We start from the raw sequence: 287,084 nt of genomic DNA on the forward strand, positions 1-287,084 counted from the left end.
CTGGCTGTCTTTTGTTCCTCTTCTTTCTAAAGATACTATTTGAACAAGAATGTCTTCAATATTAAGCTATGAATCTTACCTACTACAATTCTACCTAGCAGCTGTAACTCCTACAATTCTGCTTCACCATTCTAGCAACTTTGACTCCTACAGTTCTGCTTCACCAAGCACAGCTACTGCTTAAGAAAGCAGGCACAATGTTAACCCTTTATTTCCTGGTATCAGATGCTTGGGAGGCTCTGTCTCTAAACTAACTGATAAGTAGAAGGATGGTGTGAAATAACTCATTCATGTTTAGTAGGGCCACTAAATCCTGTTATCTCACCACAGCCTTACAACACAAACATTGTTCTTCTTTAGCAGACTAATATGAAACAATTAACTCATGTTTAGGGGGGGGGTCACTACATGCCACAGACTTACAACATAAACCTTGTTCTCTTTCTACAACCTAAGTTAAGCTAAAGAGTACTTTATGTTTTCCAGGCACTAGCTTTCCTTATATCAAGCTTCACCCTTCCCCCTTTCTTTTACCTTTACAAATTCTTTTGCTATGTGACTCCATTTTGATCAAGAGATCTGAACCTTTTTAACTTGTCTAGTCTTGTGTCTTTAGTGTATTTTGTTTCTGTTATTGTAAACTCGTACAGTTATATCCACATAACCACACCTATGATTTGCTAAAGCCAATACATTTATGTGTTTATCACAAAAGACATGTCAGTTTTCATCCCCTACTACTTATATATCCACGCACCTTGTCTGACTCACAGACTTTGTGTCAATGGGGGTCTCTCATTTTATTTGAGTACAATAAACCATCCTGCATTAACTTCTCCTCTGTGATATTTCCTCACATGGCAGGAGTGAAGGGGAATGAAATCAGCATTCTGGCTGCTCCAGCTCTGGGATGGCTGCTCCGCACCTGGGGCAGGAAGACCTCTTGAGGAGCCCAGGGGCTGTTGTACTGGAGTGGGGAGATGGGATGGCATGGAGGGGGCTGCAGACCTCTCAGGGTGTCCTGGGCAGGAGAGCAGGGGACACAGGGGTCCCTGCAGGGGACTCCCCTGCAATGGCACAGGCTGGGGCTGCCTGACTGGGAGCAGCCCACACAAAAGTCTGGGTGGGCAGGAGCTGGACAGGAGGCAGCGTGTGCCCTGGCAGCAAGGGAGGACAGAAGCATCGTGGGCTGTATGAGCAGGAGCACAGCAGGAGAACAAGGGAAGGGATGCTCTGGGATACTCCATCCAGGTTTCAGATCCCAAATTCAGGAACGCTATTGGCAAGCAGAAGTGGGTATAGCAATGGGCCCTTAGGACAGGCAGGGACTGGAGGAGCTGGGGGAGCTGGGCTTGTCCAGCCCAGAGAAGGAAAGGGTGATGGGGATCTGAGATCGTGGAAAGGGAAAGCTGTCGGGGACTGGCTGCCTGTACCGGCAAGGAGGACACGGAGAATACAGAGCCAGGCTCCTCACCATGGTGCCTGGTGGGAAGACAAAAGGCAATGGGGATAGTGACAGAGGAGAGGTTTAGCCAGGACATAAGGAAACGTTTCTACAGGCTCAGGCAAGTGCTGCATCAGGTCACCCAGAGAAGCTGTGCAGTCTGGCCTTAAGGATTTCCAACTCAGACTGAATCAAGCCTTGAACCACTTGCTATGACCCTGCTCCTGAGGGGTTAGACTTGAGACCTCCTGGGGTCCCTTCCAACCTCTGTTCTCTCATGATCCTACAATGATGGGCTTAAAAAGGATCACAAAGACTCTCTAAGGGGTAGAACACGTCTCCGATGAAGACAGGCTGAGAGAGCTGAGGTTGGTCAGCCTGGAGAAGAGAAGGCTCCAGGCAGACCTTACTAAGCCCATACCTAAACAGGGCCTACAAGGGGAAAGGCTTTTTGCAAGGGCGTGCAGTGAGAGGACAAGGGAAAATGGCTTTAAGCTGGAAGAGGGGGGGATTTAGATCAGACATTAGGAAGGAATTCTTCCCTGTGAGGGTGGTGTGACACTGGCACAAGTTGCCCAGAGAAGCTGTGGCTGCCCCATCCCTGGCAGTGTTCAAGACCAAGCTGGACACAGGAGCTTGGAGCAACCTGCTCTAATTGACTACACTAAAAACCCCCATAACACCCAGAAACACCCATGAAACATCTCAAAAAAAAACCAACCAAACAAACAAACAAACTGTGGGGTTTGGAATGTATCAAAACTGTCAGAGACCACGGGAAGGCAATTAAGAGGACCCGTCCCTGACTGGTACTTGGAAGATGTTGGAAGTGACAAGGAACAAGGACGTCAGAACTGGGAAGAGGACGTCGATAAGAAAATCAGATAGACCTTTCACCTGATGCAACTGCAAGGCAAACAGAGATGTGCTTGGCTAATTGCCTGGAAGCATACAAATATCGCGTAACCTTTGCAATAAACAATCCAGCTTGTACTGTACCTCTGGGTCTGTGCCTTCCATCCTTGCACCAAACCAACCCCACAACACCCGATGGACACCCTAAAACATCAGCAGAGCCCCCCAGAACATCACTGGGATCCCCCAAATTCCTCATGTCCTTGTCCCCTTCCTGCCATGATCCTGTGACCTAAATCACACGGAGCGTGTGTCCATCTCTGTGAGGACACCGGTGCAGGCCCTGCACCCCCGGGGCTGCTCGGGCGAGGATCCGGGAGCAGGCAGCATCTGCCTGATGAGCTGCGTCTGTACCCTTTTGCAGGAACACCTGCGTACTAGCCGCCGGAGTGGTTTCTCTACCGCTGAGCGCGGGGTCCCCGCCGGACCCCACTGGCCGCTCCAGGCCAAACGGAACCGGACCGTTACCGCCGTTACCCGGCCGCGGCTTGGGGGTCGCGGCGCCGTGCGGCCAGGGCTGGGCGGGGCAGCCAGGGGCCGGGACGGCCGCAGCTGCCGGGCGCCTGCGGTGGGGAGAGGGAGCGGCCGCCGCCCGGAAGCTCCTCGCGATACCGCCCCCTGTCTGTGGCGGGCGGAGCGGGGCCTAGGGCGCACCGGAGAGCGCCAGGGGGCGGTGCTGCCACGCCACACCTCGCGGCGGGGGCTCGCCCAGCGCCGCCAGAGCCGAGAGCGGGACAGCCGGGTGGCGCTGCGAGCCCCGGCGGGGCGGCTGCGAGGAGGCTCCGGGGTCTTAGGGGAGGCGGGGGAAGCATCGCGGGGAGCAGCGGAGGGAGGGCTCCGAACCGCCCCGAGCTGCCGCCACCGCCGCGCCCGGTGGTGCGGCTGTCGCCGCTGCCTCGCTCTCAACACCTGTGACTCGCGGGAACCGGGAGCCCACTGCCACCGGACGGAGCGGTGGAGACAAACCGCCGGGCCCCACAGCAGCAACTCTGTGCTCCCCCACACCCTGCACTCTCACAGCATCCTTCATCCCGCAATCCCGCAATAAGGGGATGGCTCCACCCCATCAAGTGCTTCTTTTATTTCAATATGCATGGACAACAAACGATTCCTCCATTTCCCTACACTATGAACACAAATCCCGACGATTCAAGACTCAGTCCCCTGGCCAGAAGCGACAGCGCAGACAGCCGGGGCCAGTCCCTCCCCCGCCCCAGCCCAAGCGAAGACACCCCTGGAGAAAAGCAACCCTCAGCTGCAGGCTGAGAATCTGCCCGCGGAAGGGAAATGGTAGCGACCAGAACTTTGGGCACAGGGAGCTGGGGAGCAGGAGCCACTCCGCCACACTTCTGGCAGGAGCACTACGGACCCGGGGACGGGCAGGGGAGACACACGGAGGGAAGGACCCACATGGAGAACCTGGGGATCGGCAGCTGTAGGAGCAAGATGCGGGCTGGAAACCCGTGAAAATTATAATTAAAGACAGAGCTCTTTAAAAACACAAGAACAAAGTCATAAAAAGAAGTTAAAAGCCAAACCTGGAGCTACAAGAGAAAAGGTAAAATCTTCTATCACTAAAATCACTATTGAGAGCTGTACAAAAAACTTTGCTCCTCTAGAACTGTTGAGGGTTAAAGAGGAAAGAGCATAAAACTAGACTGTGGAAAAGAAAACACTAACCAGCGATGAGTGAGAGAAATGCTGGTGGCACCATCGAGGAACTTACTGAGCGTAGAAGACGGCCAGCACCAGCTACCTGTCCTGGCTCTTCAGCTATGGGAGCAGGACCCCAACATTCGCACTCTGTGAGCCATGCTCCAGGATGCCCAAGCCAAGAGTGGGCACCAGAGAGGAGAGGCAGTAAGGTGATGGAATTTGAGGTGGGAAAGTGAGGAGCAAGAGCAATGCTGGTAGCACCGTTGTGGAGCTCACCACGTGTAGAAGATGCCCAGCATCAGCATTCTGTCCTGGTTCTTTGGCTGTGGAAGTAGGGTCCGGATGTTATCATCAGTATGCAGATGGAGTTTGAGGTGGGAAAGTGAGGAGCAAGAGCAATGCTGGTGGCACCGTTGCAGAGCTCACTGACTGTAGAAGGTGCCCAGCACTAGCTTTCTGTCCTGGCTCCTCATCTGCTGGAACAGGGGCCGGACATTCGTGCTCTGTGAGCCATGCTCCAGGACGCTCAAGTGCAGGCGCCAGAGATGAGAGGCAGTAGGCAGATGAAGTTTGAGGTGGGAAAGTGAGGAGCGAGAGCATTCCAGTGGCACCAATGCAGAGCTCACCATGTGTAGAAGATGCCTAGCATCAGCTACCTGTCCTGGCTCTTTATCTATTGGGAGCAGGGGCTGGATGTTTACGCTCTGTGAGCCGTGCTCCAGGACTCCCAAGAGTGGGCACCAGAGAAGAGAGGCAGTACACAGATGGAGTTTCAGGTGGGAAAGTGAGGAGCGAGAGCAATGCTGGTAGCACCATTGCGGAGCTCAACATGTGTAGAAGATGCCCAGCACCAGCACTCTGTCCTGGCTCTTTGGCTGTGGGAGAAGAGGCCATACGTTCATGCTCTGTGAGCCATGCTCCAGGACACCCGAGAGTGTGTACCAGAGAGGAGAGGCAATACGCAGATGGAGTTTGAGGTGGGAAAGTGAGGAGCAAGAGCAATGCTGGTGGCACCGTTGCAGAGCACACCAGGTGGAGAAGATGCCCAGCAACAGCTCTTTGTCCTGGCTCTTTTACTGTGGGAGTAGGGCCTGGACATTTGCGCTCTCTGAGCTGTGCTCAAGGACACCTGAGAGCAGGCACCAGAGAGGAGAAGGAGTACACAGGTGGAGTTTGAGGTAGGAAAGCGAGGAGCGACAGCAATGCTGGTGGCACCGCGCATAGAAGATGCCCAGCACCAGCTTTCTGTCCCGGCTCTTCAGCAGTGGGAGAAGGGGCCCGACGTTTTGCTCTACGTTGTGTGCCGCTGATCGGCCGCGAGAGGGCGCCGTAGAGGCTGCACGCAACTGGTCTTTTAGGTGGGAAAGCGGGGAGCAAGAGCAATGCCGGCAGCATCGCTGTGGACCTGTGTGTGCAGAAGAGGCCCAGCAGCATCTTCCTGTCCTGGCTCTTCAGCTGTCGGAGCAGGGGCTGGATGTTCACCCTTGAGCCTCTCTTTTTTTTAACAAGGTATTGGAGAAAGTGTGTAATACAAATGACATTAAAATAATAACATTAAAATAATAACATTAAAATAATGACATTAAAATAATAACAAAGCACATTGTCAAGTGCTTTTTCTGTGGAGAATGATGACATGTAAATCTAGTGCTCTTCCAGAAGCTGTAGTGAGAATTACTGAAAGTAGAGATTTGATGTGATCTTTTTTCTAAGGTCACATCTCTCTCTCAGCCAGCTTGTGGGCACAGTAATTCTGTGATACAGTTTTGGTTTCTTTCATGGAAGCCAAGTCTTTCCTGAGAGCACCGAGTTCTCTTGTCAGCTCTTCTCTTTTTTCAGTTCTGACTCAAAATGCGCTTTAGTTTTGAAGCTGCTGTGCACCAGAAAAAGAAATTTTGTACAGATGCTTTTTGTGTTACATTAGTTATTTCATCACTCTAAGGTAATAGGATTAGTTGAGACAACAGAAACAGAGTTATAAGATTGTTATCCACATCAACTTTATATAAATAACATCTATAAAAGAAATCTCATTGAAAATTCAGCTTTTTTATTATTAACATCACTAGTCTGACACATTTTTAGCTGCTTAAATTTTTGTTTCAGTCGAAGTCCTGAATGACTTAAACTGATCAAAAAGGGGGTAAAATGACAGATATATCATCATATCTTGGTTGCATATGAACACCAAACCCAAATCTCTGGTAGCAAAAATGCATGGTTATACTTCCAGAAAATCTGACTGCTTAACAATACTAAAAGTGACTTTGCTGCTTCTGGAAGGCTAGAGTGTAGCATTGCCATATATTTTAATATTTAAACTGAGGACATGTTCTGTTTGAAGTAATTCGAATGAAAACTGGGGCACATGAATGCAGTCAGTGGGCTTTGTGTGTGGAGATTTATAGATCTTGGCTGAAGCAAGACCTCTTGCAGTAAGACTGATATCAGCTGAGAAGCTTCTTTTCTCCTAGTACTTCCAGATTCTCTGCTATCTGGAGTACTCTTCCAAAGCTACGTTGTGTCTCAGATTCAGAAAAAAACAATTAGCCTTAACAACATTTCTGAGCTTCCCATAGTCAGGAGTTGGTTGTTTCACGTAAGTACCTTATATTCTGTTACTAAAAAAGGAAAAAAGTCACCTTGTTATTTCTTGGGAACAGACCAGGATGCATCTCCTTCCTTTGACTATTCATTAATGGCCAAGAAAATTCCTGTGCTCAGCAAGAGCACAGCTGATTGAGACAAAAGTCATGATTGAAAACAACTAAGGACTAGTCTGATCTTTTCTTTAAGATTACTGATTTGTGTATGCATCAAACTGTATGTGAAGCAGGGAAGCTGATTTGTTTTTCTGTTATTTTTACTAAATAACAGAATCACCCTGTGAGAATGTCCATCTGCTGAAACTACAATTCGTGAAATTATTTGGGATTACCCCTGTGTACTGGGATTTGGTTATGACCCTAGCTCATTATAACCAGTTCTTTCTCCTGCTAGTAACTCTTGTCTTAAGCCATTGCTAAGTTTCAACAAGCATGCAACTAGAGCTTCATATAGTCTCCCTTATTGATGACAGTGGATAAATATACCAAGGTAAATTGCTAAATCAATATAGCTCTGCAAATCATGTTATCAACAGTATCTGCAATATATTTAGCATATTGCAGAGTGGTTTGACTGATGGGAAATAATTAAATGGATTGACAAATATCTAACACTAAGAATAATAGAAGTGTGCCAGAAAATGTGTCAGTACCAGAGTGACATAGAGGGACCCAATTTTGCCTATCTGTGGCATACTTGGCGTAAATGAGATGCTGTTCCTTCGTACATATTCAGTTAAAATACTATGTCACCTACAGTGTCTTGGCTTCACTTACAGTGCCTAAAATCACTGGGATGCTGAATGCTCTCCCTAAGTGTTGTTACAAGAGCGTTGTTTTCCAAGATCCCCAGGAAGAGAGTTCTCTGACAGCTGAAATGCTATTGAGAGAGGTGTCAAGAAAGTAGTTTGTGGTGACTACTTGCTTTCCTTCCTTTAACATTTGAGATTCTTGGCTTTGTATTACAATAAATTCCTTATGCTTTCTTTAGTTTTTTCAGTTTGTTAAGAATCACCTTTCATTTGTACCCCTTATAGCATGTAACACGTAACCCAGCGAGTGCTGCCTTTGGTACTACTGAGAACTCCTAGTGAACTATTAGTGTCTGGTGGTGTTTCATCTAGCTAAGTAGCAAGCACTCAGTGATTTTTCATCATCATACTGCAATGCTCTGAATAGCAACACTGTCAGACACTGAAATACCGATTTTAGACAAGGTTAGTTTAAGATGTATACTTTTAAATTTCTGTCATGTTTTAAGCTCAATGGGTGGAAGAAGATGGGGAGTGAGCGAGCTGCTGCATGTTTCTGAGTTACTGGCTGAGCTTAAACCATGACAATTTCATGGTCTCCTTTATGTGTTTGACAGATGTTTAGAGATGACACATCTCTGTTTCTTCACTGATACAGCTGGATATATATTAACTGAACATACTTCCTTAAAAACAGAAAGAACCATGCTTAAAAGTATAATTTGAGACTAAAATCAGCCACTTCAAAACCAGAAAATGTAGTGAGTACTTTTGCTTGAGCATGTGTGTCATAATGCTATTTCTACAATATTCCATTACTACTTTCTTTACTAGGCTGTCACTGTTTGCAGCTCAATAGACAATGGGCATGTGCTAAAGAAACTTTCCTTCATGGCTTAGCTGGGTCTTTGCATTCATTTGCTCCTAGTATCAAGCAACATTTTACTAACTGCTGATTTACAGGACCTTCTCTAATCCCCTCCGTCTCAGCTTCACACTACACACACATGACCAGCACAGATCAGATACCTGGTGTAAAACTTACCTAAGCACTAACTAAGCTTGGCATTAACAAAATTAGCTAAAATAGAAAATGCCACGCAACCTTGTGTTTGGGTATTGCCACCTTTAGCACCTCAAACAAAAGAGATTTGAATGTTAGAGATGGATGCATGTAATCAAATAAATATCATAAATAACAATAACATGCCTTAGAGCGGCTGCGTGGTTTAACCCCAGCCAGACAGCTTGTTCATTCACTCCCCCCCTTCTTGCCCTCCCCCTACTCTCAGAGCGACGGAGAGGAGAATCGAAAAGAATGCAACTCCCATGGGCTGAGATAAGAACAGTTTAGTAACTAAGGTATAACACAAATCACTACTGCTACCACCAATGATAATAATGATAAGAGAAATAACAAGGGAAGAGAATACAACTGCTCACCACCCACCAACCGATAACTTGTCCCCCCAGCCCGACCAAGCACCAACTGGTACCTAGTCCAACCCCGCAGTGCCCTAGTCCTTCTGGGTAACTCTCAGTTACATCCTGGGCATGACGTGCTGTGGTATGGAATACCTCTTTGGTCAGTTTGGGTCAGGTGTCCTGTCTCTGCTTCCTCCCAGTTTCCCCCCCCCCTCCCTGGCAGAGCATGAGGCTCAGAAAGTCCTTGGCCAGACCAAATATTTGAGCAGTAACTAAAAACATCGGTGCTATCAGCACCATTCCCAGGCCGAAAGTCAAAAACACAGCGCTGCACCAGCTGCCAAGAAGGAGAAAAAATGACTGATACTGCTGAACCCAGGACAAGGGGTTTTCCTGTTTTTGTTCTGATAGACATTGTCCTCTGATGGAGGAGCAGAGAAATTGGTGGGGGTTGTTTGCTTCTATTTGTTCTGCTTCTTTTTGCTTTAAAGTTATCTGAACAAAGAGGATTATCTTCTAGAAAATACAGGCAACGTTTAGAGAACAATAGTGTGCGTTTGTTATAAAATGGAGGTGCTTCTTCTAGTTACTAAAGTTACTGATAGGGCTTCTTTTGGAAAGCCCCTTTCATTGTATTTGAAATCAAAACACACAAAGTCTGAAATTAATGCATTCATTTAAAAATGCATACAGGTTGCAATGTTCCTATGAAACCCAACCTCTTCACCCTTATCATTGCTGTTGCTTTTATTAGTCACTTGTAATAGTATTGTGTGATGTAATAGCCTTTCCAAAAAGCCAGCAACAATAAGCACTTTCCACTTCCATTTTAAATATCTAGGTCAAGTGAGAATGAATTTAAGACTAAAAATTTCTAAGAAGGATGGCAGTGGGAAGCCTGGTTTCACTTTGGGCATGTGAGGCCGATTATTTCTTCTGAGGAGCACTGGTCTCCCACTCCTGCCTTTCCCTCTGTGAGGCTATTAGTAGAACCTTTTCTCTGTATCTAAGTCATCTCATTCCATGAAGCTTTGTAAAACTTAATGACAGTGCATCCTCAGCCAGATTTAACCAATGGGTTAAGAAATCATTGGTTTCATTGATTTAAAAGGAACTGACATACATATATATACAAAATGCTCAGTATACTCATTTTAGTCTTAGCTTTTTTTTCTGGAAAACAGGTCTGAAAACTTTCCCTGTTGACAGTCCTGGGAAAGTCTGTCACACATGAATTTTTGTAGCTGGATACTTAGATTTTATATCAGATGTGTTGACCTCAGCAGTATAGTTTATGGAGACTTGTATAGCTTTCCAGGCTGTGTCTTAGGTGGTTCCTGTCCTTTTGCTAGAAAAGCTTAAATGGGAGCTGATCAGACAACATAAGAAAAAAGGAAAAAGGAGAAAAAACAAACAAGGGGAGAAAAAATACAAACAGAGCTCACTATTTACCCTGATAACTACATAATTTGAAACTGCACTCACAGATTGGGAGAATTCCCTATTATTACACAAGATGTTTTCTAGCCCATTCTTTAATTAGGGAATCCAAGTATGTTATATTTGGACATTCAAATACTTATTTGTCTCTAGATCTTAATGGCATCCCTACCACAGTAGCTTTTATAGCTAAGAATGGTTAGAAACTCAGAAGTAACTTGACAGAGTGAAGGCAGGGGGTTAAATTTATGTGTCACATACACAATATGCAATGATCTGAAGTGTCTGGGTTATATAAAATGGTATTCTGGGGAAAGAAATAGAGGCAGATAGTTAAAAAGAAAAGATTTATAGCTGTGAGTTTAAGAAAACATTTGCATCATTCCCTGTGGAATGCTCTCATTGGTACTCTGCTGTGATGGCAGTGAGGTAGCTGTGGGTCTTCAATAAAATAATCAGTTATCCATCTTTCAATCTTTTCCTCTTTCTTTTGTTTTTCTTTTTGCTGATAAGAGTGAGAAGAAAAGAATAAAAAGAAAACCAAACCATGGGTGTGAGAATTCAAATTCTCATTTTCCTGAGCACCTCAGCAAGTTTTCAAGACAGTCTGTCTCTTTTTGAAGTGGCTAACTTTTACTTTCAGTAAAACTTTTAGGGCAGATAAGAAACCTTCATGTCACCTTAACTCAGCTAAACTCTTCCTGAGCACCAGAGCCAAAAAACGTTATCCAGAGGAACAAACAGACGTGAGTGAAAAGACAAGTAGCAGTCCAAGGGAAATGATGGTCAGCAACAGGAACTGATTTCAAGTGGGACTGGAGGGAAGAGAAGGATTCTCAAGGTGATGGTCGATGGTTTGTTGGTGTTTAAATTACAGTATGTAAAGCCTAAACCTTCATGAAGTCACCATGGTTGGTTGTAAGTTTTCACATACTCCTTCAAGCAGGAGGCGAAGGACTGTACTGAGAAAAACTGAGCGTTTCTTACTGGGAACTCTCTTGAGGCGTTTGCAGCTCTTGAGAGAGTGGCAGATGGGCAGGGCAGGGCTTGGACTCATGCCTGGCCAAGGCTTTGGGTGCTGAAGTGCTCTCTGAGGGCAGCTTAGATGACTCAGGCGCCTGTGTTTCTGCACAGCCAGCAGTGTGCCTTGGTGACAGCCTTAATGCATGCAACCGACCCACAGAAACACGATGGCTCCGGGACTAGTGATTGATGTGATTTAGTTTGTTATTGTTTTACTTTTCTTTTGTGGGGAGTCCATCATCCCTCCCCCCCTCCCCCCTTCCCACTCCCCTCCCCCTCCCCTTCCTTCTAAATTGTTTTCTCAGCTTGCTTGAGTCTCAAAGCCTGTCTCCTGCTTGTCTTGATCATCTGAAATAGCTCTCTCTGCACTGAATGAACAGACACGAAGCAAGACTGGGCTGGACCCTGGGAGTATCTTGACTCTGGGAGGAGCAGCCTGGCTGTCTAACCTGTGATGCTGGGGGGTAAGGAGATTTAACACCACTGCAGATGGCTTACTGCAGCCTGGCACTAGGACTGTGGCTCCTGCTACTTCTCCAGGATATCCACACAGCCCCACAGGTAAGGCAGAGTGGCACCAGGATCCTGCATCCCCTCAGGATGCAGGAGCCTGGAGAGGTCTGGGGTCACCATGGGCTACAGGGGTATCCTGCCCATAGGCTGAGTGCTGGGTAGTGGGCATCCACAGAAATGGACTTTATGCAATGCAGGGTGACAAAGCTATAAAGTGAGCAATGAGGAGAGTTTGCCCTCTCTGGGAACTTTGCAGGCAGGAGCAAGGGATATGAGCTATGATCTTTTTCTTTTGGTGGCATTGGTAGTGTTACTGCACCTCCAGGCACATGGGAATGAGGAAAGATTTTATAGGGATGGGGGCCTGTTTTTGTTTATTTGGGTGAGTGGCTTTTATTTTCACCTGGGTGGCCAGGTGCTCTGTGAGAGCTGGGTTCAGAGGGCTTCTGCTCATGCTGCTGATGTGAGTCAGGACTGGTAAAATGAAAGGTTTAAAGGCAAACAACAGTAAAATACCTTCCTTTTTACAACTGCACATCCCTCTGACAGTGACTTCCTCATGAGTGGGCTATTACTTCCTCATCAAATTGACTTAAAATAAGCATAGCCATTAGTTGCACTCAGCTGATGCTGTAGATGCAAGCTAGCTCCCTGCTGAGATCGTATCACCTCCTGTGGGTTTCCTTCCCCCCTGCCACCATGTACCCTCTCCTGCCTAGTCAATCCTGTGATGATTAACCCTCAGCTCCTGGCACAAATCCGGTAATTTCCCTGGCTGACACTTATGCACACACATTAAAACCAAAACAGGTCAGTTGCAGAGGCCCTTTGCACAGGTAAAATCAAGTAGGTGAGTGATAGCGCACCGTGTGGGACCATGGACTTGGCCATTTCCCCTTGTAGTGAAAGTATGAGCATATATTAGTCCAAGGCACCTGTCTGTATGTCGTAACTGAATGATATAGTCCATCACTTGGACTGTCAGGAGATTCTTTTCCAAGAAACTGACTCTGATTAGATCTCTGAAAATAACCAAGTCCTGCATCCTCCTCACAGACATTTGAAAAATATCCTCCTGGCTGTTTTGGTAAGAGTAGGAGTTTGCCCTTGTGTGTTTAGTTGTAAATTCCCCTCCCACATTGCAAGTTTCCTCTACTTTGCCCTGGTTATCTGTCCTGCCACTGTCTTCTTCCTGAAAAAAGAGAAGGATCTCTGATTGTAAGATTGGAATCTCTGATTCCTACACACCTGAGGATTTCTTAGGAGGGCATTCAAATAAGCTTGTCCAGTCTGCTGAATGCAAACTGCTTTAGGAGAAAGGCATAGAATCACAGAATAATTAGGGTTGGAAAGGACCTTAAGATCATCCAGTTCCAACTCCCCTGCCATGGGCAGGGACACCTCACACTAAACCATGTCACCCAAAACTCCATCCAACCTGGCCTTGAACACTTCCAGGGATGGAGCATTCACAACTTCCTTGGGCAACCCATTCCAGTGCCTCACCACTGTCACCATAAATAACTTCTTCCTTATATCTAACCTGAACTTCCACTATTTGAGTTTGAACCCAACACCCCTTGTCCTACCACTATGGTCCCTAATGAAGAGTTCCTCCCCAGCATCCTTATAGGCCCCCTTCAGGCACTGGAAGACTGCTACGAGGTCTCCACACAGCCTTCTCCAGGCTGAACAGCCCCAACTTTCTCAGCCTGTCTTCATATGGCAATAGAAAAAAAATGGTATTTTTGCTATTTTATAACACTTTTGGTGTTATGTTAACAAAATGGAAGGGGCAGAGAAAAAACTCGGTTTTCTGATATTCTCTGTCAACATTCAGACTCACTGCAAAATCACCAGTTACCTGGAATAAATATGTAGATCTTGATGGGATATGCAACTGGCTTTTCACTGTTTTCTGCCTTTATCACAGCAACACTTGCTTTTACTGTTACTGAGGACAAGTGATAGTATTTAATGTGAGCAAATCACAGCTTGTTGATCATATTTTAAATCATATTCCACCTCATTTGAGCCCAAAGTTTGGGTTTGTCAACTTTCATTTGCTAATAATGTCTTTACCATCAAGCAGATGAAGCTTGACTGCTTAAGTTTTAGGTTATCAGCTTTTTTGTACTGTCAGAATTTGGACAGAAGCTTGAAAGGTAGTGCTACAGTATTAGTCAGTTCTAGAATAGCTAATGCTGGTAGAAGTTTTGGGGTATTTTACTGTAATATTCTTTCTTCCTGACTGACAGCTCATTTATAGCAAACTGTTTTCTTACTCTGCCTCACCATCACTTTTTCTCTATGAGCTCAAAAGACCATAAATAAATGAGTCAAACCTTGTCCTGTCTGAATTGCAGGGTAGCATACTAAATTCAGTCCCATCTTTACAATTGCCTGTATTTAAACTGAAATAGCAAATGTGTAGATACAAGGAAAGTGAGAAGAGTTACAAAATCCTATTTCGCAAAACAAATTCTAAAAAGTGAGCACTGCAAAACCCATTGCAAATCTGTTTGCTTTAGTTACTTGGGCCTTGAGCTGCAATGCTTTAAAGAAAGACAAAACAGTTGTCCTGACAGGTCAGGAAAAGCACTAAGCCAAGGGATCCCTGGTCAGCCTGCTACACAGCAGTCCAAGCAGGATAAAAATTGTGGCCTTTTCTTTCACAAGATGTATTCCAGCTTCCACTGAATCAAACCCCCTTATTTGAAATGCATGCAGGAAAAGATTGGTGAAATTCAGTCTCTGTCTTCCTCCAGTTGAACAGTTCACTGAATCCAATTTAAGAACTTCTTGCATTAGTCTGATATAGACTCATGGCTTGCTCAAATTGGTTCAAAAACTGCAGACATGCTATCTTTGCAGTGATAGCCTTTTTGCTACACTGGTGATGGCTTGCCACACCAGCTTACCTTCTTGGTAGTTTAAATATTTATCTGCTCCTGTACAGCTGGCATAAAGCAGCATTAACTCTGGATTGTGTCCTTATGCCCAATCCAGATCAAATCAATTCTGATACAGAAGACAAATGCAGAAATAACATCTGTGAAGTTTCCCATTACAGCTGTGCCTGTCAGCAGAGACCCGTCACTCAAAGAGGAGGCTCTGCTCCTGGCTACACAGTGCTACCAACTTCCTTGCATTGAATTTAGTGCAAGTGACTGTGTAGCCGCAGGTTGAGTTGTTTCAGTAGAGTAACCCCCTGAAAAACAACTTCACAAATTCAGAAAGTACAGTGTTCAGTCAAATGAACTCTTAGAACTCTGAATCATCCCCTGGAAACACAATTGCTCTGTCTTAAACAATAAAGGAGTTAGAGTGGAAGGGAAATGTGTGTACAGGTAAGAGAGCGAAAGTGGGATTGCACCCTTGGATGGCAAAGAGCCACAGGATTAGCGTAGCTGTAACAGACATATATTTCTACTTTGCTAATCGGTTCTTAGTACAGACCCATCCAGAGTTCCCTCAGAATTAGTGGGAAGGACAAAGACCTACTGTCCACCACAGCTGGATTCCATACACCATTCAGCAATACTTCTGTGATCTTTGAATTTAAAAGCTTTTTAATAATACGTATTAAAAACCAGAACTATCAGTACTAATGGACAGTTGGGATAAAATGGGTATTTCTTTATTGAGAATGAATTACCTTTTAGAGAAGGAAATGGTGCCTTAGAAAGTGAAATGGTGCTAGAATTCTACATTTCCTTGGTAGAATATAACTTCTGTTTCTGTGTGTCTTGAGATTCAGACAAAAATGGATAAGGAGGAGGGACAGTCAAAAGATGAAAGAGAAGATGACTTTGAATGTTAGTTAAGACAGGATTTTGAGGTTAGTGCCTTTTATTCTGTTCCTTGCAGAGGTGAGGAGAGTTTGTTCTGTAAAGTTTATTGGAGATATCCTGAATGAAGCCAAGCTATGTGATAGTTGTTGCTGAGTACAGATGATACCACGCTCTTTAGTGTTTCCAGGAAGAAGAAGAGGGAGTAGGAAGGGGTAAAGATGATGGTGTGAATCTTCTCTCACTGGCTAACTCACTATTTCTGTAAGCCAGGAGAAACGACCAACACTAAGTGGGGAATTTCTTAGAACTTTCTTTTTTGTGGGCCTCTACACACACACACCATGGAATCAAGAAGGTGAACCCCAACATTCACAGACGCTGTTTTTTTGTAAGAAGGTGATAGTGTTGGGGTTTTGTAATGCAAGGCTGAAACCTTTTTTGATTTATCCCTTCATTTCATTTCAAAAGCTATTTATGAGCAACTAGGACCAGCTAAGTCAAACCTTAACCTTCAGCTTCTGCCTAGCAAAGAGTCTTAAGCTAAATAAATTGGTTCTGCACTGGAAAAAATTAGTTTTATCAGTGATAGTCACACAATCCTGAGGCAAAGTAATCATGGTTTGGTTTTTTCCTTGTCTTTTTTTATGTGACAGGGTTAAATTTCCATTGTTATCCTTGAATGTATTAAGAATGGAATCTTTCATTCAAGTTCATACTAACAAACGGGTTAATGGTCCAAGGCAGAAGACTTGCACTATATTATAGTTAAACCTTCTGTGTCTCATTCAGTATTTCATAATGCTTTTTATTTTCAAAGCACTCACAACCAGAAATATATTAGAAAGGCTGAGATTTTTGTTGGCAATGAGGGCAGTAAGAGCACATATGCTTGTCCTTCCTGCTGTGTTCTTCTTGAGCACTCATATGATAAAGTACCACTTTTTACGTTAAATTTCCCCTTTTCTCCTTACTGCCCTTGTGATTCCCTCCCTTCTTTTAGGTGCTGCTTGTTCTGATTAAGGCTTAACAAGGGGGACATGATCTTTAAATGCGCCCACTGTTGGCAACCATCATGTCAGTCACAATACCCGAAACCCAGTACGTAGCCAGCTCCGCCACTGGCAACACATCCCAAAACAGGTCTGTGCAGCTCAAAACAGTGTCTCTGTGCTGGGGAGATCAGTGCTGATACTGCTGGTGGGAATTTTGCTCAGAATTTCCCCTCATTTGAACAGGATCATTCTGTGCCATCACCAGATTCCTTTTGTAGCCACATGCTTTTCCCTTACCTGTTTTAATTAAGAACACCATGGGATGTCCTCCTGAGCAAACTGCTACCCTGAGTGGTAAGATGCTTTTATGTTTCACTGGAAAAGCCAGAGAGAATGTCTCTTACCGTGTAAGTTCTGCTGTAAGAGACTGACCTATCCTGGTAGCAGTTGTCCTCCCCTTAGCAATTCAGCTGCAAATGTTGGCAGGATAAGCGTTTACAGCACCATAGGCAACAGTTTGGACAAGATTTGGTAAAACAAGCAAATCTGAAACTGAGGACCCAGTGGGACTGAAGAGGCAGCATGCCCTGTATGCCCCTATAGAGCCTATCTGGTTTCTGTGGTGGTACCGCCACAAAAGAACCCAGTAGATTGCCATTAGACCCCATTCAGAGCTAGCAATGGAACCACTAACCTTGAATATTAAGCTTGAACATTAAGCTACAGGGACCTTTTCCTGCTCTCACCCTTCTGGTGGCCTCACTGTCATGTTGCTGTCAGTTTAGATTTGAGCCTGGAAGTCCAAGCTCAGTACTGGACTACTCAAACTACAGGAGTTCACCCAACTCATTTTGATATTACCAGGTGAGGAACTGTTGATGTGGGAGTCACGGACAACACAGAGACGATCAATGTGATCAAGCGATTGCCAAATTTATTACAAAGCCTTAACCCCTTATATACTATTTCTTACATATACTTACAGTGATTTGGCATATTATGATTGGATACATGTCTTGAAGACCCTTAGTGACTAACATATAATTGGTTAAGCACAGGTGTGAGAACTTGACCTCGAAAGCTTGCCAACAGTCCACAGTTCTCATTAACTCAGTGAATTCCAGCTTCTTCTTATCTTGCTTGCTTAAGCTTCTTCGGGCCTCTCATGGCCTTGCTGTATCTTTCAGGATTACTCAGAGTTTATGTACTAATTTTGCATTCTCCCGTGAGAACACTGTCTCCACAAGTAACAGAGATCCAGACTGTGTTCCAGCTGCAGTTTGTAGTAGCCTTACCACTACATAGGAATGAGAAGCTGCTATTGAAAGTAGATATGTTGGTTCAATAACCCCAGTTTCTGAGAAGTTATGTACATATGTTGCTTCCATAAATATGTGCAAATATAATGATTTTTCTTTTTTTTTTGGCCAAGCCACTGAAATATTTTTCACTTTTTAACAGTATTGGTTAATCAGCATTAAAGTGTTTTGTAACTCCAGCAATAAGTTGTCATTCTGTCCAGGAAGAGCAAGACAAATATGCATGAAGATTTTGCAGTCCCTCCAAATTTGGATGGATTTGCTGGTTGATGTCTAGATTTCTACTGTTAGAAAGGCAACAGCTGTGAAACAAAAAAGTCTTGAAAACATGAAATCCAGAATTCCCTGTGTTTCTTGCTGAATTGTTTCCAGTGATCTCTTCCTGAGCACCCTAGTTGTAGGTGAAATATCAGAGGAGGTATTTGACATGTGGGAAGAGTAGTTACAGGTGGTAAACTGAGAGAATCATAGAATCATTGAATGGGTTGGAAGGGACCTTAAAAATCATTCACCTCCAACCCCAATCCTTATCTCTCCAGCCTGTCTTTCCCGAAGAGCCTGTATCCTTCCATTCACATATTCAGTCATTGAGTGGTTGAATTACCTCAGTTCAGACCTTTTGCTACCCACTAATAATGCACATTTTTGTTCCTTTTTCACTTCAAGTCTTTGGCTGGTTATCTTTTTTTTTTCATTATTACCCTGATATTCATTACACAGAGACAGAAAAATTAAAACTACATTACCCTTGTGTGTATTTTCATTCATCCTTTTCCTAAAAGAAAATGAGTTGGCACCACCATCTCATGGAAGACTTAAAACATTGTGAGACTATGGCCTTTCACCTCTGCTGTTTCTCCAGGTCATGTTCTTTGTCTTAAGGCACCGATTTGTTTCATGACCCAAAAAACTCATGGAAGTTTTGCTGGGTTCCTAGTGCAAGCTCTTTTTATTCCAGATGCATAAAAACTTGAAATTTAGTTTACAAAATGCCTTGCATACGTTAAGAAGCAAAGCCCATTTAATTTTTTAGTGACACTGGCCTTCCCACGCATAAGCAAAGCTTCCCCAGTATTGCTTATGTAGTTTATATTGACCCTTTAAGCCTGAAGTGCTAGAGGTGTGGGAGCTTGGTTTATACTCAGGGCCTCACCTTCAAGTGTGCTTTCTACAAAGAGCCTACTCTCTGCTTAGTTTAAGAGCAGAACTTTGCAACACTGCATTGCTATTGCAGGTCACATTAGGAATCCAACAACATAGGATTTAAAGGGGGCGGAATGACAAGAACAGGGAGATGATAACTGACACTGAGCATTGATATGTACATTATTTGTAGCTGAAAGGCTCTATAGGAGGTTTCATACTCATGAAACACCTCTACTGAACAGATGGCAGCTGGTAAAGACATTTTGCAGGTAGCTACGCGTTAGAAGTAGCAGGGTCTTCAGAAAGTGGCTCCTCAGTCATAGAAATTATGTCATGATTTGTTAAAATTACTTCTTTTTACAGCAGAGCACCTTGGGCTCGACTCATCAAAACAGTAAAAGTGGCTACAAGCTTGTGCTTGAACTGGATACTTGAAGGGAACATTTGTTGTGAAGCTGTGGATGTCATGTATTATGTAGCTGGCTGTAGTACATAGCAGCCCTCTTGTGGAAAGGGGAAAAAAAAAAAGGTTGAGTACCCTTTTGGATGTGTATTTTCATAATTTGTGTAGTATGTGTGCACGGTTCACACATTAATTTACCACAGCACTAGCATTAGGTCAAATTCATAATCAGAATCTGCATTGCTGTAACTAAGAGAAGAATCTAATCCTAAATTCCTGATTTCAGTGGTTTAGACAAGGTTGACTTTCTAAAAAGCAGCCCTTCCCTCCCACTTTTTACACTATTCTTTTCAATCTCAAAAGGTACAAGTATAAGCTGTAAGTTTATGTGCTGCATAAATCATTTAAGAATATTGTTCCCCCCCTCCCCAATTTAAAATTCAACAGAATTCACAGCCAGCTGGTTGCCCAGGAGAACCAAGAAGGGAAGATCAAGGTTTTGTGGTGATTTCCCATAGCTCTTACAGAGAAGATAATCCAGATTGACTTAGCTACAGCCAGGATGCTGTTGATTCTTGAGTTTTTTTTATAAAACTGCTTGCTTCACTTCACATCACTGAATTCACTCCTGAATGACTGTTTGTCTAGTGACTGATCTCACTGTGTTGTTTCCTGTTACTCAGTTTAGTCTCAGAGTGGCTGGCTAAACAGAGTGCTCCTCCACACAGATGAAAGGAGATTCCACTTCCTTTTCCTACAGCCCAGGGCTTTCTCCTCAGAAAAAAAAAAAAAAAAAAACCAAAAAAGAAAATCAAACAAAAAGAAACAACACCACAGGGTGCACATTTATAAACCTGAGTCAGGCTGAGCAAGCAAAGATCTGCTATTTCCTCTATAGAGTAAGCTAGAAAAAGCGCTTTGTGGAGAGGCTCTGTGACCCGGTGGTTACTGCGGAGATGTCAGGCAGGATTTCTCAGTTTTATTGTAGGATCACAGTCTGGTTTGGGTTATAAGGAACCTTAAAGCTCATCCAGTTCCAATCCCCTGCCACAATGCTGGTCCCAATACAAACCTGGAGCTTGATAAAATTTAATGGGGTTTGTACATTTCTATTTCTTGTCCTTATGTTAATTTTGTCCTTGACAAAAAGTTCCTGATTTCTGATGTAACCTGGAGCAAACTGAATAACTTTTGTGTTTTATGGCCCTGTCATGAAAAGAACAGTGTATTAAACAGGAAAACACAGCTGTGAACTTAGTGAGGCAGTTGCACTGCATGCAAAAGCAGCACGAGACAATAGGTATTATTTCAAAGGCCAATGGGAAATTCATCTACAGAAACTGAGATGCAAGTTTTTCTGAAATATTAACTGCTTTACCAGTATCGTGGGAAAATCTCTGAAGAATGTGCTTATTGAGTCTTTATTAAAAAGTGCCGTATAAACCTTCTAGCAAATACAGAAAATTCTGATAACATTTCTAGGGGATTATTAAGGGACATGTCAAATTAAAAAATCAAATTTTCTTATCAGTAAATTTGTAGTGCTGTAATTTCCCAGAGCATGCAGTGGCCCTGTGTTGTGGTTTAAACCCTAGCCAGACAGCTTGTTCACTCACTCCCAGTGAGTGGTGCTGGGCTGAAAGCAATCGAGCCCCCCCCCCCGCCGGGGCTCTCCCCTTCCCCGCTCCCGGAGGGATGGGGAGGAGGATCAAAAGAGTGCAACTCCCACGTGTTAAGACAAGAACAGTCCAGCAACCTATGTACAACACAAATCACCACCGCTACTATCAACTACAACAATGATAAGAGAAAATAACAAGGGAAGAGAATACGATACCACCCGCCAAGAAACGAGTCCAACCAAGAAGCCCATGTTGTTCTGAGTAACTCCCAGTTACCCCTCCCACCCCAGGCATGACGTGCTGTGGTATGGAATACCTCTTTGGCTAGCCTGGGTCAGGCGCCCCGTCTCTGCTTCCTCCCGGCTTCCCCTCCTCCCTGGCAGAGCATGAGCCTCACAAAGTCCTTGGTCAGGGTAAACATCACTTAGCAACAACGGAAAACATTGGTGTTATCAGCACTGTTCCCAGGCTGGAAGTCAAAACACAGCGCTGCACCAGCTACCAAGAAAGAAAAATTGACTGCTACTGCTAAACCCAGGACACCCTGCCAGAAGAAAATGAGGGTGCTGAGGTGTTTGCACAGGGTGCCCAGAGAAACTGTGACTGCCCCATCCCTGGCAGTGCTCAAGGCCAGGCTGGATGGGCTTGTAGCAACCTGCTCTAGTGGAGGGTGTCCCTGCCAGTGGCAGGGGTTGGAACTGAATGAGCTTTAGGTCCCTTCCAACACAAACCAGTCTGGGATTCTACGATTCTACAATTCCTTTCCTACATTTAAATGACTTTCAGACAAAAGAGTCTGCTGAGTGAAGCTACATATTGAATTATTGTTAAATACACAGAATATTGCAATCTTTGCTTAAGCATATGGGCAACAGTAATTTAGTTTCTTTCAGGATACTTGAACTTTCAGAGAGCTGTAGGCATTTCCTTACTGCCTGCAACTACCATAACTTGACACAGATACTGCGATCTGCTCTAATACAGAACTAATGGTTTTCTAATTGTGTCTTTTGTCTCTCTCAATTTCTAGACATCATTAACTCCATCTCATTCCTGTGATGCACTTATGAATTGGTTCTATGATGAAACTTCAAGAAGCTGCTGTTACCAGTGTCCCTCAGGTCAGTATGTTTATAATTCAGTCAAATTAACATGGAGCCTTTCTCATAGAGATAGTAGGAACCATGTGTATCTGCTCAGTTACATTTTGTCCTTCAAGATAAGTGCAGTTCTAGGAACCAATACCTAGTGTGGGTTCAGATGTGAACTTGCTTTTATCTGCCTTGCTCCTTTTCAGACTGCAAATTGCAAGCAAAATAATTTACTAAATTTTTTTGTGTGTTTATCCATTGACTTGACACTCTGAAGTAGGGAGAAGTAGGCAGATCTAAGAATTCATTTTAGCTTGCCTCAGGGTATGAAATAGCACAGTGAATTTAGGCTAAATATGTTTCTGATCAGAGAAAAAAAAAAAAGAACAACAACAAACCAACATCAAGGTGTGGAAAATCTGTCATTATCTTCATAGTCAAAACAGTTTAGAAAGTGTCTCACATGAGAAAGGGAACAGCCCCTTGCGAGGAGACACAGTGAGCTTTGCCGGAAGCTGGTTGTGACTCATGCACACAGGGTAAAAAGCAGGAAACACCTCAGTGAGACAAGACTTATGGAAATGCCTGAAACAACCCGCATCAGCCTAAAACCCCCTCAGTGGGTGGGGCATTTCAAGGTACTTTACCATCATCAATCTCTTATAGAAATCTTTTTCTTTTTCCAGAGGAAAGTTTTGACATTCATTTGCACACTAATGATAAAGAGGGCTTTAGCTCTCAGTTGCTATTATTTGCATGCAATTACACTGAGGTTCCCACTGGAATATCTTGTGCTGCTGGCCACACCACTAGATTCATTCAGAATCTGTAAAAGTAGGTAAGACAAGGGATGGAGAAACTGGTGCTGTAAAAGAAGAAAAGAGGTGGGAATCTGTCTCTGAGTCACTCCCATGAAAAGCTCTTTTCTCCTTTAAAACCATACTTTGCACAAGCTCCCATAATGACAGACGTCATAGTGAGGTCTTGTGAAAAGCAGGTATCTGGTTTATATCTGGCTGTAGCAAGCCACCAGTCTCAATCACTTCAACTCTGCTTATTCTTGCAACTCATTTTGTTACCACATCCTCATATCAGTCTTGGACATCTCTTCCCATCCTCCAGGACTTCATTCACAACAGAAACCCGTAAGAATCCTATTTCATTTTAATCTTGTATGACTCCTTCAAGCAATAACCTGTTCATATCTGCTACTACTGCTCACTGCAAAGAAATAGAAGCTTTTCTAAAATTCTATTTAATCAAAGTGCAACATCTTGAACTCTAGATGCGCCCTGCCTTTACTTTCCTTGGTCTTCCAGCTCACAGATGTACAGCCTTCAGTCTGAACACACTGGCCCACATGCAAGCCATCCTCTGTTGCAAAGTTAATTTCAAGATAAACTTCAAACCAAACCTCAAAAGATCATTCTAATCAATTTCCACAGCTGCCACATCTTTTCTCATGTACTTAATTCTTGTGCAGGTAAAATGACACTTCATACCCGGGATACCAGAAGAATAGTTTCTTTCTGTCACTGCAGAACAAAGTATTTCCCTCCTGTCAAGGGGAGCAACAGAGACTTTCATGGGAAATAACGGTATATGCTGGAACAGCTCATGTTATGCAGAAGTTGTTATTCCACTTCACTTCTGTTTGTGACTTTTTAACCTTTTTTGTTCAGTTGGTTTTTCTGGTGGCTTTGTTTTGTTTTTTGTTGGTTTTTGTTTGTTTTTTTTTTTGTTTAGGCTCTAAATCAGATATTCATCCCAATGAGACAGTGCTGCAATCAACACTCAAGATAGTTTCCTACCCACAGTAAACAGCAAATCCTCAGGAGTGAATGAATGCATGTACTCATAAAAGAAAAACTTCAAATACTTATTTCATCTACTTACTTTCAGGACATTTTTCTGTACAGGTGATTGCAGCTGGTGACTTTTATCTGGTTGTTGAGCTGTGAACACAGCCAGTGGAGATCAGAACCATGAGACACTGTTATGCAACCTTCAAAGCTACTGCACCTGGGGCATACATCCCCCAAAAGAGGGACCCATGTGTACAGGAAATCTCAAATAACTGAAGTTAAAGGGTTTGGGTCACTGGGGAAGGAAGGGGGAAATGACACACGTGCAGGTACATATGTGCAGCTTGAGTGCTGAGATTTGGCAATCAGCTGTCACCTTGAAAAGAACAGTCTCAGACAAGTAGTTTGGAGGAGGCAGGAGTGATGTGGTTCAGGCTTGTCTGGTGGTATTTAGTGGGCCAAATATAGCATGGCTGTTTTTACCTGCACTACTACATCATGCTTGCCAAACTGCATACCAAGTGAGTTATTGCCTTGCTAGGTTCTCCCTCCCTGTGGTTAACTCTATGACTGGGTGATGCAGGCTGCATGCTGAAACTGTAGTTCATTTCTCACCTGTTTCCCACCTGTGAAACATTCATCTCTTCCTATCTTTATGTTGTTACTTTAGCTTTTCTTTTGCTTTGCAACTGCTGCTCTTTCTTACCCTCTGTTGTTTCTACTTCCTGGCAAGGCCACAAGGTCACAGCTTACCACTACACCTTCTAATTTCTTTGGTACTATGTCCAGTGGTAGAATACCTCATCTGTTGCTTCAGGAGCTGAAATGTTGGGAATGCTTCTGTCCCAGCCTTTCCCATACTCCTAGCTGCTATTGTACGTAGCTTCCCAGATGGATGCTTTTAAAAGCTCTTCATTAGAAAATGATTACCCGATACAAGCACAGAGTCATAGAGACATAGAATAGCTTAAGTTTGGCAAAGACCTCCAGAGGTCATCTAATTCAGCCAGCTGCCCAATCTCCTGTGTGCTGCATGTTCACAGAAGGTCTGTGAGATCCTGAGCACTGTGCTTTCAGTGAGCAATGGGTCCAGAGGAGTTGGATATGTTCAGCAGAGATACACTAGCATCAGAAAGACATACATGTAATTTGATTTGTTTAAGGAAAACAGTTGGAAAATTAAACCATCTCACAACTGTCAAGGCAATTGTAAAACTAGAAGGGCTGCTTAGAAAGCAACTACTGCAAACCTGCTAGGGAGATACAGAACATGGCTCAGGGAGCACCATCGTGTAACCTTCCATTCTGAACGTGGGAGGTGGGGTTATCCCTGCTTGAATCCACATGCACCTAGGTGATTCTGGCAACTTTTGAAGGGAAAGTGATGGTTTAGGTAGCAATTATCAGGACTGGGTTGCTCTAGTCAAGAGGAAAACATGGAAACAATTACATGTGAAAGTAATGGCAGGTCAATATTGCCGTCACCACAGCCTTGCCATGTGTCCTTCCTACAGCAATCCATACTGATTGTGATAACACCATGCACAGTGTTGCTGAAACAGGACAGCTGTGATCCCTTCACACTTGAATGGGAAAGGCAAAACCCTCCTAGAGAAACCAAGACACATACAAAGAGAAGACTGTGTCTAACAAGTGAATGAGTATACAAGAAAACTGCAGGATGATTGTCTCCTGGTATTCTGAATTGGTGTCCCGTATATTTTGATTTTCTTTTCTTTCTCCAGGCTATGTTAAGAAGAAAGCATGTCCTAGGGACCCAGGTGAAGACTGCATGAGGTGTGGACCTGAACAGTATGTGAATGAAGCATTTCAAAAGCCAAGATGTGATGCTTGTGTATCATGCACAAAAGGTTTGCTTTCCCTCACACATACCTCACAGTTATATTTTCTATATATATTTTATTCACACTTTATTTATACTTTATTCATTCTGAATTTCCAGCAGCAAAATTATCCATCCTTGGTTACTGGTTTAGACAGCAGAATTCTACCTGGCACATAATCAGGGTTGCTTCCTGTGTGACCTGGGTCTACCTAAAAATTCTCTCATCCAATGCTATCCAAGCCTGATTTCTGCTTTCTGCCTTATATTACAAGCCATTATCTACAGCCTTTTCCAGTTCATGACTTAAGCTGTCATTGTGAAGAGTGCCAGCAGCCTGTTCTGCTTCCTGAGCCTTTGAACTGATGTTGGGTTTGGCTTTGGCTTTGGCCCCTGCTTTACATTTTCTTTGCAGCTTGATCCTTTGTTATCACATCTGATTCTTCCCCACAGAGCCTGACCTTGTGGAGAAAGAGCCCTGCTCCTTCAATTCTAGCCGTGTGTGTGAGTGCCGACCAGGCCTGTTCTGCCAGACCCCTGTTCTGAACACCTGCATAAGATGCCAGCAGCACACTTTCTGCAAGCCTGGTTTTGGAGTCAAAGTCAGAGGTAGGAATTCCTGTGGTCCAGCTTACCTTTCCTGAGCTTGGCCATAGGCCTGGACCTGATGCATTTTGGTGGGTCAGTCTTCAGTCATTACTTTTATTCAGGCACCTCAACAAATGATGTTACTTGTGAAGAGTGCCCTTCTGGGACCTTCTCTGATGAAAATTCCAGCACTGACATCTGCAAGCCCCACACAAAGTAAGTCCATAGCTCTTTAGCATGACTAGCTAAGTTCATAAACGACAAAAAGGGACACTCATTGCTTCTGCTGCAAGCCGACCCATTTATCTCAGAGGCAATGGTATAACTTTTGGCCTATGTGCAGCACTTGGAAGGCCTCTTCATACCTGTTGCGCATGTTTGTCGCATGGGAGATACTCTTACCTTGTACTACGTCAGTTTCCTCTAGTGCTGATACACTGTTCTCTTTCATTCCCTAGCTGTGCCAAGTTAAACAAAGTCGTGTTAAGCAAAGGAAATGCAACACACGACCAGGTTTGCCTGGACCAATCGCCCACCTATCTTACCCCAAACACATTGTCCATGAGGTTCAACAATGAAACAAATAACTCTGACCTAAAAAGGTTTGAAGAGAGTCTGGTGACCATCACTGGTATCCTTTTAAGTGCCACAGCAACTGAAAACCCCAATACAACTGCTGAAGAGAAAGCTTCAGCTGCCACCTTTCCCACCTCAGTCAAGGGGGAGACAACAATGGAAGGTAACAAAGATAAAGCATTTACTCTGTCTAGCATATTTTATTTGGATATATCTTTGGTAAAGGCAATTTTTATGTGGGAGCTTCCTTCAAATTCCCTACAACTTGTGAAATGATATCCATGGGTCTATGTCCAAACACATAGATCTGCTGATAGTTCCCAGTCTGCCTTCTCTTAGCCTTTCCTGTAATCCCTTTCCCTTTCTGTGCTACAGGTCTAGTTCTCTGGGGAGTGGTTCTCTCTGTGATGGTGCTACTTTTGGGTATGCTGTCATTTTGGAAATGGAAAATTTGCAAGCAGCAGATCTTCATCCTCAAAGGAAAGCGTGAGTTTTTAAAGCTGTTTCCTGTTTGATCTCCAAGTATACGCCAACTGGGAATTCAAATATCCCAAAATGTTGGGTAAGGGAATGTTCACTACCACCTAGTGTGCGTGGGCAAGATAAGGTTCCTAGGCAAACTGTTGATGTTGGAGAACATGAGAGAAAGATGGAAGCAGCTGTGAATTTATGGAGGAAGATACTACAAGCCAGGTGGGGAAAGGGTAACCAATGTTTTTTTTTTTCCTAGCACAGACTCTAATAGTAAATGATACCTGAAGTGTTTTGTATTTGTTGGTTCTGCAGATGAGGTTGAACTTTGGGCATGAGAGGAAGAGTGATTTTTACTGATGCTGTTTTCCGGTAGCTTTGCCTAAACTTATGTATGGGTTGTGCTTGCAGAACCACATTCCCTCTTTTATAGAGAGGAGGATGTGCATGATGTAGGTTGGTTGTAGACCTATAAAGCTGTTAGAGCCTGTACAGTCCATGATGAGTTTTACTAATGAATAGTTTCTTTTGACCAGCACATCTGCATTCCATCCCTTCCTGCAAATCCAGGCTCAAACCTCAAGGTGACTGATGGACCAGGAATTTTAATCTTTATGTCTAAAGAATAAGTGGATAGTTTTAATATGGATCTTTATTTTATGGATTTTTTTATTTATTTATTTAATAAGGGAAACTTTTCAATGTCAAGTGTACGTCTCTGCTGACATGCAAAAGGCCAGTCCTGTTGTGTGCCCAGCGCAGGCAGGTGATGCCTTGACAGGTCACTAGGTGGCACTTTTTTCCCACTGAACGGTTGAGCCACGCGTCAGTGCACGGAGGCTTACTGGAAAAACGCCTCGTTAATGCCTGAGCACTCACTCATATGCGTTCCAAAAAGAGTGGGTGTTGGCAGCAGCAACCTCTATTGCTCCCCTGTAGCGCACACATTTTGCCCAATTAACTAATTCCTATCTCAGCATTTCCATTTTCACTGACTGATCTATTCTCTTCTGTTGTGGTAGATTCTCCTAATTACCATACAGCAGAGCTTTATACACTCATTTATGCAGGAATAAAATTTAAAACCTTTTGTGTGCAGCTTAATTTTCTCAAAATGGAATTTTTGTTTCTTCACTTTGCTTTTATAATAGGAACTGTTGCTGTGCGGCATTATAGATGCCTTGAAAATAAAGGTGTCTGCAGGTCAGGGTGAAATTAAATAGTAAGCCTGAGCCCATCTAATTGCATGGTGCTACAGAAGGATGCTGCACACTCCTTTCTTCTCATTTCCAGTGTTACCTTCCTCAGTCCTTGCATAAAATCCCATTATCCCCTTAATCCTTAGCATTCATCTTGACCACATGATGAACTGATCTAACTTGCTCATTCAGTAAAAGTTATTAACATTTTTAATTAAAAAAAAAGAAAAAGTCTGTCTTCTGCTTACCTAGAAAGTTTAATCAGTTCATCACTTCATTAGATGAACACCAGTTGTGATGTGGGGAGAATGACAGGGGTGGCCACAGAGGGTTTTGGGGAGAGCAGGACCTCAGAGTCCTGGCAGCAACATGTTGCTGGTTCACCTCAGCAGTGCCATGTAAGTGTGCCCTGAGTGGTAATGAGAGCCTAATGCAGGAGGGTTGGGCAGCAGAGTGGTTTAGGACATGGCTTGGTGACCTTTCAGGGCAACTATTCACATTCCTGTGAGAGCTGTGAATTTTCTCCTGATAATTTTTCCTCTTTCCATTGCAGGTCACGATCTAGTGAACAAACATACAGTAAGTGTGAACAATATTCCAAACTAGATCCCTTTCCTTTCCAATGTAAATGATATTTTTAAATGTCCAGTTAAAAAGGGATGGCCTTTCCTCAACAACGCATGATAGATGCAGCGATGGGATGTGCTGGGGTTTGCTACTTTCATGTCTTGGCCTATGTTTGATGTGTTGTTAAATAATGTGATGCCTCAAGCCTTGCTTGTGAGGGGAGTATTTGGTTTGGTCTTAACACTATTCATGTTGGGTTCTATGGGGCAAATCCAAAATCATAGGATCATTCTACCTCCTTGGATAACTTTGTCTCTCAGCCCCGTTTTATCTTACTCCAGTCATACAAGTGGGATTTGATCTTTTGTCTCCCCTCATGTCACCTTCCCTCTTTGTAGGATTTGGCATGACTATAATGAGGGCACACAGTGGGTATTGTTTGTCTGGAAGACTTTCCATCAGGACCAGCTTCTGGCTTAACAGTATGGTTTGCAGATGAACAAGACAAACCTCAGTTAATATGGTAACAATGGAATGCAGTTCCCCAGTTGCTGAAATCATCACAGCTCTGATTCCTCCACTTTCAGTGAAATTACAGCAACTTTCATCTTCTGAGTCTTCTCAGTTTTTAGGCTTGCTGTCTCTGAATGTCCCTATCTGCTAAAACACTTTTCAGACTGTTCATTTTTTTTTGTTTTTACATCAGTTTGCTTTTAAATGTTGTGCACCTGCAAACAAAAAACCTTACTTATTCTAATAGATCTGGTTGCAATCAGATATCATTAATTTCACTGTGTCATTGCTAATTCCTGAATTGTGGGGAGCTTCCACTCTTGCTTTCATAGTGAGTCAGACATGAGCAAGAGTTTTAAATTGCACATTTAAAAATCTTCCTTGTGGAAACAGAAACAGAGCTAGGAGCCACCAGAAGTCTGTCATGTGGGACCTTCAGCCTCTCTCAGACTCTGGCTCCTCTTTTAAAGGACTGTTTGTAATTAATTCTTCACCTAATAGCTAGTCTGTGCTTGTTTCTCCCACCTGAGATCCTGCTAAGGCAATTCCATTTTGAAGTTCAACCAGTTCAGCCTCTGGCTTGTTTTGTCCTCCTGTAGGAATGTGGTAGGTCTTTGCAAAATTTAAGCGGAAGTTATGTATTTTCATGTATATTCCATATATTTTTAGTTTTGGCTCTCTCACTATATGATTACACATCTGTACAGGTTTGTCCTCTGATGCTTATCTCACAACTAAATATCAAAATCCCTTAAAATTCTTACCTCCAGCATCTAACATACCGAATCTATACTCTTTGCTAAAAAGTGCTGCTGAGCTTCAGCCCCTCAGAATGAAGCTGCTACTACATTAGAGGATAGCAGACTGCAGCAAAGCATACAGTGGGAGACATGTGGCAAAAAGTCAAATTATCAAATAGGTGTATTTGCAAAGGTTCATGGGCGTCTAAATTGCAGACAAGGTAGTGGAATTTACCAAAGCATCCAAACAGGGCCAGGAAACTGGATTTCAGTGGAAGTGAGGTACGTTCTTGCAAATGTCATCGATTTAGTTTAGAAACGCTTTTTTAAAATATGGCTTTAAGTGATGCAGGAACTGAAACTCCTTAATCAATTTTTACTCCCTGTGACAGTGGTGCTACGAAGTGCATCAGGTTATTCTAACTGCCACAGAAGGATTCCATAGACCTACTGCAATCTTCCCAGTGTTGTTTTTACATTCACCTCACTTCTACTCTCTTCTTTGTATCAGCAGATCATACTGACTACTGACGGTGGTCCAGAAGAGAATAAATTAATTGACAGAACTCTCCCTTTGGAAACCAACAGTAACTTGTTCTCCAGGACAGAAAATGCACATAGTCTTCCTCTGAGTCTGACTGATATGGCACCAAGTAATGGAAATGCCCCAGATTGCCCCACTGATTCTCGAGTGAGAGACCACACAAATAATCGAATTGGTAGGTTTTGCTTTTATTTTTTTCCTCTTGCCTTTTCAATTTTTCAGCCATGGGTTTATCATGTCATTCTGAGATTATCAGTAAACTGCAAAGTTTCCCAAGCTTCTAATAGAGATTGGGGCTGAATCTCCAGAACCTTTGACATACAAATTCTGCTACATATATTCATTTTTAATATTTTCTTATTTTTGCATTTTACTGTGCCTCAGTCACTTATGAGCCCACCAGAAAAATGCTCTTCTTCCTCTTTCTCATTCCAGAAGATGTAAATTTGCAGAAGAAATTTGAAATCCAAAATATGTCAGCTGGAAAATCATGCTGTAATACTTAGTGAGAGTTGTACTCCACATGTCTCAAGATACCATTTTCTTCTCTTGGTTTCACAGTAACAACTTGAGATGTGTCTCACATATGTTCCTGTAAAGTCTTTGACCATGACACACAGTAGTAGATAAAGTCAGGCAAGGAGGCGTAGTCACAGGGGAAGAATTATTACCTGAGACACAGTCTCCATAAGACATTCCGGCAATGTTTCCAAAACCAATTTAGAGGTTATTTAAAGGGTTTTTTTGGATATTGCTAGAGCTGACTTCTCCTTACTAAATGCACTTTCTGATTTTTCTGAGAGCAGTCAACCTGGGATGAATGTGATGATTTCACTTACTATACCCAGAAATATTAACCACATATATATACACATATATATTAACACAATATATAACCACAGTGTCTGATCTGCAGCATCCTTCTGAGTAAAATGTAGTGGTCCAAGCCACAGCAAAGGCCTTATTTACTTTTTGTAAAGGGTCAACAAGTTGTACACAAGGTTCAAGTCTATCCCAGAAAATTTTGTAATTGATTCTCCACTGGAAAGGAACTCATTCTTTGCTGGTCCTGGGACCCCCAATAATTACCCAGAACTTCTGAACAGTCCTGATCCTTGCCCAAAAGCTGCTTTTAATGCAAGTATTTTTGCTTCTCAAAACAGCAGGAGTATAAATCTTGGGTTCTCCAAATCTATCTTCCCCAGATCCCAATTAATTGCTTCTTCTCTTGTGAATATCTTACTGCTTTTTCTAATCTGCTTTTCTCCTGTAGTCCTTGCCATAGCACAGTGGCTTCATCACATAGGACCTAGGTCTGCTGGATCTAAAATGCCCAGAGTCCCATTGCCAGTGCTCCAAAACCAGACAGTGTAGTTTAAAATGTGCAGGCCTTCACTTAGTATGTCCAGTGCTTCGTTTTCAAACTTAAAAGCACCTTCTAAATTAACAACAAAGTAGACAACTTATAATGTGCAAATCCCAAAAACATCAGTGGGTTAGTGAATTACGTGTTTTCACAGTGATGGGCTTGCTCTGCAGGCTTCTGATTAAAAAAAGAAGGGGGGGGGGGGGGGGGGAAGAAAATCTATGAACCAAATATAAGTTTGCATGAAATGGAACCATCTCTAGGGTCAGCAGTGATTGTTAACTACGCTCAGCACTATTTTTTTCCTTCCTCAGAAAAAATATACATCATGAAAGCTGACACTGTTATTGTGGGGTCCATTTCAGAAGTGCCTAGTGGCAAGAACTGTACGGCTAGAGAATGTGAAAGTAATGTTTATGGCCAGGAAAACATGGAAGAGGAACTAGCAATGCACTATCCAGAGCAGGAAACAGAGTCTTTTCCATGGAATGATGTCATGGTTCCTGTGGAAGAGGAGGGAAAGGAATTTCATCACCCCACCACTGCCACTGAGAAGTGATAGATAACCCACTGAGAAGATGTGTGAAGTTACAGTGCGACACTAAGCCTGAATCTAGAAGGGAGGTAAACACATAGCGCCTTAGATTACCTGAAAACCCATATAATGCACTGCAATACATTCACATGAGGAGTGCTAGAACCTACTTCATCAAACAAACTAAGGGATCATCCAAGCTGTTGGTCTTCATATCTGACATCAAGTATTTCTCTTTCCCTCTCTCCCAGTATCACACTGGAAACAAATATGGATCAAAGCTACAAAATTCGGAAGACATCTGGATGCCAACTCAAGTTTCACAGCTTGTTTTCTCTGCATGAAGGAATGGATTGAAATCTATATCTGATTAGTTCTATTAGCTATGGAAATTCTAGCCAGAATTCTGAGTTAAGCTTGAGATTCGGACATGTTTCATGTGTTGTTTCTATTCCAGTATGGTCAGTACTTTTAATTTTGGCTTGTATTTTGCAACATCTGTTATTTTTCTTAAAGTCTCAAATCTTGACTGAAAGTAATGACAATTTCAGTTTTCCCTAACAGTTTTCCCACAAACAGAACTCTTAAGTTTGTGGACTTTATGTTTCTTGAGGAAATAGGATCAAAAGATGCCACGCAGACCTAGAAAACAGAAGGCAAATAAGCCTTTAGGCCACTCTTTCTTGGCCTTGTGTTCTGAGTCATGTCTTTTAATTACTTCACATCATCAATTAAGTGTACAAAATGGCCTCCTTGGATGGAAGCCAAACTGGCTGAACATTTGGATGTTGGATGAACTGTGGATTTGGGCCAGTGTGGAGGCTATAAAAAGGGAAATGAAGAAAATAAAACTATTTTTCTACAAAAAAAGGACTGAAAAAACAGGCACAGCAGTAGTTTCCTATGACATTGTTAATATCTCGTTTTAGAATTGCTCATAATCATCAGGGTAAAACTGATTTGCATATCTAATCTTTAAAAATAGATCTGTTTCATGGTCAACTGGCTTGTGTTATGCTATTTCTCAATCTTTCACACTGCTTGTTTGTTAACTGCAAATATAATAGTGCTGTGTTTTTGCATAGGACAATGGAAAAATGAATGAGATGACAAAGTGTGCCTTAATAGTCAAAAAAAAAAAAGAATCACAAAAACAATTATTTGCTTTGTAGTTTCACCCTGGCCAGCGTACTGTGGTTAACAGCTGTGCAACTGCACAACTTCTGTCCTAGAACACACGAAAAGGAACCTTAAGAGCATAAAAACCACCTTGGGGCAGTCTGATAGTAGAAGCCAAGCGTTTTATCCCTAACAGTCATGGTAAGGAGATGCTAATTAGGAAGAGCACACAAGCCTGGTTAATATCTGTTGTTCACATTTCTGAGTTCCAACAACATCCATTGTAATTGGATTAAGAATGCTGAAGAGTTTGTCCCAGTCTTTAGCATTCATTCATATTGCGTATTAGTTTTTCTTCTCTCTTTTGAATTTCCTGGTTCAATCTGCCTCCAGGAGCACTTGTGGCAACAGACTAAAGACTGCTTCTTTACCATGCACTGCATAAAGAAGTACTTCTACCACTTTAAAACCGATGTCTTGCTTAGTTCAGTGAGTGCCACTATTTTTTGTATTGCAGAATTTTGTGCAATACTTAGGTGCTTTTATAAATGTTGACTGAATCCTCCTGAGCCTCCAAGCTGAGTTCCCACCTTTTTATATTTCTCACGTAAGCTGGATGTTCCACTGCCTTGGTCATTTTAGTTGACCTGTTCCACATCTTCCCTAATGTCACTATATTCTTCTGGACACCTGGAGGCCAGAAGCGCACACTGTACTGAAGAGGGGTAGGCCAAGGTTTTACATGGTGCCAAACTGTTTTGTTATTGGTGCCTCTCTGGATGACGCCCACCATTTTGTTTGTGTTCTTTTGTCTACCCCTGCACACTAAGCAGATGATCTCAGAGAACTGTCAAGCATGCCTCCAGGATGGCTCCTCTGGTAGCTGCTAGATGTGAATGTACCATGTATGCCTGGGTTAAATGACTTTTCCCTAGATGTATTGCCCTGTGTTTATCTATGAGAAGCTGATTTGCCACCTTTTTATGAGCTCTGTCTTTGTTTCCCTTGTCATGTAACTCCCTGGAGAAGTTTAGTATTGCTTTTTCTATGTAGGTGCTCTTTTCTCCAGATCATTGATGAAGATACTGAATGGAACTGGCCCCACCAATCCCCCCCGCAAACTGTTTTCTACCCTGAAAAATGAACATTATGCTGTGCTCTTTCTTTCCTACCTTTTCAACAGCCGTAACTTCTGTATCCTGTTACCTTTTAGTAAATCCACAAACTGACCTTTCCTCCAATCCTGTGACAGCTTTGGTCTTCTATAACCTTAGGTGTGGAACCTCATCAAAGGCTTTTTGAAAACCCATGTAGTAGGTCCACTGGATCTTGTGTAGCCAGTAAGCCTCACACTATAAGGCAAGGTATGTTATTAAGATTTTGTGACTGAAGAAGTAAATCCAGAGAAATTCCTACTTTTCTGGAACCACAGCCCCAGAGATGCGGTAGGAGAATCTCAGCATTATGGGACCAAGCCACTGACTTCCATCAGTGGACAATCTACCTATAGTACATTTGAGCATGGTGTAATTTCAAGTGTTGCTAATTTCAGTCTTCTTGAATTCCACTCTTCTGTGCAAGTCTAGAATATAAAATAATTTCTAAAAATAACTACTGCCACTGTATATTTTAGTTTATGTCCCAAATCTTGTGCAAGAGGCAATAACTGAATTCTTTCTGTGTACTTCTGTGTTTATATCTGCTTGTTTTCTTTCAGAAAATAAGCTGCTCCTAATGCTCAGATTGAAATGTCTTTTGGCTATCAGTATTGCCTGTCAGCGACAGTTACATGGGGTGAAGAAAGAAATAGAATTCACATTTTTTGGTTTAAGTGCTTGTTGTGCAACAGAAAGCCAAGTCACCGAGCTGTGTCATAAAACAGCAATGCAAGGAAGAGGAAAGAACTGAGTGGGACAAATACTGAACCTCTTCCTTCACTTTCAGTCAAGGTTGTTCATTGTTTTCCAGTCACACACTTTATTCTAGAAAAACACAGGCATTTCTGTTTCATTTTAGACAACACCAATTTGTGTACTGTGAATGACTCTGTTCACCTGGCCATGATGGTTAGAGGGTGTTCTGTAACAACAACTGCTGGACCAGGTTGCCCTGAGAAACTGTGGCTGCCCCATCCCTGGCAGTGTTCAAGGCCAGGTTGGACAGGGCTTGGAGCAACCTGCTCTAGTGAAAGGTTTCCCTCCTGTTGGAACTGGATGAGCTTTACGGTCCCAAACCAACTTATGATCTGATATTTTAACTGTATATAAAGAAATCTTTTTTACTGGAACAGCTTTCTAGGTGAATCATACGCGCTGCAACCTGCTAGATGTATTATAGTTGGTTGGGTTAGTAACGCTGGCAATCTGTGAATTAAAAATTAGGTGGATTTTAAGACACAGCCACACTTTTTGTCTGATATATAAATGTTTTGATGTTGATAATTTCAGCGTATGTATCAGTTGCAGAAAAGAACACTTGTTCTGCAAGAGAGCCATTCAGGCTATTAGTCAACTGGAATGCTTCTCAAGAGCAGAGAGGGCTGAATTGACACTGAAGTCTCTCTGTACCATCCCTGCAGCAGGCATGAGAAGACGTGCTGCAGTGGGTACCAGTGAACGCTGGGACACTGTAACGAGTGAGCTCGGATTCGGGCGCTAATGGAGCACCCCCGCGGCTGAAGAGACCCCCCACGGTCGGGAATCTCTAGACAGCCGCCGGGAGTTCCTTTTCTGTTCGGCCAGCTCGCAGCTCCGCTGCGTAACCTGAGCGTGGCGCTGCTCCCTCCTGCCGCGGGGCGGTGCCGGGACCGAGACAGCCTGGACCAAGGTCCCTGTAGCCGACCGCTGCTCTGCACTCGGCGGAGGAATGGGGCCGGGCTGGGCGCTCCTCACCGTGCTCTTCCACGGCGCGAGCGGCCGGACAGAAGTGAGTGCGGGGGAAGCCGGGGGCAGCCGCCGCTTCCTGGACCGGCTTTGCAACCGGTACGAGTCCGGCATCGTGGGCACCGCGGGCGTTTCTGCAACCGTGTTTTGGCAGTCCCTGGAGGTAGCTGTACCCCTCTGCTTGTACCTAGCTGTGATCCTACAGGAGCCTCAGCCCCCGTTCTTAGGCTTCGTTAAAGTTCATTCTGCTCCCTTTGGCTATGTCGTTATTTCCTGGCTTCCCATAGCAATGACTAATCTTTTTTTCCTAGATTTTCATTGGAAATGGGTTGAATTTTGAGACACTCTTGAATGTTTGCAAAAACTATGAGTGTCCTGGCAAGTGCAGAGTATAAATCTGTATGTGCTTTACAGAGTTGTTGAAACAGGAAGAGTTCGTTGTGCTGTGTTGGATCCCTAAAACTAGTCCCTGTTTACATGGAAAAGCCCTTTAATTTACATCTAAGACGTGACGTGATGCAGCTGGGATGTTCTCTTCTATATCCACTGTTTGCAAATGAATGCTTTTAAGTATTTAAAATAAAGTGCTTGATGGGATCTGTTGGACTTTGATTGTGTGTATGCTGCGCTGGTGCATTGATAGCATTTTTCTATCTGATTTTAAATTGTTCTGCCTTGTGAAGATAAACATGGAAGTGGTGCTGAGATATCCAGGCTGTTGCTGTTTCATGGATGTGTACGTTAGATACGTGTTTATTTGTATTAATTCAGCCTTGATAAAACAAAGGTTCAGGGAAACCAGGTGAGGATGTCAGAATGTGTACTGAATGCAGAATTACTCAATGATCTTTCATGGACTTGTTTCAGAGGCAGGAGGGCTGTGGGTGAACAGCAGCTTTGCTGTTGTACATATTCACACTTGTGATTGTTGTATCAAAGTTCATGATTGAAAGTCTTAATAGAGCATTGCAAAAGCCATCTGTGATAGAAGCACCACTATCTCAAGAATATAGTGTTTCAAAGCGATAGAAAACTGCCAATTCTGGCAGTTGGCCTTGATAGAAGACAGTTATCCCTTCTGGCAGTGTTTCCGGCTGGTACACCTTTAAGACTCATCAGCTTTGACAGTGCCTGTTACTGTGTCAGGTTTAGTGGATAACATAATTTATTAGGGCAACCTTTGGGAAGACTGACCAACTTTTGGATACATAAACCTGAAGTTTTGATACAGAAGAGCTGGTATTCTTGAAAATGTGTAAGTTTTCCTGAGGGCATATATAATAAAACATACTATGTCTTCCTACAAACTTAAGCTTGCTTCTATTATGTTATATGTTGTGAACAGCTTCCATATTCTGTGCAGCCTCTTCCCATCTCTTTCTGGGAATGTGTTTTTGTCTTACGGTGGTGAGTAGCATGAAGTAGAATCCCTAACAGTAAGCAAAGCAACAGTGTTCTCAGGAAGGGGGAATCTGGACTTGCAAATCTGTTTGTATGTGGCTATTCAAGAATTCCTGCTCTACAGAAGTACAATATAGGATGGGAGAACAGTTCACATGATGGACCCATAATCTTAGATATTTGCAGGAAAGCAGCTTCAGAAGAAGCTTTATGGTTTGAATATAGTTGGTACAGCCAGATAGAACTCCAGCTGGCTTTGGTGAGACTTGGTGGTATCCGGTGACTAATCTTTAACAGAATTATTTCTGTAAATGACCAGTTTAAGTATTTTGAACAGAATTCTGTTTTTTCCTGTCTTCAGCAGTCTTGGTAGCTCAGCAAAAGGTATCTCTCTACCTCAAGTCCTCTCCATAGCAACAGACTTTAACACCACAGTCCTTGGTGACTTCATTGTGGTTTCATATGCATAAACATTACACACCAGATGCAGTTCCTGTTCAGACTCCTTTGTTTGACAGCTTAAGATTGAAGAAAATAACTGTATGAAAAAGAAATCAATAAAAATATGAGTTAGGATTAAAATACTTAAATATCTTTCTTTGAATGGCCTTCTTAGGTGAAAATTAATGTTATGTGAATTCACTAATATCTATATATTTATTATATTGATATATTAATAAATTTGTTAATAAATTAAATACATTAATAACATATGGTATGTTTTATTTCTATTATAGAAGATACTTACATTTAGTTACACATAAAGTCCAAGAATAGAGGGACAAGCTGTTAAGGCAGGAAATAAAAGAAATTGTACATTATAATTAATATTCAGCACATAGTGAATGCAATACTTCATGACATGCTGTGAGTGGTTGAGACCTGGACTTCCTCACCAATAGCCAGAGCCAGGGTGGTGCATTGGATCAAACCCTTCTAATTTGGAAGAACTCTGAATCCAAGTCTAGTTTAGTAGTTCATGGCTTGGGCTCAGCTCTGGTGCAGACATGAGGGTCTCAGTTGTGCTTGCCCTTGGTATATCTGTGTGCAGGGGACAGCTTTCAGACCCTTTCCCTTCACCAGTGCTGCTCCACACAGCACAGATACAGCTGCAGGCCTGAAAATCATGAGATACAGGAATGTTCTCTGCTAGTTTTAGCTTCCAATGGGTAGGAGGTAGTATATAAGGAATCCTGGAAACAACTGTTTGTGCATACGTATTTAGAAGAGTCTGTACTAAACCTTCTGTATGGAAACTGCTGCTAGTCCACTCCAGTGAAAAATTAGGTCACAGATCTACTGGATGTCTATAGTGTAGATGGGAAAATTATTCAGACGATGAAGAGACTCTGGACAGAGTCCTTGAGTCATTGACTTTTTTGCATGTCACTTCTTAATTATTGGTTAATACACACGCACTGCACAAATCTTCCTTGTGAGTTGTGTAAGCAAAGCCAAGCAGTTTACCTATTTCTGTGCCAAAATACATTGCTTAATTTGGTTGATGTATATAGAACTAGACTAAATTTCATATTTAATAATGTGTGCCTCTGCAGCTTGACAGATGAGGCATTTTACTCCTACTTGTCAAATTAAATGAAGTCTTCCAAAGTCTTCATTTTGTCTGTATAAATATCTTAAAGGTCTGATGCCATTAGACATCACTACCTAATCTGAGAAGTTCTAAGGCTATAATGCAAAAGATGCAGCATCAGGTTAGTTTTCCTTCACACAATTTGTTCATAAAACACTGAATCACAGTAAAAGCAGAAGACAAAATAAGAACTTATGAGAGATACAAACAGTAACAAAATGCAAAGATTGTGGAATAGATTCATCATTTTTTCAGCCCAAAGTAGCCAATGGATCTGGATGCCAGATACAAATATCACACTTCCCAACTCAGACCTTAAAATCAGATGGCTAGAAAAAGTGGGGGGGGTCTCATCACCAAGAAATCAAGGAGAGTTTTATACCTAGTAAGAGACCTACATTTCCTCCAACAGAGTAGATTTGACTGCTGACCTTGACAGCTTTTAGTAAACTAGTTCACATTGGACATAACTACCAAAACTAATGGCATCCATCTAGCGTAAACAAAGCTGAGCTTGTCTGTGTGTGTGTGTGTGTTTACAGATTGTACCTAAGTGAGTTACAAGTACCTTTCTGTTTCCCATAATGTTCTCTGAGGACAGCTGGCAAGAAATTGTCAACTGCATGTCATTGGGAGCACAGCTCATCAGATAAAATATCAGGGAGATTGCATCAGACAGTAGAGAGATACTTTCATGCACAACTTAAGAGAGGTGGATGTGAACCCATCAACTTGTTTTCCTGTGTCTTTAAATCACAGGGCAGTATTTACGACAGCTAATGCAGAGGATGAGATAAGAAATTTTTTTGCCAGGAAGCTTCACTAGCAGGATAATCTGTGATATGGTTTAGTGTATTTCTCCTTCCCCCCCCCCCCCCCCCCCCCCCCCCGTGTCTGCTTTTGCAGTGAAGTTTTACGTCTCAAAGCGACTCTCAAGTGCTTGTTTTAATAAAGTTGATCATAGTGACTACAAAAAATGTGATATTTATTTTTTTAATAAACAAGAAAGTAACTTAAATGACAGATACTTCAGATGAGGGCAGAGCTTTCCTCCTTAAACAGATTTTAGTGTTAGCTCACATTTGCAAATACCAAGTCCAGCATTTACAGTTATTACTGAACCTAGAAGGTATTGAAAAGCCTTGGTTTTCTTTTTGAATTGCTACGGGCGTTATTCTCATGAATAATTATAAGACCCATAATGTTGAAGCCAGCCTCTTGGTTTTGCTTCGAAGTCCTCAGTCTTTGTGCCAGCCCTTTTAAATAAGGCTACTTAACTGGAAAGCAAAAGTGGGAGGCCAAAGTGGAGTCTGGAGATACCTCGGGCTGCAGCATGGTTCCTGCAAAACTGGCTTTCTTCTCAGCAAAAGACACAGAGAGGAACTTGTAAAATGCAGCTTGTGCTCAGCAGCTGTTTCTTACTTCACCCACTCCAGTGTTTTAAGAACTAGAAAGATTATTGTTCTTTCTGGTAATCCTTCCCCACCTCATCACAGCTTCTAGCCTGTTAAAAGCATCTTTACAAATTTGTTCTTCAGTTTGCAACTTGGCTGTTTCTCGTTCATGGTGAGCAAATGGGGCTGGTAATGGTGAAACCCATCCCAGCCTCCTTGGGTTTGAGTCTTGAACTGGTGAGAACAGACCAGAATTGTCCTGATGTCTGGTCAGTGCCACCGGCTTTCACAGTGTTGTAAATAGGAGCTGTGAAACTTCTAATGAAATACTTTTCCTTTTTTCTTTTCTGGAATGAATATTGAAAATGAAGAAGGCCTTTCTTTGCCTTCATGTTCTCAGGAAAGGTTCTTTTTGACACTGATCATTGAGTAGATAAGTGAAACCCTCCTTCCTCTATATATATAGATAAGAGGTGAAATATTTCAACAAGCTGCATAAGAAAATATTGGGTCCCCTTTAAAAAACTGCTGAGTGGGAAGTTTTAGTCTACTAATGTGAAGACACAATAGATAATCAACATGTATTTTTCAGTTAGAAGGAAGGATATTTTCATTACTGGCTTCCCAAGAGCTTGTTCCTGTTTCCATTTCTCATTTAAATAATGCTTTTAAAGTACTTCTCTAAATGTGTGTCATTTATACATGGAGCAATCTCTTCAGACTGCAGAAAACTCAGCTGTGACACATACTTTTTAAGCAGCATCTTTCTGATCTAGCAAGAAGCCCCTACACTTGTATGGCATAACATTAGCCTTTTTCTTCTGAGTGTGTCTATTTTTCCCTTTGAAAAAAGATGGTAGGTCCTGAAATATTTATCACTTGTTCATTCAAGTCATTGAGGTGTGCTGATTGGTGTGTGCTGAAAAATTAGATATACTGTGTTTCATGACTGTTTTTTATGTATTTGACCTACCATATGAGGTAGGATTTTTAATTTAATTTAAGTCTTGTAGCCAGTTGCTCCTTTTCAGAAGCCTCAGTGCAAGTTTTGGAGACATCTTTTTCAAAGCATCAAAGCCTTTCTCATTCATAAAGGAATCACAAGTGTCTGGACCAATAAAAGCCTTTTTTATCTTTTCTTTGGTGAAACAGTTCTAATAGAACAAGTTCTTTGACTGAAGGGATGGGTTACCTTGCCTGGATATTGCATGGGTATAAGTGATAATAAACATAAGCACAATAAAGAATTGAATTTAGTGTCCAGGGTCCTTTGAACCCGCTGACGAAACCAAAAAGGTTCCTTCAAGTACTGCAGTAGTGCCAGGTCCACAGCTCACTCTTCCACCACCACAAGAAGCCTGAGGGAATTAGCAATTAGCAAAGCCAACCTCCTAGTTTTCAGATAGGGTACTAAATGTGTATAGGGAGTCAACCTACTAAGTAAGAAGGTATCATTTTTAACATAGCCACTTTGCAGAAAATGCTTCTCCCTACAAACCCACAGGTAAGAACTCAGGTTTCACTGGCGTTTTGGTGAAGGCTGTTTGAATCATGGCAACGGTGAAAAGGTGCTGAGCCCTTTGGTTCAGGGGATGCGGTAGTGGTCAAGTGAGATGATAATCCCATAGTTCCGTTGCATTTGAACATAAAACTTGGAGAGATCACTTTGTGACAAGAGGAACCTCTAAACTGTCTCAAGTAGCTAATAAACTGTGTTCTGCAGCTTTTTGGTATCTGATACTTTCTGTTCCATCAAGCCCACATCAGTGCCTTGGAAAGGAAGGGTCTTATAACTGCAGTGATCTTTTAGTGTTTGGGGTTTTTTGGATCTCTATCTGAGGGTCAGAATGCACTTGCGACTCATGATTTTCCATTAATTTCTCCTAGGACTATTCACTGCCTTATACACCACAGTCTGCACAATGCAAAGATCCCCACACTGAATTCTATGAAGAGCTGCTTAATAAATGTTGTAGCCAGTGCCCTCCAGGTAGGTTACAATTCAAGTTATTACTCTGCACAGCCAAATTCAGTCAGTTTTCAGATGAGCTTAGGACATTTTGATTATTAATATATCTGAAGAGCACTGGATTTTTGCTGTTGCAATGCACTCTATCTGGAAGACAGTAGAATGGTGTGACTCTTAAGGTATCTGTAGAAGAGCCACATTGATCATCAGAACTGGAATTCTCTCATCAGGTTAACCTGGCTGGGGCTTATCGAGAGGTAGGCTGCTGAGCTCCTGTGAGCACCACTTTGCATGATGTTTTGAGTAGAGTATTTTTAAGTCAACACTGCAGGGGCGCAACAGCTCATTATGGGAATTACAGAAATTAGATAACAAGTGTCAGATCCAAGCCCACTACTAACAAATATGTTGTAAAACAGGGCATAAGGTAGAACTTAGTTACTGTATTTTGATCATCTCATTTACATAAGGGACTTTCTATGGGACAGGTTGATGCATAATTACTCATTAAAGGAGTTTTGTTGTCTTACTATAAATCAGACATTGCAGACCACTATCAGAGACTGGGTACAAGACTACAGAAACTGTCTGTCTTCAGATGTCATGTCTTAAACTCCAGAGATAATTATTAGCGATCTTTTATTAGCAGAAGGTGACTGCAGAAAGGCAGCTGTGTGGGTACGGGGGTAGAAATGCTGTTTGGTTCTCTTAATAATAGAGGTTTTGCAACAGGTTGTCATTATACTATTAATATTATTACATTAAACACAGCAAAAAATTGCTTTTCCCTTCCCCCCATTACTTGCTGAGCAAACAAAATCTGTCTCAGTAAGTGCTGAGTTCCTGTTAGCAAGATTCGGGAATTTAAGCAGGAAATCATGTACTGAAGCAGCCACAGTTACTTGAATTAATCAAAAATATCTAGATAGATCTGCCCAACTTCCTTTGTTAAAAACACAACAGATGAAAGATCTATGAAAGAGTCAATGGTTAAATCCTTTTCTGTTGTGGTATGCACTGGTCAGTCTAATTGTCCATAATTTTAGTATTTTAAAATAACAAAGTTTGGACAAGAAGTAGTAGGAAGTCTAAAAATCTTTATTTTTGTTATTATGAATTACATTTTTTTATTTTTTTTTTTTACTATATCAAAAATTGAAGCCTAAGTCAGTAGCAGGATGTGGGAGGCGGAATTTTAAGCTTCATGCAAAAAACAAAGTCTTTGGAAATAATTCCTATGGTTCACCTCCACAGCCTGCTCTTCTTCTTGAAGAACAGAGATTCTTCAAGCAGCTCTAAAGATTTTCAGTGTCCTGCTTGCTGTGTATATTTTCCAGGATATTTCTATACAGGACATGAGACATTGACTTTTTATCTTCTCCCTCCCTTCAAGCAAGGGGGAAATGGCAAATGAAGTGTTTTCCTTTGTCCAAAATGAATATGTTGGAACTCCTATTTGCTTATTCCCACCACTACACTGAACTCTGTTGCTAGTGAGAAGCATTGGAGAAACTGACAGCTTTAGATTTTGTCTGGAATGCCAGTAGCTTCAGAAACTTGTTGCTTCTATCTATTAGGGCTGACCAAAGAGGTGAAGAAAAAAAAGAGTGAGCTCACACTGCTTTGGTAATGACAAGTGCTGAAGTTCTAATTCAGGTCTGTTTGTGATAATACTTTATTATGCCTTCTTCACTTGCTGCCTGCAATCTGTTAGTAAGGGCCTCATCCAGACACATTATTCTAACACATGCCTGACTTTCATCGTGAAACACCATCCTTTGTTTCACCACCAAACACAGCTTATCTGCAGGTAACAAGTTTGGTTTATGTACTCTGGTAGCTGCAGCTGAGTATATGCTGAGGGGTTTTCTTCAGGATTGAGGCTGCCTTGTTTTGATCATGGCTGGAATTCACTGAACTGAATGTAGGAAAAGGGGAAAACATGAATAACACAAAAACCATCAGAGTTTCCCTGTACATACATGCAGTCCTCCTTGAAATCAATACTCGCTTGGTATCTTATCAGTCTGATAGCAGCAGTGATGGGAAGGGGTTTCCACAGCTAAGAATGAAACTTGCCTTAAAGAATTCCTAGTGATCTTTTCCAGTGAGATGTTTTCTCTGTTTTGTTTTTAATAGGTCAATATAAGACAGAGAGCTGCAGTCACACTGTGGACATGAAGTGCAGTCCCTGTAGACCTAACACATATACAGCAATCTGGAATCTGTCTCCTCAGTGCTTTGCCTGCTCACCACCCTGCAGGAAAGGTAGGACTGAATTAGCAAAGAACCTGCTCAAAAACTGGGCTTGGTTTAACCTAGTCTTTTCTCCTAAGAAAACTAGCAGGTTTTGTCTATCACTTCTCATGCTTTTGGTACTTTGAAGATCTGGCTAAAAGAATCAGGGAAAAGTCTTGCAGAGAGCCCTGCATATTTTTCTTTCTGAGTGCTAAAAATGTGACACCAATCTTGTATTCTTGGAAACTAAACCACTGTATCACTAAAATAGATCCAGACGTCATCAGTAGAATAACTTCCTGTTTATGCTCATCGGCCAAGGGAGCTTAAGACCAAACTTGCACTGGGATAAATGGCTAATTCCATTTCCAGCATCCAGTCATGACCTGCATAGACTACAAATCTTAGTGTGGTCTCCAGATACTGCAGTGATGAACACAGGTAACACATATGTGCATATTTATGGTTATAATACAATATAATGCAGCTGCAGGTACAGAGGTGCAAGTGTGCATTCTACAAATGCACATTTCTCCTTTTTCAAGAGAGGAAACTTCTGAAAATGTAGCTGTTGGAGCATATAATGCATATGTTTTATGATGGTATACTATCCAGAAGCTATTCTCTTTAAAGCTATAATTTTAAATGTTGCTAATGACATCTTGCTTTATTTGTGTTTCAAACCCAGGACTTGTGCAGAATCAAGCATGCACTACATCACAGGACAGAATCTACAGCTGCCCACCCAAGGAGTATAGCATTTTGAAAATATAAGAGTACTGCAGAATATGTAAAGCACATAAAAAATGTGGAAAAGGTTACTGAGTTTCCAGGAGAGGTAATCTAATTCTTGAATTGTTTTACTATATGAAGAGGGTTATTTTTTTTGTGTTAATCATCTATCAGTATTTCTGGATCTGCCTCCAACTCAGTAAATCACAAGAATATAGTCTTTTAATTCCCTACAGTTAGTCATTCTTTTTAGTGCAAGCATTATCTTAGCAAGTAGGCAATAACTTAGAGCAACAGTATTCTCAAGAGGCATATCTAAAGGGACATTTTGCAATCTATTACTACCATGTATCATACAGTTCTCTAACCCAACTTAATCTTTGTTATGCTCTACTGTGTTACTTACTATGTAAGTAACTCAGATTCAAGATCACTTCATTCCTCCTTAAATCCTTGAAACAGGTTTTGGTTACAAATGTGCATATTCATAGTTATAATACAATATAATGTAACTGCAGGTAAAGTATTGGTGACACTTTGCTACCCTGCAGAATTAACCTGTTTTTATTAGACGATGAAATTCACCACTGATAATATCAGCTGTCTCAAGATGATAAATGATATTCAGAGGTGGAACACTGGGTATTTTTAAGAGCTTAAGAATCACTTGAAAAGATACAGAAACTCCAACATAGGTGGTCAGTCTGTCAGGGACTAATGAAAAAGTTCAACTTTGTCTGCAGTACCACTTTTTAATCTTTTGGTGGGTTTATTACAGTTCTTTTCAAAGACTGGCTATCCAGGGGACCGCACTAACAGCTGATTAATCTCTGAGCTGTGCTTGGGTTGAGTATTTCAAATTGATCTCTTTTGTGATGGTTATAGAATGTATTTTGTGTACTGTCTCTATATCACTTCCAGGATCTGTACCACAGACCTTGATTATTCATTTCTGATTCTCACTAGGTGACTAACTGGAGTTTTCCTGTTTTTTTAAAGGGACAAACAGCACAGATACAGAATGTAAACCTTGTCCTCCTGGCACTTTTTCACATGAGGAATCTTATGATACCAGCTGTGCACCACACACAGTGTAAGCCAGTGCTTCCTTCTAACAGCAACCCTAACTGTGCACAGGGTTGCTTTCTTTCCTAACTCTCTTTTTTGCTGCTTGCAGTTGCAGATCAGTGGCTTTTCCTGGTAACAGCATAAATGACACTACATGCAGGGACTCGGGAACAGCAGTTGTCACAGTTCTACTCAACACTGTTTTGAACCTGCTTCTGACCCAGAGCTCAGCTTCTAACAGACCTGAAATAACAACTCGACCTGTCACTTTAAACTCTGCATCTGACAACTCTCACATCATTGGTGAGCTATTTACATGTCTAAAGTCACTCTGGTCTGCCTAGGAAGCAAGTTTATATTTAGTTCTCTATTTCTTTTCAAGATCAATTACCTGTACCCAACAGATTCTCAGAATACCTGAATTAATTCAGTATGACACCGCCTGTAATGAGTTGCATAATATTTACCTGTGCATCTGTGCAAGGCCAGTGCATTCTACAGGCCTTGTAATTCTGGGGATATTCCTAAAAAGCCCCAAACTAGATTAGACAAGGCTTTTCCTGAGAACTGCTACTATGAAGGAGTTGCTAGAAAAGGTCATATCTCTAGACTCTGGACTGAGGCAAACTTGACTTCATAAAGGTGCTGGTGAGAGGTCTTTGGAGACTTCTGGCAGCCTTTCCTGAGACAGGAATTCCTTATAGCATCCACAACTGTGGATGTGTTCTCTCCTGTTTACAACCTCTCCAGAAGGCATTCAGGAGCATTCTGGGCTGCCTGGTCTTGTATTTAACAAACTGTTGCTACCCTAGAGAGACTGATTTAGTGATTGAGGTTGTCCTTACTTTTCAGGACAGGAAAATTCCATGTTATAAAGTGACAGAGACTGAAATGAGACCTTGGTATCTGACAACAGAAGCATCAAATCTGAATGTCAGACACGCTGATGCTTGCAAATTTATCTTTTGTAGCCCTAGACAGAAAATTACAAAACTGCTTCTTTCTCATTGGATCCTTTGTCAGATCAACCTGCTAATTTATCTTTTTCATTTATTTTCAGGATCAGTAGCAGGGCCATTGTTATTGGTCCTAATAATCAATATTCAGGGGTATTGCTTAGTCTCCAAAAAAAAAGGTAAGATTCATGAAGTGAAAACAGCAGTTCTGTAAATATTGGAAGGAGTGTCACTTCATTTCCTACTAATTTAAGGCCTCTGGTTGACTGACATTAGTGTCTTTTAGAAGATGGTGTCATTGTTTGAAGCTTTTCTTGTGGCTGGATATGGATGAAGTATCGTTAATGTGGAGATTATTTGATATTGAACAATGTATGAGTTAATTTTTTTCCTAAGGGGATAATGTGATGAGGTACAGGTTTCTGCTTCATTAGCTGGCAGCCCATAGCTTCATGAAACGCTGAGGAGCTTTGACACAATTCTTCTGTTCCATTGATGTAAAATTGGGAAAAAACTTCAACAGAAGAGAGACCGAAAGAAAATGCATGCATATCATCTTAAGCACATGAGCTTTGTGGCTACAGAAAAACAAAATAGAAAAAAAAAAAAACAAAAACACTCCAGGAATTCACATTTTAATTTTTCATAATTTAAAGTATCTTTATTAAGTTACATGGGGTGAAATTCATCTCAATACAGGGATACAGTGAGGCAAATGTCCCATCCAGATTTCTCTCATTCCTCAGATTTTAGATAATTGTCTAAACATAAAACATCTGAGTGGAGCTGGGCGACTGCACAACAATTGTACTCGTACTGCAGCTTGGTTAAATATGTTGCACTTCCTCACTTAAATATTAGACATTATCATTACCATTAATCAGTCATGACTGTAGTTTATTGTCATCAATACCCTTTCCCTCTGACTTCACACTAGAAAAAATATTAATTCATGCAGGGGTCCTCTTTGCTTGCTGGTTAACTTTAAACCACGTTACAAAATTAATAAAATACAGCTTTCAACATTTTCAAGCAGTGTGTAATAAATGTACATTTGGAGTTTATTTTGGAGCAGAGGGCATCCCTCAGACTAGTTAAGAAAGTAGCTCTTGCTACTGAAACAAATGTGGGTGCTAATAAACTGTCCTACCTTACTTGCAGTCCCTGTATACTCTCCCCCAGCCACAGAAGCAGATTTGGTGTCACTCCTTCTTTACATCTTTTCCAGTCCTTTAAAAGTTACACAGAAATTATGTAGTCTTATCTAATTACAAGTAGAAGAAAACTGCACAGCAGAAAGACAACTGGAATGAGAAGAGGGTCCTTTGGTCCCCAAGTTGGAGTGCAAGATGTACTTCAAATAAATGGCATAATGTACTATTCTCACTTATGTAGGGCTCTATCAGCAACAAACCGTAAGTGTGCTTCAGAAGGCCATGACAGGGCCTTTTCTGCCAGAGTAATCCTGTAGGTGCCTTCAGGAAACAGGTTAATTTTCTTGAACGATTAATGAGCTGGTGTGAATTTTGCTCAGTCATCACAAAGCAAATAACAACTATCAGGGGTTCCTTCAGTTGCCCAAGTACTGACTAGTTTTTGTTTTCTTAAAAGATTAATGTTTTGCATTTCTCTTCAAATGTTCCAGCCTTTTTGCCCCACAGAAAAGCAGTGTGACAAAAAAGTGAGAAATACTGGATCACAAAACTCCAGCAGTTCCAAATGTGAGGAACAGCATCTCCTGCAAACTTCTGGGTCCAGCAGCAGCTCCCTGAATAATCCAACTGAATCTGCAAGAGTCCATGTAATAAGTAACAAGAACAATGAAAAGAAAACAACCGAAGGATTTCAGCAGCAACATTCAGCTGCAGAAGGATGTTAAATGTCATAGCATAGACAGACACAACTCTGTGAGGTCAGGTAAGAATGATCTAGAACCACTTGAAATTTGATTATGAGTTATGAGTCTTTCAGCAGAAGTTTAAATAGGATAAAACATCAAACTCATGTTCAGCAGAGAGAGTATTTAGTAACTGAGAAGAAAAAGTGAGTGTTTTGTCAGCCTAAGGTAGTGAAGAGTATCTCAATGGAGCAAAAGCTAGTTGGAGACTAGGGGATCAGTGTGATCACAGGCATGTACCTGTGTATGGAAGTTAAGAGCCAAAGGGAACAGTAAAAAAGCATATTGCCCAAGGCAGCTGCAGTAGCCCCAGATGGGTAGGGAGCTGGCTCTGATCCAGGGCTCTGTATTAATTTTTATAGCTTTTTGGTTTTTTTTATTTCTGGGATGATTTTATGGTATCAAAAAATCCCTAAAATGTTACAGAATCAACTTCACCAGCCTGCCTAAATGAAGTGAAGCAAGAAGATATTTAGTGTCTGTTTAACGTTAAGTCAAAGAACTGGATAAAAGAATATGACTGTCCTGTTCTGGGTTTCATTCTTCCCTGTTGAATGTGTTTTCTGTTCATTTGACAGGGCATTCTGGTAATGGAAGAATGCAGGTGAATGTGACTTGTATTGTTAAAGTATGCAGTCCAGACTGCAGTTCCCAGTTCCCAGAACAGACTACTTCAACTAGCATGGATTATGAAAACGCTCCCTATTATTCCCCAACAGGGGAAGAAATTCCCCTTTCAAGAGAAGAACACCTCTTGAAAAAATGAACTGAAATTCAGACCTCAGTGGAAAATAAGGACAATTTACTTCAAGGCTCACTGTCAGAAGAGGTTTCCTGTGGGTGTTGAAGATGTGGGGATGAAAACCAGTTAAAGGAAATTACAGATCATATACTGACTGACTGATAACATTCACCAAATAGCCCCTTATCTTCCAAAATAATCATTATGTTAAATGTAGCATTCCTACAGAGACCTGACATTTCAGATGAATATAGACATTGAAGTTTGGAGGGGTTTTGTCTCTTTTGTCAGCTTTGCGAGTCAAAGGATGTTCTTTGCAGTTTAAAGAACTTGAGTGCCTTTTTTTAAAATTGAATGGCCAACTCCTCCCATTCTTTTGTGACACCCTAGGCAGACCTTTACCAGATTTGAAAATGGATAATTTTTCCTAGCTTTATGCTGTTTATTTTTCTCCTGAGACTCCTTGTGATGATAACCTGGGTTCAGGTATGCCACCTGGCAAGAACATGGCTGTGACCAGCACTTCCAAAAAACTGGAGTTAAACTTTCATGCAATGCTAATGAATTATCCATTGATTTTAATTTTAAAAGCACTGCACTCAGTTTCCTGTACCATATCTTTGTGGACATCCTTGCCTTCATCATCCTGGATATTTCTTTCATTATTACAGTTTGCTTTTGCTCATTATTGGACCAAACTTCAAAACAACCTTAAGTATAAAACAACCTTTTTTTACTAGATTACAACTATTATGTCTGAACAATGGCATTTCATTAGCTGTACAGTTTATTTTATTTTAGAAAAGAAAATCTAGATTAAATAGTTGTATCTTGGAGTAGAAAGTAAGTTCCTTTTCCTGACAGCTCATTATAATCTTTGTGTCCTGGCTGGTTTAATGTGGTTCCTTGATTGATTCTGACCTCATTTTTGAGGTTAACCATTGTCCTGGGTTTAGCCCATGACACCATAAACCCAAAATATTTTTTCCCTGTGTTCCAGTGAATATTAGAGAAGATCCATGTGAATACGTATGCCAGACAGCTCATGCCCATTGACCTCAGGAAAAGAACTCTTGATGATGGCATAGCATCATCTGTAAGAAGTGAGATTGACTCAAACCTCGGAACCAGAAAATCTTGTTCTTCTCTTCTTGCATGATGCTGAAGATCTAACTGCCTCTTACACAAAATTATTAAGGTTCTCCTTGAATCAAGTGGGAGTCTTTTGGTTTTGGAAGTCAATTTTCAGGATCCCAATTCCCATAATTATATATTACAGCTGTAACCTACCCAACAATTGTGGCGTCTGTATTCAACCAGAATTTGCAACTTGGCTTGCAATGTCTGAATTACTTTGGAGTGAAGTCATAGAGTGGGCATAACTTTTTTCAATTATGCCATAAACCCTACTGTTGGACTAGATGATCACTGTACTTCCCTTCCAACTGAACTAGTCTACCTCGAGAGGAACTAAATGCAGTAGTTATTGCTGAGGCCTTAGACTGAAAAGGGGCATTTCAGAATAGCATTTATTCTACAGCTACAGAAGAGATGCAGGTTTCCAAAATACAAATTTTAAACTTCCACAACAGCTACAAGGTTTATTAGTATTACTGCTGGAACTGAGAACTGGCAAACAGGTCTTTAATTCTACTGTGAAGAAACCTTTTACAACTGTATACTGAACTTGAAGGGAATATTTAGAAAAGACTTTGCAAATGTACACACTGAAACTATTACAAAACTGAAGGATTTAGGCAAGAACCAAGTTTTATACAGCACTTTTGAGCCTCTTGCACTGTGCTGAGTATTCTCATGTCATCTTCCAATATTAGGACCACAATGAAGGAGCAGTGGAAAGTATTTTAAAAACGTTTAAAAGGAGGATCCTGTTACAGCACTTAATTTACTGGGTTTTCCAAATTTTAGAGCTGTGTTACAGAAGGAAAATCCAAGTTTTATGTCAAAATAGGAAAAATGTGCATCTGCTTATAAAAAGGCTGCATTTTTGTAATTACATTTGCCTTTAACTTTTCTGATGTCTTCATTAAAGAGGTTGAAGTGAGGTGGGAGTTGGTTTCTTCTCCCAGGTAACAAGGACAAGAAGAAACGGCCTCAAGCCGTGCCAGAGGAGGTTTAGATGGCGCTGAGGAACAGTTCCTTCCCGAGGATGCTCAGGCATTGGAACAGGCTGCCCAGGGCAGGGCTGCAGTCACCGTCCCTGCAAGTGTTCACACACGGCGTAGACAAGGCCTCAGTGCCATGGGTTACCGGTGACATTGGCAGTGCTGGGCAAAGGTTGCAATCGATGGTCTTAAAGGTCCAACCCTTTTGATTCTATGATTGTATTCTAGAACGGGCTCTTCTGCACAGGTTAAGCTGCTCCTTGCCCAACGACTGTGTCTGATCATGCGACGCCCTCATCGCAAGAAGGCTGACCCGCTGAAGCCTGCGCACGGACACCACCGGCTGCCGCAATCACCACCAACCAGCACGGCTCCTCCACCTCGGCGCCAGTGGGCACCGCCGTGACCCCGCCCGGCCGTGGCAGGCAGGCTCCGCCTCTCTCTTTACTCGGCGATTGACAGCGGCCCCACTGGCCCTAGTGAGGTAAGGATCCTCGCTCGCTCCACGGCGCCTCGAGCGGCAGCGCGCAACAGAGCTGGAGCAAGACCGGCCCCACAATTCTGCCGGGCCGGCTCCGCCTCAAGGAGGCGGGGAAGGTGCACATCGATAGCTCGGCGTTCCCCTGTCCAGGCGTGCCCCTGTCGGTCGGCTTGGATCGATTGGCGTGCGGCCCGCCGGCCCCGCGCACTGTCAAGGAGGCGGCCGCCACCGGGAGCCCAGGTAGGTACCGGTGGCAGGGGGGCACGGGCAGCGCCGCATTGGCAGCGCAAGGCCCCGGCTGTCGTTTTCTCCTGCGTCAGTCTCGGCTCGGAGTTCTGCCGGGGCGGCAGGGAGCGGGCCCGGCCCTGCAGGGCCCCTCCCTGTCTCACGCCCCTCTCGGTGCTCCGCCCCGCCACCGCGGGGGCGAGGGGCAGCGCTGCAGTGCTTCACCCCATCTGCTCGGGGCTGGGGCTGCGGTCGCGGTCGGCGTCGGTCCCGTTCTCCGCTGCGTGCTGCCCCCGTGCCGGGCCGGAGCCTCTCAGTCGCCCCTGAGGCTCCCCCACTCCTGTCGCAGCCAGCTTGCCGCCGGCCACTCCGCGGTTCTCTCAGGGCTCATTCCCGCCTCCCCGGGCAAGGTGACCTTTCGCTTCGCCTGCGACCCGGGGTGCGTGCCAACAGGTCTTTTCCGACACGCGGGGGGTTTGCTTGTGCTGAGACAGAAAGGGCCGGGTCCTGAAGGCTCCTTCCCACCCTGTTTTGTGAGGGGCCCTGAGGAAAATCCCCCCTCGCTTTGCCCTGACAGGCAGCCCCTGCCCATCGTGATCGTTCTTTGCCGAGCAGCTCCGGCCCCGCTCCTTCAGGGCCTCCTCTTCCTCACTGTTGGAAAAATTGCATCTTCTTTTTCAGAGAAGATGAGCCAGCTGTGAGCGAGGTCCTGGGTTGGACTTTGAGTCTCATCCTGATAAGTGGTCACTGTGCCTTTTGTGCTATGTATGCCAAGGAAATAAAAAGCTCTGCTGTAGAAAGTGTTCTGTTTTCCACTTGTATAGCAGTGGACTAGAAAGTTACACGTGTAAAAGCCTTAAGACAGTTGAAAGATTCCCGAGTAGTTACGTATGTTCCACAAGTTTAGGTTAAGGGGATGATCTAGATCTACTTTATTTACGGTTCTTATGATGACTTGAGGCATGGACTTGTTCATGCAGCAGAGGTTTTCAGTCACAGGGATGTTAACCTGCCCTTCTGTTTCTTCAAGATGTTGCCTCTGATTTGCCTCCTAACACTTGTAGAGGACTTGCTTTTTTCACTTATTTTGTTAAGGGTGACAATGACAAGGATAGCTGTAGTTGCTTTTGTTTGAACTTCAGCTTTCTTGTCAGTTTCATTAGAGTAAAATCCCATGGTGTAGAGTGGTGGCTCACATGTACAAATGCTCCGTCTTTATCATGTGGAATAATACTATTCTTTTTGAAAACTCGCAAAAAAAATTTTGAAATTTTGCAAGAACAAAAATGTTACACTTGCTTAACATGAAGATACATCTTTTTCAAATGTAACTTCTCTGTGGTTTTGATGTTTGTCTTTCTCTCTGCATGACTTCACTTGGAGTATTGTGTACAGTTCTGGTGTCCTCAACATACAAAGGACATGGAACTGTTGGAACATGTCCAGAGGAGGCCATGAGGGTGATCAGGGGGCTGGAGCACCTCCTGTATGAAGATAGGCTGAGAAAGTTGGGGCAGTTCATCTTGCAGAAGAGAAGGCTGCATGGAGACCTCATAGCAGCTTCCAGTATCTGAAGGGGGCTGCAAGGATGCTGCAGAGGGATTCTTCATTAGGGACTGTAGTGACAGGACAAGGGGTAACGGGTTAAAACTTAAACAGGGGAAGTTCAGATTGGATATAAGGAGGAAGTTCTTTACTGTGAGGGTTGGTGAGGCACTGGAATGGGTTGCCCAAGGGAATTGTAAATGCTCCATCCCTGGCAGTGTTCAGAGCCAGGTTGGACAGAGCCTTGGGAGGCATGGTTTAGTGTGAGGTGTCCTTGCCCATGGCAGGGGGGTTGGAACTAGATGATCTTAAGGTCCTTTCCAACCCTAACTATTCTATGATTCTGTGACAGAATAGTTTCACTTTTGAGTCTTTAGATAAAGCCTTTAATTATTTGCTTAATTCTGGTAATTTTATTTAACTATATTAATTAATTATTTCCACTCACTTTTTTTTTTAAAGAAACAAAGGCTTAAAAGGGGCTGCCAAAAATCAAGCAACTATTGTTACGTAAAACCCTTGAATCTTAATATAAAATGTAAAATGTAACTCTAGAAGTTGTTGTTTTCTTCTGCCATCAGATGTAAGTGCCATGCATAACTTACTTTTTTGTTCTGTAGAACTCAATGTTACGTACGCTGGTTTAGGGACTTAAGTGTAATTGGACTTTTCTAAACATGGGACTGATACACTTACTGCATCCTGACTACAAGATATGGCCCGTGTGCTTTTTTCTTTACTGTAATAACATGCTTGATCCTGCCCTTGTGGAAGCTAATAGTAGAAGAGCATGAAGGGAAATGTTTACATGTATGACCAGTATTGCTTCTCTCATGTGCTTTCTTGTCCTTCCTTGATGCAGTAATCTGTGCTGTCACTTTGAAAACCTGTTAAGAGTAATTGTTGATGAGCTATTTATGGGATTTCGATCTGATTACTTCCTACACTGACAGCCTTCCTGAAAAAAAAAAAAAAGAAAAAGTTTAGGGAGGGTGAGTTGTTTCACAGATATCATGTGAGAATTCTACAAAAATCCAGTCAAAGGCTGGGCTGTTCCTTTAGACCAGGCTTCCAAAACCAGAATGCTGGCAACTTGAAGAAAATGCTGGCAACAGAAGTCAAGGAGGCCAGTGCAAAATTACTTCAGATGAATGTGGAATTTTAATCTTACCTTTTCTTGAAGAGGACTGTAGATTGGCCTTGTTGGTTATTGCAACAAAATGTGTTCTGATTAGAAAAAGGATGAAAAGATTTGAAGGATGAAAACTTAATTTGCAAATGAAGTGGTCTGTAGTTGTCAAAGATCTATATGAAACTCTGATTTGAGACTTAAAGGGCATAGCATAAAGTATTTTTTTTTTTATGGTGGAAATCAAGCTTAGTGTTTTTATTGCTTTTTAGATCAATTACAGTAAAAATTACAGTGATAGTAGTATGTGAACTCTGCTGAGAGTGTGTGTTTCAGGCAGTCATTTTCTTCATGTTTTTTCTTTCAGAGTGAGACTATGGAACAGAAATACAGAAAATGACAGAAAAACATTAGTTGCCCTCCTCTAGGACAGTCATGTTGGAAGGATTGGTAGCCTGGGTCCTCAACACCTATTTGGGCAAATATGTCAACAACCTGAACACAGACCAGCTTTCAGTTGCTCTTCTGAAGGGTGAGGCTTTGGAGTATTTTCTGTAGTATTTGCATATTGTGTTTGGTCTAATTTTTTTTTTTTTTTAATTGTGTTTTTGTAATAACTGGAAGGTGGAATAGAAACAATCATCTAATACTGTGTTTAACATTTATATAAATCCTTTTCGCATAGAGTTTTGTGCTAGCACTTTACATGATCAGTCAGATCTCTTGTGTGCCTCTGTTGCTTTTTATCAACACTATTAAGCAAATTTATAAAAACATTCAGAAGTAGGCTTAGCATATTTTATCAGCATGTGTAATTTATATAATATTTGAATGTCATTTTTCTTAATACTGTTCAGTAATTTTCCTTTTGAGGGAATGTGGCACTATTCCATAGTCTTTACCTCTTCCATTTTGGCGCTAGTAGTTAAGTTAGTAATGAAGACTTCTGGTTTGGCACGTTATGTTCACAAGTCTTGTACTTTTACGAAGTCCTCAAATCAGCGCTTTTTAATTTACATTTTGCTGCTGTTATCTGCTATTTCTGGAGAGAATGTAACACTTCAAAATGTTCTTTTCTGGGCATGCTTTTTGGAGTATTGAGAAAATTCTTTAAGTATCTCTCCTGAACAGACAGTGAGGAGGTTTTTCCTTGGTTACAATAAAGTGCAGATCTAAAACCTTGCAGAAGATGGCTTCTAGATGGCCTCATCAAATAGTTTCAGCACATGACATTGGAAAATTAACAAGTAGTATTATTGAATAATCATTGGAATTGTAGCATAACTTGAAGTGGCAGGTTGGTTGTTCCCATCCTATTGGGTGATTATTTTTTTTCTTTAAAACAATCATTTTAGGCTTAGAATGTTCAAGTTGACCATCTCTAATATAAATATATTTTTCTGCTTTGTGTAGGTGCTGTTGAATTGGAAAACTTGCCACTAAAGAAAGATGCCTTGAAGGAACTGGAATTACCATTTGAAGTAAAGGCAGGTTGGTATTTTCCTTATGTGTGCAGGACAAACATTTATAAACAGGCAGTATTGCATAATTTAGAAGAACATTTACCTGTGAATCAGAAGCTTGAACAAATGAGGTAGCCTGATTTTTAGGTTATCCAATTCTATTTTAGTTTCTTTGTTTCTTGCACCACTTTTTTTTTTCAGGTTTTGCAAGGGTGATGAAGTACATTTACACAGGAATCTGATAGCATCTCTGTTCTGTATATCTAGGTTTCATTGGGAAAGTAACACTGCAGATACCTTTTTATCGTCCACATGTGGATCCATGGGTAATATCTATCTCAAAACTACACTTAATTGGTGCACCAGAAAAAAAAGAAGATTTTGATGAGGAAAAGGAGAAGTTGCAAGAGAGAGAACGCAAAAAAGCCCTTCTCCTAGCACTTGAGGAAAAATGGAAAGTGAGTCACACGTCTTTCATGATGAAGAACTGCTGTGGTAGATGGATTGCATTTAAGTCTCCTAACAAGTTCCTAGGAGTTCCTAAGAAATTCATAACAAGTTTCTAGGAGAACAAATGCATAGGAAGCTAAGTTAGAATTTGATTCATACATGCTAACATGATGCAGTTTCTGCCCCACCTCTGTCATGCCACGTGTCCCACCTATGTTGGAAATACTCACACTGCGGGGTTTTTATTTTCTCCCTGTTCCCAGTAATTTTGGTGTAACAAGGTGTATTGTTTCCTGACAGTTGTTACAGTGTTGGTTAATGCTTTATCCCTATTTTCTGTTTCAGAAAGAACAACAGAAAGGGGAATCATACTGGTACTCAGTTACTGCATCTGTAGTCACAAGAATTGTAGAAAACATTGAAGTAAGCTTTTGCATTGTAGACCTTTTCCCACTTGTTAAGAATTATCTGTGCCCACTGTGCTTTACATTGTGTAGTCCTTAGAGGAGAAAGGCGGGTATTTGGCAGAGGACAGTCCCTTTTCAGATTGAACCTTCATAACTTCAGTCTTAAGCTAGTCCTGATTGGGATTTCTGGAAAGGAAATGCCCTCCATTCCTGCTTTTACCAAGGGGACAAACATAAACTTTTTCTTTTTTTTTTTTTGTTTTGTAACAGTAGGTAGATATCGATTTTGCATGAAATTTGATGGCTTTTGCTCACATTTTAATTCTTTGGTTTATAAATGCACTGAAATAGTTGAATTGTTTATGAAGCAGAGGAGCATGAAGTGTTTTGATAAAAAGATAATTTGTAAGGAAACAAATCTCTTAGCTGGTCCATGATTTGGATTATTTCGCTGCGAGTTGTCTCTCCAGTTCTTTAATTATTATTTTTCTACTATTAATAAAAATCTGCCATGTATCTTCTAAGTTTCAAAATGACTTGAAAGTATGGCTGTTATGCTCTATTGCTTTTTCTAGTGGAAGTCCTAATGTAGGTAATGACATTTTTAGCAGCATTTACATCATTAATCATTTGTGTTTAAGAACTGGAAGCTGTCTAAATATTAGTTGTTAAAGGTTGTCTGCCACCATGAAAGGATTGTCCTTTCTGTCTTCTTACATGCAGATAGACTCACTATATTATTTGGTTGCATTTCAACTCACTAGAGGCATTGGTTTTACTAATGTAAAGTCAGTTTGGGTCACCTGGTATTGTTAATAGTTTGTAATTGTGGCCAGTGTTGATGATTCTAGTACATGATTTTAGTCTTCAGTTGTTAATTACACATTGAATTACAGATGTAATTCAAATTTGCCTCTAAGATGGGAGAATAATAGCATAGCAAAATAAAGTACAGTGCCTTGTGAAAGTGGCTAGGTGTTTTTTTGAGAGAAGGGTAGGGACTACTGGTAGCTGAGGAGAAGGTAGAACCAGAAAGTACCAAACAGAAGTGAGAAATAGGATTTCTGTGTGGTCTAAACACCAGAAATTTGTTGTAGAATTGCAGAAATTGAATTGCTGTGGTATTAATGAATGGTACTGCTGTCTGCTCTAATGATGTAAGTAGTTGTCTCTAATGGGGTCTTTTTCTGTTTAGTTAAAAATTCAGGATGTCCACTTGAGGTTTGAAGATGGTGTCACAAACCCTTTGCAGCCATTTGCATTTGGCATATGCATCAAAAAAGTATCCATGCAAAATGCAGTATTTGAACCAGTGAGTATAAGTTTATGTATGAACTCATGGCAGCTAAGATGTGGTGCTGTATTTTATGGGTGCTGGTAAATATTTAGTAAAACATAGGGAATTTTAATAATCTTCTGGTAATTGTAAGAAATTGATTCTGGGCAATTCATATTGTTCATTGAATATGTAAAAATAAATCTACATGGCACATGGTGTGTGATCTTGACTTTATTCTGCTTTTCTTCTTCAGGTAGAGAAGCTGATGCGTAAAAAACAGTTGGATGTTGCTGACTTCAGTATTTATGGGGATACCAACTGCACTTTACTTGGAGACCTGCCTCCTGGCCAGCTACAGGTACAAGAGGGAGATTTTGCGTGTGAAAAAGGGATTGTAATTTTTGTTAGTCTCCTTCCTATTTTTCAGACCTAATTGACTTAGAATTTGTTGGATCTGGTGCTTTTAAGAGCAAAAGGAGTTTATAGTTCCATGCTATGATGATAGAATGCATGTGCAACTCACAAAGGCTGTGCTTGAAATACCTTGTTTTACCTTTGAAGAGAAAACATATTTAGGAAGTTTTTTAATGCACTGGCATCCTAATAAAGTGTATTCTAGTTCATGAAACCAGTACATTCTAGTAGGTATTCTACACTCATTTCTTAGAGAATAAATTTGCTTGTAACCCACAGGAAGCAATGGATAAAAGCATGGAAAGTCATGATCATAATTACATCATGGAACCTGTATGCACTTCTGCTCTTCTTAAGAGAAATTGTTCTAAGGAGCCTTTAAGATCACGCCAGACTCCACGGCTTGAGTGTGACATTCAGCTTGAGACTATACCCTTGAAGCTTTCACAGGTAAATACCAACTGTTCGTTTAATTTTCAGTATTTGAAAGAGACTGTTGAGAAGCAGGGTAAATGAGGCCGTTGTGAACTCTGTCCTATTAACTGCGTTAGGCTGCTTTGAGTGTCCAGATTAGTTGGTCTCAAGATTTCTTGGGTGTCTGTATGCTGTGTGGCACACTGCTCTATGTCAGTTTCTAGCAAAATGACCAATTAAAGAAGGTAGTCCTTCATGTTTTGGTTACCGCAATGTCTACAAATTCAAATTGGTTTGACACAAAGTGTATTTTTTACCTTCCCACATGCTCCAGCTGTTGTCTGTATGTCCGTGCTTCTGAAGATTCTGCTGGAAAAATGCCATCATGTATTAGTTATCTCTTAGAAAACAAGTACTGATTCTGACAGTGAAATACCTGTAGGGATCATAAAACTGAGGTAGTGTTTGGAACAGCTTAAATACCAATTACTGTAATTTAAGATTAGTATTTTCTTAAAGATTTAGTTTTAGAGGCAACTGAAAGGGACATGAACAAATAACAAAGAAGTTGTTTGTATTAAGCCCAAGCATTCAAAATTATCTCACGGCAACCGATTATTGCAAAAAGCCTTACATTCTTGTTTGTTCATTATAGTAATAGGAGGGAAGTATTTGGGGGTTTTTAGTCTATAGAATATACAATAGTGGCTGATGTTAGGTTGATAATCTGACATGGAAGGAGATTTCATTCTCTGTGTATGTAAATAAAGAAACTTGTAAATTGAATGTCACACATTAGCTACTAGCTACTGGGAGAAGATATGTGATACTAGAGAACCAAATTATGAATTGTAATTAACATCAACCTTAATTCTGAAGCCACCTACAGGTCATTGATGCAGATAAACCAAACCTATGCTTGAGGTTTTGTCTTTTCTTTTCCTTTGCTTTGGAAAACACTCCAGTATTGCCTAATTGATCTGTGTACTGTTTTACTAAAAGATGCAGTACCAGCAGATCATGGGATTTCTAAAGGAACTGGCTAGAAAGGAGCGACAGCTTAAATTCAGGAAGTGGAGACCAAAGGTTCCAGTAACACAGAAGTAAGTATATCTAAATGTGGTAGTGTTAATATGATATTATAAACTATGCTAGGGAGCCTCAATGAAGACAAGTATAAAAAGGCAGATAATAATCATATACTAGAGTTCCAATTTTCATGTTTTGTTTCCACACCTCATGAATCAGTTTTAAATATTCAGATGTAATTCAAACTTAAAATATAATTATTCTTACCCGAGCTTTAAATCCTGTCACAGCTTCTAAGAACTGAAATGAAGTTGGAGTACCCCAATGAAGTACCCCAAAGCACACATTATGGTGTTCTGAAGTTTTCTTTGTGCAGAGCTTCTCTTAAGATTCTTTTATCGATAAATAAGCATGATAGTATCAGTTCAGGCTAGAGGTCTATGTAATTCAACCTTTTGTTGTCTATGTCTGATCCATGACAGCTATACTAAATCCCACTGGATTGGTGGCGACTATGTAGAGGACTTTCTCCACAACTGGCAGAATTGGCCCACATATGCTGTCTCTAATGCTGCTGCTTTTCCTGGCCACTTGCTCTCTGTTTTTTTCACTGAACCTCTCCTGGACCTATCACCAGTTTGATATGCATGTGGTTTTTTGGAAATATTGGTAATAGTCATTCACAAATATTTCAGCTGCCAAGAATGGTGGATCTTTGCTTTGAATGCTAATCTGTCGGAGATCAGGGAGCAGAGGCAGCGCTCCACCTGGGAGTTTGTATTACATCGGGCCCAAGATGCAGTGTCTTACACGGACCTGTATTACACCAAGTTGAAGGGGGAACCACTGTCTGCTGCAGAGCAGGTATTTGGATTTGAGTGAGTTTTCTACAGTGTTGATTAATCATCTTTGATTTGATTTGTTTCATCTTCTCAAATTTTAGGTCTGTTCTAGTTTAGACACATCTTTAGTTTTACTGCAGGCCATTTTCACTGAAGAGACTGTGCTTTAACTACAACTGAGTTTTTATCGCGTGAAACCTGGGCTTGTGGGAGGTGTTGATTCTTGTGGTTTTGTTTTGCTATGCGAAAAGCTGTCTTTTTTTTTTTTTTGAGCTGTCACTGGTTTTCACCAAAAATAACATTAACTGTCACAGAATGCTCATGCCAGTCTGTGACATGCTTTCTTAACTCGTGTTCTCTATAGACTCAAAAAGTATTTACACATCTGAAGTGTGTCAGGTCACCCATATGTCTGGGTAGATAATATGGAAGAAATTGTGGCTAGTTGACAGTGTATTTAGGGGTGCTTTGTTGAGTTTTTTTTGATTTCCACAGTTGATTTTAGGATGGAGGATGTAGAGGTAAAGTGCCCCTAGTACTGAACCTGTGCCCTACTTCAGAACAAGAAAAGCCCATGACCTATAATTAGCTGCTTTTTATCCTTAGGTGTATTAGTACTTTTTAGTTAAAACAGCTCAGGGCAACATGTACCTGTACTGTCTCAAGTACGGGTGCGATTCTGTTGGTACTTTTATGTAATCTTTACTTGTGCTGTTTAGACACGAACTGTAGGAGTTGGTCAGTGTACTGGAAATTTTCTACTACTTGCCAAAGCAGGAGACTTCCTATAGCTTGTGTTGTCTGCAACGGAGCTGTGAAATGTAACAGGGGCAATACCACTGGACTGGAAAAATGTCTTTTGCTTTCTTGTTCCATAATACGTTCTTTTTAGACATGGGTGAATCATAAGCTTCTACAAAGAACTTCTTAATCAGTACAAAGAGGGCAACACATCTGAGTACCTGAGTATGAATACTGCATTGTCCTGATTTATGCATTTTCTCTGCCTTCTTTACTCAAGACAGAAGCTTTTTTTGCACCTAGCTATGCTAGGCATTCTGTTAAGTCAGGTTATTTTCCATGGCTTAAATTTTGTGCTGCCAACTTTGCTTCTGATGTATGAGAGAAGGATATAGTTGGGCAAGGAATTTATACAAATACTTTATTTTAACACTTTTATTTTACAAGGCAAATAAACTATTTGTAACACAGGGAATATCAGTGTTATGGTTGCCCTTGTGACTTCTGTTTGTTTCTTCATGTGCTGAGGCCCTTAGATAATACCATACATGACATGTTAAGGTTTTTCAGTGAATCTAACACAGTGCAGAGATGTTTCACATGTTTGTGTGTAAGGTGCTATATTCTTTTAGTTCACTTACTTTACCATTTTTGTCTTTTTCAGGCAGAAATGAATCGTATTGAAGATGAGCAAACTTACGAAGAGTTGAAGATACTATATGAGATAGTTCATGATAAAATTCATGACTTAGCTGAGGTGAGGAACATTCTGCATACAGGGTAATATTTGGAATCTTTATGAGAATTATTCTGAGATTTTGTGTTCTTTTCTGCTAGAGAGTATTAGTATGTGTTTGCTTTCATTTAGAAGTATGTCATTACTCATAGAATCATAGAATAGTTTGGGTTGGAAGGGACATTGAGAGCTCATCTAGTCCAGCCCCCCAGCAGTGAGCAGGGACATCTTCAACTAGATCAGGTTGTCAAATGACTTACTTGATTTAGTGTTTCTAGACTAAGATTTAAATCATGCCATATGGCTTCGAATATGAACATGCAGCAGTTAACTGATAATAGGTTTGCCATTTCTTTGCTGCTGCTCTCCTAATAGGCTAAGTATTGATTGAAAATATCACTGCTGATACACTGCAGAATGCTGAGTAAATAGTAGATGGAACTGCATTTTTATTGTGATGTTTTTGTATGCTTGTGGTATTCTTTTACTTACCAGCAGTAACGTGTTTGTCTTCAATGTTCAAACATAGAGCATTAAAGAGCCCTTGCCTTATTCCCCTGGAGGGTCCCCTACAGCAGAATCTGCACATGGCAGTAGCACTGGAATGCTGCAGTATCTTCAGTCATGGTTTCCTGGATGGGGAGGTTGGTATGGATATGCTCAGCAAACGTACGAAGGGGAACCATTTGAAGGGCTGCTGACAGACCCAAAGGAACAGTGGAATCCGGAGGACATACTGGGTATGGAAATAAAGGGCTTTCTGTTTCCTTTTAAGGCTATGAACTGTACCATAGTTAGATACCTATTAAGGTGAGCAGAATCACCTCTTTGTTTCTGTCAACTACCTGTTTAAAGCTTAATAACTTGTTAGAAAATCTTAGTACCTGGTGTTCCTGCTTATTCATAGCAATATATTGTATACATTTGCTTCCAATATTATAGGTATTTATGGCAAAGAGCTTTGGGACTTTCTCTGTTCCGGTGACTGTGTATAACATTAACAGTACAGAATTATTGGGGCCTTCATAAATTTAGGTTCACATTACCTTAATTGAAATAGAAGAATTCTCCAGAATATTCAGTTTTGTTAAAGAAGAAAGTATACCAGCTTTATCTTTTGTTTCTGTTTTTCTTCCCTAGAGCTGGGAAAACCTTTATTTTCAAATTCAGAGAAACTTTTTTATTCTTCTGTAGCCTTCCAGAAACTTGGCTTACTTAATGCGTTGTTTTGTATTTTATTTAACTAGGTACAGATGAGTTTTTTGACCCTGCTGCAGATGCTTCTAGCATGAATACCTTTACGAAGAGAGATCATATTTTTGCTAAATTTAATCTACAGTTGCAGGGTGGCTCTTTCACTCTGTTGCATAAAAAGAAGAAGGTGGTGCATGCTGAGGAGACTGCTTTTATGCAGCTGGAGTTTTCAGGTATTAAGTGAATTCCTGTTCTTTCTCCAAAAAGGCCAGAGCTTTGTCTGCCTTCAGTCCTTCCTTTGACTTTTTGTTTCAGTTCTTTAAATGACTATACTGAAACAAAGTTCAGGCTGAAAACATGAAAACAGATTATGGAAATCAATGTGTCAAGTGAAAATAAGTTTTTCCAGATGTATGATTTCAACACAGAAATCTGACTTTAGACACTGTTATGTATGAAAAAATGGCAACTATAGCAATATATGCTTGACAATCATGTATTCCAAATGTCCATGTTTAGTTATTTTAGTAGAAATAAATATATTTTTTATATATTTATTTAATAAATATATATAAAACACTTCCAAAAGACTTATTTGTTGGATGATTTATCTGTCAAATTTAAATAAAAGCTATGATGTGTACTAAAAGAAATAAAATTATTTTATGTATTTATATTCCAGGTGTAAAGATCTTAGCAGAATCCCTTCCTCGCAGAAATTCTTCCCTTCTCAGAATTCAGCTTGGTAGTCTTTTTCTGAGGGATTTGGCAACAGAAGGGACCATATTTCCTGTTCTCGTTTTCCCAAATCCTGTAGGTGAACAAAACTGCTTTAAGTTACTATGTGAGACACATATGTATGAAAATAGTTCTGTTCCAAAGCTCAACACTTCTTTGTGTCTTGTCCCAGAAAGAGAACCTAAAAGCCTTGGAAGAATTCCACCTAACTTTTCCCCTCCCTTTCCAGACATCATTCATAGAACTCCTCATGTTTGCCCTGTATGCTTGTAACGTTAATGTTACAGTTAATACATGTTGGGAAGAAGATAGTTTGTTGATTGAGATTTGATATTTGGAACTATCAGCATTGCTACTTAATCAGTGGTTGTTCTTTTTCATAAAACTTTCTGGTCCAAGTAAGGTTTTACTTCACCTGTATACTGTTAAACTAAAAGCAGAAATACAGAACTCTTCTTTTTCCTTCTGAATGACTTGCTGAACAGGTTTCAAATATCTCTCCTGAGCAACCAAAATTTGAATCTAATTCCATGAGAATTTCCCATGTATTCTGTACTTTGTAATTTGTAGAGTGATATCTCAAATCTGCCCTTCAGACTTAAGGCCCTCTCTGCTACACAAGTAGATAGTGTTAGCTGCTTAGCCATGCTTCCTTCTCTTGTTTGACTGCATCAGGGGAAAAAATGCATATAATAATAAACTAATAATAATAAAATAATAATATGATAAATGAATAATTCACTTATAAAGTGACCCTAAGACTAATATAGAAAAGACTTCTGTGCTTATATCAGTAGCTTGGTTGATTTTATCTAAACAATCTTTTTCTTTTAAATTCTTCTCAGCAGAAAGAGGTTGGCTGCATGTCTTCCTTTGGACTCCAGAGTTTGTCCTCAGAAATGACTAATCAGAACACTGGTAAGTATTTCATTATGTGTTTGATGGTAACAAGCATATCAGATCATTCCTATAAATCACAATTTCAAAACTGAATGCTTAGAGTTTGATTTCATGCAAATGCTCTTGCAAATAGTAAAGATAAAATCATAGAAGCAGATAAGGGTAAGAAGAATTTTCAGACATGTACTTCTTTCCTGGTAGTTCCAGTTAAAAATTAGTTACTAAATTCTGTAGGGTTTGGGTTTTGCTTTTGTCCATTTGTTTGTTACAGGTTTGGTTTTTTTACAACTACTTTTTGTAACTCATTTTTTATTTGGTTGCAGATCCTGATGCCCCAGTCTTTGAGATGCTTTATGAAAGAAATCCAATCCACAGCACTTTTGAGAGGCGCCTGGAAGTCAGTACCAGACCTCTGAATATTATTTACAATCCACAAGCCATTAAGAAAGTAGCTGACTTCTTCTACAAGGGAAGAGTTCATACCTCAGGTTAACCTTTAGTGTGTTTGTTTTTTGGTGGGGTTGGGTTTTCTTATTTTTGGTGGTATAACATCTTTTACTGTCTTTGATTTTTATTTGTTTTTAATCTCAGAAAAGCATTAATCTAAGAATCTTCATTTCAAATTAATGCGCTGAGTCTTTGCTGGATGTTTTCTCCTCCTGTTATGGCTGTTTCTTTGTTTAATTGAATCAGAGATTTCACTTGAGCAGACTCCTGAAACTTCACCTTTAAAATTACAAGTTGCTGCTCTATGCATGGTGGATGTTCATGCTGCCTAAATTAAAATGAGTAAATAAGGAGGCTGTTTCTGTAGTCTCTCTTAGAAGTTGTTGGAGAACAACAGAGTTTTGAGAGGACAGTTAAAAGCAGAATATTTTTTATAGTAATGATGCAGAGGAAATTGTGTTCTAACTCCTGTTGTATCCCTTCTGATAGTTAAATTTTCATCTTTGAGGAACATTATTTTTAGATGTTAAACATACTTGTTCCCTAAGCTTCTAAGGACAGCAAGTTTTAGGAGTCTAGTACCTGAGTGTGCAACATAAAGTGTCTGCTTTTGCAGTTTCAGTTGTTAAAGTTCAGTTTGTGAGGAGATGAGAGGCAAGAATAAGGAACATCAAAATGTTCTGGAAGTACCAAGTCTTTTTCTGTTGATTTTGGCAAATACCAAAAGATTTAAGTTACCTGGCGTAAAGGCTGGGATGATAGTTACCCTTTCTCACAAGATGAGAAAATTCCATAAATGTTAGAGGTTAAAACAAACCAACCAACCAAACAAGAAGACTTCTACAAGCTTCTTACTGTCTAGTCTGAATTTCCTCTGTTGCCATACTTAATGACCTTTCTGTCTCCCTTAAATTAGAATTCAGGTTGAAGGTCTGTAAAATAAAGACCAGAAAAAGGTTTGGGAGTGTTTTTTGGTGGGATTGTTTGATTTGTGCTTAGATTATGCTTTTTTCCTCTGAGACAGCCTGGTGTATAGGTACAGCCAGTGGCTTTCAGCTGCTGTGTTTTCCTGTTCTCTGTTTCACTACTAAAATTTTAAATAGTTATTTTATCTCTTTCTTTTTTTCTTACCATGTTCAGTAGCAGGTGAACAAAATTATACCTAGTCAGTTTTGTATCTCTTGTGCAGGTTTTGGATACCAGTCTGAATTAGAAGCAAGGGTGGCTGAAGCTGCCAGAAGACAGTACAACAAGCTGAAAATGCAGACAAAAGCTGAAATCAGGCAAACTATTGATCGTTTACTTGTAGGAGACTTCATAGTAAGTTTTTGCCTCCAAATGTTTATGTAGGCTTTTTTGATTTTGCCTTGTGTTTTAAGACTTGAAGCTCTAAAGAGTGGGCTTTTTTGTTGCTGTCTATTTGGTGTTCTTTTTGAGTAAGTACGGAGTTTTACATGTGGTGTTGCAGTATTCCTTTTGCTGTCAGTCCATTCTTGTGGTGCAGACCTGTTGCAGTTAATGGCAGAAAAGTATTTTTCTGTTCTGGATCCCCACATGATCTGATTTCATGACAGTATATTGGCTCCAGTGTGCACTGGAGCTGTGTTACATCAAACTTATTAAATTTGTGTGTAAGCTATTTAGAGATTATTTTCTAAATGAAAACATTATTCTACTTTATTTGTTTTTTGCTCATCTGCAGTTCTCAAGTGGTATTAGTATGTGTATCAGTATCATTAATGCCTAGCTTTGGAGTTAGCTGTATTGATGCAAGATTCCTGATCCAGTTTCATGTAGAAGGTAGATGCCTTCTTTTAGCTATGCAAGTAGATTCACTCTCCTTGGCTCACAGATGGGGAGTCCCTCTGGGAGGGCTTCTTTGCATCTCTCTTAGCGTGGGATGTTTCACCTACTGAAAATATCTCTTCATGGACTATAATTGGAGTCTCTGGTCTGACAAGCTACCAAACCATAGTATGGCTCAATTTGTGAAGGTTAGCTCTTCAGGTGAAAAAGTGGCTAACTACATTGATTTGTCTGATATGGCTTTACTTGCATGTGAGGGGAAACTATTTCTTACAGGCTATTATATCTTCTTAACTTCCAGGAAAACAGCAAAAGCTGGACTGTGTGCCTTGATGTTTCTGCCCCTCAGGTGATATTTCCTGATGATTTCAAATTTGTGGATCCAGTGTTAGTTGTTGTAGATCTGGGAAGAATATTACTTACCAATTCTCAAGGTACAATCTAGAATTATTGCAGCTTTTCTCTTCTTTCAGTCTTTTTGCAGAAGCTCTTGTCTGTGTAGAAAGTAGAGCTGTCTTAAGGTTATTTCCCCTATGTATGCCTAGAGTTTCACATCATAATTCTGCTACTGTCAATAAATATTTAATTAAGATTGATTTTAAAAGCAAAATGGGGGTGTGCAGGGTTTTTTTTGTTTTGTTGGGGATTTCGGGTTTTTTGGCGATTAATTTTTAAATTATAGGCTCCCATGTGGTGTCCTGTAGTTCATGAAGGCTGTGAGCAGATGACAAGTTAGTGCATCAGGCACTTTACCATGAGATAATTTTAAGCTTAGAATGGTGTAAGTTTTAGCTGTCAAATGCTTTTGTGGGACAGTGCTCCCAATGAAAGTATCTTTGAATAAGCCCTGCGATTTTGAGTCGCATGGATCTCTGTTCTTAGTGTGTGTCTATAGCTAGCTGAATGAAAGTGAAAGAAAATTGCTGTCCTGTGTTTGTGTGCAAAGTTAGGTCATTGCTTTTTAAATTACTGCTTTTTTCCTGTTCCAATAGGAAAACATTGCAGGAAGATGAAAAAGAAAGTACACTGGAACCTGTAAATAAAATTAGACCTACTTAAAATATAGCTGGACTATATGGTGTGTGAGGATATGCTAAAAAAAAAAAAAAAAAAGGAAGTGATATCTATGTGATATGCAGTTCCTTTTTTAAAAAGTACAGCTGTAGGATGAGCTGCTCTGTGGTGCAGTGGAAAACTGAGGTGTGAAGCCCAAAATTGAAACAGTGGAATGTTGTTACTCTGGATGTCTCCGAATGATTTGATCTTTTCTTGCATGAATTAATCTTTGCAGGGACTCAGTAGCTTCCTTTTTAGTAAATTCTGTCTTACAGCACACTAAAAACCCCCCCACAAATTGTTTATGCAAGACTGGTTTGTATTTCCCTGTGTAATTGAGGCATTGGGCTGTTCAGAGTAGATTGAGGTTAAAAAATAAAAGAAAAAAGGTAAAAAGGGTAGTTTTGGAAGGTGTTCCTGCTTTGTAGAGCACGATAATAACATGAAAAGTTAATATTAGGGAATAAAGTTAATTGAACAAAACCTTGTGATCATAATATTTATTGTAGTTAAATAGCTCTTACCTTTCAGTTGGGTTTGAAGATCAAAAGAATTGCATAGGCAGAGTAAGGGATTTTATTTTTTGTAACAGCTTGGATTAAAAGTAAATCTTAGAGTAAGTGGGTTAAAAATGAGGCAATAGTGTCTAATAGATTTCATAACACATTGTGACTGACATCTGAAGTGCAGTAGATTTTCTGCTGAGAAAATAAAAGGGACAATGGAAAGAGAGGACAGTAGTGGATATGCTTTGTGTTTAAAAAAAACACAGCTTCAGCCAGGATGATCAGGTAATGATGGGAGTTAGCAAGGAGGGAGGAGAATACTTTTGTTTATTTGTTTACTGTTACTTTTCTAATCCACAGAAGAATCCAAAAGGAGTACAGATACTTTTTCTTCAGAAGTCAATGAACTGAGTGATGAGGAATATAAAACACCTCTTGCAACTCCTCCCAATACTCCACCACCAGAATCTAACACTAATAGTGGCATGAAAATGTCTGAGTTTACTGAACTAGAAATAAGTGAGGAGCATCTACAAGCAAACTTAATGAGTAAAAGAATGTATGAGAGATACACACTTTCATTTATGGACCTTCAGATCATGGTGGGCCGAGTGAAAGACAACTGGAAACATGTTCAAGATAGTGATGTGGGTCCAACTCATGTGGTAGAAAAATTCAATGTTCACCTGCAGTTGGAGCGCAGGTTGATTTACACGTCTGACCCAAAATACCCAGGAGCTGTCTTGTCTGGAAGTCTACCTGACTTAAAAATCCACATCAATGAAGACAAAATACTGGCTCTGAAGAACTGTTGTACGCAGCTGAGTACATCTGAAACTAAGTCTTCTGATGCCCTGCATTTAGGGAAAGATAAGATTTTTGCAGAGGTAGACCAGCTTGGCAGTTTACACGATTCTGTGATGAACCTAACCCAGAGTGTTGTGATGCTAGAGCAACACACCAGGGAAGTTCTTGTTGAGTCCCAGCTGCTTTTGGCTGAATTCAAAGTAAATTGTATGCAGTTGGGTGTTGAAAGTAATGGACGATACATCTCTGTACTCAAGGTTTTCGGCACCAATGCCCACTTTGTGAAAAGGCCATATGATGCAGAGGTGTCTCTGACTGTTCATGGCCTGCTACTAGTTGATACTATGCAAACATATGGAACGGATTTTGATCTTTTGATGGCTTCTCATAAGAATCTGAGTTTTGATGTGCCAACAGGAAGTCTTCGAGACAGCAGGGCTCAGTCTCCAGTTTATGGACCACATGAATCATATCCCATTGATGCAGCTAGTTTGGCAAAGAGATGCACTACAGCTTCAAGTACTTCATCTGGTAACAATGGAAAAGATCAAGAGTCCCTGATAAAATTAGAGTATCAGTTTGTGAGTGCTGAATGTCCATCAATGAATTTGGATTCCAGTCTGCAGGTGATCTCTGTACAGGTGAACAACCTGGATATCATCCTTAACCCGGAGACTATTGTTGAACTGATTTGCTTTCTCCAGAAATCTTTCCCGAAGGAGAAAGAAGATTCCAGTCCTCAGCCTTTAATAACTGACTTGGAAAAAGATTGGAGGGAACAGGAAACCTTCCAGTCAACTTACGTACAGAATACAGAGGTAGCAGTTGATATTCACTGGTTAAATATACTCCTCCTCAGGACAGTTGGCATGACAAATGGAGAAAAATATGGCAGAAAAATTGCAACAGCCAGTATTGGTGGCACCAAAGTCAATGTCTCCATGTGTAGTAAATTTGATGTAAATGGCTCTCTGGGATGCCTTCAGCTGATGGATCTAACACAAGATAGTGTTAAGAACCAGTATGTTGTCAGCATAGGGAATACAGTGAGGTATGAAAATCTCATTGGTGATGTAGATTATTTGGAATCTTTATTCTTCAGGCTTGATGATGGGAATAGCCTTCCAGATGCATTAAGTTTTACTTTCACAGAAAAGTCAAAAGAGGAATGTTCTCTGAACCTCAAAATGGCCTCTTTACACTACAACCACTCAGCTAAATTTCTGAAAGAACTAACTTTGTCAATGGATGAATTGGAAGAGAATTTCCGCAGCATGCTGAAAAGTGCAGCTTCAAAAGTTACCACAGTCTTGGCAACTAAAACTGCTGAATACAGTGAAATGGTTTCTTTGTTTGACACAACACCACGATCAAGAGATGTTGCCAACTTAGAAGATAATGAAGGCTATGCCTTTGGATTACAGCCACTCAAAATTGACACTATTAAGCTTATATTAAATGTAAACATTGAGTCACCGATAGTTTCCATACCTCGAAAGCCTGGTAGCTCTGAACTGCTTGTAGGTCATCTAGGACAAATATCCATTCAGAATTTTGTACCAGGAGAAGACGAATCTACAAGTGATAGACTGCAGGTTGAAATTAAAGACATTAAAATGTATTCTTTAAATAGCAACCAGTTTACAAGCAAGAAGGAACCTGCAATTGAAATATCTCATAGGCTGCATTCTTCTTCAGGTCCTGCTAATATTAGTAGCCAGGAGGAACCCCATTTTACTCGTCATGACTTCTTTGAATCATTACATAAAGGCCATGGTATGTTAATCAGAGAACTCTTAATTGTTTTAATATGAGTAGTGGATGGCACTAAAAATATTGACCATAGGTCTGTTGTATATTCTGTCTCACCCATCCTCCTGGAATACACTGCTCAATTTTAATTACAAAGGACAAGTTATTTTATTTATATCCATTATTAGTCTTCTAAACAAAAAATAGTGTCTTTCATGCAGAAGTTTAACGTAACATAGTTACATATACTTATTGTAGCATTTCTAAGAGATTCTGAGCAATTTAAGTAGGTACTATGTTACCTCTGTTGTATAGTCTTTACAGGATAGTCAATTCACCTACTATGATACTGTTTTAATTTGACTTTCTCTTAACAGCTTTCCACATTCTGAATAACACCACCATCCAGTTTAAATTGGAAAAGATACCACTAGAAAAAGATTTAACTTTTCCTCTGAGTAATGAAGACTTCGGAATATCAAGCATTATGAAGATTGAAGGGAAATTTGTTAACCCTCTTCAGGTTTAGTAATGCAGTATTTCCATTATCAATATAAAAGTGTTTCCCTGCATAGAAGATAAGTAGTTTTAGGCAAATATCTTCAGGTTTAATATGTTGGTAGTTGAGAAATCAGGTCCTTATACATGTGGATAAAAGAAACAGTCTTAAATCATAACATCAATGACCAAAATTTAATCTTGTTTTGGAGCATTTTAGACATCTTTATAAGTTAGTCTAACTTTTACTTACCATGAACACCTATCACAGAAGGAAAATGAATGTGTCACTGTCCAAATATGTTTATTTGCAGTTCTAGTAGAAACTAAGAATTAAAAAAGCCATTATCTCTAAAAAAATCTCTTCAGGAATTGAGATTTTAAATAGACAAAACTGAAACTTCTAAAGCTAAGGAGACAATGGCTAAGTAGAATCCATGTATTCCTCCATAATCTCAGCATGGTAAGTTAAGGCTAGTTTGTATGATGAGTTATTTTTAATTAACACTTTCCCTGGGAATACGAGGTATCATATTCTAGGATCCTGTATTGTATGTTTCCAGATTGTCATCTTGCAGAGTTAATACAGAACTGGTTTGATTCAGTTTTGCATTGTACCTTGTTCTGGATTATTTTTTACTTGTGGACAAATTTAAGATTTGTCTGGTTTGAAATTCCACAGCCTTTTCATTTGTGAGTTTTAAAATAATAGGTACAGATTTTATTAATATAGAGAGCTCTAATGTGAGGATTTTTTTTTTTTTTCCTACATTGTAGGTCGTGTTAGCAAAACATGTCTATGAGCAGGTCCTTCAGACTCTGGATAATTTAATTTACAGTGAAGACTTGAACAGATTTCCAACCACTTCTGTATCTTCAACTTGTCAAAGCTCTCCTTCAACATCACTTCCCAGTACAGGCACAGAATTCTCAAATGAATGGAAAGAAAATGGTTTATTCAGCCATTCTAGTTTTAATTCTGTTCCAAACAAGTTGGTAGCTATCAGGGAAACAAAATCTTTTACTCAGATTCAAGCAAACTTTCATATCTCAGAGCTCCAGGTGCAGTTAAGTGGTGACCTCACACTTGGTGCACAAGGCCTTGTCAGCCTTAAGTTTCAGGATTTTGATGTTGAGTTTGCTAAAGATCATCCTCAGACTTTGTCTATTCAGATTGCCCTGCGTTCTTTGCTGATGGAAGATCTTCTGGAGAAGAACCCAGACTCTTTGTACAAGAATCTCATGGTGTCCCGTGGAGCACCCAAGCCATCCAGTTTAGCACATAAGGAATATCTTTCCCAGTCTTGTCCCTCTGTATCCAATGTAGAGTATCCAGATATGCCCCGTTCCCTACCTTCCCATATGGAAGAAGCGCCTAATGTCTTTCAGCTGTACCAAAGACCAGTTTGGTCCTCCCGTAAGAAGCAAAAAGAAGATGCTGATTCCGAGTATCCTCTGACTCCACCTCCTTCTCCAACAGCAGACAGATCCAAGTTACCTTGTGGAAAAAGTAACTTTGATGATTCATTGGTTCATATCAATATATTTCTAGTGGATAGGAAACATCCTGAATTTTCTTCTCACTATAACAGACTTAACCGTAGTGTAGACGTTGATTTTAATTGTCTAGATGTCTTAATAACTTTGCAAACTTGGGTAGTGATACTGGATTTCTTTGGGATTGGATCCACTGCTGATAACCATGCTATGAAGCTGCAACCTGAAGATACTCAGCAGGCAGTCAAATCAGAAATAAATACCTTGTCAGCTTCTCAAGCCCAAGAGCCTGTAAACACTAAGCTGGATCTGAAGGTATACTTGAGATGCAAAATAGTAATTGGATTGTCTGTCATAAAACATGGTTTATAGGAACTTAAGGTGACATTTAACTCAGATGTTTTATAGTCTCATGGAGAAATGTGCATAAATTCAGAAACAGTAGATTTAAAGTTCAGAAACAGTAGATTAAAAGTGTGTGTAGATGTAGTTTAAAAACAAATGTGCAAAAATTACAGAAAAGCAAAACCTTTGCAGACTGCCTCCCTTGATCTGTGACCCTCAGATCTGTGGGTCAGCACTTGAAGGGGTGCTGAAGTAAGAGTTCTCCATGTTCATCAGTGGAGCTGTTATGGGTAGAGTTTGACACCCCCCAGTCCTCATCCTGTCTGCTCTGTGCCTAAGAGTCTGGGGTGTCTAAGTCTGTGACTCTTCTTTCTCAGGATCATGCAGGGCATAGACTAACTGTGATCTCTTAAATGAGATGGCTACTTCAGTGTTACAGACGTGACATACTGAAATTGGCACTGTGCTGTTCTAGGTACTATACGGAGTTTATTTAAAAGCTATATGTTTTAGTAAGTATATAAACATATATGTCTATATACATATGTATAAATGTGTATATATACATTTAGTTATGTGTCTTTGCCAAGAGGTCCTGCAGTCTAACGTAAAAGTGACAAGTCTTGAAAGAGAAAAGGATGAAGTTAACAGTGCTAGGATTTGTTGATGACAATTCCGAGTTGCTTGGGAGACCTTTTAATGTGCAAGCAAGGAAGTATAAAGGTTCGCTTCCTCCAGTGTCTCCCAGTCAGCTAATTCTTGCTTGCCATTTATGTCTTGAAATGCAATTGTCTTGGAAAATAAAAAAGATAAAATGATTTTGCAGCTCTGAAGTCACATTGTTTAATACCAACCTGTTCCTTTCTGTTTGTGCAGGTCCATTCTTTATCATTAGTACTGAATAAAACAACTAGTGAGCTTGCTAAGGCCAGTGTGTCAAAACTTGCAGCTCACTTGGAAGTGATTGGTGAGTAGGTTGGATGGCTAAGGTTTTATGCCGCTTGAAGTAGAAGGAGGTGTGCACTGGTTTTGTGGTTTGAAATGGGGACTTTTCTAGAGCTGATTGGGGTTTTTGTGTGTTTGTTTCTGGGAAAGAGGCACATTCTCTTCCTGCTGCAGCTGCTTCTGCTATTTCAGGCTTGATTTTAAGTCCTTGCCTCCCTTCCAGTTGTCAAGTCCTTGATCATTTTAGTTGAGGTTGGCCAGGATTTTAGTACTTCACTTTCACAGAGCAGAACCAACAGTATTACTGTTTTAGAGGGGGAAAAAAGAGTTCTGTTTAAGTTTTCATGAATCAAATATATATGTAAAGCGTAGAGTTATGTTTGGGTTAATATAATCTTTGTAGCAAAAAGACATGATTTTCTTTGAACATGAGATTTAGTATTTCATTAATATGATTTAATTACTTGTAACATATTTATGCCACTAGCAGAGACTTTAGAGTTTTAGTACCTTATCTGTGCTTGAAGATACTAATTGCCTGCCTTTTGTTTTGCAGAGGGAGATTTAGCTGTGCAAGGAAGTATTGGCAGTCTGTCCTTAAGTGACCTTACAGCTCATGGAGAATTTTACAGAGAACGTTTCACTACAAGTGGAGAAGAAGCACTCATTTTCCAAGTCTTTAAGTATGAATTTAAACTTCTTGTTACTCAGTATTAGCACCATTAATTCCTGCTCCCCAGGAAAATCAAACCAAAACCCAGAAAACCCCACTAAAAACCAAATCCACAGCTGTCAGGTCTGCATGATTCTGCTTTGGATGCTTGTGACTTAAATGAGACTTTGAACATTTTAAGTCATAAACTTAAGACTTTTTAGCTAAAAAACTAAAAACTGTTTTTTTTATTTTGTCTAAAGCTCCTCTTGAAAGTATTTAGTTGATAGGTTGTTCCTAGATAAAATACTAAGTTGTTTTTTAAGTTGGAAAAGGTTTTCAACTGATGAAACAGATTTTCCATTGCTCCTTAATTTTGGAATTAAGGGTTTGCTGTTGTCATAGCATGCGCTTGAAGTTCTTCTACTTTATGTAAAGGAATTGTTCTTACTCTGTGACATTTCATGCTTTTCCACCCCCTCTTTCACCCGCTGGAATTAATCAGGTTAGAAATTATCCAAGTAATGTTAAGGAATTTACTTCAAATGTAACAGCACGCAGATTCTGAGTGGAATCTACGTAGTATCGTGCGCTACTTACCTTACACCATTCTTTAGATGTATGAAATCACCAAAGATATATTTGCTAGCTGTAGAGGTTAGAGGTACATTCCAAATGTAGCATTTTCATGTTTGCTTAATTAAAACTCAGTAGCACTTAAATATATGTAATTTAGAAATAATTAATATAAACCCAGGTTTTCACACTTTCAGTTGGAATAGTTTTCATTCTACACTGTGCCCATCAGTTATGTTCTCTGTATTACTATCTTTAATACAAAACAATAGCACTATTTGTAAAACCTGGCTAGGATAACTAGAGTTTGCTTTCAACCTTTATCAGATATGGGAGGCCAGATCCATTGCTGCAACGGGATTGTGATATTCGTGTCACGCTGCGGATGGCATCTGTTCAGTACGTGCACACTCAGCGTTTCCAGGCAGAGGTGGTGTCATTCATCCAACATTTTACTCAGCTTCAGGATGTCTTGGGACGGCAAAGAGCAGCAATTGAAGGACAAACAGTATGTCTGTTTTTTTCTGTTCTTTCCTCGTCTGTTTTTCACAGTTGAGTTGCAGTATAAGATTGATCTTAATGCATCAACTCGGGTGAGTTGAAATGATGAGGTTTTAGAGTTCTGATGTTGGTCGAGATTTCTAATACCCATCTTGTAGTTAAAAGATCTTATTTAGGAGTGTCCTACTGCTATTTGAAAGCATAGAATACCAATTTACACGTTACTGAAAACTGTGGCACTTGGGTCCTGCAGCATGCACCCATACAGGTATATTCCTTTTTGTGATGCTGGACAAAAAGGGCTTAAGGTTTTGCCTTTTTCTCCACTGTTCACCAGGTAGTTACAATACCCAAGGAGAGCCGAATGAGAAGTCTTTCTGTTCTACTCAGGTGTATGTCTTTGGTTAAGGGTGATGGCTGGTAGACTGAGAAAATCAGACGCCAAACTTCTGCATGATAGAGTAGATAAATAATCATGACAGTCATAGCCTGTTTTGTACAAAACCTAATGTGGCAGTGATGAATATAGTTGTCTTGTTCAGAAAGTCACTTCTCATAGTTGGAAGAAAGAGTTAATACTTGCCTATATTAGAATGCTTCATTGTGCATCAGGAAGTTTGATGCTGAAACACCTCTCTAAATTATGCTTTTTCCCCCTTTTATGAATATTTTGTCTTAAGTAGTCTTTAAGTAGTGAGCTAAGTAGCGTCTGTTCTGCCTCTTTGTGGTGATATTACACTTCACTCCATATTGCTGCACATACTACACATGAACTCAGTGCTAATCACTGTGAAATAATCACCCACTTCCTATACTTTAATGTTTATTTTTTGTACTGAATTTTTGCTCTTCCCAGGTAAGAGATAAAGCACAGCGAGCTTCACGAGTTCTTCTTGATATTGAGGCTGGTGCTCCTGTTCTGCTTATACCTGAGAGCTCAAAGTCTAATAGTCTTATTGTAGCTAATCTTGGAAAACTGAAAGTCAAGAACAGATTTCTGTTTGCGGGCATGCCGGGCACTTTTTCATTAAAGAACAAGGTAAGAACATTACTTCTTAATTTAGCAGCCTGGGTTTCTTTTTCTAGTTTTTGTGCATTTTGTTCCTATATCAAAATGGGAAATGATTCTTACGCTTTACTTTGTGCTACTAGTAGTGACCAGTCCATGCCAGTGTTCAGGGTAAGCTGCTGGACCCAGCCTGCTGCTGCTTGTACCCAGCTGCTCCCTTCTGCACCTTGGCTGGCTCACTGAAACCATCCAGGCAGGGGAAGGGGAGATGGTTCTGTGGAACTCAGTAGAACTGGCCGTATAAGGAGACAGGACGCAGCTGGGTACACGCCTAAAGGTGGGAGCATAACGGGCTTTCAGCTAACCCTATTTGGAAGCTGCTTCAACTCTCACCAGTGATATCTCAGCACTGGGAATGGCAGGAAATAGAGATCTGTATGGGGTGAGACTTCCTGGAACACACTGGAGAACAGAGTAAGTTTGGATTGTAATTTTTTTTTCTACTTTTAATGAAACTGAGCTTCTGTAGTTACTTTGACTATGTGAAATCTAATGAAAGGTTTCCAGTGAATGCCTGAAGGTAAGGCTAGACGCAGGACAGGGAATAGTTGGTGTTGCTGGTGGGGGATGCAGCCATGAAGTTTGGGGTAAGGAAGGTCCGTGTTGCTGGCTTTCTATATCTAACCTATGCAATATGGGTAGTTGCTCTGGGAACCCCCTAATCCCATTTTAAAGGGGGCAGAAATTAGGTAGACTAAACTGCTTCAGCAGGTTTGTGGTGTGTCTGTTACCTCCATCTGGTTTAAATATACCGGTCTTTGCTGTAAGAAAATCCTGGACTGTAATAGTAAGTGGTCTTCTGTACTCTAGTGTGCCAGTATGATTAAAGGTTTGTGGTAGATTCTTGAGTTAGAAGAAAGGATGTATGCATCGTAATTTTATTTCAACTTAAAAATATTGTGTTACTTAGCATTGTGGAAATTTCAGGGTTTGAAGTGGGTGGCATTTGATGTGGTTTTGGTGGGTTTTTTTTTCATTTTTTTTTCTCTGTCCTATGTTTATTTTTGAGGATTGGCTTTTACAAGGCAATGAATACAAGGATGCAGTTTTATTTGAGGTATTTTATGTCTTTAGAGTAGCTTTCAGGTGATCCTTGTTCATTAAAAAAGGAAATATTCTTGTGGAATTTAGCACTTCAGAAGTTCCTTTATACATTAAAAATGACATTTCTGTTCTAAAGACTGCTGAATTCTGTAAGAATAAGATTTAAATTTGCTGTGGTGTGCTCTTTATGCATGTCTGAGGAGCTATTAATTTGTATTTATTGCATAAATTGATGTATTTATAGATGATCTGGTGATTTTTCTTTGCATCTACTTTTCAATCTTGTCTTTACAATGTAAACTTAAATGTTAATGTCTTCAAATTCTTAATCTTAAAATCCTTGATCCTGGCTGCAATGAATTTTTCCAATGAATAATACTTGAAAACTACATAAGGCAAGTAAGATTAATAATTAAAAACCCAAGAGAAAGTTTATGGGTAAGGATTGTACAGTGCCATCAGAAGTTGGATACGGAAAGAAGGTGGGAAGTGGCAGTAACAATACTAGTGTCACAGGTAAAGGGGTCAATCCCAGAGTAAAGGGGCAAGTGGAACACTGAAGCCAAGTGACTGTTACCTGCTGGGGCATGTGAAGCTGAGTAAAATTGAAATATAAAGTTAATAAATTTAAATCAGGGCAGGCTAAATGAACCCTGAAACTGGCTCCAGAGTATAAACACAGTGTATAAGCTTGTTCCACAGATATTTTTTTGGTAAAATAAATTCCTAATGTTGATGGGACTATTTTACTAGTGAACTATATACTCTTTTTCTTTTCTTTTTTTTTTTGTGGGCATTTTAACAATAAGGGTAGAGATTTGTTCAATCTTAAACTTGGCTATTGCAGAGAAAATTTGGGACACATTTTGGTATGGTGACTGAAATATTTAAAGCATGTAAAATAACTTCATGTATTGAAGTATTTGTTCCCTTATTCTAATAAAATACTAAGTTGCTGACATGATCTTGCAGAAATGTCCTGTTTTCATCTTCTGAAGATGTTCTGAAAACCAGCTGTAAATATTTAACAGTCTTTATGCTACAGGAATGCTTGACATCTTGACAGCCATACCCTTCTATTTTGAATTCATTTCATTTATATGTTTGGAGTTTCTTTAATTTGTTCAAACCCCACTAGTTTTGAATTAATTTCTTATTGAAAGATTTCACAGGGTTCTTTTTAAAATGTTGCTGCAGTAAACTTTTTCTTCTGTTAGGGTTATAAGAAAAAACTTTGGCCATCTTTCTACAGTAAAAGATACTGGCATTCAAATAAAATACTTGTTATTTGATAGGAATTTGTTTCAACTTGAACCTGGGCGTATTGGTTTCTTAGAATTTAAATTAAAAATCTATTATTAATTACAAAACTACTTTTATTAGCAGGATTCAGTTCAATTTTCATCTCCTTTGGGAACTCCCAAACATAGCATGAAGAAAACAACAAGTGCTGATGAATCAAAAGTAGCAATGGAAGGATTGTTCATGAAAAAATCATCAGGAGCAAACATGTCTAAGCTGAAGAATGAACCTGTGCTGAATACACTGAGTAAGCAACAAGGGCAGCAACCAAAGCTCCCTGTTGTACCGAACCCTGACAGCCCAGGTGCGTGACAAACACTAGAAACCCTACATAGCTGCTCTTTTTTCCTTGTAAAATAATGCAGTGCAGTTTTGCTTGTATCTTATGTGGCACTGACAAAGTAAGGTTCTGGGTCTGAAAGTTGTAGGTTTAGAAAGAAATGACTTGTTAGTTTCAAGGTTGATTTTTGCAGCTTAATGGATTAGGGAATTGTAGTTCAGTTTCTGGAAGACCAGTTCTGCAATTTGGCCATGTTTTGACATGCATATTGCAGACATTTAAGGAGTACTGTTGGACTTTTAATTAAGAGTTTACATTTACCTGTGAGTGAGCTTGGTATCTGGTAGTTACAGATACTGATGAGTGTGAATAAAAAAGATTAAAGAAATGGAATAACTTCCAGGAGAAACTGTATTTGTTTTGTACAGATATTTTTAATTTTTTTTCTCTTTCTTTATGTGTTATCTCCTGTGCACTTGCAGAGGGTCACATCTGCCTCTTAGACTGCATTGTGGTTGATCTGCAGGACATGGACATATTTGCTGCAGAAAGATATCACAGAGGGTGTTCAAAGGCTGTGGAAGGTACTAAGGCAGACTTGAGCTTTCCATCCTACTTCGTGAGGCAAACAGGAGGAAGCTTATTGACAGAACCTTTCAGATTGAAGTTACAAGTAGAAAGAAACTTAGACAAGTGAGTGTAAAAACGATCACTTTATGTTGTCAGCCTAAACCCAGTGTTTTATTTGCCTGTTACTGTATTTAAATGTGTCACCTGCTAGTTTACAGCATCTTAAAATACTGATTTTTTTTTTCCTTTATTGCAGAGAGTTAAGTCATGCAGTTGCAGACATATCGATACATGGCAACCTGTCATCAGTCCATTGCACTCTGGATTTGAACAAGTATAAGCTGATAAGGGGACTGCTGGAGAACAACCTTGGGGAGCCTATAGAAGAGTTCATGCGGCCTTATGACTTGCAGGATCCAAAAATTCATGTAAGAGGAACTCTATGCAGTAGAAATTCTGTCTTGAAATGTCAGGGGTATTTGTTTGGTCTTTGTGGCAGGCTTCTCACCTAAAACTTAAAAAAAGCACCCTAAATTTTAGAAACCACTTACCTGTTTTAATAATAGAAGGTACCAGAAATAGTTTGAAAGAATTGTTGGCTTTTTGGGGTTTTTTTAGGGAATAATGATGATGTTTTAAGAACAAAGAAACTCTAGAACAGTAGTGTGAAACCGGATTAACTTCAAGTTGAAGGCCACACCGTTGTGAAATGTAACTTTGACCCAGCAATGGTTAATGAAGCTCTTTGAAGGAGAAAGATACAGCAGCTCTTTGTCTGAAATAACAACATTTAGTTGAGAAATGAAAGTTAAACAGGTGGTTTTAAAAGGAATGTGGGTGTTTTCCACTTTCAGACAGTTCTGAGTGGAGAAGTGTATACTTCTATGTCATTCCTTATCGACATGGTTAATGTGAGCTTGGAACTCATGGATCCAAAAGGGAAGGATGGATGCAGCTCTTTAGCCAGGTATGAATTCTGTTGTTACTGAATACCTAATCCTGAATAATACGCTACTCTGAGAGACTGTAGGACAGGAGTTAACGTAATACATGAAATTATGGTTTAATAATGCAATGAAACTGAATTTTTTAATCAGAGTCCAGATTGAGAGTTTCAGATGACCTGAAGGATGGAAGTGAATGGCACTGGTCAAAAGATACTGTGCCTTTTAAGTTCCTTCAAATCAGAGTTTAGTTTAGTTATCAGTTGACTTACCCAAGGCAAATGGAATTATATTTAAGAAAATGTTGAGAGATAATCTTAAAAACCCCAGACTTCTGCTGTGTTGTTTTGTTGGGTTTTTTTAATCCAGAAGGTTCTGTATCAGTGGGAAATATTACCTACAGTATAGATCTACTCTCTGTCTCTGACATGAGGTGCGATTGTAGTTGGTTTAGAAAATATGTAAATGGAAGATATTGGCAGTATACTATGCACGTTTAAAACAAGGTACTTCTAGAAATTAATGAGCTACAGGACTCTTAAATACATTGTCTTGCTTTTTACTCTCCTAGGTTTGATTTCAAGAAATCCAAGTTGCTTTTTGAAAGCTCTTCAAATGGAACAAAGTCTGTAAATTTGGTTTCTCATTCCATGATGGCATTTGACACACGTTACGCTGGACAGAAGGTTGCTACGGGCACACCAAATGTATTCAACTGCATCTTTCAGTCATCAAAGAACACCAGTAGTCCAGGAGCAATCCAGATCGAATTGCATTTCAGGTTGGTAATCTTGGGATTTATGTGTTTGTTTTTAAATAATGACATAGTTGATCAGGTTTGTCCTGTTCTTAATATAGCAGTTATTAATGTAGACAAACCTGCTGGCAATGTATTCAAATCTGAAGACTCTTTTGGGGTGGTCAGTGGTGCTCAATAGACTGAAATCTGCAGTTATTCATTATCTAAAGGTTGTTGGATTTTTTTAAATTTCCCCCCTCCCCTCATTACAGTAAACTTTAGGTTTGAATGTGTAGTAAATCAGATGAAGTTCTGGCCTACTAGAATCAGCAGTGCTTAAAGTCTGCCCTATCACTTACATGCTTGCATATTAAAAATAATATAATATGATTTTATATGTTTGTTGTGGTTTAAACCCAGTCAGGTAACTTGTTCACTCACTCCCAGTGAGTGGTGCCGAGCTGACAACAATCGAGGTCCGTGTCCCCCCCCCACAGGGGTTCTCCCCCTCCCCACTCCCGGAGGAACGGGGAGGAGGATCGAAAAAAGTGCAACTCCCACGGGTTGAGACAAGAACAGTCCAGCAACCAATGTACAGCACAAATCACCACCGCTACTATCAACTACAACAATGATAAGGGAAAATAACAAGGGAAGAGAATACGATACCACCGGCCAAGAAAACGAGTTCCACCCGGAAGCCCGTGTCCTTCCGGGTAACTCCCAGTCACCCCCCACCCCGGCCATGATGTGCTGTGGTATGGAATACCTCCCTGGCTAGCCCGGGTCAGGCGCCCCGTCTCTGCTTCCTCCCGGCTTCCCCTCCTCCCTGGCAGAGCATGAGCCTCACAAAGTCCTTGGTCAGGGTAAACATCACTTAGCAACAACTGAAAACATCGACTTCACCAACACTGTTCTCAGGCTGGAAGTCAAAACACAGCACTGCACCAGCTACCACAAAGGAAAAAACATGACTGCTACTGCTGAACCCAGGACAATGTTTCACAAAAGCTTTTTCCCAGTAGATGTCACAGTTGCCTTTCTGAGAGAATGAATTAAGTACAGAAATGGCACCTCTTTCACAAGACGGTTTCTACATTCACTTCTGTATTCTGTCCTACCCTGTTTGTTTTTCCTTATCCAGATCCCGTAGAATGCTTAAAGGCACAACAGTGGATATCTATTCTGTTCTAATTTGTTATTGAAACCAGGAATACATTGTCAGTATTTAACTGTAACAACATGGTGTTCTGTTGAATGATGTTAACAAGCAAAGAAGAGGGGGAAGTGATATGGCTAGAGACATGGCTTTTTGCCTTTTATCACTCTCACTGACCAAACGCAGTATTCTAACTCTTTTATAATACCTTCTGAAGCAGTTGCAGGAGTAGCATAAGAAAAAATCTGTGAACTATTTTAGTCCAGTAGAAAATCTTGGAAGATATTTGTTCATAAAAAAACAACCAAACAAACTTCAGGCAACTGAGAGAAATTTGTTGTAAAGTTTTAGAGAATGCCTGATGGTTTTGAGTACTTCATAAGTGTGTGTACAGAAAGACACCCAAGATTTTTATTTGAATGGAACTAAAATGCAATAGGATTTTAAAAAAAAAACAACAAAACAAAAACCAAACAAAAAACTGGAATGGTTTTGGTGTAACTGATGATCCAGTAACTGCCTAGATTGGAGGTTAGCTTACCTAGTACATCGTAATCTGGTTATGGGTGATAGTTTCAGAGATTTTCTTCCTAACTGTTATGTTTTTAAATTTTAGCCACATAAGCATGTGTTAGGTTTTTACTGGTGAGAGCATCCCTGGCACTAGATGTAAGCTTTTGCAGAGCTCAGTGATAGTGTTATACTGGCTTGTGCCCTTTGGAAATCTCCTGTAGAGCCAGGGAGGGTTAAAGGCTTTTACTGTAGGAAGCAGTGCAGGCAGGCTGGTTCTCACAAAGGAACCACAGTCTTTAGAGATTTTATAGTTCAGAGTGTGGTGGGTATAAAATTGTTTCATGGTATTTAAGCACGTAGGTTTTTTCCCAGTTAGCATGACCAAATATAATTGGTATTCTATCTAGAGAATGAAACCAATCTCTTTTATTCCCCCTAGCCAGATACTCAAAATGGGATGCTAAAAGTTCAGTAAGGCTGGCTAGCATTTTTTCTGGATGACAAAGCAGCTTCCTGTGCTGCAGAATGTTGTCAGGGTGTGAGAGGAAACACATTGTACATCTAATGCTTTAGAGGGATATGGAGCCAGGTCTGAATTTCACAGGCAGTACGTTAGGTTTGATACTGAACAGATGTAAAACAATACTAAAAAGATCAGTTTTAAAATTGCAGGCTTTGCAAAGTAACACTGATAATGTCAATGTATTAAAGGAACTTTTGTAAGTTAATTTCTTGTTGCATAGCTTTTCAGCTTATCTTTTGTATCATTAGAGCTTTGAATTCATGCAGTTAATATCTCTTGTGTTTCTGTGGGTGCAGCGACTTGATGTATTTCAATCTGTTTAAATATATATATGGTTTCCAAAGGCCAGACACTCTGTAAATTAAATATATCGCTACAAAGTTCCATGTAGTTCTTACTTGCTAAATACTGATAGTTTTCTCCACCATTTTAAATATATGGAAGTTCATATGTATCCTTCTCTCTTCCTAAAAGGTCTACAAAGGATTCCTCCAGTTTCACAGTTGTTCTGAACAATCTTCGTGTATTTCTGATCTTTGACTGGTTGTTACTTGTTCATGACTTCTTATATACCCCTGGAGATACCAAAAAGCGGGAAACTCACCATTCTTCCTGGCAGCGAACTTACAGCAGTGAGACAACTGTAGTTCCCAAAGCAGTGAAAAGTGGAGTAGTTACAAAGCGTTCATCACTGCATGTGTCTACAGAAAAACAACTGGAAGTAAAGGTTAATGTGACAGGTAAATGTATTCTTTCCTAGTGCCTTTCTTAGGAGCTTTTCTGATAAGAAGCCATGTGCTAGTGGAAAAACAGGTCAGTTAAAGGACCTGCTACAAATGCTTAAAATACCTTAGTGGTATTTCCAATTGCCTTGTTGATTATTTGACATTTTGTTTTGTTAAGGGACCGAATTTGTGGTTGTTGAAGACATGTCTTGTTTTGATACCAGTGCCATTATTTTGAAGGGGACAACCGTTCTCACTTATAAGCCCAAGTTGTTGGATCGTCCTTTCTCTGGTAGTTTGTTTGGCATTGAGGTAAGAAGAAATCAATTAGGTTTTGTAAAACACCTAAAATTAGAGGAGATTGTGAAGATACTTCACTATAAATATATATGATGACTTTTGAAATAGGAATTCTGAGTACGCAAAGTGACCTTGCATCCTCTTCAACAGAGCAGGACCAGAGTTGGAGTGCTACAGCCAGCCTTGGGGAAACAGCGCTGAAGAAGCTGTGAATAAGTGAAGAGAAAGCAATAAGAGCATTCAGAATTGAGGGTTACGTAGTGTGTATAGGGAGAGTTTAAAAGACCTTGCTTGGAAGAAGAGGCTGGGCAGAGATAGAGTGGGGTTAAGTTTAGCATTAAAGGGAATATCTGGTTACATACCAGAATCTCTTTTCCAGAACTTACAGCACAGCTGGGCACTGGAAGAAATTGTCTGGAGAAGTTTTGGAATTTGCTGTCTTAAAGTTTGCTCTGTAGAAAGCAGTTTGTTCATGGCTATAGTCATGTTTCGTGATAGTATTTGATTCTGAGGTTCTTGCTAGACCTTTTCTCTCACTTCCTAATTTTTTTAAACCCATTTCTAATTTGTAGGTGTTTTCATGCCGGTTAGGAAATGAGCAAAAGACTGCACTGTCAATCATTGATCCAGTACAAATTCAGCTGGAGCTTGTTGGGAATGCTTCCTACCCAAGTGGTTCAGGTCTGTTGGATGCTTTCAATAGTGAGGATTTTCCTCCTGTTCTAGAGGTGAGATTAAAATACCTGAATAAAACTGCATGCAATAGAGGATACTAGACCATGATCTTGCACAGACTACTTTCAAATGCATAAGAAAAGAGTAAGACAGATTTTTGCTCAAGTGGAAAAGGCAAAGAAGTAACCATGCAGAAAGTGCACTTAGTGGTAAGGAGCAAGGGATTTCTGGGATATATTATGGAGATTAGTAGTGGGGAAAAAAGTAGGCTGACATGTTAGATAGTTACTAATACCTGAAAGAAAAGGTTTTGTGGTCTGTATCTCAGTGCTTATTAGAGGGGAATCTTTTTTTACCATTATACCAAAGAATTTTTATTTTTTTTTTTCGCTCACAAAGTATCACAGTATCACAGTGTGCTAGAGATTGGAAGGGACCTCGAAAGATCATCTATTCCAATCCCCCTGCCGGAGCAGGAACACCTAGATAATGTTACACAGGAATGTGTCCAGGCGGGTTTTGAATGTCCCCAGGGAAGGAGACTCCACAACCTCCCTGGGCAGCCTGTTCCACTGACACAAGCTTTTAGTTGTTAGTAAATAATAATAAGCTTGGTAATTTTATTACTGGAGGTTTAAAACAGTGTGGTCATCAGATTCTAATACTAAATTTTGTCTTCCTTTGTGAAAAACTTCGTTAATATTTGAAGCATACAAGAAAAATATGTAGAAAAGGGTAACTGAATCTTATTTTCTAATTTTCCATTTAGATTCACTTGCAAGCACTGGATATCAGACTGTCCTACAATGATGTTCAACTGTTCCTGGCAATTGCAAAGTCAATTCCTCGACAGACTAGTGCAGCTATGCCTGAGACAACTGCTGAAAATACTGCTAACCCTTCCAGTTCAGCACTGGTGAATGAAACTTCCTCCTTGACACATGAAAACAGAGATACATCCAAACGTGTGCTGGATCCTGTTCTTGGTATGTTTGTAACTGCTGGAGTGAAGTTTTTTTTATATCTGAAGGAGGTTTCCGCTGTGTGAAGCTAGACTATATGCTTAACACAAAAGATGTTGATATCTTCATGTGTAAAGGCCTTCATTAATTTGAATTATCAACGATAACATTGTGATGATACTGTTTTAAAAAGTAGGGGGGGTTGTTGTTTTTTTCTTTTTGCAGCATGACAGTGGGTTGTTTTACAGTTTATTTAGCATCGCTTGTCAGTGTAAATCATCATGGAGTACTTCATATGTAGCAATGATTTGAAGCGGGAGAGGGGCTACCTCTTCAAACACAGTAAACTGATCGTGAAGTGGAAAGCATCACAATTACTTGTTAACCTCTTTAGCAGTCTTTGACATGATTTTTTACAAACAAATTTACAAATACTGTGTGTGGTCAGAACCACTGTCTGACAATAGTGAGAACACACACTAGTGAAAAGGCTTCTTTGTGACTGCACTGGAGAGTTGTGTAGGGAGTTCCAGGTAATTATGTTCTGAATGAAGAGTTGGTTTACAAAATTGTAGTCCCAAGTTAAATTCATGGAGTGCATTGGCTTCCTGTAGGAGAATAAAAATAGCTCATGTACTCCAGAATATCAGCATACCAGGTTGGGGGGTTCTGTTTTAGCTTTATTTTTTCAAAGCAGTACTGACTCATATGCTTTTTCTACAATTGTAATCTTATACAAACTACCCCTATTTTTCATACAGATGTAGCTTGATTTTAGAAATGAGCACCAGTAGATAACTGTCATGGATTTATGGTTATTTAATTGTTCAATTACAGAGGTGCAGCTGGCTCGGCTCCAGGAGTTGGGATTCAGTATGGAAGACTGTCGTAAAGCTCTTTTGATCTGCCAAGGTAACTTCAAATAATCTCAACTGGCCTTGCAGACTGCCTGACTTCCAACTAAGTAAAAACTTTCAGACTGTAAAGTAGCTGACACACAGGCAGTATTTCCTTCTCCTGTTTACTTTGGCTGTGTGTTGGCATGTAATCTTAAGCATTTTCATTTTTCCATTCTATTGCTGTGTAGAACCTACACCTGAAGGATTCTTCTTACTTTTGGGATGTCATATTGTCGTGGTTTAAACCCAGTCAGGGAGCTCGTTCACTCACTTCCCCCCACTTCTTGCTTCCCCCTACTCCCAGAGGGACAGAGAGTCAAAAAGAATGCAACTCCCACGGGTTGAGATAACAACAGTTTAGTAACTAAGGTATAACACAAATCACTACTGCTACCACCAATGATAATAATGATAAAGGAAATAACAAGGGAAGAGAATACAACACCTCACCACCAGCCAACCAATAACTCACCCCCCCCAGCCCGACCAAACACCCACTGATACCTCCTCCAACCCCGCAGTCCCAGCCCTTCTGGCTCACTCCCAATTACATACTGGGCATGACAATGCTGTGGTATGGAATACCTCTTTGGCTAGCTTGGATCAGGTGTCCTGTCTCTGCTTCCTCCTGGCTTCCCCTCCTCCCTGGCAGAGCATGAGGCTCACAAAGTCCTTGGCCAAACGAAAACATCCTTGTTATCAGCTCTGTTCCTGAGTTGAAAGTCAAAACGCTGCACTGCACCAGCTACCAAGAAGGAGAAAAATGACTGCTACTGCTGAACCCAGGACACATATGTGGAGTGTTAGAGTGTATTTTTGTCTGGGGGTTGGATTGTTGTTTTGGGGCTTTGGGTTTGTTTTTTTTCTTTTATGGTATACCTATTTCTTGCTATCATCCACCTCTTTCTCCTTAGAGCATGTGTTTTCATCTCTCCTTTCTGAATTATATATTTTATCTATTTCTACATGTAATACATGAAAAGAGATGGAGCTTTAGCACAAGTGACTTTAGCACTGTCATGTTTCCCACCTTCTTTATAGGCATTCATAGTATTAATATAGCTTTATATTATGTTGCCACTCAGTGTGCAAACTTGAAAACACATTTCTTCTTGTTAGCAAATACTAATGTATTTGTAATCTTCTCATATTTATGTTAGTATGTAGAAGACATTCAGGGTACTATTGGTGTCTTGCTGTACTTCTGAAGAGAGAAGGAATTAGTTTGCTTACATATATTTTTTAAATACATTTTGTTGATAATGTCGATGATGATGGATGGCTTGTTTGGTTTTGTCTAAGGTGACTTGAAAAAAGCCGCCACTTGGTTATTTAAGAATGCTGAACCTTTGAAATCAGTTTCCCAGACCTCTTCTGGTCGAGATAGCCTGGGGATTTTGCCTTTTCAGTTCATCTCTGGAGTGGAAATAAAAGCAGAAATTATATGCATTTGCTTTATTGATGACTGCATGGACTGTGATGTTCCCCTTGCTGAGTTAACCTTTTCACGTAAGTGTCTTGTTTTGCTGAGTGAGCTGCATAAAATTACTGCCAGTTACTGTGTATGTTCAGCATCATGCTTTAGTTTCTTAAGGCTCATGAAATTTTAACGGATGGTATTTTGGTGGTGGTGATTGAGGAGGGAGGGGGGGTTGTTTGTTTTTATTTTTTGTTTGTTTGAAGTTTTGTGTTTAAGAAGATTACAGTCTTTGTAGTGGTAAGTTTCTGGTTTCAGAACATAACAAATGGAATCTGTCCTGAGCATGTTGTAAAACATTGCTCTCTGTAAATGTTATTTGAAGCATATTGTGATACACTTTTTGTACCATTTAAATTTAAAAGACAATATAAAACCTTCCATAGCTTGCTTAACAGTTCATGAAATTGGGAAATTTGATTGTTTTGCATTAGTGTAATATTCACTGGTTTTTTGCAGGTCTGAATTTCCTCCAGCATTTGAGAGCCAACCCCGAAGGTTATGCTCGTTTTACCCTCTCTGGAGATTATTACAATCGTGAGCTTTCAGGTGAAATACTGGGGGGTTTGTTGTTTTCTTTAGTCAAGTTCAGGAAAACAGCCTTGCCTACTGCAGTAGCCTGAACTTCACCCAACATGCAGTGCATGTAAGGGAATGTGAAGGGTTGAATTTTCTGATAGTATGTGTGTGTGTGTGAGAACATGGGATCCTAGACAAAATATCCTGATACTTGGTATCAGATGAAGGGATGTGAAAAGTAGGGAGATTGCTGATATGAAAGTTCATAGAATCGCAGACTGGTTTGGGCTGGAAGGGACCTTAAAGATCATCTCATTCCAACCCTCTGCCATGGGCAGGAACACCTTCCACTAGACCAGGTTGCTTCAAGCCCCATCCAACCTGGCTTTGAAAGTTGCACTGGAGTTTTCAAATGTAATGGCATAAAAAGGTTATCCAGGAACATGACAGTTGGGTAACTAGCTGTCTCTGCATTCACTTCTCTTTTCTAGTACTTAATTGTTTTGATGCATTCAGTTTGTTACTTATTTCAGGAAGGAAAAGCTGTGAGGGTAGGTGAAGAGGCTGAAGAGGTGAATAGGCTGAAGACAATGGATTAATATAAGACCATCATAATTTATATTTTACATATAAACCAGCAAGTTATCACACACACACACAGAGTATGCTGGAGATTGGAAGGGACCTCAAAAGATCATCTAGTCCAATCCCCCTGCCAGAGCAGGAACACCTAGATAACGTTACACAGGAATGTGTCCAGGCGGGCTTTGAATGTCTCCAGGGAAGGAGACTCCACAACCTCCCTGGGCAGCCTGTTCCAGTGTTCCGTCACCCTCACTGAGAAGAAGTTCCTTCTCAAGTTTAAGTGGAACCTCTTGTGTTCCAGTTTGCACCCATTACCCCTTGTCCTATCATTGTTTGCCACTGAGTAGAGCCTGGCTCCATCCTCATGACACTCCCCCTTTATATATTTATAGACACTTATAAGGTCACCCCTCAGTCTCCTCTTCTCTAAACTATAAAGACCCAGCTCCCTCAGTCTTTCCTCATAAGGGAGATGCTCCACTCCCTTAATCATCTTGGTTGCCCTGCACTGGACTCTCTTCAGCAGCTCCCTGTCCTTCTTGAACTGAGGGGCCCAGAACTGGACACAATATTCCAGATGGGGTCTCACCAGGGCAGAGTAGAGGGGAAGGAGGACCTCTCTCGACCTACTAACCACCCCCCTTCTAATACACCCCAGGATGCCATTGGCCTTCTTAGCCACAAGGGCACAGTGTTGGCTCATGGTCATCCTGTCGTCCACTAGGACCCCCAGGTCCCTCTCCCCTACACTGCTCTCTAGCAGGTCGTTCCCCAACCTATACTGGAACCTGGGGTTGTTCCTGCCCAGATGCAGGACTCTACACTTTCCCTTGTTATATTTCATCCCGTTATTCCCTGCCCAACTCTCCAGCCTGTCCAGGTCTCGCTGGATGGCAGCACAGCCTTCTGGCGTGTCAGCCACTCCTCCCAGCTTAGTGTCATCAGCAAACTTGCTGATAGTACACTCAATTCCCTCATCTAAATCATTGATGAATATATTAAATAATACCGGTCCCAGTACTGACCCTTGAGGCACTCCACTAGTTACAGGCCTCCAACTAGACTCAGCCCCATAGACTACAACTCTCTGGCTTCTCTCCTTCAGCCAGTTCGCAGTCCACCTCACTACCTGGTCATCCAGTCCACACTTCCTCAATTTAGCCGTGAGGATGCTGTGGGAGACTGTGTCAAAGGCTTTGCTGAAGTCAAGGTAGACCACATCCACCGCTCTGCCATCATCCATCCACCGTGTTATTTCCTCATAAAAGGCTAAGAGATTGGTCAAACATGATTTCCCCCTGGTGAAGCCATGTTGACTGCCCCTCATAACCCTCTTATCCTTGATATGCTTTAAGATGGCACCAAGGACAAGGTGTTCCATCACTTTCCCAGGGATGGAGGTGAGGCTGACCGGTCTATAGTTACCCGGGTCCTCCTTCTTGCCCTTTTTGAAGACCGGAGTGACATTTGCCTTCCTCCAGTCCTCAGGCACCTCTCCCGTTTCCCAGGACTTGGTAAAGATGATGGCGAGTGGTCTAGCAATGACTTCCGCCAGTTCCCTCAGCACCCGCGGGTGCATCCCATCTGGACCCATGGATTTATGGACGTCCAGATTGCTCAACTGACCTCTAACCCATTCCTCATCGACTAAGGCAAGTCGCTCCGTTGACCTGACTTCATCTAAGGTTTCAGGGGTACAGGGCTCTTCAGGACTGCCTGCAGCAGAGTAGACAGAGACAAAGAAGGCATTCAGTAACTCTGCCATCTCTGCATCTTCTGTCACCAGGGCACCCATCCCGTTCATCAGTGGGCCTACATTGCCTCTGGTGTTAGTTTTGTCTGCCATGTACTTGAAAAAGCTCTTTTTGCTGTCCTTGACCCTTCTTGCCAGGTTTAATTCTAAGGAAGCCTTAGTCCTCCTAGCTGTCTTCCTACATCCTCTAGCAGCAGCCTTATATTCCTCCCAAGTGGCCAGCCCCTCCTTCCATGACCTGTAAACTCTCCTCTTCCACTTGAGCATACCCAGCAATTCCCTATTTAGCCACACAGGTCTCTTGGCCCTCTTCCTTGACTTCCTACGTGTCGGGATGCTCCGATCTTGAGCACGGAAAAAGCAGTCCTTGAATGTCAACCAACTATCTTGGGCCCCTTTTCCTTCAAGCAGCCTTGCCCATGGGATTTCCCCTAGCAATTGCTTGAAAAGGCCAAAGTTTGCCCTGCTAAAGTCCAGGGTTGCAATTCTACTTGGTATTCTACTGGTCCTACCACACAAGATCCTGAACTCCACCATCTCGTGGTCGCTGCAACCAAGGCAGCCCTCAACCCTTACTGCTTCGACCAGACCCTCCTTGTTAGTGAGGATGAGATCCAGCAGCGCTCCTCTCCTGGTTGGCTCATCCACCATTTGCAGGAGGAAGTTATCATCCACACACTGGAGGAACCTCCTGGACTGCGGCTGGGTTGCCGAGTGGTCCTTCCAGCAAACATCAGGGAAGTTAAAATCCCCCATGACGACCACGGCCTGTGACTGTGAGGCCTCTCTCAGCTGCCTGTAGAAGGCCTCGTCAACTTCCTCACCCTGATCTGGTGGTCTGTAACAGACACCTACAACAGTATCCCCCCTGCCAGCCTGCCCCTTAATTCTCACCCACAGACTCTCAACTCGTTCATCATCTGTCCCCAGACAGAACTCGGTGCATTGTAGTTCCTCCCGCACATAAAGAGCAACCCCACCACCCCTCCTGGCTGGCCTGTCTTTCCTAAAAAGGACATAGCCCTCCATGACTATATTCCAGTCATGTGAGCTGTCCCACCACGTCTCTGTAATTGCCACCAGATCATAGTCTCCTGACTTAACACAGGTTTCCAACTCCTCCTGTTTATTTCCCATGCTGTGCGCATTGGTGTACAGACATTTCAGGGAGCGAGCTGAGCACACCGATTTCACCCTAGGATTATAGGAGGCCTCCCAGTCTTCATTAATTCTGGAGCGCTGCCCCACTGGGGCAAGCCCAGCAACAACCCCATCCCCCTTCGAATCTAGTTTAAAGCTCTCCAAATGAGCCCTGCTAATTCGTGCCCCAGTATCCTTTTGCCTCTGTGAGACAAACCTTTCTCACTTGACATTGTCCAGGCTGGTGCCCTATAAAACCAGCCATTATCAAAGAATCCAAAGCCCTGCCTGTAGCACCAGTCTCGTAGCCAATTGTTCATGAACTGAATCTTCCCATTCCTTCCCACATCATCAGTGGAAGATGGAAGGAGTGCGGAGAAGATCACTTGAGCCCCAGACTCTTTCACCATCCTCCCCAAGGCCCTGTAGTCTTTCTTCATCCCCCTCAGACTGCGGGAAGCAGCTTCCTCCCCACCTGTCTGGAAGACCAGCAGCGGGTAGTAGTCTGTCGGGTGCACCAGGCTGGGGAGCGCCCTGGTGATATCCCTGATCCGGGCTCCAGGCAGACTACACACTTCCCTATGATGAGGGTCAACTCTGCATATCGGGCCCTCTGTTCCTCTCAGAAGGGAATCCCCTACTACAATGACCCTTCTTTCTTTCTTAACAGAGGCAGTCCTGAGGTGCAAAGTCGACCCCCTTTTCCTATGTGGCCTTGTGGGCTGGCCTTGCCCCACATTCTCACTTACCTCTCCTTCAAGTTCCAGGGCCTCGAACCTATTACGGACGGACACCTGGGGAAGCAGGGCAGGAAGGGGGGAGGGTTTCCCCCGACGTCAAACCGGAACTCGCTTCCAACCCTCGTTGTCTTTTTGGTCACCTACCTCTGCGCTACAGCTACAGGGCAGGGGCTGTCTCGGGCCATCCCCCTCTGCCTGAGAAGGCAGGGGGTCCTTCCCCTTTTGGGGGGTATCTCCCTGGAACCGTTCCGACCGGCACGCCAGGGAGTTACTCCACCAGTCGATCTCCCTTTCACACTCCCTGATGGTCCTCAGCATCTCGACCTCCTCCTTAAGTCTTGCCACCAGGCTAAGCAGATCTTCTACCTGCTCACACCTCACGCAGGTGGAATGCTGTCCTCCCTCCCCCGGCAGCATCAGGCTCTGGCACTCCCTGCACCCAGAGACCTGAACATCCACGGTTTGGGACGGGGTCTCCGTCTGAGTTGCTGTAGTCGTCTTACTGCAAGCTCTCTTCCTGGAGACAACCATATTGGTCTGCAGTCTGGGACACCAGCAACACGACCTGCTTGTTCCTCCCTGCACCCGGTGGGCAGCGACCAGCAAGTTATGCCTCAATACTGGTCAGGCAGAAAAGAAATAATCTAGTTACATGTTTTCTCTGGAGAAACTAAATTTTCTGTTATAAAATTGGTGGCAACCACCTCAGGAATAATCTGTCAGTAACTAAGTTACTGAGGTTTTTTTTGTGTTTAAAAATACATAGGATGGGTGTTTTTAAATAGCTTTTAGACCTTTGTGATACTGAATGTATAGCCAAATGGCCAACTTAGGTATAATTGTGTTAAAATCATTTTGAAAACTTTGTCAGAGAACCTAGTTTCAGTTAACTTCAGTACGAAGCTGTAATTGCCTTCTAATGCTTTCCTTGGAATTAAGATATTTCCAGAAGACCTGACATCCATTAAACACTGGTTCAAGTGGAGGAGCTGGAGCAACTTTGTATTAACTATAGGCTTACGAGTTCATCTTGAATGCAGATTGAAAGGGATCTCATTATTTGCATTATTAAAAAGTTAGGTATGTAAACATTATTAGAAAGTTATTATTAAAAAAGTTGCATTATTAAAAAGTTAGGTATGTAAACAGCATTCCAATTTGGCATTCAAATGTGTAATACATGTGACTGTTTCTGTTCATACTCAGGCTGGGAGCCATTTATTGAGCCTTGGCAGTGTTCAGTTTCTTGGCAACAGCAAGCTTCGAGCCGCCTCCACCCTTCCCGACTGAAGCTGGAAGTAAAGGCTGAACACCGTCTGGATATAAACATTACCTCTGTCTTCATGGGTATGCATGAATATTCCCTGAGAGCATCACTGTAGAGTCTAGTTCTCAGTGTTTCAGTGTACTGAAAATGACAGGCACTTCTGATTGCTGGTGTCCCAGAGATGGAGGGAGGGAGATTTGATGCCAGTCCCTACATACTTCCCGTGATATTGTACACAGGTGTGCATTTAGGCAGCCTGTATTTTATCAGATATTGAGGAAGTGAAAAGAAATGAGCTGCATATTTTAGAGGATGGTAGGAATTCTTTCTTTGGTCATAGGAATTCTATCAAATTCATATGCCACTTGAAATTTAGTTTTAATCAGAAGCAGACTTTCATCTAAAGCTTTCCCTGCTTTACAATACTTAAAAATACTTTTTTGAGCGCAACTCATTTTTCAACACCTTGACAGGTGTAGTGGGTAGCTACTCATTTCAATTTTGTGGTCTCTGAAAACCTGAACTGTCAATTCCCACCTCAGGAAATCAAAATATTTTGTTCATCATTAACCCAAACTTCATGTAAGCTTCTGTATTGTGAGCCTATGATGGTGTGCATTTCCCAGAAAGATCATTGCTTATTCTGTATGGAAATCTGAATGTAATCTGACATAATAAGAAAAATGTCAATGTCTGAGCTTGCAAATGTAACAGAAGAGCATTCCTTGATCTTTGACTGTTCCTTCCTTTCTCCTGCAATCCTGTGGCAGAAAGAGGGAGACAAGGTGGGAGGGAAAGAAGCAAGTCAAAGATTCCTAAGAGTTCCCATCATGCTTTTTAATACTAGTGACAACAAGTAGTAAGACTAGTTTATGATTAAAACTGTGCAGAGGACTCTCTTGGTTTCTATATGTTTATTTAGGCAGGAATGTGCAGGTAATAAATCAGAATATAAATCAGAAAATAAATCAAAAATAAATCAGAAACTACTTCTACCGTGAAAGTATTTAAGGTTAATTGCCTTCTCAGGGAGAGCTCTCAGACTGCCACAGGAGTGTCTTGAGAACATGGAATTCCACTGAAAGTTTTAAAAAAGAAAAACAAATCTTAAGAATATAAAAATATTTGGCTTTGAAGACTCTGCTGTGATTGCTTGTTTGGTTTTGACTTATGTAAATGGCTCATAGAAAAAGCAGTGAAATACAACTTCTGCCATTAAAGTGAAGTTTCTTCAGTGTTACGAATGTAACATGCTTTTCAATTGCTTTGTTTACTGCCACCTTGGAGACATACACTGTCTATGCTTATATTCCTCTAGAGCAGTACACGTGTACCAAACAGTCCTGGATGGAAGATTACTGTAAACAGGACAAAGAGGTGAATGTAATCAGTACAGAAGACTGGATGGATTCTTCGGTGGATCCACCATGTTTTGGGCAGAGTATGATCCTTATTAATCACACTTTATTAGAAACAGTCCTGACATACACAGTAATCTGTCTAATGTATTACAGAGATAAATATTTGGTGTTCACAGCATACAATGAATAGTTAATGATATTTGGCAAAAGACAAAAAAGCTATTTTCTGTTCAATTGTGTTCCATCTTTAAAACAAAAAACCTTTCTGGCTACTTAGCCTTGGGTGAGAACTTTGCATGGCTACTTCTGCTTCCTTTTTTCCTCACACTTTCTCAGCTAATGAGTGACTACCCTGTCAAGGCTTAAATTGAGTGTTGACTTTAGGGCGTGTACAGTTCAGAGGTTATCTTTTCCTTTCTGTACCCCCAAAGACCTGCACGACTGAATATCTGGAAAAAATGCTGTTATATTCATGAAATAATTCTCTAAGTAATAGCTCTTGATATGTGGCAGGTCTTTTCAGCTTCTTTCTCCCAGTGTTACTTCTGGAAGAAATTTCTGCAATTTAAATGCCAACTTAGTGTAAGCACAAGGGTAGAGACTCGCACACTGACTGCATGATGCCAACTGTCTTATCTCTTTCCTGATGCATGATAGGGAAAAATCTACCTGTTATAGGCGGTTTTTCTTACATGCTAACTTTGTCTTTCCTCTCTGCCAGGCCTTCCTCTTGTCTACCTTAGAACTAGGAGTACAGCCAGTTTGACTAACCTAGAGCATCAGATCTATGCTAGAGGTACTGTATAGCACAGAGAGACAAAAAGGTTATTTTTTCTTCTTTGGAAGTCTCTTGTACAATAAATCCTGTGTTGTATTTGTGACTAGCTGATCGATTGGCTTCTATATTTAAAAAAAACCCAGATGTACGAAACCCCAAAACCAAACAACGTAACTGCTAGTTGGCTTTTAAGCAGCTTAACTTAGAATTTAATGCTGTCTTTCTATTCCTTCAGGAAAGAAGGGAGAGGTATAACTAATCCTGGATAGACTGTCTTTCTGAGGAACATTATAAGAATTACTGACTGGTCAGCATCACTTTTCTAGAGACAATATAGTATGATTAAAAACAGTGTCATAAAATCACAAGGTTTTATTTTATATTCAAAAATTACCCAGCAGTATGTTCAATATTGATACTTATGCTTGATTCACCATGTTTATTTAGCAACTTAAAACTTTTAATATGCCTTCAGAAGGGACAGTCTGTTTTCAATAAGCCTTCAGAGTAAGGCATTCCTAATAAATACCTGGTTAATTTTGTTCTATATTTGACAGTATGGTCTTCAGCCAAAACCATGCAGTTTAAAGTAAGATTTCTAAGAAATTTTTGACGTTATGGAAGACCAGAAAGCATACTTGATGAATATGTTGCCCCTGAAGAAAAGTTGCTGCATGGGAGGACAGAAAGAATTCTATAAATCTACATCTGTGGCTTGTTAGACTGTCCCTTAGGAACGTTTTCTCTGAGTGGTTGCAGGCAGTTCATAGACATTTAAAAAAAAAAACAAAATGGGAAATGATAGAAGGGTTTATTTTTCTGAGGTATTTTTCAGGAAGGATTTTCTTTGTGAAATCAAATGGACAATACAAACTTCAATATTTATTTATTGGCTTTTAGTGGCTGTTACAACTGAATTACTAAATGAATTATGAAAAAAACCCTCCTTTTAATGATAATATTTATTTTCAGGAAATAGTCTCAAAATGCAAGTTTTACATTGTTTTCTTTGGAAATTCAGGCCATGGTCCCAACAATTCTTTTTTAAAAGTCTCAATAAATTGGCAGTTGATTAAATGCCAAACTAAAAGTCCATTTGGTTTCTGATCTGTAATTTTGTAGAACCTGGGCTAGCCAAAAAGATGGTACAAAGCCAAGCTCAACACTGAAAAGATTTGTTTTATTTGCAATTGGCAACAATCAGTTTTCATTTTCAAGAATTCCATCTTCGTGACATTTAACTGGAAAGAACTTTCCTGTAAGCTTCAGAGAGATCAGATTTAAGTCTCCACTTGCAGTTTAAATTATACAGGAATTTGCTGTCATCTATTTAGAAGAAAGTTGTATATGATCATCAGTAACTCCTTCAAAACCGTACCTACCCACTACCCCTTCTTGCCTCTGTAGACCTGTGCTTAAGTTACTAATTAGACATATGGTGGGATGGATGTGTTTCAAAACATGAAGTATTTGAACTTGTTATCAGTCAGCCTCTGGGATGACTGCAGATAAATTCTGTGGAATAGATTTAATTTCTGTCTTGCCTTTAGTTTAAGCAGCTGATTTATTGTTTGAGACTTCTTTCTACTTCTGTCATTCAAAAGGATGTATGTACTTAAGTAGCAACCATTTATCTTCCTTTTTAAGTAAGTAACTAGAATTTGATAGGCTTTTTTTTTTTTTATCCTGTCCAAACACAGTAAGTATTTTCACAGATACAATGTACTGCAGTACAGAAGATGAGAGCAGCACTTATGTGCTTGTTAGTATAGTAATGCATACTTGGAAGAAGTCAAGCATGATAGGTGAAGTTTCTTCTTCTGGGGTTTTGCTGTCCCAGCATTTTAACAAAGCCAGATAACCTTTTGGTTGCATCAAATTATTTTTCATACTTCTTTTTAGTAGGAATTTTTGTGGATAGGGAAATACTGCTATTTGTTCAGTCTTTGAGGATAAAAGTCACATTTAAAGGGGATAGCAGATAGTCCTGTATTTGTCATATTGAATAGAGCATTATACATTTTATTAATCATAAATGAATATGCGTTTAGTACTTTATGAGCCTTTGGATGTACCTGAAAAGTTACTGCTTATGATTGGGTTTTTAGTTAGGTTTTCCACATGTTAGAACTGGAATCACTGTGTTTTAAAAGACTTCATCTGAAGAAACAAAAGAATATTTAGATTAAGCTTAGCTCCCGACAGGGGTGGTGTAGGGGAAGATTTTGCTTTGTACCATTTTTGTAATACTTACTACATTTTAACAATCTGTTATCCTGATTCTTTGATCTGTTTTTCTTTAGTTAGTGCAGGTTGTGGTTCTGCAGCAGTTGTGACTCATCCTACACTGACATCTGATGAATGCTTCTCTCCTACGCATTTAGACAAATCTTTATTCTGTTTTATAGCTGAAATGAAGACTCCAAAATGCAGGCAGCCGTTTGTCCCATTTGCTCTAAGAAATCATACTGGATGCACGCTCTGGTTTGCCACCCTAACTACAACTCCTACCAGGTAAGAAGCTGTTATGGTATCACTGTGACTGTCTGGTTTCTCTCCCATGTCAGCCAAACCATAATGTTTTCAGTACTTTAGTTTTCTTCACGAGAAACGTAGGCAACTCCTAGTCTTTCTTAATTAAGAGCCTTTTCTTTGGCAATAAAATAGCTTTACAACTAAAAAGATTATCTTTTTTCAAGAGTCTCAACAGAGTTAGAAAACCCATCAGAGACATTTGTAGAATCATGGAATAGTTAAGGTTGGATAAGATCTAGTTCCAACCTCCCTGCTATGGGCAGGAAAGCTTCACACTAGACCATGTCACCCAAAGCTCTGTCCAGCCTGGCCTTAAACACTGCCAGGGATGGAGCATTTGCCACTTCCCTGGTCACCCTGTGCCAGTGCCTCACCACCCTCACAGGGAAGATCTTCGTCCTTATATCCAACCTGAACTTCCCCCATTTCAGTTTGAACCCATCACCCCTTATCCTATCGCTACAGTCCTTCTCCAGCATCCTTGTAGGCCACCTTCAGATAATATAGGCCCCCTTCATGGTATATATGTGTTTACTGCAGGAATGTATAGACTGAGGCAGACTAAAAAACACTTGTTACTTGAAGTCGTTTCTTTGTCAGTTTTTGAAATAATGCGATTGTCTTCTCAGGGCTGCCCTGTCTCACAGTGGGAGTCCAGGTGTGGCTCCTGAGGAAAACGGGACGTTGCTGGATGATGCCCACAATGTCAGTGAATGGCAAGAGGTTATTACTGGGCAAGAGATTCCATTTGAATTTGAAGCTAGAGGAAAACTCAGACACAGGTGAAGTGACCAGGCTGTGAGATGTGTTTTGGCACACTCACGTATGAAATATATAGGATCATAGTTGTTGAGGACACTAGCAGATGTTAAATAAAAAGCAGATACTTTTTAAATCTCCTGTTAATATTTTGGTTTTAATAAAACTCACTTACAGAGTGAAATTATTAGTTGTCTAGAAACCAGCATATATTGCTATTGGTGGCAGCTGTTCTAGATATGAGTTGGATCATCATAAGCTTTTGGAGAGACTTACGGGCCTCAATTACAAATCCTGTGTACTTTATTCTAAATGGGGGGTAGTGGGCACATTGGTTGGTTGAGCATTGGTGTTGTCAGTGTTAAGAACTAGAAGAACATGTTAGCAAATATGTAGCATGCTTTTATTTTTGCTTACATGGTAGTTGTACTTCTGTATGATGGCTAGGGAAGGTTGAACAGATGTAAAATCATGTCTTGATCCATGAGATAGAAAATCTCTTGAGACTTTTTTTTTTTAACACTTCAGGGAGATTCCTTTTTTTGGAATCTAGGGGATATTCTTGAACTGTTTGATGCGTAATAATGCTTAATAGTAATTTAACTTGATCTGGCTTGATAGGCACACTCACAATCTAAGAATTCACCAGTTGCAAGTGAGAGTGAATGGCTGGGAAGAAGTCAGTCCAGTGTCTGTAGATAAAGTTGGAACATTTTTCCGATATGCTGCACCAGATAAGAACTCATCCTCTTCTACTGTAAGTTCTGATTTTGACTGCTAGTTTTAAAAGAATATGTGATCTGGGAGTAAAGATGTCTCCAAGATTTTGATCTTAAAGCAGCTGCTGTACGAGATGGTCCTCTTCCCAGTTAGCTTGGGTTGGAACAGTTTGGAGGTGCTGTGTTCCTAACTGGCAGTTTTATGCATAACAAAAACACAGAGTAGTTGGTGGTTAGTCTATGCTTTGCAGTCAGAGCTCCCAGTGATGCACTAATATATTAGTATCATGAACTCGTGGAGACTGAGCTTTAATTCAGCAGCTATTTTTATTTCTTCTACTGTAGGAATGCTTTTCATGTGTTTAATTTACTTGAAATAAGTAACACTGGCAATTGCCTGTAAGCCTAGAGATTGTTGAAATATGTGGCTGCTTAGACAAAATATACTTATTGTGAAGGAAAAATGCAGGTGTAATAATCAGAAGGCTGGCAGTTGGTGGTTCAGGCTCAGTGATCAAAATGATCTCATGGATTGCAAAACTATTTAAGTTTTGAGCTCAGCTACTGAAAATTGTTGAGCACTGGAGAAGTTGGAAGTGGAGATCTTTTGGGTATAAAACAGGATTAGAGTTTAGTTTCATGAAACTACTGACAAGAGCCAGTAGTCTCTCCTTTGAATCAGAAATTTCTGATGCTTTCATATGGAATCATGAAAAGCATCATCTGTCTTTTGATTAATTTGATTATTGAAGGGAAAGGATGCAAATTAACAAGAATTGCTGTTCAGAAACATCTTCTGTAGCTTCTTTCTTGTTTTTCAACAAACCTTCTTTCTTCAATTCTTTTCAAAGCAGTATTACAAACAGGTTTTGCTAATAGATTTCTGAAATGTTTTCCAAACTGTATTGAAGATCAGCTCAACAAAAAGTGATAAAAATACTCAGTTTATTCTTCTGTATTAATGTTCTATATTACAACTGAGAGTAATAGCTGAAAAGTTGAACAACTTTAACTTTCTTGTTTACTGTTTTCCCAGCTTGGAAGCCCAATAAGTAGAACAAATATAATACATCCGCAAGTCTACGTGAGTATATACTTTTATTATTTGAGGGCTACTTAAATAAGACTAGCATAATTCTACAGTGAGTTGGCTTTTCCAACCTTCTAGAACCTAATCAAAAGTGGAAGTCAGGCAAACAGAATGAACTTTCAAATCAGTATGTGAATTCCAGCATGGGAGCCCATATAAAATGTGGGTTTCAGGATATAAGTGGACTTGTTTAATGTAGGAGATAGAGCACCTCAGTAGGAAGGCAGCTAAGAGTGAAGGAAGTATGAATATTCTAAGGAAGCTTCACCTTATTTGTTTTAGTTTTGACAGATAGGAATGATGAGTGGCTCATATTAGGCTTGGAGTTCAAAATCCATGAATTTATGTAATAATGTAATAGAGAATGTAAAAAGTGTTCTTTTAGGGTCTGTATTGCTCTTATTTAAACTTGCATCATTCTGAAAATTATGATGGAGTTACTAGTACGTAGAATTACATTTTTTAGTTAATTTTATTGTGTTTTGAGGAGGAGGTACAGGATTATAAATCATTATTATCAAACCATATATACCTTAGGTGTTACACGTGGTTGCACTCAGTTGGCAAGTTTTTACTCCAGCAGTTACTGCTTCAAAACTGAGGCGTCCCTCTTAGAATCACAGAATCACAGAATAGTAAGAGTTGGAAAGGACCTTAAGATCATCTAGTTCCAGCCCTCCTGCCATGGGCAGGGACACCTCACACTAAACCATGTTACCCAAGGCTCTGTCCAACCTGGCCTTGAACACCACCAGGGATGGAGCATTCACAACCTCCTTGGGCAACCCATTATCTCTTCTAGATATAATCATTACCTGAGCTTTTTAATGCTTTTAAATATCTTCCAGTTTTCTTCATTGCCTCCAGTTCGTGTTGTATTTGAAGTTACCATGGAAGGTAGTGCTCGGAAAGTGATAACAGTCCGCTCAGCCTTGATGGTGAAGAACAAGCTGGAAACACCAATGGAACTAAGGCTGGACAGTCCGTCTGCTCCTGACAGTAAGTGTTGTATATTTCTTACATACTGTGGGGAATCTTTAGCTTCTCCAAAAAAAAGATTCACCCGTCTATACAAAGTAGCCCTCCCTGGAGGGGAAATTGGTAATATTAAGAAGAAAATAATCAGCAAAGTAACCCAGAGAACCCGCTAGGAATTTTGCTTATTGTTCAGGTAAATGGAGAAAGCTGGGACTCTGCAAAGACTGAATCTTACTTCTGTATGTGGTATGTTGTATCTTTTAGCAGTAGTCTAGAAGACTTGGGGAATTAGCATGCAAAGGAGCAGTCTAAAAATGTAGCGATAAGTTCATGATGTACACAAAATGTAATGAATAAGGTCCTTTTGAAATAAGCATTTTCACTAAAGCATCCAATCAAGAATTTGAATTCTAGCAGTTTTGTCTGGCTCCTGTCTGAGATTTACACACCTAAGTTTGTCTGCTGCCAGATTATTAATAGAACTTGAAACAACAGATTGGGGTTTGAAACATACATAAAGTACCTGGTGTTTTATGCTAAATCAAACCAGGTTGCTTCAAAAATTTTGGACTTACTATATGAAAAACTGTATGGTTTCCAGTTAAAGGGCCTGTTTAAATATGTATGTTTTCTTCTCTGGTTGCAGAACCTGTAGTTCTTCCAGCAGTTATGCCAGGAGATTCCTTTGCAATTCCATTACATCTTACATCTTGGCGTTTGCAAGCCAGGCCAAAAGGAATGGGAGTCTTTTTCTGTAAGGCTCCAATTCACTGGACTAATGTTCAGAAGACAGCAGAGGTCTGTAGCAGCAAGCAAGAGTGTCATTCAATGGAGTCTGAAAACAGCCGTTTTTTCAGGTAATTAAGACCTGATTGTTTTTCTGTATTATCTGCTTCTAATAAATGAAATCATGTGAAAGTAACCAACAGGGAAGATCCTTTAGAGATGAAAGCTGCTGCAGTTTAATGGGATGTTTTGTTTGGTTTTTTGACAAATGAGAAAGCACTGAAGTATAACTGCTGAGTTTCTGCCTTGCTCCTTGAAGCCCCTTTGACAGTGCCATTAGTCTGAGAATACAAAGTAAGCACAATATTTATATTTATTGTAAAAAGGAAAAGGTTAGGAAACAGAATGTGTACTGCTGTTAAATTATCTAGTCTGTCTCACTGAGGATAATGGTGGTTTGCCATGGTGCGGTCCCAAATACCCGTCCTTTGTCATGAATATCCTGTGCTCTGTTCTAAGCTCCAGAATGTCATTGCATGGTGAGGACTTTAGTGGAATTTTGTAGTTATGTGGTATGATGGATTTAGGGATGCTCATAATTTAGGAAATATAAGAATAGAGATTGTGGAAGTTGTTTCAGGAAAAGACCTTTACATAATGTTTATAGGTACCGCTGTGTGTTAGTTCTGTAGTTCATTTCTTAATCTGCTGGTTTTGAATGTATCACAGGGACGAAAATTAGCAAATTTTTTAAAATGGAGGCTTACTTACTCATTATTTTACCTTAAGTAATGAAAAACTAAGCATCAGGTAGCCAAATCAAGGACACATCTACTGGGAAGAAGGACGTGTTAGAATCATAGAATCATAGAATGGTTAGGGTTGAAAAGGACCTTTGGATCATCTAGTTCCAACCCCCCTGCAATGGGCAGGGACACCTCACACTAAACCATCTCACCCAAGGCTTCGTCCAACCTGGTCTTGAACACTGCCAGGGACGGAGCATTCACAACCTCCCTTGGCAACCTATTCCAGTGCCTCACCACCCTAACAGGAAAGAATTTCCTCCTTATATCCAATCTAAACTTCCCCTGTTTAAGTTTGAACCTGTTACTCCTTGTCCTGTCACAACAGTCCCTAATGAAGAGTCCACCCCCAGCATCTCTATAGGCCCCCTTCAGATACTGGAAGGCTGCTATGAGGTCTCCACACAGCCTCCTCCTCTCCAGGCTGAACAGCCCTGACTTTCTCAGCCTGGCTCCATACATGAGGTGCTCCAGTCCCCTGATTATCCTTGTGGCCCTTCTCTGGACTTGTTCCAACAGTTCCATGTCCATTTTATGTTGAGAACACCAGAACTGCACACGGTGCTCCAGGTGAGGTCTCACAAGAGCAGAGTAGAAGGGCAGGATCACCTCCTTCGACCTGCTGGTCATGCTCCTTTGGATGCAGCCCAGGATACGGTTGGCTTTCTGGGCTGCGAGCGCACACTGAAGCCGGCTCATGTTCATTTTCTCATCGACCAACACCCCCAAGTCCTTCTCTGCAGGGCTGCTTTGAATCTCTTCTCTGCCCAACCTGTAGCTGTGCCTGGGATTGCTCTGACCCAGGTGTAGGACCTTGCACTTGTCATGGTTAAACTCCATAAGGTTGGCATCAGCCCACCTCACAAGTGTGTCAAGGTCCCTCTGGATGACATTCCTTCCCTCCAGGGTATCAACTGAACCACACAGCTTGGTGTCATCGGCAAACTTGCTGAGGGCGCACTCAATCCCACTGTCCATGTCAGCGACGAAGATGTTAAACAAGACCGGTCATGTATGCTTAAGAACATGATTATACTCTAATAGCTAAAATCTATTTAGTGATGCTTGATAACATGTTTTTTTCAAATTTATGAAAGTTGGTAATCTGTAAATGCAATTTTCTGTGAAGTTTTTCAGTGACTAAATTAATTATTTTGATTAAAACCAGAAAACTCCCATTGTCTTAATGTTAGGAATAAATACAAAATACTTTATAATGAAACTCCAAAGTGCTTAGGTGGAGAACAATTCTAAATGATGGTTTTGCCGTCACTCCTGAAAGCACAACATAATGTGGGATCCAGTGCAGTACACAAAGACAGGGTTCAATTATTCTGTCAAGTTCATTGACTTCTCACATGTGTTTGCCTTCACAGGTTTTGTGTGGCTATAAAGAAAGAAAATTATCCAGATTACATGCCTTCCAACATATTTTCTGACAGTGCTAAACAGATCTTCAGGCAGCCTGGGCATACTATTTATCTATTGCCAACGGTGGTAATCTGCAACTTGCTGCCTTGTGAACTTGAGTTCTACGTTAAAGGAACACCGATTAAAGGGACATTAAAACCTGGCAAAGAGGCAGCATTGCACACAGCTGATACATCTCAGAACATTGAGCTTGGTAAGGTTCTTTTCAGATCCCACTTTCAGATCCTCCTGGAGGAGTACCTCTGTATAATTGTTTCTTGTCTAAAGAACCATAGTATTGAGAAAATTGAAAGCATTTGTGTGATTGTCTCATTGGGTTGCAGGGTTTCTTAGCGTTAATAACCAAGTGCCCGCATCCCAAGAGAATTAGGAGTATTGCCATCATTCCCTAAATCTGTCAGCTATCTTGATCTGTTCCTCATTCAAGGTCTTTTCTCATTTTCCTGAGAGTGGAAACTGTAGAGAACAGCAATAAAGAAGGGGATAAATGAAATAAATTCCCCAAATTTTGTGTAATTTTTTGCTGTTCTTTCTGACAGAAAAAGTTGGTGTTGACAGTGTGTATGAAATCACTCAACGCTGGCTGGACTTCTGATGCTTAAGGTGGTAATTAGCCCTAAGCAGGGTTCTTCATAGAACTTTTTTTGCTGCTTGTGACTTAAATTGAGGCATTTCTTTATGAGGTCAGAGGTTGCTATGCTGGAGAGATTTTGAAGTTAATATGGATAAACTGTATGAAATACTCAGAAAGGTTCAGCTGTAAGAAACACCAGCCTCTCTGCTCATCAGAAACCAATGTTCCTGTGTAGGTGATGTTTGGTTTTATTTTTGTAGGGATACTGCTAGAAAACTTCCCAATCTGCAAAGAGCTGTTAATTCCTCCTGGGACACAAAACTACATGGTGCGGATGCGGTTGTATGATGTCAACAAACGGCTGTTAAACTTGACCATCCGGATTGTGTGTCGTGCTGAAGGTTCTCTAAAAATACTGATTTCAGCACCATACTGGTTAATCAACAAAACAGGTAAGTTTACAGTATTTTCTGTAATCATAAAATGGGAAATAAAGATTCCATGCAGTGTTAGGGTATTCCCTAATTTGAAGTAGTTTTTACCATTCTCATTTTAATTTATGCAAAGGCGAAGCACAGTTTAATACTCCATCTTTTTGTGTTTACTTAAAGGATTACCACTTATCTTCAGACAAGATAATGCAAAAACAGATGCTGCAGGTCAATTTGAAGAGCATGAGCTTGCTAGAAGCCTCAGCCCACTTCTTTTCTGTTACGCTGATAAAGAACAGCCAAACTTGTAAGTAGTACTGTAAGAGCAGCAGACAGGAGGAGCCTTACAAAGTATGAAAGTAATTCTTAGAGGATTGAGTGCTGATATACTACTATGAATATTGTGTAAGAAAAGTCCCTGTTAAGAGAGCCTGTGAAGTTTTTAAGATTCTAAATACTGAAATAAGCGTATTGGATAGTTAGACATTGCATACTGAAAAGTCCTTGGTTGGCTAATTCTGTTGTGTCTGCAGGCTGCTTTGAGTTTATTTTGTATGTTTTAAACTCATACTTCTTTGTAAGAAAATCAAAAACCTTTTGATGAGAATTATCAAGTTGTATAAATTACTTTGTTACCACTAAAAAAACCCACCCAACCCTCTAATCCTAAGATCTGACTATTAATAGAGAAGTAGTAGCATTCACTTAGTAAACCATGTAAGTCCACATGCAGCAGAGTTACTGTGATTGTGATGTAAAAGGAAATGGCAGGATTTTGGAGAGGAAACTTTACAGTTACTTTAACTGGCAACAAGGAGAGAACTTTCTTTTTCCATTAATATAAGAACATGATTTAAAACAAACTTACCTGAAGTGTTCTGGAATTCTTGCTGAAATGATGAACGGTTTAATTTATCACAAAAAATTATTTAATTTTTTCTTTTCAAATTAAAAGACACACAAATGTTGTCATGGTTAATTAGTCTGAAAATTTCCAAGCCTTTTACATGACATGGTCACTGAATATTTGCTTTTAATTCAATAATTGCTGAATTATTGCACTGAATTTAAACATACGTTAAAAGAGCTTCTGGCAGAAATGCAGAATGGATTACTCAAGGAGAGATTTATTGTGGCTTCTAATATTTTTATATTTAAACACAGGTGTTCTTTTGTACCTGGGTATGTGTTTGATCATCAGTATTGTGTTGATACCTGATCCTTCATTTAAATGAGTAAAGCTGTGTTTTCTTCTCACCTTTAGTTGTACAATGCGGGTTGGAAGAGGAATCCATCCTGAAGGTATGCCTGGCTGGTGCCAAGGTTTCTCCCTGGATGGTGGTAGTGGTGTGAGATCCCTGAAGGTGATTCAGCATGGAAACAGGCCAGGCCTCATTTACAGCATTGGTATGTGCTGACGGGAACCTTTGGGAAACACTGTAGAACTTGTGAAGATATGATGTCAGTGGCACCAGAAACAGAACAATTGCAGCAGGGAAGCATATGTTGTTATAGGTTTTTGCAGGTCCAGAGAAAATTATTAAACAACAAAAAAGTATTTTAAGTGGGTTTATGTCTTTATCTTTTTTTTCACTAGCTTAAAAATCGGTTTTAACTTATTTTTATTTTCACATTGCATCACTGAGTGTTAATAACTGCATTTACACATTGTTCTGTTTCTGTGTCTTTATTCCAACATTCTAATATACTTAGAAGTATGTTAGATACGCAGCTTCTGCCATAGTACTGCCACAGAAGTAGCACATGAGTGACCAGTTACAGTGTACAGACACTCTAAATAATCTAAGGCAGTAATGCAGTGGGATTTCAAACCTACTTAGAAGTAGTACAGCCATGTGAACTTCAGGTGTCCAAGAAAAAGAACTTTTGTTATGCGAAAGGTATTGTGGCAGATGTCTTGTTTTCTTTTATAAGAAATAGCTTTGTTTTTCGCTTGTTTCTATCACTAGGTATTGATATTAAAAAAGGCAGAGGCCGTTATATTGACACATGTATGGTAACATTCGCACCCCGTTACCTGCTAGATAATAAATCAACCTACAAGCTTGCCTTTGTCCAGCGGGAGTTTGCCAGAGGTCGGGTAAGATGCTTCCTGTTGTTACTTGTTAGTAAAATACTTGCAGTCAGTCACAGCATCTTCTAACCAAAAGGAACACAGGGGTTATACTTGAAAGTATTGTTGGCTGGTCATGGAGATTTTTCTCATTACTCTAGTACCAGCATCCACCTAACAGAATAATTTCTGTGTTGGTATCTGAGAGGTATTGTATTTTTTAATACCTGTAGGATATGTATTTACCAATTTCTGTTACTAGGGAACGTCCAATCCCGATGGCTACATCTCCACACTTCCTGGTTCCAGCGTTGTGTTCCACTGGCCACGTAATGATTATGATCAGTTGTTATGTGTGAGACTAATGGATGTCCCAAACTGCATTTGGTCTGGGGGCTTTGAGGTCAACAAAAATAACTCATTCCATATTAATATGAGGTAGCTATTATATATAAGTCTTCTATAGCATGCTTCCCTTTTTTTGATAGAAGCAGCTGTTGAGCAGCTGGGTAAAGCAGATCAGAAGCCTACTCTTACCTCTCTTGCACTTGTTTGTTCTTGTTCAGGGACACCTTGGGAAAATGTTACTTCTTAAGAGTAGAAATTACTCTTCAAGGAGCCACATATCGTGTTGCATTCAGTGACACTGATCAGTTACCACCACCTTTCCGCATAGACAATTTTTCCAAGGTAAAAGAGAAAAAAAAAATCACTTTTCTGTCTATTTCTTAGTAAAAGAAGGACTTTCATGTTTGTTAGAAGAGGGAGCCGACTAGCTTATGTAAAGAAATAAAATTAAAGTGTATGTAGCAAGAGGTATCTGTAGATAATAATTGTAATTTTCTGAAGTTTTAGTAGGAATTGGTAGTACCTCAACTGGTTCTTCGTGTTCAAATAATAGCGCTAATGTTTGGCTTTCATGAGTGCATTAAAAGACATACAAGAATACTATTATTAGTGATGAGAAAACTCTGCTAGTGTGGTAGTTTCTAATCTAACCTGTGTTATTCTCAGCACTTGGATAACCTTTAAAAAGAATTCAGGCTAATGCTACCACTCCCTTTCTCTCTGTTTTTGGGCTTCCCTGTCAGTGATTATAAAAATAAGAGGATTTACTTTGTGACTTACTGTCTTGTGGTCAGAGCAAGAGACAGAGCTCATTACAGTTACTGGTTCTCATTCTGGATTTTGGTAGTGAACTGTTAAATAGAAGTGGGCAAGTCTCCTAATTTTGATTAGGTGGGTTTGAGATGCTGCTATGGCACTAAAGACATTCTGTACCATGGATGACAGATAAAAGCAAAGATGACATTTCTCATCCCTTTGAGACTCTCTTTAATTGACGCCCGAATGGAAGAAAATGCGTGTGAAACCACTGGGGAGGGGAGGGAGCAAGCTGAACATGTTTGTGATCAACTCCTGAGAAGTGAACAAACAGCAAAATGCAAAACACGAAACATCTGTCTGGTTAACAATTTCTGTGTGAAACCAAATCCCCTCTCATAACTGTTGCAGGTCCCAGTTGTTTTTAATCAGCATGGTGTTGTCGAGCCGAGACTGTACACTGAGGTAAAGCCCATGACCTCTCTGGATTATGCCTGGGACGAACCGATTCTACAGCCGTTTATAATGCTGACAGTCAAAGGGGCTGGCTCCTCGGAAATCGTCTGTAGCATGAATGACTTCCAAGAGAGCAAGCAGCTTTACTACGAGAACTTCATCTATATTGCTGCTACATATACTTTCTCAGGGTAATTCTGTCTATTAGATGAAAATATGTTGAATGTTCACCATGTTCTTTAGGCTTTACATTAATATTCTCTTAATGGTTGCCGTTGGAAAATTATTCAAATGCAGCTAAACTTGGGTCAACCTTGTAGGTAGCAGAAGAAATGCCAAAATTCAGAAGTTAAGTCTGGCAGTTGGTGAGCCCTGTGTCTTACCTTGTTTGTGATAACTTGGTTTTATAGGTGCAGCTTACCACTGTTTATCGCATAGGAGAATTTAGCATAGGGCATCTGCTGTGCTCCCACTGTCTGATCTTGGAAGAACAGAGATATTTATAGTCACATCCAGGGGCTTAATTTGATTTGGTGCATAAAGAACATTGACTGCTGGACATACCTACTTATAACATGCCTGTGAATTGTAAATTTGCGCTAGTTGATATGCTGTTGAAAACAGCTATGGGAGATTGATACATGCTTTTTTGCTTTCCTCAATATAAGGTAGAAATTTTTCCTTGGAATCCATCTCCTTTGCCTGAGAAGTTCCTAGTAGCAATGAGAAGTCAAAGCCCCTTTTTAGACTGTACCCAAATTGACAGCTTGCACTGGTAATTCCAAAAATACCAAGAGGGGAAAAAAAACCCAAACAATATAAATTTTATTCTGATTGGCTGTATTGGAAGCTTAAGTTGGATCCTCAGTTGGATTTTGGTACAGAGGTAATCCAGTCTGCAGAAGCAGCAGCTACTCTGAATAAACATGGTGGTGTTTTCTTGGTGTTCTAGGTTACAGGAGCCAGGTGTAAGACCAGTTGCTTCGAATAAGCATGCTGCATATGCAGAGCTTGTCCTTGATGTTTCTCCAAAGACTCAAAGAGTTGTACTGAAAAAGAAGGTACCAAGATAAATTTGATTCTGATAAAATGCTGTTGCTGGGTGCTGAAGTAAAATCATATGCTGTGAGAGAGGAAAAAAGAGCATTTTCATGAGAACTTTTAAAGGATGGAGACAGACTCCACTGAAAGTGACAGGTTATTGCAATTGAGGTTGCTTGAGTTAGGGTGGTGCTTCGGTATAGGACTTTCAGGGTGTGAGACTGACAGAAAAGGGAATTTGAATAAAAGTAGTAAGGAATGTTGTAAATGCCTCTAAGGCAATCAAGTGTGAAAATTATATGTTGGATGTTCTAATGAAGTTAACAAAGTAGGGTATGCTTTCTTTTTGGTGCATTGTAAGATAAATCTTCTATTTCTGGAGCTTTTAAGAAATAGGAACTGTATTTAGTTATTGCTGAGATTAAAAATGGCTTGTAAATACAGCTTTGCATCTAACAGTGCTAATACAGGATGCATATTCGTTGGCTATCAGAGTTTAATTAAGAGGTTTTATGCAAACTAGTTCCTAATTCTAATTCAGGGCTCAGAATATAAATATATACAAGTCATTCCAAGAACTGTAATTCAAAGCATCTGATAGCAAAACAGAACAGAAATATTTACTCTGTACTGCTGTGTTCACTTAAATGTTGATTTTTTTTTATGCAACAGGAGCCAGGAAAACGATCCCAGCTTTGGAAAATGACAAGCACAGGAATGCTTTGCCATGAAGGTTCATCTGTTCCTCAAAACCCCCATAAAGCATCTCCTCGGAATGTGGACTCTTGTATGATTTTAGATATTGCAGGCCTGGCAGCTGTTACCGATAACAGGTCTGGACCATGCCTTTGAAAGCACTCTTAACATGATGTTCCACAGGAACAAGTTGCCCAAAGAAGCTGTAAATGCTCCACCCTGGCAGCATTCAGAGCCAGGTTGGATGGAGCCTTGGGTGACATGGTCTAGGGGAGCTGAAACTAGATAATCTTAATAAGGTCCTTTCCAACCCAAACTATTCTATGATTCTATGATGCTCTCTGAATAAAGGAAGAAATTATTCTGAAGGCATGTTGAAGAGTTAGATTTTTATCTTTGTGAACAGACCTTGTGATCACTTTTGTGACTTGGAAATATTTTTAAAAACATGACTAATGTATTTTCAGCAGCACAAAAAGAGCACTTCAGAAGTGAGATTAGGGAAATGAGCTTGAAAAAAATTAAAGTGTTTGCCATTAACACATCGCAAGACTAGAAGTGACAAGTTGGTGTGCTTTCATTGCAGGTATGAGCCCCTGATGTTGAGGAAGCCTGATCGACGGCGCAGCACTACCCAGACATGGAACTTTCGTGACGGAAAGTTAACCTGTGGTATTCATGGACTTGTTGTCCAGGTCAGTACTGATTCTGTGTTGAACTTTTGACTGCTGCTGATGCAGATGACAGTCATTTGGGTTTAAGATTGAACTGAGCTAAAAGCTTTGAGGCCAAAGTTCAGATTACAGAGGAAATCATGCTTGGGCAAACAGCTCATGTGGTTCACATTCATGGTTGAATTTTCTTACCTATTTCAAATGATTAAACATCTTGCACTATTAATTCAAAAGTAAAAATTATTAGTGCATCATTGTTGAAATATAACAGTGCAGGGATAAATAAGGCCTTGATATTCTCATGCATACCAAATGCTGCAGATTGTGTCCATCAGTGTTCCTGATGAAGTCAAGATTTGTGTATAAACAGACGCTTCTCACAGTCATGGTTCTGACACTTTAGTAATAAGAATTTTAGAAGCAGTTTGAACTGTTTGGTCTCTTTGTGTTCCAGGAAACTCTAGACTTGCAGACAGCTAACTGTTGCAAACTATTTGATAAATCTGCTTGCTGATGGTAGAATTTATGAGTACAGAAACCTGGATTCCTTTTACAGAGTTGAGAATTAACTTTGATGCTTTTCTATTTTTCCCCACACAGTTTTAATATATGTAAATTATTATCTGAAGCCTTTCCTTATTGTTTACTTGTTTTTTTCACCTTGCTCTTCTTTCTGCAGGCAAAGGGGGGAATAGTAGGCCTTCATGATGGAGCAGAAGTTGTTCTTGGTCCTGATACTTCACTTGATCTTCTGGGGCCAGTTCCACCTGAACAGCAGTTCATAAACCAAAAGATGAGGCCTGGGTCAGGACTGCTGGCTGTTAGAGTCATTCCAGATGGGCCAACTAGAGTTCTACAGGTGAAAACCCTTCATTAACTAACTAGAATCTAGTTTCATTATTTGCTTATTCTTGACATACCTTTTTCTGTATTGCATCTCTAAATTCCTACCAGAAGTTCCTCTATAGTGATACAAAGTGGGAGGGGAATATCATAAACCAGACATAATTGCAGCAAAAATTTTCACTGTATTTATTTGTTAAAACCTAATTTTATAAGGTAGGACAATGTAGTTGTTATTTGTAAATCGGAAAGTGCTCATTTTAGTAATGTATTTTTTTATCAGATAACGGATTTTAACCAACGTAGAAATGATCGTTTATCCAGCGAAGGAGATGAACTTCCCATTACAGAACAGGATCTACGCAAGTTGAAAAACCCAGATAAAGAGCAGGAATTAGAAGTAAGATTGTACGACTAGTATCTGTCTCTCTTATTTATCATTTTCATTATAGATTTGAGAGGAGGCTGGGGGGAGCTGTTAACTTTCCCCATAATCACTTGTTGTTATGAACTTGTAGATTTTCCTGCTAAAACTCTTCATGCTTAGAAGTTGGTTTTATACATGTCAACACCTCTTCATTTGAAGATGAACTGTCAATGAGCTGTTAAAACTCTAGAGATGAGTCTAAAAAAATTACATCTTTGCAGAAGTGTGTATTCCGTATCACAGTTTTTTTCAGTGTTGGTTGGTAAGTGGGATTTTTTTTTTCTGTTCAAATACTCTTTTCTCAGGTGCTTGTGAAACTGGAAGGTGGAATAGGATTGTCTTTGGTCAACAAGGTTCCTGAAGAGCTGCTGTTTGCAAGCCTCACAAGAATTAATATCCACTACACAGAGCTGTCAGCAAGTCAGGTGTTGGAGCTCAGTGTGCAAGACATACAGGTATTTGCTGTTTTGAAACCAGTGTATTTGCTCATGGGTCTTCTGCGGGTTTTGTTGTCATAACAGGTTTGAAAAATGTTTAGACCTGTTTCTGAGATGTCAAATCTTATATATCGTAGAAGTTTCAGTTTGCATTGGTGTTTCCTTTTTTCATGTCCTCTACTTAATAGTAGTTGAGACGAGGATTGTATTTAATGCAGTGGATTTCGAATAGGCAAGTTAGAATATTTTTTTTTTTATTATTTTATTTTTATTTTTCAGACAGGTCAGTTTGAGGTTTTTCTCCCTTCCTGGTATTTCTCATTTTATAATGAAAAAGCAGCTGTTGAAAGCAGGAATCCTAACGCTGCTAGTACCACAGTATGAATGACAGATCATAGATAAGACAAATATAAACCTCTTATATTTTATTTACAAATAGTTGTTGGTTTTGACTTTGCAGAATTTTACCTTAACCTCTGTTTTCTGTTCATTCTTTGAAATTCAGAAGGCAAGCTGAAGGGAATTTGGGTCCTGATGTACATTACACGAGATACTTAATGTGCATCAGATAAACTACAGTGCAGGAGTAGTTTAACTCTGGGGGTGTATAACATTTTTGGCTGTGTTTTTTGAAACAGAGAAAAAAATCAGAGAATACAGAAGCTTTATTACAGGTTTTGTTGGTAGTTACAACCATTTTTTAAATGGAGGGTATTTCTCAATAGTTCTTTGGTATGGTCTCAGTGTTGATCAGTAACCAAACGAAGTATATTCAGTACCTCCCTGTCTCAGGGATTAGGTATTTCTGAAAGCTTTTAAGTCCTTGGTTAAGGAAGATCACTTTTGTTGTTTATCATCATTTATTCAGATTCTCTTGTCTCTGTAGGTGGACAACCAGCTTATTGGCACCACACGGCCTTTCATGCTCTTTCTGACCCCTAAGACAAATGAAAATGAATCCATGGAAACTGGTCCTGCTGTACAAGTAAATGCGATGAAATTTCCCAGTAAAAATGCACTGACTGATATATACAAGGTAAACAAACCATCATCCTTTGATTGTGCCATAAGGGTGTTAATTGTTTAAATGAACTTTACTGTTCCTGATTTTTACTAATACTCCAATAATGTGAGAAATATGCTTTATTGAATTAATACTGAGGTTTAAAGGAGGCTATATCCACCTTCTTATGGTCAGAGAGTTTAAAACTACAGTACAGTGATGAACAAGATAATAAATATATTTAAAAATAAAACAGATTAGGCCAGATTTAGTTCATCTCTGTGACTTTACCTTTCAACCCAGTTATTCCCCCTCAGAACTGACAGGTACCATAGAGAACCATAATATCTGTGTATGGTTTTCATAAGTTGTGTACAAGGTTATTGCTTCTCTCTGATAAGCTGTTATCATGCAGTATAAACCCTATTCTGTGTACTATAGCTGTTTGGAAATGTATCCACCAGCTGTGGTATGCATTGTGAGAGCAAACCAGAATTGCTTATCAAGACCTATTTTCTCACTTGGATTCTTCCCCTGTTTATTTTGGCACTGTTTTGAAAACAGCTGATTTCAGTGTTGGAGAACAGCAAAGCATCAGATTCTGAAGTGTTAGTATTAGGTCAATGAAGCACAATACCTTCCAAAGAATGGAAATAAGTGTCAGTAGTCATAGGTAACTTTAAGTGAAGAAAACTGCCATTTTATAGATGGGAATTTTACTACAGATCCATTCCAGTGAAAATACTCTGTTAAGGTAGAACATACTGTCCTATTTAATGGTTTACATGGAGTGTTAATATTGTAAACTGAGACCTGTTTTTCCTCATAGCACCTGCTGATCACTGCTAGAAAGTTCACCGTTCAAATTGAGGAGAAACTACTTCTGAAGCTGTTAAGTTTCTTTGGCTATGATCAGTCTGAATCAGGTATCCTGTGAAATTACAAAAAACAGTTTTACAGCGTACAGGAGTATTATGATCTTTGCATCTAAAATAAGGTCAAAATACCTGGCAAACTCTTTGCTGCTTGGAAACTTCTGTTGAACAGAAAGCTGGAAAGCTGATGTCTCAGTGGCCCCTTGTAAAGCTCCTAAAGTACATAGTATTCAGCTAGTGACCCATGTAATGTGCTGTTGTCCAGTACTCAGTGATTGAGCTGAGCCTCTGTGGGAAGAAGTTTAGTATTTGTTTTAACTTCCTGTATCTGGATTCGTCTAAATTGGGATAAAAGAAATTGTGTTACTAATTTACCAAAACACTTCGTTTAGTAATGTTTGTTCATTTCAACCCAAGGCTAGAAATGGGATCTCTGTTCATTTGTTTTTGGCCAGTCCTCTGCCTTAACAGAAGGAAAATTTTGGCTGCTTGACCTTTGAGTTGTGGCATCCATACCCCTGGCTTTGATTGTAATAGGACTTTTTTTCCACTCAGTGAGGCAAGACAGACCTCTTAAATCTTCTCATAGATATTGTTCTAATCCTTATGTTGCAGAGTTTATCTGTTTGATAGAAACTTTCTGGAATGTCTGTTTTGGAGTGGCAATTGAAAAAGTCACTTTTATGCAGTGGGGTGTGTAGGGTTATGTACTAAAATAACTACTCCAGGAAAAAACTATTTTTATGATTCCAAATGGGGGCAAGCCTACAAATGATGCTCAAGAGTTCTGTGTCTTGCTAATACAGTATCTTCAGATTTGTCTCTGGAAAAAAAAAAAAGAGTATTACATTCCTCAGTTTCACAGAGCATATAATAACTTAGAGCATAGTGATGAGGAAGAAATCAAGATTTTGAGTTTTGCTCTTTTGCTGTTTACTAACCTGTCCTTTGTTTTGGTTTACCCTGATGCTTTTGCTGCTTTTTATTTCCTTACTACTGTCCAGTCTTTGTAGTTTGTCCACTGATGGTGATGATGTCAACCAAGATTCAGACAAAAACTATATTGTCATTTACACTCGGCACATTTAATTGTTCAACCTGAGTTCGTAAGGCTTTGTTGTTTCTCATCTTCACCCTGCTTTCTCACACCACCAAGATGCTCATACAGATAACACATGGACTTGTTAGTGTCAACCAAGTTTGGCTCACTCTTGACGTAAATGGATTGATTTAATGGTTCCATGTAGGCATTTTGTCCATTCTGTGTGATAAATGAAAAGATAGTCACCTTTACTTGTTTTGTACATTATGTTGGTAGTTGAGCATGTAAGGAAGTATAGAGAAAGTAGAAAAAGGTATTGTAAGACCATGACTACACAGTAGGAAATGGTGCATTGTTTGTATCTCCTGGTTTTTCTATGCTGACACAGATAAATTAGAAGCAAGATCAAAAGCTCAAGTAACTTCAACTATGCATTTGGATGACTTCTCTTTACCTAGCTACAAATACAGTCAGGTTTTAAAGATGCAGGCAGATCTGAAAAAAAACATTCTTAAGCCTCAAAGGTCAACCTTGTGTCACAAGGCATGAGTATTTCTGCTGGCTATAAAAGCAGTTGAACATACTTTTTATTTGTACAGAGAATCTGTTAACTCTTTATAAGTATGTATTCATAACCCCATATTTATTTATGTTTAATCTGTTCAATCTATTCTGATTCCTGTGTTTTGTCTGGATGCAGAGGTTGAGAAGTATGATGAAAACCTCCATGAAAAGGTCATTGAACAAGGTGGAGGACAAAAGCGATACTACTTTGAAAACCTGAAAATCAGTGTCCCTCAAATCAAGTTGAGTGTCTTCACTTCCAACAAGCTGCCTCTGGACCTCAAGGTACACCAGAGCATTCACAGAGTATGCTTCCAAGGAAAGAGATTCTATTGTAGGAGGAAAAAGGAACAGCAGCCTTAACTAACTGCTGTTAATTTTCATTTACTCTTCCATTACGTAAGTTACAAATAATAGAAGTTCCAATAGCTTCTGTTATTTAATGTGCATAACTTACAGTCTTTTCTGTGATATTCTTTCATTTTTGTAATTTTAGTTGAAGCACAGCCAACTTCATCTAACTCACTACTTTTCAAAGGATCTTATTTGCATTCATGGTAGTGTCAAGAGCTTAAAGGGAGCGTCTGTCAAACAGAAGGGCTGATGTGAAGAATTAAAATAAGAAGTTACTCAACATAGGGAGCAGAAATACAGGACAACTCTGAGTGTTTTCATCCAAAAAATGTTGTTGCAATAGGAGGGTTTGCGTGAGCACTATGCAGTTTGGTTCAATATTGAATTGAATTCAGATTGAGTGTGGACTTAGAGAAGTGGAAGATCCTGTGTCCCTTTCACATGGTAATACATGTTGTGGCACAGTTATTCAAGTGAACAAGGGATTCCAAATTACAGCGAAAAGATAATCTCACTCAACTTGTATTACCAAGCTGTGTTGGGACCTTCCTGGACCTAACAAGGTGGCAGCGATTGGCAGTGTTTCAGTTCCCTCTGAACTAATGCAGCTGATTTCCTCCAAGGTGGGGGAGCTGAAGCAAAACCAACCAACCAAATCATAAAAACCCTCTCCACTGTAGAGGAATTGAGCTGCTGCCTATTCAGCTTTTGCACTCAAAACCCAAAATTGAGACACCGGGTAGGCTTTTTTGTGTCCTTGATATTAAGGACATTGGGGTGTGCAAGCTTTTAAAGAAGTTGAGTTTTATGGAATGAATGTAAATCATGGAGTCCTGCCAGGATGACCCAGGGTATCAGTAGTCCTGCATTCTTGTATTGCTTTTACCAACTCCTTATGCAGAGGAGGAGCATTCAGTAGCAGCAGTAATACTCCTTACCACTGAACATCAGGAGTGTCTTGAATGTGTTTGCACTTGAGCTTTAACTTCAAAATGCTTATCATCTGATTATCTCAAATTTAGAGAGAGAAAACAGTGTTAGTGATGAGTGCCTTTAAGAACCCAGTAATGTACGCTGTTCTGTTTAGATTTTCTGCAACCTTGGATATATGATTGCCTCTAGATGTGTCTTGGCAGCCCCCAGCAGTGTTCCCAAGAGAAGGCTTGGTGTGTACATTTTTTTGCCTTCCCCCAAAGGATAGCAGTCATTGACTGCATTCTAGATACTGACTTCCCCATAAAGAATTCCATTCAGTTTTGTAGCACAGCAGAATTTAGGGTGGGAGGGAGAGAATAATCACAGCAGAGCCTTTGTAGAAGTTTTTCTAACTACCTCTAATGTTCCTGTCTTGGGCATTGCTGTCTGGTAATTTGGTGTAGAGAGACTATTTTTATTGGGTACCAATATTAACAAAGTTGCCATATAGAATATCTGATAGTTAAACAGGAAATTACTTGCTACCCAAGTGAATAATGAGGACTAGTCTAGTTAGTCATCCATTTACTGAAAAAATAAATAGGCTCTTTCTTACTTGCAAACTGAATTCAGACCTATAATGTACATTAAGTGCCTGCAGATGGCAGAAACACATTACTTACAACCAGGCATGCTTTTGTGGTGAAGGTAGATAGTACTTGAGTATCAGGCTTCTTCCTTCTCCAGATTTTTTGATGTTGATGACTGTACAGATGCGATCATCAAGACCTGAAATAGAAGAGACGCCTTTCTTTCTTAAAAGATTAGTTTTCTTGTTTATTTTTCCAACATTTTCTGTATGTTTTCATATACAGCTGTGTAGTTTGTCCACTTTAAGTATGGGGTGTTTTATGTATAGATTGTACATGCTGCAGATGGCCCATGGGCTAATTAGTGGCTTAGTTTACTTCCTTGAAAATTACTGAAGAAGCTGGTTTAAAGAATTTCGGTACACCACATAATGTTAAGAAATGAGCCTCAGGTTTGCAAGAAATTCTGGCTCATTCTGACACTCAATCTGATCATAGAACTTCAACAGGTGTAAAATACTGTTTTTTCTTCACTGCGTATCAAGGAAATTCATTTAAAGTTCTGTTTAATTGAACATTAGAGTAGTTATGGCAAAGTGCTAAGTGTAGAATCTTAAAAACTTTTTGAACCAGATTGCCTTTTGAAGAGTGTTTTATGACTGTGTAGTTACCGAAGAAATGCAGTTCTAATAATGGATTGTAGCTTACAAGTGAAAGTTTTTTGGAGTGTTTGCCCTCTATATCAAAGCATGCATGGCAGTGGTAAACTGCTCTAGCAGCTTCAGTTAATTTTGGGTTGTTATCCATTTAAAGATTAATTCACTTGGCTGCTGTGGATGAGAGAGAGAAAAATTAAAGTAGCAATATCTTTTATTTAATTAGGCATTGAAAAGCACACTGGGATTTCCTCTAATCCGATTTGAAGATGCTGTGATTAATCTGGATCCTTTCACTAGGGTCCATCCATACGAAACTCAGGAGTTTATCATTAATGACATTTTGAAACACTTTCAAGAGGTAAGTGTCTTACAGATTTTTCTGTGCCAGAGGCTGAGCTTCTCTTGCTCAATGAGTTCTATCCTGAGGGTGTGAGAACCCTTTCTTGACTCTACTTCAGTGTTAGTGCTGTGTTGCTTTGGTACATGGAGAAATAGCATCACATGCTTCTAAGAATACACTGCGTTTTAGGATTAAACTGTTGTTGATCTTATTGCTGTTTGTGTGTTCATTTCTTCAGTAAAAAAAAAAACTGGGTTTGTATATCCTTTTATTGTGGGTGGGACTTTTAATCAACCGTGCTGCTGGTAGTGTGATCCATAAGTGAAATTTCATTCTTCCTGTTGATTTTCCAGGAGCTGCTTAGTCAGGCGGCAAGGATTCTGGGCTCTGTGGATTTCCTTGGCAACCCTATGGGTCTGTTGAATGATGTTTCAGAAGGTGTTACTGGGCTTATAAAATATGGCAACGTTGGTGGTCTCATAAGAAATGTCACACATGGAGTATCAAACTCAGCTGCAAAGGTAATAATTATGATATTAATACGTTTGATAAAACAGTAAGCAAAAAGCAGCGGGGAAACAAGTTAAACAGAATTATTAACCATCTTTAAATTGCTTTATGTCCTGTTCATTTTGTAAAAATTGATTTTGAGCTGTAGATTCCTTTGGAATCACTTTATATGTACACTGCAGGGATGCCAGGAACCTTGCAGCAGTCAGGGAAACCACTCAAGGCCTTATTCTTGATACACTTGTATTTGCAGGTTAAATGCACAGTGAGAACTAAAATGTTGTGCAGGTGTAGTGTAATCTCCAACGTGCAAATGAAGAAAGTTACGTACATTATATATATATATATATACATATAAAGAGATCACTATAGCCATTTGGAGTATTTGAGGGGTTTAGTTGAACAGAAGTTGTTAACTTTTGTTTTTTTATGTGAATATCAGTTATTATGCTAACACTTCAGTTAATGTTTTTCTGTGCCAAATAGCAACAAAAAGGGAGTCTCCAGATTGCTGAACATTTATCTTTAGTTTAATTCCTAAGTCTGCATGGTGAACATTCTTTTGTCCTTCCTAATAATGACTGAGAGAATTCAGTTTCATATGTGTTATCTGTGAAAATAACTATCTTTAGTGCCTGAGAGTTATGATCTGTGACAGCAGCAATTAAGAGGAAGTGGGTTTGATCATGGTTGATGCTGTATTTTATAGTGAACAAATATATGTTCTTGAAATAGTTTTCATTGCATACATGGTGTGTCAACATGCACCTTAAATGAACTTTGTGATCCCAGGTAGAACTGGCGTAATGCTTTCTTTACGTAAGGATGTGGTGTTAAAATTGCTTTTTTTTAATTCTTTACTTCCTTTCAGGTTCCAAACTGGTAAGCCTGTACATCTGTATTGTCATGATTCATCCTGTAAAATATTTGTATACAAAGAAATCTACTTTCTTGCCCATGTTAGTGGGAAAAGGCAATTCAGGAGATGAAAAATGTGATGTGTAGAGTTTGCATAGTTACAGGTAGCTCAAGACTAACATCAAACTGAGTTAAACTGCCAGAGAGATCCCCAGCTTATCACCAAGGGCAGAGCTGTGAGTATGTCTAACTCAGGCACACCACAAGCTGAGCCATGAGGAAAGATAACACACACCTCCTCTATTGTAATTATCTTGCTCCCAGCATTAGCCCATTTGGGGCAATTCCAAGAAATTCAAACAAAATACCACTGTGTTAATATTCCTGTCCACACTAGGTGGTTGCCCGTACTTTCTACTCATGGTTCCACTCTCTTGTGACCCATCCACCCCACCCAATAGTGTGTTTCTTTAGGGTTTCCTTTCTATAAAGTGTTGTTTCCTCATCACAGTCACATCTGCAGCAACAGTCTCATAAATCTTTCTTTAAAAGGCACGAGCCTTCCTCTGTTTCCCACAAGGGCAAGGTCATTCTTTGAACTTTGGAGTCGTTTGTAACCAAGGGGTTTCTGAAGGAGATTTTCAAAGGCAGAAGGGCAGTTGGATGCTGAACTCCCTTCAAAATTCAGTGGGAGCTGAGGACCTGCTTTCCATTTATACCTTTGAAAATCACCCCATGGACTACTTATCTGTCATCTTCCCAGGTATTTTTTTTCTTTCTCCTTGTTATATCTGAAATGTCTGTGATGCAAATGTCACATAATTCCTTTTTAAAAGCTTTTTGGATGCATTATCCTTTTGCAGAACAAGGAGAGAATTAAATCATTTAGGAAAGTGTACTAGTACATTATGGAATTCCTTGATTAATCCTTCTTCCAAAACATGGATCTTAATTCTGCTACATAGAAAATAATAGTATAAAAAGGCTTAAATGATCAGAATAATTCTTCCCTTTATGTTGCGCTGCTTTAGGCACCTAATTCTGCTAGAAAACTAAGCCAAAAATGTCCCCATGATAAGAAATAGATATTTCAAGTACAGTTTGTGATGTGTTGTACATGTGGTACAGTGTAGAACTTTGTTTTTTACTCCCTTCTGCTGTATCATGCATGTGCCTTACGATTGTGTCTAGGACATGTGAAGCTTTGGAAAATCAAAAAAAGTAATTCCAGTTACTCAAGAAAATCATGACTGAAGCAGTAGGTCATTTTTGTCTTGCTGCTGGTGCTCTGTAGGGAAAGTATTTTAAAGTATGTTTTGACTGCATGAATTTCCACCTGATGCAGCAGTGCTGCAGAGGCTTCCCTCACCTTCAGCTTGTGTGGCACTGGTAGCTGCTGTAGCTGCATAGGCCGGTGTTCTGCACAGAAATTGGTGCCTGGAACACCACCCATTTGGGTTAGTTAGAGTACCTGACTTGTAAAATGCCTGAAATAAGAATCTAGAATAGATTTTAAGATTCGTCAGCTTTTAAGGTGTGACTAGAGAGATGAACCTTAATATGATAATCATCACTTTAAAAGAACACTGTTTGCCTGAACTGAAAAGGAAGCTATTGGAATTGTATCTGGTTGTCATCTTACTGCTTTTCTGTTTTATAGTTCTGCTGATTATCCCTATAATGGCTTTTCCATGCATTTCAGAACACGCAGTGGGTAATGCTGTCTTTCAAGTGGAGAGCTGCAGCATATTTAAGTTGGCACAGAAACTTAGGTTAAATAGAGTTCAGTACAGACAGTTTTGTAATTTTGATCCCTTGGAGACTCCAGATTCTGTATATTGAAAAGTTCTTTGATCCTAAATATAGACACCTGAGGGAATTTCATTCCCTCTGAATGGAGACTTCTGTAGTTGCTATATGCATTGAAATGTCTTTCTTGCATTCTTGGCATCCGCACTTTTATATTTCCCGTTATGCAGTATAGCACTAAATCCTAAATTATTCCTGATTCAGAGGTGATAATTAGAAATGAATACTGAACGCTGAATTATCATTGGAATGAAAGTGTTCCATAGATGTGTTTTCCACATGGAAAATTAAGCGTGGTTGTATGTGTTACTGGCAGTTAGGTGTTGTGCTGGCCTAATGAAATAACTGGTAGTAAGAATTGAAAAGATTAATCAGCTTGTCAATGCTGTATTTAATTTGTCTGATCCTTCCAATGCTTACAAGGAACTCTGTTATCTTTTATGAATTATGAGCGCATAGTGATATAGTTGTCATGATTCTGCAGCTGGGCTTTGTTTCTGCATGGAAATTATTGTTGTGTCCCTCCCTCCCAATAAAAAGAATTTAATGAACTTTTTTGAAAGAGCTTAATTTTCATATTGAACTTTGAAGTTTCCAGTGAGAAATTACAGTAGTCTTCTTAAGGGAAGGTAAAGCAGCAGCCATGGTTACAGTTGCATTTCCTCGTTAGGTTTTTGTGGAAGCTTGCAGAGTTCTGAGTGGTGCAGGCTTCCTTAGGCTTGGAGCAGGCATCCAGCATGCCAAAAACATACATACATAGAGAGAGGATTTGCAACATATTGTATGGTGGGTGTTTGTTTTCTTTATTGCTAAGGAGGAAGCACAAGTTCTGCTTGGACATGGGTGCCCTGGACTTAGATTCTGTATCTATTTTAATTCAGTTTAGAGTGCTGGCAGAGGTGTTTAGGTGCTTAACAGAGGTAGGAAAAGACAAGTATGGTGTTGCAACCAGGTAAGAAAATTGTAAGCCTAGTAAGGGTACAGATACTGCTCCTGGCAAGTGTTTTGACATGGAAGCATCTGTAGAAAAGGAACATGAAAACAACATGCAGGGAAAAGGGAGTTTTAACCCTCATTGTAAGGTAAATCAAATCAGAATCTCAAGTGGTTGGCAGTGACAGAAGAATAAAGATAACTGAATGGAAAATGAAGAGGAAGTAATAAAGGGATTATTTAAAAACAAATCATGAACAAGTGTTTGACTTGTACAAATGTTAACTGTAACAAAACTGGCAATAAATAAAATGAGGTGTGGATGTAATAGAGCTCAGAAGGTAGGTACGATTTATGGAGGTTCTGCAAAAGGAATAGAAATGTTTCCAGAGCAGTCAAAGCTGATGGTTCCCTTTTGTTCAGAGCTTCTTACTTCATGTAACTAACCACTTAGTTGATACCATTCAGAAGCAGGAACAACTGCCACTCACATATCTGGACACACTGTGATTTAGTAGTTCAAGGAATATTAGCTCAAAATGCAATTCGAGTAGCTGAAAAAATAAATCATATCTTGGTGAGAGGGAACTTGTGACAAAAGCCTTTGTATATGAGGCTGAGGAAGATGCGCTTGGTGGTATTTTCCTCAGGAGAGTATTAAAACAGTCAACTGATAGCGTAGAAGGATCACAGTGGCATTCAGGTTCTGAGTTTTCTACTGTTCTATATGTCATTATTTTCTTAGACTCACTACTCTTCTGTTTAACTGCTAACAGCAGAAGGTGAGTCATCACTGGCAGCCTTATACTGGATAAAAATGAGGAAGGCTGGAATACATGTTATCCTTGGGAGCAACTCTAGAGATTTACACTTGGGTTTTACTTGGGGAAAGCTGACTGTTGTCCTTTGCAAGGGGAGTCCGGGTATTGAAGTTGTGGGGTTTAGTAGCAATGGCCATAAATATTTATTTTTTTCTATTCCTAGACGAGGTTTGTACAATTCAGGTCAAATGTAGTGTCCCTTGTGGTTCTTTCAGTGTAATCTTCAGGTTTTTCTCTCTGTGTCTTCCTCAGGGATGTGTAGCGGCTGCTGTGGTTCTGGTGACACATCCAGGTGGCACTGCAGATTGTCTACTGTTTACCCAGTGCTTCAGTCAAAGAGGAGCAGTTCAAATGCAGGTTCAAGTGCTGAGCAGTGAGAATCTGCATGAAAATGTGCAGATGATGAAATGGAAAGTAATTGACATTCCCAGGCAGAAATTTTGAGTGCTATGAGGCCATTTCCCCATTTCCTGGCAGTTTTAAAAGACAGCAAGTTTTATGGCCAATTAGTGACAATCAAAAGCCATGGAAAGTGTCACTTTTTATGTGCAGAACATCTGGTGTCTGTAATCAGTATCTTTGAAAAAGGTTTTAGGATAAAGGATTGGCTTTGAGAAGTTTGAAGTGTTATTTTGTTCTTCCTGTTTTTCATTTGTATCATGGGATAAAATGTGTGTGGCCAGCATCCAGGCTGGGAGTTTCCTTCACAGTTCAGGTTATATTCAACCTCTCTTTTGCAAAGCTGCTTATACAAAGTGTTTGTGACCAGGCTTTGCCTGCAGAGTATTTTTATGTGGAGAAATGGGCATGAGTAAGATCAAATGAACAGTGATGAGTTCTGTGGGAAGAATTCTTTTGATCTGGACTTGATGTCTTAGATGTGTCCATTTGGGATCAAACTGATGCACTGGTGGTGGCTTTGATGGAGTCTTTTCCAGGAGAAATTAGTCAAAAGTGAGGATCCTGCAATAGTGCAACAACCACAAACAGTGAGATGCTTGTCTGCGTACAGAAAACTGCAAGTGACAGGACAAGAAGGAGGTTAGAAGCTTTAAGTTCTACACATGCTTTATTTTGAAGGGTTTTGCCAGCTGATCTTCTTGCAAAATAGAATAGAATGTTTCTGCTTTGCTGACTCATTGGGGAATTAAGTGAAAAAAAGGAGAATTTAAAATGTGGTATGCAAAATGTTGCCAAATCATAAGCTGTGAAATTAGAAAAAGACATTTATCATGGGGATGAAATGAAATTTGATCTTAATCTACAGTTTTGGAATGGTGAGCATGTCGTGAAAAGGGCACTTATATCCCATGTATCACCGTTGGCATCTGAAGGGGAAAAATGGGGTGTGGGTTTGAAATGAATGACTTCAGTCTTGACAAAAGGCTAATTACACCTCCCTACTGTATAGAATACATATTAAATAGTGCAGATTTAAACTTGAAATTGCTTGGCTGTGTCCCTGGGGAAGGAAAATAGTATTTTTATATCCACGGGAGATGGCCAAGTTACCTTCTGAAGCTGTAACAGTAGATGACTGACAGATCCAAACACATCACCCCTCAGAGCTGTTCACTGTTTACGCTGCACATGGGATGGCAGAGTGGATTATCAGGTTTGCATTTAGTTTTGTTTGGAAATCTAGTGGAATGCAGGAAGCGGAGGAGGTTTAATGCGAGGGTCTTTGAGACCCCAAGCATGGTCACAGGGGAACAAGGCAGAAAAGTGGCTGGAAGGAGACTGACCACTGGGGTTTACTGCGGGTGCAAATGCCCCATGAGGATAAAAATAAGCAGAGTTGGTAAAGATGATGTTAAAAACCAACCCTGCTATGCTAAGTATGTTGTTGTTAGGTGTTAACTCTGGAAACTGAACTAGATCCCTCCAAGCTTTTTCCTGGGTTTTCAGTGTACAGAAAGGCTTTTAAGGAGGGGGTTGGAGAAAAGCAAATAACTCCATTCCCTAAAATAAACAAACAGGAAGACCTTAAAGCTCTGCAAGAGTTAAATCTGGGGGGAGGGGAGTTATCTGTTAAGAGTATTAGTTGTTTAATAAAGCGCAATTGTCCTCCAGATGAACCCGCCGGTGACTCTGCAACTGGGGTCATTCCAAGTTCACGCTGTGGACTTTTGCTGCCTTCTGTGTCTGTGAGAGCAGCCGGAGTTCCCGCAGGGATCACTCGCTCAGCCCCGTAACACGAGCCCATGGCCAGAGGCACCTGCTGGTGCAGCTCGGGGGGGGGGCCCAGGGAACCTGCCAGTCTCCAGTATGGCGAGAACCACAGGATTTGGGACCCTGGCCCATCCCGCATCCACACAGCAGTGTGCTGGGGGCGTCAGAGATCACCCAGCCAACATGCTGCTGTCAGGCTGCATTAGGAAGATTAGTTAACGATGGGATGTGAGATAATTAAATCTTAACTTGGGTTATATGACATAAATAGTGGGGGAGGATGCGGCCCAGAATCTCAAGGAGCATATATTTGGTCAGTGGGAAAAACTGTTGCCTCCTCTTGGTTGTCAGTAATTTAGAGAGGGTCAAAGTTTATATCTCCCTTAAAATGAGAAGCTTATGATAGCATTTTGTATGTTCTAAATTAAGAGTGTCAGTCCTAGACCCAGCTCCACTATACATTTCTCTCAGCACAATTTGTCTTGATTAAAAATGTATTTTGGGCTCAGTTTGAACTGTCTTTTCTGTTCACGACTGGGTTTAATAGTTGACCTAGGTATGTGTGCAAGTGTAAAGGGAAGTGTAAAAATCTATGGCATCCAAATTCACCTGAATTCACAAACTCTTCTGATTAAATATCTGAGTAACTCTTAAGAGACTGACTGGAGCTGTGGTTAAAAGTAGTTTGTGGTACAACTTACATAGCTAGGCCCTGCAGATCTGACAAACACCTGCTGTTGCTTCACATACTTAAAGCATTTCATTTTTCACTCCTGGTGTAATGCAGAAATGGCCACCGTGATGTGAGGGAGGAAGCTGTTGTCTGCTTACTGACATCCAGTTTGTAAAATTAAGCATGTAAGTGCTTTCATTCCATCTGAGGTTGGCTTACTGCTCTAAAGCCCTTCTCTAGGCACAAACCCTAACAGCATGGATGGATGTCACGTGTACACTGTGATGATTTTTTCTTCAATATAGTGAAATAAATGCTCAATTTTGAATTTTGTTTTACTGTTGGAAGTCAGCATAAAAACTGGCTTCCTCTAAAATAACTGGAACAGGTTGGAGAGATGTACAAAATCATCAAGGTGATTATTAACGATACTGCTACAAGGCAAGTAGCCACAAGGGATTAAATTTACATTTAGATTTTGAACATTCAGACATAGTCCATTATATTTAATCACTTGCCTGAACAGAAACTGGCACAACTTCTGTTCAGCAGGGAAGGGAGTGGGATACTCAAAGTAGCCTCTGGTTCCTAATACTATCAATCTACTTGAGTTCATTATATAATTTATAGCTATGCTTTATGCTGTTTTAAATACATATAAAATAAATGTTGACATCTTATTTTAAATGTATTTAGAAGCTATACCTAAAGGAACAGATCATTGTTGCATGGTAGAAAGGCAGCTTATTAGTGTTTGGTTTAAAACTTGAAAAAATAATGATCTGTAAATCATTTTGTAATATGTAAGAATATATGTTTTGGGGCAAAATGTGACAGTATTTTCCAGCTAATATTTACCGTGTGTATATATTTATTTGGGGTTTAATGTTAGGTTCACAGTATGCACTGATTTGAGATGTTATTTCCTTTCAAGTCATCTGAGATCCTTGTTGCTTCTGTTCGTAATACATCAGAAGGAAGATAAATGTCAAGGGAGCAGAGGGGAGGAAGATGATGTTCCAGAAACAGTGTTCCTGCTTAAGGCTGCAAGGAAGAATGTGTTTAACAGAACTCACATTCAGATATCTGATAATCACTGTTGTTTCTTTACCTATCCAGTCTTTCTTTCCTGCTATGAGCAGCTCTTCTCTTTCATGTGGACAGTTAATTATATTTACAGGAGTTAATGTTGAAACTGTGGAATGATTTTTAATCATCATGACTAGGGATTTTCATGTTTTGGAAAATGTATGAGTGTGTGTGAGAAGCAAAGATGACATAATTCAGAGTTTACATTAGACTTCCTAACTTAAGTAAATTTTATGTACTCTTATCTTACCTTGCTGAAGTAACTGTGCTTTAGTCTCTGAGAGTCAGCTTTCATTATTGAAGATAACTGTGAACATCATCAATATGTGTTGTTCAAGGTCTCTTTGAAAGGTGCTTGGTTTGAGTGACAGTTGAATGCAGTTCAACAAAGAATGAGTTCTGCAAAGCCAAGGTGAGAACTGAGTAAACCCTGTGATTTCTACTTCAAATGCAACTCCTTGTGAGCTTTACACAGAAATTATAACTGACCTGTTTCATCACTTTCTCCCTTAAGAGTCCATCGTGGAATGTTCTGGTTTGCTCAGTCAATAATATTTGTACCATTCTCTGAAGTTAGAATTACAATGGAATGTTTGGACTAAAGTCACAATTGTGTATTTATCGGTTTGGGATGTCCTTAGATGACCACGCAGTGCCAAGAGCTTAACAAGACTTTAGAAGATGACTTAAACCTTATTTCCATGCTGTCTGCTTCACACATCTGGCATAGAGGGAACATACAGTACAAAGTCTAGAGTTAGTTTTCATTTGCTTTGAATTCTTCCTGTGCCCAAAGAGCCTTATTGTTTGGCACCAGCTTTGATTCACAAGCACTGCATGTGGCTGTTTGTGTTTTATTTCTGTTGCTTGAAACAGGGATACAAGTCATTGTGGCAACTTCCTTATTATTGGGCCTTTAAAAATAAACACCAAAAAAACCCACAAAACATGAGATTATTTTCTTGTACAGATACTATCTGAACTGCTTTTGCAGATCATGGTGGATGGGTCGCATTCATTGGTGACACTGTGTAAATGTAAAACAAGGGATGATGATTCTCCTGTTTCCTGGAGTCTGCAGAGGCGGCGGCTCAGGCCAGCCTGCCCCAGGCTTAGAGCAGTGTAATAGCATTCCCAGTAATCATGAAATGCTGAGAGTGGTTTATATGTTGTTCCAAAGATAGAGCTCACAGTAGCATAATGTCCTGGAATTTGGAGGGAAATACTTCACCTGCCTCAAGAGGATCAGTTTATGTTAGACCCCATGGGCTTAGGTTAATGAAGTGCAGTGGGGTGTATTTTCTGCTTGCAGTACATTACCAGTTGGTAGCATCACATCGTAAGTGAACCCGTGTGGGATGAAAACCAGTGTTCAAGTGTCTTTAGAATGTAGACCTGGAAGAAAAGATCAGTGTCTCTCTGCAGAGGGGGAATCCAGGAGAGACCTTCTGCTCTGGGGACAAAAAAGGTCAGAGGAGAATGAGAGGATCTGTGGAGGAAGGTGGCCAAATGCTCAGAGGGCTGGAGCTTTTTGGAGAGCTTTTTCTGTCCAGGTAGAATGGATGAGGCAAAGCATTCAGCAGTGCATCTTAATGATAAGGTGAAATATTTTTAGTACTTGAAATGACAGAACTTTCAGTGAGTAGATCCACACTTCGCTTTGTTTGGGGATGCCAGGTTGACAAAATACCCACCTTCATGTACCTGGTGTGTGGGCTGGCTGCATCAGTAATGCTGTCATGTGCCTTTTGGTTCAGAAGCAGGTAACTTACCTGGTACTGAGGTATCCTGATGGAATTCCATTTCAAGGAAAAGGATATCTGAAACAGGGAAAAATGCAGAGGTAAAAGACCAAGTTGCTAATTTCTTTTTTCACTGGCACACAGGCAAAGAACTCATTGTGAAAATTAGGATAGAGGAGGGAGATTGGTTTTTAGAAGTCACTTGATTAGTTTCATGTTTGTTTGGCAGACTGTTGTATTTAGCTATGTTGGCATTTATGTGGTCTTAAGTAAGCTTTGAAGTTACCAGGTCACACCTTATTAACAAAAGGGTGGATCAAACTGTTGGTGTCACCTTTGTTTATCTGGAGACTTATTTTCTGCATGCCTGGGTTAACAGCTCAATAAGCCACAATCACTGCTCTTCCACAAGGCCTAGTATCTCAGTATTTAATATTGCACTTGTCAAAGGAGGCACCTAAAAGCCAGACATATCTGAGGGAGGAAAGGGAAGTCTGCCTTTGTGCTTTAACATGTTCAAATCTCTCTTCAAAGTTTAAGTTGGATTTAAAGTGCTTAAATTTACAATGGTTGGTTGGGTTTTTAATCATAGAAATCTTTATTTTTCTTTTTATATATTTCCTTTTTATATAGAGAAATAATCCCATTGGCTGAAATAGGCTTCAGAAGCCATTTCAGGGACAGTATTTCTGAGGTGCACTGAAAAGGATGGTTAGAAATTTCTGGTACCTCCATCAGTTATTTCACTCACATGGTTTTATCTCCATTGGACAGTACAAGAGATGGTGTAAGTCTTGTTACAGTCATGAGTGAGGGTAACAGTGCCACTACAGTCTGAACCTGCATTGTTCAGGAGAGACCATTCCTGGGTGCTCACTGAGGGAACCCACTGGGTTTGGTACAAATGGAGCAGATGGCTGGGAAAGTTTGTTAAATGAGGACAGAAAACAAACAGTACCTGAGGAGGAGGGGTGTCAAAAAGTGATTCAACATGAAGTTCATGTTTCATAATTAATGTGTGTTGAGTTTAGATTTTTTTCACCTATATCATGGCAAAATGGAAACATTTTGTGGTACATTAGAATTGTTAAATTGTTCTATTTACAGCTACAATTCAGTGTTACTTCTAAATAACAGAAACAGAAATGTCTCCATTTAACTTTGGTTTTGCAGTTAAAGGAGACAAGGACTTTAAACCATATGCACATAATTTTTTTTTTTCCTCCTCACTAAGAGAGTAATTTACTATTACATTAAAGTTCTTGCTATACACTAAACCAGCTTGTTACTGACTATTAGGTGTCAGATTCTTCTTTACAGAGGAAGGAAAGTCTGAGGAAAGACTGGACGATAGTCATTGGAAAAGCTGGTGTGGTGGATCTGGTGAATTTAGGCAGGGGAGGAATGAGCTGAGCTGTAAGGAGAGCTCCCCTATTTTGACCACTGTTAGTAAGTTGGTTTATTCTTGCTGTCTGGCTCATCATGCACTGATGTAACTTTTAAAATGTGTTCTTGAGAAATCTTTTTCAGGCCTTGGCACATTCCGTAATGCAGTTTGAATTTTGAATGCTTATTGAGTCTTTTTATAGCAACTACTCTAATCTTCTTAAAGCATTTGTCCAGAAACCCACCCGCCTTAAACATGGTTAAAAGGTAGCTTCAGGTTGATTTGTGTTTCCAGGCTAATTGTAAAAAAAAAACTAACATCTACATGAGGTTCACAAAGAAGTCAGAAGTAATTCAGTCCCTGATCACTATGTTCTGGTTAGTGTTTGTGTCATCAAGTCACAAGAAGGGTCATGAGATTTCATTTTCATTCCTGTTGTCTACTTGTTTAGATAATTGGAGCCACTGGACTAGTTTGTCTTTCAGCTGCAAAGAAAGATCTAAACCCAGGACGTGGTATCATCAGTGAAAAAGAAACGCAGCCTTGGAAATAATGGCAGAAAAAGGAGGGGAGCCTTGTTGCATGGTGCACATTAATTAACTGTTTGTTTCTTGTTTCATCTTTAGATCTATTAGAATCAGCATTTCACAGCAGGTTTTAGTTGTCTCCTAAGGTGGCAGAAACCTTAATCACAGAGGGTTTTTTAATACTACTAATAGGGATGCAAAGAAGATAGTACCTGCAACAGAGCAGAGCTGAGCAACAGGTAGGGAAGAATCTGTACACAGCCTTTATGATAGGGGAGCTCTGATCACACAGGACAGTGATGATTTCACCATTGCTGCAGCCATTGAGTACCTTGCACATTCATGTGGCACCTGGAACATTCCCCAGCCCTAGTCTAAGACACAGCAAAGCATTAAATTATCATTCCAGCAGAAGTCCATTTATTGTTAGAAACTTGGAAGAAGGCTGCTGGTTGAGGGAGGTACAGGAGATGACCACCTACATAGAACCAGAAATAGCTGTATTTTGGAGGTTATTTCAGGAAAATGCCTGCTAGGAGTCCTCAATATGAGGTAAGGTTTCAGGTTTTCTGTCTCCTTTTCTTGCCTCCCTCCCTCCCTCCACCAAGCTTCTGGTTTATATCTGATTACATCATGCCAAAGGTCAGCACATCACAATAGATCATTTTTATTTGGTGCTTTTTCATTGACTCATACTCGGTAATGGTCGGAATTCTCAGAACAAATCCTGTTTGGACTTACATGCTCTCTTTCATCTCTAAGTATATCTCAAGTCTTCCTCCACATTGTTTGACGTGTGAGGAGTTAAAACGCTTCCCACACATACATATTCAGGATTCCCCTTAGACTTTTTTTTTTACAGTGTGTAATACCCATGGACGCTTACCAATGGAGCTCTCTTTCACTGGTTCACCCCATGTGCTGCAGTGGGTATCACTGTGCTCTTCCAACAGCTCCTCTCACAACAGAGCCACTTCTACATTGTGTTGCTAAAAACAATTTAATTAACTCTTGCAAATGTTTTAGTTTCATGACGGGTATATTTGCCTTGAAGCTTTTGACATCTTTGAGGAGAAAAGCTTTGTCTCTAAATAACATTCTCGTGACATTTTGGAAGTTTAGAGTTGGGTCACTGGCATTTGTTTTGGTGCAGGATTCGTTTATTTTGGCTTGACCACTGCAGTGGGCACCTACTCAGTTTTTCCTTTCACCTCAGGATTTGAGTTGCAGCAGCTTAATGTACTTCAGAGCTTTTTTCATGGCGTGACTGAGCGCATGTAACAACAGGAACTGTATAAATCTGTGTTTCACATCTAGAATCTGGGTGTTTTCTTCAGTAAGTGTGCATAAGAGAAACAACTTCTGTTCTTTTAATAACAGAAAAGGTTCCTCTCTTGCAGTTTGCTGGGACCTTGTCAGATGGTTTAGGAAAGACAATGGATAGCAGACATCAGACTGAACGAGAATACATCCGGTATCATGCTGCAACTAGTGGAGAACATCTCGTGGCTGGAATCCATGGACTTGCACATGGTAAGCCTTAGCTGCAGTTTTAATTCATTTCTCTTTTAAAAGCAATGATGAGACTGAAAAGTTTGCATTACCCTTGGGTGATTATTTGAAGCCAGGGATGTGGAGCTGTTGCAGGCTTTATGTTTGAATTGGTATGTTTGCAGAGTGGGGTGGGGGGGATTCTTTGATTCTTATGTTGACAGAAACTACATTTAAGAGAGAAGTCTTTTCACATGTAACTAAGAGTTTTTCAGCAAATTAAAATAAAGCTTCAATGAAAGTTCATCCAAAACTTCCGTTTCTTTGTGGAGGCATAAAATACCCATGCAAACAGGTTTCTTGAGGGCCAGACATTAAAATACAAGTGAGTACAACTGGATTGTAGCTGTCTTCTGTTTGCTTTCAGTTCCAGAAACCTGAGGTTCCTCAGAACCAGTAAATCAGTTTAAAGTAGCATTTCACCAGTTGGGTTGTATTGTTGTTTGGGGGGGGGGGGGGAGTGTTAAGTCTACTAAGAACAAAAGAGATGAATTTGTGTAAAAGGCAGTGGACTAGTCTTAATTTGGCCAGCATCTCACATCGATTTGGCTGGTGATTTATCTGTTGAAGAAAGTTAAATCAATACAAGCCAAGTTTAAATCAAATATTCAAATATTTATATTTTGCAGCATCTTGACTCAGTTTGTTTAAATGTCATTCTTTTAGTGCAACTGTTGCAGGCTGTGTGAAGCTAATCTGGCTTTCACTAAAGCAGCAATCTTATCTGTGCTGAGCAAAAGTCTTTGTGCTGGGCTTCTGTCATAAGGAGACACTGTATGTATTTAACTGGATCATGAGAGGTTTCTCTCATAGCAGTGTGCCATAAAGGCTGGTATCAGTTATATTGGAAAAATGCTGAAATTGTGTTGTATTACCCATTAACTTACGGGACTGTTTTAGTCTTAATTCTGTAGAGTTTTTAAATGCTCCTTATTCAGTTTTGTTCACTGTTTTTCAAAAGAGCAAATATCTGCTAAATCCTATCTGTTGAAATGCAGGAATTAGCCATAAACTGTAGTTACTCAAGAGAAGGGACTTAAATACTCTGTGCTCCTCAAGTTTGGGAGTGAAGGTGCTGTCTGAACTGTATTTTAGTTACAGACCATAGGAGAATGCCTGGCTGCTGGAAGCTCAAGAGCCGAATGGTGGGAAGTGTTTTTACATAGGGGCTTAAGCTAGTGCACTAAAAACAACGCAATCACATCATCCCAAGACTGGAAATCTGTAAAACAGGTTCTTAGATCAAGTGAACTGTTTCAAGTCTTTTGAAGCCTCAGCAGGCTCTTGATTTCTTCAGAGCATTCAGGTTGCCTGCAATGAAGATATGCACAGAAATGTGTCCACAGCATCACAGCTAAAATCATGTGGGGCCACTTTGAATTCACTTTTTCCAGTGGAGACATGCACTTTTTCTATTTTCTGTCTCAAATTGTATAAGCTTTTGTGGTAACAGGATGTTGTCAGATTGTAAGTAACTGCTTCACCTCAGGAATAGATGAGGACTGTTAGTATAAGTACAGCTGGGAAGTAAAACCACATAGAAATATTTTTAAAAACACATATTTAATGATTAATTAGATTTTTTTCTGTGGGTTATTATTGTCTGTGCCTACATGTGTGCATATACAGAATATAAAGTCGAGCTCACGTAACCCATTTTGACACAGTTTTTGCGTTACATTAAATGCCCAGTATGTTTCCATCAGGGTGCACAGTAGATGGTTGAGCCAGACAGCACCAGCTGTGCAAGGCTCTCTGATGCTTTGAGGCAACACTTGTGGCCTACTGTGCTGTTCTTCTCTTTGCTAGGAATCATTGGAGGACTGACAAGTGTAATAACTTCAACTGTGGAAGGTGTGAAGACCGAAGGAGGTGTCAGTGGCTTCATATCGGGCCTTGGCAAAGGGCTGGTGGGCACAGTAACCAAACCTGTAGCTGGGGCTCTGGACTTTGCATCGGAAACTGCACAGGCAGTGAGGGACACAGCAACTCTGAGTGGCCCCAGGTCAGTGAGCAGTTTATATTTCTGGTCAATAATACTGTGAAAATATGTATTAATACCTGCTGCAACTTCTGATCTGGTTATCTTTCTTTACCCAAAAAAACAATAGCTTAATTGAATTTGCTATGAGCCATTATTAGAGATGTAGCCCATTTCATTCAGTTTGCTTTTTTTGCAATAGATGGCATTACTATAGCAAGAGTGAGATTTGAACAGAAAAGCTACAACATAAAATAGGAATTATTCAGATACAGCATTAGATGAAAGCAAAATTTTCAAAAGGCTATAGGGAATGACATTAAACTTCTACCATGGAATCCTTACACAGAGTTGAAATGGAAGTGTTCTTCTCCCTCCTCTACCTCCAGCTTCCACTTAGCTGTGTAGAAAAACAGTTTGAAGAGTTCTGGTATACAGTACAGCGTTACCTTCCAATTTTCATTTTGTACAGTGGTTCTCACTTACAGGAAGTGTGGCTAATGCCCTTATGTCCACAGTAATGTCCTGTTTACCTCTGTGTGTGGGGGTGTTGTCTGTCAGCACATCAGGACAGAGGTTTTGTCTTACTTCCTGTGTTTGGTTACAAGCTTCATGTGCTCTCTACAAAACACAATGATTATGTTTAAAATAAATGGATGCTCATTAGCACTGACTGTGAATGTGGAAGAGGGAAAGGGACAAGTTCCAGAGGGCTTTTCTGAGAGGAGATTCTTCTTACTGTTTGTTGCCAGGAGTTTACTTTGTATGACACTACTATGCCAGGAAGTCCTGATGTATGTACGTGAGATCTTGTGTGCTGAAGAAGTGAAAGACAATCCCAAGTACATTTTATTGTCAGAAAGTAAGAGACAAATGTTTGCAAAATGTTGGGGTTTCTTGTCTTCCCATTTGGCTTTTCCATTTCCTGTGTTTTATTATGCCTCACTTGGAGTCCTGGCGTGCCCATTGTCAGTGTTTCAGTAAAGAACAATGAGGTTGATGAAGTGTGAGTGAGGTGCAGGAAGCTTTGAAGAATGAACCTAAGTGTACTTTGCTGTGAAAATGGATGTGTTCACATGTGTACGTGTTCTGTATTTGATACTTAGCTTGATTTGTAAAACCAAGAAGTCAAGGATACAACTCAGTAAGTACATGTGCATACAGAGAGTTACACAAGAACTCTTAAGTGCATCCCTGAGAAACCACATCTACTGTTTTGCTCATATGTGTCTTAATTTTGTGCCTGTACAGGTAGGTTGATTGATTGATTCAGAGGTGGGGAGAAACACACCTGGCTGTACTGTTAGTTGTCTTACTAGTTGAGCTGTGGTTTTATTATTGTTTGCTTCAAGACACACACACACACTTGAAATTCATGTTTGACATACTTCTGTGACATACAGCCTCTATACAGTAGCAGTGACGTTATCAACAGTTGACACATTAGACAGCAGCTGGGAAAGGGAGAGCCTCCAACTACCTTATCTCTTGTGTTTGCCTGTGTGACAAATTTCCTTTTACCCTGTTCACTGTCAGTTAAGAGATGAGGGTAAAACAGATGAGCTGAACCACAGTTTTGCTTCCACTAGATTCTGAAATACTGTTGTCATAGATGGGCACAGTGAACTGATTTTAATGTCTGCACATGCCCTGCAAAAAGTTTATGACACAGCAACCTTCTGCAAGTGGAAACAGAACAAAAAAGAAAGAAAACCCTTTTTCAGTTACTTCTCCAGTCTGTAAAATCTGATGAAAACATTTCTTTGGATAAAAAAATGTACTTGAGACTATGTAGTTAAGGGGGGGGGGAACAAACCCAAAGCCACGCCACCACCTATAAGCAACTTTGTGCTCATGTTTTGTTTTTTTTGGTTTGGGGTTTTTTTATGTGCTTATATAATGGAGCAACAAAATTGTTCTTTTGGGGGTATAAAAAAAAACCAAACCAACAAAGGATTTGTATGTGTTTCGGGCTGCTGTGTACCACTATCCCCCTGCCGCATTTGTTAACTGTTCAAATATGCGTGGTTTGGAATGAAAGCTGAACAGTGTTCCAGGCCCAAGCTGCTGGCTTCCGTTGAACACAATGTTTTTGCATGCTGCGCTGTGTCGGCTTCTCCAAACTAAGTACACAGCACCAGCTAACCCTGGAATGCCTGCTTATGGTGGTAACTGATTCTCAGAGTCCTTTTGAACACTTAAAGAACCTGAGTTAAAAGTGTGGTAAGAGCGGCCTGACCTTATCTGGAGACTGTGTGCAGGTTTCCAGTACTGGCGCAGAGTTGAGTCAACCAGTTAATTCCAGTTGCATTTAAATAGCATGATGCATAACCCTAAATTACAGGCCCCTTGCAAATCTCTAATGACATGGTTGAATTTTTAAAAAGCCCTCAATTTAAGCTGTTTGGCTTCAACCGATCAGTTTTGGGCGAGATGAAGAATTTTAATTGACATTGTAGGTTTTCCTAAAAGGCACGTTCTAATTCCAGCTAAGTTACTGAATTGAATAGAACTCTGAGAAAGACTCTGTAGCTGGTGTTACTGTGATGCTGCTGCAAGGACACGAGTCTCTTTTGGCTTCAGAATGTGCTGGTTTGTGTTGCTTGCACAATCCGTGTGTGTGGAAAATGGAGCCAAACTAACAGGGCTGAGATGCAGACAATGGCTTTATAGCTGATGGTGATAGTGGAAAAGGCAATGGGTTTACAGTGCAAGAAAGTACTTCTTAAATGTGACTTTAGGCTGGACTTTTTCAAGGCTAATCTTATAACTTATTATGTAATCATATAATTTATTATGCTTGTTATTTATGAGTAAAGCTGGCTTAATACTTCTCAATTTTAATGCAGAGGGGAGCATAAAATAGTTGTGACAATGCAGTGTACATCTAATGACTGGGACTCGAAACCTTTATTTGGGTGGGGTTTATGTGTTCCAAGTGCTCCAGTGTCACATACGAGAGTTCTGATTATTTCCATATTGGTCATATACTGCCAAAAGCCTTAAAGGCCAGTTCAGAACAAGAAATCTGTTATGTCTCTAGATATGCTTGGAAAGTTCGCTCCTGGAAATGTGTTTTAAGTTTTAGTGCAGCACAAGGAAAGAACATTTATATTTAGACATGTGTCTAACTTACCGAGTAGTGCAGGAAACTGCCATCACACTTTCTCTCAGGCTTCTGCCAGGTCAGTGCAAGTTTAAGATTAGTCCTGCTGTTGCAGCAGTTAGTGGTGTTTTCTGATAGTCACAAGGTGAAACTTAGAAGTAAGGAGGTAACTTCACAACCTACCCAATTCAAATGAATTCTGTCAGTGTGAACTAGACTACATTAGTAAAGAACAGTTTGGGCTGGCAAGCCATGAATGGGCACAGAAAATTCTTACGTAAATATTTGTTTCTTTTAGCTGTACTCCATCTGGAAAGCAGTAGCCTGTGCTCATTGTTCTTTAGTTCCCCACTTCCATGTCATCACTCAGAAATGTGCAACCAGGCTGCAAAGTCTGAGTCAGTGTCAACAGCATGTGTTTTTTTTTTGGTTGGTTATACATCCCTTTCTCTGAGCTGTGACTTTGATTGCAATGTCAAAAGCAGTAGAGTTGAGAGGATGAGCATCAGTGGTACGCAGAAGAAGCAGAAAATCTGGACCTAATTATATGGAACACCAGCTCAGCTTATATACTGCACAGTATGTCCTCAAGGTTCTCAAATTTTATAGATAAACATGGTTTGAACCTTAACACCTCTCTATGTGTCACAAATTCTGTCCTGACCACTAGACTCAATCGAGATCTGACTTCAAGAGCCTTCACAGTAATGTCAGATGTGTATGGGCCACGACTCTGGTGAAGGAGGTATTATTCTTCTGGTAAGCCCTTCCTAAGATTTTCATGGTAGAAACCAGAGAGAAAATGTATTTATTAGCTGATACTCATTGTGCTGTGTAAATCTGGAAATGCTACACAAGACAATTTAGTTGATTCATTGCTCTGATCTGTGAATGACTTGGGCAGTATGATTTCCTTGATACCCTCTTTCCTCTTTTCCCAGTGGGATATCACGTTTTTTATAATGATCTGTTTTCTTTTGAGCAGGTTTGTCCATTTCATTCCTATGGCACTCTGTCAAATGGCTGTAGGTGTTGGCTTTTCCTCAGTGTTGGCCCCACCTTCAGTCACTGTCAAACTTGACTTTATGGTTTCCATTCTTCTGTCATTAGTGTATGCAGATTCTTCCATTGCTGCTGTTGAGCTGCTTTGAAATCCCCCCAGTCTGTAAGTTCCCATAAGCACTGCATGAAAAGTGACTGTCACATCCCTGCTCTGTGACAAGCTGTGCTCTGCAAGTCATCCAAGCCTGTGCTGGCTGGGTTTACTGGCATATCACATTGCAAACGCATACCCAGTTGCCTGCTCACTGTTTTCCCTCAGTTTTTTTTCCTGTATTTTATTCTATTTTACTTCTTTGCAAGTATCTCCTTGTCATTTCATATTTGTGTACGGCATTATTTTTCCCCAGATGAACCAGGTTGCAATTTTGTAGGTTGAATCGTATTTCATTTCCTGCCATATTTCTGACCTCTTCAGGTCCTTTAGTACTTCACTGTCCTCACTGGAGTTTTAAAAGCCTCCTCATTTGTCCTCTCTAAATATGATCTTAAATGCTGCCTTTACTGGAGCCCTAAAGTTAGGCAAGCCTGGGTTTGTGCCCAGACATTTTGCAGCACCTCAGCAGATGCTTCCCCCTTGAAACTTTAATCACTTTCTGTTACCAGTTTTACCTGCTCAGGAGTCTTCTATTCACTTTTAATTTATCACTGATAACTTCCTGTAGCTCTGTTCCTGAAATGCCCACTCTGGCTCACTGAGGAAGAGGGTGTAGATGTTCTGGAGGGTAAGTTGTTCCTTAACCACAGCCCTGCACCTCTTCAGTATGGACAATTTAATCTCAAAACCTTAAAGTTTTTTTTTCTTTCTGAAAATGCACCTCAGCTATTTTAGTTTCTTAACTAGAAAGAGAGAATAATCCAGAACCCAGAACCTGAAATGATTTCTAGGTAATAGAAATTAGGTTGTACAGTGTCTTGGGTGACGTGGTCCAGGGTGAGGTGTCCCTTGCCCATGGCACAGAGGTTGGAGCTAGGTGATCTTAATGTCCTTTCCAGCCCAAACCATTCTATGATTATATAAATAGAGTTACCCTAAGAATTAACAGAAATGCTTCTCTGTGCCTTTTGCCTCTTCATTTGTTCCTCATTGCCATTTGACCCATCTGACTTGTAGCTGTGACTGGTTTTCTTTCTTACAGCTTTCTGTAAGAATGATTTGATTTTTTCTTGCTTTTCCCCAGAGTTATTTCGAAAGCAATGACTCAGGATAGAGAAGTGTGGTCTTTCCTAGACTGTACAGCAGTAAGTCTTATGTACTGTACATCAGGGAACTAATACGGCTTTTTGTCAGGGAAGTCTCAGGTAATTATTATATGTGACTCGGAGTGGAATCCTGGCAGGATTGCTTTGCATACTCACTCCACCAGTCTACAGCCCCTCAGAACTCTGTGGAAAGAATCCAAGCAGTTGAGGCATGTGGTTACTTTTCTGGAGTGCCTAAAATCGTAAGAATTGGGGATGGAGTGTGCTGCCATCCCACACTTGACTGCACTTCTCAATCTCTACATACTCATACAGTACAGCAGAATTTGCTATGCATGATTGGAGAAAATTACTCTGTTGCATGTAGTTTTCATGACTATCAAAGAAAGACAAACCTTTAAAACATTCATTTTGCTTAATAATATTTTATTGCAGAGTCTGTAATTCTAGAACCATACGTATAAAAGTGTCACTATTTCAGAACCATACGTTGGTTCATTGCAGGAGAGCACTGTTAGCTGCTCAGCACCCCCAGGGGTCCAGATGATGTGGAGATCCAAAGCTCTGTGCCAACAGAGCCCATTCCCTTTCCTTTTGGTACCTGTCACAAAACCAAACTGTAATGCTTTTTGTGCATGACTACAGATACCTTACTTTAGGCCTGAGTAATGTTTCCAGAAGCTCCTTCCTAGGTGTCTGCATTACCAGATACCGTTGACATTCAGAGTGTTTGTGAAGTAAGTTGTCGTTACAGTTGGGTGTCTTTGTCCCCTTATTTTAACTTGACTCAATGGAACTATTTGGAAGGAGTGGAATTAAAAGCTCACAGTTCGGACCTACAGCATACTTCATTAATGTTGTACAGTTTTGGTTACTTTCACATCTGCTATATATGAATGTTCTAAGTAAAAGGAGGTTTTAGGAAAAAAATATCAATTACTGGCCAGTGTTAGGCCATGTTTAATTGTACAGGTCTTGCATTTTACATCTGTTAAGTTGATGTATTTACATACTTACAGATCTATTAAGTAGTATCTTACAAGCTACACTTGGAGTAGCAGGGGCTGAGAAAGGAAACCTGGAAGCAAACACTTTAGCTGTTTGTAGAAAGACAGTTTTTGAAGCCTAAGGGTTACAGTTGCTGAGGTTCATAAGTGCTCCCTTCACACTGTACTTCTGGGGTTTAGTGCACCCTGCATATTAGCAAAGAAGCTCTGGATGGTTTAAATTCCAGTAGGGAGTGCTAAACATTTAGTTAAAGCTTGTGCAGTTTCTTTGGTTTAAAGCCTTTTTGCTTTGCCATGTCAGAATGTATTCCTACTGCTACAACTGAACAAAAGCTTGGTTTAAGAAAACTGCTGGGTTCACCACTGGTAACATGTGTAACATTAAAAAGGGAGGCTTTATGAGGGACCAAGCTGTCATTCTAAATGTCAGCATCTGTTTTGTAAGAAAGAAAGTTTTTCCACTCAACCATAGTGTTTAACTTGACATTTGAAGGCAGAAAGATACCCTGGATGCATTCAGGCTGTTGGTTAAGAACAGAAAGGGACAGAGGCACTGGAATGGAACATTGTGAGGGAAAGAGTGAAAACTCAAGTGAATAATGGTGAGTAGTCAGATTAGGATAAAATGTGAAATTGCATTTTCCTTTAGATGTCCACTCATATCCACAAATAGTCTCAAAGAGATGAATGAATACAAACTTCCCACTGTGATAGTCACCACATAACCAACATATTTACTAGTGCCTTGGTAAATTACAACTAGAGGCAAGTATGTTCCTATCAGTGGGTGAAAGAACTTGCCTGGCTTTGGTGTTAATTGGGACTGCTGAGTTCAGAACAGGAGCCACATAAGCTCCTGTTTCTGGAAATGGACAGTGTGGGTATAGCACTTGCCTGCTGTCAAGGGCAGTATTTAGCCATTGACTCAAAGGAATGCATCCAAACAGGAAGAAAAACATATTTCCCTTGAAAATACTTCACATTTTGTCAAATTATCTTACATTTCAGCACAAGCTTTTGGTCACCAAGGCAAAAAAGTGAAAGGAATGCCTCTTTCTGCGCTGTATGTTTCCTGGTTTCTGGCATTCATGTGATTTTTAGATCCTTCTTACTTGGAAAGCCCTTTGCTAAATGGTGCTGCTGTTTTGGTGTATTCTGTGGAGCAGTTTTCTTGGGTTGAAATAATTGGAGAGCACTGCAGAATAAACAAGTCTGCAGTGGCATCTCCTAGAGTGGAATTGGAGAGACTTAGAGAAAGAAAAAAATTGAGGCTTATGCATTAGCATCAGCAGAACAATCTGGAAAGTCACCCAAGACCTGACAATAACGTATCCACAATTTCCATTCACAAATCTACTTGCTTGGAATTAGGTGGGATAAGTTGAAAGCGTATGTGCCCCAGAAATGAACAAAAGCTTTATTCAAAACAGACGTGGCTGTTGGAATGTACCAGGACAAATCACCAGACTGCACATTCTGTGGGGTTTTATAGTATTTTTTGGTTCTCTTACTAGTATTTTTAGTTCATAAAAATAGCAGGAAAGAAGAAACTGGTGTAGTGGAACAGGAACCAGCAGTTGTCTATTTGCTTCTTTCTAAAGCAGCAGTGGCAGGAGCTGCTGGCCAGGGCACTGACTGCATCTGTTTGTGCCACAGGGGCGATGGGGTTGGGCAGCCTTTTGGGCATTGGTTTTGTTAGTCCTAGTGGTGATGAAGGTGAGCACAAACGACATCTGTACTGAGGAACGAGGACACGGTACCTTGTGTTATGCATATACCCAGTAAGAGTCCTTGGTAGGGTCTGTGTATGTGTTTGTTTCTCTTGCATGTATCGGGAACACCATCTTTTAAGTTGTCTTTCCATTTGCTTTCACTCCACATTATTTCACCTGAGATCATGTTAAAAGGGTTCTTTACATCCTTAATTTTCTGACCTGTATCAAGGAGTGGCCTTGAATTACCACAGTGATAAAGCTGGGAGTAGATAGTGTTTGAGCATGCTCGCAAGTGGCCTTTTTCTGTTCTGAGACCAAATATAAAGATGTAGGCAATATTTCTGACATACAAAATGAAAATCTGTGCTACATATTGTATTTCTACTAGTTTTGTGTCTTACTAGAATTACTTGCCACATCCTCCTCTGAGGAATAAATACACAGGCATCAGCTTCTTTGAGGTTACTCCACGTGTTTAAAATGGTAGAAATACTAAACCATGTGGTTGGTCAGGAGTGTTTGTCCACTGCGAGGTTTTATTTTCAAATTAGAAGGTAAGGCATTGCTCATTGCTTTAAAGCAAAATACCACTAAGCGGTATTTCAAGGCACATTAGTTGAGGTTCATATTTATGTAGTAATTACAGGCTTATGTAAAGCGAGGGACCTTGTGGTGAAGTACATACTAAGGTGCTGCTGGGCTCTGTACCTGCTTCTAGACAGACCTTCCCTTTGTCATTGTCGGTGAGGTTTTCTGCTCAGCCCTAGTCCAGTGTCTGTAGATGGGAGCCCAGGGCCTGCTGGGATGGGGTTTTACACTTGTGCTGTCCTTTTGCCCTTCCACTGAACTCTTTTCATTTCAGTCATGAGCAAACAGTCAGTGCCTGAACTAACAACCCTGCAATCCTCCAAAGCACGCCTCGCTTACAGTACCAAACAAAGGGAGGCCCGCGTGGGCCGGCCCAAGCCAAGGAATGCAGCTTCGAGGTTCTGCTCCATAAATTTAACCAGCACGACAAAAAGGAGATAATATGAGCCTTAGTGATGATCTGAAAGGGGGAGGTTTGTGTCCCATTGATTGCGGTCTGGCCTATTGCCAGGCCCCAAGCCTGACCGACAGTTGAACCATATCGTTAAGGCGTGTAATACAGCTCAAGTCTTGTACAGCAGCCAATGAGTACATATCCAGAGGGCAAAAGTTTATAAAGAGTTGAGGCTGTCCTGTTTAACCCTCTCACGCTGCATGTAATATATACGGCTGCCATTCAGAAATAGTCACATTGCTATAAAAATGTAAACCTTCAACTCTCTTTACTTGGGAAAAAAAAAAAATCCATGTGTGTGTGATTTGGAGCATGCAGCAGATTTATAAAGTGATCCGAGAAAACTGAGTTTTATTTAAAAGAGAAAAAATCAATCCAACCCATTTTTTTTTTCCAGTACTACTTCACCCATAGTTACTTCTTAGTTCAAAGATGTCTTCTGGGTTGTTCTACAAACTCTTTCGTACAGATGGAGCTATTTATTGCCTTGATGTCACCTCATTTAGCATGTGGCTGGTATTTATATAGATGATTTTATCACCTAATGTTGGTGTTAACATGTGGAATTCTCTGTATCAGTTCTGTAAGTACAGACAGTTGATTTGAATTTTCTTGCAACTGCTGACTTTAAAAATCAAAACAATTCTGAGTAGCTTGGTTAGGTAAAGCTTGTGCTGGAGGACTCTGCTGTGCTGGCTGCAGCCTGGTTGTACTAACTGAGAAGTATATAAAAGAGTCTGAAGAGAAAACACCTGGAGTCATCACAGTTCCTTTCACACAGAAGCTTTGTGCACACCTAGCAGCTGATGTCCTGGTTTGTTTGCATTCTTCCCAAAGTGGGGAAAGCACAATGCTTTCCCAGGAAGGTAGGAGTACAATAAGGAAACATTCCTGTTACACTTCAAGTAAAGTGGCTGTGTTTGCATTTACATCACATGGGCATTAGCACTGATGGTTTTGAGGGGACCATTATAAAAGGGACCATTATAAACATCAGTACAGAAGTTAGACCAACACTCCATCTATTCCACTGCCCTGCCTGCCAGCAGACTGTACTCAAGTTTTAAATCCTCCTTGCCCTGTGCCCTGAGGCACCATAATAATGCCATGGCCCTGGGCACTTTAATCTTCACCAAGGCATGTTGAGCTCCTGTTTTTCAGATGGGTGTTCCCAAGCAATCCCTGGTAGGAACTGTACCTTTTACACTGAATCAGGAAGTGAATGGGAGCATTTTGCAACATGTTTTTAGACAGGAAAGTTGAAGGTGACAACTCTTGTCATCACTGTGATGACTCTGCCAAGACACGCAAAGTCTGGGAAAGAGGGATAACAGCGTTTACAGTGTTGTATTTTGTAAACTCCTTAAGTTTGATGGTATCAAAGTGCTTGAAAAGGTGTTTGTTTGCTGCACAGCCATTAGTCAGAAGGGGAGGAAGTGTCAAAAGATGCACAGGGTGGCTGGTGGAAGTGCCATGCAGTTGGCTGGGATGCAGGCACGCACAACTTACATCTATCTTGGATTTGTAACACAGACACTGTGAGAATGTGCCGTTTGGGTGAGTGCAGCTGCTGCACTGCTGGTTTTAAAGAAGTTATGCTTGAGGTTGCAGTTAAGTTCCTCTCACTTCCTTTTGAACTTGAAGCCCAAAGAGGTTGTACACAGTCATACACCCAAGGAAGAGTTTTCAGTATAGTTTTGATGTTGTATACAAAGGAAAAGGGGACAGGGAAGAAGAGCTACATCCCTATGTTGGCAGGAATGGCCTACATGATAAACAGTTGCTTCCTCAGCATGCTGCAGTTCTCCTGAAGGTATATTGGGTCAAATAAAGGTCTTGAGCATCTGAGCTGGTAGATCCCTCAGAAGAGGAGGGATTTGACTGTAAGTGGGAGGTTTTAACCCTAGGCACTATTTATTTGCATGTTTCTGCCTGAAACTAGCAGTTTGGGAACACATTTAACAGGCACAATATATTCCATGCATTTGCTGGAATAAACGCATATAAGCTTCCTCAGATATGAAGTCAGCAGGGAGCTGTCTGGCTTACGATTTTACACATTCTTGCATCTAACTGAGACATTCTAATGCCCAATCCAACACTCAAGCTGCCTGCGCTGCATGTGTTTTTAACACACCTCAAAAGCATCTGTGTCCAAGACAGTGACTGAATTCCGCCACAGGTCTGGGTTCAGGAGCCAGGTCTTCCAGAGATTATCTGCCTGGTGGGAACTGCTCCCCCAGAGTCCAGTGCTGGGCAGGACGCAACTGCACTTAACCCTTTGCAATGCATAACCACCCTCTGCCAGCAGAGCCACATGAAACCTACATGGTCATGGTTTTTTTTTGAGGTTAGGCCCAAGTCATTTAATGCTCTCACTTGCAGACAGCTAGCACATAAACCCCAATGCTGCCTGTCCCCTTATGCTCAGTAAATTCAGGGGATGTTCCCTCTTACTGCAAAGGTTATTTCTGTTATTTGAAACAAAATCATGGAAATAGTGGGGTTTTAGTAAAGGGGTGATATGAAATCTTAGACGAAATTAGAAGTGGCATATGTTTGTTTTCATTTGTTTTCCATATGCCCCTGTGGTGTGACCGCATCAGGTGTAGTTTTTTGCTGTGATGGCTGAACTCTCAGGTTCATTTTTAAGGTATATATTGTTTAGCATTTAATTGATTGTGGCACTTTTGAGTATGCTTTATACTGAGCCCTCCCATTACATGTCTGTGAGACAAGTACCATCTTCATTCTGTGTTCTGTGGACATGACGTGCATGTGATGGTGGTACTTAAGGCTGCAGGTGCATTCCAGTTCTGAACCCCAGCAACTGCAGCATGTATTTTAGTTGTTGCATACCTTGTGATAGAAGATGGAAGGCCATTCCTCCTTGAACTTACTAAGGCAAGTCCCTTCTTAAGGTCTGAACTGCAGCAAAGCACTCCCTGTATTTATGAAGCAGGCTTTTTCCAGAGCCAAGTAAGTAACATTGATATTACATCTTGAAAATACTAGCAGCCATGGAATTGTTTCATCGGCTTCTATTACCTGCCAGGTTTCCTTTGTTTGAACTAAGGTTAGCTTATAATTATTTCAAGGGATAGAAATTGTTCCCAGGCTGGCAGTCTGTACACCAGGTTACAGCCCAGAACAGCCTTTCATCAAATTTTATACAAACCTGAAAAAACAAGTTTGCAATGGAAACCCTCACAGAATCTGAGCTGTTCCAGAACCACTAAGTTACTGCTTTGAATGGGCTGGGGTGATGAGGTGGCTAAACTGGAACACCTTTATGAATGTGATGAGTCAATGACAGTTGTTGGAAGCTGTGGCAGCAAGAACTAGATCTCACTGGAAGACTTCATTGCCAGAGAGTGTGGGACAGAGCCCTGTGGCCACAGAGCTCTTTGGAGGGCCTATGTGCCCTGTCTGCCCACTGGTGTCTGCAGCTGGAATGGACTCAAGGCTTGGTGCCAGACATGCAGTACAGGTACAGCAGGTGAAGCCTCTTCAATTAAATACTAGTGTCAGGCACCAGAACTGCATCTCCTGGCACTGACAGCTGTTTGTAGAGGATCTGGGGTGTTCTTGCACTCTGCTGATCATGGATCAAGGTCTGTACACATGCTCAAGTTGGGCTCTTTGGTCAGGTCTGTAGTTGCCAGTGCTGCTCTCTTACCAAGGACAGACGGGAAATCCCACAGATACACGTTTTAAATGGACAGTTGTAGTGATACTGTGTTTGACATCAGAATTGTCTTGTCTGCTTTTCTTCCTCAGGAGATGTTGCTAAATTTCCTAAAGTTGCTTTATTCTGGGTGTGATACTGGGGAAATGAAAGTTGCTTTATTCTGGGTGTGATACTGGGGAAATGAAAGATAGACATCTGAATATTATTTTAGAAGTGCAGTGTTTTGTTTCGCACACTGTCATCTTTGATAATACAAAGTTTGATAGCTTCTAATTTTATTTTTTTTTATGGCTTTGTCAAAAGTACACTTTGAGAAAATTGTTTGGGTCCAAAACGCTTAAAAGATGAGTAACAGTTACTGTTCTCAAAGCCACTGTGTATGCATCTCAGCAAGAATCACATCTATAAACCTGACAGTGTAAACCTGACATGGTGACATTAGTGAAGGAACAAGAATAAGCAATTCTGTAAAACATGTGATGTCTTGTGTAGTTTTTTGGTCACAGTTGGTAAATAATTATCACTGGTAATGCCTGAACAACTTCCTTACCTCAGTAGGTTGTGATCTGTTTGATTACAGAACAGCAGAATCACAGGAGTTGTGTGAGGTGTTACGCAGAAGGCAGCCAATGAACACCGTGAGCTGCTGTTAGTGTGCCTGGAGTTATCTGCAGTGATTCTCCAGTGTTCAGCTTGGTCTGAACAGTGAAGAACTGAGTGTGTGCCTCAACGTTCTGACACCAGTTCCAATCTCTGTGTCTTCATTCAGCAGTGCTCTACCCTGCTGTGACTAGTAGACATGAGGGCATTTCTGTCTTATGTTGCCTTTGTGTGCTTATTAAAAAAGAATCAGCAAATCTGGTGAGTGCATGTTTAATGTAACACAGATGTGGGCACACCACCGTCTGCTTTACAAATCTGCAGCTTTTTTATTTCATCAGTGTTGCTTATTATTTACAGAACGTAACTTGAGACAGTAGAACAAAGTTTTAGGTTAAAAAAATCAAGTTGTGTGGAATGTTTTTAGCTGTCCAGACCAAACAGAGCAGTTTGCCAAAGGGGGTGATGGACTAAATCAGTGCAGTTTATGCTCATGCTAGCGGCACCTGGTTGAAAGCAGCTGACCTTATCACTAAGGTGAGGATTATCTTTTATCGCCAGGGTGAATACTTAGAGGCAAGAGGAGCAGTGAGGACAGTAAGCACTATACTCTTCAAGTACTTCTTCCTTTTAAAAACAAAAACTAAACCTAAACCCAACCACAACCAAACCCACAAGACAGAAACTGCCAAATCCGCTGTGGTGTTGTCTTATTTGTAGGATTGCTACTTGCTCTCTGACCTGCTTCTGAGCCAGATATTACAAACCAGTGTTCGCTGATGTTCTGGTTTCTTCAGAATAGGTCTGACCAAAAGGCCCTGTTCTTTCCTCATTTTTACAGGAGTCTTTTCCTACAGTGCTTCAGATACCTCTTCTCATGGTACTGCAGCACACTTGAGCTTTTGTCTGGAAGCTGGTTAATGTAAAACCCATTCTACAGCATTGGTGCTAACTCCTATATGGACAGTTATCCAACTTTCCTGAATGCATCATAGGAAAGTGTCCAATTAAAAAGTTATTGATTGGCCAATAGTTAATTAACAACTACATTATCTGACCTGCTGTGGAAACTATTGAGAGAGAAACCTGATGGGTTAATGGCTGGACTCGATCTTAAAGGTCCTTTCCAACCTAAATGATTCTATTACACTTCAGATACTCGCTCTTGAAATTTGTCACTAGAAGCTACAGGTGCTGTAGAGGTTTAACAGCCTGTGGGGACTTCTTGGCTAAGTGAAACTGCCATTTTACTGCTTTTGGAAGTTAGGAAGTAGAACAAGCAGCAAGAAGTGAATTACACTGCTTGGAGCTCTTTAATTTCTTTGGCCCTTTGCCTCAACATTTTTGCATTTCATGAAGCAAGCACATACTTTTGTTTACTACTTTGTAAGAATCCAACAGGTAAAACAGGCACTTATTCCCCTCTGGTGTAGGTTTGGAACAATACCATACAACCGTACCTGGCACAGCTGGATCCTAGTTAGAGCTAAAAAATCTAAGGGGCAGGAGAGGTGACTTGCTCCAAAGTTGTACTACTTACTAATGAAGTGCTAACCACTGCGCACAGCTGGTACTCAGCAGAAGTCGTACCTGGGTTGTGGAAATCATCTAGTGTTTAGGTAACCCTGATTCAGAGAAAGGCTACAAATGGAAGAATACAAGTAATACTAAGTATCTTTATGCTGCAAATTGCAGTTTTCAGACTGATATTTTTTAGCTTAGATGCATAACATTGTACTTAATAAACATCTAGCCAAAAGCAAAGTGGTGCAGTGGGACAGGTAGATCAATGAGAACATCTGTCAGCAGAGGGAAAACTGAAAATTTGACTAACAACATATTGCTGGCACTATTAACGACAGCATTTGTTATGGTTTTTGAAGCCCTTGCTCTGTTCCACATTCTTTTAGTTGGAGAATTTCCACTTTTCAGTTCATCCTCCCTGCTGACAAACTGACTTTTCTCTCTTAGCATAACTGTAGTTTAGCTGAAGTCAAGAGTGTTCTGTCTCTCCTGGTTTCTCTCAAAGAGGATCACTGGTAAGCGCTACTTCTGAGCTGCTGGGGTTCACTATGCAGGTTAGGGATGCAGTAACCTCATAAACAAAATCAGAACTTACCAGATAGTCATAATGTATTAAAGAAATTGGCTGATGTTTTCCTCTGCTGTGCGGCACAGTCAGTATCTTTGGCTTCTATTCCTTGTTTGCAAAATGCCTGGTTGATACCAGACAGAGCTGGGACAGCCAAAACACCAAGAGGCCCATCTTGCAGGGGGAGAGCAGCAAATGTGATGCTAAATCATGAATGACATATAAGAGATGGTGTTCCAGTAATGCTTACTGCAGCCAAGAAGGGAAGGGGCAAACCACCCCCATCCTCCCCCAAGTCTGTTGCCATTGAAAGGCGAACATGTCAAAGACTCGAAGGAAAACAAATAGTAAAAGGGTACCTGGGTTGCAGGTCTGGGACAGGGCAGCTGAAAGGGAAAGGTGACACAGAAACAAGACTCTGGAAGAAGCACCAGCAGAAAGCAAAGCTTAGAAGGCAGCTGCTCCTATGTGCTTGTGCCAGGCAGCTTAGAAAGAAAAATGTGACCTAACGTGGGATTTTTGTCCTGTCTTTTGATGGAAAAGGATGGGAGCACTTCACTGCACAGGGTTTGTACAAAGATTCAAGATGGGAATTGGAGAGCACTAATCACAATTGGTGCATTTGGCTTGGAAAGTTCCTAACACCGGTAGCCTGACAGAGATATGAAAAAGCACACAGCAGACCCAGGGTGATGCTGTTTGGAATGGACAGTGAATAAAGCAGGGCTCGGCAGCCTGGAAACACAGTTCTTCAGGGGTAGGGTGTTCCAGAAGCTTAAAGGAATTCAGAGTGTTATTTTTTAACAAAATACTGCTAAGGGAGGAACCTAGCCTGTAGTTCTTCAGCACCGGGGCCAGTATCAACCTCTCATGTTTGTTAGGCCACACATATGTGTCTCTTCCTGTCATTTTTAATAGATGCTCAAGAAAGGTAAGTTATCCTAAATCCTACTGCAGAGCCTCTAGTTAATGTGGGTTTTTCTTTTGTCTTAGCTGCTCCTATTTCTATAACTCTTCAATGCTTTGAAATAAACATGAGCTTTATCTAGGTTGATGCAATGTTGTTTTCTATAGAGCAGTGAGAATAAACAGAGCAGTAAAACTGTGCTGATAAATCGATCCCACATCTGCAGTGTACTCATCTTAGGTTGCTCCTTCCTATTAATTTAGCACACTGCCCCTTAACTGTAGGAGAAAAATGGGAGACATTTCTTTGAAATGTAAAACCAGAGGAACAGACACCATGTCTTCCACATCAAGTATTACAGTATCTATTTGCTGTATTTGCAAAGACCTGGTATTTCTTTGTCACACTTCAGAGTAAATAAAACTGTGTGCTAACAGGTTTAAGTGGAAGGAAAAGTGCTGCTGTGGCACTGAGTCATTTTTCTGCATCTATTTTGCATGCAGGACACGAGCAGAGAGGGTTAGAAAGCCCCGCTGCTGCAGGGGACCGCAAGGGCTCTTGCCCCGCTACTCAGAAAGTCAAGCAGAAGGACAAGAACAGCTCTTCAAATTGACTGACAACATCCAAGATGAGTTGTAAGTACTGACTGGCAAAGTTACTCCAAGTAGTTCTGTTTGCTGCCTTTGTATCTTGGTGTCTTTGGGAAAGAGGGACTAAAACTGTTTTACACACCCACATGCACATGCATGTTGTTTGTTTTGGGTTGATACCCATTAATTGCACAGCAGGAGCACCTAAGCACCTCCAGCCTCTCCACTGGCTGTACACAGAGGACACTGCAGGTGCCATAGGACTCCTGCGGTTCACAGAGGCTGGGGAAGAAGCAGAGCTTCAGTTTGTTGATTCCTGCTGCTATTAAAGTCCCTGGTCCCCTTCTATCATTACAAAAGATGAAATCTCAGTAAGTTTCTAAGTAACATGTCCATTAATAAGCATGATGCATCTCCAACCCTCCACTGATAAAACAGCGTGTGTTTCAAGCCTGTGCTCTTCTTCCCCTGTAACATCCATCCAGGCATTACCAGTATCTCTTCCCTTCTCTGTCCCTTACCTCCCATTCTACACAGCCCAAGGCCTAGGTGAGTGGCTAGTGATTCCTGACAGCAGAACATGGACCACCACTGACCAGCACAGTGCTCTCTAAGGTGGCTCTGATTTAGAGACACTAACTTGGACACCTGTGGTACATGTTATTCCTGAGCTGTTAACAGCCAATGACCAAAACAACCTGCAGCTTTATTTATTTATTTTAGTATCTTAATTTCACCAGTGTCAGTGATCAGGCTCTGACAGGCTCTTGCAGGCAGCTGAAGGCAGAATCCAGTCTGCTACTTGCTTGCAGCCTTGTGATCTCACACCGTTGTTATCCTGTTTTCATCTCATTTAAGTAAGTGTCTTTATGCATACAGTCTGGGCCTTAGGCAGGGAGAAGTGAAAGAGAGCCACTTGTGACCAAAAGCATTGCCAGCTTTTAGCAAGTGCACCCATAAGCAGATCAGTGGGCTTTTGTCATCAAGTCACACTGTTAATTCACTGTGACTTTCACCATTAGGAACATCATTCAACAAGAACACAGCATTTCTTGTCATGAAAATACGTACAAAATTATGCCTCTTTTATCCTAGCATCATAATCAGAAACACATTTAAAGACATGATTATTTGCATATTTTCCTTCAGAGTTAAATCCATAAAAGGAGGTTTAATACCTTGCTCTACTGTTCTAACTAAATGTTTCCACATTTTTTTCCAGTTAGGCTGGCTGTTTCACTTCTGGAAAATATTGTGTAATTACTTCCTGATGTTGTTAAAAACCCCACAAATTCTCCAGAGTTCTGGTTGCTTCTACTTTGTTCTACTGGATCATGTTTCATTTTTGTTTTATTAATTTGAGATATTTTTAATAGTGTAGAAGTATGGATTTAAAAAAAAACCCAACTAGTAGTATCTTGAAGTAGTATCTTAAAAGGTTAAATACCAATTTTGAGAACTAGACACGGAGAAGAAAGAAACAGTTGGCAAGAGCAAATTGGTAATAATGCGCGACTCAAACCTGGGACAAAATGTAGAGCCTGAACACAGATCGGCTAATGTTTCTATGCTTTGCCATTAAATCAGTGACCTCTGTTTCCATCCCTCAAAATACATACATGACACCAGTAAAAATCTTGTATGGAAAATTAGATTTATAATCTGTTCTTACAGAGGACGTACAAACCCACAGCCCAATTACCCAGTCACTTCCACTGAGCATTACAGTAGCTTTGCAGGCTTCAGTTCTCCTCACGGATGTCCCTCCGTCCATCAGCACAGCTGTGCTGCTTTTGTGGATGGATAAAACCACTGCAAGCTTCTCAGCCTCCGTGTGACTGTAGCAAAAGAGAGGGACACAGTATTCAGGGTGTCTGGTCCTTTCTCTGCTGGAGAAGAAGCAGAGCAAGTCAGTGCGCCATGAAGTTGCCTCTGGTTCCGCCTCTTGTAGAGGCCTAACCCAAGTCAGAGCTAGGACCTCTGCTGGATGCTGTACTTGATTTTGTACGTCTGTCCTAAGGAACAAGCCTATTATTCTGCAGGCTATAATGCTGCTCTTTTAAAAATAAGTTTTCTGTGATACTTCAAAAAAAAAATATCACTCTTCATCCTACTTATTTTCAAGACAAGAACCTTACCCCAAAGTGTCTGAACTCCTGATGGAAAACTATGGGGCAATTGCTAGTTTCAGTAACTGTGTTAACATCTTCCACCTGGGTTTTTTCTGAAGCTGAAATAAATGTATTTGTCCATTTTACTTAAAAGAGCACAATTCAGTTTTCCTATTCCATGGTTTTATCCAAGGTTAGAGCTGGGCACAGTGTATTACAGGCCTTTTTTTTAATTAGAAAGGCTGTGCTCTTCTCAGCACTTCAGTGGCAGCGTAAGTTGTTGACTTGTGTGTGTTTGCCTTTCCCAAGTTTGTGGAAGCAAGGGCACTTGTGAGCTGACAGGGCTAGCAGGCATAGGGCAGGAAAAAAATGTCAGTACACAATACAGTCTCTCAGAGAACTAGCAATAGAAAGTTACTGGACTTATTCTTTTACACCACAAAGAAACCATGATCTGACCTTGAAATTTTTCTGGCTATTAAAATTCCATTTATAGTAATGGATTTGTTTGGATACGGCTCAGAGTAATTTGTGCAAAGTATTGCTTAAATGGTAGAGTTGGCAGTAGCATTACAGATTGTAAAGTTTTTTTACCTACCAAAACCTCATGAGTAATAACAAACTGCAATGATTTCAGAGCTAGTGGAGTAGTTTGCACACGGTATTAGGACAACAGCAGACTTGCGTAAGCAACGGTTCAGAAAATAAGTCATTTTAAACCCACCTGGCAGCAGCAGCATCTTAGTTTGATTTTACAGCTATGCTTCTGCTGCTGTGGATGGAGCATTACTACTCTATGTAGCATTCTTCCATAGTTACAATTTTGTATTTAATTTTGTGAAACTTTCAGCATTTCAAGAGCCCCACTAATGAGGTTCATTTCAGTAGCAAATGGTAAGTGGGGGAGAAGCTTGTGTGTCATGTATCTACTTCACTTTATGGTTATTTTTGTTACACATTATTTGCGTTACCTTTTCAGCCATCATAATTCTCAATATTCTGAACTCACTCTTTTCTACTTCTACTATTCATCACTCAGACTAATCTCTCTGGGGAAACCTGCTTGCTGCTTAACCTTTCACCCCTGTGTTAAACAGCTGATTTTTCTAGCTACTGATCCAGGCACAGCAGGTTAAACTTGTTTTTTGTTTTTAAAGGCAGGGGAGATGTGTGGTCAAAGGAAGCACAGCAGGTCTACAGTGTGTAGAAGGATAATGCTCTTGTCATAAATGTCTGCAAACCTTTCATGTATCAGCACTGGAACTGAAGTTGAGTTACAATTAAGTTTCAGTATGAGGACTTGCAGTGTTCCGATGTGAGGAAATGACTCTTCTGAAGCCTTGTTAAAGGGTATTTTTATATGCCCTTTTCATGTCCAGAGCTAGAAGCTAGACATTTAGTACTAATATTTGATTTACAGCATGATCTTTTTTAACTAAGAGTGTACTTCATCAGCTTTTTTTTTTTTTGAACAGTTTAAATTAAATACAGATGAATTGTACATGTTACACTATTTTTCTGAAAGCCTTTCAAAGGTCACAAAACACAACAGGTGAAGACATTTGTTAAGTTACTATATTTAGCTTCAAGCAACTAATTTTTCTTTTTTCTCTTTTTTGCAGCTTTATAGCAGTGGAGAACATAGACAGCTACTGTGTTCTCATCTCATCTAAAGCTGTTTATTTCCTGAAGAGTGGTGATTACACAGACCGTGAGGCCATATTCCTCGAAGTCAAGTATGATGATCTCTACCACTGCCTTGTTTCAAAAGACCATGGGAACGTGTACATACAGTTGACGAAGAAAGCTGTTAATACCAGTAGTGGTGTAGCTATGCCAGGCCCATCACAACAGAAACCAATGGTAAGGATCTAGCACCTACTGTTTCATTCATGTGGGGCTTTCTTTTCCCCTTTATGCCTGTAGAGGTGCCCAAGTGTTCGTGGTCATTAGTGTTTGTTTCCTGCGCTGCTTAACAATGAAAACCTTGTTCTGCTAACAGTGAAACTAGGGGCCACTGGAAAGGTTGGGGTGACAGTATGACTTGCTCCCCAAAGTCCTGAGAAAAGCTGAAGGCACAATCTAAGATACTTCCGCAGGCAGAAAAGTTACAGTAGGAAATGTCAATTTACTTGGAAAAGGCTTTTAACTTTACAATATGTACATGAAACTTAAGTACTTTCCTGCTTATTTAGTCTTCTGTTCCTATAAATACTAAGATCAGAGTGTGTCATACGTGTACAAGTCAGCCAGAACTCTTACGTATAACACTCACTGCAGTAGTTGTGTGGGGGTCAGTTTTACAGGCAAGATTACAAGCTCACCCCTGACCCATGTCAGTTTACACTCCAAACAGAAGAGCCAGATAAAAAGTAGGAGGGGAAGTGAAGGAGGTAACTTAAGATGTTGCAAGATGTTTCTGCTCTCATCCTACAGTACCTATCAGTATTTACCTGTCTCTGCCTCTCAGTTCTTCCTTACTTCAGCCTGAGAAGGAATTACCACAGAAACATTTCTGTTCCTTACAGGAGACTTCAGAGCTAACCCCTTTGGTTAGTGAAGTGATAAAAATAACTGTATTCTGGTTTAGGTGACAGCACTACCACATTATGAAAAATGTTTCTGTTTGCAGGTGAATGTGAAATCTGAAGTTCTTGCAGTAAAGCTGTCTCAAGAAATAAACTATGCAAAGAGCCTTTATTATGAACAACAGCTTATGTTAAGACTCAGTGAAAATCAAGACCAATTAGAGCTGGACTCTTGAACCTCTTTCTACTGCCAGAGTGAACTGCAATTACTGGTCTGGAGCTGATGGTATTCTGTCACTAGAGAAAGTCCTATATGGTAAGGAAATTGATTGTAGTATTCAGCTAAATGGATCACTGTGTGATGTAAGATGTGTGTGTAAGAAAAGGGAGGTGGGTGCGGTGGGCTTGCTTTCTTTTTTTTAAGCATTAGTTGTATAACAAAGATATAGTTGAAATGCATTTGGTTCTGGGACATGCCCTGTATTTTGCTAACATGTATATATGTAAAAGAGTTCCATGTAAATAAGAAAGTACAGACAGTACAGGGTGTTGGTATAATTAGAAGTCTGTTTACTGTGTAAAGAAATTAAAGGAGCTATCAGAGTCTTACTGCACTACCTGAAACTAGACATTGTGTCTCTTCTTTGTCTCTTGAGAAAGCTGATTTTTACAGTGCAGGAACATAGATAAATGTTTAAAAGGTAAATTAACAGTTAAATTGCAACTGTTGGTACATGGCTGTCCTGTGGGTTGGAGCTTTAGCTCTGTGATTAGGGTGCATTGGTTAGGGTTGGTTTCCTTAAATGCACATCTACCTGCTGCTCACTGAAATGTCATCCTCATTTTTAACAAAAAACCCTGCATTTTGTTAAATGTTGCAATGAGGACTCACTAATTCAGTTACATTTTCAAACTATTAAGACAATAAAAAGCTGATTCTGCTCCAAAACCAGCACTCATCCCTTGCAAAGCCGCACTACTGAAGACCCCTGCTCCTCAGCTGCTTTTAGAGTAATTCAAGTGAGCAGCCTTGGCAACTGAAATCTTTAACTCCAGTTTTTCTCTTCATTAGGACTAGTATAGAATTCTGCTAGTATTGGGAATGCTGGGGATGAGGGGAGAGAAAACCACTGTGTCATTTGTCTTCATGACAACCTCTTCAAAGTTAAGCTTTTGAAATAATAGAAGTAACATAAAAATAACATGCTTTTTCAAATGTTGTACATCCAATTACTGTTTGTCTCATTAATATGAACCAAACAGAAGACTGAGGAATGAGTTGTACTTATATACCTGTATGCACAGAAATAAGGAGATCTCATCCATGTGTTCGCTCCCTGGAGATGGTTCAGGGCTGCGTGCAGGACAGTGTTTTGCCCTGCACAACACAGCTTTCCTACAGCGCCTGAGTAACCTACATTCCCTTTGACTCAAAGTAAGAAGCCCAACATAGCTTTATGCTCAATTTTGTTTAGCTTTTAATATGCTTTTGCAAAGGCATACAGAAATACTTTTAAACTGCAAGTTAGAATGAAACCAGTTCCCACCTCCTGTAAAGTGAGAAGTGGAGGATTGTGTAAGGAGAAAATGTTGCATCAGCAGATGTGTGTTTAGTGTGTGACTGGAAATTAAATCCATAAGGTCCATTACACAAATGAAACTGGTTTAATGCAATACTTTTGTCTACTCCACATATTTTTTAAGTAAAATGCAGAATTCAACCAGTGCATTGGCTCAACAGTGCTTTAACATGTCAGTCTCATTGGACACCACTGCCAAAGTCCCTGCTTCTCTCCCCTGTAATAGTCTTTTTTAATGCAGCAAGTATCAAGCTGCTGAAGATGGTATGTAGATGGAAAAGGAAAATAAAAAGTAATTTACAGCTCTGTGTGGAGAATTTACAGGCAAATGGCTTGAATACTTAAGTTTTGTAACAACTGAGTAAGGAGCTGATGTGCAAACATCTGAAGAACAGTGTGAGAGTACACCCTTTGAGCTACCTGACCTCAGGGAACCACAACAGAGAATGGATCTAATTTGTGTAGCTGTTTATTTCTTTTGGACTGTGCTTAACCTGTTCTTTTGACTGCTGGAAATGATTAAGCACAACATTTAAACCTTTGAAAAGTATACCCCACAAAACTAGAGTTTATGAGTACCATGGTCATAAGTGGCTTAGGTTAGCCCAGTACGTTAGGATCCTGCTCCCAGTGCTGTGCTCTTCTCAGTACAGTGGATGGAGTTCCGCACTTACTTGCCTATGGACAAGGCCAAGTTTTTCTCTTAACAATACAAGCCCAGTGCTGATGACAAGGAGCGATGTACAGGCAGAGCTGGAAGAAGCATATTGCCTCACTTAGTGTTCCAAACGAAACTGAATCAGAACTGTTGGTTTTTTAAAGTGCAAATGCTGTTATTTATTGCTGCAACCCAACTATTTTTATAGAATTTCAGAACTCTTACTGTGGACTTCCTATTGCTATTGGCACTACTACCATTATTACTCAGTGAATAAATACAACTTTCAGATTCCAGGGGCCATACTCAAAAATAGTTTTCAGAGGATGCAGAGAGTAAAGTTCACGTCTCCAGCTCAAACATAAGCAGTAAGCAGGCAAAGAAATGTAACAAATTTACTGAATAGTGCAGGTCTTCAGGGTCTGAGTCTTATGTATGCTTACCATACTGGTTTCATTGGAGGAGGTGTGACTGCTACAGCAATGAAAGCAGATTCAATCTTCAAATTGTAGAAGCAGGGGAGGAAAAAAAATCCCTGATGAGAGACAGGAACACAGCTTTCTGACCCTGTCCCCCATCCTTAGCACATAGCCAGTACAATTCAGGGAGGACAATGCTTCCTCATGCTTTTTTGCTCAGGTCTTTATAAACAGCTGTTCACCTTCACACTCTAATAAAGATTAAATTCCCCATTAGCTTTGATTTTACCTGTATTTTTCTGAGAACTGTACAACTTGTTCTCTCTCTACCCTGCCCAGCTTTGTTTTCTTGCTGGAGTTGCTACTGAAGGAATGTAAAACAAAGATTAATGACGTAAGAGTTATTTCACAGTAATTCTGGAGAAGTGCAGTAAATTGATTCCACCCACCCTCTTCATGTGCCCTTCCTTACAAAACCATTAATGGTGTGCAGGAACAGAAAATTACTGTAGAGAACAGGAATGAATAATTTTCTGAGAGACTGGAGTGGCAAAGCCTTCAAGACTGCTCTTATATCCTCCAGTTCTGATGTCTGCGGTAAAAGCTGGACAATGCCCTGGAATGTTGGCTGTCACTGTAGGTCAAACCTAGACTTACTTACACTGCATTGCTCTGACCTAAACACTTAGGTGATCTGCCTTTGAGATGATCTGATTCATCCAAAAGTCATTTCAGAGTGGGAAATCAGATGCCAAGGTACTTAAACTTCAATGAAAAAGCACATCTTATAAAATAAAATCCAGACATCTTTTGTGCCAGAGTTAAGGCAAACAAGACATTTCCAAAATATAATGGACGTTTCCAAATTATAACTTAATATACTTTTACCTGGGAAAAATGCATCCTAATATTCCTAACACCCAGCCCCAGTGTGCTGCTGTCACTATAATGAGACAGACTTGCGACTGAATTAGGTAAGCAAGTTTTTAATATGCAAGATATGCAGAAGAACACAAATGGCAATGTCATTTTAGTCTAGTAGACTTCTGGACTAGTAGAATTATATAAGTCCTTCCTGATCTGACCTAAATCCACAGCAGCGGCTGCAACCCTGTATTTTGTTGCCCTGTGTCTGACAAAGACACGAAAACATGGAGAATTACAGTTCTAAGATCATACTGGCTTTATCTCTATGATGTCCTCATGGCCAGTGGGAATGCAACAAGGTCAGTTTTTTTGCTGAGGAAACAAGGTATTACTGGGAACCAAGCTGATTACTGGGAACAAGCTAATACTGGGTACCGCAAAAATACAAAGGTACAGGGCATGTCTGCATACTACAGCTGCTAAAATGGCAAACCCCACACCAGTCACCACTACCTCATTCTGCAACCAAATGTAATTCCTGGAGATAGTCCTCAGCTGGTAGCAGGATCTGGCACTGCAGAGGTGGGCCGAGTGGATGAGGTGCGTGCCCACTTGCTGCTTCTGGAAGAAGAGCAATTAATTGCTTTCTGAAGCCACAGAATAAACCGGAAAAAAAGTGTAACTTTTTGACACTTTACTCCAACCAGGGGTGAGATCCTACCTGTACGTACACATTTCAGTATGGTATGGTCAGGTTGAAACGTTCTTTGTTATAGATGTGACTGGTTCATTTGTGAGCGACCAGGAGCACGGCAAACAAGGCAGGCAAACTGTGCGTGGCACAGCAGTCGGGGAGCACAGTTCCTGCAGGCAGGTGAGCGGGATGGTGAGCACTCGCCTCATGGGCAGGGCCCGGTCTGGGAGCTTTGCTCTGGCTGCCCCAGCGGTGGCAGCGTAGGCACCAGACAGAGCAGATGAGAGGGGAGGCTGCAGCGCAGAGCTCGGGGTGCAGAGAGTGCCTGCACTGGTCTGGTGAGGGGAGGGGGCACAATGGGCAGGGCTGCACTCAGTGCTCCCTGGTGCAGGTCCTCCTGCAGCAGGGGCTGAGCTGCAGGGCACCGTCAATAGGATAAACGATGTCAGGGTAGCCGATGCTGCAGGCCCAACCTGTCCAGGGGCCTCAAGCTTCCCCTCTAGCTCGTGGAGGAAAGAAGGAGGCCACTGACCCAGAAAGCTGGGAACTAATAACAAAACAAAACTACAAAAAAAGCAGGAAGAGGACAATCAAAAGCAAGGGGCTTCCTCCTAAATCTGTTGTCCCCATCCAGAACCACTTTGTAGTTCTGCAGGGATCTAATGAGGAAACGCACTCGCACCATGAACTGCCGCCTGATGCACTGGTAAAGGAGATCTCTGCTGGTGCTGCCAGGAAAAAGCGGTGGGTCATAGTAGTCCCTACTTTGAAAGGAACAGAGGCACCCAATGTCGGCCTGACCTGGTCTCAAGGGAGGTGTGTTGCCTACCAGGGGCTCGGATCAGTGATGCTGCGGAGAGGCTGCCTGCTCTAGTAAGTCCCATGGACTGTTACCCACTTCTAGTGACCCATGTGGAGCTAACAATACAGAAAGCAGTAGGAGAACATAAAGAAGGACTAGAGCCCTGGGAGAGGTGGTTAGGGGCTCTGGCACTCAGGCTGTCTTTTCATCAATTCTCCATGATAAAGGGGAGGACCTTAAAAAGGCTAGATTGGACAGGTTAACAAATGGTTAGAACACTTGGTGCCAGTCAGGGGTTTGGGTATTTAGAACACGGGACTCAATTTGGGAAGCCAGGTCTACTGGAGGCTGGTGGAGCTGGTCTAAAGGAACGAGAAGAGTGGTTTTGGTAGGAGGCTTGCCAGACTGGTCAAGGATGCTTTAAACTGGATGTGTTGGGGGAGGAGGGCATCGTTCCATCCCAACACACCCAGTCAGTTGTCAGCACCTATAATAAATGCTCGGAGCAATGTAGTGATATTCCAGCTGCTCCAGCCAATGAGCCGGCTGCATTTGGAGCTGGGCTCAGATGCCTCTGTGCAAATGCCCGTAGCATGGGGGACAAACAAGAGGAATTAGAGATGTGGGCACGTCTACGGGGGTATGATATAATGGGCATCACAGAAACATGGTGGCACGGCTCCTATGACTGGAGTGTTGGGATGGAAGGTTACAGGCTCTTTAGAAAAGGCAGGCCCGGCAGGCGGGGAGGGGGAGTTGCCCTTTATGTTAGGGATAGGCTGGAGAGTACGGAACTCTGTCTGGGGACAGGTGAGCAGCCCACAGAGAGTTTGTGGGTCAGGGTTAAAGGGAGAACATCCATGGGAGACATTACTGTGGGGATCTGTTACAGACCCCCTGATCGAGAGCACTCTGCGGATGAAGCGCTCTGTAGACAGACAGGAACAGCCTCATGCTCACGGGCCCTTGTTCTCATGGGGGACTTCAACCACCCTGGTATCTGTTGGAGCGACGGTACGGCCCAGCACAAGCAATGCAGGAGGTTCCTTGATTGTGTGGAAGACAAATTCCTTCTGCAAGTAATAGAGGAGCCGACACGGAGAGGTGCCATGCTTGACCTCGTGCTCACCAACGGGGAAGGGCTGGTTGGAAATGTGATGCTCCAGGGCAGCCTTGGATGCAGCGATCATGAGATGGTTGAATTTGAGATCCTCAGGACAGTGAGAAGAGCGTGCAGCAAGCTCACTGCCCTGGATTGCAAGAGAGCAGACTTTGGCCTCTTCAGGAACCTGCTTAGTAAGGTTCCATGGGATACAGCCCTAGAGGGCAGGGGGCCCAAGACTCTCGGTTGATATTCAAGGATCACCTCCTGCAAGCTCAGGAGCGTTGCATCCCAACTAGAAGGAAGTGCAGCAGGAGGGCCAGGAGACCTCCTTGGATGGATAAGGAGCTGCTGAGGAAACTTAGAGGGAAAAAAGAGGCTTGTAACAGGTGGAAGCAAGGACAGGCAGCATGGGAAGAATACAGGGATGTTGCCCGGGAAGCTAGGGACCAGGTTAGGAAAGCTAAGGCTCAGTTAGAATTAAACTTGGCTAGGGATGTGAAAGGTAACAGGAAGGGATTCTATAGGTACGTAGCGAATAAAAGACAGACTAGGGACAACATGGGCCCTCTCCAGAAGCTATTGGGAGAACTGGTTACACAGGATTTGAAGAAGGCTGAGGTTCTGAATGACTTCTTTGCCTCGGTCTTCACTGGCAAAGGCTCTGACCAAACCACCCAAGTCTTGGAAGGCAGACGCAGGGACTGTGAGAATGAAGACCCTAGGCCCACTGTAACAAGAGAATCTGGTTCAAGACCATCTTAAGAACCTGAATGTGCACAAGTCCATGGGTCCTGATGAGATCCATCCCCAGTTCCTGAAGGAGCTGGCAAATGAAGTTGCGAAGCTGCTGGCCATCGTATTTGAAAAATCATGGCAGTCAGGTGAAGCTCCCGACAACTGGAAAAAGGGAAATATAACCCCCATTTTCAAGAAGGGGAAAATGGATGACCCGGGGAATTACAGAGCAGTCAGTCTCACATCTGTGCCTGGCAAAATCTTGGAGCAGATTCTCCTGGAAGGCATGCTAAGGCACATGAAAAACAACAAGGTGGTTGGATAAAGAACTGGCTGGATGGCCACATACAAAGAGCTGTGGTCAATGGCTCAATGTCCAGCTGGAGACCAGTAACAAGTGATGTCCCTCAGGGATCGGGGTTGGGACCAGTCTTGTTCAACATCTTTGTCGCTGACATGGACAGTGGGATTGAGTGCACCCTCAGCAAGTTTGCCGATGACACCAAGCTGTTGATAACACTGGAGGGAAGGAATGCCATCCAGAGGGACCTCGACACCCTTGTGAGGTGGGCTGATGCCAACCTCATGGAGTTTAACCATGCCAAGTGCAAGGTCCTACACCTGGGTTGGAACAATCCCAGGCACAGCTACAGGTTGGCAGAGAAGAGATTCAGAGCAGCCCTGCGGAGAACGACTTGGGGGTTGATGAGAAACTTGAGGGAGCTTCACTGCACTCCCAGCCCAGAAAGCAACCGTATCCTGGGCTGCATCAAAAGGAGCGTGACCAGCAGGTCGAAGGAGGTGATCCTGCCCCTCTACTCTGCTCCTGTGAGACCTCACCTGGAGCACTGTGTGCAGTTCTGGTGTCCTCAACATAAAAAGGACATGGAACTGTTGGAACAAGTCCAGAGGAGGCCACGAGGATGATCAGGGGACTGGAGCACCTCCTGTATGAAGACAGGCTGAGAAAGTCAGGGCTGTTCAGCCTGGAGAGGAAAAGGCTGTGTGGAGACCTCAGAGCAGCAGGTACTGCTGTGACAGGACAAGGGGTAACGGGTTCAAACTTAAACAGGGGAAGTTTAGATTGGATATAAGGAAAAGTTCTTTACTGTAAGTGTGGCAACGCACTGGAATGGGTTGCCCAGGGAAGTTGTGAATGCTCCATCCCTGGCAGTGTTCAAGACCAGGCTGGACAGAGCCTTGGGTGACATGGTTTAGTGTGAGGTGTCCCTGCCCATGGCAGGGGGGTTGGAACTTGATGATCTTAAGGTCCTTTCCAACCCTCACTATTCTATGATTCTTAGTTTTAGTAAATGTAGGGCTAGGACCAAATCACTTACATTTTCCCACTTTTATTTTGGATTGAGCTTTATTATAGTCTATTACAGCCTACTGGTAGCTGGCCTGTGCTCCGACAGCCTTACGAAAGGAACTGGGACAGCACAAGGACATCTTCCTCAATAATACCATAAACTTACCTACCTGAGAAAAGGGTTCATTACCAGAGGCCACAGGTCAGTTGGACTGAAGCATAAGCTTTTTGTAGCTCCCCAGCAGCAGATTTTCTGCAGTGGTAGAATGTGAGGACAAAGCACCTATGTACATACTTCTCACTCCTCACACTGGCCAGCTCTGCATGTGTCTCATAGGTGTAAGTGCAATGTAATCACATGAAGGGAGGCTTGCCAGAAAGAGACTGCCATTAACCACTGGCAAACACTGGGGGAGGAAATAAATTTTTTTTTTTTCTGTTTTCCTCAGTAGAATGACAGCACATTCTATACAGCCATAAAAATAATCTTGGAGCAGTTGCTGTTGCAGAAGAGCTGCATACCTACTGCATTATACCAGTGCTGGCAATGGCCTGGAGTGCACTGACAGTGCTTCAGTGCCATCAGACTCCAGTATCATAAGAGGGGTTTGCTGGGAATTTTGGGTGGGGGTTTGCCTTTGTGTTGTTTTTTTTTTTCTGTAGCTGACACACAAGCAATTACCTCAGCAATGTGCCCAGCACAAAGAGTTCTCTCCATGGACAAGAATAACCTTGCACCTCAGGCCTGCTCTGGTCTGACTCAGAAGTACTAAAAGGCCACAAGAAAAGTAAACAGCTTTCATGTGCATTTACATTTTGGATAAATGGCTGGGTCACCCAGAGGACAAGGACTGTGTATGGGAGCTATAGAACAACTGTTTCTGCACACTGAAAATGCCAGCAAAAAAAGTCTCCTGGATGTTGTAGCTGTAGAGAAATTTTAACAAATGGAAGAGAAATCTCTCATACCAACTATCCCACAACCCTTCAGACACAGCAAAAGCAAACATTTGCTTTGACCTGGGAAGGTGACTGAGCATTCCTGAGGACTGCTGCTTCAAGGCCCTTGGCAAACAATCCACAATCAGGAGTGCAAACCACCAGGTATTGAAATAATGGTGGAGCAAGAAATTTGTGCCTGCATGTAGTTGTGGGGGGAGGGGAGGAAGGCAAACCACCATCTGGAGGACCACACTGCCCACATCCCCCCCCCAGCCTTCCTTGGTAAGGTCAGGACCCAGAAACAGAAACTCAAGACACCAGGAAAAACACCACCAGCAATGGTTTCCCCGTACCCATGTACAGTTCTGGTCCCTCTGAATAATCCTCTGTGTGCCAATACATTTCTCAGATTTTCTTTTAATCATAAAGCATGGAAGGAACAGTATTTGAGGTAAACATCCTAGAAATATGAAGGTTATGTTTAGCACTACCATCTGTGCCAGAATATATCTTTATTTGTGGTGTAACAGCAGTTGCAGTATGAGTCTTCAGAGGATTAAGCAAAGACAGCATATTTACATGCCAAGTTCAGACAGGTATATGTAAAAAACAAGAACACGATACTGTATATAAATTGGTAATATTATTCTTTCTGACTTAGCTCAGTATAAAGCTGATCTTCAGTCATGCTATTTACAGAATCATAGACTATTCTGGGTTGGAAGGGACCTTAAATCCAGGTCCAACCCCTGCCATGGGCAGGGACCCCTTCCACTAGAGCAGCTTGCTCCAAGCCCCTGTGCCCAACCTGGCCTTGAACACTGCCAGGGATGGGGCAGCCACAGCTTCTCGGGGCACCCTGTGCCAGCGCCTCAGCACTCTCACAAGGAAGAGCTTCTGCCTAAGAGCTCATCTCAGTCTCCCCTCGGGCAGGTTAAAGCCATTCCCCTTGGCCTGTCCCTACAGGCCCTTGTCCCAAGCCCCTCTCCAGGTTTCCTGCAGCCCCTTTAGGCACTGGAGCTGCTCTCAGGTCTCCCCTTCAGGAGCCTTCTCCACTCCAGGCTGACCCAGCCCAGCTCCCTCAGCCTGGCTCCAGAGCAGAGCTGCTCCAGCCCTCGCAGCATCCCCCTGGACTTGCTCCAACAGGTCCATGTCTTCCCTGTACTGAGGGCTCCAAAGCTGGATGCAGTTATTTGCTACCTGTACTAGCTTCCTCTAATGTTTCTTGAGGGCTTCCCTAATATGTACCAGCCTCAGCATGCAACAATATGTCAACTTGACATTTGACCACCTTGTTAGTTTTGTGGCAGAAGAATCTATTATGGTTCTCGCTCTTAGGCCTTATAACATGACACTAACTGTACATTTTGCTTCACTGACACTAATTCCAACTGCTGATGCTACCCATTAAAAGAAAATAAATACATATATTAAACCAAACCAGTATCTACCTGGAGAAACCACCTACTGAGAAAACATGAGCAAAAATAAACAGCTGCCAAGTCCATAATCACACTGAGATCACACCAAAAGCTGACATTTATGAGCAGGTTTAAGAGCTAACTCCCCAGCTCTGAGATTCCTGATTTCAAATGCTAAATCCACACAGCACACAGACCTTCACCCACTTTTCTTTCTTTCGAATAGCAACCTTTATGCCCTCTCCTTCGAGCACACACCAGAGGGAAGCTGACATGCAGAACATGTATTTATACACCAAAAACCCAGAAGGCATCACAGGACATCCAGAAATTCGCACAGCATCTGTTGGATGCACTCAGCATTTGAAAGACAAGCATCCATTGTAAAAGCAGAGGTTAAATGCCTATTTGAATTATAACCATCAACGATAAGCAGCTTAGCACTGAGCCTTCGCCGTACATTCACCCACAGCTTACGGTATTACTGCAAGATCTCTCTGCTGTGGGTTCCTGGGGAGGTTTGAAATAACCCACACACAGCACAAGAGCCCACTTTCACAGCTGGCACACACGAGCAACCCTTCTAGACTCACGCTGGTAACTGGACTGCTCTGGGGAAAAAGCAGGTTTCTGTCTTTCATACACAAATGCTGAAATATGAGCAATTTACAACAGAAACCATGCAACTGACCAGCTGATGCTCAACACAAGCACAGCACAATGCCTGCATATTCCACAGAACAACCATTCGCACCCCTTCTGGGCTGCATTCAGCAACACTTCTTCTCACTGCTCACACTGAACAGGTAGCAGTAACCAACAGGTTTCTACCACAAGCAAGACACCCGGAAGAGCCTCTGCACTTGTTCCCCCAGAGACATGCAGAGAGGAGGCACTTCTGGAGGTCTGGCTCCTATTCAGGAAAGAAATGTTTCCCTTGGCTTGTGAAAGTTGCTCAGGCTGAGCACGGTAACAGGCTGAAGAAGCCAGCTTTCCATTCCCTGTTCCATTACTCTTTTTGATTGGCACTTTAATGAGGGCGCCAGGGGTCAACCCCTTGCCAGGGGGCAGGTTCATGCCCCGTTTATCTCACAGTCCATGTTAAGACTAAAATAACACACTAGGCTGAGTTTCACTGGCTTGTGATCCAACAGCCCACCATGATGGATTGAGTGACTGCAGCAAGTTGGCAGCTAAAGTGTGTTGTAACAGTATCTTTCTGTCAGCACAACACAATGGATTTGCTGATTCCTGGGCTTTCCCAGTGTTCACCCTTACCATCGGCTCAGAATTTGCTAAAGTTCATTTTCCAGGGGGCGGCAAAGTGATAATAAATAACATACCAAGGGTTACGCCAAGCTTTTCTTCCCCTCAACTGTCCTACTACTGACAAAGTAGGGGTTGTAGTGCCAGCTTTACTACACACACAGAGCAGCCGTAAATCCACTCGCTTTTCCAGAAAGGAAGAAAGGGGGCAGCTATATTGCTCTTTTTGTGTGAGTTTATCCTGCCAATCCAACACGCTACACAGGACGTTTCACCCCCTCACACAACAGTGAATACAATCCAGCACCAGAGGAGGTTGCTATGTAAAGCACTCCTCTCCAGAAGAGCTGTCGGCTTATATGGGGGTTAAGTCCACAGGCTGCAGAAACACGGCCAACAATCCACAGTCCTTGTGATCCTTTTACTTATCTGGATGGCTTAGAACCATCAAAATAACACATAGTGAGCTAGAAAACACAGGAATCCTATGCGAGGGATGTATTATGTTTTAGATCCCTTTCTTTAGCATTATAAAATATTCTCTTATCTCCTCTACAGGAAAATCCTAAACAGGGTGGTGGGGTGTTTGTTCTTTTTTTTTTCCCCTTTAAAAACTTGGGAATACTAGTAAACAGACTGAATTTTGTCATCCGAAGAGGCCCTCCATGTCCTCTTACTAAGCAAGACCTTGTCTCTGTGTCTTGATACCCTTCTCATTTTCCTTGCCACTGCCTGTGAAATGAGCAACTTGCCTCGCATACCAGGGAGAACATTCTTATTTTCAGTTGTTGCCATCCCAACCCCTCCCACCAAGAGCAAATAAATGAGCTCCACAACAGAAGTGGCTTTTCACTTCCTGTATAAGGATTTTTGACTGCACAAATTTCAAGCTACAACTCTCCCACTCTCCAAAGTCAGTTAACACCCTGCCCCTGGGGTTAATAAACAGGGAGGGTGAATACTGTTCTCCTTGCTTAGGAGAGAACAACTCCATACATTTATCTGTACCTCTACAGCTGTCGGTTTCTTTTAGGCCTTGCACAAGACAGTCTAACACAGCCACAAATATCTCTAAAATCAACTTCAGCTGCCCTAATGTCAATGTGTTCTGAAATATTTCATTGTGGGCATCCAGAACTGATTCAGCCTCATCCTTTTCCATCTCTGGGACTCCAGATCCAACTCTGGCCAAATCAAGAGTGTTCCGGCCAACAAAAATTACTAAGAGAGGAGAGGACTGAGGAAGGTAAAAGAAATGAGAATACAGATGTGGAAAGGACTCAGACAGGTAAGACCAAGGAATAATGCATAGGGATATGAAAAGAACGTGACGGGAAAACAGGGCCAGACAAAGGAGCTGCTTGAAGAAAACACGGCTGCTCTCAAAAGCAGCTTACTGTTTACATTGACAATACAAATCACTGCACAATACAGATTTCAGTTCACAGGCCTGGAGAAACAAGCCTCATGGGTTGAAGATCTGTTTGTGAGAAGGAAGAAACAATCATAACTATGAACTGAACAGCAGCAGCACATGGGGTCACTACTGGTGCAAGTCTCTGTTAGTGCACAGTGTGTAATTAGCCTAATTCTTTGCAGGACTCCTCTAGAGAATCCAGTTTGTAGTTCTGGGCACCCCAGCACTGCGGCCTGCAGATACATTACTCATCTAGCTTTGAACTAGCTCCCTCAGAGACTGCCAACATCACAGCCACAGCACAGTGAGGTGAGGTAGATGTGTTGTGAACACGGTTTGAAGCTTTACTGAAGCTGCTAACTATCGACCTTGCTAGCTCAATTAGAGTTCTTGTCTACCTACATAAGTTGCTGTAGCCAAGCCCTAAATGTTCTGTGGGAAAAGCTAGATAACTTACACCTCAGCACAGAAACACAGAAGAGGGCATACAGAGCCTACAGCCAGAAAGTCTGGGAATTATTAGGACAAACGAGTGGGTGGGAGAGCTCAAGGGACCAGTGGGTGGATGCGGGAAATCAGTAACACTGATTTGAATAACTGGTAACAATTGTTAGATCTTCTTTGGTATGAATCATCTCTCAGAGACTCATCATTTAAATGGTGTCACTCAAGGGGCAGTAAAAAATACAGCAGAAGGAACAAACCTGCCATGATACAATGGTTTTGAGCCACAAGGTGAATTGCCAAACAAGCCTAGAATGTTTCACCAACATGACTAAACAGGAGCAACTTTTGTGGAGGATACACTCTAACTGACAGGTCAGACAAGCAAATTTGTCTTTAGATAATGATGATGCATCTTGGAGCTTTGCTGAACCTGCTTAAAGGAGTGGTCCCACTTATCTGATGACCACTGAACTTGTGATTGCCCCACCCCCTTCCCAGTGATGGTATTTGCATTTGAAACTATGGGTTATAAAATTAGCCAGCCAGAACCATCCCAAGGGAACAAAACCAAACCAGAACAATGAAGCAAAAGCCCAAATTTAGCAAACAACAACAAAGTGAGTTTGAACAGAATCCATCCTCTAATTGGGCTCACCAAACCAAGATGTTCCTGTCTTTGCAGGGGAAGAGGCAGCAGAGAGCAGCGCTGCCTTATAGAGGTGTCAACTACTTTTATCTTTTTACACAACTGCATGAGAAGAAAACCTGTTTGATAAACAACTAGTACCATTGGCAGCAGGCAAGCTCAGGAACCCAACAGCAACCACAGTACAGTTCACACCCCTTTACTCCACGCTTTCTAACAGACCCCCCCTCTTCCCAATCTACAGAACCATGGCCCTCTTCTGTCAGAAATACTGAGCTTCTGCATCTAATCCACGTGTTTCTCACCTGATGGGCAAAATAGCAGACTATCAAAAAAGCAAATTACATTCTCACCCTCTGGTACAAGAGGTGTCTGCAGGCTGCACACAATAGCAGTAAGCTCTGCAGTAGGCATGGCCTTTCTTCCCACACTTCCTCTCCAGTTTTCCTGTAACCTAGAGTGGCACCACAAGATGGCTGACACCAGCTACTGCAATACAGGGCTGACCTGGATCCACATCTGGACAACGTGCTTCTGTTTGTCTGAGCTCCTGTCGTTCCAGGAATCTGGAATACCAAGGGAGACGCTATCGGTGCTACTTTGCAGCCAATCGCCTAAACTAGACCTGAGGAGCTGTAAGTGAGCTGACATTTACACATAGTCAGTCCTTAAAACTTCTTCCTAGATCCAAAATGGGGGGTAGAAACCATCACTTTGCATTGAGCACAGAACAGGAGGCAAACTGAAAACCTCACTGCTCCAGGAAGGCTCACAGCTTCCTGAAGTCAGAGATTATCTCTAGGTTTATATAATGCTCTTCCCTTTTTAGACACAGAGCTCCCGGCATTCACTACCATCACCAGCAGCAAAAGTGCGCTACCGGTAAAGGTTTCTTAAGGGAGTGTTTGCAAGGACCTGTTTTACGGAACTTAGGCACACAGAGGACTTACCTCCTGGAAATACTATGCATTAGACATGTTTCTATGGGTTTCAGACTTTACCTATGATAACTGAAAAGGAAAAAGTAAGATCAGAAAACTAAAAAGTCCCAATTTCAAAACAGTTATTTTTAGCCTAAAAACTAGGTCACAGTGCTTTACGGAGAGTAACCACGTGTTACTTTCCAACAAACTTACCACAGCTATAGAACAGAAAAATGGTCTAAGAAAGCATATCAAAAACTTCAGTCTCACCACTATGCAGACTGTGGTGGAACAACTACTTAAAACCCAGGGACTTAAATTTACTTGGAGCTTTCTTGGAAGAGAGGGAGAAGAACCAGTAGGGATTTAGGAAAGGGTCAGCAGGACAAAGCCAGCTCTTGGTTCCATACTGCACCTCTGGAGCAAAGCCCACTAAACAGAAGTGACATAAGAGCCCAAATATGCCATGTCTCCTTATCAATATATATTATTAAGAAAAATTACAAAGCTTAATGGCTAGCATAATGCTGTGTTTTTACATCTGTCATCAATTATTTGTATTTACTTGCCCTGCAAATGCAGAAGAAAAGTCAGAGAAATATAAACAACAGAATTCACTAAATTTCCACCAGTCTTTTGTTTTCCCACAAAGAATCTCCAGTCATCGCAGTTTAGACGCTGTCATTTGTTCCTTGCCGTCTCCAGAATGGAATTTCTTCCCAATCCTCTATGATAAGAATTACTGGTCCTTGCTTTAAACTAGAGCAAATGACTAAACCCTTCTGCAACTAGTGGTTTTAACTTCAGTGCTCTTAAGACAGCAATTAGAACTGATAGGGGGCCTGAATTAATAACCGAATGTTAAACCTATGTTATTCTTCTGAATATCTTCAATCTCTTTAGTTAACAATAAGTTATTTGTCTAGAAGTGCAGCTGGTGTTTAATGTAAACTTGTGTAAGAAAGGAAAGAACATCAGATAAGGGGAACTGGTGGTCAAAGTTTCTGCTTGCAACACCATACACCTGGTGAAGACCCAGCTGAGACTGGAACTATGGTCTGAACCGAAGCCAGGGGACTAGCAAGCACACGTACAAGACGAAGGTGAAAAGTTCAAGAGTGAGGAAGACTCCTTTACTTCATCTCGAGACCTTGCCCACGACCACCAGGAGGGACTGCGCAGGTGTGAAGGAAGCTTTAGCTTATTATAATATGAAGCGGGAAAAGGATATGAATATGTATAGGCATGTTGTGTAACCTAATGCATATGTAACGCTTTAGAGAATAAATGTAGAGGGAAAATGACGCTGGGGTGCGCATGCCTTTGGAGGAACTATCCCCCATGCGCCTCAGCTGAATAAAGCGTACCTACTTTACAACTTTAACGAGTTGTGGACTCAGTACTACAGTATTTGTTGGACTCAAAATAGCAACTCAAACTCTTTTCAGTTCCTGTTCTCTCCTTGGCCATGCTTTATGCTACAGCAGAGAAAGGCGGCAGGGAGCATAAGGGTTGTGCTCTACTTGAGTTGTACTCCACCTGTGCAATGCAGGGTGAGGAACAGGTTAGCTGGGTGAAAAGTTCACTGCAAGCTGAGCTGTCTGTTTCTCTTTCTTAATTTATCCAGTATTTGGCTAACCTTACTCTGAACCCAGCCCCCAGGACCCCCTTCCTCTCATCCCTCCCCAGTGGGTTCATGTCAGCCAAAGACACCGCCTCTTGTTCCCTTCTCCTGACCCTGCTGAATGGAGCGGGGGCTGGAACAGAGGGCCAAGCACAGCCTGAGAGCCCCTGCACTGGAGAGATAATAATTATTTATGCTCTACACTTCAACAGGCCTCATCCTCAGGAGCAAACAGAAAAGTTCTGCAGTCAGCAGCTTTGCCCGATACTGTGCTCAAGCTTATCAGTTTTCCCAAGGCTGGATGGCACCCACTCTGCACCCCCACCTCCTCTGCAGCCCAGAGCTCTTCCTGAGGTAGCCTGAAACAGATTCCTGAACCAGTTTAGAAGCCCTTGCTACAGGACGGTCACACAGTTCCTACTACTTTCATGATCTCAAAGATACGTTAGTCCAGTATGTCCATTACCTCATTTCTGCAGCTCAAGGTCCTCAAAAGGAACACAACAGACATACTTAAAATGCTGCAAAGAACAGAGCAGTAACACGGAGCATAAGAAGGAAGACCCTAGATCTTTTTTCTCCCCTGAGACAAAGGGGCACAAAAGTACAAAATGTAATCAGTTCTAAGTAATGTTAAGTTTGATGGCTTTGTAATGGAAAATAACTGCAGTGCTTGAAGGTCGTTGACATAGTTTCAGGTCCTCAGGACCTTAGCACAAAAGGTGTGAGAAAAGCAGAATAGAAAAACAGGACCTGGGGATGGGGAATATCTGGGCCTAGCAGATGTCCAGGGTGGGCACAGATTAACTGATAAGTAAAAGGACAAGATGATTGCTATGTCTGGGGTGTTAATAAACCCATTAAGCTGGTGTAAGCATCTAGCAGGGAGTATCCCAGACTAGCAGATGTCCAGGATGAGAGCAGCTAAACTAACCGATAAGCAGGACAGGGTGTAATGTTAATTAAGCTGGTTATGAACACTGTTGAGAAAAACCAACCCTTAAAGACCACCATCACATTTTTGTATGCATGCAGGAAAACTTCCTGGAAAATGATGTAATATGCCCAGTGACCATACAAGGATGACCTGTATAGCAATTCGGGGACACACGTTAGGAGGAGCTATCCACCATGTCTCCCGGCTCCCCAATAAAGAATACCTGCTTGTCAGCTTGAAACTCGGTTGGCGAGTTTGTTCCTGGAGTTTTCTCTGAATCACCCCTCACATCCCATAAACTCAGTGAAGGAAAGACTGGGGCAGTGAGACGTGGTACTGCTGCTCTTTGGAGAAAAGGATTCCTGATCCATGGACCTTAATGCATCCATAGGCTACTCATCCTGCATAATACAGAAAAGGCTCTGCTCAGAAACTGCCTTTCACTCATTATTGTACAGCTTTCCCACATATCCTCCCCCTGTACCCAACAACAGTGTCACAAGATCACCCTGAAGTCACCCCCACTGCGACAGCAGTAAGCAGGGCAGGGGTTTCACTTCCTAGAAAACACACTCCATGATTCACACATCAGAGCCCCCCATCAGGTGAGGCAAACTAGTGAAAAATCTGCCCAAGAACTCGCATTTCTGGCAGGGTTTCATTATTTTCCTGCTGTGTCCAGGACTCTGGGGCAACACAAGGCATGTTGGCCTTCTCAAGAATCGGATACATCACCAGGGAACAGCGTACAAACCGAGCCTGCTGTGCTTTCACTGCTTGACCAAGCTACCAGCACTCTCTTTCATGTTTAATCTTGGACTGCCAAGAATCAACACTTCTATACTCACCTGCTGGCACTCTCTGCCTCTATAGTGAGTTAGGATGCTATTAGCAGAGAAGAACAAATATTTCCTGTAAACCTTCACTTCCATTTTACTCTTTGACCCACAAAGGACCTTAAGGCTGCTCCACAGCTTTGATATACGTAAGATGCTTTAACTCCTGTAGAAACCCTAACAGCTTATTATTATTAAACTGTATCACTACAGTGCCCCAAAACCCCACTACAGTATCACTATACACACAAAGTCGCTGTCCCACTGACTGAGGGAGCAGACACAGCCTGACAGCTTTACATCAAGTGGAAATTCCTTCTGGTCTAAGAATAATACTAAACTTGCACAATCAGATGGCCTGGGCTTGACACATGGCTTAATTTCTCTGGAAGCAGTGCAAGCCAGCGTAGTTCTGATGTGGTCACTAATTTAGTGACACCACCCATTTCAAACCAAGGTAACAAAATACCAGTTAGCAACATAGGGTCCTTGTTACTAAAGGAATCGCGGGCCCTTATCACAGAACATGACTCAGCATGCCCCACATAACTCCTGCGTATTTTCAAGGCATGAAAATTGCTAAGAAGATCCAAGTGGGGTTGTCAGGAAGACATCAACCTTCACACTGCTACGTAAGAGAACAGGGGATACACACCGAACTCTCAGCCCACACTGCATAACTCAACAGTATCTGCATTTCTCAACAGCAGGACCAGCACAGACACCCACCTATCACTGCAGCAGGGTAATTACACTATTAACAGACAACCGTAATTTCTATACAATGAGTTCTTTGTGCAAAATTTCGAGACCTTTGTTAAGAGGCTTTAACACCGCTTCCAAACTGTTGAAACCGTTCACACACGGGTAAAAAGGCACAGGATTGATGCAGCAGATGATAAAGGTAAGGCATAAAATCAACCCCAAGATTTCAAGTGCTACGTATTCCGGTTTTGGGCTCCTTCCCTCCACTACACGGGAAAGCAAAAATACTCCAAAAGATACCATACCAGCATGGGAAAATTAAAGACAAGCTGAACTGCAATGCACCTCAGATTATTCACAACTTGTGGTTATAAATTGCCTCTTTAAATAAATAAACAAATACAATCCTTGACACGGCGATTTTAAACATTCAAGTCACCCCCCAAATCCAGCGTTTGTTAACAGAAACAACTCGTGAAAACCCAGGCGTTCAGGGAAGCAGCTTTCACTCTAAATCGACAACATACAGGAGACCAATTAACAGGTAGAGCATTAAAGGAAACAAATGTCCTCTTCTCAACATACCCAATTTAAACGCTGCTACTGTTTGTGGGGGAAACAATGAAGAACCAACAAAGGAACCTAACAGGTAGAGCATTAAAGGAAACAAATGTCCTCTTCTCAACATACCCAATTTAAACGCTGCTACTGTTTGTGGGGGAAACAATGAAGAACCAACAAAAACCTCAAAACAACCAAACCAAACCAACCCGACAGTCCTGCCCCTTCCTTTCAAACCCTTCCCATTATGGAAAAGTAAGAGGGCAGCAATCAGAAACTCGGCATTTTGGGCTCTCTGGTAGATTCTTTTTGTCCTAGCAAATTCCATAAATAGGAGGACATCTCTTCCCCTGCACAAACATGAACCCCTCCACTTAAGGTTCTGTGCTCTTCCACTTGTTGCTTCTGTCGCGAACCCGTACCTGGATTAACAGCAGACCGTCGTGCTTCAGCCCAGGCTGGTTACCAAGAACCTCAAATACGACGCTTAAAATGAAACGGAACTAAAGCCAAAAACAGAGATCACCCCCCACAGCAGGGCTCCCACCAAAGCCCTCCCCGGCAAGCCGCGGCTCCAGCGGGTCACCCGCGGCTGTACCGCGGTGCCGATGCTCCCTCACAAGCTGGTAACGACCACTTCGCACTTCCCGCGCCGCGCCCTCCCGCCACCGCGCCGCCTCCGGGGCCCCGGGGGCGATGGCAGCAGAGGCGCGGGGCCTTCCGGGTGCGGGGTCCCCCGGGAGCCGTTCCACAGGCTCCGCCCGCGCAAGCCCCACTCCCGCTCACCGCCGAGCCGCCTCTGGAAGCTTCTGCGGCGCGCGGGCAGGTGTCCCTTGGGCCCGCCCCTCACCGTTCTAACGGTACACCGGCCGCGCGGGCTCGTCCCTTCATCCCTTCATCCCTTCATCCATCCCTCCCTCTTCCCCGTCCCCTGGCTGAGGCAGCTTCCAAAGCGTGCAGGCACGGGCCGCCGTCCCGCAGGCGGGTTTCCTGCTTACCGGTCAACCCCGATATCGGCAATAGCCCCCGTGGGCCCCATTAGGGCGGGCAGAAGGGATTTGCGTTCATTGTTCCACTTGAAACGCAAAGGTTATAAAATTTAATGGCCACATGACAAGGAAACTATATGAAACACTCGGAGATTTACACTTTACGCTCTTCGGGCTTGCGGGCTGAGATTCGCTTTACAATAGGCAGGCGATGCAACCTGTGGTTGGAGCACGGAGGTTTTTCTGACAGTTTCCTTTTTTTCCTTTATTTTTCGACCTTGCAGCCTGGTATTCAGTTCCTGCAGCACCTCCGAAGTAAAACAGAAACACAGCTTGCATCTTCTGTCAAGTATTTATTTCTTTTGTCCTGTTAACATGTAATAATGAAAGGAATTGCAAGGATTTTGGAGGGGAGGGATAAAAAGAATGAAAGCAGGAGAAAGGAATAAAACCTCCCAACATAATGGCTTGATTTCTCACAGCATGTGCAGCACAAATGAACAGTAAAAACATACCACACAAAAACGCAAAGGCAACATTTGCTAAAAGTTCCAAAGAAAAAAGCCCATCGTGAGCACCCCTGAGCAAACTTCACGATTAAATCCTCAGAGCCTTCACTTTCCAGAGCCCATTTAGCACATTTAGCCAATACTTTGGGAGAACAAGGCCGGCTTGTCCAGCACGGCTTGGTTTAAAGCATGGAAAGGTTGCAGTTGTGGCACTGAGGAGAAACTGTAATCTAAGGTACACAGGTCAAGTACAAGTGGGAAAGCCCCATTACAAATTTGTCACTGGGTTTGTGTGTTCAGGGCAAAGTCAGAAACAGTTCTAATTTTATGGTGCTTGTCAGACCTCTTTGTTAGAGAGGGTGAAGTTTTTACAATAAAATACCATCCCGGTGGTTATGTGTTTGTCTCGACGCTAACATCTTGGCAGTGGCAGAACTTGCCTTTGATCCGTAAGTTGGGAGCTTCCTATGCAGACTGTAAAGGCTTTAGGGTGACCCTAAGGGTGGTACCGTCAGTACAACCGTGTGTTGTCTCAATCTGTAACACTGCAAGACTGCACAATTTTCTGTTTCACCCTTGCCCTGTGCATAGGATACAATGGAAGTACTCTGGGAAGGGCAAGGTTAGCAGGGGTGCCTATCAAAATACTGGCCTTGAGGTTTGGAGAGATGGGTTTCAAATCTGTACCCCAAAACCAGAGTGAAGAGGGTGAATATGCGCATCAGGTGAATGGAGTTATGTTCTGCAGCAAGCACAACCTTCTTCACCTGTGTTCTCACTGCACTCAGACTGCTGCTTCTTCTACATTTGCTCACTTTCCAGATTGAAGTGGCAGATTTATAACATTTGTGGATTTATTTTCTTAAATGAACTAGGGGTGAGTATGCAGCAAAACAAACCCCAAGGAATCATGTCATTCCCCTCATATGAAAATATGCCATGCCCTGATGTCAGGAGGTGACTTTTATGTTAATTTACTATTTTCAGGATCAGCACATCATTCCCTGATGATCTGAGGCTGAGAGACATGAATCTGGTGAAAGAAACAAAACTGAACTGTGAAAGTAAAAACAAATGCACTTTTGACAGTATCCCAAGTTAGATTTTTCCCTTTAAAATGTCTGTAAGCACATTTTTGATCGCAAGATTGGAATATGTCATGAGAATGTATTCGAGTATGCATTTGCATTAATTTTGCTGCCAGAAGCCATCTCACAGTCATCCCCAGACATACTGGAGCCCCTAGAAAGCTTTTTGTGGGATTGGAGGGCGTCCAGCCCAGGGAAAGCAAAGCCACCATGGGATGTGGATGGACAGTTCCACAGGAACACTACACACTAATGAATGGCAAGTGCTCGAAGCAGTAGTTATGGTGAATAGCTTGCAACGAAATCACTGTTTGAGAATTGTTAAGTATATAAATGTTTGATAAATGAAAATTTGAAAGAAGCTGTTTAAAAATAATCCACTGAAAGCAGGTTAATTTTACAGCAAGGATTTCCATTGTGAACAGTAATACTAGCTGAAATGATCTTCTAAAAGAGTAGAAGTTGCCCGTCCAGCCTTACAGCATATCCAAGATGATCCATACTTTATACTGCAACAGGACACTTTTAGGTATCATCAGAAAATCTATTTTTGTATTCCTGAATGATAAATTACCAGAACAAATCCAACAGCAGTGTTTACCCTGGGTAATGGAAATACAGGGCTTGCACTTCAGTTATTCAGACCGATGGAAAAGGTTCATGTATTTTTATTTTCTATTGAGTAGTGATCTATAAAATGCCAGTAGATCTAGTTTGATTCCTTGTTGCAGAAAGCAGGGATGTTGCACTTACACCTACCATTTGCACTCACTGGACTTTTCATGCAGATACTGCCCGTTTCAGCAAACCTTCCTGCTTTAATGGTTTGAATTACAGCTCATGATTCCTCCTTTAACGGTTTGAATTACAGCTCGTGATTCCTCCTTTAACCATAAAGTGATGTTCTGGGCAGCCACTATGTAAGAGTCCTTCCCAGTTCAAACTCAGATCCTGTAGGTGTTAAAAAGAACGTGCAGTTCTCAACTTGTTAGGTAGAAGTAATGCTGGCTTGCTGGGATTTTTGTACGCTTCATGCTTTAAAGGAAGCTAATCTCAAAGATAGTTAGGGCAGTTTGCAGTATTAACGCATGAGAAGGTGTGATGAACACCAGCACACACAAGTGAGACTGCTTGGAGGGAAGGCACAGGGATGAGCAACCTGCATGAATAGCATTCTGGCTCAGAAAATCTCAAAACACAGTCCTCCCCAACAGGAACAACTGGAAGAGACAGCCAAAATGCTGAAAAATGAAGGAATCAGCAAAAATCAGACCTACTGTAAGCCCAGCTAAAATAAACTCAGCATGGCTCCTGTGGCTCATTCAAAAGAACAAACGCCTTGTCTTCTCTGGAAGTTCATTTACAAGAACTCAGTTCATTGAAGAAGACAGGATATAACTTGTCTTTTATATGCTGTGAGGAGCCATTGGCAAACCTGACTGGCAATATGAAGAGGTTTCAAAGGGAAATACTGAAGATTGCAACACTACCTATGAGATAGCATCATAGAAAACGTGACATCTCCAGCCAGAAAGCCTCAGTGCTCCTAAATACTGGGCTTAAGAACTTGTCAAAATTATTTTATTATTTGATGTAGGGATTGATTGCTGTGAGGAGTAACTGCCTGAACTTAAAAACAAATTATAGTTTTAACATACGTAAACTTACAATTCTATAATTTGGCTGAACAGAGGGGATGTGTATTAGGAAATCTTTTTCTAACTGGAATGAAGATGCATCGACTCTATAGAATCATAGATTAGAATCATAGAATAGTTAGGGTTGGAAAGGACCTTAAGATCATCCAGTTCCAACCCCCTGCCACGGGCAGGGACACCTCACACTAAACCATCTCACCCAAGGCTCTGTCCAACCTGGCCATAAACACCGCCAGGGATGGAGCATTCACAGCTTCCCTGGGCAACCCATTCCAGTGCCTCACCACCCTTACAGTAAAGAATTTCTTCCTTATATCCAATCTAAACTTCCCCTGTTTAAGTTTGAACCCATTATCCCTTGTCCTGTCACTTCAGTCCCTAATGAAAAGTCCTTCCCCAGGGGGTAACGGGTAACTATGTTTAAACCAATCAAAGGGAGGTCAGAAGGCTCAATGCTACAACCCTGTAACAATGGAAGTTGAGCAGTCTATTGAATGTTTGAACATAGTTGTTGGTACTCAACTTCTTTGGGTTTTGACATATGTAGCAACTTTTGCTGCAGGACATCAACACTTCTTGTTTTCATTACTTGTCTGTTTCAGCATCAAGATCCCTCCTAAAGAAATTTAGCACTGTATTTCATTTGATGTTACACTCCAAAGTGTAAACCTCACACTATATTAAACCTCAGCTACGTCAACAGAACAACAGAGAAGCTGAATGTTTTAGGGTTCAAAGGTATTATAATAGTTGATGTGGGTGAAGGAAGGATTTTTGCAATAGCATACAGTTGAGAAACATGTCAGATTGCTAATACTGAATATTCAACAATATTAGAACATTGAAAGTTACAGACTATTCAGCTGATAAAGCACATGCACTGTTGCTTGCTGGTGTCTCTCTGCTGCCTTTTGCACAGCCCTTAGAAGAGCAGCAAACTATTGCCCAGCTCTGCAAGTATTCTCCATGAATTTGCAGTTCCAGTGGGAATCCAGAAAAAGACCACAAGGTATTTTGTTGCTGGGGAAAAGAAAGCCAAGGAATAGCTCACAACTGTGATTCTGTTTAATCCTGTTGCTGATTTGAGTCAATCATATTCTTCTCACTTTATTATTTCCCATAGGCAAAATGTGGCCTAAGACCTCAAGGAATAAGCTAAGAGCTGCTGTAGCTTCTCTTTCTGGTATCTGAGCAAGTTGTCTTCATTCTCTAAGGCTGAGACTGAAGAACTGCTCTGTTCTCTGATGGATTTTTTTTTCTAATAAGCAATTATTTTTCTATATTCAACAGTTGAGTGATCAGGGACTTGTCACCTCTGCTCTTACTTGTAACATGCAGAGTTGCAGGGGGTGTAATGACCATGTGAGGGAACTGACTTCACTATGGCATGTCTGCCTGAAATCAGCATTCCCAGCAGGCTCAAGGAAGAGGACCTGTGTGTTCCACTATCACTTGTTTTCCATTACAACCATTTCCATCTTCTGTTTATGTTTTTCTGAGATGAGCCCTTTTTATTATAAACTCTGATTTCATATGACAGCATTTTCATGTAGCTAAAATACTCCAGAACCCGTATCACCCCTTCATTTGTTGCAGTCATTTCTCTGCACAAAGGCACTAACTGCAATGAATTGTCTCCTTTTCTTACAGCTAATGTTAACAGTGTAAGTGGCAGAGCAGTACCTGGGAACGCTCATCAGATCAAGAGCAATGCCCAAAGCAGAAGCCTAATGTTGAAAAGGAAGATGAAGCAGCATTTTGGTTAACATATTCACAATGCCCAGTGTTTGCACAGAGCGGCTCAAGGGAAGGAACTAGTCAGGGTTGAAATCTAAGGCAGGAGTTCTGGAAGTCACATAGGCTACTCTCAGACACCCTTAGGTGCCTGACCTCACTGCAATACTTGGTTCTGTACTGGCTATCACGTGTCATCTCATTCTTTAATCAAAAGCATCTCGTGGGACCACAAGTTTAAATCCATTTGTTCAGTGCTTCTGTGTACTGCAGCTTTCCATGCCCTCTTCCTCTGTATCAGTGTGCTTTAACAGCGGTTTGCTCGTAACCAGTATCAGTGGCAAACTGCCTCAGAAGATCTGTAGGTAGTCAATTTTAGAAGCCAGGGTCACTTTCAGTCAGAAGTTAAAAGACTTCTGACATGTCCAGATTTAAGGCATTGATATTCCAACAGTATTTCCTTCCAGTAATTCCACATGGCTTTGGGAATGAGGATGCTTGGGGAAGATGTCAAACAAGTTTTCACTTTTGTATTCTTTTCATTATCATTTGATTAATATAGACAGGGAAAATTCATGCCTAGGATGCTTGTCTGTGAAAAGCCTGAACAACACAGAGGCAACTCTTTCAGATAAATAAAATCTGAATTAAAAAAAAAAAAACCTTTGAATAAGAAAAAAACAGGAAACTGAACCACATCTACTTGGGAGCACTTGGTCAGGATGATTACTAACACAAGCCAGAGAACCACGTCCTTGTAATACCTGGGCACGATGGATGGCACAAGAGAGCAAACAGTAACTGGCTACAAAGCTAATGAACTGCTTTTTAGGGCATGATGACCCATAAGAATGAAGAGTAACAATGTGCCGCTTTTATAGAGTTTGGATGGAAATCACACGCCTCTAGTGTCAGCTAACTGCAGGAATATGAGGTGGCGTCTCACCACTGTCTGTTTAGGGCCATTGCACTCCCTCTAGAATTGCATCTGTCCTCTGTTTTCTTACATGCTTACTCATGCTCAGCTCAAACTGGAGTGCTTTCTTCTGTCATTTAAGGAGGAACTGTTCTTTTCTAGATTTATGCACAAATCAACATACACATTTGCCTCAGGGTTTTTTTTCTGCATTAGTATGTGACAATGCCCATAGCAAAGGTGAGCATAAGGAACTATTAAGTTTGACTCTGTGTCCCCAAGGGTGTGAAGATACAAATTGTTTCCTCAGAGGTCTGGCCCTTTCAGTTGTACCCAGTCCACACAGTTTGTTTCTGCTAAAGCATTAGAGGCATCTGTTACAGAAGCAAAAGAGGGTGTTACGTTTCAAGGAAAGATGACAGGAGCAGAAGAAACTCACTACCTGCCATGGTACTGGCAGCACTCAGGTCATCCATAAATAAGTCTATAGGCTAGGGTAGCTCAGACCCATCAAAGCAGAGCCTGGTGTTCTTCACACATTACCTTGACGATCTGACTCTCCTCAGGAATACAGAAAGGGTTATTTCTGTTGAAGCTGCCATTCCCTGAGAGGATTGAAGAACGGTACTGAGGTGATTTTAGTAAACTAGAGGGTGAGAACTGGGGCAGTTTAGCAGTCAGAAAAGTGACCAAATTGCCATCTTCCTGTAGGAAACAGTGGATAAAGGAGAATGACTAGCAGGGAGAAGATGAGTTCTGCTTTTCTTCATGTCATCTCCAAGTTAGTTGCTGAAATCTGTGAGAGAGCCAGAAAGCCTCAGCAATCCTAAATCTGTCACTATTCACATCTCAGATTCTCCTTTAGAAAAGCAAAGAGGATTCTGTTAACTAGAGAATGTAACTGCTGCTTGTGGCTGACAGGTTTTGCTCCGTCTCCAAACTCCAGCAGGGTGAGAAGCAGTAACAGGTTGGAGGATCTTAGCACCAGGGAGGCAAGTGATACAAAGGCAGCGCAGAGTATTCTGATTCTCAGGGCGGTTGGTTGGTTGGTGAAAATGCAAGATTACATTTGGCATGATCTTGCTTTACCCCCAAACTTACGAACAAGTTGCTGTCAAAAATGTGGCAGTCACCAAGATTAAGTTTATTAAAGCTCCATGAAGACATAAAACCAAAATAGATGATCCAAGGTCACTCTGTATTCTTTTCTCAACCGCTGCAGTTCAGCACAAGGAAAGCATGAGGCCGCATTAATGTCTGCTGCAAACAGATGTATCCTCTTCAATATAAATGCACCCATTTATGCTTTGCCTGTACTGAGTCTGTGACTGGGTTTTTATGGGATTTGGCAACTGCAGCACTATCTGTTAATATCTGAAGGTGGGAGTGTTCAGGGAGTTGTCTGAAAGGAGATGGGATCATACCCACCCACACTTATTAACACCTTACATGAAAGTAAAACAAGTTCCTCTTTACGAACATCAGAATCACTTGCCCAGGCACTTTCTGTGAAGTTCCCATCTTCAGGGCTTACTTCTTTTCTTCATCCTGCTAAAACCAAGCTATCAGCAGGGATACGGCTGGAAGAGCCTTTTAAATTTCACCAAAGTTGCATAAGGGAACATGATTTTTGTCTTTTCCTCATCAAAACCAAAATACAAACTCACATGAGGAGTAAGATTTACTTACATAGGACTCCTCCTCTCCCTGCCCTGCCTCACTGATTCTGAAAAATACTTTGTATGAACACCAGCCTCTGAAAGCACCTGGAACTTAAAAATCCTCCCATTAAAACAGAGTCTTTGATATCAGGAGAGCATATGTCCCAAAACAGCTAACGTTTCTCTATAGTTCATATCTTAAACCAGCAGCAATCTCCTGAATAAAAATGATGGTAAGAGGTCTTCTACTTCTTCACAGATTGGAGCAAGTAAAACTAATTTCATATGAAACTTTGGTGACATGTTCCTACAGCTTCACCTAGACTCCTCCAGCAGGATAATAAATACATACCTGGATTTCAACTTACTCGAGAGTCTTTGTCTAACATCTGGCTTCAAGATGGTGGCACAGAGAAGTGCAGTGATGACATAGGAAAACAGGAGGGAAAAAACCTAGTGCAGTGGAAAGCAGGAGGCGGTGGAGAGAGCAGGGAAAACCAAAATTTAAGTAAGTCAAGGGGTGGAAATTCCTCTGAGAAGGCCTTAGGCTTCAAGAAAGCTTGTGGACATTTGTAGCACTTTGAGATTACCTAATACTAACCTTATGTGAAGGGGACACTAGACCTCAGCAGGCATTTCAGAGGAGCCTTTCTGTAAAAAACAAGTCTTCAAATGTGTGCATCCAGATTTGCAAGTAGCTCACTGAATGAAGAGCATTCTGTCTTGCAACACTCGCAAGAAATTCTCTTACCCAACTCTTCCTTACTATTTGAAAAGCAAACTCAGTGTTTTCCTCATTATTTTCTGTTTGCTGCATACCTCTCCCCCACTGTGACTGCTATTTGACCTGCTGTCCGCTCAGAGACCCTGAGGGAAAGAGAGAGGGAAGTTTGTGTGCGTGTACATGTGAGGAGTGAGATGATGAGAGTCTCAGCTATGTTCTGACTTGTTTATATTCATTAGAAAGAAATCAACAGCACTTGGTATGCAAGACAATCTCTGATGATAGGGAACATCTTTTATGCAGCACAGGAAAAGAGCAGATTCATCTGAGGATTTGGGAACGCGTGGGGACTTCATTTCAGTGTGTGTACAAGCTTTTATCTCCCTTTTGCATTAGGATATTATCAAATAATAGAATCTCAGCATAAAGGTTTAATTAAAGGAGGACAGCACCCTCTTTCACTAATTGTTTGCTCTTGCATCTACAAGTCTGGCACGCTTGGGATTAATGAGAAACCAGTAAGGATCAGAGTGCAGAAGGGTAGGTATGTCTGATCATCCCTTCCCAAGTGCCTTGTGATAAATATGGTACCTTCAGTATTTCTGGCAGATCTTGGAAGGGTTCTCCCCTCATTGCACTTGTGTTTTCAATGAACTGGGTTTCTTCTCAAAAAATTGACAAAAAAATAAAGCTGAAAGAATCTATGAGGGTGGGTGTCAAAATCACAGATCAAAGTTACTTTTCATCCTCTCCAGAGAGCCTCAGACATCTAGGAATTCAAAACAAAACTCCACTGTAAGAAACATTTCCAAAGCTGGCACAGTGCTACAGCTTGTATGTTCTGTGCACTTAGAAGGGAAGCACTGACCCAGCCAGGAGAGCTCCTCAGAACACCCCCACAAGCAGAGGAGCTTGTATCAGTGGCACCTTGGGTGCTGTCTTCCTCTTGAACTGCTCAAGAAGATACATAGCTACTAGTTTTTAACATTCAATTCACATCATTGCACCTAAATCACTGGTCTCCATTCTACATGGCAGAACCAAAGAAGTATTTCAAATACAGGTCACAGCTTTTCTGCTGTAAATCAAGTCTCTCAATGAATTTGGGCATATATGAAGGTTTTCCTCTTCTACACTTCTGTACATAAGCTCTTACTTTCTGAAGAAATACTACTTTTCCTTTCTAGAGCATGTTCCATTTGAATTTGCCGAGTTTTTGGCAAACATTTAGGTAGTCAGACTTACAACTCTGAGGTAGGGACACACTATAAATATCTGCTTTGCAGGTCAGGTTTGAAATTATGCAGTTTGCCTCAGGTTACAGAGGACATTTACAGAAAAGCTTGAAATTCAACTCAGGAGCCTTAAATTCACTCCTTTAACCAGGTTGCCTTCCTTGAGGCACTCATTCAGGTGTTCTCCAGTTGGGCTTGCTGCTTCCTTGTATTGCAATTACATTAATTCCTCTTTTAGTAGGGTTCCAGCTATGTTACTGTGTCTAGTGCTGCACGCTGCATCTGGCACAGGAATGCAGTGTTGCTCTTACTAGGCTGTCAAAGAGAATGTATCACCACAAAAATAAATAATGTCTAGCTGCTTCTGGCATTTCAGTCCCAGCAGTATTTATCACTTCTGGCTGATCAGTGCCTGACTAAATGCCCCTAACAAACAATGGGTATAGTCCCAGTTGAATTCAGTGTGCATTTAATCAGGTCTTTGCTAACTGTGCTTCCAAACTTCACATTTCATACGGACTAAAGTACTGTCTCTTTTGTTTTTAGACCATTATTCCACTTACTTCACTGTTCAGATTCAAACAATGGATTTTCTGCATGGATTATGTCAGTGAATGTATGTTTGTATATGCAGACTCTAGTTTTAGTTCTAGATTTAGTTCCTCCCCAGTGTGATGCTGCCTACCTGCATGGCAATCTGGGATTAAAGCTGAAAATATATATGTATTTTATCATAAATGAACAAAGATACCCAGAAAGACAAATTTCATAGATGAGTTCAGTGACAGAAAGAATCTTCCACTATTCAAACTATTCCACTATTCAATGCTCTTTTGACGGAGCATTCCCCTCCAGCCTTCTCAAGTGAAGTAAGACAGCTTTCCTGAGCCCAGTACAGTCCTTCCAGACAGAAGTCCTGGGTGGCCCTTATCAAAGAAAACATTGCCCCACAGTTTGTTCCTTCCCTGATGTGATTTGGGAACAGCTTCATGAAGGGATGTAAAGTGAAGGAAGGGAAGGAAGCTTCCATTAAATGTCCGTAACTTTTAGTTCTTTAAAGTATTTTTTAAGTTCCTCATTGAAAAAGCTGAAATGAAACCAGAAGCAGCTTGTAATCACAGTTCCTCTGAAGAGGGCAGAAAGAATGCATGGGGTGTGATGTGCTGAAACAGCCTACAGACACTTTAGGAACAAAAATTACATCTTAAAACTATGAGTAGATTTAACAATTGAACTCTAAAGAATTAACCATCATATAAACATTTCACACTTTTTGTTTTTCTTTCCAAGGGTCCATAGTCTAGTTATTCAATCTTGTGCAAAGGTCATGTTACTATGGATATGACCTGCAAGAAATGTGTTGCCTCAGAGCAGTGCAAGTCACATGAACAGGCTGAAAGCCAAGACTGCTGATTCACAGCCTTGTCAGGATTTTCATGCTTGTGCTGGTTCCACTGAAGAACAGTCCTTGCACCATTAAGTCTATGTTCGTCCTTTGAAAGTATTCATGCAGGTGTAGCTCCCAGAAAACTTGTGGATTTCTTCAAGTGCTGCCTGAGGGAGAATGCTGTAGAGAAGCAGAAAGAAAATAAGCAGACCAGACAAACAAACCACTTAGTCTGTTTTAGTAAGAGGATGTGCAAATATGCATTTATGTACACACATACATAAGCATACATATTCTCAAAATGAGCCACTGAGGGTGCACAGACAAAACATGTCAGTATCCTGCTGTTGAGTAGGTCTAAAGGGAGAAAGTTCTATCAAGTTGCTCTTTCTCTACAGAAATATTTATCCAAAAAGGTCTGTAAAAACTGCAAATTGGAAGATACCATCATGTTTTATTCCTCCCCAGTTCTGTGTAGAATCTTGAACTCTGAAATACACAGATATAACCTGAATGCTTTGGTTAACCTGCCATCTGTTTGTGCTAGGCATGTGCCCTTGTTATCATAAGGCATGGATAGAGATCTGATTCCTGACAACTACTGTAAAGGAAAATGGATTATTAATTCTTACATTACAAGAGAAGGAGAATGGCGTTTTTTCAGCCTGTAGAACTTATGGGAACTTTTGAGAGTATCACAGAGCAAAGTATTTATTGTGAATTATTTTTCTTGTTTGCAATGCAGTATTGTAACTATTTTCCACAGAAATCTCGTGACCTTGTTTCAGTTCCTGACTGAAGCAGGTTTTTCAAAGGCTTTAATGGAAACTCTCATGGAAACCCAATTTTAAATGTCCTTCCTCTTTAGTTGTTTCAGGATATGAAGTTATGACTTTCTTTCCTTGGGGACTTTAAAATTCCTGTCCTAATCATACACAAAAATACTTTTTAACAGTTTGATTACTTTAGCACAAGGAAATACAGCTGTGATGTACATACCTTGTTGTGCAGAAATCCTTTACAACACAGAGCCTGGAGCCCAAACAGTGGCTTACTAAATCCAAATCAGCTCCATGCATGTTAATTGTTAAAAAATTTCCTAGATACAAATACTAGTTCAGACCTCAGGAATCCAAATTTGGGGAGTGAAACTTGTTTCATAAAAGGGTCATATCCAGGCAAAACATCTATGAAGGGAATCTCAAGTAGTTTTTGCTTCTATATGTCTTTCTTGGGAAGGGACGGACAAATCTGATCCTGGATACTGGGTTATGGCCAAACTCTTTGACAGACACAGAGGGACTGTAAGCCAGTCTTGCTAAATGGGTGAGGCTATTGCTGGGCAAAGGAAATATTTACCTCTTTAGGATGACAAGAACATGCATTGTCCACGGAAGGAGCAGGAATGCTTGATTCATCTGAACTGCTTCTACTGTCCTCCTAGCCACTGTCTCTGGCTTGAGAGGAGGAAAAAGGTTAGGGAACCTAAGTAAATAAAGTAAAAAATAAAATAATTATTTGTTAACCATCCTCATGCTTTAAGATATCACTGTCCAAGTCCTGTTACTCACTAAGCTATCGCTGGTTTCTGGCATTCAGACATGCCCAAAGCAGGCTGGAAGAAGCAGAAAGTTCCAGTTTCAGCCAGAATGCTGGAAACAGAAAACCCAGTTCCAACCAGTACTGCTGGTTTAACTAAATGTTATGAATGTACACGTTGGTGCCTTCAGGAAAAAGTGGCAGAGTGTGCTTAGAACCTCAATTCAGGGATTTTCTTAAACTGCATGCAAACTAATCCCAAAATGCTGTCATTTCAGTGTTGTTGTTTTTCCTCTTCCTCTCTATTGCTCTTTGATTGATCCAAATTCTTGACAGGTGAAAAGTATTGCTTTTAATACCAAACAGAAGGCTTTTCCCAGCTCCAGCAATAGCTTGACACTGCAGATTTTCTTGTCTAGCAGAACACTAGCACTAACTGTATTAGTAAGTTACTTTGTCCATTGTAAAAGATCAATTTGGTCAGCTTTTAGTCTTTGAATTTAGTTTGTTCTTTTAGATTGAGGTTGAAAGGGGAGGTACTGACAGCTTTACTTCAGGAAGTGGCTGTCGTTCCTTTCAGTAGAAAGAATTAAGTATTTCAATGAATAAAGAAGGAATTTGTACTGTTAATTCTCAAGTAATTTGTAGACTGCGCCTCTTAAATGACCTCAGCTTTCAGATTACCTCCCTTCCCTCTGTGGTGACTGCATATGGCCTAAATACACTCAGGGAAAATAACTTTCAGCTTTCTATGCAGAAGCAAACATCTCACTTGGTAAGGCAGGCTGTGTGAATATGCCAGCAACCAAAGGAACCAGTCTGATGAGTCCCTGCTGGCCTAGAGTGACCCTCTGTTTGCAGGCAGCCAAATGAGACATCAAATTCTCTTAACTAAATAAAGCATTAATTAGGAGTGTATTGTGATGATTCATTTAAGATGAGATGCTTTATTCTAGTTCCCCTTGACTGACCTGATTCTCATGCCCTGAAACATCTCTGTGCTGGTGTGAAAGGGCAGGACTGTTGTGGCATTCACTCCAGGGCAGTCGAGCAGCCCTAACGTCAGGCTCTCCATAAAGGCAAAGGATGAGGCTTTGGAGGTGCAATAGTCAATGGCACCAGGGATAGCTGACAAGGCCAGGACAGAATTCAGGCAAACGATGTGTCCCTTCTGCAACTCCAGCATCCTTGGCAGGAATGCTTTGGTGGTCTGAAGAACAACAGTGTTAAAAAAAAGAACATCAAATACTGTCACTACTGGGAAAAATCAAATTTTTAGACTTTTTTTCCCTTGGCTTTTCCCCTCACATTGTTTTTTCTGTGTCCTTTTCACAACAGACTGATTTTACCAAGCATTGTTTAAAAAGACCTAGTAACAGCCACGTTTTTGCTGGCTCCTGTCACTCACTCCCAATTCCAATTGCATGTGATTGGTACAAGAGTTCCTCTTACCCAGAACTGTCCCAGGGTGTTTATATGTTGTGATTTGAGCAGTGCATCATCATCGCTGTCCATCAGGCTCTTCCCATGGACCACAGCAGCATTGTTCACCAGGATAGTGATATCACCCACCTTCAGAAAAACCCAAATTCCGTGTTACAACTAATATCTATCCTTGTGAGCTGGCAGTCACCACTAGATCTCAGTATCTGTTATTACCTAAATATGTTATTATTTTCCTAGCTTTCGACATTCTTGCTTATAGGGCTTGTAATCATTTAGAACAGGTAGCTGGACTCTATACAACACAATCTGGATGGTTACCCCTCTTTTTTTCCCAATATGCCAATCTATTTTTTTCCTTATCAGTCAGAGTCATTACTCAGTGCTGTCCACAAACAGTGCTTCTACACAGACACTAACCTTCTCCCGCACAGCTTTGGCCTGCTGATAGACCTCCTCTCGATTTCCTACATCACAGATGAAATAATGACATTCTGTCCCCATCATCCTGATTTCCTCTGTGGTCTCCTTCAGGCATTTCTCAGTTCGACCCCACAGGATGATCTGCAGCAAGAAACTTTTGTTAGAGTCAAACTGCTTCTGCTTCAAATCTAAAATAATTAAAACATGCTTCCTAACTTCAACAATTTGATGAATATCTTTGTTGTGTTTTCACTGCCAGCCCTTTGCATTGTTTCATTTAGAACTAACAATGATTTTCTATTACATGGGGATGGGACTTGAGTATCCTGAAGGTAGCTGTATCCCAGTGCTGATACACTATTGGCAGGTTCTTTACAAGCAATACAAAATGCCACATCTTTAGCCTAATGCGACAAATCTGTGAAACATTTGGCGAATTTTCTGTATCACAGAATTTCAAACCTATCCCTGATTTTGCTATACACACACAAAGATAACTTTCTTCTAAAATCCCAGACCTTCCTATATATCTGGTATGTCATCTGCTTCTTGTTCTACATTTGGAGACAGCATCTGCTCTGCAGTAAAACATGTTTTTTCAGCATATCATCTGTAACTATTTGCAGTGCTGTTTGCAGGCTGGTGTCCTAACTGCAGTTCAAACAAGAGATTCATCCTGATACATAGATCTGAAGTGAGAAATTTCAAGCACGAATTCATTTTGCAACTAATATATGCAAGATCACTCTTGCCATTCCCATTTAACACAGGAAAGATGATACAATACTGCTTGTACAAAGAACAACTGTGAATATCCACAGAAACAAAACATTTCATGCTTCCATCGCTGTATTTCAAACATTCATCTACCAATAAGAAGGTTCAACCAAAACATTTTTTCCTGGTATATAACCTTCTTTTCTAATTTTTTTTAAGGTTACTCACCTGGGTTCTCAACCCTTTCCTAAATGAGTCAAATTTATAACAATATAAATCATTACTACAAATAATAATTTAATCCCATTTATAAGTCATTGCTACATCTGTGAACATAAACACACACAGACTGATACAGTTCTAGTCTCAAAATCACCAAAGGGCTAATAAGTTGGTTAACTAGAAACTTCAGAGCACATATAAATACGCCAGAGCCACTTCATGGGAAATCCTATCTCAGGTGAAGTAATTTTCAAGGAAAAACCCATTAAAAACCTTCAAAACTGCAGGAAAACATCTGGCTAAAAATGGGAGCTTGTGTATTGGCCTGTCCTCGAAAGCCTCAGCACATCACCCGTAGCTATCAGGCTTTGGCATCTGCACAGAGCTTGTAAAACCAATGGCTATTTACTCACTGCTGAACTCAGAGCTAGACTGGGGGATAATTCTTATGCCTACTCTGCAGACTTGACAGGAAACCAAGAACATGTGAGAAATTTCACAAGCTTTCAGGAAATATTTACAAAATACCATTCAGCTACAAGCACACACATACTTGCTCTCTCTTTCACAACCTACACCTCTGTTGGAAAGGGAAGAAAAAACATTCCAAAATGTCAGCCTTAAGCATCAAGTCTGATGCCTACTCTGCAACAGGGTGAACACTTCAGCCTCTTAGGACTGGATCAGTCAAATGAGACAGTAAAAAATGAACTGACAAGTTGAAGAGTGATGGAAGGTAGGAAAGGAAGAGAAAGAGAATTAATGCGGCAGACAAGGCCAGATTGGACAGACATGGGCGACATGGTCTAGTGTGAGGCATCCCTGCCCATGGCAGGAGGTTGGAACTGGATGATATTAAGGTCCTTTCCAACCCAAACCATCCTATGCTTGTATGATTTTATGACAAGAGGAATGAGGCAACAAACAGACCTCACATACCCAGCACTCCAGGTTTCCCCCTGCTATTGCAAAATAAAAAGTAGATCCCTCACTCTTCACTTTAATCTGTTTCAAACATCCACACAGCCTCCTATTCCCAAGAGCTGCCACTGATGCACTGGATGTCAGGAAAGACATGGAAGAATCATAAACAAAGGATGACCTGTCAAAGGAACATCTGTCTGTGATGCAGCTCTTGGACATAACATTTTTTATGTCCGAACAGTTACTTTGGGACCTTTAATATCCTACAGGCAAGTCTTGCGAGGTGACCCCATTAAAATCCGGGCCCTCTGGGGAAGACAGAATTTGCTGGTTCTCCTGCTGACAGCATTAACTTCAGCACTGATTCTTTTTCCATGGGAAGTTTTTGTGTCCTTGATATTGTTCACACTCAGGTGAAAGCTTCAGCCTGAGTAAGAAAAAAGCAGCAAATAAAAGGACATTCTTTTGTGAGAGGGGAAAGTTCCCCAATGACACAAGAGGTTTCCTGCCGTCACTGCTGCTACTTTTTACAGATGGATAAAACGCAGAACTCAATACAACCTGCTTTTGGTCCAAATTCAAGCTTGACTGCTCCTACAAGACATATAAGACTTTTAATTTCCTTCTGACATCTTGCCAAATTAAATTGGCAAGGGCTTCCCTCTGGCCTCTGAGGGTATCACATCTTACAGAGAGACAAGACTTTCAGTTGCTGCATTAGCTTCCTAATTGAGGTTTCTGTTGCTCCTGATCTCTGTCTTTACAGAAGGCTTTGGCTTAGTGTTCCTTTGTAGGCAATACTTGTCTCCTCCTGCCTGCACCAGTTTCACCAAGGTTCTCCTAGGTCTACTGTTGTGGCCTGAGATTTCCTACAAACCTCCCTGCTCTCCTGAATTCACCTCCTTCTGCAAAGCCTGCAATTAGGTGAGTTGCTGCTCATGAGCTGGAACTCATAAGGTTGGGTTATTTGTAACATTCTTACTACATTAAGAGTCAGGGAGAATTGTGCATGTTCCCAATGCTCCTGAACAAACCCTTCTGCTCACTGGAGGCTTAGGCCTGGAGAGAATGACTTACAGACAAAGAAATTCCTGCTTGGGACAGAGGAAAATGCAGAGAAATAGAAGAGAAAGGAGACACGGCTTTCCTCATTACGCAGCCTGTCAGGATGTTGCACAGCCACCCATTCACGGTTAATTTAATGGTGGATAGAGGAATATTTAATTTGTGTTTCGGATAAGTTCTTGGACAGACAGTTTTCCGTCCTGGAAAGAATCCAGCCCCACTTCTTCTCCCCTTTCAGCTCTCATCATACTGTCCTGCCAGCCCCTCCCTACCACACTAGACACGCTTTCCTTTCAGAGAGTTACTGACCAGAAAATTGCAGAGGGCAGGAGCCCGGGGAGGTTGTTTAATCCCCGTGGCAGCTCCTGGAGGCTCCCTGCCCGCTGGTTAGCCCTGGGTGACCCGGGTGGTTGGCAGCCAGGGAGGCAGGTGGAAAGTTACAGCAATCCCTTGTGCTAGGGCTGTGATGAGAGCCGGGCAGCAGCAGGACAGGCGTCTTCCTACTGTCGGGTGTAGGAAAGCAGAGATTTATGGTGACAGAGGAGCTTAGCACGGCCTCCTCTTCATTAACTTGAAAGTAGGCAAGGGCTGTGACATCACAGCTTAGTGCAGATTTTCCCAGGATTTATTCATGAGTGAAGTTTTGCAAACCAAACCTTATCTCTAGATCTTCTCCCCTCTGGCAAGTCACAGAGCTCCTTATCTGGCTTTAGGAAAATCATTTCAGCTGGAGTGGCAGGCTCTGCAGACACTGCATCCTCTGCTCCCGGAGGAGTCGTTTAACTTTGGACTTAATCTGCTAATGAGACATGCCCTGAGGTCGGAGGGGAGTCAAAAGGAAGGTTTTAGCTGCTGTTGCACTAAGGGAAGGCTTTCTAAGAGAGGCCTGCGCTGGCTCTTGGCCAAAAGCCCCAACCATGACTGTAGGTTTAAATCCTGATTTGCACCGTAATAGAAGAGTTACGCTTTTGACTGGCCACAAAATCAGATAAAGCCACTAATTTATATAAACAGGTCTAGATTGAAGCTACTATCAACCACAATATACACACATGATCTATGCTTCCAGAGTCTTAAGTATATTACTGGTGCCGGAGATGAGGTTAGAGCTAATTTTACATCATTTACAAGGCTATTTAACTTGTTTGGTCTGATTTTATTGCTAGCACAATTCATGAGCAGCAGAAAAGGAATGCTGCCCTTTTACATCGTCAATTAATTTGGCACTGTATCTTCAGCAAACCCGCTGTGCTTAGAACTTATCCCTCCAGTGAACTACACCAGTATTGGAAAGGTGTCCCACAACAAAAGCATGTCTGAGACTGAACATGTGCCATTTCTTGATACTCAGAATCTGGGTTGTATTTTAGTATGGACTTGTTCCCTCTTAGTCTTTTCCAACACAACAACATGTGTTGTGATTAGCAGATAAAACTTCCATTCCAAAAGCTTCCACAGTTTATGATTCATGAAGCAAATCTCTGTATCAGTTTGGAGATACTGAAAGATGAAAGTGTTGCAGAGGGACACTGCAGTGCTCTGCCTGCCTGCTCACAATATTGCTGCCACCACAAATGAAGCACAACTCCTAGCCACGGATCAGCTGAGATAAGTAGCTGGTAGGTCAACACATTTCATTCCCCCTTTCAGCCTCCTTCCTAGTCCAGTGAAACAAAAGTTGCTGTGTTTGAGCTGGTACCTGGAATTGCACAGCCACCTCAGCCACCTTTGTTCATACAGAGCACCCTTCTGCATCCAGAAAGTTCCTGCATGCTTTTAGGAAGTACAAAGTGGAGATAATCCACTTAAGTATGTCAGTCTTACTCCATGTATTTACAAAGCCTGGTGGTACCAACTCCCAGTTGGTCCTCTGAAGAAATGCATTCCAGTGTATCCCATAATCCTGGCTGGGTTTTGCATACGATGAGAAAAGCCTCAGAAGCAGTCATGTGTTTTGCCTGTCAATGGCATGAGGGTATTCTCCTCCACCCCTTCTCCTCTCTTGCCCCAGGGCAAAGCCAGACAGGTTCTGTCAGGAGCTGGGCATGGGAGAGGCCTGAAGAGAGATGACTGGAAGAGTGAAAGGTGTGGCCGTGCAGTGTGAAACACCAGCCTTTGCTTTGGAAAGGAGAAAAGAACCTGAGGATGCCTGAAGTAGGTAAGTCAAAATACTTAACCCAGAGGCTTAGTGAAACTTGCATAAAAGTGAGCAAACAAAGCAGGCCGGTGGCAAAATCTTCCCAATTCCCACAGTGGAAAGTGAATATCAAAGCTGCAAGGAATGGGTATAAGGAGTTTACAGGTAGGCCTGGGGGAATCAGGAGAGTAAACCTGTTCTACCCACAAGCTTTTCTAGGTTAGTATTTAGAGGCTGTAAAGACATTAGACTATAATAACTGAATTTAAATTTAATCCTGTCACCATGGTAAACACAAAACACAGACTTCATTATAAACGGCTTTGAGTTCAGGCCAGGAGTAGTTTTTAAGAGAGAAGTGTTAAAAAAATTACTGTTAATATACAGTAATGAGATTAAGAGTTAGGTCTGAAGACACTTCAGAAGGCGAGTAAAAGCATGAATTCCAATTCCTTTAGTCTAGAGTCATACCTTTTATTACTTTATATGTTGATTTAGCACTCAATGGGATTAACATTATTCACCTAAACCACAGCCAGATCCATTTGTAGCCCAGCCACCCCTTTCTTGCTCTGAAGGAAACAAAACAGCACCTAAAAAAATCAGCAAAGTATGTGAACACCTGCCTGCTCTTCAACAGAGACCTTCCTTGGAAAGAAAATGTGTAACTTGCTGTCTGCATAGAGGTATTTAAGAGCAGCTCCCTCTAAAGAAGCGAACAAATGCCTACTGTTCTCACAGTCAGGACTATTTAAGGACAGGTGGCCCCATGCTGACTTTTTTCCAGTGGTTTTTCCAATTGCTTTCGTCTGCAACATGAACTGGGACTCCAGACTGCCTTGGGAGCTACACTTCCCAGCTCTGTTGTGTGGAGCAGTTGAGGAAGGGGCAGGGTGAGGGGTTGTTTGCAAGAAGAGGTCACGCAGGAGTCAGCCTTTACAATCCTATTAACGCTGGGACAGGGTCAAACGGAGTGCACGTTCCAACCAAAGCACCAAGTGGCCACAAGCTGTCACCCTGTAAAGGGTCCTGGAAGCTTTTGTGGGGAAAAAAAAAGACAGATTTTTAATGGTGAATGTCTGCCACAGCACGTGTTGGAACCGGCCTCTGCTCCAGGGAACCAGAGCACACAAAGAAATACCCAGCCATAAAATCCTCTGCTACAACGCAGAAAGAAGTGGCCTATCTGGGGGATGGGGAGAGGGGTAAGGTTTTTCAAGCTGCATATTTGAGGTAAGGCTTTGTAGATATCTACCAAAAGAAATACAATACTCCACCCTGTAAAAATAACTAGTGTGCAGCCGCCTCCGTTTGCTTGGCATGCCATCCAAATAACCCACTTCCATATGAAAATGTCCACAGAGATCTCAGGAAATTGTGGGGAGGGTAAATATGCAGGTGCAGAAAGGCCTTTTGTACTGCGAGCACAGCAGACAGGATGAAGGGATAGAAAGCCAGTAAGTAACATTTCAAAGGGAAAAAACAGAAATAGCTGGATCTCTGTAACAGAAATGCCATGATCCAACAGGGTAGAAGGTTTGCACATTTCAAACGCAGCAGAAGATTTGCACATTTTCCTTCCAAAACCCTGCATTATTATTTTTACTTACTGCACACACTTCTCAGGGTAACTGGTTCGTAACACAGGGAACGTTAAATGTTCACGTAATACAGTTAAACATTTACTAGGACAGAAAGTTATGTTGACACTGAACTGTAAGAGTGTTTGTTTTTGTAGAGCTAAAAACAATCAGAAGTTTAGATCACAGGGTAATGTTAGACATAAAGGGAAGTGTGAAATTAAAAATGCGGATCCAACGCAGTGTTATTTCCATCACCTGAGTGGGTGAAAATAACTCCTAAAATTGCCTGGTTCAGCCAACGGTGAACTGAAAACTGCTGCTTCTTAACTAACCAAATAGAAAAGTTAGACCTAACATAACTTTATGGAAAAGAAGAATTAAAGAGCAACAAAAAGGGTGCCAATAGAACTGGACTGTTAGAGTGTGCCTTTATATTTCTGAGATGAATTCTGTAAAAGGGGCCTAATCTTAATCTGCTAAGTGGTTTTAACTGGAGTGGCCACTGCATCGCCTCCTTGGAGACAGCGCTGAGACTGCTGGAGCCAGAGCCCTGGGCAGCCTACAGCAGGATCAGTGGTACTGGGTTCCCACTCCAAAATGGGCAGCTTTAATCCAGAATGGGAAATGCATTAGAAGCTATGAGGAATGAGGAAAGCCACAAGGAATGTTTACAAGCCTGAGGAAGACCTAGGCAGCCAGACAGCCCCAGCTCTTGCAGGAACATCACAAAATAGGAAGACTAGGGGAAGTGTTTCAATTTATTAAACTGAAAGAAAACAGACATGGAAACCAAAGGATGAATAACATTTCTAACGCTGTCATTATAAACTACCATCCAGGAAGGTCTAAAATATGCTCCAGATCATCCACGTGCATAATATGATGCAGCTCTTGAGTGAAAAAATAATTTCTCCCACGAGGCTACTGGAGAAGTATTAGGAGTTAAAATAGCCCACATTAAATTCGTACATAAACTGAACACTGGCAACAGCTCCAGACATGCTCCCCAACACTCTCCTGTCTTTGCCTGCAAAAAAGAGAACTGCTTCCATTTAGAAAAATCTAAAAACTGTCAAAAGGAGCTTTTCTTATTTTAGTCAAAGAAATAAAGAATACCGCTTAGAAGAAAGCAGTATTTAAATGCTTACCAGTTTCCTGTCTTTTTATGTACCTTTCTAAATGTTATTTTTTAATGGTGGCTGTTGCTATGCAACAGGGCAGAATTTCTAAAATCTATTCGTTGTACAAATGACAGTTTTCAGCACAGATTTAACTCTCTCAGCCTAATAACTCAAAGAAGGAGGATGGGGATGGGAGGACTGCAAGCTCCCAGAGTATGTATCGCCAAGGGATACAGCAGGGTGATAAGGGTCTTTCACTTACTACTACACCAATTTTGCCAATACACTGTTAAAATGAAGTAGCTACCCTGCTTGTAAAACATGTAAACAAGTACAGCTCTAGTTAAACACAATGATATCAACATGTAGAAACAATAGTTCTCACGATTACTTTTACCCAGAAATGATCAAGCAATTCTAATCACATTCTGCTTCAATGACACTATTTAAACTGACCAGGCAATCATAAATCAAGCTGCAGCATATCAATAAGTTACAGCTCCCTGGAAGTCACTATCCTTTGGATGTGGCTGTCTATCACAGGTGTGCTTTTTAGGCCACTGCAATGCAAAATGAAGCTAATTCACTTTAACATGAACATAAAATCAATTCAGATATCACAGAACATGAGATATTGTCCAGTACAATATATAATGTAACTTTGACAGTACCTGGGGTTTAGCCGAGGAGGCAGTAATACAATATTGAAGCACAGTAAATCCTTGATGTGTTCAAAGTCAGTAACAAGCAGAGCTTGATGCTGTGAGGGTTTTCTACTTACCAGGAGACCGCAGAGCACTGGGGATCTGTAAACTACTTCAATGAAGTGTGCGAAATTGATCCCTAAAAACCAGGCCTAGTTTGGGCTGACTCACATTCACTGTAGAACAATCTTTACTTCCTCTGGAAAATATTTATAGGTACACAAAAAGACAGACCCAGATGACTTACATGACACAATTTGCAGGGGTGCTGACTGACAGCAGTCAGTGGGAAATCCACACCGAACTGTCATGGTTAAAATTGCCCTTAGTAGCCTAGATCCAGAAACAAGTAACAGTACTTGGCCTAAACCCGTGACTCAAAAGCAAACCAAAAATATTTTTAACTGGTTTTACTGATTCTAGTGGCTAAAGCAGCCATTCTGACTTCATGTATTGCAGCACAGTTCACCCCATTACACTGACTCCTTTCGACATGGATCTTTTTTCAATCCACAACCAGTGTTCTGATTATTGGGTTGTACAAACAATCTCAATGACAACAGGAAATCCCATTCTTGTAATAGAATTTCAGTGGTTAAGGATTTTCAATCCATTGTTTTCCCTTTTAAGCCATTCAGGAAGAGAAACTGAAAATGACTTTACAGAAGGAGAAGGGCACTTTTTGAGTTCTCTGGTTCTGCAGAACTGCTGGGCTAAACCAAGATGATGACAGTGGCTGAAGCCACCAGCACAGCACTTCCTCTGTGAGAGCAGTAAACAAGTGCACTGATGTCAGGAGGAGCTGGCTGACCCAATGATGAACTCAGGGCTGTAAAGGAGATACAAGGTGCCAGATCACTATGTGCACAAGCTTCCCACACACACGTGTGGACACACATGCACATCCTCACAGCAGAAATGGTGTCACAAAGTAAACTGCACTGCTTGCATATCATCATCTAAGGAAATGAAACCCTGAAAAACCCCTTTGATGGCTGAATGTTCTGCTTTTGAAGAGGCAAACCTCTTGCTTCCATAAAGCACACATTCAAATCTAAACACAACATAGACGATTGTCTCCAAGGGGCCTGGATTAAAATCAAATAACAAGCAACACAAAGAACACTCTGCAACACTGCACAACCAGCGTACCTCAGAACCCCAAATCAGACAGCTCTGTTCACCGAGACAGGGCTCCTATGTTTCCCAAGAGTCTTGGAATTGTTCTTACATCATTTCTGACAGCTCACTGTGGTCAGAGCCAGCCCTGTTCTATTACCACTTTGGGAAAGAAGCTTCTGTTCTATTACCACTTTGGGAAAGAAGCACCAGCTGGATGTCTTTAATATTCTACTTGGAAGAATGAGCTCTTCTCTTTAAGGCAGTAAGCTGGGTTTTGTCCTCACTGGTGATGTTTTTTTTTTTAAGAGGTAGGGCTTACAGAATTTGAGTTTGTACTCAACATAAAACCAAGCTGCTGGAAGCAAACGTCAGGATTTCCTATCCCTGCTCCAAAACGCTGCAGCCAAGTCTCACCCAGTGAATGTGCTGATCAGAGAGACAAGTTGTCTCTGTTTACTACTAGCAAAGAGATTAAAATGACAAATCTGAGACAAACACTAATTTAATCTTCACATTGAAAATTTGTGATTGTCCACTGTCATTGTTGATCCATTCTTTCTAAGGGCACTTAAAGGTGAACTATGCAGTTATCTTTACAATATCCACTCCCATTAAGTTATATTAAGTCTAGTATATTTGAGGTTTTCCTTAAGGTCCAGTTAAGCAATTGTCTAACAATTCCTGCGTTCAGGTAATGTGGTGCAAGTCTGTACACTTGGGTGTGATTCAAAGGGCAAACGGAACAAAAAACCGATTATAGTTACTTAAAATACTGTGCTTTTGTAACTCCTGACTTCTTAACGTAGGCCTAGCTATGGAGGAAGCATCTGCTGTTCAGTGAAGCTTCCAAGAAACACTGAAATGAGGTTTTGTTCAGTGTCTGAAGTTTGCACCTGGTACCAGTCAGCACTCACAGACATTTGGCTCACAGTTTCAGTCCAGGACTCACTAGGAAAGAAGATGCATCTAAATGACAAACAGTACTTGTTGATGCAACTGGTGGAGTCTGGTATCTGTGCTGACCAAGAGGAGGAATGCTGGCAGTCAAGCCTGAACTCCATTTGCACCTATTTTAAATGGCTGCTTCATTTAGATAGGAGATGAAATATATTATTCAGGTCTTACAACTACCATCCCACCTTTATAGCTTACATAGACTCATCCTAACCTGTGGCTAAAAATATGTCATATTACAGGATAATCACCCTGTATCAGCCCAGGATCTTTCTGGGCATCATTTTTATACCACCTCACAAGATGTATAATTGTATGTTGTTTAAGTGTACTCAGAGATCCAACTGCCACTGATTACATACTGAGAGCCAGCTGTATCTCAGTCACATACATAAAGCATAACTGATTTCAGCAGAGCTGCATTTGTGCTTTCAAACACTATTTTATTGCTGTAAGTGGAGCACTGCCACGTTTGTTCAGGCAGTGTTAGACAACAGAAACCCCAGTGTTACTCAAAACAAGCTCTGTGGCACTGTATTCAATAAGTTGTAATTAAGGTGGCAGCATAAGGGTGGCTGTCCATAGAATCCTTCTGTAATTATGCACAGTTTATGCCTAAGCTAATAGGATGAACAGTTTAAATTCTGGCAAGGTACCCATCTATTCCCAAGTCTATTAATTAGAATCAATTTAATCTCCACTGGAATAAAGGTCAAGCAACATGGATCTGACCCTTTTCTGCTGGCGTCAGTGTTATCAGCCAATGGATCTGGCAGTGCCTGGGTCTGACTTGTTTGACTCTTTAGCATGTTGACATAATGCTTTGAAGAACAGGGTCTGGGCCCAGCTAAAAAGATCTCTCTAATAATTTCTGCTTTATATTCCTGATAAGCACACAGGTTTATGAATTCCAGAGTTTGTTCTCTCTTGGTGGGCAGCTCTGAGGCTGTTCTCAGTCTCCCTTTCCTACACAGTACCTTACAGGAGCAATGGTATTGGATTTGTATGTTCAATTCAGTCCAGAAATCAAAGTGAAAAATGAACTTTAAAAACTAACAAACATTTGGTAATGGATCTTACAGCAAGCACTCAAAATCAATAAGCATTAGCTGACATTTTCAAACCATCCAGAAGGAAAGACACGGAATTTCTACATGCTTGTCCAACTTTTATGGAAGGAAACAAAGGAAACTACCATCTTTTTTTCTTCTCCCATAGTTCCTGTAAAATTAATGACTACTCAGTGGAGTTATCATCATCATCATCTATTTGTCCTAGTTCTCTTGGGAAAAATGTCCTAATACTTTCATACCTCTCAGCTTACTGTAAGGCTGTGTTCCTGGTCTGGCTCTGTGATGTAAAATCAGCTAGCTCTTGATGTCTTAACCTCATGTTTGTTCTCTTTGAATGCTGCTGATCTGTTTGAGGAATGTAATTCAGAGTCTGTTCAGAGTTTTCCAAGTGGATTTTTACTAACCACTGTATAGTATCACCCTATCAAGACAGGTTTCCACAGCAAGATAATAAATAAATAAATACATCTATATATCTACCTTTGATTCCTTCTAAACTTTTTAGTCAGAATGCTTAGAAATGTGCGCAGGGCTTATGGCCACACTTAAAGCAAATTGCTCAGCCAGACTAATGAGACATTAGGTCAACAGCATGTTGAATTCATTTTACAATGCAGTAAAACCTACCTATATAAGTTAGTGCTTCAGATGGAAATAGTGCTACATGTCTCAGGCAACTTTTTCCTAGCCTGTGCCAGACTCATGACAAAATGCAACAGAAATACAGCAGCACATTTACAAGTAGGCGATGAAAACACACAAATAAAAGAGGAATGGATCACTTCACGTAAGCAAGGTGAAACATCATAGACTAAACCCATCTTGTCATCTGTGCAATTCAGAAAAGGAGCCTTGTGCTTTCTTGGTACAAGTAAGATGAAGATCACAGAATGACAGCATGGTTGAGGCTGGACGGGACCTCTGGAAGTCATCTGCCCCAACCCCCCTGCTCGCAGTCCCAAACCTAGATCACTGCTTCAACCAGGTCAACTCTCACTTTGAATTGCCCTGCCTCCCCTTTAAGCTTTCCAGATCTAAGCTTCTGTATTGGCTTTCAAGGCTGCTATCCCCACATTCCTGATCACCTTTCATTTAGCATCAGATCTCCTATTGCAGCCTTTTCCTCCCAGCATTAACTTTTAAAAACCCCTTTGTGTTTTCCACCACACTGAAAACATTCCCCAAAACTCTTTGATGTTGCTCTTCAAATCCCACCTTAAAACTTCCATTGCTGTGATGCCTTTCCAAAAACTTCAAAACAGCCAAATGAGTGGTGTTGAAACCACCATCAGTAGAGACTACTGCATTTATATTCAGTTGTTGCCTTTTGTTTCATACCTGTGCTGTAAATCCTGAGGTAAGCATCGTTCTAATGTCCTTATACAGCTCATTTAGTATCTTTATGCTAAATAATTTCTGGTGCATGAGTGGGTTTCTGAGGTGCTACAACAATGTTAACATATGACCTCATCTTACTTCAGGATTTCTCACAGCATTGACACAGTCCTTAGCTTTTGTGGAAAGCCTCATTTAACTGTCTTGGTGCCAGCCCTTAAGAAGTGCTGGCTTTTGGTGTGCCAACACAGCAGTCTCACTGGGACAGTATTTTCACTCGACATCACTGTATCCTGATGTGAGATGACAAGCCTGTTACTCTGCAAATTTCACTTCTTGTTAACATCATTTATTCTCCTTACAACATACTCAGTAACAAAAGACAGGTATGTTCTAAATTATAAACTAAAACAGCTCCGTCCAGAACACTGCTTCACAGACATCAACAGATCTGATAGCAGATAAATTCTGGCTGTACTTGCCAACCAGAGACATTTTGTGAGGGTGTATTCAAAGGGATGGTCTTGGCACAGGCACACACAACAGGCTCAGTGCCATCCGAGCCTGGGACTTGGAACAAGGGTTTTTCTGCCCATCCTTAAATTCAATCAACAAGGAAGCGTGCTGCCAGCAGGAAGCTGTTAAATAAAGCTGCTGTCAGTATAGAATCTTTATAGAAAGAAAGCTTTTCTAGAGACCATAAAGCCACTCAATCAAACCTATGCTCTCACAGTTTACCAAATGTTCCAAGTTAATATATTATTTTGCATGACATGGAAAAACATTCACTCCCCAATTCTTTTCATGTACTTCTGCTTACTGCTATGTTATGACATGCTCTAATAGCTCAATGTAAGATTAAGTGCTTAAATTTAAATAAGATTAAAGTAACCATCATTAAAATATGCCTGAAACTGTTCAGTTCCTCTGTTTGGGGTTTTTTTTCAACCACACACACAACAGGAGAGATTAATTACCTAGAATCTGATGTGTGCACTACTGGTAAATATTCCCTTATTACCACTACTACTATTTTCATACCTACAACATAGAAAATGCAAAATTTCCTTTTAAATGACAGTATTTTTCACTTTAAGACATGTCAGATTGCCTTTTCAGATGCTTATTTGCATCTCTAAATCACTACAGAGAAATCCATTAGCTACACAGACTGTATGTCATTCTGGTATCTCAGCAGGGCATAAAAAGCATTCAGGATGTGGACAGATGGTCTCTTGACAACGCTGTCTTAGCACTGTAACCTAAAAATACATATGTAAATTTTATGCTGAGCCTTTTAGAAATGATCATGCACCAGGCCAACTCAACATCTGTTTGTGCAGCACATTCACATACTGCATTTGCATGGGGTATAAAGTACATTGGAACTGTGTCCATTTCTTTTATAAACATACTTTTAAAGGCTTTCCAATTTATGCTGCAGCATGGTGCCTGTTAAAACCAAGTACATGGGGATTAATCGCCTTCCAGGAAGAATGAGTTTCTCTCAGCTCTGAAATGATGCAATTTTAAATCAGCTCTATTCCTTCTATCAGAACTCATCTCTGGGGTAGCCAGATCAGGTCTATTCATGTTCTGCATTCAGAATGAATTGCAAGGTACATGTCAGAAATCAGTTAGTACTTGCAGAACACAAATGTCTACTTGATTGTTGGCGCAGCTGCAGTACGTTTAAAACCTGTCAGGCAGCAAGCAGAAGGGTTTCCTGAGTACTTCAGGTATGCTCTCCTCTCTTCCCAGCTCCATTATCAGCAATGATACACCCTTGTACATGACCAAAGAAATGTTTTTAGGTTTGTAGCCCAGCTGGATGGAACTCCATGGCAGATTGAAATTCCTGGGCACTAAGAATTTGATGTCAGGTTCTTATTTAGGCAAGAGCTAACTCTCAAATACAGTATAGTAAGAGTATTCTGCAGGATCTGAAAGTGAAATCAGGGATGAATGTTGAGAAGGACCAAGATTTTAAAACATCTTAGATTAAGAACTTTTACTGAAATCTGTGTGAGATGCTTTTAGCTATTGTCCTACACGCTTAAAAAGGTCACAACTCTAAATGACTTTGAGCATCAGTCTCAGTATTTTGCCCTCTCTTCAGGAGATTAGTATTCATTTCCTTTACAGCTCTAATCACAATGCGATTAATATTTTATCATATAGCATCGGTTTAAGTTATAAACAAGTATTTTAAACTCGGATATACTTATACAAACCAGGACAATGTCAACATGAATCATAAAGACCAAAGTGAAATATTCACTGAACTACAGATGCTGTTTGTGTAACTAATGTGGGAGGAGCATGCCACTGGAAAAACTCACTTCAAAACTTGCCAAATCTCCCATTACTGAGAATACAAGGCTAACATCTAAGACTCGATACCATTTTTTACATAACCTCTCTGCAATACTCTCATCCTAACCACCATTTATAGTCAAAAATCTCAAGCAGCTAAATCTCTGCAAGTATACAAGACTCAAGCACCTGCAGCTCCTCTGTGGTTTTCAGTCCTGTTGAATTCAGTGGAACACTGTGGGAAACTGGCCCCGTTTCAGCAGCAGCGTGGGCTTGCACAGCTCTTATCCCTTCCATGGTGTTCCTTCATCCACTGACTTCTTATTACAACCTTCCTAAATGAAGACATTAAGGTCTGAATTTAAAAATGCTGTGAAAATAATGATGGAAAGAACAGTTGAGATTTCAATTTTGGGGTTTTTTTGTAGCCTGAACAAAATCAGGAGTACTAGAAGCACAATACAAACCAAACCACCACCACCAAAAATCCCTGATCGCTTTTCAAAGGAAAAGTTTAAGAATTGCCTTCAGGATCTTTGTTCACTATCCCATAATCATCACTGATTATTGCATTTGTGGTGTTCTACAGCTGCCCATCACACTGCCATCCTGTTAAAAGCACCTTGCAGACAGAACTGTCTAGACTGCAGTGATGACAGAGCAGGGTCATGGCTCTCAAGCAGCGCATTCCACATGAGAGTGAAGCTTCTGTTTGGTGCTGGCAGTGGTGATCCCAGCTCCCTGCCATCCTGCAAGGGCTCCTGTCTGTCCTGCTACTCCAGACTGCTTACCTCATCACTGCACAGGCATTCAAACCCTCTGGTCTCTGTCTCCTGCAGGACAGGAAGTGGATGTCCAGAGGACAAACCAGTGAAAGGAGAGATCTTCCAGTGTATTTATGAGGTGATTTCTTGCACAGTAAGGAATGTGAAGAACTGTTCAGCTCCTCTCTGCGCTACTGTCACACTGACCCAAGGGCTGCCCCTAGCCCATCTGGCATTTTGGAGGCATCTCTCATGCCAAAACACCCCTGATTCCCTAGAAGGCCTCTGTTTCGTTCAACAATGGTTACTGAAAAGCTAAACATATCACAGCTGGAGGAGAAGAAAAGAAAGCCAAATAGGAGCACAGAATATACAAGCTGTGAAAGAAACAGACCACAGAACTGAGCACAAAGGAACATATCCCTTGTAGGTATGCTACTGAAGATCCATACTGCTGATTTCTGAGTTCAGAGTCCTCCGTGTAAATAAAAACCCTAAGGAATATCAATGGGTTTTGACCAGTCCCCTAATAGAAAAGGCCTAAGAAACTCTTCCAAAGTCACCCTCAGATAACTTTGAATACTAAATATACATACACACATTGCAAATTTGTTTCTATCCTATAATTTTATCTTTTTCAGTTACTTTTTTAGTTTTGGTGACATTTAATAACCCAGAATGTCTAAGAATCAAACATCTCTTTCCTGTTCAGTCAGACCTCAGATTAAACAATGTGTGAACAAAGTAAGTAAAAATTACAAGGAATGTTTTTAGACCTCAAGGAAATGCCTGAAAACCTGACAAAGAGCAAGACATGCAAATGACACACAAAAGACATACGAATCAAAACTTCATCACTGGAGATCATCAAAACCAGGGCTGACAACTCTCTGGCAAAGGGGCTGTAACAGAAAATGCTGTAGGAAAAGCAAATGGCTTAGAGGAAACCAGAATTATTTTTCAACACTTAAGCACCAGTGAATGAACCCATTGAGCCCCTACGTCCCTCTGTCTACTCACATCTGTAGAGGGCTGTTCTTCTACACAGGATATATTGTTCAAAGGGGCCAGTCCTTCCAACATTAACTCGTTTATGGAGTATATTCTTTGCAAAACACCATTAGGCTTTGGAACTGGATTTTTATTTTGTAGGCATTAAATCATAAACTCATAAAAATCTCTCCTTCTCCTGTTTCATTAACACCAATCTACTCTGCCCTTTTGGCTCACCACAGAAAATCAACAGGTAAGAGCTTTAACAAAGCTCCCAATGTGTAAGCCTGAGCCAGAGACTGTTCATCATGTGCTTTTAAGGTGTAGCCAAAAAAATCTTAAGAGTTAAAGCCTACAGTAGTGAAGATCTTGAATGCTGCAAGAAGCAAGCAAAAAGGTACCAAAGGCAGTAAGTACATTTCTCCAGTAATTCAGCCACAGCAAAGTAGCTCCTCAGCCGGCACTTCTGAATCTGGCCACATCTCTGAGAAACAGCATGAAAGCTGAATTACAACACTTGAGTACTTCCAGAGAGCATTCAGTGCTATCCATCCTTCATAATAACACTAACATGTCCCCTACCATCTGTAAACCACTCTTCCTCTGCATTCAGCAAATTTGCACGCTTTTGGTTTTTGCTGGAAGTGCTACAGGAAGCATTTAAATACACAATGCCTCCCATGACCAAGGAGTTTCTGAAAACTTCTACCTGAAAGTAAAAAGGGAGTATGGATCCTTTGAGCTCTTAGTATACACCTGCACAAGGATGATCTAATGATTAAAGTTGCGCATTGTCTAAAAATCACTGGTTGTTTTAACTGAAAACAAAACAGAAGACACACACTTTCAAAACTGGAAGTACAACTGCTACCGACCACTTTGTCCCCTTATTGGCCATCTCATCAGTGAGGCCAATGAACAACCCCGAGAAAAGACACAGCACCTCAGAAGGAAATGTCGCCTGAACATTTCTCTGTCCAAGTCTCATTGAAGGCACAATGGCAGAGCAATGGATTAAAAGAACGAGATTAGGGAATGGGAATCAAGACTGATTTGAATGATCATGCCCAACAGACTTCTGCGGGATTGAGAATTTCACCCTCCATGCTCAACTACGGAATAACAGAATGAACCAAACTGGAAAAGACTTTTAAGATGATCCAGTCCAGCTGTTCCCCAGCACTGCCAAGGCCACCACTAACCCATGGCACTGAGGCCTCGTCTCCACGCTGTGTGAACACTTGCAGGGACGGTGACTGCAGCCCTGCCCTGGGCAGCCTGTTCCAATGCCTGAGCACCCTCTGGGGCAGGAATTGTTCCTCAGCTCCATCTAAACCTGCCCTGGTGCAGCTTGAGGCCGTTTCCTCTTGTCCTATCAAGAGGAGGTGGCTGAGAGAAGAGACCAGATGCCTCCTGACTCTATCCTCCTTTCAGGTATCTATCAAGCAGAAGACACTGTATTTCTATTTATATGAACTTTTTTTGAATTTATTTCTTGCCATCTTCATAGCTTTAAATGCAGGATCAAATTTTACAGTAAAAAATGTTGCAAGTGTGACTATTCATAATCTTAGTCAGATATAACACTTGTCATCTGACGCAAAAACTGCTCAGATACACCTCATTCGTGATTAACAAAACCAGCCTGGGAAAACAAAGATAGAGTGCAAAATGCAATCCAATCCAGTCTAATTATCAGAGGAAATTTCAGATGCTAACAGCCTCAACTAACCTATGTTTCAGAAGATTCTAATCTCAAAAATATGGTTATATATCGCCGCCTACCTCCAAAACTCCGTCACGATGTCTATGTGCGCAAGCGCATGGTGGGTTACGCTGCACACCCCCTATTAGAACCTGAACCTTTATGTTCCTGTTTCTGTTCTCCCCTAAGTAACAGTGTGCTTGGCCTCAGAATTTCAGGCCTTTGGTGGAAGTGTATTTTTTAAACTTGGAATATTATGACTATGAATCTGCCATGCATTATTAATGATGCTCAATAATTCAAGCTTTGCTCTAACTTGATTGTTTAAGGCAAACCATATAATCAGAGAGTAGTGCTGAACAGAGGTCTTGTGTTCTACATGGAAACTGCAACACACCAAGTCAGGGCTGAGCACAGAAAGCAAGCCAGAAATGAAATCTCAGCGCAAAGGGAATTGAAACTACTACATCCATGTAAAACTGTCCTTAAAAATGGGAAGGAAGCCAAAAAAAAACCTACTTTAGTGTTGCAGGGAAAATGTGCCACTACCAAAGGCAGAAAGGCAGTGCCACTGCCAGAGAGCATCAAAACTTGCCGAGTGCCATATTTGACTTACTGGATAGCCATGACGGAACTGAAAGGAGAATCTAATTTCAACTCAGTAAAAGCAAATACTGGATCACCTTGATGACAGACATGAAAAAATCACATAACGCAACCCCCTCAAAGTTCTAAATAGTAACTAGGAACCACACAGCATTTCACAAGATCACAAGACAAGTACAAAGGTTCCCAATAATCATTTTCCTTTATCTTTCCTTCTAAGATACATAGAGATGTTATAGATAAGGCATACAAATGAATTACAGTCTGTAGCTGTTTACAGTCATTTCATCCTGAGCTCTGTATCTTGAAGAGCTCCCTCTCCTTTGGCCCATGTCACCAAGTTCATTAGGGCTGATGGCCATTGTTCAGTGTCCAGCTCAACTGCAGCTAAAGCAGCTCTGGAGCTAGCTGGAGAATGGTGGTACTTCAATACCAGAGCTCAGGCTAGCAACCAGCCAGGCTAAATAAATAATGAAGCATGGTATTCTAACAGATAATATAAATACACCTCCAGCAAACTGCTTGGGTCCAAAGGTCAGGCAACTTGTTTGCTCTGTCTTCCAAGAATTTGTAAATCTCAACATGATGTTTAAACACAAACATCTACAAACATCAAAGTTCAATGCTGACATATTTTACACCTCAAAGTTGCATGCCAGAATAGCTCTATACCACACAGAGAAAACTGCAAAGCATGTGTAAGGAACTGACAAAACAGTATGCAAATTTTTCTTTAAATATCCTCTCATTCGGTATTTTTCTCCTTCTTTATTCTCTCTTGACTCTCATTCATCCTTTCTCACACAGAGGAGTATTTATGCAGCTGTCTAATTTCATGATTCCTGCCTTTCATTACCCATAAAGGGGGAGATGAAACTCAAGCCTTGTTTCAGGGTATGTGTGGGGTTTGTATTCCTGGTTGAGTCACACATATGGAGACACCTGTAGTTATGAAAACACAAGGTTTGAAGGTAAACCATCAGTTCCTGAGCTAGAGAATGGACATGCCAGCTACATGGGCATTTCCAGGCTGTTGTGCAGATGGACCACGCTCTGAGACTCTCCCCCTTTTCCTCTCCCCTAAAGGAAACCTGCAAACAACCTCATAGCTCCTACTCGCATTGTGTTTTTCTTCCTTGCTAGGTTCTCATTCGTCTTATTTTTTGAACAGCTCTGGACTGGCCAAAAGCAAAAAACAAGGGACTTTGGAAATCACAAGAAATGAGTCTTGCAAGTGGAAAACCACTGGGGTGAAACTGAACCCTTCTCCCCACGTTCCCAAGAGCCACACCATCTGCCCGTTTCTGAGTCAAGACCCCTTGGGGGGTGACAAGCGTAGTGTCACATTGGGTGACAGACAGTGGCAGTCTGGCTGTGCCGAAGGAGAGCCTGAGGCTGGCACCAGAGATCAGCTGCACCCTCCCTGCTTGTACCCAGTCTTAGCAACCAGGACTGCCAGGAAGCAGCCTATGAATAGAAATGCAAGCGAGCAGTAGCTTCACGCCTGGGAATCACCTAGCTCTCCTCTCCCTGACACATGAAAACCTTGGCTGGAGCAAAAACCTCCACTTTGTCAGCAGAGAATTCACAAGGGAAGCCCTTTCTCACTATCACATTTCCTTTGATGAGCTGGGAAAAAGAGAGGATGCAAGGAAGGAGGAGAGTGGGCAACTTCTGAAATGTAAGTCAATGTAATGGCTCGGCACGCTGCGTTTTCAAAAGATTAGTGCCCCTTCTCCCCTCTCCAAGGTGATCCCATCAATCCCACCCAGAGAAAGGGCTGTTAACCTCTGAGTGGAAGGCTCCGGAGCGGAGCAGAGCAGAGCAGCAGGTGGGAGCTCCCCTCACACCCATTGCTCACCTTCCTGGCTCCTCGCTTTGCGAACTCCCTGGCCAGATGCCGGCCGATGCCTCTGCCGCCGCCGGTGACCAGCACGCTCTCCCCAGACAGGTCCCGGAGCTTGGGTGGCAGCACCATGCACACGGCAGCTTTCACCACCAGGTAAACCATCTGCACAGGGAAAAGCAGCAGAGCGCCCAGCCACTTCCAAGTCATCCTCTTGTTCCAGGCAAGCCAGGAAGGCAAAATCCTCTTCCAACCCTTCACGAAACCAAGTTGACAGAGAAAGAAATCCAATACCCTTCATGCACCCCCAGATGGGTGACAAGTCTTCCACCCCCTTCCGAACCTTGGGGGACGTGAGATTCCTGGACTGGCAGAAAGCCTTCTCTCCCCCTAAAAAATAATGGGGTAGGAGTAAAATAGTACAGAAGACCAAGTCACTCCCCTGTTTCTTGATGAGTGTCCTCTGGGATTGTCACATGCAGGTAAAATGGTTTCCTTGCTTTTTAATGGAAAGACAGGGTTTTTTAAATTAAAAGAGAGGGAAAAAAAAAAAGTGAAATTAAAAGTAACTATCCATCCCTCAGCTTCAAGGACCAACATAAAAATCCAGTATCCAAATGGAAGGCTTTTATATTTAGAAAAATAAAATAAAGCAGCCTGTGTCTCCAAATTTCAGCCTGCAGTGCCTTCCAGGCAGCTCATTTCTATTCTTAGACTCAGGAAATTGCTTAAATAAGAGAGAACTGCCAGGACCTTCTTTTTAAGAAAGGCTCAACTCAGGGTAAGGTTGTTGGTTTTGTTTTCATATCTATAAATATCTGTAGCCGTTCGGTCCTGAGCCGGTTGCAGAGGTTGAGCTGTTATCAAACCGCCTCTCGCTGCCCCCTCGCCGGGTTTTTCACTTGGGAGTATCTGAGATCACAGAGCAGGAATTACGCCGTGCACTATTTCAGCGCTGGCTCTTTCTCATTTCTCCCTATGGCGCTCTCCGGCTATCACAGCCGCAGCGCTGGGGAGGTTTTTATACCCCATTAAGCCTGATTGACAGTTAAAGTGTTGGGGAGCTCTCACTACTGTTGCTGTGAGTGGCTGGCTCGGCTCTCCCCTCCCCCGAGCTCTCCCGCAGCCGCCGCACAGCGGCTCCAGCACGCAGCCCGAGGCGGGCGCTGACTGCGAGTCGGGGGTAGCTGCGTGCTACGGCGGTCCCCGGGCTCCGCCACCCGGGCAGGCAGCCCCTGACTCCCTGTCCCCGCGGCCCCCCGCCCGGGACCCCCTGTCTTCAGCCGGACCCCCTGTTCCCCCACCCGGACCCTCAGCTCAGGAACAGGCAGCGTTAAGGCTGAGTTCAAATCTTGGAGCTCGGGCGCAGAAGTATTGGCCCAGGATGAGCTGGTGTGGAGGGGAATGGTTCCTTCAGCGCCGGATTGCCAGGCTGGATCCAGCTAACCATCAAAATTTAACGCCGGACCAATGTTTTTATGGACAACACAAAAACTCATGGATTTTCCGTGCTGGAAGATGTTTGCACTGCTGAAAACTGGTGCTGGAGTAGTGGGACAATAAGAGGCAGGCTCGGTACGAAGGAGGGAGACACTTCCTCATAACAAAGAATGGGTTTTTCTCTCTACTTTCCCAATCCCTTTTTGTCCAGTTAGGAGGGCATAGTTGCAACACAAGAAGGACTCCATAGCACTTTGGACTCTGTTGTAACAGGAGAAAGGGCAAAGCTTCTTGCAATACTGCCCCCCAGCTTGGTTGTTGGCGCTGTAAAGCACGAGGCAGGTATGATGTGTTTTAGCTGCACTGATGAAGCGTTTCTGAGGAGGATCTAACTGCACATCTGAACTGAGAGCACTGCTGGAGCTTTGACAGCGACCAGAAATAACCTGATAATCCAGTATGCAAAGCTTTGAAGGTGTCACAAAAAGCTCAAGGGTGTGAAACCTCCTTTGCTGTCTTCACAGCTGAGCTGGAAAGAGCTTACACTTTGCATCTGTATATATCATTAAGAATGTGCTAAAATGAATCCAATCCCACGTTAATTCAGGAGGTCGGGTCTATATCCACTATCCTGGGAAGCCATCTAGTGGTAAAAGCTACAATTGCTGGAAAATGACACGTGTGAAAGACACCTTCCAACTTTAAAGTTACTAAAGCACCACTGCAATGGAAGTGTATTACACAACCAATATAAATTAATTAGGAAGCTGAGTCCCTTTGAAAAGAAATTCAGTTTTATGCTGTGGAATCAATCAGACATTTCTGGAAGCAGGCAGTGTTCAAAGGGGCCACAAGGTAAGTGTTCAGGGGTTATTTGTTCTCAAAGAGTAACCGAGTTTCCGGTGTCACCCACATTTAAAATCTTTATCACACACGAGATTTTTAACATAAAATATGAAGAACATGTAAATCCTTGCATTTCAGCTCTGTTAAAAGTTCCACCAAAGTTTTCAGAAAAAAAAATAAAATTTAGAGAGAAACTTGCAGAGTTCTTACATTTAAATGGCAGGTTTCCTCATAACAAATAAGCCATACGATTATCACTGCATCATCACTGAGTGTCAGGAGAGAGATTTTTGGAGAGAAGAAGATGAAGCTCCTAACCAAAAACTGTAAGTTTGGACAGATTGTTGGGATCAGGTGGTACTCCCTAACTTAGCTGCATCTGAAATAACCAGAGCTCAAAGACTTTCCATTGCTGCTTGGCAGCGTTTAGCTGCTCTGTGTGTTTTTACAGTAATACCTTTGGAAACGGAGCTAGGGGGTCTAATTTTCCTCTCAGTCCAAAAACTCTGAGGAGGAGAGAGAAATTACACAGACAGCTTAGTGTCTGGTTTAGACTAGAATGACTCAGTGTCTGGTCTGGTAACAAATATAACAACTTGCCGGTATGGACGTAAGGAGCAGTGTTCAAAATGAAAGGATATGAAGTTCATGAAAGTAAATCTGATTTTTTGATTCCTGAGTTAGTCTCTTTATGCATAAATCACCACAGACACATTTAAAATAGGAAATTCAGTAATATTATAATTAACCTGTTCATATTAAAACCAAAATTCATTGTTTAAAACATTTGCAGATCCTTTGAAGCCAGTGGGAATGGAATAATTTTGTGAATATGGATTTCAATCTCTTTCCAGCTTCAAGAATACCTTAAAATGCATTGAAAGTATTTGGGCTTTTTTCATTCATTATGATTTTGGTTTATTGATCTATGTGCGAAGTTGTTACCATTTGGAGTGGGAGTAAAAAGATGGTTCTAGATATTTAAAATTTTCCTTTTAAAATTTCTTGGAAGTATGAACTATTTTACTTCTTTACTACTTTACTTTAGATTTACCTTGAAGCACTAAAAACCAGGAGTCACTACACTGTACAAATGTACAAAAGCAAGAAGCAAAAGCAGACTTATAGCAAAACTGAAGTTGCTGTATCTTGTCTGTAATAAATATGGTGAAAAGTACAAGCCAGTTAAGAATTCACCTGCTTTGGCCAACAAGTCAAATAGCTTCAAATTCTACACATAGTATGTAGTAGAACACTCAGAACAGCTGAGGTTTGTCCCTCTTAATTGCAGTTCCACTCTGAAAAGTGGGGAAAAATAGTATTCTGGGATTGTGCTCTTTTTTGGCAAGAGGTCTTTTCCCAAACTGTCACCTTCACAAAACCAACATACGCTTTTGTTCAGAGTTGATCTCTGGTTGTGTAATCCCCTAACCAGGCCTTCACGTGGGTTTGGTTATCCAGACTCCTTACAGGAAACATCTAGAGGTGCAGACAGCCAATTGGTACATAACTTTGTTGATGGTAGCAAGGATCTGTCACATCACAGCAGTTGTTCCTAACTGTAAGTTAGAAGTTGTCCCAAAGTGAATCCCTTCATGTTTCTGCTCACTTCACTGGCCTGTTAATTTTGTAAAACTGCATCAGTTGCTATAGCTTGGTTGCAGAATGAACTTTGTGTTTTGGATAGTTGCACAGTACCCAACTATTTGTTTTCCTATACAGACACTCACAATGAAGCATTAATTGAAAAACGAAAAATAACCCAGAAACTTGGTTTAAGCCCTTTTCATGGCACTTTAAACTACTAAACTTTATTCCAGTCTGCAACAAGGGAGTCATGTAATACATCTCAGCAGTAACTCATTCAGTTTTGGCTTCCACTTGTCTGTTTAAATTTCTGGGCTTGTACTTTTTAACAGAAGTGTAAAGGAATACAGCTTTAATGGAGTTTTATAAATCTATTCTGAATTAATAAGTTCAAATTTAGATCATCCCTGAATGACCCACACCTGGAACCACGGCTCAAAAGATGCCTTTATGCTTTCTGAATATTTAACCACAGTATTGCCTGATTGTAACATCCCAGCTTAAAAAAAAACATTTAGGCAAGCTAATTTAAAGGGAGGTTAGGAAGGCCTTTTGTAACTGAAACCCAGCTTTGGATCACGGTTAGTGTAGATTTACTCATACTCTCAATGAGAGTCATAGAAACCTACTTCTTTTTACTTTCCCAGTCTTGAAGGAAAAAAGAGCAGTGAAAAGGCAACATTTACTTCTAAAATAAGTTGAAACACTCTCTTGCATAACACACTCGCATAACATACATATCTTGCATACACATCACTTGCATAACAAAGGTCCATTTTTGCAGAACAGTGTTACATGGATCTGTGAAGAGGCTTGGGTAGAACATCGGAATGCTTAGAGCTTCATGTTGCACCTCTGTATGTTAGCAGAACTCTACACTGGCTCACAAAGCCTTTGCAGTCAAGTTCCTAGCAAACTTGAAAGACTGTGCAAATGAAGTTGCTAAACTGCAAGAACTTTTGACAGGAAAAGGATCTGGAAATTAAAAGCATGCTCAATGCATGTCTGAAAGCTATTTGGGCTAAGAATTCTGTGTTTTCAACTTAAAAAAACTTCACCCAATATATACAGGACATTGGTAAGCAGATGGGAAAAAACTGGGAACACAGAGCAGCACTGTCACACAGTGGAAAGTCTGTTACTGGTGTGTTAAGAAATAACAGTTTTTTACATCACTGCAAGGTTCTTTACCATGGACAATCTATCACAATCACAGGTTAAAACTAAACCTCCTTTAAAAAAGGAAAACCTTTTGCCAAGTTGGTCTGGTTTTTGTTACATGAAGCACTGCTGTCAGATTTGGATAAATCAAGAGCTAAATTTTTTGCTTCTTGATTTCATTCTTCCCTTGAGTCAACATTTTCCATTTGAAATGTGTCCCAGTGGTTCTATGATTTCACACTGTCCCTGTGTGTGCTATTAAGCATTAAGAGTCTGATACTGTTGCCTTGTAAGTGGAGCTTTGCCATGGACTAAACTCAAATGAACCATGTGTCTGTTTAACTTCCAGCCTTGTGCAAAAAGCTACATGTGGATGTGTCACTGCTTTTCCAGGGTCTCACAACAACCCTGTATCATGAATAAAGACATAACAAATGTCTGAGTAATTCTAAATTCTAGATGACATCCCTTTCTGGATTCAAGATGTGTAAAGGTAATTGTCTTTATAAGCAGTACAATGTTTTCAAAGTGCATGCAGGTACTAGCTGGAATTCAGACAAAGGGATGCAACAGCAAGAAAAGAAAACATCTTTCAAATTCTTAGTCATCTTAGTACATATAGGATTTTGTCATTTGTACTAATTGTCCTTCTTTTTTCCTTAATGCTTTGATTTGAAGCCAAATCTGTCTCAATCTGTTATCCTTTTTCTTCATATTGGGAGACAGAACAGTGAAAAATACCACATGTAAACAGGAATGGAGGGACTACATTTTGTTAGACTGATTGACTCATCTTATTTTCTCTTTATTTACCATTCCTTCTAATTCCTCAGTCCTGACAAAACTTGTAAGACACACAAGGATTGAGGGAGGCAGAAGAATAAAGTCCATAAGGCCTTCAAAATCAAAATCAGCTTATTGTTTCAAGAGTCTGACCTGAAATCCTACTATACTAACATGATACGGATTTTGACAAGACCAGGACAGGAGGTTAATGCCTGCAGTAAATTTGCACTGGAAGCCTGTAAACTGACTTAGGAAAAAAATCTTCAGACAAAATGTTCCCTGAATCCTTTCTATCAATGTGTTTCTGAAAAAACTCATTACAAGCAGCTGTAATTTCTTTCTGAGCTACTGGTTCACTACAACAGGCAGAGGTGAGATAATTCAAGTCCGCTGTCATAAGCTTCTTCAAACTTGACAGTTCTAGAAAGGAAGCCCAAGAGAGGAGGAATGTTAGGAAAAGAATGCTGTTGTCAAAGCCAAATTTGTTTGGTTAGAAGGCTAGAAGAGGTCAGCTTTAGGTGTATGAACTGTTGGGATGGAATAGGACCACACTGTATATTGAGGATGGGAAAAGATCTCTGGAGAGATTCAGCTGAGCTAAGGGAAGGCACAGAGGGATGCTGAGTTCTTCATTCAGACAGAAACTACAGTACTTTCGCTGATGGTCTGAGCAACAGAAAGATTTGGATTTTTAGCAACTTAATCTGGTATCTCTAGAGCTTGACTGACTGTTAGCACTAGGACACTTTGCTTGCTCTTGCTGAATCACTGCCATTACACCTACAAATCTGTATCACTGATCTTTTTAAGGGACAAGCAGTTCTGGAGGAGGACACTGGAGCAAATGATACATAGGGTAAACAACATAGGGCTTCCAAAGGCGGCTGATCCTTCAACTCATTTATGGGGCCTGCTGCCTTTTAAAAAGTTATTTTATCTTTCCTGACATGCACAATGGCACAGGGCAGTGAGGATCAGCTGATTCTTTGGAGGAAGAAAGATCCATTGTAACAGTAGCATGCATAAATCCAGGTGTTTCCTAAAAGCTGACGTATAAAATAATGACCAGAGATGCTTGTACTGAGATGGTTGTACTGCTTATATCACAATGAGCTGGTGTTTCTTTGCTTTTTACTTTTACCCAAACAGGTTTTTTCCAGTCACACGGTGGACAGAAATACATGGAGTTACACCTGGTCACACATGCGGCTCTTCTTGTTTATTCTCATTCTACACAGGTAAGTATTGGTTTAGACTATTGACTAATCCCAGCAGATCCTCTATCATTCCTTTGCTATCATCACCTCTGTTGGTACAAGCATTTGGCTGGCCATGTGGTCTGATCACAGCCTAGATGACAGCAAAGGGTAACATTGGGTTGGCTCAGCAACAAACAGCAAACTGAGAAGGTGTAAAGAGATCAAAATCCCTTCTTTAGAATGAATCAGAACAGAGGGTTAGGGCCAGAGTTCTCCAAGTGAAGGTGAAGTTTCTCTTTCATATCATTGGTAAGCCCAGAGATCTCTGGACAGCTTCCACATAACTGACAGATCTATATAAATCTGTAAAATCTAATTCTTTTAGATGGACTTCACAATGTCTAACTGTTGTGGCCAACAGAACAGTTCTGTTCTAAGCTCTCTGTTTGAAGCTGTCTCTCCCAGCAACATAGCAGGGGAAAACATGACCGGCACTAAGCAAAAGCCTTAGAATCATACTTCAGATCTCCTCCCAACACCAGAACTGCTACAATTTCTGAACATGGAGATTGGAGTTCAGTCTTCCGCAGGTTCTTAAGGAGAGGTAGTATCCTATACTAATCAGTACACTTCAAAAAATTCCACCTAGCTTTTGAGGCCCATAAAGAAGAATACAATTAAAGCAGCTAAAAAATACAGTTGTTTTGCAATTTTTGAATATACAGAATAATGACATTTCCTGGATGTGAGTCTTCTATGTATTAACTCTGACCATGCTAAAGGAACCTATAATAGCCAGATGTTTAGATGCTGCCAGCATCTGGCAGCTTTATCTGTAGGAGGGTGGAGGAGTTCTGAAATGCAAATGACTTCTCTGTGGAGTCACATTGAAGGATGTAAATATTGACAGAATCACATCACATCACTGACAGAATCAGATAACACCGTTCTCTAATACGTTATTCCCACCAAAGAAAAATTGAATCCTTTTATGTGTTGGCTTTAATAGCAGGAATTCTGGCTGCTTTTGTATTACTGGTTTTAGTGGAAACTTATAAATCCTTCAAGGTAGAGATTCCTCCTGATGCTGATCAGCCACTAAAGCTCCGCTTCTATCATTGCTTACATATTCTGATGGAAATTCTGGTGAGTTTATCATGCTCTGTGATATTGTGATTTTCAGGAAAAGAAAACTATGAAGATACGCATCTAAATATTGCAACTGTATGTAATGGGAACCACATAGTAGCACAGATTTAAAGATCAAGGCCAAGGTTTGAGTTGGTATTCTATACATAGAAGCAGCCAGTGTGAGGTGAGTTCTTTTAAATACCGAGATACATATTCTTATACTGCAATTGTAATTTGGTTGCCTTCTACAATGAAATGATTGGTCCTGTGGATGACAGGAGGGCTGTGAATCACATGAATAGTAATAACCACCCTTCTGTATCTCAATGCACTTTGATATATTTAAGGTGTTTTCCTAAATTTTGAACTATCTGCAGTAATTTTCTTACCTGTGATTCTTTCCGCAGTGACTGAATTACTGTGTTCTAGTTATATACCTTAGAGTATATATATATATACTGTGTCCTAGTTATATACCATGTAGGTTGGAGGGCACTTCCAGAGGGTATCTAATCTAACCTCCAGCCAGAGCAGGGTCAGCTAGACCTGTTACCACTTATTATTTAAGTACTTGTAAGCCAGACTCACTGTGCAATGTGCTTTGCCATCAGAGAAAGAAACAGCTTGTGCCCAAAAAGCTATCAAAGAAGGCAACAGGAGTACATAAGAGCAGCCTAAGCCGCTCTGCATTGTCTGGCATGAAAGAAGAGTCTGCTGTCCTTTATGTATCTCACACTGCTTTTCATGTTAAGCTATATATAAACTTAATATAATAATATGACTGTGTTATTAAGTTCTCTATGTTTCTATACTTGGTTGAATGAAAAGATTCTTTCAGGTGATTTTTTTAACCCACTTTTATAGCTTCTAAGTGGCTGTTATTCAACAGTACGTATTTTATCTTCATTGATAATATGTTCCAGAAAATTCAGTTTCCTATTCTTGGATAGTTTTAAAGATGCATTTCACCATTTGCTGTTCACTGAATCTATTCAATACCTGATTTCCTTTCAGAAACCTTTAGACATCTGCTGGTACTTTTGGTGAATTTCTGGCTTTATGTTTCTTCCACAGAAATAACCCTCATAGTGATGACTTCACAGGGTTCCATAAAGGAACATGTGCATTGAACATGTACAATCAACATATCCTGCTCATTCTGATGAATGCTGCTCTTCCTGTGCCAGTGATGTGTCTGTATTGTATGTTGCAATGAAGACCTCTTTTAACAGTCTTTTCCTTTTTTCTTTCACCTTGTGATATGTCATAGCAAAACTGCATCAACAGTTAAATGTGTGCCTTCTACAGCATAAGTATCATACGTGCGATGCTCCTGCAGAATCTATCCACGTACTCTGTCATAAAGACATCAATGACAATCTCAAATGGAAAAGATAAGAGAAAGCCTCCTAGCTCACATCCTAGCTTTTGTTTTAATTTGCTCATACAGATCTGCATTTAGACTAACTAATCATATTGCACTGTGATATAAAGCTTTGATGATAATTATTATTAGTAGTGGACTTGACAATCCTGGGGTAAAGGTTGGACTTGATCTTAAAGGTCTTTTCCAACCCAGCTGATTCTATGTTTCTATGATTTTGGCTGGCAAAGCATAAAACTTCAAAGTGACTGGCAGAAAGACTGTCTAATGTAGTTTAAGGTCAATTAAGCTCAAATTGAGTGGTTTTTGCTGGTTAGTATGTGATTCTGTAATTATTTTTAAAGTAAAAATCTGGTCCCCATATGGTTTTCCACATAAAAAGCCAGTTTGTGCTAGAATTCAGGTGTTCCAGCAAATAGCTTTTCAAAGACCCTATTTCACAAGAAAAGGTGTGCTGACATGGTGATCTAGGTCCTCTTTCTCTTACACAAGTACACATTTTAGAACCTGGCTTATATAAAATGTTTCACCTACTACTGATCACTGCAACACTGAGCACATTTGTCTAGGAATACTCATACCTTTCATTTTCTGAGTGCATTGCTATTGGTTCTGAAGTGCTTTGTAATTTTTAAAATTAAAGAAGCTTTTTGACAGAATACGTATCAAATTCTCTGTTCTCCTTCATGACAGTGTTTTCTCTGAATTTTGAGATGCCTCTGTGATGTCAGGATCTCCTAAGAGAAGGAAAGAAAAGAGGATATTTAGAATGCACTGATACCAAGTTTATCATGTATATTAATGGAATCTGAAAACTCTGTTAAAACTCAGGGATGTTCAAGGCCAGGTTGGACAAAGCCTTGGGTGGCATGGTTTAGTGGGAGGTGTCCCTGCCCATGGCAGGGGTGTTGGAACTGGATGATCTTAGGGTCCTTTCCAACCCTAAATATTCTATGATTCTATGTTAGAAGAAGCTTGTGGCCTTTTTAGAGTGGGAAGGCCTGAATTCCTAAACTAATTCCAAGTTTTTCCTGTTATATCTATCTAGGCAAAGAACTTACTCAGAAAGTTTGGGTGTCTTTGAGGAGCACAAACTTACAAGGTTGCTTGCTGATGGACTGCCAGCATGCAGGGACTCAAAATGCTTCATAAAGGATCTGCGTTTTGATGAGGTGCCAGTGAGGATTTACTGCCCAAGAGCACCAGCTGCAAATAAATGGAGAGGAGTCATCATCTTCCATGGAGGATGTTGGATATTCAGACGCATCAGTAAGGAGCTGAAAGACAAAATATGATTATTTAGGATTCTTAACTCAATCTTTTTAATAACTCTCCTGAACCTAGGAAGTGACTGAAGATTAGTTTGAGGGATTGAGAGACAGAAAGCACTCATGGTTTATTTTACTTTTAAAACTCTCTAATCTGCCCTTATTTTTGTAGGATATTGCACTCTTTATGACATATATTCCTTACAGGAAGCAGTGCTGCTAAAGAAAATTTTTTTTTTTTTTTTGAAAACTAGACTGAAGTTGTTAACATCTGCATTCCTCCCTTTGGTCTCTAACTGCAGCATGTTTATTGTGACTTCTGTAGTGCTCATGGCAATTCAGATGGTCTTATAGCAGACATTTAAAAACATGTGTCCATGATGGATGTACTTTAGTTGTCTTTTTTCCCATTTAATTTATTAGAGAAACCAGATAACTGCAAACATGTAATTCAGAAAGTTCTAAAAGATCCTATTTCTACAGGCAGGAGACATGCACACATATTAAATGGCATTAGAATTCTGTAACCGAAAGAACACATCACTGAGCAAATACCTGTAAACCAAATCTTCTAAATGCAGCAAAATCACAATTAAGGTTGAAGAAAAATTCAGTGCATCTTTAAATACATTAAAAGAGTCATATTTCTGCCCACAACCTTACGATGGAATAATTCTATTAGACAATTTACTATAACACGATGTGTAGGTCTCAGATTTCTGCCTGAATCAGCCACACAGAAATGTGCTGATTTCACAGGGGCACATCAGCTGCACCCTTCATTTATCAGCAAACAGTCAAATCTCTGCTTCAAAACTCATTTAGACTCAGCTATAGTACTACAATTAACATTTCCACAGCAAAATGGTATGACGTACCTCGGCCAGCCTCAGCCTTCCAGTTACTTAAAACAACATAGAAAGCTTTTACAAGGATCTCAAGCTATTTTAGCCTTTACAACCACCCTAAGAAACGGTGTGTAATAATCCTCGAATGGTTTGTGTTGGAAGAGACCTTAAAGCTCATCCAGCTCCAACCCCTGCCACAGGCAGGGACCCCTTCCACTAGAGCAGCTTGCTCCAAGCCCCTGTGTCCAACCTGGCCTTGAACACGGCCAGGGATGGGGCAGCCACAGCTTCTCTGGGCACCCTGTGCCAGCGCCTCAGCACCCTCACAGGGAAGAACACATTCAATTGTGGCAATATGTCATAAAAAAAGGGATGATATTGCTTCAAGTATTTTCAGATTTAATTACATCAACAACATTTGTTCTTCAGGAAGCCATGAAAGAATATTCTGGTACATAGCCAGAACGTCTGATTCAATGGTTGTGCCTGTTGCATAAGTGACCCCCATTCAGTGTTACTCCCAGGATTAGTTAGTTCCCTCCAGTTCCCTCTTAATGATACCCATTCTGTATTTACATTTCTTTAAATATAAGAGAAGCTGAGCTGTAGTGTTGTCTACCCCTATGATGTTGATATGTGTGAGCAAGCATGTGCCATGAAATGGCAGTGAGAAACACAGGTTCATAAAGTTACAAAAGTTATATATATGCCAGCTATTTTCAGAGGAGCAGATCTGTTTGTTTTGTCACCACAAAAAGTCATTGACTTTGATAACAAGGAATTATAAGGCATATTCCTAATTTCAGTTTCTACTATCTTTTTATTCCCTGGTTATCAGGATGCTGATGAATCCATTGAATTAATTTCACAGAACAGTGAAAAACCAGAGAAGCAGAAGCAATGTGTCTCTGCAAACAGTGAAGGGTTAAGAGAGAATGCCCACACTGTTACCTCTGTAGTATTTACTTTCTTATTAATATTAATCTTCTCCAGAAAGCCATAAAACCATGAACACAGAGAATAAAGAAGTATGCCTGTTAAAAACGTAGTCTCAAAGTATACTTAGATGTCATTGAAATCAATGTACAACACTTTAACTTGCTTAGGTGTCTGACAGTTATATCTACCTTGATTTTCAACACATAAAGTAAGTTAGTAGTTAAGAAAGAAATAAAGGGATTGTCACTGTAACATCCCCTTTTTGTAATTCACTTGTTCCAATGGATACCATAAATAAAAGTATTGTCTACAGGAAGCTATTTTGTCACCACAGTACATATACTGTATGGTGTTTTATAATGTTATTAATCTTTCTATATTAAAATGCAATAATAATATACAATACTGTACCAATATAGAATAACCTAATAATCAGTGTCCCCAGTGTAAAAAGCTCAGGAGCCATGACTCGGCTGGATTTTGTGGGTTTACACAGGATTACTCACAGCTATACATACATCCAAAGTCAGTCTGAGTGGGACAACTGCAGACTTCCCTGCAGGCATGAACTTGCATCCCAGGTGGATGCACCTGGATCAGGAACTGAGTAAATGTATGGCCTTGTAAAATGTGGGGAAATGAACTGCAAGACTTAATGCCTCACACACTTAAATTACACAAGAGCATAGCTCAATGCTGATGGTCTTGGGGAAGCTCTTCTGTTTGCTTCACCAAGCAAAACTTTAAATAAAGTTAATATTGCTTTGAGCGAGTTTTGCAAATGCATGGGGTGCACGTAAGATGAGCCATTCAAGCCATTTGCAAGTAGATGTGTTATACTAGTGGATGTGTAATACTAGTTCTTTTCTGCATTTCAGGTATGTTTTATCTCCTGAACATAAGCATTCAGTCCAAGCTCTGGGCTGTCATACTGCTACCGTGTACTTCTTGAAGACTGCAGAAAACTATGGGGTGGATCCTCATTGGATTATTGGATCCTTGGATATAAGGAGGAAATTCTTTCCTGTTAGGGTGGTGAGGCACTGGAATGGGCTGCCCAGGGAGATTGTGAATGCTCCATCCCTGGTGGTGTTCAAGACCAGGCTGGACGAGGCCTTGAGTGATATGGTTTAGTGTGAGGTGTCCCTGCCCATGGCAGGGGGTTGGAACTGGATGATCTTAAGGTCCTTTCCAACCCTAACTATTCTATGATTCTATGATTCTATTATTGTTTGTGGGCATAGTTCAGGGGCACTTTTGCTGCTAGTGTATGCCAAGAACTGGGAAATAGAAGAGATATCCCAAAGACATGCGCCCAAGTACTGATCTATCCATTTCTCTAAGCACTGAACTTCAATCTGCCATCTCATCAGAAAAATGCTTTCACTGCCTTCCTGTCCTGGGAACATACAGTCAAGTTTATCCTGAAGTACCTGAAGAAAGACTGCTCTATGAAGGAAGCTGTTTTGGCAGGTTCTCACATTCCTGAGAGTATGAATTTGAAATACAAGAAGTGGATAAACCCAGATCTTATCCCAGAGATATTTAAGCTGGGTTATAAACAGCTGCTACTTGCTTCATTTCTACCTCAAGTCCATGAAGAAACAAAGGAACTGGTTGAGACAAGACTGTCCCCACTGCTAGCAGAAGATGCTGTTGTTTGCTGCCTACCTGATGCTTGTATCATCACCTGTGAGCACAATGTGCTCAGAGATGATGGACTCTTGTACAATAAACGGTTAGAGGACAACAATGTCAAAGTGACCTGGTTCAGCATGGAAGGCGGTTTCCACTGTGCACTGGAATTTTTTGGTTATGGTATTTTCTCTTTTCACCACCAAGTAAAAAAGTGAACCACACTGTAAACTTAACAAAAGGCTATTAAAATGTTTTCTCCAGTATAGTGTACTGGTATGCAGAGGGTGTTCTAATTAACCAGCTACTAGCTATTTGTATATTAGAACATTAGAACCTAGGTAACAAATAATAAGATTAGCATGGTCTGTTGAATTCTGATTTTCAGTTGCTGTTATTTGGGAACATGATTTATTTTTTATCTTTTCCCCCACCTTTTTTTTAAAAATCCCATTATTTGGTATATCTGTTCTGCTGTTCTTTTTTTACATTGTAAGAAGATTCATTCTCATGTCAAAGAATAAAAACTCAACATAGTAAAAGAACATTTTGAAGCATGTCATTAATGAGTAACTAGCAATGTGCATCCACATCTCCACATAATACACACAAAATCAGCATAAAATGCCCCCTCAAAGCCTCTGGAGAGTAACAATACTTTCACATTCAGCACTTCTGAAATGAGTAGTAATCATCATCAAACTATGTGTATAGGCAATCGGTAGCTTTGGACATGGTTGTAAGATCTGAATGAGGGAATTGAGTATATTTACAAATCTGATTTTAAAGGGAAATGGGTGACACAGAGGGAGTACAGAAATGCCAGCTGTGTGAGACAGGTACCTGTGTCTGAGACTGGCCTCTAAACTATTCTATAAAGTTCCTTTCTGAGAAGCAATTGGTTGTCTTTAGCAAGACAGAGACATAGTGGGTTTTGCCATTTTGTAATCAGACACATCATCAACTGTTTTACCTGGAATTTGGAGAGAAAGTATGAAAACAGCATGGAAGGTGCCCAAATAATCTCACAGAATGAATCACAGAATGGTTTGGTTTGGACAGGACTTTAAAGCTCATACAGTTCCAACCCCCCGCCATGGGCAGGGACCCCTTCCACTAGAGCAGCTTGCTCCAAGCCCCCTCCAAGGCTGCTTGAAGGTAAAGGGGCCCAAGATAGTTGGTTGACATTCAAGGATTGCTTTTTTCGTGCTCAAGATCGGAGCATCCCGACACGTAGGAAGTCAAGGAAGAGGGCCAAGAGACCTGCGTGGCTAAATAGGGAATTGCTGGGTATGCTCAAGTGGAAGAGGAGAGTTTACAGGTCATGGAAGGAGGGGCTGGCCACTTGGGAGGAATATAAGGCTGCTGCTAGAGGATGTAGGAAGGCAGCTAGGAGGACTAAGGCTTCCTTAGAATTAAACCTGGCAAGAAGGGTCAAGGACAGCAAAAAGAGCTTTTTCAAGTACATCGCAGACAAAACTAACACCAGAGGCAATGTAGGCCCACTGATGAACAGGATGGGTGCCCTGGTGACAGAAGATACAGAGATGGCAGAGTTACTGAATGCCTTCTTTGTCTCTGTCTACTCTGCTGCAGGCAGTCCTGAAGAGCCCTGTACCCCTGAAACCTTAGATGAAGTCAGGTCGACGGAGCGGTTTGCCTTAGTCGATGAGGAATGGGTTAGAGATCAGTTGAGCAATCTGGACATCCATAAATCCATGGGTCCAGATGGGATGCACCCATGGATGCTGAGGGAACTGGCAGAAGTCATTGCTAGACCACTCGCCATCATCTTTACCAAGTCTTGGGAAACAGGAGAGGTGCCTGAGGACTGGAGGAAAGCAAATGTCACTCCAGTCTTCAAAAAGGGCAAGAAGGAGGACCCGGGTAACTATAGGCCAGTCAGCCTCACCTCCATCCCTGGGAAAGTGATGGAACACCTTGTCCTTGGTGCCATCTTAAGGCATATCAAGGATAAGAGGGTTATGAGGGGCAGTCAACATGGCTTCACCAGGGGGAAATCATGTTTGACCAATCTCTTAGCCTTTTATGAGGAAATAACACGGTGGATGGATGATGGCAGAGCGGTGGATGTGGTCTACCTTGACTTCAGCAAAGCATTTGACACAGTCTCCCACAGCATCCTCACAGCTCAATTGAGGAAGTGTGGACTGGATGATCAGGTAGTGAGGTGGACTGTGAACTGGCTGAAGGAGAGAAGCCAGAGAGTTGTAGTCTATGGGGCGGAGTCTAGTTGGAGGCCTGTAACTAGTGGAGTGCCTCAAGGGTCAGTACTGGGACCGGTATTATTTAATATATTCATCAATGATTTAGACGAGGGAATTGAGTGTACTATCAGCAAGTTTGCTGATGACACTAAGCTGGGAGGAGTGGCTGACACGCCAGAAGGCTGTGCTGCCATCCAGCGAGACCTGGACAGGCTGGAGAGTTGGGCAGGGAATAACTTGATGAAATATAACAAAGGAAAGTGTAGAGTCCTGCATCTGGGCAGGAACAACCCCAGGTTCCAGTATAGGTTGGGGAACGACCTGTTAGAGAGCAGTGTAGGGGAGAGGGACCTGGAGGTCCTAGTGGACGACAGGATGATCATGAGCCAACACTGTGCCCTTGTGGCTAAGAAGGCCGATGGCATCCTGGGGTGCATTAGAAGGGGGGTGGTTAGTAGGTCGAGAGAGGTCCTCCTTCCCCTCTACTCTGCCCTGGTGAGACCCCATCTGGAATATTGTGTCCAGTTCTGGGCCCCTCAGTTCAAGAAGGACAGGGAGCTGCTGGAGAGAGTCGAGCACAGGACAACAAAGATGATTAAGGGAGTGGAGCATCTCCCTTATGAGGAAAGACTGAGGGAGCTGGGTCTCTATAGTTTGGAGAAGAGGAGACTGAGGGGTGACCTTATAAGTGTCTATAAATATATAAAGGGGGAGTGTCACGAGGATGGAGCCAGGCTCTACTCAGTGGCAAACAATGATAGGACAAGGGGTAATGGGTACAAACTGGAACACAAGAGGTTCCACTTCAACTTGAGAAGAAAGTTCTTCTCAGTGAGGGTGACGGAACACTGGAACAGGCTGCCCAGGGAGGTTGTGGAGTCTCCTTCCCTGGAGACATTCAAAACCCGCCTGGACACATTCCTGTGTAACGTTATCTAGGTGTTCCTGCTCCGGCAGGGGGGTTGGACTAGATGATCTTTTGAGGTCCCTTCCAATCTCTAGCACACTGTGATACTGTGATACTGTGTCCAACCTGGCCTTGAACACTGCAGGGATGGGGCAGCCACAGCTTCTCTGGGCACCCTGTGCCAGCGCCTCAGCACCCTCACAGGGAAGAGCTCCTGCTTAAGAGCTCATCTCACTCTCCCCTTTGGCAGGTTAAAGCCATTGCCCTTGTCCTGTTCCTACAGGCCCTTGTCCAAAGCCCCTCTCCAGGTTTCTTTTAGCCCTTTTATGCACTGGAAGCTGCTCTAAGGCTTCCCTTGGAGCCTTCTCTTCTCCAGGCTAAACAATTTCTGTGAATGAACTATTGAACTATTTCTGCAAAGATACAAAACACAAAGGAAAAGAAAAATGTCAGCTGAGTTGTTATATTGCTCGTTAGAACAGATCCACCTTCACTAACACAAGATAATTGCCATTGCATGTCAAAACAGCTGGTCATTCAATGCCTACGAATTGTAAAATCACTCTTATGCAACCACCTTGCACTTGCAATACCTGAGCACACACAAGCATGGAAAGAGGTTACTCCCTGTCTTCATTCTCTGTCAGCCAAACAGTGAGTAGGAAGAAAATGCTGGGTTAAATTCTTCATTGTCACCATGTTAATTAAATATGACGACAACTTCACAGGTGCACATCTCTGCAGAAACACGTTGTTACTTGTGAATTCTTGCTCTCAGTTCCTTGCAGCAAAATGAAATGACATTTCTTCATGCTCTGTTGACACAACAGATTGTTTTCTTTTTCCTATTGCAGGTATTAGCAATTTATACTTCAAGCAAAGAAATTCTTCCGGGGTAAATGTATAAATTCCAGATATTCCACAGTTTGAGGGTTTCAGGATTTGCCTCTGTTATGCAACCAGATGTGAAAGTGGGGATTAATTGTGGTTTCTGATCTCAACATGTTGGTAGCTGAAGCTAGGCCAGCATAGTAGTTGCAGCTAGTACCTGCTGCAAAAGCTGTGCAGAAAGCTGGCTAGTATTTGAGCAGTCTGGTGCTCTGCCTTAAACAAGATGGCTTAAAGCTAGCCTGGGTACATCTCCATGCACTTCATCAAACCTGTGACAGTTATTAAGCTTATCTTTATTTTGGGTCATTTTTATCCACGCTTCGCTCTTGTTTGCATCTTCAGTACCAAGCTTGTTCTCTTGATGATTCTTTGCAGGTAGAGATGGGTGGAAGTGCTAGAACTAAGGATGTCTGTACAATTCCACCTTGTATGTTGTAAGTTATGAGACAATCCTGTATGATCTCATACTCTTTTACACATACCTCATTCAGCACAGCGTGTATTATACTCCTTGTCCATTCAGCAATCCAATACTTGTTTTCTTTCCATTATTCACTTTCCGAATTTATGCCTCATTTATAGGCCAATGTCCAAACTCTTCACTGATCTCTTCCTGAGATTTTTCCATGGTCCTTTATCTGTAAGTCTTTAATTTATTATAAATATTAATAAAATTATAATATGTCAGCAGTAATAGTACTCTCTGTACATTTTAATCTGTATTGAGGGTTAGAACCATGGCAGTGCAGATGGGTGAGTATGAAACAGCAAGTCCTGAATTCCCCTTTTTTACTAGTGACTCCTATATTTTCTAAAATCTAGGGAGTCACAAGATGGAATTGTCTCCATGGAACTTCCTGTCCTCTACTTTCTTTGAATTAATTCCAGCTCTGCTGTGTCTTGCATTGCTAAGATAGAACATTTGGTCATTTGAAGATATTTTATACTTTCCAAAGCATGGAATTAATTTTCAGGTACTTAAAACACAGTCAGTGACAAAATTGCTATGCTCCTACAGAATTATGCACACCAATGACTTTCCACAAGGAGTTATCCATATGGATACAAGTGTGAACACCCAAACTAAGCCATTAACGGATCTCCTCAGTGCTTTGGCACTTTAGCTGACAGCTAGTGGCAGTCAGCATGTTGGCAAGGACTGACCAGGGTGCTTACTTCAAGCACCAGATGGCCCTCATGCTCTGCAGAACTCACACAGGGCTTCTCGGGACAAGCAGCACCCTTTCTGGGAATGCTTCCCGGTGTCCAAGAACAAGCATCTATTCACACCTGCTGTGTCTGAATCTAAGCAAGTGATTACCTCTTTGACACCTAATCAGCACCAGATACAGGCAGGGAGTTCTTAGGTCTGCTTGAAGACTATGTGAGGAAATAGTTCACACCTGAGCAACTGGCTCAGTCTATTTCCCCTACTACATGAAGCTACACTAGAGAGAAAAAGCTTAAGGGTGCCAACCCAGTATTGACAAGGTTTCAGGTACAACATTTAGCTCTTCATTGGAAATTAAGTCAGTTCCTAGAGCAGGAGAATATGGCGGTTTGGCCTCACGAGCCAATTCCTTTGCTCTGTTTCACAGAGATAGACATATCTCACGTATCTCAAGAGATAAGGTTAGAAAATCAGAAGCTGGAGAGAGCATACATTTCAAAGATTATTTAGGGAATGGTTCTCCATCCTGGGATTCAAGCAAGCTTGTAAATCACTGAGACTATGCTTTTAAAACATTAATGGTTACCCTGTACCTGCAATGCCCAAGGAAAAAAAGAATATATTACTTCAGGAACCAACTACTTTGTTTCTTCTACAGCTGCGAGCAGATTCCAGCACATCCAGTCTTTGTGTGGAGCCTCTGTTGCTGGTGGTTTGGCTTTGATGTCTGGACCTAGTTAACATGCCCCAAGGATCTTGTCCAAGACCAGTTGGTAACTAGCTACCTCAAGGACTGGCACACAGAAGCTTTAGAAAACAGACCAACAATAGGTGGTAAGAACCTTAGCACAAACAATCTGTCACAAACGTCAGAAGACTTCTTAGAACCCCAAAGGGGCCAGATCTGATAAGCATACTTACAACGCAGCTAATTTACTAGGACAGCACAGTTTAGCATGAAGTTGATTCCTTTCACTATTAAAGCACTAAAGAAAGGAGCTGCAACCATGTTTTGTGTAACAGTATTTCCTAATGATCTTGTCTGAACTGTAAGAAAGCTTAACCTTATATGCACTTTGGTGCTGACAGGTTTAAATTCACCCATTCCATTTCCCAAGAGTGGCCCAACCACCAGCATGCCTGTCACCAGCATCCCTCACCCAGCTGGGCAATGTGCAATTGCCACAAAGAATAAACAGAAAGGAAGCAAACTTCATCCTCAGCATGTAAACAACCCTTGGCAAGGCAGGGAGAGGGAACAGGGTCATTGGGACAGGAAAGTCTGCAAAGAGGGGTTGGATAAAACAAAGAATCAGTTTGGGCACAGGGAGCAGAACATGGGATCAGCCACTTCTCAGAGAGCATGTTACCAGGCTGGGAAATCCTTCCTGTTTATTCTAAACAATTAATTTCTAAAGTCAGGAACCAAGCCTAAGGTCATCTTTCCTATGCAGGTCATGGATTATGCATTGTAAAGCTCTGAGGTTCTCTGTACTCAGTTTCATTTTAATATACATCTCAAGGTCAGCTCATTCCTTGCACTCAAAGTGTTACACAGTCATTTTCCCCCTATGGCTATTTTTCAGAGTAAGAATTTGTTGCTTTCACATTTTGAGCTGACTGGTAAAAAGACACCCAAAGGTAATACCTTACGAGCTGAAAAAGCTTTGCTTTACAGATTTTTTTGCTTCAGGTTAAATCTCATCACCTGTGTACTGAAAAATCTGTTCATTCCAGAGGCAGGCAAAGATCCTAAAGCTCACCACAGAGTACACAGAAAAGAGTAGGCTCCTGATGTCTAGTCAGTTGCTACCAGCACTGAAACCATGAAGTCCAGCTCTAGGCTTCATCAGCTGCAGTCACATTTCTACCTGGAATGACATCTGCAAGTAATATACTCATGAGAAGGTGGAGACTGCATACTGTAAGGCTCGACCAAGCCAAACATAAACCAACCAACCAACCAACCACAACAGCTGGTTCCAGGCTTCCACCTCCTGGAGAAAAACTATCAAGGAAGATGAAGCAAGATGCAAACCACTGACACTTCAAGCTGCAACCACTTCTGGTTCCATTAGATTCAAGAACACAACAGCATAGCAGGGTACAGAATCAGTCATCAAAGGTGATTAAATGTGTTTGTGACACTGAAACCTTGATTTCACTAGAAGTCTGAAGAAATAAGGAGTGGAGGCAGAATAAATCAAGAAACTGAGCAGCTCTGAAGATGATTGCTAAGAAATCCTGTTCCACAGGAACTCAGGGGAACTTGGGAATAATAACAGACCTGACTGCATTCAAGAACTAGGGAGAGACTCAACAAATTCTTGTCTTCTCGTAAAACTGACACTACAAATGATACACAAAGCACTGGTTCTATAGTGATGGGCACAGACCCAAAACATGTTCACTGCAAATCTGAAAAACTTCTTATGCAAGCTTCTGCCAGGACTAATTGTTACTGTCTAATTGTATGCTTTGATTGCCACATGTTTTCATCTTCCTATTGGCATTTTTAAAAGCTGGATGATGGGATATGAAGAGAATTGCTAATCCCATGCCTTTAACCTTCAGAAATCCTTCAAAAGTCAGAGGGGTGAGGAAGCCACAGCTGGTTTTTCAGCTTGGTTCCTCACAGTACACTGAGATGGGATTGCTTCTAGTGATTTTTCTTGCTGTTTTGACTTTCTTCGTGGCAATGGCATTCTACTATGAACACCCCAAAGCAAAAATCCCTCATGGATTTAGTCAGCGCCGAAAGCTTTACATTTTTCATTATGCGGTGAACTTTGGGTTTGGCCTCGTAAGTAAAACTTGATTCAAGCTGGAGTTTTTTATTTCATTTATGATAAAATGTTAATGGATTAATGAGGGGGGTTCTTTTTCAACCAATGTTTAAATGTATTGCAAATATGCAACTGGATTAATTTGGCAATTGTGAGCACCACTGAAGACACCTTCAGCTCAGCTGGGTGTAACAGACCCTGCTGCTTGCTATACAGCACCAGAGGCAATATGGAAAATAAAATCCTGCAAACTCTGTAATTCCCAGTTTTTAAGTATGCTTTAGCTTTCTGATCTGGTTGCCCCAGTGCTCAATGCAGTGCTGGAAGGCTTAAGCAGCTTACTGCACTGTGTATGTGGAACTTCTGCTCCGTGTAACACAGTGCTTATTTAGAGAATGAGCAACTAAATGATGTCTGTGATCTCAGTGTTCTTCTACAACTGTATCACTCTACTCGTGAGCCATCTGAAAGACACTGTCTTTTGCCTTTCAATATGTCTACATGACTCTCTTTTATGAGACACTACACATATGAAAGCTGTCTTTCTGTGTCATTGCTTTTGGCACATTTTTGATCCTCTCTTGTTTTTCACCTTCTTTCTTTTCAAAACTAAAATGAGATTTCTATTTGTCTTACTGTTTCACCAATTATCCTTTCCTGGATTAAGTGTTGCCACTATCATTTTAATAACATTTCTTCTGTGAAACTTAAATCAAGCTTCTTTTCCTTTGGTTCTTTAAAGTGAGAAAAACCCTTCAGTTTCTTTGGTTTGTTCATTATGTTTCACTTCAGCCCCACCCTCCAGCATTGTTTCTTCCCTCCGTTTCCATGCTACACTGCTTGTTAAGCTTTGTTTGAAGCAAGCCGGTAAACTCCTGAGAATGTGACTCATTGTGTCGCTTGAGAGGTGCCCCACCGAGGCCTCAACACTGACACTACACTAAAGCAGTGCAACAAAACAGGGTAGTAACAGAAGTCAAATTACATTTTCTTACCTCTACTATACAAAGTGTACTTCCACATTTTCAAAACACTGTATGAAGACTCTTTATCCATCAAAGTTTTATCTTTGTATAATTAATTTGTAAAAAGCTAAACTGCAGGATTTAAAAATTTACTGGTGATTAATGTAGTTTTAAACTGCTGATCTTATAATTCAGTATGCTTTCTGCTGGCCAGAGAGAGGCCAGCACTGTACCACATTACCTCAAAGGAGCACAAAGATAAGAATATTTATAGAATAACAGAATCATTGAATCATAGAACAGTTTGGGTTGGAAGAGACCTTAAAGTTCATCTAATCCAACCCCCTGCAATGAGCAGGAACATCTTCAACTAGACCTGGTTGCCTTGAACCACATCCAGCCTGGCCTGGACTGTCTCTTACGTATGGTTCTACGAAAGTTTAAATGCAAGTAAAGTCTGAGTCATGAGGCAACTCTTAGTATTGCTGTTAGGCCAGTTACTTGTGCCTAAATAGCCAAACCTTTTCAAGGTATGACAACCCATGATGTCAAAACTGCAGGAACATTAAAGTTTACCAGCATGTCCAGTCTTCAGCTGGGACAAAAGATGCATGTGAAGTCACTGGAGACAAACCAGTTTGAAGTACTTGTGCTCAAGAACAGATTTTATGAAGAAATGACTGCATTCACCTGTAAGGATCTGCTTCAATAAAACCAGCTGCATCTAAAGGTTAATAGAACTTCTTCACTGAAAAATATATTAACTCATCCTTTATTTTTTTTATTTCATTTCAGCCTATAAGAAGCTACACAATAGCCAGGGGACTTATGACTGATCCTGTCTAGGAAATAGGCTGATTAAATGATGCTACCTACTGTGTTAATAGTTCTGTAAGCTGCCTGTACCCAGCATTTAGTCAGACAGACTGGCACAGTGCAATTCTGTTGAGTTCTGGGCTGTACCTGGTAGGCTTTTGTACCTGTGTGAAAAGCACAAAGGACCCTAACACCAGGGAATTTTTTCTGCTGATAAAAACTAAGCCAGGATTTCACCACTGAAGAAGTAAATCATTTGCAAACCACCATGCTCTCATCCAACACTTTTAACATAACCTAGAAATTACCACCAATGCTAACCCTATGTTCTGCCACAGCACTGCTAACAGTTATGCTAGAGACCTGAGATGGGATTAATGAGCCAAATTACTGTACTTCTGTGGAGGCAACCCTCGGGCTCAAAGGCCTTGCTTTTGGAGGAGCATGACACAAGGCAGCTCCAGAATATAAAATCATCCATTCTTCTCCAGCCTACTGCTCTTTGAACTTCCGATGTTGTTAGGTATTACGTTACAATTGAGATCTATCCAAATCGTTTCCGTAACTGGCCACTTCATTGTAAGAACCATCAGGAGACAAAGTCTGAACTAACCATGTAATTGTAAATGTTTCATGATCAATCTCCAGGTAAGAAGGAAATGTGCACTGATTTGTGGTTTCTTTCCCTTTATTAACAGGCAAAAGTTTTGGAAAAAGTAGGTATCACCTCAGAGGTGGATTTCCTCAGGGCTGTCATGGATGGAATACCACCATTAAGAGATGATAAACAACTTTTTATCAGGGACTTAAGGTTTGAAAAGGTTGAAGTAAGAATTTACCAGCCAAAATCATCAACTACTGGCCAAAGAAGAGGAATCCTATATTTTCATGGAGGAGTTGGACTGTTTGGAAGTATTAGTAAGTAATATAAATATGAGCTATAACTACAAATAGATGTAGTTTCTGATCTGATACAGTATTTCTTAGATGACAAGAAGAGTTAGTAGGTGAAGCACTACATACAATAAAATTAATTTCAGGGCAGCAGAGTAATTTTATTTTCATGTAATAGGTATGTAAATTAAGAGTTAAATTGTTTTTATGCAGGTAGTGTACCTAAAACATTTTTTCTCTGGTCATTCATAATACCTGTTTTCTTCCTTCTTCTCATTCCTGCACAGAAGAAAAGTTGAAAATCTCATTAGAATTTTATTTTTTATTTTAAAGAACCCAATTTATGTTGACATGTGTGTGCAAGCTTGTGTGTATGTGTGCATACTGCAGTCTGTCTTAATGGCAAAACAAGGAAAAGTACATTTTTGCATTTGAAATGGAAAGGCATAAGGGATTAGATAGTGGCTCACGCACAAGAAAAATCCTTGTGCTGGATTTAGCAAGGGGTTTTGGTTTTGTTTGGGGCTTTTAAACAACTTATCACTTTCAATACTGCTTTAGAAGCGGCAGAATTCATTCTATTCCTTAACTTCTCAAAGAGGAGAGTGAAGCAATGCATTGGTGTAAATTCCAGGTTTCTTAGTTCCAAGAAGATCCTACAGAACCATGTCCAGATCAGACCATGCTACAATAAGAGAATCAGAATAAGAATACAGATAAGAATTTCAGAATACTCGCATTCTACTCATTTTTAAGGCAAGCTACAATTCCACTGAAATACTTTGTTTTACAGAGGCCTATGAAAGAACATGCCGCTATCTTGCCCGACAAAGCAATTCGGTGGTGGTGTCTGTTGGGTAAGTGCAGTCAATCCAGACATACAATGTGACAGCCATTCACGCCTCCTCCTAGGCTTGTAAGTCTGTAATGCACAGTTAGAGCAAACTGCAGCTGAAAGCCAACACTATATTCCAAGTGTCACTGCTTTTGCTAAAAGCACAGTTGCCCAGAGTACTAAATACTCATCTTAGTAGGCGTTCTGAAGAAATGGTGGGGTATATCCACATGGATATCCACATTTAACCTGCAATCAACCTGAGATGAACATTCAAAGTCTTTTTCTGGTGAGCTATAATGCATTTTTAAAAGAACTGATTTCTAAGCGTTCAGGAAAAGAGTTGACATTTTGGAAATGGATTAAATTCTAGCAATTATTATTTACATCCTAAAATACTTGAGGAATCATCAACTCTTTTTGATTCTGTTTTGAAAGAATTCAGTTTATAGAAAACCACTGAAAACCTTTTGGATTTTCATTATCAATGTTCTGTGCTCATATTCCCTAACAATTTGTTGTGAAATGTTCACTTGAATTTCTAAGTGGAATTGCTGATAACTGATTCATGCATACATCAGATCAGGTGCCTTGCCACCTAATCCTACAATGACACAGCACATGCCTAGAGTCAGCTAAAACATAAGTGAAGATGTATTCTGTAAAGATAGAATAGCGGACTAACCCCCCAAACATTAACAATAGTAGTAAATAATCCATTAAAAGCAATAATTATCATAAATTCCATTGCTGTAATTATTATCTCAGAGTACTTCCTATCTTCAGAAAGAAATATGTGAATGAAGAGATGACTAAGGGACATTCACTAGATATGACCATGTTTGAACACTCTCACCCCTGTTTAGGTATCGCTTAGCTCCTGAGCATCCATATCCAACACAATTTGAGGATTGCCTTGCTGCCACCATCCACTTCATGAGGACTGCACGAGACTACGGAGTAGACCCTTCTCGCATTGTTATCTGTGGAGATAGCAGTGGAGGTACAATCACTGCTGCTGTGGCCCAAGCACTGGTGAGCAGACAAGATCTCCCAAAACTGAGAGCGCAAATCCTAATATATCCCTTTCTCCAGGGTTTGGACTTTGATTTGCCTTCTTATCAGCAGAATGAGGGGGTGCCCATTTTGTTAAAGGAACGAACCCTTTCTCTTGGCTTGAAGTACCTTAACATAAAATTGTCTGCCACAAAACCAGCATTTGAAGTATCTAAAGGCAATCATGTTCCAGAAGATCTGCTACTGAAGTATCGGAAATGGGTGAGTTCTGACATCATCCCTCCTGAGTTTAAAAGAAGAGGCTACACGCCGAGTACAACATATTCATTCTCAGAGGAAATCTATGCACTAGTCAAACCTATTTTTGACACTGTTTTTTCACCACTGCTAGCTGAAGACAGTGTTATTGCTCAGCTTCCTGAGGCTTTCATTTTGACCTGTGAATATGATGTGCTTAGAGATGATGGACTGCTCTACAAGAAACGATTAGAGGATCATGGTATAAAAGTGACCTGGTGCCATTTGCAAGAGGGATTCCATGGCACAGTATTATTAGCTCTTTCTGGTGCGTTTTTGGCATTCCAATCTGGAAATAAAGGCCTGGAAAATATAGTACATTTTCTAAGATTGATGTAAAATTCATTTCTTGTTTTACTTTCCTGGTTCAAAAGATTGAATCTTTTATTGCTTGCAAAGACTTTTAAAAAACATCCTCAATTTTCCTTTTCTTAAATCATCATTATGAATTTCTGCATTGCATCTGTCCTCTTTTTACCCAATAAATTGATTTGTTGATGGCTTTTGCTTCATTTTCTCTTATGAGAAACAAAATCAGATGAACTTACCTTTCCTTCCTCTTCAGTTTTCTCCTGTACCTGTAAAACCCCATGGCAAGTGTTTTGCAATGCAGTTTGCCTCAACAAAATTCTGGTAATATGAAAGCATGAACTGTGATTTAAGGAGAACTTGGGGCAGGTAACAGGGCATGAATCTAGAGGTTAAGTGTGTAATGAACATGGTCAATGATTTACAGGTGAAAGCTGATGAAAGCTGAATTTGAGGCAAGCTTACAGAACTGAATGCAGCACAACAGATTTGAGCATAGACATAACAGAAAGAAGTGGAGGGAAAGAGGTCAGAAAAGGGAACTGGCCTGAAACTACTGATGTGATGAAAAGTATTGTTTAAGGAACACAACATCCATTAGAAGAACTATGCATACACCTTTTATATATAGATGGGAATGCACAGTAATATCAGTTTATAAAGAGTTTGTATTAACTGGAGGCCTGCACTGTCTGAAGCAGGAAGCACTTTCTTATAAAGTGCTGTTGTGATTTAAGCCCAGCCAGTAGCTCAGAACCACACAGCCACTCACTCACTCCCCCGCTTTCTCCTCCCCTATTCCTGGAGGGTTGGGGAGGAGAACTGAAAAAATGTAACTCTGACGGGTTGAGATAAGAGCACCCCAGTAACTAAGGAATAACATAAAACCACTACTGCTACCACCAGTAATAATAATGATAAGGGAAATAACAAGGGAAGAGAATATAAAACTAAAAAGGGAAAAGGAAAAGAAAACAATAAACACAAGTGACGTACAATACAATTGCTCAGCACCTACTGACCAATACTCAGCCCATTCTGAGCAGCGATCTGGGCCTTCCACGTAACTCCCCCCAGTTTCTATAGTTTACCAGGGCTGCTCTCATACTAAAGTTGAAAACACTGCACTGCACCAGATACTAAGGAGAAAAAGAACTGTTATAGCTAAATTCAGGCAGAGAAAGGAGAATTAAGGAGAAAGAACCCCCCACAAACAACACACAAAAAAAGAAAAGTTCACATTGATCTTAAACTTTTTACAAGATGAGAGAAATATTAAGTAAAAAAATACAAATAAAATGGCATAATAAATGTCTGAGGCTTTTGTCTTGGAAATGAAAGCAAGTCTTGCCAAGAAATATCAGTAACTGTTTTGATGACACATTTTTTCTGAGGTGAACATCTGACAGTGTTAACTGTTTCCTCTGTTTTACTGTAATCTTTTAACCTGCATTATAATGATTGATGTCATTAGACACTAATGCCTTAAATTCTTCAGTGAGTTATACTTGGAGGCAAGATGCATTTCCATGCAGAAATGGAGCAGGGCAAGGAAGCAATCTTACAGTCAAAACTTCTAACTATCTATCTTTGCTTAAATTAATACCTGGAACACTATGAATTAGTTTTGATCTTGTCAGAGAAATTTCTAGCTCTGGCATTTAGAAATAAGAATCTTTTTACTGATATTATTGTATGTGCTTTCTGCCCACCACTGGCTTATTTAAGCTATAATCAAAAGCAAAGCATGCTGCAGACAATCATGTAAGGTAAGTATTCAGACAGAAGAAGACACCCTACAAACAAAGGAAGGATGCTCTGCAATGCTTGGCATGGCTGTCTTAGTTACATTCAGTGTATGAGAAAATAAAGCCTGCCAGAATAGTATCAGTGACATTTAGTTAGTTACACTTATTCAGTATAGGCAGGAAAAAGAAGTTTTACAGGGCTCTTCCATGTGGCTTTTCTGTATGAATACAACCTGAATAAGCAAAAAGCCCCCCAGAAGTCTTCTACAGTATTTTCCTCATTTCTAGGCAAACATACCAGTTAACATTGATTTTTGAATGCTACCTGATTTTCATATGGGCCACCTATGCCATGAATGCTGAGATTTACTCACTCCATTGACATCAGGGGCAGTTTGTCCATAAAGCAATACAGCGTTACATTCCTAACACTAAAATACATATGTAGTCAGACTAAGAAGAAGGCTTAAAACTGATAAATCTGTCATGGGTATTAAACCCCCCAAAAGACATGCTGAAGATACTACACATCTTTCTCTTTTAAACATTATCAAGGAGTCTTTGCCTATGAAAAACTTAGGAAAATACAATCCTAACAAGTATGCTTCCTTAAATGGAGCAGTGTCCTGGGTTCAGCAGTAGCAGTCATTTTTCTCCTTCTTAGTAGCTGGTGCAGTGCTGTGGGTTTGACTTTCAGCCTGGGAGCAGCGCTGGTAACACCGATGGTTTTAGTTGCTGCTCAAATGTTTACTCTGATTAAGGACTTTCTGAGTCTCATGCTCTGCCAGGGAGGAGGGGAAGTCAGGAGGAAGCAGAGACAGGACACCTGACCCAAACTAACCAAAGAGGTATTCCATACCACAGCACGTCATGCCCAGTATATAAACTGGGGGCAGTTACGTGGAAGGGCTAGATCACTGAGTATCGATTGGCAGGTGGTGAGCAGTTGTATTCTCTTCCCTTGTTATTTCCCTTATCATTATCATTGGTGGCAGCAGCAGTGATTTGTGTTATACCTTAGTTACTGGACTGCTCTTATCTCAACCCGCAGGAGTTACATTCTTTCGATTCTCCTCCTCATCCCTCTGGGAGCAGGGGGAGGGAGAAGGGGGGGAGTGAGCAAGTGGCTGCGTGCTTGAGTTACCGGCTGGGCTTATACCACAACAGGCAGTTACTTCCCATCTTGACAGAAACAGCTGCTTCTTTCCAAAAGGGAAAGTGAGTATGGCTGAGGCAATCATTTACTCTAGAGTTTGCATCCTGAGTAAAGAGACAGACCATCCTAGACCACCCAGGCAGTAACAGGGTATGGACAAAGCTGGTTAATAAAAGCTGGTACTATTATTAACCCCAAATAATGTGGACACGAGCCATTTCTTTAGCTGGTCTGTATGCTTTGGCACAAAGGCAGTGTGATCAAATAGTAGGATTCAGGAGCAGATCAGAACACTGTCAAGATCCAAACCCTAGTGAAATGCTGGAAAGTGCGGTACAGCCGGGAGGTCTTGACACTGTTTGAGCAGCTATGTGTTGTAGATGTGAAATTAAGGGAAAGCAAATTGCTGTGCACCACCCCCATCACCAGATGTCAGTGCACAGTTGAGTTTTTAATGCCAGCAGAATAACCTGGCAAACTTCTCTTTGTTTATGGCACGGAATCTGAGTGCCCAAAATACATTACAGCAGGTCGATCTCTGGTTTAGACCAGTAAATATTTTTATATATCAAATATTTTTACATATTAAATATTTTTACATACTAAATATTTTTACTGAACCTGTTGTTATGCCTTCATAGACTAAAGCTGTATGTTTAATAATAGAACACACAATAATTTTAAAGTTAGATACCTGTTCTATATCAATCATGTTACCATTGTCTATTACATAAGTCTACAACTTCAGTTATCTTTTGCTTTGCTATCTTTACATCACTTCTTTGTACCACTCTAGTTAAAAGTCAGTATACAACAGCAAGTTGCATATTTTTATTTTTAAAAATAAGCAGGCAATCAGAAAACATTTCAAATTTAGTAACTATATTATTTATAAATAATATTATTTATTTAAAAGCATTTAACATTATTCTCTGCCTATGATGCCCATTGTTTATACCACTCCTGAAATAAACAGACATAATCCTGCAAACTATGGCTGCTTTTAATCCTGTCAATCTTCTTTCTCTGATTGCCAATTTCCTCAGTGATTCACTGCGTTTGCTGACACTCTCATGATCGTGAAGAAACTGCTAACCTATATATTTGGTGTAATGAGTCTCAGACAAATCTGGCCACAGCAAACGAAGGTCAGTTTTAGTTTTATATTCATATTCAAACCACTAAGAATATACTTTGGTGTGGTGACCTGTCATGAAATCCCAGGTGGATGTTCCAGAGCAGTTTATCTGGAGTCCATTTGTGTGGAGCAGAGTTTACCCATTCTTAGGAACAGAACTGCACAGCTACCAAGACACATCCAGATGTTTAACCTAAGAGTCATTTGAAAGACGTACACTTCAAAAAATAACTTAGAAAGGAAAGGTTAAAATAACGATTCATGGCAGACTAAATGGAAGACAGCTTTTAGTCATGAGTAAGAGCAAAATGCATAGGGAGTAGCTACTAATTTGGGTGGGGAGATGGAGATAACTAATAGGGAGGAAACCGAAAGGTAGGTAGGAGGCAGGCTAAATGGAGAAGGAAATAGATTAAGCAAATACCTAGCACCTTTAAAAACCAGTATCATAGAGCACATACTAAGCTGTAACTGTCACTGTAAAGGGCATACTAAATCCATTTCACAGATCAGGAGATCAAAGCTTACAGGTATGAAGAGGTCTGAGATGGTTTCAGTCATTTGTTTACATTAATACAAGAAAGGAAATGTGAACTGGAGGACAGTGACTTTCTTACATGCTCCACTTGGTAAAACCAAGTTAGTTAAGTTGCACTATGGAGTCTAATTGTGCTACTAAATTACCTAATAGCACATGACATTCAGGTAAGTCATTAGCTCCAACTGCCCTGACACTTTTGTCTTGATTAATGTTTGGTTTGAAACCTGCCCACTTCTGCTGATAAACAGTTTATGTGACCTTGATGAGTTTTACATTCTCAGTGTGCAAAGAGGTCTGATGCCACAGCTACATAAGCCTTTAAAACCCAACAGGCTAAGCCTGGGAAAAAACAGCAAATATTTCTTTGAACATGTACTGTTATAATACTTTGCCTTCCCATCATTACTATAACCATTACAAATAGGCTGAAAAATTAAGAATGGATTTAAGAGGTGACTAACATCTTGCATAAAGAGAGGCTTGCTGATGAGAAAATGGGAAGAACTGACTCGATTATTCTCATTCTGGACTCACCAACTGATACATTAAATAAATCAGTTTCCAGCAATACTAAATTCAATGAATAAAGTATCAGTTTTGTGAGCTATGAGCTGCCTGCTTGATAAGAATAAAGAACCATATGTAAATCCATAGGGCACCTTACAATGCCAAATGCCAAGCTGTGTTCATTTTCTCCAGTTTATTTCTCAGCTAATTCAAGGCTGTTCTTACCTATTGACAAGCAAAGACTCTGTGGAAGCTGGGGTTTTGCAACGAGCTTGCTGAAAGAAGAATGGATGTAGCAAAACACATCAGCAAACACCTAGTAGCTTTGTATCTGGGATGGATATCTATCTACTGCCAGAAAGAGAAGCCTTTCTGTTTGCAAAGACATGAGGTACTCACTTTATGGAATGGACTGAAGGGAGATAAAACATTTTTTTTCCAACAATTTAACATGTTAAAAACAATTAAAAAAGCCCACCAAAAGCCCCACTGACTGTTAGAAATGTGCCAGTCTGACAATGATCATAGATATCTCTACCCCTCTATCAGCAGGAACAGCCTGACAAGGCTGGAAAGATTTGAAGCATCTCAGAATAAGCATTACTACAAAAGTGACATGCAGCCACAGGAGTATAGGAGTCACAGGAGCATTTTGGAACGTAAGGCACTGAGGATCATAAAACAGTTGTGCATGAGCATCCCAGAAGGACTGAGCAGCTCTAAGACCACGAGATTTGCTTGATTATGGAAAAACATGGAAACTGGACAGTGAAGAAGGACCGAGGAGCTGATTTAGAAGACAGAATATGCTCTGATTAGGCATACTCAGAGTATGGTCTAAGAGTAAAATATTAGGATATTAAGAGATTAAAACTAAAACATGAAGAAATTATTCTGAAACATTACTTAACCAACATTGCTTTGACAACAGAAGGGCTATAATGCACAAGAGAAAGATTTTTGTTCAAATTGGCACAACTGTACAACAGATACTTCCTGAAGGCAACTGCAGGAGCATGACATCAAAGAGCAAATAAACACCCCCCCACAAACTGTCCACTTTTCAATCTATATTTAAAATAAAAGAGGCAGTCAAGAACTACTCCTTACACTCTATCAGATCCATCACAGTTTCAAAACAGAGGTGGCATCTCTCAGGTGTTTTGGTTTTGATTAATGGTGTTTAATTATTGACTCACCGAATACTGTGAAGAAAAGACTCCTGCCAGTACAGTGTCAGCAACAGTTTATCCAGCTCCAGCAGATACACATGTCCTCCATGAGGCTTTCATAATCTGAACTGCTCTATTCCAAACATCAGGTTATTTCATGTTGTTGGTTGTTCTTAAGAGTGTCATTTACTGCCACTGCAATAAGAAGTGCCTCTGTGAGTTTACTCTTGATCACAGATTCTTTTGGAAACATGGAATTTTCCTTCTCCAAGGATTCAAATATAAAAGACCATTTTCAATGCTGAAATACAATATTCAGAGCTGCCCCATGTGGCAATTCATTTCAGGATATTTTGACTGATGGCACAGACACCAGAAATAAGCTTTTAGTAAGAACTGTGTTGTTCTGCTGTTTGGAAACCCAAATAATCAATCAAAACCCCATGGGCTATGTTCTATCATTACACTACACAGAGATTACTTACAGAATTCCTAACTAAAAACATCAGCAGACGACCCTGCTGTGCCGCAGGAAGAGCCCTATGGTTAGATGCTGATAAGCTGAGGCCAAAATGAGCACTGACCAGGCATATCAGGGTTTGGCTTCAACACTCTGCAGTCTGATGTTTGTAACACACAGGATCACTTTGTACTCCATGGAAGGGGAAAGGCAGCCACAAATCAGCCAACCTCAGCAAGGAAAAAGCCCTTACTGTGAACAACTGATGATTTGCCCATTTCACAAACTTTGGTGTAAATTTACCTTGCTTTATCCCACACATTGTTATCTCCACAAGCTAAAATTGTGCAAATCAGCTGTCAGGATTGCTTTGTTTTAAATACTTGCCAATGAAGCTAAGGACTAAAGCAGTTTTCAGACTTGATTTCCACTTTAAAAGACAGGTCAGGAAAAAGTCTTGGGAGCTGTAACTTTAACATTGTGTGGAAAATGAAATTCAGTGAAAAGAACATAAGCCATAAAAAATATTTCACCACAAACTGCCATCAACTTCAATTAGCCGTCACTGATACACATGCATTCATCATGCCTCTACATAGAGCTACAAAGAATTGCAATCAATATCAAATTCTGAGTTTAATTGGTGAGAAGCTTTTACCAGAAACAGAGTCTCCAGATACACCACTCTGTATCTGAAGAGATCTTACTGTGCATTAAGACACACATTCATGCTTCAATTTTGGTTTAAATGAGTACCTGTGCTCAGTGTATAACCTGTGATGTATGTGCTACATTATGTTAGCTGCACAAGATGTTTTATGCACAGGTATCACTCTTCACACTGGAGTAGGAGTACAAGTAAAACCAGTGACAAACAATGCAAGTCTTAATGGACAGTATAAACCAAAGTTTATTAAAAAAATATGATTGTTAACGAGTATTTTTCTTCCCAGAGAAGTACACACCTTGATGACAAATGCAAGTAGCCCCACATCACTACAGTTCAACACTACAACAGGAATGTCCATCCATAATGAACCCACAACAAAACAAACATAGACCATCTTTAAATAAGGGCTCCTCTGAATAATCATTTCTCATTGCTAGTGAAGAGCTCACGTTACAAGTCAATTCCATATACTCAGAACTCCACCTTTTGTAAAGGGTAAACTGTCCCCCTGCCCTTTTTTTAAGTATAACTACTTGTTGCCAGTAATATCATTAGCAAAAGAAGGGTGGAGAAAAATAGGATGTTGCAACATTAATAAACTTTTCATTTCTGCTTATGAAGTGAGTGCTTAGTCTCCTGTGAAGACCTGTCAGAACCACTTGAAAACAAGGCTTAAGGCAGCACAGGGTTTTCTTAGCATCCACATCTACTGAAGTGAAATGGCATCTGTTTATGTGACTTTAGCAACAATAGGGATGGTTTTCATCTCTCCTGTTGTATTACCAGCATTGTTTTTCTGGGGGGTATTTTATGACCTTTTCAGCTCAGAAGTGCCACTCGGAATTGACCAACCTCTAAAGCTGCGGTTTTATCATTCAGTGATGATTACAACCATGGTCTTGGTAAGTGAACTTTCTTAAAACTGAGGATTTTGCTTTTATTTTGATAGGATAGTTTGGAGCTGGAAGATAATGGCTTAAGAGAGAAAAGAAGAAGCAATTCACCCCCCTGAAACCTGTAAGCGTAGTTGTATGAAACACATTATATTATCTCATAAAACTGATATGACTAAAAAGCTTACTTAGATTTTTCAATGCATCTGTCAAACTGCAGCCACTTTACATTGGAAAACCATTTCACATGAAAACTAAACCCCCCCCAACTATATGTATACTGTACCTAGTGAAGCGCATGTACATATAATGATGCTGTCTATCAGAAGCAAGCCAACATTGCTCCTCTTCTTCCAAGTTCTTTCTTTTCAACAGGGAAAGATTTTGCAGAAGCTGGGAATCTGCAGTGACTTAAGCTTAATGCGAATTGTGCTGGATGGAATACCACCACGGAGAGATTCAACACTTCTTATCAAAGACCTCAAAGTAGATGAGGTACCACTGAGGATTTATCAGCCCAAATGGCCACCTCCTGGCAAAAGAAGAGGAATACTGTATTTTCATGGAGGTGCTGGCACATTTGGAAGCATTAGTAAGAAAAGAGCAAGTTTTATTTTTAAAATCAAATCCAAACCTTTATATTTTTACCTTCAGATGCTGTCAATATCTCACCTGCTCTTCCTACTGACAATAGCCTTTGCAATCTCACTACTAACTGCCTTGTAGAATTAATAGCCTAGTGCATTTCTACTTCCTTTGGGCTACAGGCTAAGTTGATGAAAGCAGATCTAAGGCTTCTAAATCCAGAACTGTGTTCCAGAACTTCCTGGGTCAGCTGTCAGCTAACAGCAGAGGGACTCCACTGCTCTTCCTGCTGACTCTGAGAAAGATTCAGTTTGCTGGCACAGAGAAAAAGAGACCATTGAAACAAAACTCATAGGTCACTGAGTGGGAAGCTGAGCTTACAGGATGTTCTTGTAACTCAACTAATGCCTAGCTGAAAATACAGCAGCAGTCCTGGAGTAAGGGTTTCAATCAGGTCTCTTCCCCGCTCCTCTGTTCTCCATCTTTGCCAGAAATGCAACTTAAAATCCTTTTAGGCTGACACACAAATGAACCTAGATTTACTTTCAGGAATTATTACATCATGAAAATGGCAATACTGTTGCTACAAAAACACATTCTGGCTTAATTCTCTGGAGTAATGCTTTGGTTACTTACCAAGGACAAACTTTTAGGTTTTGATCTCAACTGGACTAAAGCATTTTCTGTAAGTCTGGATAGGGCCTCAAAGTGTGGAATTTAAATACTTCTGTGCTCACCACTCATCTTTTGTATAGAAACACTATGAAACTGTTTCTCAACTTGCAGTCTATGCATCAAAGGAAAGTCTAAAAGGTATAATATTGTCCAAGAAAGAATTTAAAGAATACATTAAAAAATAATGTGTAAATATATTCCCATTCAGCAAACGAGGACTCAAAATCAAGGAAAATGTAAATAATAAATAAGCATCAAAAATAGAACCAATCTGGGGAAGACCGATCCTTGTGGCAACACTGTACAGAATACTTTAGTTCTTTTTCAGACAGGAAGACAACTTTGATTGTCTCAGTTGCTACTCTCAGCCTCCTCCTATCTATTCTGGATCTCCTTCTGAGCAGCCAGGTCAGTGTGTGCTTTGTCTGGAAGCCAGTACCTAACATGGAAATGCAGACTTCATTCCAGGGGTCAGACAGGGAAGTTTGTGGGGTTTGAATCCTTTACTGTTTCACATGGTAAGTCTCCATTACACTCCAGGCAGACTCCAGTTATCTGCAAATGAGTTTGAGAGTCTACCAAGTTTTGCTTAACATCATGCAGAAATAATAATGTAAATTCCAGGAACTGAGGTTCCATTCTGCACCGTGTAGAAATAAGCTACCCTTGTTTTACTGCAGAGCATGTTAGTCTGGGTGGAGTGTTAGGCTGGCACTACCTGTAACGCTTCTAGTTCTAGAGCTACTTTGGGTGGCGGTGAGGACTTAAGATAAGCCGCTGTGATCTAAGTGAAAGGTGAATTCCTTTCAGTGGCAGAAAAAAACCTACACCATAGCTGTAGTTGCCATAGTGTGGTGGCATAATTGTTGTTGTTGTTCACATGCCATTAAGATAATACCCACACTGATACACTGATTATAGAATGTGACCTTTCACTTGAATTCACACTGGTACTTGGTGACAGGACAGCAACTAACATCAGGTCTTCTTCCCTGTGAGGGTGCTGAGCTGCTGGCACAGGGTGCCCAGAGAAGGCTGCCCAGAGATGGCTGCCCCATCCCTGGCAGTGTTCAGGGCCAGGTTGGACACAGGGGCTTGGAGCAAGCTGCTCTAGTGGAAGGTGTCCCTGCCTGTGGCAGGGGGTTGGGACTGGATGAGCTTTAAGGTCCCTTCCAACCCAGACTATTCTGGAATTCTGTGATTCTATGTTAAGCTTTTTAAAGGACTTGTGGAATCTATATCCTAGTAAACATGAAGTCTGCAACTAGAAAATTAGCAAAAGCTACAATGAAGAACAAAATCAGTGGACAGGTAAATATGACTTACTCCTTAAAATCCATACAAATGGAAGTCATGCTTCACAAATCAATTTAAGCTTTTTTAAATGAATCAGCAAATACAGCAATAAAGGAGACTGAGTTGATAAAACCTACTTTGGTTTCCAAAAGAGCCTCTTAAAGAGGCTATACACCCATGACATATTTAGATAAAAACTGATTAAAAGAGAGAAAAAAGATGAGTTCTGGGATATTCCTGGGAGATTCCCATAAGGAGATCTGTGCTGAGGTCAGTGCTAATCAATTTAGTCAGAAAAAGAAAAGATGCTGAAAGCTGATACGAAGTCCTCTGGGCTAGTAAGTGGATGGATGAAAACCTGCAGTGTCTTTATGATAGCAAAGGATTAGACAATAAAATGACAGGTGAAATGGTGTGTAGAGAAGTCAGACATGACCACAGCATCCTACCTTTATAAATAAACCTAATGGTCTCTAAGCAGACTTCCCCTTGCAGGAAGATGATCTTGGGATTATGGTAGAAAATTGCCTGAAAATGTTGAATTAGTGCCCAGCAGCAGTCAGAAAGCAAATAAAGTGCAAGGAATTATTATTAGGAAAGGACAAAACTGGGAACTTCTTTATACCACTGTAATAAATCCATTGTGCATGTAAATACAGAATACTGCTTATAGTTCTGGTTCCCGTACCTCAAGTAAAATACAGTATCAAAGGAGAAAAGTGCTGCTGTACAGAAAATGAGTAGACTATGATCCTTCAGGCTCAGACAAATACAGATGCACTAAATGTCTACAAACCATGAGATGGAAAAGAAGTTAAACAGGGAATAATTATCACCATTTCATACAGCACGGAAGTGAATGTCATCAAATGGAAGTAGTGAAATTGAGGCACAAAGCGAGCAAATAGAAACAGTTTTCTACACCTTTGTAAGCAAGCTATGGAATTCTTCACTGCACAAAATTGTTAATGTTAAAATCATGGCTTCAGGAAGTGGTGTGAGTAATTCAGGGAAGAAACATTAACCAAGGGCATTTAATATGAAGACACAGTGTCTGTCTCAGAGGAGTGCCCTGAGCCTCAGCTTCTTGTATGCTTATTACTTATAGATGCTTGCCCTCAGGTTATGCTTCTCCTTAGAGAACAACATCTGAGATGTGATACCATCCTAGACAGACATCTGCTTGTCCTAGTATGACCATTCTTATGTTGCTTATATTATGCCCTAACAGCCACCAATCAATAACCAGAAAATACATTAACAGGTAAAGACCACAGCAGAAATTACTCATGGGTCTCACGTTGCAGTGCCTTCCACAAAGCTTATGTTCAAGGGTCTAAATTTCCATTTCAAAAGGATATTTGATTTTTAACATATAATTTCTGATTTTCTCTTTAGGAGCCTATGAAAGAATATGCTGCTATATGGCCAAAAAATGCAACTCAGTGGTTGTGTCTGTGGGGTAAGTGCTACTTTTACATCAAAGTATTTATGGTAACAGTGTACAGCCGAAACCTATCTGAAACCTATACTGAAAACATCTACTACTGCAAACTGTACTCCCTAATTCTTCACTTTAGCCTTTTATTCCATTGAGAAATGTGCTTATAGGACCAGTATTTTAAAATAGCTGTAATACCCTTAGTTTGTCTTTCCAGTCTGCACTGGTTAAAATGAAAACTAAATTGCATTTTTATACTCGCTGTGACAATAACCATGGTATCCTTGACATTCCAGTTATCGTTTGGCTCCTGAACACCCATACCCAGGGCAGTATTTCGATTGTCTCAATGCCACCTTGTACTTTATGAGGAATTTAGAAGAGTATCATGTGGATCCTGCTCTCATCATCCTTAGTGGTGACAGCTGTGGAGCCAATTTTGCTACAGTTATTTGCCAAATATTGCTGAATAAAAGAGATCTCCCAAAAGTACGTGCTCAGGTTTTACTTTATCCAGGACTGCAGGGCCTGGATTTTCACTTGCCTTCCTACCAGCAGAATGCTTCAGTGCCCCTGTTGTTTCGGAAGTCAGTTGTCTACTTCTGCTTTCGCTATCTCAATAAAGAAACATCAGTTTTGGAAGATGTTCTCCAAAACCGCCATGTTCCTGAGAGTATGAAACAGAAGTATAAGAAATGGGTAAGTGCTGACATTATTCCTGACAAATTCAAGTTGAGAGACTACGTACCTCAGAAACCCACCTCATATAAACCTGAAGTCCATGAAGCAATCAAAGAAATTTTAGCAATAACATTTTCCCCACTCTTAGCTGAAGATTCCATTATTCGCCAGCTCCCGGAAAGCTACATCTTGACCTGTGAGTTTGATGTGCTCAGGGATGATGGGCTGTTATACAAGAAGCGCTTAGAGGACAATGGCGTTCAAGTAACCTGGTGCCATTCTGAGAGTGGTTTCCATGGAATTTTGTCCTTTTTTGGATATGGGATTTTTTCCTTTTTAGCTGGGAAAAAGATAATGGATAGTATGGTGAATTTTATAAACAGCTTATAGAAGTATTTTTCAGAACAAAGATGCAAATCTTACTTTATCCTTGGTGAATTTACACTTGGCAAAGAATGTAAACACTTTTGATACCAGATTTTGACTGCATTTTCCACTTTCTAATTTGTGTTTCTGCAGTGGCTCTCAAACAAATGTAAAGATTATTTAAAGCATCACCATTCCAGAAACCATGATTAGAAAACCCCACCATTAAGATCAAGATGCATAAGTAGGCACCTGGCACATACTGTTTCACTTCAACTCAAGCAATTGTACTGTCTTTGCATGCCTGTCACACCTTCAAGACAAGCAGCAAGAACACCTCTTCCTGACGAATGCTCAAGACAACAACCAGGGTCTACTCTGGCCCTTGTGAACGACAGATATTCAGGGTATCAGATGGAGAGCCCAATGATTCAGGTTCTGTGAAGTCTTATGTCTGGTAGTGAAATTGCAGCTATGTGTTTTAATTCCTAGGGTTAGTTTGCACAGACTATGCTGTTCTTGAAAGTTTCTTTCTTCAAGTCAGAAGAAAGGCTTCTGTCTGAAGTGGAAGTCCTGAACTGGAGCTAGTATGCGGTTGATTCCATTTGAAATCTGAGAAATGATGTTTCATTTTGGAACTTGATTCTTGAACTGGAATCCCTAAACTGTAATTAGTGTGTGCATGTTTCAGAAGTGCAGAGGTGAGACTTGGTTTCCTTTCTGTACTCTTTTTCTCTTAAGATTATGCTCAAGAGGACCTTTTATGTTACCTGTTACGCTATGTTTGTTGAAAAAGCTCTGAAGATCGCATAGGTAAGAGAGTAGAAAAGCACATCATCATATTCTCTTATCCCTGTAATAGTGTGGCAATTGTGATGCTTTCAATAACAAAAAAAAAAATAAAAACTAGCATTTCAAGTACTTCTATTACAACAGCAAATTATATCTGCTAAACATATACTCACTGATAAACCTAAATGAACACCTTGTGGTGAGAGGAACAATGCAACACTGGCAAACAGAGACCACACTCTTGCTAATCCTACAAAATTTCATTTTTTAGAAAGTTTTCTGACTCAAATGACATGGTACTTCCCCTATTGCTTACAATTTAACATAAAAAAAGCCCCAACAACAAATTATAACATGGCTGCTTAATGAAGTGGCATTTTTACCTTTCATTTCCCTGAGAATTTGCAATTTCAACAATGGTCTGACTTCCCAGTTGTCTGAGGAATTGCAGACTTAGATTCACAATTAGTATCTCAAGCATTATTCAAGCTACAGCATCTCTGCAGTAGCATGATCACATTCTACATTAGCAGAACCCATCTCTACCTTAGCACAACCTATCTCTAAATTAGCATACTCCCATACTACATCAGCCCAATCCCATTCTACATCAGCACAAGCCACCTCTATGTCTGCACAATCCCATTCCACATTTGCACAACCCATCTCTATATATCAGCACAATCCCATTCTACATTAGCACAAGCCACCTCTGTTTGCACAATCCCATTCTACATTTGCACAACCCATCTCTGCATTAGCACAATCCCATTCTACATTAGCACAGTCCCATTCTACATTAGCACAAGCCACCTCTACGTTTGCACAATCCCATTCTACATCAGCACAAGCCACCTCTACGTTTGCATAATCCTATTCTACATTAGCACAAACCACCTCTACATTTGCACAATCCCATTCTACACTTGCACAACTCACCTCTACATTTGCACAATCCCATTCTACAGCAAGAACAAGGTAAACCAGTTTGATTTGAAACTCTTTAATCGCTGCCCACCTTAAGTAATTTTACGTGCTACCTGCTGCACTGAGGTTATCTGGTTATGAGGTTATCTGGTTACTGAGGTTATCTGGTATGAGGTAATCTGATCATGAACCTAAAGTCAGCCTCCTGTGGGTTTTTTAACCACATTCTTCTTTTAGAAGAATACACAAATACCAAAAAACCTGAGATTGAGGTAATGACCTAATTTCACAAGTGTACCTTTCCAAAACCACACTGGTGACAATCCATCTGTCCCTTTAGAGTGACAGTCACCAGCTGCAGGTTCCTGTCTCTGCATAACCCTAGAGAAACACAACTGCTTTATAGTATCACAAACTCAAACTACACAAATGCCCTGTGTCCATTTTCAACCTCTAATTAATTTAATATTAATACAGTTTATTCCTAACACTCCTCTCGCAGCTAAGGACTGGTTTCTTACAACAATTCCAAGAGTATGCTGGCATAGATCTCTTAACGAATTCAGGAGTTTCACCAACTTACCTTCTGTGAAATAAAAGGAGAAGAGGGAAAGAAAGTGGGAGAGGGCAAGATACCAACTAAGGTATTCGTAAAAAGGGAGGAGAAAGTTTTTTACTAGAGCAGCCTTATGACGAACAAAGAATCAGGAAGTAACAAGCCAAAGACATCTGGGAAAGTCAAATCAAAGACATTTCAGACCACTTTGCTGCTCAGCAAAATGGCAGTTTTATACATACTGCTCGTGCTGTTCTTGGCAGTTTTTGTTGCTGGATTTGTGTTGCTGGTCTTGGGGGCAATGAATTTTGATTTCTCCAACTCAGAAATTCCTCCTGGAGTGAACGAGCCAGTAAAGCTCCGAATCATCCACATCATGTTAATAAGCAGAGCTGTGGTGGTAAGTTAACCTGGTGCGGTTTCTGATGGAAGCATGGTGAACCTGCAGATCTGAAATGTAATGCAATGCTAGAGCCCTGCTTGGAATTAGTTTCCAGAGAGGAAAGCAGGGCATTGCTATCATGCTGCATGTTGGATTTAAAAGCCTGGTTTTCCTAGGTAAACCTTGACCAGATTTTGACGCTAAGCTGCATTATTACAGTCCTGCCTGGCTCTGGCACTAGGCAGGATGTAAATGCTGCCTAACACAGAATTTGAAAGTCTGACTGTGCTTCTACAATGAATTGTGCTAACCTAGCAACAACTTGATTAAGACCACTTCTGCATGTTGGATCATTTGCATTTCCATTATAGGTTCAGAATATATCAGATGTCTTTGGGACATGCCTTCAAGCTTTCCTTAGACATGGGGATGAGGAGTTATCTACTTGAAGATAAAATTAGAAACTGAACATTTCAAAATTGCTTTGGGAAAGGGGTATTTTTTGTCACACAAATGACAAAATCAGGTAATGTTGCCCAAGAGGAGGTGGAGGAAGTCCATCTCCCCTGAAGACGTATTTGTAACACCTGCAGCAACTGAGCAGGCTTCTCTGATAGGAATGAGGGGTTCTGGCCAGCCCAGCTGCTTCAGGTGAACAGGTCTGGAAGAAAGTGGGAACTGGTCCACAAGCGTTGAAGCTCTTGTCAGCACTCAACTTTTGGTGATCTCTGCTGACACAGGATCTCACTGAATCAGGAGTATTTCATGTAATGATAGGTGTATAGATGCTGTGGTGACAGAAGGTGTTAGAAACACGCAAGATAACAGAAGTAATGTATTTAATAAATCACTTAAACACCTCCAAAAGGGAAAAACTATTTAAAATGTTTTAGAAAAATAAAAAATCTCTGTCAGATATATTCTAGATTATAGCAGACCACAGTAAAGAATTCTAGATCCATGTTCTCATGCTTTGGATGTACAGAAGTTTTGATTAGAAAGAGATTACTTCACTTAAGCAACTGGAAAAGCCAGTTCTCTCCTTATATTTATACACTGCCCATTAGTAGCATGAACCAGAATTGTACACTGCAATGTCAACAACACACGCTGAAAAAACCCAAGTAAGTTGAATGCAAAGGTGAGAATACTCTGTAGTTGTTTTATTTCTGCTTGGAAAATAGCAAATACCAAAGAATAAATAATTGCATCATGTTTGTACCCAATCAGAGATAATAAGACTAGTTTCTATAATTAATTAAAATCAGCATGTTGCAAAATGTATTAGTTTCTTTATCAAAAAAATCAGGCATGGAGAACATTATAAGGAGCTGGAGTCACTGAAGAAAAGGTCTTTCGTAAGTAAATACACCTTGAGTCACAATACTCTGCTGACAAGCCATACAAATGTAGTGGTCTAAGAAGAAATAGTCATAACAAAATACTGAATACTAAAAGCTTGATCCAAATCTTCATAAGCACCAAAGTACTAGTTTGACATGACTAAAAAATGTATTTCAAAACAGAGGTTATGTGTTTTTTTTTCTATTTTTGCAAATATATATCAGACCAGTAGCTCTCATTTGTATTCTTTTCATCTTCTGGCACCTGGCATGAATATCATGATGGCATGTAGGAAGAACAGAAGCTTAAGCCTACTAAATATCTCAGGATGTTCTTGCTAGTGCATTGCACACATCAGTGAAGACCTCTGACATGAACTCAAAAAGCAATTATCAAATATATTTCCCAACTTAGTCAACTCTACTTTGGGCAAGTGTCCACGTGATGAAAATGAGCACCAGAGCTACCATCTTTCACTATGTCTCCACATCTCCTCAGGGGCAAGGACAGAATATCCAGTGAAAAGCAAACTCATTTCCAGTGTTACATAAAGGACCCACTGAGAAAGTGAAGAGATATATTTCACCACTGTGTTAATGTTGCATTACTTTGAGATTATGTTCTTCAGTGAATGTGTCCTCTCATGATGCTGCTGCTATTTGTTCAGTTGTACTGTACCTATACTACTCAAATATTTTATGGTTGCCCTAAAATATACAACATTAAGATCAGGAGTATACTGCCCATACAGTTTCTTTACTTTGGAAAATACAGTATCTCTTGAGTGAACTCCCAATTCTCCTTACCTTTGAACAGGGAAGGATTTTGGAAAACATTGGTATATGCAGCCAGGTTAACTTTGTCCGGTACATGCAAGATAGAAAGATTCTACAAGTGGACCCAAAGCTCTTAATCAAGGACCTGTGGTTTGAAAAAGTGCCTGTACGAATTTATCAGCCTAAGGCTCCATCTGCCAGCCAAAGGAGAGGAGTCATGTTTTTCCATGGAGGAGGATGGGTATTTGGAAGTCTTGGTAAGATATCTAACAGAAAAAAAGATATTTTAATATAGTTAAATAAGTACCTACTTCATAAATGGTGAAGTGTCGCTTGACCTTGTAGCAGTTATGAAGTTGGGAGTATAATGACAGATGCAGCCTCCTAAGTCTGGCTGTCAGAAGAAAGAATCTGCTATACATTATGTGTTTTTTCTTAAGGACAGTAAGATACAAGGGGAAAAAATACAGTAAGTAAATAGTGAAATAGGAATATGAGGAGGTGCAAAAGAACTGAGGAGCTACGTAGGAGGGGGCAGAGAAACTTAGAGAGTATTTTGTTCTTGCAATTCTTTGACTTCTGCAATAGACAAAATTAATACTCTGGCAAACCAAACCAAACTAAACCCACCAAATCTGTTTCTTTCAGAGACCCATGAAAGGCTATGCCGCTCTATTGCCAGAGAAAGCGAATCTGTGGTTGCATCTGTTGGGTGAGTCTCTCCTTATGCTGTTTGTTATGGATTATTTCATACAATGTAAACATAACCTTACAGCTTCTCTAACCACAGCAACAACTGTTCTCAGAGAATGTGTTTCTGTGGGGCTTGTCAAGCATGTGATGTACAAATTCACTCTGTTCTTGTTTGGAGCCACTGAAGAATGACTCTGGCTAAGTTTTCACTGCTGACTACATCACAAATAATGCTTTGGGATACCCACCTGGAAAATAAAGTTTTGAATCACTGTTTTCAAATTCCAAATTCAAAACTGATAGTAAATGGATAGTAAGCCATATATCCTACTTAATCCGTATTCAAGAAAACTCTGCTTGATGCTTATAGATGCACAATATGAATGACAAGCTAATATCATCATCAACATACTGACATAATGATTTGGATTATGAGGATATAGTTATACTATAACAAAGCCATAAACCAGATGTATTGTTATTTCTCTCCGACCCATGGAAAGCTAAAGCATAAAATGACTAAAGGATTGCAGTGGACTACTATTGTGTTGTCAAATACCTGGGAAACGCCCTAAACAGATGATATCCTAACAGGTTAATCTGCACCACCTGGTCCAACAACCTGCAGTTTATTTTATGATCAAAGAGAAAATCCTGCTGATTGCAAGAACCAGTGTTTTCAGCAATACATTTAAAACAAATACTTCCCTCTCTTACTTTTGTTGTCACTTTCTGTGTGCTAGGTATCGTTTAGCCCCTGAACACAAATACCCTGCTGCGTATGAAGACTGTCTTCATGCCACCATACACTTCATGAAGAATGCAGAGCACTATGGAGTGGATCCTGCCAATGTAACTGTCTGTGGGGACAGTGCTGGGGGCAATCTGGCAGCTGCTGTTAGCCAGACCCTTGCAGGTAGATCAGACCTCCCCAGCCTGCGTGCTCAGGTCTTGATCTACCCAGGCCTGCAGGCCCTGGACTTCAATTTACCATCCTATCAGCAGAATCAGGGAGTCCCTCCCTTATTCCGAGAACGTGCTGCTTTCTATATGTTACAGTACCTAGATGGGAATGTATCAAACCTGGAAGAGGTCTTGGAGGGCTCCCATATTCCTATGGACATAAAATTAAATTATGGGAAGTGGGTAAGTCCAGATCACATCCCCGAAAAATTTAAGGTCAGAGGCTACAAACCACATGTGCTACTGGACTGTTCAACTGAGATTTATGGGACAGTGAAGAGATTCTGTGAGCCCAACCTGTGCCCGCTGCTGGCCGAAGATGCTGTGGTTCAGCAGCTGCCTCAGTCTTTCATCCTGACTTGTGAGTATGATGTGCTGAGGGACGATGGCTTGCTTTACAAGAAGAGACTGGAGGACAATGGTGTTCCAGTGACCTGGTACCACCTCGAGGATGGATTCCATGGAATCGTAAATTCATTTCATACTGACTGGTTGTCATTCTCATCTGGAAAAAGAGGTCTTGACAATATTGTGAACTTTCTAAAAAGCTTATAGAAACAATTTTCTTTCCTTCTGCAAGAACTGCCAATTTTCTGTAGTCTTTTATGCTTCTAAATTCCATATAAAAGGTTCAGATAGGACATCTATGAGCAATTTTGCCAGTGTGACCACTGGAAAAGATACTTCAAGAATGCTATGAAAGTTTCTTTTCATGCTGTTTGAAGTATTCCACGTGCAGTCTGCCTATTTTAATGATCTATTTAGACTAGACGCTTGCTATTCTCTCAGTAAATATTAAAGATGAAGTAAAAATTTAAACCAACACTGGGTCTGACCCATTTTATTATATGATGATCAACAGTTTAATTCTTCCTAGAAGGTTGAGTATCTTTCTCCTTTGCCAAAGGTTTATTTTGGCAAAGGAAAAAGATACTGATGTTAAAATGCTGTAATGCAGTGCCTGTGATATATGCTACACGTAGCATCTGAGTTTAAGATTCCTAGTCACCAGCTATGTCTATGGGCTAGGAAACTGGTATTTTAGACTCACATAAATGAAGTGAAAACTGCAACTGTCCAAGGCAGCTATGTTTAAATTATAATGGAAGAAACTATGTGTTTTCCTACGCTTAACAAACTTACAAGTATGCTGAAAAACCTGTCCTCTGCTTAAATACTCTAATAACAAAATAAGACTGAAACATTTACTTTTGCAGAGCAGATTAGCTTCTCCCCAACATGTTAGTTCCCATTTTCTTTTCTAGATGTCTTTGTTAAAATTATACCCTCTAAACCACTTAAATAATGTCCACAATACAGGGAGCAATATGCTGTTGCTGCAGATCAACCAAGAGATAATTTATGTAAGACGCAAGAGACAATTTAACCTTCACCTTAGTTGGCTTTCATTGTCAATAGCGACCCATCATAGACTAGACCTTTCTTCAGTAATTAACTGCTATCTCTGAACAATCATTTATATCATCTGCAATCCAAGAATACCATAGAATCATAGAATAGTCAGGGTTGGAAAGCACCTTAAGATCATCTAGCTCCAGCCCCCCTGCTATGGGCAGGGACACCTCACACTAAACCATCTCACCCAAGGCTCTGTCCAACCTGGCCTTGAACACTGCCAGGGATGGAGCATTCACAGCTTCCCTGGGCAACCCATTCCAGTGCCTCACCACCCTTACAGTAAAGAACTTCTTCCTTATACCCAATATAAACGTCCACTGTTTAAGTTTTAACCCGTTACCCCTTGTCCTATCACTACAGTCCCTAATGAAGAGTCCCTCCCCAACATCCTTGCAGCCCCCTTCAGATACTGAAAGGCTGCTATGAGGTCTCCACGAAGCCTTCTCTTCTCCAGTCTGAACAGCCCCAACTTTCTGAGCCTAGCTTCATACGGGAGGTGCTCCAGCCCCTGATCATCCTCGTGGCCCTCCTCTGGACTTGTTCCAACAGTTCCATGTCCTTTTTATGTCAAGGACACCATGTAGAATACTAGGCTATGCACCAGTCCCACAATTAACATAAAGCTAAATAGTTTATTAAATACATTCTCCTCTTGACTCTTTTCCAATGTAACACATGCTGGTACCTTACACAACATTTATAAGGACTTGAAGGTGTGTGGCACCCAAGAGATCAGTTGCAACTTGGACTGCTCTAAGGCTTACTTTCAGCTGAGAAAGGTGCATCAAAGACAGGCATAAAGACACCTCACATTTAGTTAAGCGACATGGCATTTTTTTTTATATACTGCCAGTGGTACTGCTGGTGGGTTTTATTGCTTCTTTTGTACTAGCAATTAAGGGAATGATTCAATCCAGTAACTCCAATTTCAGTATCCCTCCTGGAGTGAATCATCCTGGAAAGCTTCAAATTATCCTTGTTCTTGTGATTGGTACATCGGCTATGGTGAGTTACTCTGCCATGATTTCTCTCAGAAATGTGGTTTAGGTGTTATTTTTGTAAGCTTATGTGTAAATACTAGAATCCTGCTGGCTGCATCAAGACTTAAATGACAGCTTCCATTTTTGGGGGGCTGACTTTAGAGGACAATTTTGGTAAAATCATTTCTGCTACACCTCAGAGAGTTTCAGTCAGGTTTTCCCTGTTACATAGGGATGAAGTCAACCTTAAGTGTCCAAGCAGAACTAGCTGAGCTTCCTTAATGAAGTTTAAATTGATTATTTATAAAAAGTGAAATTGGTTTGATTTCCATTTCACCTAAGCACAGTTGATGGTTTTAGGCCAGTCTTGGGGCTTTCCAGTAACACTTCAGCAGATAAAACTGGAGACTCCCAGGAAACCTTAGAGGAATGACTTCTGGGTTGTATACGGCTGTAAGTGATGGGAAGCTGCTAGGAAAGCACAGGACTTGGTGACGCTGAGATGGAAACTCTTTTCTCCCCTAAGCCATTTTGCCTGACAGTGTGAGTCGGACACATGGCCCTGCCTTCTCAGGCACACAGCGCCACAGCAGCCCTGCTCACCCAGGTGCAGCGCCTCGCAGGACACCGCCACGGCTCCATCTTCTCCTGCACCACCTTTCTGGTGAGGTCTAAACCGAAGCGGCCGCTCAAGGCCAGGGTAGAGGCGAGAGGCTCTGGAACAGGTTGAACCTCACCAACACGAAGCCCGGGTGCTCCTCAAGCCTCGCCAAGGGCAGGGTCTCCCTCACGGTGAACACCCTAGCGTGGCCTGCGGCAGCCTCCCCTAAGGCGGCTGCTGACTGTGCCCGCGGAGCCCGCCCTCCGCTCACCCGCACTCTCCCCCTTCTCTTCGAACAGGGGAAGCTGTTGGAGAAGACTGGGCTGTGCAGCGAGATCGCCTTCACCCGCTACGCGGTCTCCGGGAGGAAGCCGGGGCCGGACCCACAGCTGTGGATGTCGGACGCTCGGCTGGGCCGGGTGCCGGTGAGATATACCGGCCCCGCACGCCTCCTGCCGCCACCTTCCACGGCGGCGGCTGGCTGTACCGCAGCATCGGTGGGGCAGGGCGGGCCGCGCCGCAATGCTCCCTTCCCCGGCAGCGCTGCTGGAGGCGGTGGGGTAATTCTACCCCGAAACCTGGCGGGAAGCCCAGCACCCGGCTGAGCATCGCCGCCATCGGCGGCCCGGTGAGCGCTCCCGCGGCTGCCGGCCCCGAGGGGAGGCGGCGTGTGGCGGGCGGGAAGGGCGCGGCAGGGCGGGAGGAGGAGGCGCCCGCCTTTCTTTGCCTGTGGCATGTGGAAACGGAGCGGGCCCGTAGCGGTCCCCCGGCGTTTTGCAGATTCCCATGAAAACATCTGCAGTTACACTGCCAGGGAACGTAACTCGGTGGTTGTACTAATTGGGTGGGTTACGTTGGTGTAACCCTATGGAAGTCTTTTTGCTTCTTTTCACTTAGCACCACAGTGTTAACGCATACTGTGGGAACACTCCCTCTCCTCAGTAACCGTTTCCCCAGGATCCCAGATGGTCAGACAGAATTCCAAGGGCATGGTTTTAATTTCTTCCTCCCCACACCAATCTGCTAATGCAGGGAGAGTGCAGAGACTCCAAAGTAAGGTTCGTGTACTTTCCAGCATGGAGCTACGCTGGCAGCACACAAAAAGAAGGAATCCTGTCCAGAAGACTTTGGAAATGTGCTGAGAACTAAGAAACCGGCTTCAAGGGTTCATTCAGTGATCTATCAGGTGAATGTAATCCCTCTACAAACTTCAAGGTGCTTTCTAACAGTAAGCATCAATTACTAATATATTCTAATACTAATAGTACTGAAAAATACCTCTGTCCCAGTTACTCAAATAAACACAGAAAAATAAAAAAGAATAATTCACAAGGGGAAATATCCTAAATACAGGTGAGGTACGGACTGGTTAAATTACTTCAGCCACAAGCCAAATGCAGTCTAAACCAGAAGTATAACAGCAACCTGTATAGTTTAAGTTCTGATCAGTGCTGTTCTGAGAAGATCCCAACTATGCCATGTCTTTGCAACTTCATCCTGCAGGCTATCATTTATCTGTGATAACTTGCTGGACAAATACCTGTTCAGCTGATAATAACACAGGTGTTTGTTATTTTCCTGAAGATAAAATACTCCAAACAACACAGGGAAAGCCAAGGTGCTGTAGGAAAATTGTATTTACAGTGATAGCATTCCCTTCTCTTACTTTTGTTGTCTCTTTCTGTGTGCTAGGTACCGTTTAGCCCCTGAACACAAATACCCTGATGCATATGAAGACTGTCTTATTGCCACCATACACTTCATGAAGAATGCAGAGCACTATGGCGTGGATCCTGCCAATGTGTCTGTGGGGACAGTGCTGGGGGCAATCTGGCAGCTGCTGTTAGCCAGACCCTTGCAGGTAGATCAGACCTCCCCAGCCTGCGTGCTCAGGTCTTGATCTACCCAGGCCTGCAGGCCCTGGACTTCAATTTACCATCCTATCAGCAGAATCAGGGAGTCCCTCTCTTATTCCAAGAACATGCCGCTCTCTTTGCTTTGCAGTACCTCAATGGGCATGCACTGCATATGCAAGAAGCCTTGGAGGGCTCTCATATTCCTCCAGATATGAGGCTGAAGTATAGGAAATGGGTAAGTCCAGATCACATCCCCGAAAAATTTAAGGGCAGAGGTGTGAAGCCATGTAAATCCACTGATTTTATTGCTGAAGTTTGAAGAGATTCTGTGAGCCCAACCTGTGCCCGCTGCTGGCCGAAGATGCTGTGGTTCAGTCTTTCATCCTGACTTGTGAGTATGATGTGCTGAGGGACGATGGCTTGCTTTACAAGAAGAGACCGGAGGACAATGGTGTTCCAGTGACCTGGTACCACCTCGAGGAAGAATTCCATGGAATCATAAGCCTCTATGGTTACTGTGGTTTGTCATTCCCATCTGGAAAAATGGGATTGGACAGAATTGTTAAATTCATAAAAGGCCTGTGAAAACAACTTCTTTGTAGATTTCCCACTGTTTAGGCTCCCAAACCTCAGGTAGCACTTGTCAGCAAAAATGCGATGTGTAAGAATACCTATTTTCATATTCATGAACTTCAGATCTGGTCTTTGTCCTCATGAGACTCTTGTCAGTTCAGTGTCTACAGCTTTAGTATTTTCCACATACTGTGTTTCAATCCCTTTTCTTTAAAGTCAGTATCTATCTGATTGATTCCTTGTATTTCATTACCAAATTATGTAATTCTATATGAATAATGTCTTTAGAATGACTTGGATTAAATAACTCCTGTGAATTGCAGCCAGGGTCTTTGTGATGTTCATTTCATGAGCTCCAAAGCATGACTTAATTTTATTTAGCTAAAAAGCACAAGGTAGGTACATAGTGAGCTGTAAGAAAAAGTTAGAGGAAAGCTCTGGAAATACAGGCAGAGATGAAGTCTTGGTAAGGAAAATCAGCAGATTTTCAGTGGGCTTGACAGATCCACATTTGGAAGAGCACTAGAGGCCTGAGTTAACTGAGGACACCCTGCGCGAGGCAAGTAAGGGCTGCCCTGAACTTGAACTAACTGTAGCTCTACAAACTCCTATTTAGTGATGTTTCTATTATGCCACTGAAGCTCAGGACAAGACATATTGGTTGAGCGGGAACACTTAACATCGGCTTTAGAAAGTAAGGATCAGTGAACTGGACACTTGATCTGTGTACACTGGAAGGTTTAGCTTAGAGACAGAAAATACGAAACAAAATGTTCTGTTCTTTGAAAGAATGGTTCCCCCAGTATTGTATTTTTAGAATTTATGTTGTGATGTTCTTCATACTTTGAGTTTCCTTTACAGGACAAGGCAGTGTATTCCTTGACGTGATGTCCCATTATATTCTGCTGATAAAGCAAGGAGAAACAGTCATAAGCATACTCAAAATAGTAAAACAGAGAAATTAACAGCCTAAGGAAAAGATAATCCCCAAACTGAGGAAATCAGAAATTCTTCCAAAAAGAAACGCCGTCTTCCAGTCAGCTGTCACAGCGCAGAGGCAGCCCTTCCCTCAGCTTCCTGCACGCTGCCGTTAGACAAAGAATCCCTAAATTCAGGGACAAACTACGAACTGCCTCCTGCGATGAAGCCGTCAGGGACACAGGGTGCGCTGCAACCCGCCGGCGCTGCGGACTCCCCCGCCTCTTCGGTAACGGCAGCACCCGGCAAAGCGCCCGGTCGCACTCCCTGCCGCCCGCGGGGACGCGCGGCTTTGCGGAGCGCCCTTGCCGGGCGCGCAGGTCACGCACCGCCTCCTCCTTGAACCGAGATTACTGCGCGGCTCCCGCGCGGCCGCCCCCCGGGGCTCGCCGCCGCCCGTACCATGACCCCGCGGGCGGCTTTGCGGAGCTGTCACAAACGGCCCGTGACGCCGCCGGCCCGGGCCGCGGTTCGGAGCGGGGCGGGGGGCGGGAGCTGCCGGGCCCCGCCGCGGGCCGGGAGCCCCCGGGGACCGCCGCCGCGCCATGGCGCTGCTGCCCGCGCTGCTGCTGCTGCTGCTGCTCCTGGGCCTGGCGGCGCTGGCAGCCGTGCTGGCCGCGGTCCTTCTCTCCCTGCCCAGCTACGACATCCCGCCCGGGGTGAACCAGCCCGCCAAGCTGCGCCTGGTCCTGGCCGTCCTGCTCGGCACGGCGGCCCTGGTGAGTCGCGCCCTCCGCCCGCTTGTGGTTCCGGGGAACGGGGGACTGTTTCCACTGAGCCCGAGGGTTCGCAGGTCCGGCCCCTGGCCGGGCATCCCCTCGCCGGGAGGGCGGGCAAGCCGCGGCCCGCGGGCTGCGCTTAGGAAGACAAAACCCCAAGAGGCTGGGTTCAGATCCGCATGTCCTGCGGCTCCCCGCGGGGCAGCACCTCACCGGGACCCACCTCCCGGTCCGAGCGGCGTGCTGAGGCGCGTTAGCGGAGGTTGCCAAACCGCGGGGCTGATTGAAGTCTCCAATTGAGAGCTGGGCTGGTGCTTGGGCTGATAACTGCCCTCTGCTTTAGCCGAAGTCACCTTGCACAAGGAACACTGCAGCCCTTCAAGGGGGCTGACATTGATGGTACACAATCCGGTTAGGGCTGCTTTACTTAATCCGTGGACTCCCTTTTACAGCATTGCATAAACGGCATTAGAGCTCCCCTAAACTCTTCTCGTGTCACTAGTTGTATCTTTTAATGGTTTTAAATCTTCAGTTTTCTCCTTTAGCCGACAAACACATCACTTTTGCTATCATAAAGACTTGTTCTTCATGCTGTTTCATACCTACACCATTTACATCCTCTTGAAAGTTACTGACTAAAGTACCTAGCTCTCCTGAATCCCACTACCAGGTGACAATAAGGGAGTGGATAAAGACAGACTCTCTTTGAGTATTTAAAATCGTTTAGTAACTGAACTGTAACAGTTTGTTTTATTCCATTAATTAATTTGGTTCCCAATTTCTTGTTTCTTCACTTTTCACATAAGATTCCTGAATACAGCATGGAGAAGCATTGCAGTAGCATCAGGAAAGGAACTTTCTTGATTGTGCTCAGTAAATGTTGTGCAAATAAAAAGTGGTAACTAATTTGCACAATGCAACTCAGTACTTGAGTTTTGCAAATTCATTGAGTTTTATGGTCTAATTCAGGAATATTAGTTTATGCAATGAAGAACTCTTAGAAGTTTTATTGCTGTTTCAACATAGGACATTTCATTGTTGTTGTCATGTTGCTATCACAGAGGTGTGCAGGACAATGCTGACAACTGTGTTCTCCAAGGCAGCCACTTTGAATAGCCTGTATCAAATTTCTGATGTGACATAGGACTTGAGTAATGCAAGTATACTTTTTACAGTCTGTAGGATACAAGAGCTTGGGAAAACTGTTGTGGGTTTGGGTTTTTTTCTGAATCAAAGAGCTTTATTTTTATCAGACAAGAGAAATCAAATTGCTGTATGTGAAGACTAGATTTTTCAGTCTGATTCTTCACATTCCAGTGGTTCTGATATGTTAGAAACTAAAACTAATTGAGGCAAACTTAAATACTCCTTTCTGGCTTTCTCTCTGGCTCCTCTCAGTGAGGGGATCTCTCACTTCCATAAGACTGGGCATTCCTACCAAGAAAACCAACTGTGGAGTTACTTTTCCTCACTGCTTTCCACGGATTTATTACAGCAAAACCAAAGGACTAACCAAGCAATGGGAAGGAGCTCTCTGAGCAGTACTTAGAATACAGGAAGCCATTTAGAGAGGGTTTGCAATACATTTGCATGGCCATTATCCTCCTCTGGGAACAGCCCTTGTGGTAGTTATTCTACCATCTTGTGCTGTTATTGCTGTATCTTCTTACAGTGTATTTGTATTTTACAACATTACCCTTCTGTGTTTAAATTTTCCCTCAAATACAGTTCAGTATAAGTATGATGCAGAGTTTTTATAAGTTGGCTGACTCAAGACCTGTAAAGAAGCCTTAATTTCATTTACCTTTAACAGGGAAGGATTTTGGAGAAGACGGGAATTTGCAATCAAATCACATTTGGCCGATATGTGCGACAGGGACGGAAACTAGGGGTGGATCCAAAGCTCTTTATCCAGGATCTGCAGTTTAACAAAGTACCTGTGAGGGTTTATCAGCCTAAAACTACCTCTGATGGGCGAAGGAGAGCTCTCATCTTCTTTCATGGAGGAGGCTGGGTATTTGGAAGTCTTGGTAAGATACTGGCTGGAAGGACTGTAGTGATGTAGAAAGAACGTTCTCATCTTTCTATAAAATTGAAATAAGTGGAGGGTTCACCATGGGATATGGGAGGAAATCTGAAGACAAATGCATGCCCTTCCGGAATGAACATCCCCCAGCTGTCCCAAGGATTAGGGCAATAGCACAGCACTAATGAAAACATTTCTTTTCCAGATACCTATGAAAAAGTATGTCGCTACCTATCCAGAGAAAGTGTCTCAGTAGTTGTATCTGTTCAGTAAGTGCCTGCCTTCTTCTACTCTTTGGAGGTGATTGTTGCTGTGGTGTCACAGCAGCTGCACTGGATTTGGAGACGTGCTTTTTTTCAGAGAAATTTCTGTTGAATTCCGTTAAGTCCATAAAGAGACAAATAGTGATAATGGAGATATCACAGCTCATGACTGTTCAGGCCCTGATACACTCAGAAAAGACCCAAATGGAAATATTCGTCACACTAAGAAAATCTATAAAAGTCAATAAAAAACTTGGCTAAAAAAAAAATCTTCCTTGTGCTGAATGTATGAATAAGGTCCTCGAAATAACTGTATTTATAGAAAGAGAATAATCACACTGCATTACTCCCACTTTACACGTAGGAAGCAGAGGCACAAAATGATTAAATGATCCTGTCAAGGATACACAGGGAGTTTTCAGCATGACTAAGAAATGTACAAAGTCTCACTCAGACTTGTTATCAAAAGAGAATCCTACTTTACTGAATCCTGGTGATTGAGTTTATAGTTTACAGCCTACCTGCAGTCACTAAGTGAGGAATGCCTGCTCAGGGGGTAATGGGTATCCTCACCTAGAGGAAAAAAAAAACAAAATGACAGGGCTGGAAGACAGCATAAGATACCATTTTCTGAATAATACCAACAACATTTCCTTCTCTTACTTTTGTTGTCTCTTTCTGTGTGCTAGGTACCGTTTAGCCCCTGAACACAAATACCCTGATGCATATGAAGACTGTCTTATTGCCACCATACACTTCATGAAGAATGCAGAGCACTATGGCGTGGATCCTGCCAATGTAACTGTCTGTGGGGACAGTGCTGGGGGCAATCTGGCAGCTGCTGTTAGCCAGACCCTTGCAGGTAGATCAGACCTCCCCAGCCTGCGTGCTCAGGTCTTGATCTACCCAGGCCTGCAGGCCCTGGACTTCAATTTACCATCCTATCACCAGAATCGGGGAGTCCCTCTCTTATTCCGAGAACGTGCTGCTTTCTTTGCTTTGCAGTACCTCAATGGGCATGCACTGCATATGCAAGAGGTCTTGGAGGGCTCTCATATTCCTCCAGATATGAGGCTGAAGTATAGGAAATGGGTAAGTCCAGATCACATCCCCGAAAAATTTAAGGACAGAGGTGTGAAGCCATGTAAGTCCACTGATTTTATTGCTGAAGTTTATGAGACTGTGAAGAGATTCTGTGAGCCCAACCTGTGCCCGCTGCTGGCCGAAGATGCTGTGGTTCAGCAGCTGCCTCAGTCTTTCATCCTGACTTGTGAGTATGATGTGCTGAGGGACGATGGCTTGCTTTACAAGAAGAGACTGGAGGACAATGGTGTTCCAGTGACCTGGTACCACCTCGAGGATGGATTCCATGGAATCATAAGCCTCTATGATTACTGTGGTTTGTCATTCCCCTCTGGAAAAAGGGGATTGGACAGCATTGTTAACTTCCTAAAAAGCTTATAGCAAACATCTTAGATTCCACGAGTCTGTTCATGCCTCAACTTAGGAAAATGTCCTTTTAGGATATTGAATATCAGGTGATCGGTAGTCAATCAAGAGCAGCACTAACAATGACATACAAGGCTCATCAGAACCCCATTCCAGCTGTTAGTTGGAATATGGAACATGCAAACCTTCTAGAAGTTTGTACCATGCTGCAAGCCCTTATCTTTAGTTATGTCAATAAAGAAGAACATAATTTTGAATGGACATCCTGGTTTATTTCACTTCTTAAAAATAAAATTTGATCATGATGAGAGACTGTGTGTGCAGGTGTGTGTGGTGCAGTCTATAGAGTATGTACTTTATAATATAGAGGAGTATGTACTTTATATCAGGGTGTTGTGGAACAATACACTGTTCTCTGATTCTGAGCTGTATTAGAGAAAATATCCAGCTGATTTTCCTGGGTTAGGAGCCATTGTTTTGGTCAACAGGAAGTAGAATGTGGTTACTGGAACAACAGTCACCGGGGAATAGCAAACACAAATGTTTCCATGGCTACGCAGTTCCATGCCTCACTCACATCACCCAGCACACAGGCAGGCAGAAGCGGTCCGCTGCTGAAGCACTCCCTTTCTGCCTTAGTTTTAGTGCTGGGCTACTGAGTAATCTTTCACCCACATAACTTGAAGGACAATTCCACCAACCACTGGGGGTGATGCTGTTGAGACGAAGACATGTGATAGCATCGCAAAACGATGGCCAGGACTCGTGGAAAATTGAACCCAGATATTCCACTAAAGTTCTCATTGGAAACTGGCTGGAAGACAGGAAAAGGGAAAGATCCAGCCCTGTGGAGGTAGTGTACTGCTGTAGTCATGAGCTGCAGCCCAGGCTTATCTCGGAAGAGTAAATGAAAGGGAGAAGGATGAGCACCTTGCTTGGCCTATGTCATTCTGTTCATGATCTGCCATTCTTCTCCCTAAGTCAGGACAGAGCAAGGCCTGAGCAGAGGTTAATGTGTGGTTCCCACTCCACGTAACCTCAGCCAATTAAAAATGCTGTAGCTCTTTTGGCAGTCACTTCAGGCTGCTTTACAGCTTATATACAACAGTATATATACCAACATTACATAAAAAGGCTTCATTAACCCGTAAGTTAATACTGACTATTACTTGTATCAGAGAATCTTTTATAACTTGGATATTGGTGTAAATTGCTGGTGTAAACATCTTTGCTCGCAGAGCTGCTTGCAGATTGCATGGCCTGCTTAAGAGCCAAGCTGAATTTCAGCATTAGACATTTAACTTTGTCAAAACATGCCAGCTGGATTCAATAGTAGAGCTGCAGAGGGCAAATCCTCCTGACTCTGCTAAAATGACTTCCTTTAGATTTTTTTTTTCCCCGGAGCAAAATGCTAGACTATACTGCAGAGGCTCACCTGCTGTAGCAGAAGTGGCAACAAAGGGACAAAATAAACCCCCCAAAAGGGTTTATTAGTTCATGTGGCAGGGTTAAGTGTTTAACACCATGAATAATTCTTCCGGGGCTGTGCAGTGTCTTCCATTTACACCAAGGAATCAATCAGAATTTTACAGTGGTGGGTTATACCAGCTGACTTTACCCGCTGAGAAAAAGTACACAGCACAGACCTCTGTCCAAATAAGTGCTTTTTAAATGTAGCTCCTGTAATTATCAGCTTGCCTTAGCTCTACTGAATGTCATATATCTCTCTAGTTCAGGAAAGACACTGGGGAACTGAACCACAGCATATACAGAAAAGACTTCGTTTCCTTCCCAGATCACAAACCAGACCAAACACTAAGGAGAGCCATGGTGCAAAAAATGGAGGTAAGGAAAAGGAATAACAAATTAACAAATTCACATTTTCAAAATGTGTAAAAGAAGATGCTGCAGCTCCATGGCCAATTCACATGATCCAGAGCTCCCTTGTGTTTGATTCAGGCAGTATGCCTTCCAGAGGTAGCAATGGCACATGCTTCTTGGTACTCTCTGGTTGTTTCCCAGTCTCTGCCTTGGAGGGTGGCCAGGGGACATGAAGAAAACCAGCACATTACTACCACCTAGGACTGGGGATTGTGTCTTCAGGACATTCCCTGGGCTTTAATATGAGTTTGCTGATAAAAGAGGATTATTTCCGTCAGCACACCTCCACTTCATAGGAACAAACTGCAGTTAAACATGTCCCAGATCTTTTGCTTTGTCCACAAGGATCAGCTGCTAGAATGTGCCTTTCCTCCAAGGTGGTTCTCCACTGCCAAATATTCTTATCATCTCTCCTGACAGACAGTTGGAAGGCAGTAAACGTAATGCCAGTGCATACTGAAACACTTAAGCAGCATCAGACAATCAGCTTTTCATTTGTAGGCTTCTTAGATGTATCTGCAAATCTATGAAGCATGTGTTCAAATGAGACCAATCAGTTCTCATTACATACTGATGTAGTTACTTAATTTAACTGGAAATTTACTTTACTTGAAATGCAAATGTCATTACTTTCAGGGATTAAATTCTAAGTAATGTAAGTACTGGCCAAATTTTGTGATATCACTGGGAGGATAGTCTGACTCTAAAGCATGCTAAACCCTCTGAGGCCTGTGTACAAAACCAATCAGTGTGGTTCCATGTACATCTCATTTCAGGGCCTGCCAAGGCAGCACTGTTTCACCCATCATGAAGAGCCAAGGAACCGCAATTTAGTATCGGAGTATGATGATAAATACAACAGACACAGTTACAACCCTGTGCTGCCTCCCCTGCGCAAGTGGAGTGGACCCAAGTCTTCCTGGATTCCTCAGAAATCAGATTTCCCCATTACTGGTAGTTTTTGGCATTATTAATTCAATCAGATGGAACATGGTGCAGTAGTCAATATATAGAGTTGGAGCCAGGAACCTCCTATTTTAATTCTGTAATGGATCTTGTGGTGAATTCTGGCTGATTTCTTGCCCAGTCAGTAGCTTGTTTTTGGATTGATGAAGTGGAAATGTTGCCCACACAATACTTAATCACCACAGGAAGCAGTGAAGGGTAGTGCAAATGAACAGATTTCTCTCTCTTATTAAATAATGCGAGACACCAGCTGAAAACAAGGAGAGCTGTGAGACACATCTAGCAGCAGAATTCACAGAGTATTACTATGTTTCTAAATTTAAGTGTATGTTAACATACATCTCTGTTAACTTTTTAAGTACCTACCAGAGAGACTACAAAGAATCAGGACTCATTTAATTTATACAATTAACGCTGTCATATCAATATTTAAGAGTGACTTTTCCCTTCCAGCGGGAGGGTAGGCACGCATGCCTGGGGAACAAAAAGATCTGTTTTGTCCTTAATCTCCTGTCCAAATAGTACAAGTATTCCCTATGGCATCTGTGGAGTGAAAACACCAGGATCAAAAGTTTTATTCTATCATTTCTAACATTCAATCATTTCCTGTCTCAGAACCACCCACTAACTATGGCCTTCTTGAGCACCTGATGAAAAAATGGCACAAGAAAGAAGCTGGAGTGATGAACAGTGTTTACACCACTTCCTATGAAACCCTACCGATTCCTGCTTTTGCTACTCATCATTGAAGACGACCACCTAAAACCCCTGTTCTCCCTTTCATCCAGGGAAGTCCTCCCCAAAATGTTAGTGGAATCCTGGACTATGAAAGGCTTAGAAATATCTGCAAGTCATCAGCTGACTGGTGTGAGCCAGCAGAGCAAAGGGACGCCTCTGTCTAAACTGCTTAGGGTGATCTTAAGTACTACTTAATATAGCTTTGCTCATGGATGTGGGAATGATCTGTTCCATGCAGAAGCAATGAGAATTAGGTTATCTAGGCAGAGGGCTGTCTACTAGTTAGAACAAGTTGCTGGCTGCATTCTGACCTGCAGATGGCTGGGAAATTTTCAGAACATATTAAACCACTGAAAAAACAACCTAATCTGTTGGTTTCTAGTCAATTAATAGTTGCAGAAAGGAAAAAAACCAAGAACAGCACTGAACTTGAGAGGATATAAATATCTTAATTGCTTTGTCCTTAGTTGTGTTTTCCATTTTTACATAGCTTGCTATCCACTTGCTTAAAGAAAGGGTAGAAAAGGAACTTGTGTTATTCCATTAAGTGCCTAAAACATCCAACAAAAAAGTAAACATATGGAATGGCTGCCTGCCTAAGGACAAGGGGAACCAAGGTTTCCCTCACTGCATAAACAAGAAGACCTTGACTGTCCTTGACTCTACATCCTGAATGGCACTTAGTGGTAGATAAGCTGCAAAGTGAACTGCATTAGCCAACCTTACATTACCAAACAGCAAACCTAGAAGAAATTGTTGTGGGTGTCCTTTATACTGCCGGATGGGCCACCCTGGCACTTTACTCAGTCGAGAAAGCATGGGAAGGACCTATGTAGAAAATGCTGGCAGAATCCAAATTCTTATTACACTGCTGTGCAGCTTCTGCATCTAAACCACATCTGGTCCTGAGGAGCTATCTGCAAGGTTCAGCTACTGTTAGTCTGGGGCTTAACAATTAACTTGTAGCAAGTTAAAGGCTTAGATTAAATATATCTGTATTTCACTGAGTACATATTTATCTCTTCATCAGTTTTGCTCAAAACTAGCAGTTATATATTTATTTTTAGTAGCAAGATAAAGCATATACTTTAGTCTTGGCATGGACAAGCCTCTGGCCATGGTCTGTCCAGAGTTTTACTTCTGCAGCATTTCAGTCACTGTGGTTGAGGTTTGCTTTTTCAACGTTGAATATTCAACTGAAGGACACTGATGGTTCAGATGCGTGTGTAGAGCAACAGTGGCACCTATTGGCAAAGTGATTCCTCACCAAGCTGGGAGAGATCCCAAACTGTCCACGGGGCCCATGAATCACAAAGCAGCTTTGGTAATGAAGTCTTTTAGAGAAGCAAGAGCCCTGCTAATATCAGAGCATTATCTGGCATTACTTGGGCTTCAAAGCCCCAGGGAGATCAAAGGCAATGAGGAAAAACTGAAAGCAAAAGAGGTGAAAGCAGCCATTGAAACACAGCCAGCTATTAGTGCTGTGCTGCAGAAAACATGTTCTCTTGACAGCTTTAAAATAATCCATAAAGAAGGCATTCCTCACAATGAGACAGAAGTTGGCAGCTATAGAAATTCTTGTAGTCACAAGGAAGTCCATCTAGATTAACTTTATCACTATGGAAATATGACAAATAAAAATGTATTTTTTCTGTTTATTACCCATGTGCTAAGCTTTTAAATGAAAATACCACTCAGGCAAGCATCCTAATAACACAATAAAGCCCATATGATATGTGCTTAGAAAACTACACAAAGATAGTCTTTACTTCATGCAATTCTCAGTTTGCTTAAAAATCTGCTCATCAATCATTCATAGTTATTAAATATTTACAGTAAATTGTACATTTATGGTTATTACCTGCTGTGCTTCTAGAACCAAAGGGCATATATGGAAAGAAATTGCTGGATGATGTACAGGGAATTACTGAGATGCACAAGTCCCACCTATGAAACCTCTGCAAACATTAATTCCCAATCTGGAAGCTGGGTAGTGCTCCCCAGTGCGGGGCTAAGCTGTTCAACTGCTGAGGCATTTATCAGTAAAATATAAAAGTACAACACCCAAAGGGACCACACCAAGCTCAGTAGCTAAGCAGATGAAATGCATTTTGATAGGGAGCTTCTTAAATAGACAAATGCACAACTCCACAAGACATGTCAGTTGTGATTAATAACACCTGGGAGCAAAATATCCACTTCGAAGTGTTTAACTGATTAGCTGTTGTCACTTCAGCAATACTGAGCATCCAGCCCAGATATAATTCTGATGAGGAATGGCTGAGGGACCTGGAGGGGGTTAGTCTGGAGAAGAGAAGGCTCAGGGGCACCTTACCACTCTCTACAACTGCCTGACAGGAGGTTGTAGTGAGGTGGGATCCATCTCTTCTCCCAAGGAACAAGGGATGGGACAAGAGGAAACAGCCTCAAGCTGCACCAGGGCAGGTTTAGATGAAGCTGAGGAACAATTCCTTCCCCAGAGGGTGCTCAGGCATTGGAACAGGCTGCCCAGGGCAGGGCTGGAGTCACCATCCCTGCAAGTGTTCACACATCATGTACATGATGCCCTCAGTGTTAATGGTGGCCTTGGCAGTGCTGGGGAATGGTTGCACTCAATGATCTTAAAGGTCTTTTCCAACCTGGTTGATTCTATGACTCTATGATATCTAGTGAGCTTTTTGGTGACTCAGGCCTCAAGCTGAACTGACGACTGAGTTCAGGCTTCTCCTTCTCTTGATCTAAGTTCAGTGAAGGAGGAATCAACCACAACCCAGACAGTAACCAAAACTGAATGAATGTATCTCAAACACATATTGCTCAAATATTCTACAAGAAAAAATTTCAGACAGAAGAGCACTGATAGTGAAGCTTCCTCCCTTTTTTTTTCCCCTATAAAATGTAGTTGACCTAGGTTATTCCAATCAGAACCCCCCAAAACGGTAAGGTCAAACCATTGCTGAAAGCAATGCTGCAGACACATGGCTACACCAAGAATACCTCATTGACATTTTCTTTCTGACCATTTTTATTACGTCAGTCATAGAACAGTTAGGATTGGAAAGGACCTTAAAATCATCTAGTTCCAATTCAAGGGTCTGATCCTGTATGTTTGTTTTATTCCCTATAGATACAGGTAAGAATATACGCATTTTTTCCCAACTATTATATTGCATTTGGCACAAGTGCATTGAAGTAGGAAAGGCAGATAAAAATGGACATCCACACCTATAGATAAAAATGAAGGTTATCTAAGCTAATTCTTGCTGAGACAAACAATACTGTTTTAATCAGTTTCAATATTGCTGTGCTAGAGATTCCTTTAATAATTAAATACCCTTGTTGTGTCTAACACAAATGTGTTTCCCAACTCCCCCAAATGTTCAGAAATTACAAAGACTTTTATTCAAGGTAAACCCGTGATTTTCAAGGTTTTTTCAAGGTAAACCCTTGATGATATTCAAGGATAAACCCAAAATGACAGAGGTCATTTTGCCTGTGCTTCAAGAACAATTAAAATGTTCACAGCTGCCATTGAAAAGAGGTGAGAAAACATGAAATGTCATCAGTAAAAACCTGCAATAACTCAGAAATCCATTTACTAGCAATTAGAAAATGAAGCCAACTAGTGAAAATGTACCACAGAAATGCTGGGTTACACTATGATGATGCACACTTTTCAGGAGGAGGAAATATTAATGGTGAAAACAGCATATCCTTACAAAGAAAAGAGATCAACAGATCAACTTGAAATATAGACTGGTGATGAACATTCTTGGAGACCTCTGAAATATGGATCCAGTTCAGAACTTAAGCATATTTGTATCAGAGAAGCGGTTATGTTTATTACGGCACGCTTTGATGCTGTAAGGCATAATTCACTGCTGTATAACAAGCACTCTGGGATTCCTGGGAATTGTTACAATACGTTAAGGACTACATTTTGCCAACACATCAGATTTATCCAAGGTTTTTTGAGGAACTCTGGTTTTGTCTCAAAGCCTTGTGGTCCCTTGTGACTGGAAAGAGTGCACCAGCCTCTTCAGGTTTTCATGGAGTAAACAGAGCCTTTGATACAACCTTCTAGACAGTCTTGACTGCATGAACTCAGACTCATATTTGAACTTCTGTGACATTAAAGAGGCAAAGCAGTAGCTGGAATTGATGCACATCCCTCAAAGCAAGCATGCTTCTTGCCTTGGAGGAGAGAGATGTCAGCCTGGATGAGCTGCACAAACAAGACGACAGATTCTTTGGACTGAGCATCTCAGTCACAGTCAGGACTCCAACAAGGAACACTGATTCTGGCTGGCAAGGTCTGCAGTAACTGGGGACTGTGGGTGCCAGCTTATAAGGGAGGGTGGTCACGGAGAATAAATGGCAGGGATTCAGGGAAAAGAGAAACAAGCCATTGACAGGAGGGTGTTTGCATGGTCAAGAGGCCTCTTTCAGAAAGATAAATATTCTTTTGGAGGAATATTTAGGTGCTCATGAAGAGATATCCAAGTCAGTTAACTGGTCAAACAGCTTCACTGGTCTGAATCCCTATAGTGATGCTGGGGATGGACTCTTCATTAGGGACTGTAGTGACAGGACAAGGGCTAATGGGTTCAAACTTAAACAGGGCAAGTTTAGATTGGATATAAGGAAGAAGTTCTTTACTGTAAGGGTGGTGAGGCACTGGAATGGGTTGCCCAGGGAAGCTGTGAATGCTCCATCCCTGGCAGTGTTCAAGGCCAGGTTGGACAGAGCCTTGGGTGACCTGGTTTAGTGTGAGGTGTCCCTGCCCATGACAGGGGGGTTGGAACTGGATGATCTTAAGGCCCTTTCCAACCCTCACTATTCTATGATTCTGTGATTTTGAGCACTGCCTAACAGTGACACAATGGCTGCCAAGTTCTGTCCTCAAATCTGCCTGTTCCACTGCATTGATTTCTCTGAACAGTACCTTTAAGCACACAGAGCACCTGGGATTCAGGTTCACCTGGCTCGCATAAGAACATAAAAAGCTTTCTTTTATGGCAGTTACACAAGGCACACTTATCTGGCAAAGCTTGTTGTATATTTAGACATACAGTTTTCATATTGGTGATGAAAACATCAAATTGCCATTAGTGTAACTAGTCTTCCCCTTGTTTAAATTTTTTTATTTTGTTGAACTGAGCTGAACTGATCAGCTCTTAAAATGCACCATCATAAACCCATGCACTGGTACCCTTTCCTTCCCCATACGTCTAAGCATTCTAAACAGATGTCATTTGCAGTACATATACGATAATAACCATTTACTGTGAGGGTGCTGAGGCGCTGGCACAGGGTGCCCACAGAAGCTGTGGCTGCCCCATCCCTGGCAGTGTTCAACCAAGTTGGAGCAAGCTGCTCTAGTGGAAGGGGTCCCTGCCCATGGCAGGGGTTGAAGCTGGAATTGGATGAGCTTTAAGATTCCTCCCAACCCAAACCCATCTGTGATTCTATGATCTTACTGCCATATGGGATTGTAACACTTCAGGAAGAAAAATCATTTAATAGTTTGTAAAAATAATTCGTATTTGGTCCTTCTTTTGTAGACAGCACAGCTTTCCTCATAGAAACACTTACACATCGACAGGAACTACAGCTCCCATCAAGACTTTCATCAAGTAAAACAAACACCTGAAAACCAAGGGCTGTGTCACACAGATCTTAAGAGTGTCAGAAAGGACCACACAGGGGCACAGACCCATTGATTTCAGTAACACTAAGTTAAGAATTAAGCAGGTTTAGGTCCTGCTTACTCACCCCAACAAAGAGTGTGTAAACTTCTGAAAACCTGACGCATTCTTTGCAGAAACATCTTACTTGGTCGGCACTCCACAATCCTGTTTCAGAGGAGCCACTTGTCCTCAAGGAATAGCTACAAGCCACAAAAATGCAGCAGCTTGTCATGAACGCGATCTGTGCTATGAGCTGTTTCTAATAAAGACATTCCCTGGGTTCTTTTTCTGGTCTTATTTTCTTACCATTTAAAATCTACACAAGCTTTAAAGGTGATTTGTGGGAATTCACAAAGGAGTAAGTTTGGGATACTGAAGAACTGTAGAACAGAATTCTATTTGTCTTTACGTAACTGTGAGTAGCTCCTAAGCTGGCTGGTGTAGAGAACAGCTCAGTCCTGACAGCGTATAAAGGAAAACATTTTGTAGCTGCAGTGATGGAGGCATTTGCTCTGGGCATGAAAGGACACGAATTCTATTCAACAATGACCCATAAGGAAATCATTATATAAATAATATACTAGTTGTTTGGGGGCAATAACCCAAACAATAACTCCTTTGCTAAGAAGGAAAAAATCTCTAAGCACAATTATTTCATAGGGAGCTGCTCTTTATTGTCACATACTTCTATTCTTGCAGCTGGAACAGCCCCCAAGGGTACCAGTGTTGCTGTGCAGGACTTGGTTGTAAACAGACCATACAATGACAGCCCCGGCCCAGAGAGCTCCCAAACCACAGCCTGTTCCATCAGGATCTCGAAACATACCTTGAATAAGCCAGTCCACTTCTTAAAATACAAACTTGGGATTGGCTGCACAAATGTGTACTTGCTTCAGCACTGGGAATGTGTGACTTAGGCTGCTGGCTCATGACATATTTAGTGTCTAATTTAAGAAACTGTATATTTGGACGCAAGGGGCTGGATGCCTGTCAGGTAAATAGTGCAAGCTGCAAATTTTCACAGCAGATTTAACACTAAATTTAGTTAGCTCTATATATAAAGAGAACATTGACCTGGTGATAGCCCTTGTCCTTGACAGTGGCTGGCCTGAGAGGTAGTTAAGGATCCATAGAGGAATGCTGCTCAAGTCTCCCTTAAGCTCCAAACAGCTACATTCTGCCATGGCAACCCTGACATCCTTCATGTCAAGGACTTCAGCAGCTTCTGCTGGCATGGATGCTTATAGCTGTGTCCTCCCTAGTTCACCTCAAGGTGGGGAACACTCATACAGGACAGGGAAAGGCTTATAGAGAAGAGGCTTAGAGGGCTAAGCTTCTTGTGTCTCAGCCTAGAGCCAATAAAGAGAAACTCTTGGACTTTTGAAATTAAAAATAAAGCAATTTTGAACTCCTACAGTGATACAGAAGCTATGGCTTTGCACATTGCTGATAACTGCCCACAGAGCTGGCTGTCTAATTTAAGCTCTTTGAGATATCTAGAGGAAGGCTATAAAAATCCACAGGCGAGTCTGCATTTTATTTCTGTTCCCCCAAACACTTGAGTTTTGAAAGGACCTTCAGTTATGTCAGTGCTCCCACTGGACAGCCCACTCCCCATCAATATTCCTGGCATTTTGTGCTATCAATAATTTTACTTTTAAATACATACTTAGCCCAATCCAAGTATTGTAAGAGATGTGGACATTCTTGACCACTTGTATCACTACGTACTTCACGGTCACAACATTACCGCCGTTACTTATAAATATGGAAAGCAAATCACTTTAATCTAGCCCCTCACGTTTTGGGCTTGAATACAGAAATCCCACTGGTAAACGCAATCTCAGCACAATCTCCACCAGGTTAGGGCAGACCAAGGCTTAGTCTGCGTTGACCTGAGG

At 41.2% G+C, this 287,084-nt stretch overlaps 10 protein-coding genes, 2 long non-coding RNA genes and 1 pseudogene across 18 annotated transcripts; 10 read left to right on the forward strand and 3 right to left on the reverse strand.

Annotated features, from left to right (window-relative positions):
* Positions 1–11,601: 11,601 nt before the first annotated feature.
* On the forward strand, positions 11,602–33,758 carry TNFRSF8 (TNF receptor superfamily member 8). Of its 2 annotated transcripts, none has more exons than XM_062622816.1 (10): positions 11,602–11,822; positions 22,081–22,171; positions 25,692–25,817; positions 26,243–26,398; positions 26,500–26,593; positions 26,836–27,116; positions 27,329–27,439; positions 29,177–29,202; positions 30,955–31,162; positions 32,668–33,758. In XM_062622816.1, the coding sequence occupies exons 1-10, from the start codon at positions 11,751–11,753 to the stop codon at positions 32,910–32,912; spliced, it is 1,410 nt and encodes a 469-aa protein (XP_062478800.1). In that variant the 5' UTR covers positions 11,602–11,750; the 3' UTR covers positions 32,913–33,758. The 2 variants fall into 2 exon arrangements, with proteins under 2 accessions (XP_062478800.1, XP_062478801.1); XM_062622817.1 differs by having other exon boundaries at positions 30,958–31,162.
* Positions 33,759–36,872: 3,114 nt separating this feature from the next.
* On the forward strand, positions 36,873–51,709 carry TNFRSF1B (TNF receptor superfamily member 1B). The gene is given in 12 exon segments (XM_062622899.1): positions 36,873–37,052; positions 43,166–43,268; positions 45,387–45,515; positions 46,174–46,323; positions 47,217–47,310; positions 47,395–47,588; positions 48,346–48,420; positions 49,403–49,440; positions 49,887–50,117; positions 50,119–50,158; positions 50,717–50,969; positions 50,971–51,709. Coding segments are annotated over 12 exon segments (1,527 nt in total). The 3' UTR covers positions 51,011–51,709.
* Positions 51,710–53,511: 1,802 nt separating this feature from the next.
* On the forward strand, positions 53,512–162,176 carry VPS13D (vacuolar protein sorting 13 homolog D). 3 transcript variants are annotated; one of them, XM_062622821.1, is made up of 70 exons: positions 53,512–53,727; positions 56,754–56,918; positions 57,800–57,877; positions 58,117–58,307; positions 58,645–58,722; positions 59,902–60,018; positions 60,239–60,343; positions 60,679–60,849; positions 61,816–61,916; positions 62,538–62,706; positions 64,090–64,182; positions 64,691–64,901; positions 65,409–65,588; positions 66,038–66,168; positions 66,939–67,011; positions 67,317–67,481; positions 68,630–68,760; positions 69,548–69,680; positions 71,169–73,391; positions 73,745–73,890; positions 74,643–75,677; positions 76,584–76,674; positions 77,209–77,335; positions 78,208–78,388; positions 79,238–79,420; positions 81,881–82,100; positions 82,559–82,769; positions 82,903–83,074; positions 83,501–83,613; positions 84,162–84,371; positions 86,999–87,264; positions 87,428–87,561; positions 88,122–88,277; positions 88,994–89,210; positions 90,024–90,098; positions 91,388–91,594; positions 92,022–92,111; positions 97,506–97,646; positions 98,885–99,007; positions 99,649–99,723; positions 102,114–102,219; positions 102,870–103,022; positions 103,621–103,756; positions 104,755–104,802; positions 105,657–105,807; positions 106,433–106,643; positions 108,695–108,942; positions 109,584–109,775; positions 109,935–110,061; positions 111,019–111,161; positions 111,725–111,855; positions 112,091–112,266; positions 112,395–112,518; positions 113,344–113,579; positions 114,341–114,449; positions 115,102–115,262; positions 115,712–115,820; positions 116,479–116,658; positions 116,926–117,042; positions 117,375–117,524; positions 118,393–118,542; positions 119,339–119,435; positions 121,127–121,275; positions 123,732–123,866; positions 124,202–124,369; positions 137,770–137,902; positions 139,730–139,925; positions 156,827–156,958; positions 160,647–160,887; positions 161,657–162,176. In XM_062622821.1, exons 2-70 carry the CDS (start codon positions 56,822–56,824, stop codon positions 161,786–161,788), a joined length of 13,161 nt encoding a protein of 4,386 aa, XP_062478805.1. In that variant the 5' UTR covers positions 53,512–53,727; positions 56,754–56,821; the 3' UTR covers positions 161,789–162,176. The 3 variants fall into 3 exon arrangements, with proteins under 3 accessions (XP_062478805.1, XP_062478803.1, XP_062478804.1); XM_062622819.1 differs by lacking the exons at positions 53,512–53,727; positions 56,754–56,918; positions 57,800–57,877; ... (5 more) ...; positions 61,816–61,916; positions 62,538–62,706 and having other exon boundaries at positions 64,095–64,182; positions 64,725–64,901; positions 81,878–82,100; XM_062622820.1 differs by lacking the exons at positions 53,512–53,727; positions 56,754–56,918; positions 57,800–57,877; ... (6 more) ...; positions 62,538–62,706; positions 64,090–64,182 and having other exon boundaries at positions 64,773–64,901; positions 65,501–65,588; positions 81,878–82,100.
* Positions 162,177–163,944: 1,768 nt separating this feature from the next.
* Positions 163,945–165,723, reverse strand: LOC134165744 (uncharacterized). Of its 3 annotated transcripts, none has more exons than XR_009965637.1 (2): positions 165,590–165,723; positions 163,945–164,573 (listed from the first exon to the last, which is right to left on the reverse strand). It is a non-coding gene; the product is annotated as an uncharacterized LOC134165744 (long non-coding RNA). The 3 variants fall into 3 exon arrangements; XR_009965635.1 differs by having other exon boundaries at positions 163,945–164,325; positions 165,584–165,723; XR_009965636.1 differs by having other exon boundaries at positions 165,584–165,723.
* A 26,125-nt stretch (positions 165,724–191,848) lies between these two features.
* Positions 191,849–219,038, reverse strand: DHRS3 (dehydrogenase/reductase 3). Of its 2 annotated transcripts, none has more exons than XM_062622822.1 (6): positions 217,958–219,038; positions 196,753–196,896; positions 196,342–196,461; positions 195,861–196,099; positions 194,710–194,835; positions 191,849–193,530 (listed from the first exon to the last, which is right to left on the reverse strand). In XM_062622822.1, exons 1-6 carry the CDS (start codon positions 218,150–218,152, stop codon positions 193,446–193,448), a joined length of 909 nt encoding a protein of 302 aa, XP_062478806.1. In that variant the 5' UTR covers positions 218,153–219,038; the 3' UTR covers positions 191,849–193,445. The 2 variants fall into 2 exon arrangements, with proteins under 2 accessions (XP_062478806.1, XP_062478807.1); XM_062622823.1 differs by lacking the exon at positions 217,958–219,038 and adding an exon at positions 205,306–205,669.
* A 12,726-nt stretch (positions 219,039–231,764) lies between these two features.
* Positions 231,765–232,606, forward strand: LOC134165790 (arylacetamide deacetylase-like 4; annotated as a pseudogene).
* A 6,733-nt stretch (positions 232,607–239,339) lies between these two features.
* On the forward strand, positions 239,340–245,471 carry LOC134165794 (arylacetamide deacetylase-like 4). Its single transcript, XM_062622904.1, has 4 exons — positions 239,340–240,166; positions 242,629–242,848; positions 243,618–243,681; positions 244,526–245,471. The coding sequence occupies exons 1-4, from the start codon at positions 239,900–239,902 to the stop codon at positions 245,310–245,312; spliced, it is 1,338 nt and encodes a 445-aa protein (XP_062478888.1). The 5' UTR covers positions 239,340–239,899; the 3' UTR covers positions 245,313–245,471.
* Positions 245,472–253,318: 7,847 nt separating this feature from the next.
* On the forward strand, positions 253,319–259,075 carry LOC134165795 (arylacetamide deacetylase-like 4). The gene is made up of 4 exons (XM_062622905.1): positions 253,319–253,576; positions 253,943–254,159; positions 257,522–257,585; positions 257,861–259,075. Exons 1-4 carry the CDS (start codon positions 253,394–253,396, stop codon positions 258,633–258,635), a joined length of 1,239 nt encoding a protein of 412 aa, XP_062478889.1. The 5' UTR covers positions 253,319–253,393; the 3' UTR covers positions 258,636–259,075.
* Positions 259,076–260,919: 1,844 nt separating this feature from the next.
* LOC134165796 (arylacetamide deacetylase-like 4) lies at positions 260,920–265,623 on the forward strand. The gene is made up of 4 exons (XM_062622906.1): positions 260,920–261,286; positions 263,429–263,645; positions 264,037–264,100; positions 264,825–265,623. Exons 1-4 carry the CDS (start codon positions 261,020–261,022, stop codon positions 265,597–265,599), a joined length of 1,323 nt encoding a protein of 440 aa, XP_062478890.1. The 5' UTR covers positions 260,920–261,019; the 3' UTR covers positions 265,600–265,623.
* A 2,376-nt stretch (positions 265,624–267,999) lies between these two features.
* On the forward strand, positions 268,000–270,488 carry LOC134165791 (arylacetamide deacetylase-like 4). Its single transcript, XM_062622900.1, is given in 7 exon segments — positions 268,000–268,143; positions 268,344–268,473; positions 268,476–268,541; positions 268,825–268,888; positions 269,737–269,843; positions 269,846–270,214; positions 270,217–270,488. Coding segments are annotated over 7 exon segments (1,149 nt in total). The 3' UTR covers positions 270,486–270,488.
* A 339-nt stretch (positions 270,489–270,827) lies between these two features.
* On the reverse strand, positions 270,828–271,945 carry LOC134165767 (uncharacterized). Its single transcript, XR_009965645.1, has 2 exons — positions 271,781–271,945; positions 270,828–271,578 (listed from the first exon to the last, which is right to left on the reverse strand). It is a non-coding gene; the product is annotated as an uncharacterized LOC134165767 (long non-coding RNA).
* Positions 271,946–271,954: 9 nt separating this feature from the next.
* On the forward strand, positions 271,955–276,169 carry LOC134165757 (arylacetamide deacetylase-like 4). Its single transcript, XM_062622848.1, has 4 exons — positions 271,955–272,170; positions 273,984–274,200; positions 274,402–274,465; positions 275,149–276,169. Exons 1-4 carry the CDS (start codon positions 271,997–271,999, stop codon positions 275,921–275,923), a joined length of 1,230 nt encoding a protein of 409 aa, XP_062478832.1. The 5' UTR covers positions 271,955–271,996; the 3' UTR covers positions 275,924–276,169.
* Positions 276,170–276,513: 344 nt separating this feature from the next.
* On the forward strand, positions 276,514–279,860 carry CFAP107 (cilia and flagella associated protein 107). The gene is made up of 4 exons (XM_062622853.1): positions 276,514–276,761; positions 277,640–277,753; positions 278,566–278,743; positions 279,371–279,860. Exons 1-4 carry the CDS (start codon positions 276,621–276,623, stop codon positions 279,502–279,504), a joined length of 567 nt encoding a protein of 188 aa, XP_062478837.1. The 5' UTR covers positions 276,514–276,620; the 3' UTR covers positions 279,505–279,860.
* The last annotated feature ends 7,224 nt before the right edge of the window (positions 279,861–287,084 follow it).

This window comes from Pezoporus occidentalis, unplaced genomic scaffold (assembly GCF_034315485.1).
Source record: "Pezoporus occidentalis ecotype Australia unplaced genomic scaffold, CSIRO_AGI_Poc_V1 ctg249, whole genome shotgun sequence".
Lineage (NCBI taxonomy): Eukaryota > Metazoa > Chordata > Aves > Psittaciformes > Psittacidae > Pezoporus > Pezoporus occidentalis.

What these genes read in the sequence shown, in the direction of transcription:
- TNFRSF8 (XM_062622816.1), top strand. Translation starts at nt 11,751, where the DNA reads ATGGCTTACTGCAGCCTGGCACTAGGACTGTGGCTCCTGCTACTTCTC. An exon ending in ATCTGCAAGCCCCACACAAA is followed by an intron (nt 26,594 to 26,835) that starts GTAAGTCCATAG and finishes TTCATTCCCTAG; the next exon opens with CTGTGCCAAGTTAAACAAAG. An exon ending in ATCTAGTGAACAAACATACA is followed by an intron (nt 29,203 to 30,954) that starts GTAAGTGTGAAC and finishes TCTTTGTATCAG; the next exon opens with CAGATCATACTGACTACTGA.
- VPS13D (XM_062622821.1), top strand. Translation starts at nt 56,822, where the DNA reads ATGTTGGAAGGATTGGTAGCCTGGGTCCTCAACACCTATTTGGGCAAA. An exon ending in AGAACTCATCCTCTTCTACT is followed by an intron (nt 103,757 to 104,754) that starts GTAAGTTCTGAT and finishes CTGTTTTCCCAG; the next exon opens with CTTGGAAGCCCAATAAGTAG. An exon ending in TCAGTGTGCAAGACATACAG is followed by an intron (nt 117,525 to 118,392) that starts GTATTTGCTGTT and finishes TTGTCTCTGTAG; the next exon opens with GTGGACAACCAGCTTATTGG.
- LOC134165795 (XM_062622905.1), top strand. Translation starts at nt 253,394, where the DNA reads ATGGCATCTGTTTATGTGACTTTAGCAACAATAGGGATGGTTTTCATC. An exon ending in TGATTACAACCATGGTCTTG is followed by an intron (nt 253,577 to 253,942) that starts GTAAGTGAACTT and finishes TCTTTTCAACAG; the next exon opens with GGAAAGATTTTGCAGAAGCT. An exon ending in TGGCACATTTGGAAGCATTA is followed by an intron (nt 254,160 to 257,521) that starts GTAAGAAAAGAG and finishes TTTTCTCTTTAG; the next exon opens with GAGCCTATGAAAGAATATGC.
- CFAP107 (XM_062622853.1), top strand. Translation starts at nt 276,621, where the DNA reads ATGCTGTTGAGACGAAGACATGTGATAGCATCGCAAAACGATGGCCAG. An exon ending in AAAGATCCAGCCCTGTGGAG is followed by an intron (nt 276,762 to 277,639) that starts GTAGTGTACTGC and finishes ATATCTCTCTAG; the next exon opens with TTCAGGAAAGACACTGGGGA. An exon ending in CCATGGTGCAAAAAATGGAG is followed by an intron (nt 277,754 to 278,565) that starts GTAAGGAAAAGG and finishes ATCTCATTTCAG; the next exon opens with GGCCTGCCAAGGCAGCACTG.
- DHRS3 (XM_062622822.1), bottom strand. Translation starts at nt 218,152, where the DNA reads ATGACTTGGAAGTGGCTGGGCGCTCTGCTGCTTTTCCCTGTGCAGATG. An exon ending in CAAAGCGAGGAGCCAGGAAG is followed by an intron (nt 196,897 to 217,957) that starts GTGAGCAATGGG and finishes TTCTTGCTGCAG; the next exon opens with ATCATCCTGTGGGGTCGAAC. An exon ending in CCAAAGCTGTGCGGGAGAAG is followed by an intron (nt 196,462 to 196,752) that starts GTTAGTGTCTGT and finishes GTTTTTCTGAAG; the next exon opens with GTGGGTGATATCACTATCCT.
- LOC134165796 (XM_062622906.1), top strand. Translation starts at nt 261,020, where the DNA reads ATGACGAACAAAGAATCAGGAAGTAACAAGCCAAAGACATCTGGGAAA. An exon ending in TAATAAGCAGAGCTGTGGTG is followed by an intron (nt 261,287 to 263,428) that starts GTAAGTTAACCT and finishes ACCTTTGAACAG; the next exon opens with GGAAGGATTTTGGAAAACAT. An exon ending in ATGGGTATTTGGAAGTCTTG is followed by an intron (nt 263,646 to 264,036) that starts GTAAGATATCTA and finishes TGTTTCTTTCAG; the next exon opens with AGACCCATGAAAGGCTATGC.
- LOC134165757 (XM_062622848.1), top strand. Translation starts at nt 271,997, where the DNA reads ATGGCGCTGCTGCCCGCGCTGCTGCTGCTGCTGCTGCTCCTGGGCCTG. An exon ending in CTGGGTATTTGGAAGTCTTG is followed by an intron (nt 274,201 to 274,401) that starts GTAAGATACTGG and finishes TTTCTTTTCCAG; the next exon opens with ATACCTATGAAAAAGTATGT. An exon ending in TCAGTAGTTGTATCTGTTCA is followed by an intron (nt 274,466 to 275,148) that starts GTAAGTGCCTGC and finishes TCTGTGTGCTAG; the next exon opens with GTACCGTTTAGCCCCTGAAC.
- LOC134165794 (XM_062622904.1), top strand. Translation starts at nt 239,900, where the DNA reads ATGAAGAGAATTGCTAATCCCATGCCTTTAACCTTCAGAAATCCTTCA. An exon ending in TGAACTTTGGGTTTGGCCTC is followed by an intron (nt 240,167 to 242,628) that starts GTAAGTAAAACT and finishes CTTTATTAACAG; the next exon opens with GCAAAAGTTTTGGAAAAAGT. An exon ending in TGGACTGTTTGGAAGTATTA is followed by an intron (nt 242,849 to 243,617) that starts GTAAGTAATATA and finishes TTTGTTTTACAG; the next exon opens with AGGCCTATGAAAGAACATGC.